Genomic DNA, 288,358 nt, shown 5'->3' on the forward strand with positions numbered 1-288,358 from the left:
ATCACATGTCAATTCACCAAACCTTCCCTCCGCAAATCCAAGCTGGCTATTTCAGTTAACCTTCGCCACTCTAAGTACAGATTCATTCCTTTACTTAAGCAGTACTTTGCCTCCAACAATATCAGGTTGACGGTATTTACTCGTTAGAACAGAAGAGAGAAGCAGAATTTGGCCATTCGGCCCCTCTTGCCTGCGCTGCCTCACATTAATCTCACTGTTGATCTATTACATCAGCACCACTTTACTGCTTTAGAGCTTTATTACCTCCTCCCCTTAATATCCAGAAATCTCTTAATCTCTTGCTGAATATTCTCAGCGACCGAGCACCTACAACTTCTCTGGTAGAGAAATCCAAAAACCTTCTGGTTGAAAGAATTGCTTCCATCTCTGTTCTGAGTACCTTTCCCCGCAGGAATCTTGTGCTTTTCAATCAGATCGCCACACAATTTTCTAAATTCACGAGAGTACAGGACCAGTCTGATTAACCCGACTCCCGAGAATGATTTCCCCATCGAGGGATTCAATCCGGCGAACCGTTATTGCATTCCCTATATCGGAAGTATATCCTTCCTTAAGTGCAGCCTTCGGGGACAAGTATAACTACAGTGTTTACACCTGTACTCAATCCTTTTTGCAATAAAGGCAAACATATAATAAACCAATACCATATCATCTGCCTTTCCAAATGCTTGTTGAACGTGCAGATTCTCTCACCGTCATTCATAAAAAGGACACCCGACTCTCTCTGAACACCAACTCCTTTCAGTCGCTTAGCTACTTTGTCACACAAGCTAACTTCATTCACTGTTCTTGTCTGCTAATTTCAGTTTTTTTTCTCTGTACTCTCCCATGTACAGAGCTCATTAAATCCAGGGGCTACCCAGTATGGACGTAAGGAGTAATTTCGTTTAAATATCTATTTATTTTTAATTTACATTGCAGTTCCTTGAAATATTAGTTTTCACTTGCAGTGGTAAATAATAAAGTTGTATAAAGTTGTGAAGAATAGCCCACCAGGTAATCAGAAGTGGTTAATAAAGCAAAATAACCGCTGGAAGAACTTTGCGGCCCACGCACTATCTGTGGAAGTAAAGGGCTGGTCGACGTTGCAAGTCAACACCTGGATCCAGACTGGTCACTGAAGTCAGCTAACTCATGATGTGTGGGATATGATGATATAATTATGTGTGTTCTACTAAGGCGCTGCATGTGTTGGCGCGGACCGTGCTACTCTCAGCGTGTACTGTCTACATGGTGTGGACTTGAATGAATAACTGTGGATGTGGGGGATCATTGCAAAGTTGCAGTGCACATTCAAAAGAATAAATAAATTGATTGTATGCATTAATTAGATTAAGACATGCCGACAGTGCGTGTGGTGTGCTGCGGCTGCAGTACATGGGAATTGCTGGAAACCACTAAGATTCACGGTGAGCACGTCTTCGTATTCAAGCCTAAAAATTATATTACGCCCGTCTTGGACCACGAAATGACTCAAACCCCCAGGAGAGTTTGTTGCTAAATTAGCACAGCCTCCCTTTCAGAACTTTAAATGGGCGACATATTGGTGTAGCCAGTAGAGCCGCTGCCTCTCATTTTCAGTGGCCCAGGTTCAATCCCGACCCCCGGTGCTGCCTGTGTGGAGTTTGCACATTCTCCCTGTGACCCCGTGGATTTCCCCCGCGTGCTCCATTTTCCTCCCACATCCCGGAGACGTGAGGGCTTGTAGGTGAATTGGCCGCTCTAAATTGCTCCTGGTGTGTGTGTGAGTAGTAGACTGCGGGGGGGGGGGGGGGGGGGGTGCTGCGGGTTGACGAGAATGTGGGGAGAATAAAATAGGAGGAGGTGGATTTTCACCCTTACACGTGGTGGAAGCCAACTTGCACTTTAACATCCAACAGACGGTGGCACGTCGTTTACACGCGGTCTCCTGGGGAACAGTCCCTGTTGCTGCCACGCAGAGAGCCGTGGACGTTAGGGGAGGGGTGTACTCAGGGTTGCAAACACAGAGGGAGAGGAATTCGATAGGTGGAAAACGAGCGGGCATGACGGAACTGCAGAGAGCAAATATCACCCGCTCCCACCGCCCTTCGCCCTCCCCACACACATACACGCCATCACTGGGCTCTGTGACACGATGGGATCGTTCCCACATCTGTCACTGGGGCCACTGACCACGGATCTCTCACACACCTTTGTCTGCCTGCACTTGTGGAAGAGGCAGGAAGATATAACCAATGTCCCCGCGGGGACCTTATAAATCTCGTTTGATTCCCGCTCGCTCGGAACTTTGAGTTCACAGTAAAAGTCACAGTAACTGACAGGTTTCTGTCAGTTCTGAAGGGCCGATGTCTCTAATACCATCGGCTTTACAGGGACAATGCAGGAATGGTAACTGCGGCAGTGAGGATTGTGACAAGAAATGCCCAGATCAAATACCCAGAGGGGTAGGCACTTCGACAGAAAACCTGGTGAAGGCGGGATACTTGTCAAAATATACAGGATACACGTGTTGTTGTGTATCTGCACGGTATAAATGTTTCATTTCCTGAAGCAAGTTCGAGGCTTCAGTCCAATCCTTTTCTCCTTTCTCAAACTAGGAGACCACAACACACAAATTCCAAACCTCCGGCACCGCACGCAAACCGAGGTGGATTAGAAAAGAATTGTCCGGTCCTGAAATATTTTCTCCCATTGTAAAGACAGGTGTCCATGTTCGCTGGTCCTGGAAATGTTAAGGAAGCCCAACCAGTCAACATGTCCTCCCTCCCTCTGTTCACCATTCCCAAAGATTTGATTCCTCTTTCATCCTCATTGTCCATGGAGGACACATGTAGAACGATACACGCCTCCCGCCTTCACCAGGTCAATGTTGGGACTCCGACAAAGACCGCCAATTCCCTTGTGTTCCTCGCGTATTTGCAAGTATTCCAGCCTTCCTTGATTTTACTGACCTGTTTCTTCCACTCCGCCTCTCCTCGTCCTAATTTCCTTCATAAATCCACCTCTACATTTTCCATACTCCCCGGCATTCTATAACTTTTATCTCTTAACAGTTGTCCTGAACTTTGGGTGGGGGGTGTGTTTAGAGGGGGATAGGCGGGGGTCACAGTGGAGCAGCCTGTAGAGCTGCTGTCTCAAAGCTCCAGCAATCCGGGGTAAATCCTGAACTAGGAGGCAGTATGCGTGGAGTTTTCACGGTCTCCCTGTGTGAGAGCGTGGGTTTCCGCCAGAGATTTATTTTGCTGCCACATCCCAAAGACATGGAGGTTGTAATGCTCATTGGCCGCTGTAAATTACCAAAATGTACAGGAGAGTAGTAGAATATGTGGGGGTGGTCAGTAGGAATGTCATGGAAATCAAACAGGATGAGTGCAAATAAGTGCGTGTCCGTTGTATCACCGAAGATTTACGAATGACAGATCTTGCTGGGTCTGAACTGTTTGGATGGCACCGTTCTCGCCATCCGTCAGCAACTTTGTACTCTGCCTTGGAATTTGTCCTTCGAAAGTATACAACCTCACAATTCTCCAGATTGAACTCCACCTGCCACTTCTCAGCCCAGCTCTGCATCCTCTCAATGTCCCTCTGCAATCTTCGACAATCCTCGACACTACCCACAACACCACCAACATTTGTGTCGTCTTCAAACTTGGTCGTTATGACAGACTCACTTTCAGCTCCTCCACTAATGGACTTCATTTTATGAGAAATGCGGATATTCACTGTTGATCGCATCATGTTCAAACCTCAGCAGCTGCTCGGAAAGTGAGTAGTCTGAGGCTGCATTCAGCCAGAACACGACAGTATTCAAGCATGAGTTAAGGAGTGACAAGTAACGTTTCTACCACACAAGTGCCAGACAATGACCACCCCCAAGAAGAGCAAGTCTAACTACCGGCCTGTAATATTCGTAGTATTCCTATGACCGAATCTTGTACGATTAATACCTGGGGTGATTATATAAACCGACAAAAAGACAAAGTACGTCAATACTACAGGTATAAGTAGTACAGAGCAAGGGTTGGGGAGAAGGTAGATGTTATGACGGAAGGACAGGCAGGGCCAGGTTGATGAACCCGGTGGGACTGGTGTGTTTCTTTTAATGCAAGGGGTATTATGGGCAAGGCAGATGAACTTAGATCCTGGATCAGTACATGGGATTATGACGTTCCAGTCATTACGGAGACCTGTTTGTGAGAGGAACAGGGCTGGCAGTTCAATGTCCCTTGGTTTCGATGTTTTAGACGTGATAGAGAGGTGGAGCAGTTGCATTACTAATCAGGACAAATGTCACAGCTGCACCCTGAGAGGACATGCTGGAGGACTCAGCCACTGAGACAATGTGGGTGGAAATCAAAAATAATAAAGGGGCAATCACACTGATGGGGTTATACCATAGGCCTCTCAATAGCCACCGGGAGATAGAGGAACAATATGTCGACAAATTATGGAAGATGTAAAAGCAACAGGTTTATCATAGTGGGTGACTTTAACTTCCCCAACATTGACTGGGTTCCCTCAGTGTAAGAGGCTTATATGGGGTGGAATTTCTTCAGTCGATTAAAGGGGGTTTCTTGAAACAGTCCGTAGATATTCCAACGAGGGGAAGGAACACACTGGACCTTGTTTTCGGAAATGAGCCTGGTCTGGTGACCATCCTTTCAGTGGGAGAGAATTTTGGGAATAGTGATCACAACTCCTCACGCTTTAAGATGGTTATGAATAAGGATAAGTCTGAATCTTGTGGTAAAGTGCTAAATTTGGCAAAGGCGAATTACGATATTATTAGACAGGAGCTGGGGGAGTGAATTGCAAGCGGCTGTTATGGGGCAAGTCCACATCTGACATGTGGGAGTAGTTTACAGACCAGCTGATCAGAGTTCAGGATTGACATGTTCCAGTCAGGAGGAAGGACAAGGATGGCAGGGTAACGGAACCTTGGATGACGAGAGAGGTTATGAACTGAGACAAAAAGGGAAAGGACGCGTATGTAAGGTTTAGGGAATTAAATCAGACAGGGGTCTTGAGGAATATAGAGATAGCAGGAACAGGCTCAAGCAGGGAATCTGGAAGGCCAAAAGCGGCCATTTAATGTCCTTGGCATTCAGGGTAAAGAGAATCCCAAGGCATTTTATACTTACATTAAAAACAAGAGGATAACATGGAGGAGGATAGGACCACTGCATGATAAAGAAGTAGTTTGGAGTCAGAGGATGTGAGTGAGGTTCAAAATTTTCAAACTGCGATGACTTGGAGTACATCAAGGAGATAGAGAGCTTAGTGGAATGGTGTCATGACAACAACCTTTCCCTCAATGTCAACAAAACAAAGGGGATGGTCATTGACTTCAGGATAGGGGGCGGTGTACATGCACCTGTCTACATCAACGGTCCTGAGGTCGACAGGGTTGAGAGCTTCAAGTTCCTAGGATTGAACATCACCAACAGCCTGTCCTGGTCAAATCACGTAGATGCCACGGCCATGAAAGCTCACCAGTACCTCTACTTCCTCAGGAGGCTAAAAAAAAAATCGGTTTGTCTCCTTTGACTCTCACCAACTTCTATCGATGCACCATAGAAAGCATCTTCTCTGGATGTATCACGGCTTGGTACAGCAACTGCTCCGCCCAGGACCGCAAGAAGTTGCAGAGAGTTGTAGACACAGCCCAGCGCATCACGGACACCAGCCTCCTCTCCTTGGACTCTGTCTTTATCTATCGGCATTCTTGGTGAAGCAGCTAGCATAATCAAAGGCCCCACCCACCCGGGCATTCTCTCTTTTCTCCTATAACATCGGTTAGAAGATACAGGAGCCTGAGGGCACGTACCACCAGACTTAAGGACAGCTTCTACCCTACTGTGATAAGACTATTGAACTGTTCCCTTATACGATAAGATGGACTCTGACCTGACGATCTACCTTATTGCGACCTCTCACCTCATTGCACTGCACTTTCTCTGTAGCTGTGACACTTTGCTCTGTACTGTTATTGTTTTTACCTGTACTACATCAATTTATTCTGTACTACATCACTGCACTCTGTACTAACCCATTGTAACTGCACTGTGTAATGAATTGATCTGTACGGTTGGTATGCAAGGACAAGTTTTTCACTGTACCTCGGTAAAAGTGACAATAATAAACCAATACCAATACTAATAAATGAGTTCTTTGAGTCAGCATTCACCAAGAAGAAGGACATGGAGGACAATGAGAACAACGTGGGGCATGCTAATGTGCATTTGAGATCAGGAAGGAGGTGGTGCTGAGTCCTTCCAAGAGCATCAAGGTGGATCCTTCGCCAGAGCCAGATGGGATACATCCCAGGCTATTGAATGAATTAATGGGGACTTGTCGAAGGTGTATCCTCACCTAGCACAGGCGAGGTCCCTGAGGACTAGAAAGTAACCACTGTTGTTCCATTGTTCAAGAAGATAACTGGGGATAATTCAGGTAATAATGGGCTGATGAGGCTCGCGTCAGTGGTGGTGAAGCTACAGGAGAGTATTCTCAGCGACAGGATTTACGCACATTTGGAAAAACATGGCCTGATTAGGGACAGTCAGCGTGGATTTCTGTAAGGCAGCTTATGAGTTACTAAGGGCATCAAGAAGGTGATTGATGACGGTAGGACAGGAGATGATGTCTCCATGGATTTTTGTAAGGCATTTCACAAGGTCCCTCATCTGACAGATCTAGCAAGTTCAGATGCATGGGATCCACAGAGAGTTGATAGTTTGACTTCAGAATTGGCTTGCCCACAGTAGACAGAGGGTAGTGGTTGAAGGGTATTATTGTGGCTGAAGGTCCATGACCAATGGTGTTCAGCGCGGATTGGTACAAGGACCTCTGTTGTTTGTGATGTACATAAATTACGTGGATGAAAATGTAGGTGGATTGGTTTATACGTTTGCAGATAACAGGAAGTCTGGTGGAGTTGTGGACAGTGTAGAGGGCTGCTAAAGGATACAGCAGAATTTAGCCATCTACAGATATGAACGGAGAAATGGCAGATTGAGTCTAATCCGAGCAAGTGTTTGGTGTTACACTTTGGGGGGTCCAATGAAAGGGGAAAGTATACAGTTAATGGCAGGAGCCTTAACAGCATTGATGGACAGAGGGATCTTGGGGTCCAAGTCCGTAGCTCACTGAAAGTGGCCAGGCAAATAGTAGTCTTCATTGGTCAGGGCCCATTTAAGAGTTAACCCGTCATGCTGCAGTTGCATAAAACTATTTTAGGCTGCACTTGGATTATTGTGTTCACTTCTGGTCGTCCCATTACAAGAAGGATGTGGAGGCTTTGGAGAGGGTGCAGAAGAGGTTTACCGGGATGCTGCCTGGATTAGAGGGTATGGGCTATAAAGAGAAGTTGGACAAACTTAGTTTATTTTCTATGGAGCGTCGGAGGCTCCATAGAGGCTCGTCAAAATATCTGCAAGTTACACATCACCTGAACTTAGAAATATTTCACCTCTGGTGCCGGGGCCAAACCAATTTAAAAGCCTAGAAATGCCCCATCTTTGGGCACCAGAAAGATTACAGCTATTCCAGTACTTGGGAAGGGTCACCAGACTCTCTCAATGGCAAGTATGGACGGTCAATAAGCACTGGCCTTGCCACGAGGTTCATATCTCATAAAATGTTACAAAGACACATGCGGAGATGTTGCAAGTTTCCCTTCTTTCATCACCTCTGTGTCAACGTGGAATCTTACACCAGCTCTGTTAAAGTACGTTCTTCACAGGGACCATAGAAGCTCAAAAATGCGGCTGGTCGCAACATTCTCAGGGGAGCGAAGGCATGTGTTAACTATAGACCCCTCTGACCATCTCTCCTGTAGGTAGTTCTGATATTGTCATACACAATCCGAACACTATGAGAGTGTACAATTCTGCTTTCAACAAATTACGCCCTCTGGAGGTAAGGGCGCATAATCGAGATTGCAGAAGAGGCAACACTGTTACCCATGAAAGGGTGGGGTTGGGGGGGCGGGGTGTCACAGTGAGACAGTGTACTGTTCGGTAGTAGAAACCTGTTTCAGGTTGGCTTTTGATCCATCGCTCCTAAATAAGTAGTTTCATACGAAAGTTAAAAAATTGTTGAGAAGATCCATTTTACAAGATCATAATGAATCCCTCTCTATGATCTTGAAAGGACATTCCATCCGCAGCAGAGACAGGCAGAAGGTGACTGGTTCACCATTTGCCATATTGTAGAATTACAGATCTTATGATTTTTTTCATGGGGTTGCATGACACAGGAAGAGGCCGTTCGGCCTACCATGTCCATGCCAGCCACTGCCATATTGATTTCCTCCCATCGATGTAAACCTTCGCTTCAGATGGGCGCTCCTCACATTAATGGTACATCAAAATGTCGATGTAATAATGTTCAAGGTCAGTTTACTGTCTCTGACGCTCCCTCACCTCCCCCAACCCCCCAACCCCAAGACCCACAGAACGCAGACGGAACCCCATTTCATCCCGCCCCCTATGTTTCTCATTAAACTCACAGGCCCGATTTCGCCATTTTCTCCAGAAAGAATAACACAGGAAGGTCTGCACCTGGCTGTCAATCTTCACCGTGACGGAAGTCATTCTCCGATCCCTCGGCTTTTCAGAAACCACCAGCCACCTCACCGTCTTCAGTTCCGAGTGCTCAGTTATTGCAGGATATCCGTCGGCCTTTTGTTTCGGTGTCTCTTCATTCCCTGGATCATTGTCGTAGGTACCAGCTCTTCCAAGAACGCTCTTCCAAGAACACTCTTCCGCACCAACTTCCTTCACCGTCACTTCACGCCAGATATATCATTGCCCTCTGAGCGCTGTCTGACTCAGTACCCTCCCGTTCTCCCTCCTGCAGTGAATTATTACTTTTCTGTTCTGATTTTCTTTCCTTTAGGCTCTGGTGAAACTTCGGTGAAAGTAACTCAGCTCCCTGAAATCGTGAACGTCCTCGAGGGTGAAAACGTTTCCTTGCACTGCTCCCTTCCCTTCTTTCAGGACGGGACACGCGCGGACGTATTTTGGTGGAAAACGGGTGAAAACAAATATCTCGTTTCACAACCTCACGATAGAATAGAAATTGGCTTCAGAACTAATTTTCTCAGTTTCCTTCTTATTGGCAACGTGAGTCTACAGGATGCGGGAGCGTATTTTTGTACCATCGCCATTCGAGGCACAATTGTTGGCAATGGAACCGGGTCGACTTTAGTTGTGTGGGGTAGGTACATTAAACAATGCAACCAATGTGATCTCCTGACTGCGATATTTCCCCTTAGAATCGTTTCGTTCAGTATTGAATCACTCATAGTCGGCCAAATACCTCAAAATATTAAATGACACAAAATACAAGAGAGGGATCCACGTGAAATGCTAACAGCGTTTCAGTGACATGAATCAAACTTTGAATTAAGTATTCTTAGTTTTATTCCAAACTACATGGGAACTCATTTCAAGGTAAAAGTATGGTGTCCGTTCAGGTTGTGAATACGGGGACATTATGTGCAGCAATCGCAGTAGGTGATCCCGTCTAATAGTTCATTTCCCTACGTTAGTTACCGAGGACTATTGGCTTCGATGGCATTTCACATACGTGCAGTTGTAATTTTAACTTAGTGCTCTATAAGTCAATTACTTTGAACACTTATATTGCTAACGGCGACAATCTCTTTTCTGGCACTTCGAACATGAAATTTCCATCAACACTTTAATCTGCGGCAATCGCGGATATTCCAGCCAGAGCTCCTGTATCGCGAAGAAACATTTCAGTGTTATTGATAAACCATGTAATAATTGGGAGATATAGTTGGTAACAGAATATCTACATCCTGCTTATTTTCTCCTGAAAGGGAAAACGAAAAAAAAGGCACATTTGCAATTATTTGGCCACGGATGCTGCCTGGCCCACCGAGTTCCTCCCGCAGCTCCTTTTCTTTCACAGGGCAACATGTTAAAGTTGGCGCCGATATAAAGTCGGATGTAAAGATTCCTCTTCAACCACCGTTACAGCACAATGAACGTGCAACTTCACGGTAGTATGGCGATTAGCTTAACGCTATTACGGCGCCGGGTTCGATTCCCGTCGCTGTCTGTAAGGAGTTTGTGCGTTCTCCCCGTGTCTGCGTGGGTTTCCTCCGGGTGCTCCGGTTGCCTCCCACATTCCAAATACGTACGGGTTAGGAAGTTGTGGGCATGTTATGTTGGCGCCGGAAACGTGGCGACACTTGCGGGCTGCCCAATGAACACTCTACGCAAAAGATGCATTTCACTGTGTGCTTCGATGTATATGTGAGTAATAAAGATATCTGATCTTTCCATCTCCAGTCACCCTCTGCACACCATCTCGAACTATAGACAATGTACTGCTAACCTTCAATGGTCACTCAACATCCTCTTCCTTCATTCCCCAGTTCCCCCAACTCCATTGAAAATTTACACCGGAGAGCCTGAGAAGACGGAATCCTTGGCTGTTCTGTGCGCGACGCCTCCGTATTACCCAAAGAATATCAGTTTCACCTGGTATAAAGATGGCGCCAAAATTACAACGGCTTCGGTTAATATTAACAAGCCCAATGCCAATGGATTGTATAAAGCTTGCAGCCGATTATCAGTAACACAGATTGTTCCGACCGGGACAGTTTACACTTGCCTGGTGTCTCACATCACCCTCCGGGTTCCTGCAACAGCCACGTATATCGTCATCAACCCCGACGCAGGTAAGATGGTGGATCTCAATCGTCCTGTCAGAGAAATACCAGCAAGGTTGTGGGTTATACAGAATGTCGCGGAATAGGAGAGAGCGTTCAGCCTAGCGTGAATCTATAAACGTTGTTGAAACAGTATAGCAGAGGAACAGGCCCTTCGGCCCAAAATGTCTGTACCGATCATGATGCAAATTTAAACTGCAAATCTGCCTTCGCTCCATCCCCGGCGTGTCCATGTGCCTGTCTAAATGCCTCTTAAATGTTGCTATCTTAACGGTTTCGCCCACCTCTTTCAGGCACCTACCAATCTCTGTGTAAAAAAATACTTGCCTCGAAAATCTCTCTTAAACTTTCCCCCTCTCACCTTAAATCCATTTGACATTTCTATCCTGGGAAAATATTCTGACTATCTATCCTATCTAGGCCTCTCATAATTTTATAAACCTTTATCAGGTCGCTCGTCAACCTCCGACGCTCCAGCGAAAATAATCTAAATTTGTCCAACCTCTCCTTATAGCTGTACTCTCCAATCAAGACGACATCCTACCGAACCTCTTCTGCACCTTCTCTAAAGTCTTCACATTCCTCCTGTAACGCGGCGACCAGAAATGCACACAGTATTCCAAATGTGGCCTAACCACTTTTTATGTAGCTGCAACATGACTGCCCGACTTTTATACTCAATGAAGTCAACCATACGTTGTTTAAACCCCTATCCACTTGTGTTGCCACTTCCAGGGAGCTATGAATCATGTTCGTGCCCTCTGGATTGCTCCTGTAGTTCTACAAATGAACCCTCATCAAGTCCACATAACACTGGCTTTTGACAATTACTGTGGAAGCCGCTTCCTCCAAAATATCAAGCGCTCTAGGTCTGACAAAAACTATTCTCTTCAAGTTCCTGTTTCGGTTTTAACTAGAATTTAAACTCTAATATCATTGAGTTTCTATTCCTTTGAAAAGGAAATAGATTCTGCTTACTTGCCCTTTAAATCTCTTTACAAGCATCCTCAACCTCTTCTAATGAGAATCACCCCAACTTCTCCAAAACTCTCTGCTAAACCTATTTCCCGTTAACCAGGATGGCAAATGAAGGTTCGCCGAACGGATTCATGCAATGAGGCTGGGAAGGAAGGGAATCTGCTCTGGACTGTGACTGTACTCCTGGGTTTAGAAGAATGAGAGGTGATATCTCTGAAACACATGGCATGCCTGCGGAGATGACCGTGTAGATGTTGGTTGATACTTCCCCTGGCTGCAGCGCCTAGAACCAGGGGTCCAGGTCTTCCGAGTGGGGTCAGCCATTCAGCACTGAATGTGGAGAAATTCATTCAGCCAGCCTGCCGTCCTTCTTTCAACATTCATTCCCTCTGCAAAGCCTCATTTTCCACACTTTCCACAACTGCTTCCTCACTTACGCTTCCAGTTTAACAGTTATGTTCTCCAGGTTCCCCGTGTTTTTGCTACTGTCTCTCCTAAACATCGTCAGTTTACATTCATAAGGAGTAATTGTAGCTGTCATGAATCTGCTCACTTGCCCAGTCCATCTAATGTCTCCTACTGTTCTGTACACCACCGGGTCAAATTTGGAATGCTCTGCCAAACTCGAAATTGTGCCGCTCAGTAATTTTATTAAGTATCGCTCCTAATAGGAATTGCTGGGAGCCCGAAGCCGAACGCCGTTCTCTTAATCTGTAGAGGACTTATTCTATTCACTCCAACTCTGCGTACTGGTGCTAACCGATATCCCGCCAAACACAATCATTTGTGTTTCTATTATCAATATAAATCTGCCGTGTGGTACTTTATAAGAAGCATTTTCAATGTCCATATATGCTCTGAGCTACCTTCATCACCATTTTCATAACCTTATGGAAGACTTGAATCGGGTTAATGAATCGACCTTTACTAACAATCACAATCACTGGTTAACCTTTCCGTGTATTTTTTTTTCACGTCGATATCGGACATTTACACTGCAGATTGAATTCTTGTTATTGCCGTCCCGGTGGGACGTATTGTACTTTTTCACTAACTCTTCTGCTCTGTTCCTTGGCCAGGTTTTAAACGGTGAAGTGTACATTTTCCTGCTCCTGGCCGCTTTAATTCTGTTCAAGGAGCCTTCCTTCGCTGTCAGGGGTCGCCGTGCTTTTTCAGCGGATCCTCCTGACATGAATCAAGTATACAACTAACGCTTGGTCATCATCATGAATCCAGATTAGGATTAGAAGTGTAACAAATTCACACAACTGTTTCCATGGACAGAAATACAACATAGCGAGAATTTATCCAAATTCCTCGTTTCTTTCAGACCGTATAGGTTAATAACCACTTTACTTGCAGTTATAATTGGGAATAATTTGAACGTTCTCTTCATAATCATGTACCTTATTTTAAAATTAGACAGCGCGACCTCCTTTCCCCTGCTGATAACCAGATATGTGTGGTTCTGTCTGGGAGTTCTAACTGTGGCTGTCAGTTTTGGAATACGTCGTTTAATACAAGTAAAGGTAATAGATTTATTTTACTGCTATTCAGATCAATTTGAAGATAATTAAATAAAATTTGTCTGCGATCAGTACATAGAACATCGAACACTACAGCTCAGGAGTGTGCTCTTCGGCCCAAGATGTTGTGCCGAACTAATTAAAATAATAATCAAATGCCCAACGGAACTAATCCCTTCTGCCTATTCAATGTCCATATCCCTCCATATCCTGCACATCCATGTAGCTATCTGAGACCCTCGAGTCGATGGAAATTCCAGCGCGAAAGGATATCATGGCCTTAACAACTGCTGATGGTTTGTCTACCCCAAACTAATTCCATTTCCCCAGACATAAAATTCTGTCTGTTTATTCTGTCCCATCCTTCATAATTTAAAAGACAGTCTCACAGCTGGGGGCTGTGGGTGGGGGTGGCGGGGCGGTAGTATATTTGGAAATATGGACAATTGAAGGCGGAGCATTACATCAGAAATAGAGCAGCGACAGACATATTGCTGTCAGTTCCAAGGTATAGATGCTCCCTTCCCACCCCGCCCCTCCCCGCCAGACTACCAGCCTATCTAATGAAGCACATTTCAAAACTCGTGTAGATAAATCGTCAAATCATAAAATGGGTACAGCACGGAAAGATTCGCCACATTCGACCTATTGAGTCCGTCCCGATTGTCTCTTGCTAAAGCGATCTAGCCGGTCCCATTCCCGCGCCTCTTCCTCACAACCCTCCAAATTCATGCCTTAACCAGCTCGCGGTCGAACATTTCACTGGAACCTGCCTCGTTGTTGGTTCTTTCGCCAGTCACCTTCACTCTATGTCTCCTGGCCCTCGCCTCATCGAAACAGTATCTCTCTGTCCACGCTCACTCTATATGCCCTTCGTGATGTTAAATCCCCTGATCAAATCCCATCGCAACCTCCCCTGTTCCAATGCACAGCACCCGCACCTTCTCTGCCTATCCACAGAAGTGAATCCCTCATTCCTGAATCACTTCCGTAAAACCCTTCCACACCTCACACCTTCCAGAACGTGTAGCGCCCAGGAATGGACACGATACGGCGGATGTGACAGTGCTTTATAAATGTTTATTCGGGGAAAAGCTGTGCGGAATATTCGCACCTACGGCACGCAACGACTTGTGCTGCACACCCCATACGTTTTATTTGTTTCATTTGTACCTGCACCTCCATTGCCGCTGTCTTCCTTTGGTTTTAGATGTTCAAGTGAAACGTTTCTTTTAATGTGCTGCTGTGCAGGTGAAACAGGTGGAGAACATGGGTCTGAAGTAACCGAAGCCGGCTCAAAGTGATTTAAAACTTTATATTAAATCTCCCTGCTGTACCCTGCTAATTAAGTGTCCAACCGCAGATTATATGATCGATTCTGGATTACCCATCTCCGCGGTTTAGCTGCTGCTGGAAACGGTTCGCTCTTCAAAGGCCGAAGCGTTTCCTGCATTGATCAGTCACCCGGTTTTCACAATGTCGCTTCCAGCCGTTTTTTGCAAAGTTCCGGTGGTTTTGTCGTTCTGCTGAATTCTCCGAAATGTATCAGGGTCTCTAGAACGTCCTTCCTTTCTGTGTCCGATTGGACTCTGGTGACTGGGGTTCCGCTTCCATCTCCGAGAATGTCTTTGAAATGGCTCCCTCTAAACACGTCTAAACCGTGGCTCTGTTCTTCAGTACAAAACTCTAACCGTAGACTTACTTGGTATCTTGTCCCCTGCAGAGGAAAAAGAATGAAGACAGGCCTCGGGATGCACTGGAACTGAGGAAGTGTGAAGTCTCCGCTTGAATAAACAACAAAGGTGAGGACAGTATCCGGGAAAACAATCCTACAGCCGGGCTTCCCTGCGACTGAACACAATTCCCCACCGTGTGCAGTCATAACGAGCTTGGCTCATCCACAATTCTGTAATGGACTTCCGGCTGGGAGTTTCGAAGTTACGAGGAAGAGTTTGTTGGAAATCCACTGTAAATGTGTACACATGTGGTAAATCTCCGCGCATTTCTCGTTATTGCTTTACAATTCAACTTACAGAATCCGTATTTCATGTCAAGAATTTATAGAGGAAGAATAGCGAATAAAATCGGCATTTTTGTGTTATTTGAAACATTATTTTCGGTTAACGCGCTGTTTGCAGGAATATTAAGTACCGTCTGTGGTTCCATTATAGATGGCACCTGGGATTGTTAAATCTAAAGTGCACTGTGATTTAACGTTTAATAAACATGCATTGTTACACCAGACACTCGAAAAGAGTATCTCAATATTGGGATAAGACGTATACTGTCCCTCGTTTGCTGACGGTCCTCCTGGCAAAAAAAATGTCTTGAAGATATATGAGGTGCTGCTTATTTAAGTGGAAGGATGTCCGTGTGTGTTTACCATGTCGAATGTATAATGCTACTTTTCTTCCCTTGCCCTTAAATTAGTGGTCGGCTTTCTGTGAAGCAGACTGCTCGTCCCGGGCACAATCTTCCGATGGAAAGGCAGCACAATGGATACCACCACGCATGCGCCGGCCCCTCTGCCCGTTGATCAGCCCGAGGAAGGAAAGGTCCAAGTGAATCTTTGCCTCACCTGGAAGGGCTGTTTGGGTCCCTGGATGATGGTGTAGGGACATGTCTTGTCCCTCCTGTAGTTGCAGGGAAAGTGCCTGAGGAAGGGTAGGTGGGGAGGGATGAGCGATCCAGGGAGTGGTCCCCCCAGAAGGTGGAACAAAACTGGGGAGATGTGGCTGGTGGTGGGATCTCGTTGCAGCTGGCGGAAATTTCAAGGATGATGTGCGATTGCCAAGACTGATATGGACAAAGAAGAACCCAAGGGAATGTCTATTACTGTTCTATCTAGAAGGATTTAAGGTGAGAGCAGAAGTCTGAGAAACGAAGGAAATGCAAGTGAGGGATCCATCAAGAAGAGAAACCACGTTTCCTGAAAAAGGAGGACATTTTGATGCCCTGGAGAGCAGATGCGGTGGAGACGGAGAAACTGGGAGAAAGGGGCGGCATCCTTGCAAGAGTCTGGGTGGGAAGAGGTGAAATGTAGGTAGCTGTGGGAGTTGGTGGATTTGTAGTAAATATCCATGGATAGTTTGTGCCCTGTAATGGAGACAGAGGGAGTGAGACTTGTGTCAAAATTCTCCAAGTGAATTTGAGAGCGGGGTGGAAGTTAGTAGCAAAGTTGATAAAATTGATGAGCTCCGCACTGGTGAAAGACCTGAGCAAATAATATCCCGATCCTCTTTAAAGGGGAGAGTAAATGTGCCCAAGCTTCCAAGCTACAGTGTGGGCGACAAAGGTGAGTTCCAGTCCATCCACCAACCTATCATTTCTCGTTTTTCTCACTCCTAAAGACCTTTATCATCCCTTGCTCTCAAGACAGAGAGTAAAGTGAATCAACTAAATGGAATCTCTCTCAAATCGTTAGGGAAATGTTCACATTTACTCATGTAGGAGAACATTAGACACAGCACAGCCTTATCATAAATTTGTTCCATTCTATATATAAGTGGTAGAAACACAATGTTGTGCAAAATATTCATTTATCTGTAATTATTATTGTTCTCCAGTGATAAAAGTCAACTTTAAAAAAATCAAATGGGATGCAAGTGATTTTTATAAACATAAGGCAGCAGTCGGTTCATTTCTACAACTGGCGTGTATCCGTTGAGGAGATGTTTGATTGCGTACTGTGAGTCCCAGCAGCGGAAAGAGGGAGGAAGACAGAGCCGGAGTAGATATATTGAGAAGGGTTGCATTGTGCTATTGTTGCGGTCGAAGTACGGGCTTTGATGAACGCCGGGCTTCGATGAGAAAGGCAAGCGGCAATAAGGTAAAACAATGCAATATTTTTCATTTAACTTTTCTTGATTCCACTAGTTGTTAAAGGAAGCAGTCCCGTCAGTCAGTGGAGTGGTATGCACTTCCAGTCGGATGTAGGAGATCAGGGGGCTGTGAAGTGTCCCTGATGACTACGTTTGCAGGAAATGTGTCCTCCTGCAGCTCCTCTCAGACTGCGTGGATCTGTTGGAGCGGCAGCTGGATTCACTGGGGGCAGACAGGAGATTGAGCATGCTAACGATAGGAGTTTCAGGGAAGTGTTGAGTCCTGACGTTGAGTCAGATGGATGCGCGATCACCAGGCGGGTCTGGCAGGAGTCCACTGTGGCTGCTCTATCAAACAAGTATACCACTTAAGGTACTATTGGTGGTGAGGGAATAGCCTCTCAGGTGACAATGACGAGAGCAGGTGTACAACTGCCTCTGTTGTACAGCAGGATAGGTAAAGGTAGGCAACCAATAGTGATCGGGGACACTTTAATCAGGGGCACAGAGAGGCCTTTCTGTGGCCGCGACCAAGACCCCAGGATGGTGTGTTGTCTCCCTGGTGCCAGAGTCAAGGATGTCTCCGAGCAGGCATATGACAATTCTGAAAGGGGAGGGTAAGCAGCCGGAGGTCGTGGTCCTTATTGGTACTAACGACGGAGGCAGGAAGAGAGATGAGGTCCTGCAAGGAGAATTTAGGGAGTGAGGCAGAAAGTTAAAAAACAGGACCTCCAGCGTTGTAATCGTGGGATTACACACCGTCTTGCGTGCTAACGAGACAAGAAATAGGAAGATAGTACCGTTGAATGCATGGCTAAAGCGCTGGTGCAGGAGGGAGGGTTTCAAGTATGTGGATCATCGGGCTCATTTCCAGGGCAGGTGGGACCTGTACAAGAAAGATGGATGACACCTGAACTGGAGGGGAACATATATCCTCACAGAGAGGTTTTATTTTAGAGGTCTGAGAAGGGTTTAAACTAGCATGATGGGGGCTGGGTACCAGGGCAACAAGTCAGCAAGTGGATTGATTGTGGAGAAGGTAAAGGTTAGGTCAAGTAAGTCTGAAAGGAAGAACAGTCTTGAACTTAATGAGGTGTATTTATATTCAATTGGCTGTCTGCTACCTAACACTGGGGAAATGGATGAAAAATGCTGCGAAACAATGGAAATATTTAATGAAATATTTCAATATAAATACATTCCATTAAGAAATAAAATCACAGGAAAGGTGGTCAACCTCCAGCTGAACAGAGATTAGCACAGCGGATGGATATACAGGCCGAGTATTGTTGGAGAGAAAGCGCTAGGCTTGAGGTGCGGAAGATCTTTCGAAACTTGCACCAGATAACCGAAAGAATTGAATCTAGCAAGTTCATTACTTCACAGGAAGGAAACGGTTCAGCGAACATCTCTTTCTGGAAAACGTTGAATTTGTTATTAAGGGCACTTAATAAACAGTATTACCAGGCGGTGGAGACAGGGTGTTGTAAAGAGAAATCATTTTAACAAAGAAAGTATATTTCGGGGGCTATCCGGCAGGTCAGAAAAGTTTATGCTGAGATGGGCGGGGGTGCTACAAGTGAAGGGGTAAACAGCTGTTGTGGTGAAACTCCCTCTTGAAGAACTGGCTACGGTGTCTGCCTACAAACCTACCAAAGGAGCAATATCCCAGGACAGTGTCAGGCACTTAGGATTGGGATAAGGAGAAACGATATTGCTTTAGGAATTTTCCTGCCCTGTAAGGCAGCAATGTTTTCTGGGCTGCGGTGGGTAATTTGCTTGACACGCAGGGAATCAGGATATATGGAGAGTGGATGGAAAAGTGGGCCCAGAGGATCAGCCTTGACTTGATTAAATGAGTGAGCAGGTCCGGGGCTCACACTGCAATCGTCCTGCTTCCATCTCTGCTCTTCTTCCCAAGGGGCTAACAGGGACGATGGAGAATGCAGATGCTGGAATCTGCAACAAAGGATCAGCACGCTGTTAGAACTCGGTGGGCCGAGCGGCGTCTGCTGGAGAAAAGGGTGTAAGTCAACGTTTGGGTCTAGACTCTGCATCAAGACTGGTGTGATCTGATGTGTTTGATCAAATTATTGTTTCTGAATTTTTACGAAGCTATGTTTACTGAATATCAAAATCTCCAACCCGTTGGGAATTCGACAGTTTGCCCCGTGATTCCGCCGATCAGCGGCTCAGGGTGTCCCTCAGGTTTGATGGATACTTGAGAGTCTTTCAATATCCAGTTTTATGTGTGTCATATTGGACGCTGTTTTGCTGGGTGGATATTCGCTTGTAGGAAACTGTTTATTGCGACTCAAACGTTATGCTTGTCTCAACGCTCTCATTTACTCTGTTTCTCTCCGAGAGCTCAGAAACACCAGCGGTTTCCTTCACTAACCGGCTGAAAGACGCGTGATCTTGGTCGTTACGGAGGCGAAGCTGATTAAAACAGTAGGAAAGATCTTTGGGCGGGCGAATTGCCCGGTTCCGCTAGTTCTAGTTGCCACTTCAACAGTTCCGCCAAGTCGGAGACTGGCAGACACGGCAGCGAAGGCCAAGGGTGGTGGGTGCGGTACGGTGTAAGGACCATGAAAAGCTCTAACCCCCAGGGCCGGTGAATAACCCGGAGAACACATGGTCGGCTGAAGCAGCATTAACCATTGACGGCATTGAGCACGGATGTGGTTCCCTGGGAAAACGCACTCGTTTCATTGTTGAAGGAATAGTTTGGAGGTGTCACAAGGATGGGAGAAGCATGAGGAATGTGAGCAGGAGCGGAACAGGATGCTGCCTGGGATGCGGAGAATGCCTTATGAAATCAGGTTGAGGGAACTCGGTCTTTTCTCCTTGGAGAGACGGAGGATGAGGTGGCACCTGATAGAGGTGTATAAGATGATGAGAGGTATTGATAGGGTAGATAGTCAGAGGCTTTCCCCAGGGCTGAATTGGTGGCAGCAAGAGGACATAGGTTTAAGGCGCTGGGGAGTAGATATAGAGGAGATGTCAGGGGTAAGTGTTTTACTCAGAGAGTGGTGAGTGCGTGGAATGGGCTGCCTGAAACGGTGGTGGAGGCGGATACGATAGGGTCTTTCAAGGGACTGTTAGATAGGTACATGGAGCTGAGTAAAATAGAGGGCTATGGGTAAGCCTAGTAATTTCTAGGGTAGGGACATGTTCGGCACAGCTTTGTGGGCCAAAGGCCCTGAATTGTGCTGTAGTTTTTCTATGTTCTATGTTCTATTCGGCCTCTCGTGTTTGCTCTGAGATTCGGTGATGTCACGGCTGATGTTTTCCCTCAGAGCCGCTTTCGCCACTGATCCCTCGACCCCCGCAGTGGAAAGCACCTGAATTATCTTACAGCGAGGTCCGGCAAGGGTTTAGACCCAACTGAGCGTGGTTTACGTTTCTTCAATAAAACAGAACAGAATGCAAATGTGAAAAATAGAATTATTACCGAGCGAGCCTGATATCCAGTCGGGGTTTCCTGCAATGATCATCTGTACATGAAAGCATCAGCGCGGGTTTTATTTCTGATTATTTGGGAAGTAAATTATGAATTAAGAGCCATAATAATTTCAGCATCACACAGACAAAAAAAGTCGCGCGTGTGATTTATTTTGTACCTATGATGCATGCTCAGGGCGTTATACTCGAGCAGACTGAACTCTAAACAGGAGTAAAGTCTGATGGCAGACGAGGTAAAGGACAATCCTCAGAGATCCGACGTACATTAAGAGCTAAAGGGGAACTAGGGAAGGAATAGGTCTCCTTAAGGATCAATGTCGTTTTCAATGTGTGGAACCACACGAGATGGGAGAGGTTTTAAAGAAATATTTGTCACCTGCACTCACTGTGAAGAAATTTATGGAAGCTAAGGAATAGTGATGCATTGGGGCATATACGCAGGAGCTGCTGGCGGTCTTAAGGCATACTAATTTGGATCAATCAAGTGTATCTTTGGACATTATGCGAAGCTGGGGAAAAATGTTGGGGACATGTCAGGGACATTTGCATCATCTATAGCCAATGGAGAGGTACCAGAGGGTGGCTAATGATATGTCATTATTTAAGAAGGGCTGCAAGGACAAACCAAAGAACGACAGACCAGTGAGCTTAACATCAGTGGTGGGAAAGTTACTGGAGGGGATTTTGAGGGACAGGATCTACCTGCCTTTGGAAAAACGATGAAAGATTAACTTGTGGTGCTTATATACTTCTCCAGGGATTCGCTTGATCCCTGCTGCCTGTACCTGACCCATGCCTCCTTTTTTCTGGCCAAGGTCTCCATATCTCTTGCCATTTAGGGTTCCCTATTCCTGCCAGCCTGGCCCTTCCCTCTAACAGGAACATGTCGACCTTGAGCTCTCATTATCTCACCTTTAAAAGCCTCCCAATCGCCGGAGATTACTTTGCCTGTAAAGAACCTACTCCAGTCAACCTTTCCAAATTCCTGTCTGATGCCGTCAAAACTTGCCTTGCCCCAATTCGGAACTCGAACGTGTGAACCAGATCCGTCCCTTTCCATAACTAATTTAAAACTAATAGAACTATGGTCACTGGTCCCAAAGTGCTCCCCATTGACACCTCAGTCACGTCCCTTGCCCAATCACGTGCTCAAACTCTATCCCGCCAGGGCATTTCTGGATGCAATGCAAAAGATTCAAGGACGTCCTCAAAGCCTCCTCTGAAAAAAAGTGCAACATCCGCGCCAACACACGGATTTCCGTGCCTGGGACTGGTCAAAATGGAGAAACACCTGGTACGGCAGTGGGGAGGTCGAGTCGCTACATGCGAAGTATGTGGAAACTCAGCAACACCCCCCACACCGCCCACCCTACCCAGTGCTCATCTGTTCGAGAATCAGTGGGGCGCAGACATCCTGTCCCATCTGTGCTGGAATGTGTGGGTCCCATACCTGGCCCCTCATCTGCAGCAGATTCCGCGGGCACCACACTGGTCTAATCAGCCACTTCAGCGCCCAATAGAATCAGAGAGAACGCAGACTAGAGCCAAAAACAAAACTGCCGGAAGAGCTCTGCGGGTCAAGCAGCATCTGTGGAAGCAGAGGGATAGTCAACATTTCAAGTCGAGATCGGCTGCCCTAGGGACTGCGGGAGAATGTGCAACAATATCTTTGCACAAATTAGTGAAGCCAAAATAAGCAAAGAAAACGGGGCTCAATGTTCGAGGGATCATATCGAAAAGCAGAAAAAAATCCACGGAGTTCATTGATGGAAACTAATTTTATTGAAAAATCTGGAAGTAACAAAGGAAGTGCACAAATTCGCATCCTCTTGGAACCGATGTAGCGGAGGAACACCCGCCGTATCTCGGGGAGTGGAGGTGCTGGAGGAACCAGCCACCAGGTACTGCTCAGCTGAGAGTCGATGTAGGTGAGTGAGCGCAGGGGACAGGTGAGAGCGGCAGCTGCAAATGCCAGGGACCAGCGGCAGAATTTTGCTTCAACTGAAGTTCAGAAAAGGAGGAAAATACACGTCCGACCGAGAGTGTACTGGAAGCGTCAGGGTAACACGCAGCAAAGCGTGGAAGCTGATTGGGCAGCAGACGGTCTGAGGCACAGCATCGTGCGTGTGAGAGCCTCCGACTGACGGCGCAGAGCGGTTGATGTTCGCCCTGGTGCCATTGAACAGTCACTGAATTGATAGTTTATTGAATCATTGAAAACAACAGGGGAATGGAGATGAGATAACATACCTGGATTTTGAAAATGCTCTTGCTGAGGCCCGGCCTCGTTAAATCCAAGCATGTGGAGTTGGATACGGAATAGTACGGACAGTAAGCTAACGGTGGAATAGAGAGTAGGAGTTGCGTGCAGTTAGTTTGGCTGGCGCAAGAGAGTCAGTGGTGTTCCACAAGGATCAGTGCTGGTTTATTATGGCTGTGTGTGCAGAGATACAGTGACACACTTCATGCTGGGGTCACATTGTTGGTCGCCATTTACATCGACAGCTTGAACTCCAAAATCAGAAGCCCAGTTTCAAACGTTGCGGTGACACCTCATTGGGTGCGATAATTAATATTTATGAGAAATGTTAATTGACAAAGCACAAGGCAGTAACCAGCTTGCAGAATGGGCACATAACTGGAAGGTAAATTACAAATTTGACAAACGAAGTGGTCCATCTGGTGGGAAGGAGAAGGAACCCATAAAGTTCTTGAAAATAAGTCTAAATAGGGCAGAGACTCAAACAGATCTCAGGGCGAGCCCTTGTGAAACAGCAAACAGGACGAGTAAGGCTTTAAACAAGCAAATACATCACTGGAGTTGACCTCTATAGGGGTGGAGTTGAAGAGAAGGGAGGCTGTTTTAAACTTGCCTTGGTTTTGAGACCATGGTAACCGTTGTGCAGGAAAGGACATGGTGCACTGGAGACATTGTGAAGCGACCGTGCTCCAGGTTGTAACTCTTGGGACTGATGCACAGCTGAGGCACGTTTCCTTTGGAAAAGGCGAGCTGGGGTTCATTCTCAACAGACTTTAAGATTCTGAACGGGTGGTCATAGTGGTATGAGAAAGAACAAACATAGGGTTTAATTTACCAAAAGCTAACTCAGCAGAGTGATTCGGATGTGATGCCGACAACTCAGAATCAGGCCTATTATCACTGACATATGTCATGAAATTTGTTGTTTTGCGGCAGCAGTACAGCGCAAGACAAAAATTACTAGAAGTCACAAAACAAAACAGAGCAAAAAAGGAATAACGAGGTAGTGTTCAGAAATCTGATGGTGGAGGGGAAGAAGCTGTTCCTGAAACGTTGAGTGTGGGTCTTCAGGCTCCTGTACCTCCTCCCGGATGGTAGTAACGTAAAGAGGGCACGTTCGGGATGGTGAGTGTCCCTACTGATGGATGCCGCCTTCTTGAAGAGCCACCTCTTGAAGATGTCCTCGATGGTGGGGAGGGTTGTGTCCATGATGGAGCTGGCTGAGTCTACAACCTTCTGCAGCCCCTTTCGATCCTACAAGTTGCAGGGAAAGTGCCAGGGACGAGGGGTGAGTGGAGAGGGATGAGCAGACCAAGACCCCTAGAGAGAGTAGTCCCTGTGGAAAGCAGAAAGGGCGGGGCGGGTGGTGGAGGATCTGGCACCTTTCGTCTTCCCTCTCAGTCCTGATGCAGGGTCTCGGCTCAAAACATTACCTTACACCTTTTGCCTCCACAGATGCTGCTTGACCCGCTGAGTTCGTCCACATAGTTTCTGTTCTAGATCCCAGCAACTGCAGCCTATTTAGTCAACAGCCTCAAATATCTCATCAGGACTTCTCCAGTATATTCCAATCCTTCCTGTAATATGCTGGTCTGCACCACCCTTCAGCAGCCACCTATGATCAGAGATAGGAGCAGGATTGCAAACATTTGGCTCCCTCATTCAGAAAGGTCACGATTGGACCTGATACTCTGTTTTCCTGTGGTAACCTTTCACGCCCTTGCTTGTCAATAATCTGCATACCTTAAAATGTTCAAAGACTGTGCTTCCATTCAGGGAAATAGTTTCAGAGAGACATGCCCTCAGTGGGAAGAAAAATCACCTCCCCTGTCCTAATCTGGCAACCCCTTATTTTTAAAGGCAAGTCCTGGTTCTCCCACAAGAGGACACATCCTCTCCAGTCCACCCTGCCCAAACCCTTCGTCTGCTTCAATCAAGACACCTCTCTCTTCTAAATCCAGCAGACATACACACCTGGCCTTTCTAGCTTTTCCTCATGACAACCGCAATCCCACCCATTCCAGTTATTACTCCAGTAAACCTTCTGTTAACTGCTCTCAATGCATTTACTTCTTTCATTAAGATAAGTACTGGACACAGTACTCTGGATGTGGTCCCACACAATTGAAACATAACCTTTCATCAGAATTGACAAAAAAAGGTCTTCAACCGGACACAATGACCGTTTCTCTTTCCACAGTATTTAACCGACCCACTGAACATTTCCAGCAGTTTTATTTTAGATTTCCAGCATCTGCAGTTTTCTTTTATATTTTCACTGAATCATAATCTCCCACCTTCTGTACTTAAATCACCTCTCAATGAAAAATAACACTAGATTTTCTACTCATCACATCTTGCCAACCAGACAAAGATCCATTAATGCCAAGTTCCTGTTTCTGGTTGGACAGCTGATCTGTGTCTGTACTATTGTTAACCCTTACACCAGGAGCATATTTCTGCACTAACCTTTGATGCTGTACCTAAACAAGTACCTGCCATTTATCTACTTTCAATACCAGTAAGCCCCTTGACATGTCTTCATTTTCCCTGATTATCCCATCCAATATTCCACATGCTCCTTCATTTGGCATCACCCAACCACCTCTTCCCTCTCACCCTCTACGTGAAGACAATCACAAAGTATTAAGAACCTTTGCCATATCCTCCACTTCAACACACAGGTTATAGAGTCATACAGTGCAGGAACAGGATCTTCAGCCAATCCTGTTCATACCAAACATCAAGAAGCGATCTACACTAATCACACTTTGCAGAACTTGGCCGATGCACTTTATGCCTTGGCAATTCACGTGCCCATCCAGATACAGAGAGCCTGCCTCTGTCACCCATTTCAGATCCCTTCTTATGCCTTGCCCCAAACCTGTGCTCTCTGATTTTAGATACTTCTGCTATAAGGAAGAGCCTCCTATCATCTACTCTATCTATCTCCCCTCATATTTTTGCATCTATCAGGTCCCCCCTCAGCTCCAGGAAAAACAAACCCAACATCTCATGTCTGAAACACTCCACCCCAGCAGCAACCTGGTCAATCCCTTCTGCATCACATCCTTCCTAGTGTAGTTATAGTACACCAGCTATAGCTTAACCAATGCTTTATAAAGTTGTACCATAGCCTTCCTGCTTTATTTTCTATGCCCCAGTTAATGAAGACAAGTATCCTGCCTGCCTTCTTCACCACCCTATCTCCCTGTGCTGCAACCTTCAAGGACTCTTACACTGAGGTCCCTCTTCAATACTCCCTAGGGGTTTATCTTTCACTGTGTTCATCCCTTCCCCGACCCCACCCCCCCCCCGCCCAAAAGTGCCTCACCTCGCCCTTATCAGGATTAAATTCCATCTACCATTGCTCTGCCCATTTTACCAACTGATCAATATTATGCTGGAGCCCAAAGACTATCCTCCTCATTAACAGCACCACCACCAACTTTTGTGTTATCTGCAGATTTACTCATCATGCCTCCTACATCCATAGCCAGGCTGTAGATGTGCAGAACACACAGGAAGGGTCCCAGCCCCAATCCCTGTGATACACCATGGTCACAGGGTACCAATCACAGAAACAACCCTCTACCACTGCTTTCTGGAAGCAACCCTCTAACACCTGACTTCAGGAAGGGGGAAGGGGGTGCACGTGCTCCCATTCACATCAACGGTGCTGAGGTCAAGAGGGTTGAGACCTTCAAGTTTCTAGGAGTGAACATCACCAATAGCCTGGCCTGGTCCAACCATGTAGATGTCTTGGCCAAGAAAGACTCACCAGCACCTCTACTTCTGCAGGAGGCTAAAGAAATTTGGCATGTTCCCACTCACCCTCACCAATTTTTATTGATGCACCATTGGAAGCATCCTACCCGGATGCATCACGGCTTGGTATGGCAACTGTCCTGCCTGAAACCACAGGAAACTGCAGAGAGTTGTGGACACAGCTCAGCTCATCACAGAAACCAGCCTCCCCTCCATGGATTTTCTACACTTCTCGCTGCCTCAGTAAAGCAGCCAATATAATCAAAGATCCCACCAACCCCGCATATTCTCTCCCCTCTCCCATGAGGCAGAAGATACAAAAGCCTGAAAGCACATACCACCAGACTCAAGGACAGATTCTATTCAACTGTATATGACTATTGAACTGTCCCCTAGTATGATAAGATGGACTCTTGACCTCAGTCTACCTAGTTATGGGCTTGCACCTTATTTGTCTACCTGCACTTTCTCTGTAACTGTAACACCTTATTCTGCTTTGTTATTGTTATCCCTTGTACTACCTCAACGTACTGTTGAAATGAAGTGATCTGTATGGATGGTATGCAAGATGAGTTTTTCACTGTACCTTGGTACGTGACAATAATAATTCAGACAGGTGCATAGATCAGAAAGGTCTAGAGGGATAGGGTCAAACGCGGGCAAATGGGACTAGCTTAGATGGGCATCTTGGTCGACATGGATGAGCTGGGCCGAAGGGCCTGTTTCCATGCTGTATCACACTAATTAGAGCTTCACAATTGGAATCTCAGAATCCCTGCCACCTCCATTAACTCATCCCCATAAAGCACACTAACACATTACACTGTTATCGACTCTACAGGCTTCTCCACAACTGAGGTTACTTTCCTGAATTGTAACTCTCCCTTCCTTGAAAGTCATGTAACACTTCCTGCCCTTCAGTCCATCCTTGTTCCAAATCCAGAGGAAGAATTACCACTGACTGCCTGGAAATTGTTCTCAACAGTGGATGCATTTCAAATTCATTGTGCTGTGTCCCATCTCTCACTCACACACAGAGCCCATTCCTCTGGCTGCCCTCTTGCATTTTTCGCAGCCCCTGCCCTGTCGAACAACTCAAAGCTCAAGCTACTGATGGGAAGGGCACAGATGTGAGATTGGGCAGGACCAGAGTTGGACAGAAGTATCGTCTGAAACTCAAATCAGCAATAACAACTATTGCATCAGTGCATTTCTTCCCCCCCCCCCCCCCATGTCTTGCATGTGAGCTGCAACAGCTGTTGAAATAACAAGAGGGGTACCTTCAGCAAAGCCCCACCAGGATAGAGCAAGCCCTCCGTTGCAGCGACACAGTGGTTACACAAGCTGTGAGTATTTACAGGATCTTTAACATGACTCCACTCAGAGCATGTCCCATATATCTGTATATCTCATGGGCACTCTCCCTCATCACCATACACTTGTAGTTCTTCATGGCTGAGGAATCAAAGGGCAAACCCCCAGCAATCACCCTGTATGCAGGAGGAAGAGGAGGGAGACCTCACCTCAATGTGACACCATCTCAGTCTGCTGCAAGGCCACAGGTCAGGGAGAGGGAACCTGGTTTCCCAGTCCATGGAGAGACAGATTGCACCATTCTGGGAGACCTAGTAGTGGACAATTTTATTTCACATTTCCAGCAGTCTTTTAATTTTCAAGACATTATCCTTGTACTGGACAAAGGTCAGTCAGCTAACCTTGTGGAATAGATCCACCTTGTTCAGTAACCCACAGATGTCTGACGGCAAGATAGAACTGTACCCCCAATGGATTCCCTGAGTAAATTGTCGCTCATTCATACAAACAGATGTTGGCATTCAGAGGTCATCAGCAGGATGATAAAAAAGTGTGCTAAGGTATGCACAAAGGAGTTGTGAAAATCACCATGGGGTGGCCCTGTTAATTCTTTTGTAACACAGTTCCTATTTAGCAGCCATACATGTGAGCTGCTAACACTGACCACCACTAGCAAAACTCCATGTTGTATTGGAGCCTGGATATTCTCAGCCACTCCTCAGGGTTGACATCATCAGCCAGCCAAAGCAACCCTCACCGCTGGTTCTATCGTTCAACAATCATCTACACAGCCACCCCTTTCACAGCAGGATCTTCATGGATGAAGTCCAGCACTCTGGAAATTTCACTAGATGTATATACTCTTGCTTCCCTGCACCCTCACACCTCGGGCTGGCTGCTCACATCTTCCAGCTGGACCAAACCTACTATTCTGCCCTACTCTTCACAGACGACTCTACCCGACTTCCCGTATCCTCCAACTCCTGTAGTTTGTCAAGACACTGACAATCACCTGTGTTTTTCTTACTGCTGCCCAGAATGTCTGCCTGTAGCACGAACAGGCAGTGGTTGTGGGGAGAGTGTCAGACGGAAAACAGCAGAACGAGGAAAAGATGAGTTGTTGGGAAGAATATTCACTCTTCCCTTTCCCACAGGCGCAAACTGTGCATCAGATTGAGCTTGTATAATACAAAAACAGAGACCTGAATGGAACGCTTGATACCACAGAGGTTACTTTTTATTTTATACGTATACTAAGTGGTAGTGATAATTATAAAACATCAAGTGAAGCTTATTTCTTTAAAAAAAAACATAAAAGATGAGATTCCAATTCAACTTGTCAGCTCCAGGTCCCCTGCCTGAACGTAGCTCCATCTCCTCCTTCACCCTCCTTGGCTGAAGGCAGTTTATCACAGTGAAGCAGCTGAAATATTGGCAGAAAATGCACAGGGCCACGGTACAACACAGGGTAGTGTGAGCCATGAAGGGAGAGCTTGCTGCTCACGGAGCCAACGTCGAGAGAACCGCAGTGCAGACAATGGAAGGCAAATGGTAGGAGAGGGAGAATAAGGTGAGGGCACTGGGTGAGAGAGACTCGGTGCAGAGAGGTCAGCACAGAAAGAGAGGAGAGGAGTCCCCTCTCCCAACACAGACAGGCACTGGGAGACCCTAATGCAGAGCATGTGTGAAAGGGCACAAGGGTTAAAGGTCCCTATCCCAGCACTGACAAGCAGGGAGGGAGGGAGGGGGGAAAAAGAAAGAGAGAGAGAGAGGGAGAGGGGGAGAGAGAGAGGGAGGGAGGGAGGGAGGGGGGGGTACGGGGCAAGTTGACAGCAGAAAAAAGTAAACAGAGAAAAGGAATGAAAAAGGGGAGAGGGCAGAGAGAGTGGGAGCATGGCCCAGTACAGAGAGAGACACCGGCACAATGAGGGTGGAGGAGTGGTCACAAAGCAGAGATGAGGAGAGGTCTGTTCACAAGGCTGAAAAGGAACATCTTCCGACTCTTCACATGCAAATAAAATGGATCAGCAAGAGAAAAAAAACATTGCAAACCTTTTGGCTGTTGTGTCATTCACGGTTTTGGATCTACTCTGCAGCTAGAGTCATGGGTTAACACCAACTTCACAAGCACATTGGGAGTGATCTACAAGGACCCAAATATAATTGGTGCCTGCACTTAGTTCCTCTCATACAAAACTAGATGTGGAAATGGCCTGAGGAGGCAGAAGCCCTGGTGGGAGAAGTGGAATAGTGCGGCCTCAAGGGACACAGTAAACATGCCAACAAGGGGAGTGGGGGCTGTCCAGGGTTCACAGGTTGCAGGGAAGCACAGCAAGCTTACACAACACATGCTCTTCCAGAAAGTGGACTGAAGAACTACAGCCACCAGTCTGGATAGAACAGGGTTAGCTTCTTCTGGCTCTACTCTTGGGCTGGGTGTGAAATTCTCTGATATATCGCTATGGACTCAGCATCTGGCCAAACACAAGTGAAGAGCAGCCTGGCACTGCCTCTGACTGGAGGACAAGTTGCCAACCCAACACAGAAGATGCTGCCCCCATCCAGGAAACTCCACAATACAGGGGACCATTGCATCAGACAGACAACCTCACACCAATGGGACTAAACAGGTTCCCCTTATAGCCAATCAGTCCCTAACCCATAGGACATTTGAACAGGTGAACTACTGATACAAATAGAATATTATTAGAGTTATTTCCTTCTGGCTGTTCTACTTGAAGTGATTCTTATTGCATGAGCTTCTGTGTCACATTTGACACTACCCCACCTCAAGTATGAAACAGAAATCGTTCAGTTTTGTTGTGTGGAATGATCAACATTGGCACTGTGATCTGACAGTGGCCTGTCTCCATAGTCCACCAAGGTCCAATGAGAGTTGGAAACTGCAGACCCCATGCAGGCCACAACTGCCAGCACTGGAACTGCTCAGCTCCAACACTCTCAGCAAAATACTACTGGTGGGGGGGGGGGGGAGGTGCGAGGAAGGTTTCAAATGGCCAAATTGGATGGAGCCTCACTGTAAACCTTGGGCTGGGTGAGTGAGCGGCAGCGTTTGGACACCAAGCAGACAGTGTGGAGTCCTGAGCCTTACTCACTTACCAAACCAGGCAATGGAGGCCAGTGGAAGGAACATGCAGCATCGACAGCAAGTAGCAAACGTCCCCACCACTACACAGCTTGTGATTCGCAAGATTTTAAGACACGACAACAAGAGGCCCATTGCAAAGGAGCTCAGTGCCAGGATCCTATGAAGATTTACTGCTTTTTCACCAGCCCTGGGCTTGCAGGCAGCTGAATAATTGTCTGATGAGCAGGTTTAAGCAATGTTCCTACATTGCAATGTGGCCAAACGCATGAGCCTTAAAACATTTGCACTAAAAATAACCTCTTCAGAAGATCTTCCCTTTCTTCTTGTTTTTCTCCATTGTTCTGCAAAGGATAGAAAGAGGAAGTTTAATCTTTCAAACTTAGCTGCACCCAGCATGCAGGGCAGGAGGAACAATCCTGGAAGGGCAGTGCGGATGGGCTGCCAGTGTGCCTGCCCAATCCCTACTGCCCATGCTCACTCCCTCACTCCCCCCAGTCCCCATCCATGTGCTCACATCCTCACTCTGTCCCACGCCAGTTTGCTACCCACCAGTGCTTACCCGTCTCTCTCCCCTGCCCACACACAACACCCCTTCCCTTTGACATGTAAGCATCCCATCCTCTCTCCCACAAACCTGTGGCAGAGGGCACTCACTCTCTCCCCACACTCATGGGTGTGCCTGCTTCTTTATTCCCACTTCATCCTCACAGCCACCTTTGTGCACTGTTCCCTCTCTCCCTTGCGTTCTTAGCCCATTCCCACGTCATCGCCACACACTGCCCACTGCACTAACCCACACCCCTTCCATCCCCTCACACATGCCCTCTGCCTTTCACTCTCTAACACACACACCAGTCCACCTTTCCCTCACAAGTCCAGCTAACACGCGCACAGACTCTCTGATACAAACATCACTAACTTTGATGCATCCAATTTCTGCTGTTCCAGCATGCGTTGCTCTGCCTCCCAGGATGCTTTCTCTTCCTCAAACTGCTTCCTCTTCTCCTCCAGCTCCTTGTACTGAGCCTCCAGGTTCTTCTTCATCTGTTCATGTCGGCGCTGCAGCTGCAGGGGGAGGAGAGAGGACGCGGAGGTAGAGAAGGGAGGGGGACAACAGAGAAGGGAGAGAAGTTTGGAGTAGAAATGCGGCAGAGGGAAGGGGAGGAGGAGAGGAAGGTGGGGGTGGGGGTAAGAGAGTGGAGTGGGAGAGGCAGGAGGCGGCGAGGGACAAAGAGGGTGAAATAGACGGAGCCATATGGTGTGGGAAAGAGGGGTTCAAGGGAAGTCAGTTGGAAAGGTGGTTAGAGGGAGTCCGAAAGATCGAGGGGTGGAGGACAGAGAAAGGAAACTTACCATTAGCTTCTGTGAGCACCCTGACCTGGCTGATTACATGATAAGACATGCTCCCTGGGCACTGTTCGATTCAAACACACCACTCTCCTTCAGTATGGAGATGTCCCAGCAGGGAAAGGACCACGTACTCTGGGACCAGCAGAGTGCACCGAAATGAGCAGGGTGCAATGACAGACGGGCATGGGCCACAGGGAGATGTGGAGGGAGTGACAGGATGGCTTACCTCGTTCTCAGAGTCCTTCAGTTTCTGTTTCTTCTCCTTGACCTTCATTTCAAAGACTTGCTCCATCTCCGTCTCCATCTTCTTCATCTTGGCCACATGCTCTCGACGCTCTTCCTCCATCTCAGCCAGAGGGCTCCTGTATTAACAAAAGACAATTATTTCCTTGCCCAGTTGCCTGCACTGGGCCCGTATCCCTCTATACCCTCCAGTTCTAGACACCCCTGCCCTGAGAAAAAAAGATTCTATACTATTTATGCCCTTCATAATTTTACAAACTTCTATAAGATCACCCCTCAGCACCCTGTGCTCCAGTGAGAATAAACCCAGCCTATCCAATCTCTCTTTCCCAGCCCTCCATTCCAGGGAACACCCCGGTGAATCTCTTCTGTACTCTCTCTATTGTTACCACATCCTTCCTGTAGTGTGGTAACCAGAACCGTACACAATACTCTGAGTGCACCCTTACCGATGTCGTATACAGCTGCAACATGACATCCCAACTCATACTCAATGCCTGTGAAGGGCAGCATATCAAATGTCTTTGACACTACCCTATCCACCAGTGTCACCATTTTCAGGGAGCTATGGACTTGCATCCCAAGGTTTCTCTGCACATCAACATTCCTAAGGTCACTACCATTTACCCTATATGTTCTACCGAAATTTGACCTCCCAAAGTGCATCACCTCACACTTGTTTGGATTAAATTCCATATACCAGGCTCTGCTCAACTTCCCAGCTGATCGACGTTCCACAGTATCTTTAACCAACCTTCTGTGCTATCTACAACTCCACCAATTTTCGTGTCATCTACAAATTAACTAAACATACCCCCTACGTTCTCATCCAAGTCATTTATATATACTACAGACAACAACGGTCCCAGTACCAGTCCCTGCAGTACACCACTGTTCAGAGACTTCCAATCAGAGAAACACCCATCCACCACTACCCTCTGCAGCCCATCACAAACCAATTTTGGATTCAGTTTGCCAACATGCCTTGGACCCCTTGTACCTTAACCTTCTGGACCAGTCGACCACGTGGGACCTTGTCAAAAGCCTTAATGACATCCATGCAAACCAGGTCCACCACTCTGCATTCATCCATTTTCCCAGTCACTTGCTCAAAAATCTCAATCGGATTTGTGAGGCAGGATGTCCCCTGCACAAAAACATGCCGACTCTCTCTAACCAGTCCCTGCCTTTCCAAGTGAACATAAATGCTGTCCCTCAGAATCTTCAACAACTTCTCCACCACTGATGCAAGGCTTACCAGCCTGTAGATTCCAGACATCCTCCCTTCCCTTTTTGAACAAGGAGACAACATTGGTTCTCCTCCAGTCTTCTGGTATCTTACCCACAGATAATGAAGATGCAAAAATCTCCAGAGTCCCAGCAATCTCCTCCCTTACTTCCCATGGCATCCTGGCATAGATCTCATCAGGCCCTTGGGATTGATCCATCCTAACGTGCTCCAGTATTTCTAACACTTCCTCCTTAAAATATATGTGCTCCAGAATATCAGTGTACCCCTCCCTTAACTCTCCAGCCTCCACATCCTTCTCCCTGGTGAATACAGATGGAGGGGGATTTATTTAGGTCCCCACTCACATGCCCTGGCTCCACAAAGATAACGCCTCTGGTCCCCGAGGGGCCCTACCCCTTCTTTAGCTACCCTCTTGCTTCTAATATCCTTATAAAAGGTTTCAGAATTCTCTTTAATCCTACTTGCCAACGTCATTTATTGGCCCCTTTTACTTCCCTAGTTTCTAAGTTCTCTCCTATATCCCCCATAAACCTCGATTGATACCAATTTATTAAACCTGACATACATTTCCTTCTTTTCCTTGATCAAACCTTCAAAATCCTTCGTTATCCAGGGTTCCCTAGACTAACCATCTTAGCCTCTTATCCTTGCATGTTGACTCTGAACACTTACCATCTTACTTTCAAATGCCTTCCACTTACTGGATGCTGTTTCCTCCCTGGCAGCTGCTCCCAAGCTGCCTCTCCCACATTCAGTCTTGTAAAAATCAAAATCCACCTTCCGCCAGCTTATGGCCATAACTCAAGGACCAACCTTATCTTCTTCCATGACTACCTTGAAGCTTACTGAACTATGGTCACTGTTCCCACAGGATTCCACCATAGACACTTCAATCTCTTGCACGTCCTCACTCTCTAAGGTTAAGTACAGCCCCCTCCCTGGTAGAATTCTCTACATTTTGCTTCAGAAAACCCTTGAATATATGTTATGAATTCTTTCCTATCTAAGCCCCTCGCACAGGCAAAACTTGGAAAAAGTTAAGATCACCTATAACCCTACTGTTTATATACCCTTCTGAGATGTGCCTACATATCCAATAAACCAATATCTGTTATTCTAATGATAGAACATAGAGCAGTGCAGCACAGGAACAGGCCCTTCAGTCCTCCATGTCTGTGCTGAACAGAATGCCAAACCAAACCAATTCTCTTCTGCCTGCACATGATCCCTATCCCTCCATTCCCTGCATATTTGTGTGTCTAACAGCCACCATCATATCTGCCTCCATCACTATCCCTGGCAGCCCATTCCAGGCAAAACAACTCCCCCCCCTCACCTTAAATGCATGTCCTCTGGTACTTGATATTTCTACCCTGGGAAAGAGATTCTGACTGTCTACCCCATGTATGCCTCTCATGATTTGATAAACCCCTCAGCCTCTGACAGTCCAGAGATAACAACCCAAATTTGTCCAACCTCTCTCTTATAGGTTATACCCCTAATCTAAGCAGCATCCTGGTAAACCTCTCCTGCTCTCTTTCCACATTCTCCACAGCCTGCCTGTAATGGGGCGACCAAAATTGCACACAATACTCCAAATGCAGCCCAACCAAAGTTCTATATAGCTGCAATATGACTCCGTGACTCTTATCCTCATTGCCCAAACAATGAAGGCAAGCATGCCATATGCCTTCTTTACAGCCCTATCTACTTGCATGGCCACTTTCATTGAGCTATGAACTTGGACCCCAAGAACCCTCTGTACATCAACACTGTTAAGGGTCCTGCCATTAACCGTATATTTTCCCCTTACATTAGACCTCCCAAAGCATAACACCTCACACTTGCCCGGATTAAACTCCATCTGCCATTTTTCCACCCACATCTGTAACTCATCTATATTCTGCTGTACCCTTTGACAGCCCTCTGCACTCTCCGCAACACCACCAATCTTTGTGTCGTCTGCAAACTTGCATCTACATTTTCATCCAAGTAATTGATATATATCACAAACAATAGAAGCCCCAGCAGTGATCACGGTGGTACACCACTAGTCATGACTCCAGCCAGAATCACCAATACCCTCTGTCTTCTATGGACAAGCCAATTCTGAATCCAAACTACCAAGTCACTATGGATCAGGCTACCATGAGGGACCTTGTCAAATGCCTTGTAGACAACACCCACTACCCTACCCTCATCGATCACCTTTGTCACCTCCTCAAAAAAACTCAATCAAGTTTGTAAGACAAGACCAGCTCCACACAAAGCCATGTTGACTCTCCCTAATCAGGCCATGTTTTCCCAAATGTGCGTAAATCCCATCCCTAAGAATCCTCTCCAATAGCTTCCCTACCATGGATGTGAGGCTCACTGGACTATAATTTTCTGATTATCCCTATTTCCCTTCTTGAACAAAGGACTTTTCAACAAAAACTTCTACTGACTTTTGGGGAGGTATAGCATAACCCCAAAGTGACCACCCCTCTCTTATTCCCAAGTTCTACCCACGTAGCCTCATTGGCCAATCCCTCCAGGATATCCTTCAAGTACTGCAGCAATGCCCTCCCCGAGCAGCAGGGCAAGCCCCCTCCTCTTCTGCACCTCTCTCAGTCATGCCCAAAACCTCAATACCCCAGAACATTGATCTGCAAGTCCTGCCCTTCCCTCAACCATGTTTCTGAATGCAACAATATCATAATCCCACGTACTGATCTATGTTCTCAGCTCATCCATCATGCTCCTTGCATTAAAGTCAATGCAGTTAAGCCAACCAGCTCTTCATGCTTCCCCCTCCTGTCTCTGTCTCCCCTTCCCATGGGACTTACATGCTCGATTTTCCACATACGTCTACCCACTGAGTTGTCATTCTCAGTCCCAGCAAGACACAGCACAGACAGCTCCCTAAACAAGATGCTCCCCCCCAAAGCCTTCCTTCAAACGTTCCCAACGCTACGACAGCAAGGTCCAAGTGCAAAGCTCAGCACCTCCACTCTGTTCAATGTGCCACAGCTGGAACCTGACGCTTGGTAACTGCTGAGCTCACCAATCAGCTTGTGGATAAACTTTGGTTGGGTTTGTGTTGTGAGACGACTTGGCAACAGGCAGCGTCTATTCCTTGGAGTGGCTGTTACTGACTCACCTGGTGAGGCGGCCTTTCGTCTTACTGGCATCAACCCCGTTGCCCGTCACTGCCGCCAGCTTCCGACTTCGATAGTTCTCGTAGTGGACGTTGTTGGTGATCTCCTTCAGATCCTGCATGTGTGTCCTGCAATAGGAGTACAATTACCGCAAGTTGAAGCTTCCCAAAGCATCCAAACAAAGCACAACTCAGCACTAGGTACACTCCCAATTTGCAGCTGTGCCAACCCTGGAAACACAGCACCGACAACATCCTCACAAATCAGAGGGCTCCCGGGTCTGCAGCACCATTCAACAGCATCATGGCTGATCTACTTCAAGCAGCTCATTCTCCATTGGCCAAAACTACCCCAGCAACACATCAAAACATGCAGCACAGAAACAGGCCCTTCGGCCCACCTCGTCCATGCTGACTGTGATGTCTCTCCACACTACTCCCATCTTCCTGCATTAGGCTGAATCCCTCTGCCTTTCTGATCCTAGTACCTGACCAAGTGCCTCCTCTGGCAGTTTGTACCAAATATTCACCATTCTGTGTGGAAACCTTATCCCTCAGATCGCCTTCAAATTTCTCCCCTTTCAAACCTGTGCCCCTCTAAGTTCTAGACTCCCCTGGCCTTGGAAAGAGATTCTATCTATCCTATCTATGCTCCTCATAATTTTAGAATCTATGAGGTCACCCCTCAGCCTATGTCCCAGTGAGCATAAACCCAGCCTATCCCACCCCTCCTTATAACTGCACTCCTCTACCCCATGCAACATCCTGGCAAATCTCTTCTGCACTCACTATAACTCAGTTCTGACCAAGGGGCTGCCACCTGAAACATTACCACCATTTCCCTTTCACAATTGCTGCCTGACCTGCTGACTGCTTCTGGCATATCCTCATTTTGTTTCAGATTTCCAGGATACAGTTCATTCCCCAATAATCCATAGCATCACGGGAAATAAATACTTCCCTGATCTGAGCTTCACAGGAACACAGCTCATTCCCAGATCATCAGCTCTCCAGGAGCACAGCTCAGTAAATCAGAATAACAGAGTTGTTGTGATGGGAGATTTTAATTTCCCAAACATTGATTGGCATCTCCAGTCAGTGAGGGGTTTAGATGGGGAGGAGTTTGTTAGGTGTGTTCAGGAAGGGTTCTTGACACGGTATGTAGATAGACCTACAAGAGGAGAGGCTGTGCTTGATTTGATATTGGGTAATGAACCTGGTCAGGTGTCAGATCTCTCGGTGGGTGAACATTTTGGTGACAGTGATCATAATTCTATCTCCTTTACATTAGCACTGGAGAGATATAGGAACACACAGACTAGAAAGGCATTGACTTGGAGTAAAGGGAATTATGCGGCTCTCAGGCAGGAAATTGGAAGATTAAATTGGGAACAGATGTTCTCTGGGAAAAGTATGGAAGATATGTGGCAAATATTCAGGGGGGTATTTGTGTGGAGCTCTGCATAGGCATGTTCCGATGAGACAGGGAAGTCATGAGAGGATACAGGAACTGTGGTGTACGGCTATAATAAATCTAGTCAAAAGGAAAAGCATACAAAAGGTACAGAGAGCTAGGTAACGTTAGAGACCTGGAAGAGTACACGGCTAAAAGGAAGGAACTCAAGAGATTAGGAGAGCCAGAAGGGGACATGAGAAGGCCTTGGCAGGCAGGATTAAGGAAAGCCCTAAGGTGTTCTACAAGTATGTGAAGAGTAAGAGGACAAGATGCGAAAGGATAGGGCCTATCAAGTGCAGCAGTGGGAAAGTGTGTGTGGATCTGGAAGAAATAGCGGAGGTACTTAATGAATACTTTACATCAGTATTCACTACGGGAAAAGATCTGGGGGATTGTAGTGGGGACTTGCAGCGGGCTGAAAAGCTTGAGCATGTACATAATAGGAAAGAGGAGGTGCTGAAACCTTTGGAAAGCATCAAGTTAGATAAGTCGCCAGGACCGGATGAGATGTACCCCAGGTTGCTGTGGGAGGCGAGGGAGGAGATAGCAGAGCCTCTGACGATGATCTTTGCGTCGTTGATGGAGACTGGAGAGGTTCCGGAAGATTGGAGGGTTGCAGATGTTGTTCCCTTATTCAAGAAGGGGAGTAGGGATAGCCCAGGAAATTATAGACCAGTGAGTCTTACCTCAGTGGTTGGTAAGCTGATGGAGAAGATCCTGAGGGGCAGGATTTATGAACATTTGGAGAGGTATAATATGATTAGGAATAGTCAGCATTGCTTTGTCGAGGGCAGGTCCTGCCTTATGAGCCTGATTGAATTTTTTGAGGATGTGACTAAGCACAGCGATGAAGGGAGAGCAGTAGATGTAGTGTATATGGATTTCAGCAAGGCATTTGATAAGGTACCCCATGTGAGGCTTATGGGGAGGGTGCGGAGACATGGGATCCAAGGGGACATTGCAGTGTGGATCCAGAACTGGCTGGCCCACAGAAGGCAAAGAGTGGTTGTTGAAGGGTCGTATTCTGAGTGGAGGTCGGTGACGAGTGGTGTACCCCAGGGATCTGTACTGGGACCCTTATTCTTTGCGATTTTTTTAAACGACCTGGATGAGGAAGTGGAGGAGTGGGTTAGTAAGTTTGCGGATGACACGAAGGTTGGGGGGGGGTTGTGGATAGTTTGGAGGGCTGTCAGAGGTTACAGAGGGACGTAGATAGGATGCAGAGTTGGGCTGAAAAGTGGCAGATGCAGTTCAACTCAGATAAGTGTGAAGTGGTTCATTTTGGTAGGTCAAATACGTTGGCGGAATATAGTATTAATGGTAGGACTCTTGGCAGTGTGGAGGATCAGAAGGATCTTGGGGTCCGAGTCCATAGGACGCTCAAAGCGGCTGCGCAGGTTGACTCTGTGGTTAGTGTATATGGTGTATTGTCCTTCATCAATCAGGGAATTAAATTTAGGAGCCGAGAGGTATTGTTGCAACTATATAGGTCCCTGGTCAGACCCCACTTGGAGTATTGTGCTCAGTTCTGGTCGCCTCACTACCAGAAAGATGTGGAAGCCATAGAAAGGGTGCAGAGGAGATTTAAAAGGATGCTGCCTGGAATGCATAGCATGCCTTATTAAAGCAGGTTGAGGGAACTTGCCCTTTTCTCCTTGCAGCGACAGAGGACGAGGGGGGACCTGATAGATGTGTATAAGATGATGAGAGTTATTGATCGGGTGGATAGTCAGAGGTTTTACCCCAGGGCTGAAATGGTGGCCACAAGAGGGCATAGGTTTAAGGTGCTGGGGAGTAGATATAGAGGAGATGTCAGGGGTAAGTTTTTTTTACTCAGAGAGTGGTGAGTGCGGGGAATGGGCTGCCGGCAATGGTGGTGGAGACGGATACGATAGGGTCTTTCAAGAGACTGTTAGATAGGTACATGGAGCTGAGTAAAATAGAGGGCTATGGGTAAGCCTAGTAATTTCTAGGGTAGGGACATGTTCGGCACAGCTTTGTGGGCAGAAGGGCCTGAATTGTGCTGTAGTTTTTCTATGTTCTAACGATATCATCCCAGGAAGAGATTCCCTCACTCCCCAGGAACATGCCCCATTCTCTGATAGACAACATCCCAAGAATGCAGCTCATTCCCACATCAACTAAATCATTCAAGACAGCAATTCATTTCCTATTCATCTACAACCCAGAAGCACAGCTCAGCAAATGAGATTGGAATATTGGCTATACAAAGCTCAGGGACTGAGATTATTTTGTCTTACATAAAACGACTGGTTGCCTCTAAGGGTGCTGATGCAGAGTTTACCAGAGTAATGTGTCATTAAATACAGCTACACAGCAACAGACGATCTGCTTTGGTGAATCATTGTCTGATGAGCTTTACCTGATCAGCATGTTGCGCAAAATGGAGAAATCGCAGTGGTCGCCATTTTCAACTGTGAAAGATTGAGAGAAATAGATCAGTTTACACTCTCCGCACACAGAGCTACTCACCCAGCACTAGCAAACAAGGCTGCCTGCATTTCCTGTTTTCTTATGTAATAAATAATGGCCTGGAGCCTGTTTTTTTTGTGTCTATCTGTGGCGCTGATATACCGGAAGCTGGTTATTAAACAGTGTAACAGGATTTAATGCATAACAGGGATGTAATATTTATATACACGAGTCTAGTTAACTGTATGATCTCACACTGATATAAAGTCAATTTTTTAAGAAATGTGGGAAAGCTATCCTGTTGAATACTAAATCCATGAGGTGGCAACTTTATCAACTACAGGGTGAAAGTCTGTGGGGAGAAGTTCCAGGAACTTGACCCAGTAAATGGGAAAGAACAACATATTCCCAAGCTTTTGTTGCCTCATTTCTTAATAACACGGTTGACAAAAATTAAGCCACCTCAGATGTAAAATTATTGTTAATTATAAGTTTGTATCAGAGTGTTGTTGGGTCACTGATCAGCCATGACTTCACTGAATGCTGAAACTGGACTGAAGGGTCACGTTACCTACTCCGGTTGCTACTGTGCACTGGTTTCAGACAAAGCCTGGGAAAGTGGGTTAAGGCTGGTCAGATACAGATGGCTTCTAACACAAGACAGTGGGAAAATCTCGAGTGTGCAACCTGAAATCAACAGAACTTTTACCTTCCGCCACTCCCCACGGATACTGCCGACCTCTGACCTTTTTCCCACTGACCTCAAAGACAAGGTTGCTTCCAACAACTGCCAGGGGTACACGATCCTGGGGAGAGAAGATATCATCGTGAGCTATCATATCCAAGTCACTGCAGGTTCTATCACCAGTTCACGATAAACACTAGAGGCCCGAGTGGATGACAAACACAGGGTCCAATGTCTAGTCCAGTCCAGGAGTACTGTGACCATATGCGGTCACACTGAGCAGTGTTTCCAGTTTGTGTCCCATTGAACCTTGACAGCGGTGTTAATTCTATCCACATTTACCTCTCTCATGTTTCTCAAATTAGAAAATGATTGGCCTATTAGTGCAAAAGTTATTAGATGTAATTATATGTAAGGGCACACCAGCACTTGGGCCAATAGAGGAGAGTTCTTAAGAGCTAACTACTGTGGCAGTTAATGGATTGCTTATCGATGTGTATTTTACAAGTTCCATTTGCGTGAAAGTCAATGATTTAACAAATTTACTGTTTATAATCTATATTAAACTTCCCACACATGCCACACACTACCAACAGTGTGGCTTTCCTTTTTCAACAAGCTTGTTAAGTTTTTTCTTCCCCCCACCCACCAATGTTTATTACTGGAGTAATAACTTCAATGATAAATCCACAAAAGTAGCAAATCCCACTGTGGAAAAAGAATTTAAATACACACTGCAAGTGCCAAAGTAGAATCTTTGTGGGGTCAAGTTCAAGATGTTTAATTCCACAGAGAGAATCAACTCAACAAATCACACCCAATTTACCAACTCAAAGCAGTCACTTGGCAGCTCATCTATTTTCTCAGCACGACACTGTATGACTTTCTGTACTGAATCCTCGCGTTTCAGTGTGGTGTATTCTTCCAGTCCTTTCTCGGTAATGGGATTACTTAATTAAATTAACTAAATTAATGGGAACACCAGAAAGGGTGTGAAGGAGGCAAAGTCAGTCTGAAGGTGCAAGTTTACAATTGTAGAAGCAGGATATCCAGGCACGAGTTTAGTTCATAACTCACTCTCCACTCCTGAACTCAGTGTGCCCTGGGAAGTGCAGTGGATGTGTCAACTTTCTCCTCTGATAAATAATTCCCAGATTAATAGCTCAAAATAAAAGGCCCCCGAGAAAAATGGAAAATACTTTGATAATAAAACTGCAGGAAAGGTGCTGTGCAATTTATTTGTTACTTTATTTGGTACTCAGCATATTACCAGGCCCTTCAGCCTACCAAATCTGCAATAACCATTAGGTTAAACATGACCTGTCTTTTACAAATCTGTGCCGGCTTCCCTTAATGAACCTCTCCAAGAGCTGTTAATATTTTCAAAGTCAAAGTCAAGTTTATTGTCATATGCACAGGTGCAATGAAAAACTTACTTACTTCCCTGACCATTTCTAAAATAACCTTCGAGGTTAAATAACAGGCCAATAGTCACCAGGAAAGTCCTTACAACCTTTCCTGAACATTTGCCAGTTCCCAATTCTTTGGCACTTCTCCTGTACTGAGAAAGGAGTGGAAGAATACACCACACTGAAACGCGAGGATTCAGTACAGAAAGTCGTACAGTGTCGTGCTGAGGAAATAGATGAGCTGCTACATGACTGCTTTGAGTTGGTAAATTGGTCCATGTTCAAAGACTCAGCAGCCAACCTAGATGAGCACACCTCACCACTGTTACCGACTTTATCAGCAGGTGTGCTGAGCACTGTGTACTAAAGAGGTCAATCTGGGTGCCCCCAAGCTGGAAACCAGTGATGAACCAGGAGATCCAGTCCCTACCGAGGTCTAGGACTGCGGCATTCAAATCAGGTAAACCTTGACCTAGACAGAAATTGAAATACGACCTTCATAAAGCTATCAGGGATGTCGAGAGACAATACCAGTCCAAAATAGAGTCCCAGACCAGCCACTAGTTGTGGCAGGGCTTACATACTATAAACGGGCTACAAAACACAGTCGGGCAGCATTGCTGACAACAGCGCATCTATTCCCGATGAGTTTAACGCATTCTATGTACATTTTGAACAGAAGGGAAATGGAATGTCACCACCCACCCACAGTGAACCCACAGTCACTGTTGCAGACATCAGATCAGTCTTCTAGAAAGCATCTGGCCCGGATGGTGTCCTTGGCTGTCTGCTCAAATACTGCACAGATCAGCTGGCGGGTGTATTTGCAGACATTTTTAACCTCTCTCTACTTCAATCTGAGGTTCCCACCTGCTTTAAGACTATCATCCCAGCACCGATGAAAAACAAGGTGATGTGCCTTAATCACTACAGCCTGGTGGCTCTGACATCCACCATCATGAAGTGCTTCCAGAGGCTGGTCATGGCTCACATCAACTCCAGCCTCCCAGACAATCTTGATCCACTGCAATTCGCCTACCGCCAAAACAGGGCTACGGCAGACACCATCTCCCTGGCCTGACACTCATCACTGGAGCATCTGGACAGTAAAGACACCTACATCAGACTATTGTTTATTGACTACAGCCCTGCCTTCAATACTGTAATTCCAAGAAAACTCATCTCCAAACTCCTAGACCTGGGACTCAACAACTCCCTTTGCAACTTGATCAACAGACTGCAATCAATAAGGATAAGCAGCAAACCCCCATAATCCTCAGCACAGGTGCCCCACAAGGCTGCGTCCTCAGCCCTCTACTCTACTCTCTATACAGTCATGACTGCGTGGCCAGATTCTGGTCTAACTCCATCTACAAGTTTGCTGATGACACCACCACAGTGGGCTGAATCTCAAATAATGAGTCAGAGTACAGAAAGGAGATAGAGCCCAGTAGCATGGTCCATAATCAGGTTTATTATCACTGACATATGTCATGAAATGTGTTGTTTTGCAGCAGTAGTACAGTGCAAGACATAACTATAAGTTACAAAAATAAATAAATAGTGCAAAAGAGGAATAACGAAGTAGTGTTCATGGACCGGTCAAAAACCTGATGGCGGAAGGTGTCAAGACAACAACTTTTCCCTCAGTGTCAGCAAAACAAAAGAGCTGGTCATTGACTTCAGGAAGTGGGGGGGCCACACACTCCTGTTTACATCAATGGTGCTGAATGCTGAAGTCGAGAGGGTTTGAAAGCTTCATGTTCCTAGGAGTGATACATAGCCTATCCTGGTCCAACCACAGACACAAGCAAGAAAGTGCACCAGCATCTCTACTTCCTCAGGATGCTGAAGAAATTTGGCACATCCTTTTTGACCTTCACCAATTTTTATCGATACGTCATAGAAAGCATCCTATCCAGATGCATCATGGCTTGAAACGGCAACTGCTCTGCCCAAGACCACAAGAAACTGCAGAAAGTTGTGGATACAGCCCAGCACATCATGGAAACCAGCCTCCCTTCCATGGACTTCTGCTGCCTTGGTAAAGCAGCCAGCATAATCAAAGACCCCACCCACCCAAGCATTCCGCCTTCTCCCCCCTCCCATCGGGCAGAAGATGCAAAAGCCTGAAAGCACGTACCACCAGGCTCAAGAACAACTTCTATCCCACTGTTACAAGACTATTGAATGGTTCCCTAGTACGATAAAATGGACTCTTGACCTCACAATCTACCTCATTATGACCTTGCACTTTTTGTCTACCTGCACTTTCTCTGTAACTGTAACACTTTAATCTGCATTCTGTTCTTGTTTTCCCTTGTACTCCCTCGATGCACTGTGTAATGTAATGATCTGTATGGGTGGCATGCAAAGTCTTTCCACTGTACCTCCATACATATGACAATAATAAATCAATTTACGATCTCCATTCCAGTTCTCTTGCTAATCTCACTGAGTATAGAACTCCATGGTCAACCATGCTGCAGCCAGATTTGCTAAGAAAGTTCCTGCCCGTGGATCCACTTGAGTAAGTGCAGCCGGAGCGGGCAGGAGCAGTGAACGTGGGCTGCTCACTGCCAGGAAAACCTGGGTATAGTCTTTTCAAAAGTGATGAGTCACTTGCATCATCGATCAACAGAGATGCATAAAGGCAACGTTGGCATTTACTGCAAGAGGTTGGAGTACAAAAGGAAGGATGACCTGTGACGACACAACAGGGACAAGCCCACACCTGAAAGACTGTGTGCAGGCTTGGCTCAGCACTGAGAAACACTTATATTTCAGCCTGAGGAAGTGAAGGTGCAGGTGCATGTTCGTGTTGTGGCATCTACGTGGTTGGACCAGCACAGGATCACAGGAAGCACAGACCTACTGGGACAATGCAGGTTGACATGAACACAGATTGAAAGGGGTGTGCCTGAACTCACTGAAACTTGAAATAAATGACAAGTGCAAGACTGTAAAGGGATTGATCGCATCAATGCAACGAGACCGTCTTCCCTGGTAGGAGGTCCAAGAACTAAGGGCTTCAGTTTCTGGATGAGGGTCGGAGAAGAGGACAGACTATGCACAGGATGGGTAATCTTTGGAATTCTTTATCCCACAAAACCGTGGACTCCCAGTTACTGGGTATATTCAAGGCTGCAAGAGAGATTTTTCGGCTCTAGGTTAAGCAAAGGATATGGTAATCAAGAACATGCACAGGACAATGAACTCATCAAACGGGGGAGCAGGGTTGAAGAGTTGCTTGGCTTATGTTTCAACATAGAACATAACAGCACAGTACAGGCCCTTCAGCCCACGATGTTGTGGCGACATTTTATCCTGCTCTAAGATCTATCCAACCCTTCCCTCCCACATGGCCCTCCATTTTTCTATCATTCATGTGGCTATCTAAGAGTCTCTTAAATGTCCCTAATGCATCTGCCCCCACAACCTCTGCCCGCAGTGCGTTCCACACACCCAACACTGTGTAAAAACTTACCCCTGACATCCCTCTTATATCTTCCTCCAATCACCTTAAAATTATGTCCCCTCGTTCAAGCCATTTTCACCCTGGAAAAAAGTCTCTGACTGTCCACTCAATCTATGCCTCTTATCATCTCGTACACTTCTATCAAATCACTTTTCATCCTCCTTCGCTCCAAAGAGAAAAGTCCTAGCTCGCTCAACCTATCCTCATAAGACCTGGTCTCCAATCCAGACAGCATCCTGGTAAATCTCCTCTGCACCCTCTAAAGCTTTCACATCCTTCCTATAATGAAGCGACCAGAACGGAACACAATACTCCAAGTGTGGTCTGACCAGAGTTTTATAGAGCTACAACATTACCTTGTGGCTTTTGAACTCAATACCCCAACTAATGAAGGCCAACACACCATACACCTTCTTAACAATCCTATCAGCCTGTGCGGCAACCTCAAGGGATCTATGGACGTGGACCCCAAGATCCCTCTGTTCTTCCACACTAAGAGCCCTGCCATTAACCTTGTATTCTGCCTTAAAATTCAATCTCCCAAAGTGTATCACTTCACACTTTTCTGGGTTGAACTCCATCTGGCACTTCTTAGCCCAGCTCTGCATCCTAGCAATGTCCTGTTGTAACCTACAGCAACCTTCTACACTATCCACAACACCAACCTTCCTGTCATCTGAAAACTTACTAACTCACCCTTCCACATCCTCATCTAAGTCATTTATAAAAATCACAAAGAGCAGGAGTCCCAGAACAGATCCCTGTGGAACACCACTGGTCACTGACTTCCTGGCAGAATACACTCCATCTACCACCACCCTCTGTCTTCTATGGGCAAGCCAATTCTGAATCCACACAGCCAAGTCTCCCTGAATTCCATGCCTCCTGACTCTTTGAATAAGCCTTCCAATGAGGAACCTTATCAAACATTATCAGATATTAAAATCCATGTAAGCCACATCCACTGCTCTACCTTAGTCAATGTGCTTTGTCACATCCTCAAAGAATTCAATCAGGCTCGTGAGGCACGTCCTGCCCCTCACAAAGCCATGCTGACTCTCCCTAATCAGCCTATGCTTCTCCAAATGCCCATAAATCCTAAGAATCTTCTCCAGTAATTTGCCCACCACTGAAGTAAGGCTCACTGGCCTGTAATTCCCAGGGTAATCCCTACTCCCTTTCTTGAACAAAGGAACAACATTTGCCACCTTCCAATCATCTGGCACTACTCCTGTGGCCAGCGAGGACACAAAGATCGTCGCCAAAGGTGCAGCAATCTATTCCCTCGCTTCCCGTAATAACCTTGGATATAACCCATCCAGCCCTGGTGACTTATCTATCCTAATGTTTTTCAAAGGTTCCTGCACATCGATATAGCTCTTGGTGGCACTATATGGAGTAGGTCGCACCTTGGACCTGTTCCATTCCCTTTTTAATCTTTTTCTCCTACCCTTTTACTACCTATGTTAAAGTATTAATAATACTTTTATAAGCTTGGACTTTGATTTTTAACTGCTGGAAATGACTACCAGGGGGCAAAAAGGAACAGCTGAAAGCAAGGAGTCTGGAGAATCTCAACTCACTTTGGAAGCTATATCAAAACTCCTGGATGATAAATTCAATCAAAGGTTTTCCTCTTTGGAAGTGTTGTTAAAGGAGATTGAAGGGACATTAACAGCAGTTAAACAGGAAAATGTAAAGCAACAGAAACTATTTTCTGAACTGGATAAAGCTGGCAGACAGAGGGATCGTAGATTGGACTCGTTGGAAAAGAAATTAACTTCCACCACTCAAGCACTTGAACAGTACAGACAGCAGATTATTGACTTAGCAAGTCGAAGTCAGAGAAAAAAACCTGCAGATAATTAGACTTGGTGAAAACATCAAAAATGGTAATCCTACTTAATTCTTTTCCAAATTTTTGATGGATGTGTTTGGCTCTGAAGTTTTTTCTGCCCGCCCTATACTCAACCATGCTCAGAGCTTTAAGACCCAAACCTCCCAAACAGCAAAAACCGCTACCAGTAATATTGCGATTCCACTATGTAAATACTAAAGAGCATTTAATTCGAATTGCTCATCGTAAAGGAATTATGTATCACGAAGATCTTAAGTTTCTCCTGGTTGAAGATTAGTCCAGAAATTATGGAAGAGAAATTATGCTTTTTAAACCGATCACGTCGCAGCTGTATCAAAGGAAATTTCAACCTGCACTGCTATTTCCAGCTCGTTTAAAAGTTCTTCTCCCTGACAAATCACGTACATGGCTTAGATCCGTGGACGAAGCTAAAAAGCTTCTTGATGATCAACTTTCGACTTCAGATGGCCAATAAATGTACCATTGTTTCATTTTTATATCTATTTGGTTTACAAGTCAATAACTAGTTCATGGATCTGAACTAGTTAAGTCTGGAGATTTTTGCCCTTTGTTAATACTACCATGCCTTGTTCTGGAATATGGATATTTATCATGGTTCTATTATAATTCTTTAATAAAAAATATAATTTTATTATTTTTAATTGCTTATTTCTGAAAATAATTAAGAATCTGACTTGGTGATTTTTTTCTTTGAAATATTAGTAGGATTGTATTTTTCAAAATGTCGTCTTTCAGAATTTCTGTGTAGAATTTTTCAGTAAGTTGTTTTTATCTCTATATGTTTATATGTCTGGAATGTTCATGACACTTTTATCTCAATGTTTTGACTAATGGTTGTGTTTCACATTCCTTTTAATTTGGAGATTTGCCATCAAGAGAGATGGGGTTAAGGGAATTTGTTGTTAGCTTTCTGGCTGTCTATTGGCCAGTTTTCGGGCTTTTGTGGGTGGGGGGTGGGGCTATTCTTAGTTTAGTTTCTTCTCTCTGGGCTGATCAAAAACTACAAATATGTCTGAATTGTCGTAACGTCTGGTTCCCCTTTGAACTTTTTTCCCCTCTTCCTGATTAATGAGCCTCCTGTGCAGCAAGGTTAACCCTTTACATACCATATCCTTTATTCAAGTAAAATGGATAATATTAACTTTGTCTCATGGAATACAAATGGTTTAAGTCATCTGATTAAACGGAAGAAGATTTTTTAAAGTTTTTCATAGATTGAATGCCCAGATTATTTTTACTCTGAAGACTCATATGAGGAAGGACGACAATCAGCGCTTTTTTTTAAGGTTTTGGAAAGGCCAACGATTCCATTCTAATTCACAAGCCAAGGTGAAAGGAGTTTCTATTTTTATAGACTCCTCGATTTCATTTGTTCAATACGAAACAATTTCAGATCCGAACAGTAGATTTTTGCTAATTACTGGTTTACTTCGTAACAAAAAGTTGTTATGGTTAACGTTTATGCACCAAACGCAGATTACTCTGAGTTCTTTAAACATTTATTTTCATCTCTTCGTAACTTAAATGAATATACGTTGATTATGGGTGAAGACTTCAACTGTAGTTTGAACCCTTCGATGGATAGGTGTGCGTCTAATCAGGTACTTCCAAACAAATCTATTTTTATCAATTCCTTTTTAGTTGATTTCGGAATTTTAGAAGCTTGGGAAGTTTCTACACACCAACGATAAAGAGTTTTCATTCTTTTCTCATGTTTACCACAATTACTCCAGAATTATTTCTGTATTGACTCTCGATTAGCTCCATCTGTTGTTGACTGTAAGTCCGATGCAATCGCCGTTTCCGATCATGGGCCCTTGAAACCATCAATCAAATTAACTGACGTAATTTCTGGTGCCAGGCAATGGCAGTTCAATTGTTCTCTACTTCAGGATTTAAATGTTATTAATTTTATTAAAGAACAGATTGCCATTTTCTTTTCAACTAACTCTACAAAGGAAACTTCCAGTGGGATATTATGGGATACTTCTAAAGCTTATATTTGTGGTCAAATTATTTCATATTCTGCTGGATTGAAAAAACAAACTAATAATGAAATGTGTGTATTAGTTGATAAGATTAAAGAAATTGATAAAAAAAATACTCTGTTGCTCCTAATCTGGAGCTTTATAAAAAGAGAATTGAACTTCAATTGCAGCACAGTTTGTTATTAACGTCCCCAATTGAAAATCAATTACTCAAAACCAAGAGTCAGTTTTATATACATGGTGATAAATCTGGTAAATTATTGGGCAATCAACTGAAAGCTGCTTCGGCTAAACGTCAGATTATCAAAATTCGTAAACGAGATGGTAATTTGACGGTTGACCGTGACCAAATTAATAAATCTTTAAGAATTTTATACCTCTTTATACCAATCAGAATTTCCTGATGATTCCACCTTAATACACGGATTTTTAAGGAAATTGAATATTCTGAAATTACCACTTAATGAATGTTTAACATTAGATGCACCCATTTTGGAGGAAGAAATGAAGAAAGCAATCTCTTCAATGAATTCTGGTAAAGCACCTGGTACAGTATAACATTTTAAATCTTTTTCTAATCTTCTTTCCCCTTTGTTATGGACTCAGTGAAAGTCCCTTTAAGATAGAGAGTGTGTGTGTATGTGTGTGTGGGGCGTGCTTACGTCAATAGAAGATAAAGGACATAATGACGTTGTTGGGGGCAGAAGAAGAAGAAGAAAGAGAGAGAGAGAAGGGAGAGAGACACCAGCCTGCTTGTTTTCTCTATCGATGGATGAGAAACAATAACTGTGTTTGCCACTGAAATCCATGTATGGAAGTTGGAAGTAATCCGGTGGAGTTCACTTTGTTGCTGACCTGTAGAAGGAAACAGGTATTTGTGTGTGGACGACCACGGTTCGGATGCTTTTCGGGGTGAGGAAGTCACTACCGAGTAAACACTGAAGTGTCGTTTGGGTTCCATCGTGGAACATTTGGATTTCGTATGTACTCTCTCTATGTTTTTCTACATCTACATCTTATCTTCAGACAACGGTGGTTGTTGAAGAAGCCCTTGCTCATGTTTCACCTTATGGCTTGCGGAACTGAACTTTAAGAACCATTCAGGAACTGGGAGTTTTGGACTTTGTCACACACACACACACACACAAAGAGTTTAGTTTTGGGGTTAACGTTCGAGGTTTAACATTTTTGAATTCTAACATACTAACATTTTTACTTTTATTTTACGTATTATCATAAGTAGTGATTAATAAAATAGTTTTTAACACTGAATCATGCTCAGTGTGTTTCTTTTGTTGCTGGTTTGTGACAAAATTGGGGGGTCGTCCTGGATAGTTCCCAAGGTTAACGAGTGTCGTCTGGGATTGTTCCCCAGATTGACGAGATTCGTTCGAGATTCAATCCAAAGATTTTTGAGGGAGGTCTGATAAATTCTTTTTAATTGGCTTGTGTGTGTGGAAACCAGCAGCAATGGATATTAAGGCATTTTTGGAGTCACCAACCCAAAAGGGATTGGAGGTGGCGAAAAAGGATGATCTGATAAAGATTGCTACAAGGCTAAACCTTACAGAAGTAAAGCAGTCTATGAGAAAGGCAGATATTCAGAGACTGATAGCTGGCCATTATGTGGAAAAGAAGGTGTTTGAGAAGGAAGTGTTAAAACAGTTTCCTGGCAGTGAAATAGCAATTTCTGAGGCACAGGTGCAGCTGGCAAAGATAGAGGCTGAACGAGAGCAAACTCAGTTAAAGATAGAGGCCGAACGAGAGAAATTAGAGGCCGAACAAAAGAAAACTCAGATGAAGATAGAGGCTGATCTAGCAATGAAGAGGATGGAGCTGGATAACGAGGAGAAAAAGAGGCAGCATGAGTTACAAATGAAGCGTAGGAGTTCGGAATCTGATTCTGATGATGGTTTTTCAGCCAGCAGGGAGGTTCGATTGGTCCCTCCGTTTGAAGAGGATCAGGTTGATCAGTATTTCCAACATTTTGAAAAGGTTGCTGTGAGTTCAAACTGGCCAAGGAAAGGATGGGCTCTTATGGTACAGAGTGTGATTAAAGGTAAAGCTCAAAAAGCTTATTCTGCTTTGTCTGTTGAGGATGCAGCTGATTATACCAAGGTAAAACAAGCTATATTGAAGGCCTATGAATTGGTCCCTGAGGCTTATAGACAAAAAATTCAGAGACTTGAGGAAATCTGCAGATCAGACTTATATGGAATTTGCCAATGGAAAGAGAATATGTTTTGAACGATGGTGCCTGGCTAAAAATGTAGATGGGGATTATGATAAATTGACAGAATTGATACTGGTGGAAGACTTTAAAAGATGTGTTCCAGCTGAATTAACAACATATTTAAATGAAAAGGCAGTGGAAACTTTACAAGAAACTGCTAGGTTGGCAGATGATTATGCTTTAACCTATAAATCCAAATGGGGACAACCTAAACACCTTTCAAAAGAGTTACAAAGACAATCCAGGTAAACCAGAGATTAAATTGGGAGGTAATCAAAAAGGAAAAGATGAAAAGAAGCCAGGGCTGGAGAAACCTGTTGAGCGTACTTGTTATTACTGTAGGAAACCTGGCCACGTGATATCTAATTGTGCCCTTTTGAAGAAAAAGAAGGAAGCTGGGCCCAATGCTTGCTTTCAGGCAATTAAAAATCAAAAAGGTTTAGGAGATGCTGTTAAAGATCAGTCCTTGCAAGAGGGAAAAGCGGAAAAGTTGGAGGAGGTGAGAAAAGAATTCCGTTCGTATGTATCAGAGGGTTTTGTTGCACTGAATGATGAGTCACCCCAGGTGCCAGTGAAAATTCTTAGAGATACTGGGGCTAGTCAATCTCTCTTGCTGGACAGTGTTTTAAATTTTGGTGAAGAAAGTGACACTGGTGAAGTAAATCTAGTACGAGGCGTTACAGGTGAGACCATGTCTGTCCCTTTTCACAGGGTGATTTTAAAGTCAAAGTTCGTAGAAGGACCAGTCGAGATAGGGATAAGATCTAGTTTGCCAGTGGAAGGAGTTTCTTTGTTATTGGGAAATGACCTTGCAAATGGAGAAAGTGATCCTGTGGTACGGTTAACAACCAAACCAAGGATTGATGAGTCTGAGGATGATCCAGATGTTTACCCATCATGTGCGGTGACTCGAGCTAGAGCTAAAGAATTAGCCAAGACAGACAGTCCGGTGCAGTCTGATGTGGTTCCTTGTGACAGTCCTAAACAGGAAGAAAATTATGATGCCTTATCTGAGACTTTTCTGTCTTCACTGGAGGATCAACATCCTTATAGTGAGCCTGAATTTAAAGATTTGTCTTTGTCAAGGAAGGATTTTATGGTGGAACAGACAAAGGACCCTGAGTTGACAGAATTGAAAGAAAAAGCTCTCTCATGTGAGGAGATTGAAAAAGTGCCAACTGGATACTATGTCAAAAATGGAGTGTTAATGAGGAAATGGAGACCTCCTCATGTTCCTGTTACTGAGGAATGGGAAGTTATTCATCAGGTTGTTGTTCCAAAAGTTTATAGGGATGAGATTTTAAACCTGGCCCATAGTATGCCTTTGGGTGGTCATTTTGGTGTGAATAAAACTGTAGGGAAGATCTTGAAACAATTCTATTGGCCTGGTTTGAGAAAAGATGTGGTGATGTTTTGTCGAACCTGCCACACGTCAGATGGTAGGTAAACCAAATCAAAAACCCCCTGTGGCTCCTTTGAAACCAATTCCTGCTTTTGGTGAACCCTTTTCGAAGGTGATTGTGGACTGTGTTGGCCCATTACCAAAGTCTAAGACTGGAAATCAGTATTTGTTAACCATCATGTGTGCCACTTCTAGATTTCCAGAGGCAATACCCCTTAGAAATATTAAGGCCAAGACGGTGTCAAAGGCTCTTGTAAAATTTTTTACCTTGTTTGGTTTGCCAAAAGAAATACAATCTGATCAAGGTAGTAATTTTATGTCAAAAATTTTTCAACAAATAGTCTATGAGCTGGGAGCAAAGCAGATTGTATCATCTGCATATCACCCAGAATCTCAAGGAGCTCTGGAGAGATTTCATTCTACTCTCAAAAATATGCTGAAGACTTATTGCTTTGAAAACACCAAGGATTGGGACGAAGGTATCCATTTACTTTTGTTTGCCGTTAGAGAATCGATCCAGGAGTCAATCGGATTTAGTCCGTTTGAGCTTGTGTTTGGACATCGGGTGAGAGGACCTTTGGAGTTGTTGAGAGAGCAATGGGTTAATGAGGAAGTTCACTTGAGTCTGTTGGACTATGTCCAAAAATTTAAAACTCGGTTGGAGAGAGTCTGCCAGCTAGCGAGAGAGAATTTGAAAACAAGCCAGATAAGAATGAAGACATATTTTGATAGACGTGCTCGGCCTAGGACATTCGCAGTGGGGCAAAAGGTGTTGGTATTTTTCCCTAGCCAAAATAATCCCTTGCAAGCTCGTTTTTCTGGACCCTATGTTATTGAATCTCGAGTGACTGATCTAACATATATAATCAAAACACCAGATAGACGCAAGAAAACACAACTCTGTCATGTAAACATGCTAAAACCTTATTATGAGAGGGATTCAGTTGTGGCCTTGGTGGATGGTGTAAAGGTTGTTTCTAGAATGCCTGATGTTGATGTTGAGGAAGGCCAATTTAGACCAAATATTGTTCCATCGCAACTAAAAAACCAAAATATCCTGGAGAACTTTGAAACGAAGTTGGACCATTTACAAGTTTCACAAAAACAACAGATGAGAGAATTAATTTTAAAATTTAAAAATCTGTTCCCAGATGTTCCAAACAGAACATCGATAATTACCCATGATGTTGATGTTGGGGATGCAAAACCAATCAAACAACACCCATATCGAATGAATGTGGAAAAAAGTAAACTTGTTGATCAGGAAATAAAATACATGTTGGAAAATGATATTATTAGACATTCTACTTCAAATTGGAGTTCGCCCTGTGTTATTGTACCTAAACCTGATGGAACTGTTAGATTTTGCACAGATTACAGGAAAGTGAATGCTGTAACAAAGTCAGATGCTTACCCTATTCCTAGGGTGGATGATTGCATAGACAGAGTGGGAAAGGCAAAATTTCTTACAAAGATTGACCTATTAAAAGGGTACTGGTGTGTTCCATTAACAGAAAGAGGAAGGGAAATTTCAGCCTTTGTAACCCCTTCTGGATTGTATGAATACAATGTTTTGCCATTTGGAATGAAAATGCTCCGGCAACATTTCAAAGAATGATTAATTCAGTGATTCATGGGTTAAAACATACAGATGCCTACATTGACGACTTAGTGACTGGGAATGATACATGGGAGGATCACATCTCTGCGTTAGAAAGGTTGTTTGAAAGACTTTCCGAGGCTAACCTTACAGTTAACTTGGCTAAAAGTGAATTTGGCCATGCCACTGTGACGTATCTTGGTTATGTTGTAGGTCAAGGCAAGCAAGCTCCTGTTCAGGCAAAAGTTCAAGCAATATCTGAGTTCCCTATTCCCACAGGTACAAGGACTGTTAGAAGATTTTTGGGAATGGTTGGATATTATCGAAAATTTTGTAAAAATTTTGCTGATATTGCTCTTCCCCTAACTAATCTTCTGAAGAAGGGAGTAAAGTTTGTTTGGACAGATTCTTGTCAAGAAGCATTTAAGAAGCTGAAAGCCATTTTATGCTACCATCCTGTGCTCAGAACACCTGACTTTGAAAAGCCATTTCATTAGCAGTAGATGCCAGTGATGAAGCTGCAGGAGCTGTGTTGTTGCAGAAGGGTGACCTTGATGATATTGACCATCCTGTAGCTTACTTTTCAAAGAAATTTAATGAGCATCAAAAGAATTATTCCACCATAGAGGAAAGAATTACTGTCGCTTGTTTTAGCCTTGCAACATTTCAGTGTATATGTTTGCACCGCTCAGAAACCATTGACTGTGTATACAGATCATAACCCATTGGTGTTTCTGAGCCGAGTCAAAAACAAGAACAGAAGGCTGTTAAACTGGAGTTTAATTTTGCAAGAGTTTGATCTCATGATAACTCACATTAAAGGCAAAGATAATGTGATTGCTGATTGTCTTTCCCGATGTTAAATGGGAAACATGTATCTGTACTAATCTGATAGTCTGTAGTTGTGTAGCATGATAATTATTAACATTACTAACTCTATGCGCGGTTAAAATTTCTTGGGAAAATTTTTTTTTAGGTGGGAGGTGTTATGGACTCAGTGAAAGTCCCTTTAAGATAGAGAGTGTGTGTGTATGTGTGTGTGGGGCGTGCTTACGTCAATAGAAGATAAAGGACATAATGACGTTGTTGGAGGCAGAAGAAGAAGAAGAAAGAGAGAGAGAAGGGAGAGAGACACCAGCCTGCTTGTTTTCTCTGTCGATGGATGAGAAACAATAACTGTGTTTGCCACTGAAATCCATGTATGGAAGTTGGAAGTAATCCGGTGGAGTTCACTTTGTTGCTGACCTGTAGAAGGAAACAGGTATTTGTGTGTGGACGACCACGGTTCGGATGCTTTTCGGGGTGAGGAAGTCACTACCGAGTAAACACTGAAGTGTCGTTTGGGTTCCATCGTGGAACATTTGGATTTCGTATGTACTCTCTCTATGTTTTTCTACATCTAATCTTCAGACAACGGTGGTTGTTGAAGAAGCCCTTGCTCATGTTTCACCTTATGGCTTGCGGAACTGAACTTTAAGAACCATTCAGGAACTGGGAGTTTTGGACTTTGTCACACACACACACACACACAAAGAGTTTAGTTTTGGGGTTAACGTTCGAGGTTTAACATTTTTGAATTCTAACATACTAACATTTTTACTTTTATTTTACGTATTATCATAAGTAGTGATTAATAAAATAGTTTTTAACACTGAATCATGCTCAGTGTGTTTCTTTTGTTGCTGGTTTGTGACACCCTTGGTTATGTAAAATTTTTTAAAGATGCCTTATCTGTAGGTAAATTACCATGATCCTTTTATGAAGCATCTATTTCTTTAATTCCTAAAAAAGATAAAGATCCTACTGAAATGCGTGTATTGGTCGATATGTGTATGGTGCATCATACGGACCTATTTCCTTATTGAAATGTAGACTCCAAAATTTTTCCAAAATGTTGGCTACTAGACTGGAAAATGTACTTCCACAAATTATTTCTGAAGACCAGACAGGATTTATTAAAAATCATTATTTGCATTTTAATATTAGGAGGTGAATGAATATTGCATATTCTCCTTCATCTAAAACTCCAGAATGTGTTATCTTGCTTGATGCCGAGAAGGCGTTTGATAGAGTCGAATGGGAATATTTATTTAACATGCTTGAGAAATTTAATTTTAGCCAAAATTTTATATCAGCGATTAAATTGATATATCATACACTTTTGGCTTCTGTATTTACCAATATTCAGAGATCCCCCTTTTTCAGGCTTTTGAGGTACTAGACAGGGCTGCCCTTTAAGTCCTTTGCTATTTGATATCGCCTTGGAACCCTTGGCAATTGCTCTGTGTTTCTTCCAATATAATTGGCATTATTCATGGAGATGGGACGCATAAGGTATCAATATATGCAGATGACCTGTTACTTTATATCTCTAACCCTGAGAAATCTATCCCTGTAGTATTATCACTGCTTGCTCAGTTTAGTGGTTTTTCTGGCTATAAATTAAATCTTAATAAGAGTGAGCTTTTCCCATTAAATATGCAAGTTCCAATCTACAGGCAATCACCATTCAGATTGGTGACTGATTATTTTACTTATTTGGGTGTTAGAATTACCAAGTAGTATAAGGATTTATTTAAAGTTAACTTTTTTACCCTTAATTGATCATGTTAAACAATTGTTTACTAAATGGTCCCCATTGTCTCTATCACTGATTGGTCAAATCAATGCTGTTAAGATGACTATTTTACCTAAATTTCTGTATCTATTTCAGGCAGTTCCAACCTTCATCTCTAAATCCTTTTTTGATATTATTGATTCTAAAATTCTTTCATATATATGGCAGAATAAAAACCCAAAGTTAAGTAAGAAATATTTACAGAAATTAAAAAAGGATGGCAGTATGGCTTTGCCTAACTTTAGATTTTACCATTGGGCAATTAATATTCGATATTTAATTTTCTGGACACAAGATTTAGATGTAATTCAATGTCCCTGATGGGTGAATCTTGAGCGTGGGTCAGTGCAAGGGTTTTCATTGGCTTCTATTTTAGGGGCCTTGCTCTCCTTTGCACTTACTAAATTGAATAAACAAATGATTAATCCAATAACTAAACACACAATATGCATATGGTTTCAATTTCGTAAATTTGTTGGATTGAATAAATTTATCTTATCAAGTCCTATTCTATCCAATTTTTTCTTTCAACCATCTAGAATTGATCTAGCTTTTCTTTTATGGAAAATGAAGGGAATAACATGCTTCCGTGATCTATTCGTTGATAACTGTATCTTGTCTATTGAACAGTTGTCCAATAAATACAATTTGCCCATATCACATTTCTGTAGATATTTACAGATTAGAAATTTTTTAAATGTTACTCTACCTACTTTTTCGATACCACAGGAAATTGAAATTAAAGAAAAAAATTTTAGGTTTTAACCCTGCTCAGAAGGGCTTGATAGCAATAATTTGGGATCTGATTCTGAAAATACGTCTAGGGATACCTGATAAAATTAAGAATGAATGGGAAAAAGAACTTCAGATACCTCTACCTATAGAGACATGGAGGAAAATTCTCCAATTAGTTCATACCTCTTCAATGTGTGCTAGACACTCTTTGATACAGTTTAAGGTGGTTCATAGGACCCATATGTCTAAGGATAAGTTAGCTCGTTTTTATAACCATATAAATCCTATCTGTGACAGATGTAATTCTGAGGTGGCTTCCCTGACACATATGTTCTAGTCCTGCCCTCTTTTGGAAAAATATTGGAAAGACATATTTGATATTATCTCAGTGGTATTGAGCACTGATTTACAACCTCATCCTATTACTGCAATTTTTGGGTTACCAATGATGGAATCTGCTTCAGCTTGTCGTACGATTGCATTTGTTACATTAATAGCCAGGAGATCCATTCTATTTAAATGGAAAGATCCTAAACCTCCAACTACATTCCAATGGTTTTCCCAAACTATAATTAGAAAAAAATTAGGAGTGGTACTATCGACCCTTCAGTTAAATTTGAAGAAACTTGGAGCCCATTCATCCAGCATTTTCATACGATGTAAGCTGACCTTTTCCCGAATCCTTTTCAATAACTTTCTATTCGAATATAGAGCGGAGTTAATGACATAATAATGGTTTTAACCGATGAAATACGACAGCCCAACTTTTGTTTAGTTTTTGTTTATTATTATTTCTTGTTTTGTTATTGTTCTTTTTTTAGTTTGGGTTTTTTTTCATATAATCAAACTTTTTTTAAAATCTTTTTCATGTTCAACTATCAAGAGATTGGGAGGTTCAGATTACATATTTTACTCGGAATTTCTGTCTATATACGTTAACCGTTATTGCAATCCTGATCTCTTTGTATCATTACTATTGTTATATTTATTAATTTGAAACTTAAAAAGATTGAAAAAGAAAGAAGTTCCTGCACATCCTCTTCCCTCACGTCGACATGCCCTAGCTGTTGTACACCATCCTCACAAGCGTCAAGGTCTCTGTCTCTGGTGAATACTGAAGCAAAGTATTCATTAAGGGCCTCCCCTACCTCTTCCGATTCCAAGCAGTCATATGGTCTTATTTACACATGGAATTCTGAGAAGAATTTAACAAGGTTCCAGGTAAAGGATTACGAGAATGCGTGCATTGGAGGTTACCTTTCAAGTTTGGATCAAGAATTCATCGGAAAATAATAAACAAAAAGCATGAATACTGGGCATGCACTGAAGTTGGCAGGACGTGACTGGTGACTCTCCAAGAAGCTGCGTTCACAACTCAGTTTTGAAATAGGTAAAACACAATAAAGTTGGAACTCCAAGTTTGCAAACAAAGTCAGGGCTCACGAAACGTGCAGAATGTTCATCAAATTCTCCCCATCAGAATACAATGTGAAATGTTCCCAGTAAAGGGCACTGAATGGACAGAAAGACAAGCATTTACCTTAAATTTCTTCACCAATTTATTGTCATCTTCATCTTCTGCATTTGGAAATTCATAAATCTTAATCTTCTGCTCTTTGATCTCCTTCATAATCTGTGGAAATCCAAAAAACCCACAACAATAGCAGAAAAGCTCTGGAGACTCACTACTGAACAATAGCAATGCTAACTCCACAAAGAGTCAAGGCAAAACATACATCTCCCCACTCACCAGGAGGTAGGCTGCACATTGGTCTGATTCACTGTCTGATAAGACAGATACTGCGCCTGCTCTCCAACTGAGGGGACAGACACTGCTCTCATCACTGTTTCACAAGAAAAACACTGTACCAGCTCGTTGTCCAATACTTCCATTCCCAGGGACATACCCTAGTTACAGTGACCACCCCTAGGGACAGACACCGGTTACACTGAGACCAGCCCCAAGGGACACACCCCGGTTACAGAGCGACTACCCACAAGGGACACACCCCGGTTACAGAGCGACTACCCACAAGGGACACACCCCGGTTACAGAGCGACTACCCACAAGGGACACACCCTGGTTACAGAGCGACTACCCACAAGGGACACACCCCGGTTACAGAGCGACTACCCACAAGGGACACACCCCGGTTACAGAGCGACTACCCACAAGGGACACACCCTGGCTACACTGCGACCACCCAGAGGGACACACCCTGGTTACACTGTGACCACCCACAGGGACACACCCTGGCTACACTGTGACTGTTGTTACTACCACAACCCTGGGGATTGTTTACCTGTTTCTTGAAGTGTTGACACTCCTCAGGAGTGAGTGTGTCTGCTTTAGCAATGAGTGGAATAATATTCACCTTCTCGTGTAAACGCTTCATAAATTCAATATCCAGAGGCTTCAGCCTGTAAGACAGTGAGGGACTTGGGCTGAGAGCTGCAACGGGAACTGCTGGAGTTACAATACAACGCTGTCCTCCCTGGCTACTCACGCAACCGCTCCTGATCCTTCCTGCCCACCCCACCTGTGGCTCTCCAACTAACGGTTTATTAGACATTTATGCAGGTGCAGAGTATTTCAAAATGGGGTGAGAGGACCGGGGCAGTAGCTCAGGGCAGTGAGTGCAGCCGGCACATGGGAAAGTGTATGGGAGGAATCTGGACAGCAGCTAGCTGTGAGTGGGGCCCCACTGTGTGTGTGTGTGTGTGTGTGTGTGTGTGTGTGTGTAAGGAGGGGGGGAGAGAGGGGGTTTGGGGAGCAGGGTCCAGCTGTGTGACCGAGTGAGGGGAGCGAGGCCCAGCTGTGTGATGGGGTGGGTGGGGAGTGGGTCCCGGCTGTGTGACATGCGGTGGGGAGTGGGGGGTGGAGTGCTACGAGCTGGATTACTCTTGCACAAAGCCAGCACAGACTGAGTGGGCCGAATGGCTGCCTCTGTGCTGTAACAGTTTCGTGAGTTTGATTCTGCAAATCACTTTGCATTCAGACTCCAAGGAGTGTGCGGTCTATTTATTTTTCCCAGCAAAGTGCCCCGCCAACACTTGTCTGTGTTGGATACTTCTGTTATCTGCCTGTTTGTTCTGCCAGTTTGTCCTTGCACTTTGTCACAGTGTGAGTGTCAACTGCATCAGCCCCGGATCCCAACGGCATGTTACCTAGGATACCGAAACATCTGTGGTGAGCATTTGTGCATCCGGGACTGTGGAACAGGACCTGTCTGGGGGTGGGAGTATTTTGTTTTTGTATAACTTTGTATGATCAGCAAATGTGAATACATTACACACAATAGCTTTGTCAAGCTTACCGATACAAACTCTGGTCCCAACACATGTCGTTTGCAAATAATTATTTACAGCTTTCCAAGACATGTGACCCCTTTATTCCTACTGTTTTCTGTCCAATAACCAATCCTTGTCAGTATATTACCCCCAAACCAATTTTACTAACTTCCTGATGTGACACTTTATCGAAGGTTCTCCAGATCAAAGTACATGAAATCCAGTGGCTCCTCTATACCTATCCTGCTCAAGAAACAGCTTCATGACATACCTTCCAAAAATCAGTGATGAATCTGCCAATATTATTTCCTAACAGCCCTGCACTGCTTAATAATACACTTACCCTACTGCTAATGTGGGGATAATGTGTCTGTACCTCCCAGTTTCTCTCTCTTTCTCCCCCCTTCTTAACCAATGGGGATATACTTGCTACCTTCCAATCTGTGGAAACTGCTCTAAAATCTATTGTGTTTGTGAGGAGAAAATCAGAACTAATGTTTCAGGTCAGTGGCCTTTCATCAGAATCAGGAAAGGTTAGAAAATATGTAGAGGGAGAACAAAGGAAGTGTCTGTGATAGGGTGAAGACCAGTACGGCACGGTAGTGTAGCAGTTAGTGCGACGCTATTACAGAGCCAGTGACTCGGGTTCAATTCCCACTGCTGTGTGTAAGGAGTTTGTACGTTCTGTGTGGGTTTCCTCCGGGTGCTCCGGTTTCCTCCCACATTCCAAAGACGTAAGGGTTATGAAGTTGTGGGCACACTATGTTGGCGCCGGAAGCTTGGCGACACTTGCGGGCTGCCCCCAGAACACTCCACACGTATCTTATCTTAAGATCTTCCAGGTGACACAAATGCTGTTGGTGCAGTTCAAGAGAGGGTGATGAACATTTGCAAATGATAGCTGATCTATCTCGAGGAGTGGTAATAAAGGGAGATGCTTCAAGGTGGTAAAGAGCATAAGACGACTGCTGGAACTGTGAGATGAAAAGCACAGCAGCTGCTGGAAATCTGAAATAAAACTGAATGCTGGAACCTCTCAGCAGTTTATCCAACCAGACTTTTCTGCTTGAGTCAGAACTGGACATTTCCAATCACTCCGTTTTTCCACTGTCCACAGGTGCTGCCAAACATGCTGAGTATTTCTCAGCATTCCTTCAATACTGCCTATCCCTCCTTTCCACTCACTGGAACTCTCCAACCCACACTATTAGTTTAAAGCCTTATTTAGAGCCCTGGTTATTCAACACTGGACTGTCCCACAGGTGAAGCCTGTCCCAGTGCAACAAGCTCCTCTTTCCCTAGTGCTAATGCCCACTGAAGAGAAACCTATTCCCCCTACACCAATCTTAATTTTAACTCTCTGATCTCACTGACTCGAAGCCAATTTGTACATGGGTCAGGTGGTAATTCAGAGATTACCACCTCTATGGTTCTGATTTTTTAAACAATTGCTAACAGCTGGAAGTCATTCAGCAGAGCCTCCTTTATCGTGTCTAAAGCCCTGATTTCCACATGGACCACAACAGGTCTTTCCCCTCCCACTTCAAATCCCTCTCCAACCCCAAGCAGATATCCTTAACTCTGGCACTGAGCGAACCTTCTAAACTCACTTTTGCATCTAAACAGCAGGATTCATCCCCTTAAATACACCGTCCCATCACTCACACATTGCTTTCACCTTGCACCGTGAACAACAACCCTCTGCACAGGCTGCTCATCCTCCCTGCAGTCTCTGCTTTCGTCCACACAAGTTGCTAGGACTGTGTACCTGTTGGACACATGCAAGGGCCAAGGCTCCTCCATCACTACCTTCTGGATCCTCAGAAGAGCATAACAGAGCAGGCTATTCAGCCTGTGGTGCCTACCTTGCTATTCAATAACAGCAGAGATGGTCTTTTATCTCAGTGCCATTTTCCTGCACCAACCCCCATCTCTTGATCCCCTTAATATTGAAAAAGGACATCAATCTCCAACTTGAATGTACTCAGTGACTGAGTCGCCACCGTCTTCCCACCTGGGCAAAGAAAGTTCTCCCCATCTCTGTCCTGAATGGCTGTCTCCTTACCTTGCAACTGTGACCCCGGTTGTAGACACCCCAGCCAAGTGCAACGTCACCCTGCATCCACTCTATCAAGCCCCATAAGGATTTTGTACATTTCAACAACATCATCTCTCTCTTGTTTTAACCTATGAGAGCGCAGGTCCAATTCTCCTCATACAACAAACTCCATCTGCTAAACAACCAAACCTGCCTCACTTGTGGAGTCACTCACGTGGCCGATTAATTCTGCAGTACTTAATCTAAGGGGCATGACAACTAGGTAACCTTACAACACCCCAACTCCACCCCTGACTGATTTATCGTACCCAAATCTCACTCATCAAATCATCAACTCTTGAACCAAAGTTCCACAAGCTATAGGCACCAACTGCACAGTGGATCTCAGTTCCTGCATACCACTGCTACCATACATCATCTGTCCTGCTTTGCCTGACTTGATTTTTTTAATTAATCAATGTGTCATCAATATGTGTTGATTACAATTTTGCCTCACCTCTAATTTAGCTTCAAAATACAGCATCCCCTGCCCTAGAAGTCTGGTCCAACCACTTCCCAAAATAGATCAAACTAGCTGCCTCTCCCAAAACTGATCCTGTCGCTCCTAATCAACCTGCAATATCACCCTCAGATCGACCCATTTTCCACTCCTTCCTCGCCACCCATTCTGACACCAGCACCTCTCCAGCCACTGCCCAACACTTATCCACAGCCCCACTCCTCCTCAGCCTGGTGACCTGTTGAGGAAGTGACATCACTGACGTGCAAGGCAGCACCCAATCCTGCTCTGTGCAAGGCTCACCCGTGTCCTGAGGGAGCAATGAAGTACAGGCAGCAGTGCACCCGCGTGTCTGCCATCTGCCGCCGGTTCACTCGGGACTCAGAGTTCAGGAAATCCTCAAACTTGCTGTCGATATAATTCACGACTGGCTGCCAACTGCAAGCAAAGCAGAAAGAGCATAAACCAGTGATAGACACCACCACTCCTCTGGGTGCTCTTACATTCACAGAAGCCTTTCCTTAAAAATTTGACAACTTTCCAAGATTGCAGTTGAACTAACGTGGAAGAAGTGAAGGGAGTAAACTCTGAAACTACCAGTTACTGTTGTCCACTGCATCTCCAAACCCTGGGGTGTCGACAATGGTCAGTGTGAGTTGCACTCCTCCTTCTTTGATCTGAACCTTTGCTTGTTCAACCTGGAAACACACAGGAAAACAGCTCTCAGACTGCTGTTTCAGAAGTCTGCAGCTAACACAACATTTGCAGTGGAAGTGGTGATAGCAAGGGTGCGGGGCAAATCTACAGAACAACAGATAAAAGCAGAATAGGCAGGTGACTGTGGAATGCAAAGGTCAAAGGGAGTCAGCATGCAAATGTGATGGATCCAAACCAGCACAAGTGATGAGTTTCGGTGCAAGTAGAGACACTCAATACCAAAGTCTTAACCAGTCATACCAACCAAAGCACCATTAAGTCAGGGTCAGGTGAGGGTGACCACAGAAAAGCCATTGAAAAAGTAGGCTGTCCAGGAATCCCAAAAACCAACTGTGAATAGGAGAAAGGCTGACAACTTCCTGCAAAGGACTCACCCACCAGCACCTGCACAAATACAAGCAACTTACCACAAACACAGCATCAACAACTCTAAAAGCAGACACACACTTGAAGAACCAATCACTACACACTGATATACAAGCACTGTACTATAGAAAGGTGTGGTCCTGGGAGCTGTCTGGTCCTCATGACATTAGATCCATCACGGGCAAGGAAACCTTTTGCTGAACATCACCAACTGCCTGCCTTCAGCTGATGAATCAATACTTCACATAGATTTGCACTTGGGAAAAGTAGGGAAAGCACCAAGGATACCGAATGTTCCCTTGACAGGGGATTCAATGCTCATCATCAAGATTATCTCAGTACTACCACTGACCAAGTTGGTCAAATTCTCAAAAACAAAGCAATTGAACCAGGTATGCAATGTGGTGAGAGAGTCAACAAGGGATGACCAAAACCTCACTAATCCACCCACTTCCAGATGTATGTACCCATGACAGTATTAAGAGTGACCACTGCCCAGTCCTTGTGAAGGTCAACTCCCATCTTCAACCTAGGATAACCCCTTGTTACATGGGCTCCACCACTGTGCTGCAGGGGATAAATTCAAAACAGAGATTGCAGCTAAGAAGTGGGCATTAATGAGACTCCACAAAGCCATCAACCACAGAAAATTGTGTTCTACCATAATCTTGGGCTGGTATATTCCCCCCTACCATTACAGAGTTCAATGAGTGTAGAAATGTAGGTCACAGCACCACCAGAAGCATCTAAAAGGTATGCGCCAAACTTCTGAGGCTGCATTAGAAGACGTTAAACTGAAAAGCAATATTCTACAGGACGAGTTAAGTGAGGACAAATGGTTCACATCAAAATTCCACAGCCCTCCAGTGAATGAACATCCATCTGTGCCACCCTTAGCCATGGGGAAGATGAGCACGTGACAAAGACAAGGTTGTGATCAAGTTACTGACAAAGTAGTTTCCAGTTGCAGAAGGGTGAGCAGAGGATCCAGAGACAAGGTGAGCAGCAGCATTAATATTTTGATAACATTAATGATTTGGACATAATGTCAAGGTTTGCAGGTGATGTATTTTGCAGAATTGCAATAAACCTTAGATCATGGATATACTGATGAAATGGGCAAATTCAAAGTCGTTAAAATTTAACACACAAGTACAAAGTGATCTCTTTTGTTGGAAAAGGTGAAAAGGCAATATGAACCGAGTGATTAAAAAAAGTACAGGGACTGAGAAATTTGATCTGTTATGTACACATCTTGAAAGTGACAGGACAGGTTGTGAAGGCTTTTAAAATGAATATGGGATTCTTATCTTTATTAAAAGAGTACAAGAGCAAATAAGTTAAACTAAGCTTCTAAATTAGACTAGTTTGACCTCAGCTGGATGAGTTTGCTGAATTCTGGGACCACACTTTAGGATGTCAAGGCTATAAAGGTGGAAAGAGGAGAGTATTTAGAATAGTGCCCAAGATTAGAGACCAGTTCCATGGAGGAAGTGGAGACTCTGCCCACTCTCAGTGTTGACCATTGTGAATACACACCCCCTGCAGCACACTGAGAAAGCTCAGTGTCAGCCTACATTGTAAAAACAGTTAATGTTTCAGTTTGAGACCTTTCATCAGAACTGTTTCTCTTTCCACAGATGCTGCCTGACCTGCTGAGTTTTTCCAGTATTTTCTTTTTATTTCACATTTCCAACATCTGCAGCTTTTTGATTACCTGTACAGTTTTCTTGATCCGGAGTGAAGGACCAGGGTATTCCTTGGAATACAGGTCTGACAGGAAGAGTGAATTGATCAATGTTGATTTGCCAAGTCCCGACTCACCTGTTGGAGTAAAAAGTGCACATCAATCATAATCACGCAACAAAACTGGGTTAGACATGGACATGCAACACAGTTCACTTTGAATGTGGGTCATGCAATGGATGAGACAGCCACCCTTTTCCAAAGAGCCAGTTGACAGGGTGCTGCAGTTGGTCACAATCTCCTCACTTCAGCATGAACTCTGCCTATTCTGTGCATCCTATACAATTTACACTCAGCCAAGGCAATTGCATGCATATAGTTGACTATTCTGTACCACTTTGGATTGGAAACATCAGCCAGCTTGAGCCCATCTGCAGCAGCAATGCATAACCTTTTGGGGACAAAGTCACGTGAGAGATACTCAGATGTCATCAAGCAGGAAATTATTAATAGCCAAATTTCTGTTCAGATTGCAAACAATCTCTAGTTTCCTCAAAATGCAAGATGTATATTGCAGCTTTCTGTGTTTGATAACATAAAATCATGAGGGGCATAGATAGGTTCAATGGGTAGTCCTTTTCCAAGGGTTGGGGAAATCAAGAACTGGAGGGCATAGGTTTAAGTTGAGGGGGAGAGATTGAATAGGAACCCAAGGGGCAACTTTTTCACCCAGAGGGATGAACTGCCAGAGGAAGTGGTTGAGGCAGGTACATTAACAACATTTAAAAGATACTTGGACAGGTACATGGCTAGGAAAGGTTTAGAGGGACAAACGCAGGCAAATGGGATTAGCTTAGATGGGAATATTGGTCGGTATGGACCAGTTGGGCTGAAGGGCCTGTTTCCATGCTGTATGACTCTATGACTAATATAATTTGATCAAAATCATTTTTTCCACTTTTATCAACCTGAGAAAATCATTAGCAGTATGTTTCATGTTTAAAGAACATATCAATAATTTTTAAAATACGCTTCACCTTCCTAACTCCACGCCCCTACCTCAACGAATTCGGAGCTCTTTTTCCGCCACCTCTGCGCCGCTTTCTTCGGTAAGAAGCCCTCTCCCGCTTCTAATGACCCATTCTCCCACCTCCAGCCCTCTTCTTCCACCTGGAGTCCCCCACCGGGCCTGTACCTTCCTTGGACCGATTCATAGCCAACTGTCAGCACATCAGCTGCCTTGACTTTAGTGCCCACCAACTCCCCCCCCCCCCCCCACTCCAACCTTACCCCTTCTGAATGCTCTGCTCTCCATTCCCTCCGCACCAACCCTGACATTGTCATCAAACCAGCCGACAAGGGTTGTGCTGTGGTAGTCTGGCGTACTGACCTCTACCTTGCAGAGGCCAGACGTCAACTCTTAAAAACTTCCTCCTACCTACCCCTGAACCATGACCCCACCGAGGACCACCAGGACATTATCTCCCACACCATCACTGACCTCATCACCTCAGGAGATCTCCCCCCGACAGCTACCAGCATGATAGTCCCACACCCTAGGACTGCCTGCTTCTATCTCCTCCCCAAAATCCACAAGGAGGACTGTCCCGGCAGACCTATTGTCTCCACAGGCTCTTGCCCCACGGAGCTCATATCCTCATACCTGGACACTATCCTGTCCTCCCTGGTCCAATCCCTTCCCACCTATGTCCGTGACATTTCACACGCTCTCCAACTCTTCTGTAACTTTTAAGTTCTCCAGCATGCACAACCTCATCTTCACCTTGGACATCCAGTCCCTATATACCTCCATTCCCCATCATGACGGCCTCACCGCCCTCCGCTTCTTTCTTGACCAGAGACAGCACCAGTCACCTTCCACTAACACTCTCCTCTGCCTGGCTGAACTTGTCCTCACCCTTACAACTTCACTTTCAAATCCTCTCACTTTCTACAGACCAAGGGCATAGCTATAGGCACTCGCTTGGGCCCCAGCTATGCCTGCCTCTTCGTTGGCTACGTTGAACAGTCTCTGTTCCAAGCCTACTCCAGCCCTATTCCTCAATTATTTCACCACTATATCGACGACTGCATTGCTGCCACCTCTTGTACCCATGCGGAACTTGACAGTTTCATAAAATTCGCCACTAATTTTCACCCTGCTCTCCAATTCACTTGGACTATCTCTGACACCTCTCTCTCCTTCCTCGATCTTTCTGTCTCCATCCCAGGAGACTCCTTATCCATCGACATCTTCGACAAACCCACTGACGCCCACAGCTCCCTCATTTACATCTCCTCCTACCCTCTTGCAAGGACACTATCCCTTTTTCTCAATTTCTCTGCCTCCGCCGCATCTGCTCCTATGTAGAGGCTTTCCACTTCAGGACATCCGAGATGTCCAACTTCTTTTCTAACCAGGGCTTCCCCCCCGACTGTGGTCGAGAGAGCTTGCACTCATATCTCTGCCATTTCCCGCACCTCTGCTCTCACCCCCACTCCTCCCAGACCCAACAAGGATAGGGTCCCCCTTGTCCTCACATTTCATCCCACCAGCCAACATATCCTTCTCTGCCATCTCCAATGGGACCTCACTACCAAGCATACTTTCCCCTCCCCACCCCTTTCTGCCTTTTGTAGGGACCGCTCTCTCCGTGACTCCATAGTTTACTCCTCTTCCCCCACCACACACACCCCCCCCCCCACCACCCATCCTGGGAACTTTCCACTGCCCCGCTATTGGTGCGACACCTGCCCCTACACCACCTCCATCCAGGGACCCAAACTGTCCTTTCAGGTGAGACAGATTCACCTGCACCTCTCTTAATATCATTCAGAGCTCCAAGTGTGGTCTTTTCCACATTGGTGAAACCAAACGCAGACTAGGTGACCATTTCGCAGAACACCTGCGCTCTGTCCATAACCATGATCTGCATCTTCCCATTCCCAGTGACTTCCCCACCGCCCCCCCCACGCCACACACACACACAACCACTGATGTGCCAGTCCTTGGCTTCCTCCACTGCCAGGAGAATCCCATGCACAAACTGGAGGAACAGCACCTCATTTTCCGTCGTGGAAACTTGCAGCCTAACGGTACGAACACTGAGTTCTTTCATTTTGTAATCCCCACCCCCCTTCCCCACAACCCCCCCCCCCCATGCTTCTTTCTCTTCTTCCCTTTCCTAGCCACTTCTTTTTTCTACCTTTTTTCCCCTTTCTCTCCCTACCTTTGACCCATCCCCCGGTGGATCTGCTCTCCCCTCCTCCCCCGCACCTGCCTATCACTATCGTGTACCTGCATCTACCTATCACCACCTTGTATCCACCCCACCTCCCCTCTTTTGTCCACCTATCACTGCTCTGCTTTTCCCTCCTATATATTGGGCTTCCCCCTTTTCTTATCTTCAGTCCTGAAGAAGGGTCTTGACCTGAAACGTTGACTGTCTGCTTTTCTCCGCGGGTGCTGCCTGACCTGCAGAGTTCCTCCTGCATCATAGTGTTTTTCATCTAGATTCCAGCATCTGCAGTCCTTTGTTTCTCCATTTTAAAATATCCACTGCTTAATACTGAAATTAAATTTTCATATTAAAATGCATCACATTTTACCATCCTGTTACCAACCCCACATTCAACATCAATGTATTTGGTCACTCAGCATCTGACCACAAAAAAAAGCTATCATTTTTAAAGTGTTTCTAAATCAACTGCCAAGAGTCCTAAAACTAAGAACTTTTATTTGCCTGATATAGTTTACAGTTCTCTCTCTCCCGCCTCCACTCTCTGTGCCAGCCCCTTATCCAGTCATGCAAGCCTTATTCCTGGAAACTTCCATGTTATTTCTGAACTTAATCCAGCAAGTTTATGAGAAAGTTGATCAAAGACCATTGTTAGACTCACTCACTAAAATCAAACAGAGCCCAGTAAACTTTACAGGCTAGGATTCAAACATTTAAGTTAGAAACTCATAGAATGCCTGTTTGCAGAAACAGACCTCAAATTTTCCCCGCACTCCTCCCTCAGCACAAAGGGTGCTGCAGCAGACAATGCAGCTGCCTGGTGGAAATTTCCAACAGCATCACACCCAACCCAGTCCCACTGTAGTTGTCCAAGTTTGGAAATATTGAAGTAACAGTTGGAAAGAGCACATTGTCAATTTCATGTGTCCTTTTTCCCAATTCTCTTCAAACACCTGTCCACTACCGCAGTCCCAACCAACCTCACTGATCCATTAACGGGATTCATGTTCATCTTCACCACGTCACTGAAGGCACTAGAGATTCCCTCACCAACCTCCACCTGCACTACTCCAATAGCAGCTCCAACAATCTGTTTTTTAGCCCTATAATGCTCCAATCTTTGCTGGCACAGTTCTTCATGACAAATAAAGTCTATGCCCCCAGCGTGTCCCTCAGGGATCGGTACCGGGGGCGTGGGGTTCCGGTGTGGTCACTGTGGGATGGGTACCGGGCAATGCCCCCAGCGTGGTCCCGCAGGTATGTGTACCAGGAGATGTCCCCAGCGTGGTCCCGCGGGGATGCGTACCAGGAGATGTCCCTAGTGTGGTCGCGCGGGGATGCGTACCAGGAGATGTCCCCAGCGTGGTCCCGCGGGGATGCGTACCAGGAGATGTCCCTAGTGTGGTCGCGCGGGGATGCGTACCAGGAGATGTCCCCAGTGTGGTCCCATGGGGATGTGTACCAGGAGATGTCCCCAGCGTGGTCCCACGGGGATGCGTACCAGGCGATGTCCCCAGCGTGGTCCCACGGGGATCAGTACCGGGCAATATCCCAATATCCCCAGTGTTTCCTGTGGGATGGGTACTGGAGTGGGGGGGGGGGGGGGGGGGGGCGGTGGGGTGGGCGATGTCCTGTGTGGTCCCACAGGAACGGGTGATACCTACAATCTCCTCCGGCCATCCAAAATATTGGATTCTTCAATTCCTCAATTTTAATCTCAAAACCACAAGTGGGGGTGCCTTTGTCTGTGGAGGCACCAGGCTCTGCAATTCCTTTCCTACAGCTTTTGATGAAACTCTCCTGTAAGAAATTCATTAAACCATCTCTTCACCCTGCCTTTTAGTCATCCATTCTAGCGTCAGCTAATTTAACTTGAAATCAAATTTCATCTGCCAATGTCCCTAACACATGCATTCGGACATGTCACAATGTTAAAAGTGTTTTGTTAAAATAAACCTTTTGTATTTATTGTAGGTCAATGTCTGCTGTTGCTGCTTTCCTGGATTTGATACATCTTGGCCTCTCAACCACCGGGTGGTCAGATGCATCAATGATCACCACCACAGGATAAAGGAAATGGATACCAATACGAAAGCTACTGCTTCTGGATGAGAGAGCTCCCAGCTATAGACAGCATATGGACAAGTACTCATCAACACTGCTGGGAAATGCAAAGCAACAGCTCTACCTGAGAGCTGTTCTCCAGAGACTAAAAGATGCATAACTGATCATTTCTCTTACAAGAACTAAAGAACCAAAAAGGGACAAAGGATAATTGACACATCCCTGCGACATGTCAGAGTATCCTAACTCAAAAGCTGCTGTCAAGTTAGTTTTGCAAATTAAACATATATTAGCCTATCATCTGTGTAATGAGTGAGACAAGGAGGTGGGAGAAGAACCTGCCTTTGCATCACAAAACAGCTGACTCCCAGAAATACAGGTTCCATGGCGTGGAGAAACAAGGGAAAAGAATGCAGATTTGAGTCACAGATACAGGCAGAGGAAGTACTGTATGTATTCTCATCCCATCACAAGAGGGACAAGTCTTGCAAATAGGCACTGAAGCAATGGTCGCTACATTTGCTCCTGCTACAAAGGTAGGAAAGCAGGTTGTGAAAAGGAAACAAGGAGGGTGTAAAAGGGAATCAAGTTAAGTCAGTGGGTAAAAATATGGTGTAATGGAGGGAAATGTAACATTTTCATTTTATAATATAAAATATAAAAACACTTCAAGTGCCAGAGATTGCTCATCTCTGAGAATGAATTGATTCTGGGTCGCAGAGCATGATTCACTAATGACTAGTATGCAGGGATAATACAGCATACAGAATGTTTTGCTTCAGTTATGTAGGGTGTTTGGTGACAACACATCTGAGTACTGCACACAGTCTGCTCATTTAGGAAAGGATGGTAATGAGTTAGAACCAACTGAGAGTAGGTTTACTGGGCTAATACCTGGAATGGATGGGTTGTTTTATTGACAAGCTTGGCTTGCATCCACTGGAGTTTCGAAGAGTGAGAAGGAACAATTGAAACATTAAATCCTGAGGGATGTGGAAGATGTTTCCTCGTAGGAGAATCAAGATAGATGAGAAGAATTTTTTTCCTCCCCCTCAGAGTGTCGTGAGTCTTTGGAAATCCCTTCCTCTAAGCGCAGTGAATATTTTTAAGACAGAAGTAAACAGATTCTTAATGAACGAGGTCATTGAAGGAAATACGGGAATATGGAGTTGAGACTACAATCAGATTATTCACTATCCCATGAGGTGCCAGGCTTGGGGGTCGAGTCACTTCTCCTGCTCCTAATTTCCCTGCAACAGATTGGCTGTGGTCTAATTGAATGGCTAACAGAACTCAGACTGCCTTCATCTGTTTACAAAAAGAAAAGATGGCCACTAGTTTCCTGTGACTCCATAAGGCTGGTGCTTACCACATTTCCCTGTAGTAAGTTAATGACATTGAAGGAGTGTCAACCCAAAAACCTCTAAAATAACTTAAAATAAGAATTAACCCTCAATGGGTTAAAAACCCATCTCGGGTGCTTTTCTAACTGAGTTTATCACAACGAGGCTTTTGAGCAAAGTCTCGTCAGTAATCAAGGCCTGAAATGGTCAACAAATTCTTCTACCTACTGAGTCAAGTCTGAACTGCACTTTACAGGAAAGCCAACCTTCTGTTCAAAAAGGTGACTGAGGTCAGCTGCTCCCGGTGCGGCCTCTGCACATTGGTGAGACCCGACGCAGATTGAGTGACCACTTCATTGAGCACTTTCGTTCCTTTCGCCGCAACAGCCGGGACCTCATAGTGGCCGCCCACTTCAATCCCACATCCCACTCCCACACTGACACGTCTGTCCACTGCCTCCTCTACTGCCACGTTGAGGCCAGGCCCAGGTTGGAGGAACAACACCTCATATTCCACCTTGGGAGTCTCAAACTTGATGGCCTTAACATCGATTTCTCTAACTTCCGGTAAGTCCTCACCTTCTTTTTCTACTCCCCCCACCCCACTCCTTTGTCTTCCCTTATTCCCATGGCTCCCTTCCCCCGCCTTGATGATCTGCCCATCTCCTCTCCTCCCTTCCCCCATCCTTTATTCCATGGTCCACTGCCCTCTCCTACTGGATTCCTCCTCCTTCAGCCCTCGGTCTCTTCTACCCATCACCTCTGAGCTTATTACATCTTCTCCCCCTCCCCCACCACCTTCCCCTCTCACCTGAACTCACCTCTCCCCTGCCTGCGTGTACTCCTCCCCACAGCCCCCCCCACCTTCTTATTCTGGCATCTGCCCTCTTCCTTTCCAGTCCTGATGAAGGGTCTCAGCCCGAAACAGCGACTGTTTATTCCCCTCCACGGATGCTGCCTGACCTGCTGAGTTCCTCCAGCACTTCTTGTGTATTGCTCCAGATTCCAGCATCTGCAGAATTTTTTGTGTCTCAGGCTGTCTTTGAGCAGCACTCAGATTGACTGATTGATTGATTTGGCAGTGCTCTGGGTAATGTTGAACAAGTGCATTAGTTACAGCTTTGGCAGTTCAGGAACATCAGCTTCCGCTTTACCTTCGATTATTTAAAGAGGTCTCTCTGGGTGAGGTTTAATGTTTCATCTCCCTTAGTTGAGATGAAACATTAAACCCCACCTACTTTGCCAAATACATACAGAAGACCCTAATTCTAACCCAGGGAAATTCATTGCCTTTCATAGCTGTGGTGATGATTAGGAGGCACGGCTAGGAATCATGATCAAATGGAAAAATAAGGAATCACTCAGGTCCGAATCAAACAGAACACTAAAGTTACAGACTGACACATCCTGAGACTGCAGAGCATAGGAAGGTGAGGGGAAACAGGTACAGGCAAATGATACAGGGAAAGGAAATAAGCCGCTCACTCATCTCGAAATAACACTTCACACTAACTCAGGCTGATAAGCATTTAAAACAGATTATTTCTTAGCATGAAACAATGTTTTGAAAAATATGGCAATATAATGACAGCCATCAATTTAGTGGTATAGGTACTGCCCTATGACAAATTTGGAAAGGACAGGCCTTAGACTGCTACTGTACCTGTTCCCTGTAAAATTAATAGCATTATTATTTTTCGACTAATGACCAAGTTCAGACACTTTGACAGCATGTCAGAGACAGAGTTCCTCTTGTGCTTCATTTAGAAACAGAAGCAAATTCCAGAACCACACAGTGACCTCAGTAGGTAGAATTAGTTGACTATTCCCAGCCTCGGTCACTGACGAGGGCTTGTTTAAAAGGCTCATCATAATAAACTGAGTAAGAAATGCCATTTAGATCGGTTATTTTAACGCACTGTAGGTTAATTCTTATTTTTAAATACTGTGTGGATGTTTGAGCCACTTGAATACGCCATTCCACTCCTACATGACTGTGCGCTCCTGCACTTTAATAAGGCCAATTTGAGGAACAGCACCTCCTCTTCTGTCTAGGCATGTTGCAGCCTTCTGAATTCAGTATCAAATCCAAAAATTTCAAGTGACCTGCTTTCTCTGTCTGCATTAGGACAAGCCAAACCATCCATCTGTGATATTGGCTCAGTTTTTCCTCTCTCCATTAGCATAGCCTGACCTGCTGGCACACCCTACAGCCCTGCATTTCACAGCTTTTACTTTCCTTTATCTTTATTCTCACTCTCTAACTGTCCTCAGCTCACGTCTTTCATGAACAAAGGATCAAATTCTCTCTACTGCCCCCATTAACCCATCGACCAGATGACCTTGTTTATAGCTTATCCCCATGGCTACCCTGGATTTATCAGTGATAGGGTGAGGCCAATGTCCCATCAATCTCACCCTCCCTGCAAATTGATACCAACTCATTTTCTGTCCTTCCCAGTTCCATCAAAGGTTCTAGGACCTGAAACGTAACTTTATTTCTCTTCCGACAGACACTGCCTGACCTGCTGAGTGTTTCCAACATTTTGTTTTCATTTGAGACAAACATTCATATGCCTGTTATTTTCTGTACTTGGGACAGAACTTTCTTTCCAACTGATTTTTCTGTTGGAAAGCTGCTGACCAAATAGAAAGCCTGCAGACTTCCAGGCGACAGCAAAGATCTGTCAACAAACACAACTGCCAGCTACGAGACAAATCTCTCCACTACAGAAGACTGCTGCTCCATTTACTGTCCAGGTTACTGGAAGTGATGCACATCAAGCTCCTCACGGTGCACAGCTACTGCAATGCAGCCATTCACGGTTCTTAAATGTTGTGAGAGCAGCTGCCTCAACAGCCCCCTCAGGCAGGCCGTTCCAGATTACAACCACACTCCAAGTGAAAAATGCTTCCTCTTACTCCTCATTTAAAAACCCATGCCTTCTGCTCTTAATCACCTCTACCAAGGGGAAGTGTTTCTTATTATCTACACATAATATCATATACCTCTATCAGGTGCCCCTTCAGCCCCCTCTGTCCAAGGCCAAACAAACCCAATCTATCCTATCTCTCCTCATAACTAAAACATTCCATTCCAGGCAACGTCCTGATGAATCTCCTCTGCCCGCTCTCAGGAGCAACCATGTCCTTCCTATAGTTTTCATCCGACTCATTCAAGGTAAACATTTTCCACTCCTCTAAATCAGGAATATTCAGACATAATTTCACCCTGACAATGAATCAGCTCCATATTTACAGTTCATTTACAGGTAAATGTCTCCAACAAGAGTAAATTCTGGGACCGAGGCTGTGGCAGGGATAGTGATTTGAAGAGTCTTAAAGCCCATTGTGCTGGAACCAGATCTTACAAAGACCCAGTAACAGACCTTTGCTCAGCACTTGCCTCATGTTATACATGGTAGCACTATCACCAACACTACTGTATCCCAGGGTTATACAGCGACAGACCCGTCCCCACCAGTACTGTACCCAATGTTATAGAGTGACAGCCCCATCCCCACAGGTAGTGGTGAAACAATTTCAGAGAGCAGTTTTCAGAGAGAAAATGAGTTAATAGCAATTACAGAGAAGGTAGGGGAGAAATGGGCAGAACAAAGGGAATAGCTCTGATAGGGAGAGACCAAATGAATACACGTGGCAGCTGTAGGCATATCATCTGTGCTCTTTGTCTGTGTTACATGTCACGGAGCTGTGGGACATTCCCGCAGGCCACACTATACTAGTAGAGGGGGATGACAGGCAGACATGGCCAATTCTGTTGCAGTACTTGTCATGAAGGTGCTCCCACACTACTGTTGGAGAAAGGAGTTCCAGGATTTCCACCCAACAACAATTCAGGAACATGGTATATTTCCAAGTCAGGATGGTGTGTGACTTATAGATGAATCTGCAGGTACCAGTGCTCCAATGAGCCTGCTGCCTTTGTCCTTCTTGGTGGTGGAGATCACAGTGCTGAGAGGTGCTATAAGAGTAGCCCACGAGGATCTCAATGTATTTTATAGATGGTACACACCAAAGCCATTGTGCACCAGACGTTGAGAGACTGAACATTTAGGTCAGTTGACGGGCACCAATCAAGTGGGCTGCTTTGTCCTGGATGATGAGTTTCTTGAGGATTGTTGGTGCTACACTTATGTAGGCAAGTGGAGAGTATGTCATCATGCACCCAAATTGTACCTTGTAGACTATGGAAAGACCTAGTGATATCAGGAGTTAAATCTCTCACCACAGGATACCCATCACTTGTAGCTACAGTATTTATGTGGTTGACCAGTTGAGTTTCTGGTAATTGGTTACCCTCCAAGACAGACAGTAGGAGACTCGCCAAAGGTAATACAACTGAATATCAAGGTTAGGGTGGTTGGACTCTCTCTTACTGGAGATGGCCAGTGCCTGGCACTCATGTAGCACAAACGTTACTTGCTGCCCATGCCTGAATGAGATCTGTCATTACAGCATGGAGATGTGGAAACTTAATTTGCTGAAGATCTGCAAATGGAATTGAACATTGCAATTATCAGCAGACATCCCCGCTTCTGACCATATAACGGAAGGAAGGTCATTGATGAAACAGCTGAAGATAGTTGGACCTTGGACACTGCTCTGAAGAACTCCAGTCATGACATTGAGAGCCTGGGACAACTGATCTCTGAAAACCAAAGTCATTTTCTTTTATGCAAAGAATAACAAACACTGGAGTGTTTACCCTTTGATGCCACTGATCTCTGTTTTATCAGGGAGCCTTGATGACACACTTGGTCAAATGCTGCCTTGATGCCAAGGACAGTCACTCTCATCTCATCTCTGGAACTCAGCTCTTTGAACCAAAGCTGTGATTAGATCTGCAGCTGAGTGGCCCTGCCAAAATCCAAACTGGGCACCGACGATTTGTTTACTGGTAAGCAAGTACCAGTTGGAAACTGTTGTCAACACAACTGATGATTGAGAGTACATGGACGGGATAGTAATTAGCTGGATTAGATTCGTCCTGCTCTTTGTGAAGACATACCCATGCAACTTTCCACATTGTTGAGTAGGTGCTAGTGTTGGAACTGAATTGGAACAGCTTGGCTAGAGGTGCAATAAGCTGTAGGGTTCAGACCTTCAGTACTACAGTGGGGATGTTGCCTTTGCCCATAACCTTTGCTGTAACCCAATCCTCTGTCATTTCTTGATATCATGTAACAAATTCAATTTGCTAGAGCCTGGCTTCTTGGTGGGAATTTCAGGGGGAAATCCCGGTCACCTATTGGGCAATTCTGGCTGAACTGAATTGCTGTTGTATCAGCTCCTTCTTCAGCACTCAGTGCAAGGCCCTGCCATCATTGAAGTTGGGGGATGTTTTTGGAGCTTCCTCATCTTTCTGTTAGCTGTTTAAATATCCACCACTATTCACAACTGGGTACAGAGAACCTTGATCTAACCCACTGGTTGTTAGATTGCTTAGCTCTATCTATTGCATGCTGTTTTACAAGCATGTAATCCCATACAGTAGCTTCACTAGGCTAGCATCTGATTTTTTAGATATGTCTGGTGGTCTGAAGCATGGCCTTCTGCACCCAGGTTTGATTCCCTGGCATGTTGGTAATAGCAGAGAGAAAAATATGCCAGGCCACGGATTACCATGTGGTGGTGTACGTCTCTGCTGCGCCTGTTGGTCGACATGCCTCACAGTGCCAAGTTTTCAGCTGAGACTCTCTCATTCAGCAAGTGTCACAAGGAATGATGCTGCAGTTCCTACTCAATATTGTGCAGGACTTAGTGGGAACACTGGGCTTGTGGGATTCAAAACTGCCACAGTGCTGAAGCAGCTTGGAAAGTTGCTGCCGCCACAGTGCACTAACACCAAGAGGAGTGCATGTTTAAAGTGAGAGAACGAGTACCAATCAAGCTAGGCATACTGGACCTGGTGTTGGAAAATGAGCCCGGCCAGGTGACTGACCTTTCAGTGGGAGAACAGTTAGGGAACAGTGACCACAACTCCTTAAGTTATAAGATAGCTATAGATAAGGATAAGTATGGACCTCGTGGGAGAGCATTAAATTGGAGCAGGGTAAATCATGGGAGTATAAAGCAGGAACTGGGGAGAGTTAATTGGGAGGAGCTGTTTTTGGGCAAGTCCACATCTGGCACATGGATGGTGTTTAAAGACCAATTACACAAAGTTTGATAAGGTCCCTCATTGGAGGCTGATCCAGAAGATTAAGATGCATGAGATCCACAGTGAATTGGCCATTTGGATTCAGAACTGGCTTGCCCATAGAAGACAGAGGGTACTGGTTGATGGGACTTGTTCCGGCTAGAGGTCTGTGACTGGTGGTGTTCCTCGGTGATTCGCACTGGGACCTCTGCTGTTTGTGATGTATATAAATGACATATATGAAAATGAAGATGGGCAGGTCGGCAAGTTCGCAGTCGATACATATATTGGTGGTGGTGTGGATAGTGTAGAAGATTGCCAAAGGATACAGTGGGATACAGATCAGGTGCAGATATGGGTGGAGAAATGGCAGATGGAGTTTAATGTGAGGTGTTGCACTTTGGGAGATCAAATGTAAAGGGGCTGTACACTGTTAATGACAGGACCTTTAACAGTGTTGATGTACAGAGGAACCTTGGGGTCCAAAGCCCATTGCTCCCTAAAAGTGGCCTCAAGTCGATAGGGTGGTAAAGGTGGTATACGACATGCTTGCTTTTATTAGTCAAGGCAGTGAGTTCAAGAGACAGGAAGTTATGTTGCAGCTTTATAAATCTCCAGTTAGGCCACATCTGGAGTACTGCATTCAATTCTGGTTACCCCATTACAGGAAGGATGTGGAGGCTTTGGAGAAGGTGCAGAAGAGGTTTACCAGGATGCTGCCTGGATTAGAGTGCATGTGCATTAAGGAGAGCTTGGACAAACTTGGGTTTTTTTCTCTAGAGTGGCAGAGGCCAAGGAGAAACCTGACAGAGGTTTATAGGCATAGAGTAGACAACTGGTATCTAATACTAGAGGGCATGCATTTGAGAGGGGGCAAGTTCAAAGGAGATGTGTGGCGCAAACTTTTCTTTTTAAAACAAAACAGAGTGGTGGGTGTCTGGAATGTGTTGCCAGGGTGGTGGTGAAGGCAAATATGATAGAGGTGTTTAACAAGCTCTTAGATAAGCACATGAATGTGCAGCGAATGGAGGGATGTGGACATTGTGCAGGCAGAAGGGATTAGTTTAGTTAGGTATTTAATTATTTTGGCACAACAGCATAAGCCGAAGGGCCTGTTCCTGTGCTGTACTGTTCTATGTTCTAAGCTGCTTTATCCTGGATGATGTAGTGGCCCAAGGGCTGATGCATCTGAATTCATCTAAATGAGTAAAGACCTTGGGGAACCTGTAGGCACATCACCTGTCACAGAATAAGGTCTCTGACTCGTTCTTCCTGTCATAGCATTTCTGGGGTTTTCCAGTTGTGATTCTGTTCAATAACAACCCTAAGACATGGTCGGTGGTGGATTCAACAATGGTAAAGCTACCAAGTATGAAAACAAAGTGGTCAGACTTCCATGCCCCCTCATTAACAGTAGCAGTTCACATCATCAAGAGTATTCCCAGCATTTTCTGTTATTTCACAAAACTTGTACAATATCCAATCATTTCCCCAATAACTTACCCACAACCATTAATGTGAACTCAAAGCCTCGTTTCACTGACTTCCTGTACACCTGGTTTGGAAGGTTTGCGAATCCCACGTATCCCTCCAGGGAACGGGCATACTGCAAGGAAAGAGAGGGAGGAGTTATATCCATCTCATTCTCCCTGTTCCAGTCCTTCCTGGCTACCGCTCCCACTCTGTTTCTCTCTGACCCTGTCACACATGGTCTTTGCTTTCCATGTCTCCAATGGTAGGGTGATGAAAAGTGCTGGTATGTAAAACAGACAGCGAGAGCAACAAGAAACAGTGTGAGAGCATGAGAGAGAGGGCACAGGAGAGAAGCAGAGCAGACCCAACAAAAACTTATAAGCAAGAGCAGGAATTTTAAAACTGCACCCCACTCCGATCATCAGCGCCACTGCTCAGCCAACACAAATATACAGGTGTCAGTTAGGACATGGGCCGCGGTTTCTGATAACCCCATTTACAGAGGATAGAAGGATGGTCAGGCAGTGGAGCACTTGAATTCTGGTCTAGAGGTAACAGAGGCATGGATGAGGGTTTCAGCAGATCAGCTTGAGCTTAGGCTAAGTCAGGAACTGTTATAGTGATGGAAGTTGGTGAACATAGTGATGGAAGGATTTGTGACTAGAAGCTCATCCCAGGGTGAGATACTACACCAAGTTCACAAATGGTCTAGTTCAGACCTCAGGCAGTTGCTGGATGCTGGAGGGACAAGATGCTGATGACTTTAGCACAGAAAACATTGGAGGAGATACCCAGTGGGTCAGGCAATATCTATAGAGAAACAGTTTTAACATTTCAGATCAATAACAATTCGCTATAACTGGGAAAAGTCAGAAAATTAAACAAGTTTACAATGCTAGGAATGAGGCCAGGCTTGGTACAAGGATAGAGAAATCAAAAAGGAGAGGCGCGATCAGCTGGAGACCAGGAGAGGCTGTGACACAAGTAGTGGACGTCTTAGCCAGGTGGTGGTAACAACAAATATTGTGCCTAAAAGTGGTGGAATTAGGAGATAAAATCCAAAATACCCAGAGGAGAGGGAAAATACTGAATTCTGGAAAAAGGGAAATACCAGAGTGGAGCAGCTGACTATCTGCCTGAACTTGGCACCATTTCCAGCATTTCCTTTTATTTCAGGTTTCCAACTACTGCTGTGTTCAGCATCTCAGTTGCAGCAAAGTTTGTCTCACCATCGCCGTCATTCATCTCCTCCAGATAATTAGCAAGTATTCACCACCAACAGCATCCATACACTACAGCCAAGTGTCACTGGATTCCCTTGGTCACACACATTCCGTCTCTCCCACTCTGTAACATCAAACACATTGTTTCCTACATTTTCCAATTCAGCATGCTGCCCCACCTACTAACATATTGCAACATTTTCTTTTTTAATTTCAGACTTCCAGCATCTACAGTTTTTCTCTATTTTCACACGTAAGAAATGGATTCTGTGACAGGGACCACAGAATGAGAGTTCTGCTCATGCCATGTCCCAGGCACACAACATGTTAAATCAGACTGAAGGGCTGAGAGGTTGTGATCATGTGGAAATGTACAGACTCTACACAAAATAACCATAAAATGAGAAAAATTTACAACATACAGAAGGCCATTCAGCACAGAGCCACAGACCCAGTGCAGGATGTGGGATTAGGCTGGAGCTCTGTTTCATTAGTTTGGTTGAAAAAGAGCTTCAACCTAATCCCACATCCTGCACTGGGTCTGTGGCTCTACAGGTCATGGCTCTTCAAGCACACACTGTTTAAATGTGACAAGACTCTCTCCACTCCCACCCATGAATTTCAGACACATACCATGCTCTGGGTGATGTTAGTTTTCCTCATCTCCCCATTAATCCTTGATCTTTCACCTTTTCATGGTTAGAAGCAGGTCCTTCTCCTTTAGACCATCTAGGTCCCTTGTAAATTTTATATACCTCATCCTCCTCTACTCCACAACCAAAACCCCAACCTATCCACCCCTTCCTTTCCAAATGCGAGTGCTGGAGATAAGGCTGAAACAATTGTAACCACATTTAACCAGAAGTGCTGAGTCAGTGATCCATTTCAGCTTCCTTCCAAGATCCCCACCATCATAGAACCCTTCCCAGAACCAATCTGACTCATTTCATGTAATCTCTCGAAATGGCTGAGACCACTGAAATCAGCAAAGACTATAGGACCAAAGATCATCTCGCTGTTGTCCTGTGCCCCAGAACTAGCTAGGCCAGTACAGCTACAACACAGACATCTCCCCAACCATGTGGCAAATTGCCCAGGTAGGTCCTTTCACAAAAGGCAAGACAAATCTAATCTAACTACCACTCAGTCTGTCTACTCTAAATCCTCACCAATGTGTCATCAACAGTACTATCAAGTGGGACCAATAACCTGTTGTTCGATGCCCATTCTGTGTTTCATCAACAGCACTCAGCTCCAGATCTCATCACATCCTTGGTCCAAACATGGACTAAAGAGCTGGATTCCTGAGGTGAGGTGAGAGTGACCGTCCTTGAACACAAGGCAGCATATGACCAAGTGTGGCATGAAGGAGTCCTGGCAAAACTGGTCAATGGGCATCAAGGGGAAAACACCCAATAATTGGAGCTGTATCTTGCACAGACGAAGATGGTTGTGGTTGTTGAGATGTCAGTCATTTCAGCCCCAGAACATCCTCAGCTCCTTAATCAACAACCTTCCTTCTACCATAAGGTCAGAGATGGGGTTACCCACTGATGTTTGCACACTGTTGGATTTCTGTTTGCAGCTCCTCAGCAAATGAATTAGTTCACGTTTGCATGCATCAGGACCCAAACCCAGCACATTCAGGCACAGGCTAATAAGTAGCAAACAACATAGACTCAACAATAGTTCCAGGCAATGGTCTCCAACAAGAGACAGCCTAACCACCTACTTTGGATATTCAATGACAACCATTACCAAGGCCCCTATCATCAACATCCTGGGATTACCATTGACCAGACACTCAACTGAACCAGCCACATCAACAGCAGGTCAACTGCTGCGTATCCCACAGCAAGTCACAAACCCTCTGACATTCCAAGGCCTTTTCACTCCTCGACAATGTACAGAAGAGTGTGATGGAATATTATCCACTTTCCTGGATGTGCAGCTCCTTTATCTCTGAAGGAGCCGACACCACCCAGAGCAAACCAGCTCACTTGATTGGCACCCCATCAACCAAAATGTACAGCATCTACAAAATGCATTGTAACCTTGGCTTCTCCAACAGTACCTCCTAAATCCACAAACGCTACCAGTATGAAAAACAAGGGCAGTAGACGGATGGAACCACCACCACCAGTTGGCTCCTCTTCAAGTTATGCATCATTCTGGCTTGGCAGTCGTCCCTGGGTGTACATACTGCAACTCCTCAACAGCACTGTGGCACTACCTTCACTGGAAGGACTGCAGCAGCCAACCGCCACTTTCTCAAGAGCAATGAATGCCCAGATTTTAAAAAAAGGAAATTGCCAGTCCTGGTAACGTTATCAGAAATCTTTCCTGTAGTTTGGGTCAACTTTCCTATAATGTGATGACCAAAACTATAGTCAGTTGTGGTCTAACTAATGTTTGACTCAATTCCAGCATACCTCACTGCTCATAAAGGAAAACATCTCATTTGCTGTTTAAACTACCTTACCGATCTGGCACCTTTAAAGATCTGCGCACATCAACATCTCAGTATTTTTGTTCCACTTCCTCGCATTGGTTCCCCTTATCGTACTCCCGAAATGCATCACCTCAAAATTCTTTTCGTTAAATTCCTCTCACAAATTTTCTGCCTAAATGATCACACCATTTGCATCTTCCTACAGTCTCAAACTTTCAACTGAATAATTTTAGCAGCTGCAAACTTTTGTCTCATACCCCCTAAATGTAAGCCTGAAATACACTATATGTGTAAGGGACCAGATACTAAGCCCTGTGGAACCAGCTGTTCAGAGGTATACTGGATTAGTACCCAGCCATTGAATATCCAAAGTAGACGGGCTGCATTATATTTAAAGGTTCAACAGACTAATGAAAACCCTACTTCACCTTTACATGATCAATCTATTCTTCCCTTGCTTTTCTGGATCTCCGTCTCTATCCCAAGAGACAGGCCAGCTACTCACATTCAGTACAAGCCTACTGACTTCCATTTCGAGCAACACGTCCTTTCACCTCCTCCCTTCCCACCATCCAGGGAGCAAAGCAGTCTTTCTAGGTGAAGCAATGATTCACTTGCACGTCTTCCAATCGAGTGCACTGCATTCGGTGTTCATAATGTGGTGTCCTCTAGAGAAAGCAAACTCAGATTGGGTGATCGCTTTGTGGAGAACCTGTGTTCAATCCGCAGGGGTGATCCTGAGCCTCCTGTTCTCTCCCACTTTAATTCCCCATCGCACCCTGACCTGCGGCTTCCTGTACTGTCGCAGCGAAGCCCAATGCAAGCTTGAGGAACAGCACTTCATCTTCTGTCCGGGCACACTGAAGCCTTAGGGACTCACTATTGAATTCTACAACTTCAGATAACGTAATGTCTCTGCCTGTATCTGTTGTCCATCCAAGAAACTGGCTCAGCTTGTTTGTTTTTTTCTCTGGAAGTAGAGGACATGCCCAGCCTGACCTGCCAGGCATGTCCTCCTGCTCTGCATTTCACAACTCCTACATCCTTTTATCTACATTCTCGTTGTCCACCTGTTCCCATTCACTCACTGACCAGATAACCTTGTTTACAGCTTATCCCATGGTCACTCCAGTTTTACCCTATCCGAGACAACTCACTTGCCAGAAATGGTTCACAAGTCAGGTGGACAAAAAGGAAGATAATGCTTCAGGTGACCTCCATTGGGACTGGGGCAAGATTCCGGTCCAGGGAAAGGTGGGTGTGCCAGAGGGGGAAAAAGAACAAAAGGAAAGTGTGTGATAAGAGTGGAGACCAGAAGAGAACAAGGAACATGAACACTCCAGTCTGCCCTGGTCATTGCTCAGAGCAGGCTGGAGCTGCCTCCACCTTCCGCGAGATAGAGGTGCACTCGCCCAACAGCAGCAGTTTGGTGATGATGTCAGGGATAGTCACAACTGAACAGAGATCAGTCCCCTCCTCACCCCACCACCCTAACTCTCTCTCTCACAGTCCCACCTTCCACCATCACACCTCCCTCAGAACCACAATGCCCTCCCACACCTCTCCACCCTTGCACCCTCACCAGCAGCCAATCTCCTCCACCCCAAACCCCATACCACCCACCCCAGATACCGACCCTAATCCCACAACATTAACCTCACCCAACCCCTCCTCCCCCCCCCCCCCCGATAGTTGCTTCCCACCACCATCTGTACTGAATCCCCCAGACTCGCAGCTTACAGGTTTCCCATCCCCCCAATTCCACCCCCAGCACCTCAGGATCCTGCTCCCTCCAACTTCGCCTGTCCTGTAGCGCCGGACCCTCCCCTCAGCAACCCCTCATGTTTCCCACAACGCCAGCTACTCTCCCCCCACCCCTTCCACCTCTCCCCTCCTCACACGCCGACCCTTCCACTCCCCCGCTACCAGTGTCGCCGGTACAGGACTCGCACCCACTACACCCCTGCCCCCGACCACCGCACACTCCCTTCCCTACCTCCCCCCGACCCCTACACACTCCCCTACCTCTCCCCCGACCCCTGCACACCCCACATCCCTAGTTCCCCCGGACCGCGGCACACTCCCCCTCCCTCCCGACCACCCCACTCCCTCCACCGACCACGCCCCGTCACCCTCCCCCCAACCGCTCCCCCTCCCTCCCTCCCACGACCGCTCCCCCGACCCCTGCACACTCCCCTCCCTCCCACCCCCGACCCCTGCACACTCCCCTCCCCCCCCGACCCCTGCACACTCCCCCTCCCTCCCCCCCCCCGACCCCTGCACACTCCCCTCCCTCCCACCCCCGACCCCTGCACACTCCCCTCCCCCCCCGACCCCTGCACACTCCCCCTCCCTCCCCCCCCCGACCCCTGCACACTCCCCCTCCCCCCCCGACCCCTGCACACTCCCCCTCCCTCCCTCCCTCCCTCCCCCCGACCCCTGCACACTCCCCTCCCTCCCACCCCCGACCCCCGCACACTCCCCTCCCTCCCACCCCCGACCCCCGCACGCTCCCCTCCCTCCCTCCGATCCCCGCACGCTCCCCTCCCCCCCCGACCCCTGCACACTCCCCTCCCCCCCCGACCCCTGCACACTCCCCCCCCCTCCCCCCCGACCCCTGCACACTCCCCCTCCCCCCCCGACCCCTGCACACTCCCCCTCCCCCCCGACCCCTGCACACTCCCCCTCCCCCCCCGACCCCTGCACACTCCCCCTCCCCCCCCGACCCCTGCACACTCCCCCTCCCTCCCCCCCCCGACCCTGCACACTCCCCCTCCCCCCCCCCAGGATCACCGGCCCTTCTCCCTCCACTCACCGGGAGGCCGCAGGCGGCGGTCTCGGGCCGCTCGATCATGGCGGGGCCGGGGCTGGGGGCTGGGGCCTGTGTCCCGGGGCTGCGGCGGGAGGACGGGGCGTGCAGCCGGCGCGGCCTCTGTCTCCGGGTCCCGAGCTCCGCCGCCCACACCACGCCCAGCGCGCTCCCGCTCCCGCTGCCGCTGCCGCCCGCCGACGTGTTCCCGATCCCCCCGCCTACCCGCGCGCGCCCCCGACCACAGACACCCGCGTGCGCGCGCACTCCAGCTAACCGCGCGCTTCTGAGCCCCGCCCCGCGTCAGCTCATTGGCTCACAAACCAGAGGCACGCCTGCCCTGACGTCAGCCGGACACGGTGCTGCTGATTGGCTGAAGCCGGCCCGGGGAGCCGGGGCTCCTGCTGCCGGCAGGGTGGCCAGTGTGAGGGGGCGCACCGCTCCTTCTCTCTGCAGCTGCAGTCTGCCCTTCTCGACCTGTTCATTGCCGTCGGAGACACAGGAGACTGCAGATGCTGGAGTCTGGAGCAGCAAACAATCTGCTGGGGGAAACCAGCGTCTGGGGAGGGAGAGTTTCCGGTCGAGACCCTGCACCAGAACTGAGAGGGGAGTTAGCCAGTGCAGAGGGGAAGGGGTGAGACAGGGGTCAGTGGGTGATTGCCCTGTCATAGAGCCATACAGCATGGACATAGGTCCCTAGTCTCAACTTGTCAATGACGACCAAGATGCCACAAGACCATAGGATATAGGAGCAGGATTAAGCCATCCGGCCCATCGAGGCTACTCCACCATTCAATCATGGCTGTTTTTTTTTCATCCCCATTCTCCTGCCTTCTCCCAGTAATCCATAACCCGCTTACCAATCAGGAACCTATCAATCTCTGCCTTAAATATGTCGGATGTCTTGAATGCTCATCCAAGCTCGTCCCACTTGCTTGCGTTTGGCCTTATAGCCTTCTAAACCTTTGCAATCCATGACACACATGATGTCCCAACACTTGGAGTCATTGCCTTGTCCTCCCATTTGTGTCCCCTCATGATCTACCTTGTTGTGACCTTGCACCTTATTGCACTGCACTTTCTCTGCAGTTGTGACACTTTACTCTGTACTGTTATTGTTTTTACCTGTACTACATCAAGGCACTCTGTACTAACCCAATGTAACTGCACTGTCTAATGAATTGACCTGTACGATCGGTATGCAAGACAAGTTTTTCATTGTACCTCGGTACAAGTAACAATAATAAACCAATACCCTTTCCCATGCTTTCCCTCCAGCCCCGCCGCCCCCTTTCCTGGTTCTATCTATCTACTACCCACACATTTCACCCACCAGATCCCCTCCTCCATCTGGTCCTAGTTCCATCTGCCCTTCATTACTCCCCTAATGGTTCCCATTATCACCTTGCTCACTTATTATATTCCTGCAATGGTAGCCTTTGTGTTCCTGCTTCACCCTCCAAGCTGACAAACTAGCCACCCCACCATCTCACCTCATCTACCACCTCCTGTCCCATGTGCAGAAGAGTCTGCAGGTCTCACATAGGCCTCACTAGCCACCTCAGAACCCACAAATGCAGAGTGGAAACAAGTCATCCTTGATCCTGAGGAACTGCCTCAAGAAGATTATTATCCATTTGTCTGGGCAGACATTCTATCACATACCCATCAGTGAGAAAGAGGCATAGGTAGACAGCAGGTATCTTTCTCCGAGGGTTGAAATGTCTGATACTAGAAGGCATGCATTTAAGGTGAGGGTGGGAAAGTTCAAAGGAAACGTGCAGGTTGTTTCTTTTTTATACAGAGAGTGGTGGGTGCCTGGAATGCGCTACCATGCATGGTGGAGGCAAATACAATAGAGGTGTTTAAGAGGATCTTAGATAGGCATATTGAATATGCAGAGAATGGAAGGATATGGACCATGTTCAGACAGAAAGGATTAGGTGTCACCAGCTTAATTAATTTAGCACAACATCATGAGCCGAAGGGCCTTTTACTGTGCTTTACTGTGCCATGAGTGATCCAGCACCTAAATAGGCTCTTTGGCCCATCAAGAGCACACCGGCCATCAACCATCCATTTTACACTAATCTAACATTTAATCATTTTTTTGTTATTCTCCCCACATTCTCATCGACTGCCCTCAGATTCTACCACTCACCTACACATTAAGGACAATTTACAGCAGTTTTTGGGATTTGGGAGGAAATCGGAGCATTTGGGGAAGCACATGCAGTCACAGGGAGAATGTGAAAACTCCACACAGACAGCACCCAATGTCAGGATTGAGCCCTGGTCTCTGATGCTGTGAGGCAGTAACCTTACTAGCTACACCTCTGTGTGGCCCAGACACTTGGCCTGATCAGTCAAGGGCCAGTCACACAAGGGTTACCAGATCATGATCTTGAGAGAGTGGATAGAGTAATACTATCTGCACCATTGAGATAGTGGCTGAGGATTACCCACGGGTACAGTGATTGGGAGAAGTGAGCAGTAGAGTGACTAACAGGGTTATTAAACATGAAAAGCCTCAACACAAGTGCTTTTCAAATACTAACAACTGAGGCCAGTTCATGAAACACCTCACAGAGGGACAAAACCCCATAGCTGGAACCCATGTTCCCTTGTACCCATTGCCTTTTTAAATTTTTTTTAAATTTAAATTTTTTAAATTTTAAATTTAAATTTTATTTACAGCGTGGTAACAGGCCCTTCCCGCCCAATGAGTCCGCGCCGCCCATTTTAAACCCAAATTAACCTACCCATACATCTTTGGAATGTGAGAGGAAACCGGAGCACCCGGAGGAAACCCACGCAGACACAGGAGAACATACAAACTCCTTACAGACAGCGACGGGAATCGAACCCCGATCGCTGGCGCTGTAATAGTGTCGCACTAACTGCTACGCTACCGCGCCGCCCCTTTCTGGTGCCACAACTTGGCTCCCGCAAATCTGCCCTCACCCCCTCCCTCCCTCCCAACATAACAGGGACAGGGTTCCCCTTGTCCGGACCTACCACGCCACGAGCCTCCGCTTCCAACACATCAGTCTCCGCAACTTCCGCCACCTCCGAAGGAGTCCTACCACCAGGCACATCCTTTCCTCACCCCCTCTCTCTGCTTTCCATTAGGGACCACTCTCTCTGCGACTCCCTTGTCCACTTGTCCCTCCCCACTGATAACCTCCCTGGCACTTATGCCTGCAACCGCACTAAGTGCTACACCTGTCCCTATACCTCCTTCCTCACCACCATTCAGGGCCCCAGACAATCCTTCCAGGTGAGGCAGCACTTCACCCGTGAGTCCAAGGGCGTCATCTATTGCATCCGGTGGTCCCGGTGAGGCCTCCTCTACATCAGTGAGACCTGACGCAGATTGGGTGACCGCTTCGTCGAGCACCTTCGCTCCATCCACCGCAACAGCCAGGACCTCCTGGTGGCCACCCATTTCAATTCTACATCCCACTCCCATACCGACATATCTATCCATGGCCTCCTCTACTGACACGTTGAGGCCAGACGCAGGTTGGAGTAACACCAGCTCACATTCTGCCTTGGGAGTCTCCAACCTGATGACCTCAACATCGATTTCTCTACATTCCAGTAACCCCACCCTTCTTCTTCCTCCCCACTCCTTTGTCTTCCCTTATTCCTGTGGCTTCCTTCCCCCGCCTTGATGACCTGCCCATCTCTTCTCCTCCATCCTTTATTCTATGGTCCACTGCCCTCTCCTACTGGATTCCTTCTTCTTCAGCCCTTTTTGCCTCTTGTGGCCATCACCTTTCAGCTTTTTACATCTTCCCCACCCACCTACCTTCCCCCTTTTACCTGGACTCACCTGTCTGCGTGTACTCCTCCCCCTCCCCCCACCCTCTTATTCTGGCTTCTGCCCTCTTCCTTTCCAGTCCTGATGAAGGGTCTTGGCCCGAAACGTCAACTGTTTATTTCCCTCCATAGATGCTGCCTGACCTGCTGAGTTCCTCCAGCACTTTTTGTGTATCGTTCTAGTTCTTTTTGATGTAAAATTATAAATACAAGTTCACTTATTAAAATATAATGCAAAATAAATCTAATAGCATATTTTACTACAGAATATTGTTAACTAACAAAGAAAATTAACATTGTTTTGTCTAATAAGAATTATAAGCATTAGATAAATCTTCTGTGAACTGTAGTTTTTCCCATTGTTTTAACATGGATTTCTCAGTCTAGTCCAAACTCAATATCTTCAATGTTGATGCGACTCAGTTCCAGAACTTCTGATTCCTCTTGAATTTGTTTGTTCTTTGGGCCATGTTCTGAAAGATGAGGAAGATTTCCTTATTAGATATCAATATCGCAAGTTCAGATTCACGTCTGATCAGGAAAGAAAACAAATCCCTGAATGAATATTTTCTCTATAACCTCTCCCAGTGCTCATTTATACAGTTCTATCTAAATGTTATGTACTGATGCTCTGGTTTAAAATATAATCTATGCTGCTGAGAATGCCTGTAGCTTAATAAAGTTACATTTAAAGTTGATACCTTCTGTAACTATTGAATCTAACAAACTCTGGAGTAAGACAATCTATTCAAAAGTCAGTCGGACTCCAGCAGCCATACTCAGCAGGCAGTATGCCTTCCCAACTCCAGCAACGTGCTGAGCAAATCCTATACTGTTGTCTAGCACAATATGTTTAGCAACACTTTGCATTAAAATGGACTTTTTTTTTGTTGTAATTGTATTCTTTCTTGTAAAAATTGGGCATAATTTATGTTTTCCTTGTGAATTCTGCTTATATGACGCTCTGTGCCTGTGATGTTGCTGCAAGTAAGTTTTTCATTGCACCTGTGCACACATGGACTTGTGCAGATGACAATAAACTCGACTTTGACTTTGAATTTAAAATGAGGCCCTCTCTGTTCTTACATCAATGGCATGATTCAGGAAAAGAGCAGAGAAGGTATTTCCAGGATTCTAGCCAATATTTATTCCTCAATAAACGTCAGCCATACCTGTTTCTGGGATCTTACTGTTGGCAAGCTGGCTACTATGTTTCCAATATTACCAGAATAACATCACATTGAAGGTTGTTAATTGACCAAGGTTGTGACACCCCAAGGTTCTGAAAGGTGTATTGGTTTATTATTGACATATGTACTGAGATATCATGTTCTGTGTGCCATCTAGACAAATAATGCCATATGTAATTACATCGAGGTAGTAAAAAGAAAGTAGAATACAGAATCTAGTGTTGAATCTCATATGAATACATCATTTATTCTTCAACAGTTTAGTGCACTGAGGGTCAGCACCTAGAAATTCAATTACATAACAGTGCTCCAGTGTTATAAAATAGAAGTTCATTTCTCACTGGAGATATGCAATAATAACCATTTTGGGTCATTTCTTTCCAGTCCAAATATTTAACCTGTAACATCTAAACACAACTTCCACATCAGAGGCACATGGAATGTTGTCATTTCTATTCATTGCTCCTTTTGGGTGTGTTGCACAAGAAACTTCAACTGCATTGGGCCCCCCCAGGACAACATGATCTTCCCAACTATTCTAGTGCACTGTGAAGTTATTCAGGTGGATGGCAGTTTACTTTCACTTCTTCCTATCTCCTGTTCTGTATTTGATGTTCACAATGTGGACTCCTCTTCAGTGATGAAACTAAACACAGACTGGGGACCGCTTTGCAGAGCACTTGTGTTCAGTCCACAGGGGTGACCCTGAGCTTCCTATTGCCAGCCATTTTAATTCCCCATCCTATTCCCATTCTGACCAACTGGTCTATGAGGCCAATGCAAGCTCGAGGAACACCACCTCATCTTCCATCTGGGCATGTTGCAGCCTTCTGGACATGGTGCTGAATTCAACAACTTCAGGTAACTTGGTTTCTGTCTGTAGCAGTTGTTCATCTGTGATATTATCTCAACACCTTCCTCTGCAACTGGATCCTTGACTTCTTGATCAACACACCACAATCAGTAACAACAGGCAACAGCAACCCCTCTACAATTATCCTCAGCACTGGTGCCCCACAAGGCTGGGTCCGCAGCTCCCTACTCTACTCCCTATACACTTATGACTGTGTGGCCAGATTCTGCTCTAACTCGATTTACACATTTGCAGATGACACCATCATAGTGCACTGGATCTCAAACAATGATGAGTCAGAGTACAGGAAGGAGCCAAGGAGCCCAGTGGCATGGTGTCAGGTCAGCAACTTTTCCATCAGTGAGAGCAAAGCAGAAGAGCAGGTCATTGACTTCAGGAAGCAGGGCAGAGTACACACCCACATATAAGTGGTGCTGATGTGGAGAAGGTTGAGAGCTTCAAATTCCTAGGTGTAAATATTACCAACAATTTGTCCTGGTCCAGCCACATGGGCACTATGGCCAAGAAAGCACACCAATGCCTCTACTTCCCCAGAAGGCTAAGGAAATTTGGCATGTCCCCAATGACTCTCACCAATTTTTACAGATGCACCATCAAAAGCATCCTATCTGGATACATCACAGCTTGGTATGGCAACTGCTCTGCCCAAGAGCCCAAGAAATTGCAGGAAGTTGTGAACTCAGCCCAGTCCATCATGGAAGTCAACAGCACCTCCATTGACTGTCTGTACCTCACTTGCTCGGGAAAGCAGCCAGCATAATCCAGGACCCCTCCCAGCCTGGTCATTCTCCCCCCTCACATCAGGCAGAAAATACAAAAACATGAGAACATGTATCACCAGTCTCAGGGACAGCTCCTATCCCACTGTTATCAGACTCTTGAACAGATCCCTTATACAGTAAAGATGAAGTCTTGATCTCTTCAACCTACCTCATCACAGCCCTTGAACTTCGTCTACCTGCACTGCACTTTCTCTGTCACTTTAACATTATATTCTGCATTCTGTTTTTTTTTTTCCTTTTGTACTACTGATGTACTTGAGTATGGAATGATCTGTCTGGATGGCATGTAAACAAGCACTCTTCACTTGTAGCTCAGTAAACCAATTACAACAATTACAACCTGTTTTTTTGGTCTCCTTTTTTCCCTCTGGGAGTAGAGGCCACATGCAGACTGACCTGCCAGGTATGTATCCCTGCTCTGCATTTCACGATCCTGCATTCTTTTGTCTATGTTCTCACTCTAACTGCTCTCATTCACTCATTTACTTGACAACCTTGGTTACATCCTATCCCCATGGTCACCCTTGTTTTACTGCATCAGAGGTATCTCCCCACCCAATGTTTCCTGCGGTTTAACAAGTTTATTTTGTCTTCAGCCTAAAACATTGATTCTGTTTCTCTTCCCACAGATATGAGTGTTTCCAGCATTTTCTGTGTTTATTTTAGATTTTTAGCACCTGCAGTTTTTTTTCAGATTTTCATTTGCCTTCATCATTTGGGACCTCACCCATGCACTGGACAAACTCACCACCCCATCCCCATCTCACTCACTACTCACTACTGTGATTGCCAAGTCCCAGGCCCAACCTGTGGTATTTCCCGCGTCTGTGATCTGACCGATGCTTCTGCCAGTCCCTGATTTCCCACTGCCTGCCAACATTGCAAATACCATTCAAACCACCATTTTTTTCAAAATACTGGAGTCCCTTCTAGGTCTCAGCTGTAACACAGGCACTGACCCTCTTCAAGCCTGGCCTTGGAAGGCTGATACATTCTCAGGCACTAGAATTTCTAGCCCATGATTTTCTATGCTGCGATCCCTGGAGGCTGGTTTTGGCATTTCATTCTCAGTGATTATCCAAAATCTCTGGATCAGTTCTTTAAGGACAGTGGTTTTTTGCCTCTTGCATCTTTAGTCAGAGCACATGGAAATACATACCTTTGCTTCACTGTTGATATTCCCAATAGTCCATGCCTCAGAATTACTGTTTCAGTATTCTTGTTGGCTAGGACTCCCTGCTACACTGCAGCTTTGGAGTCAGGATGTTGTGGCTTTGATTCAAACTCCAGATATTTTCCTGACTGACATTCCCACCACTGTCCTGTCATTGGTGCCGCCTTTCATAAGAAACATGAAATCGAAACTCCAACAGCCCCTTGAGTTCAAGCAAGAAGAGTCTACGGCACTATTTTGAAGAGCAGTAAAAGTCTCTCACTGTCCTGGCTAACATACCTTCTCAACCAACATCACAAATGGATATTCTGCTCTTTATCATGTTGCTGTTTGTGAGATCTTGCTGGGCATACACTGCTACATGGTGCTGATATTACACAATAGTAACTAAACCTACAGACCTGTTATAGCCTGACATCAGTGGTTGGGAAGTTGTTGGAGTCGATTGTCAAGGATGAGGTTACCGAGTACCTGGAGGCACATGACAAGATAGGCCAAACTCAGCATGGTTTCCTTAAAGGAAAATCCTGCCTGACAAGCCTATTGCAATTTTTTGAGGAAATTACAAGCAGGCTAGACAAAGGAGATGCAGTGGATGTTGTGTATTTGGATTTTCAGAAGGCCTTTGACAGGGTGCTGCACATGAGGCTACTAAACAAGAGCCCGTGGAATTACAGGGAAGTTACGAGCATGGATAGAGCATTGGCTGATTGGCAGGAAGCAGAGAGTGGGAATAAAGGGATCCCATTCTGGTTGGCTGCCAGTTACCAGTGGTGTTCCGCAGGGGTCCGTGTTGGGGCCGCTTCTTTTTACGTTGTATATCAACGATTTGGATTATGGAATAAATGGCTTTGTGGCTAAGTTTGCTGATGATACAAAGATAGGTGGGGGGTGGGTAGTGTTGAGGAAACAGAGAGTCTGCAGAGAGACTTGGATAGACTAGGAGAATGGGCAAAGAAGTGGCAAATGAAATACAATGTTGGAAAGTGTATGGTCATGCACTTTGGTAGAAGAAATAAACAGGCAGACTATTATTTAAATGGGGAGAAAGTTCAAAATACAGAGATGTAAAGGGACTTGGGAGTCCTCATGCAGGATACCCTAAAAGTTAACCTCCAGGTTGAGTCGGTGGTGAAGAAGGCGAATGTAATGTTGGCATTCCTTTCTAGAGGAATAGAATATAAGAGCAGGGATGTGATGTTGAGGCTCAATAAGGCATTGGTAAGACCTCACTTGGAGTACCGTGTACAGTTTTGGGCTCCTTATCCTTAAGAAAGGATGTGCTGACGTTGGAGACGGTTCAGAGAAGATTCACTAGAATGATTCCAGGAATGAGAGGGTTAACATATGAGGAACGTTTGATGGCTCTTGGGCTGTACTCCTTGGAGTTCAGAAGAATGAGGGGGGACTTCATAGAAACATTTTGGCCTGGACAGAGTAGATGTGGCGAAGTTGTTTCCCATGGTAGGGGAGTCTAGTACCAGAGGGCACGACTTCAGGATTGAAGGGCACCCATTCAGAACAGAGATGCAGAGAAATTTCTTTAGCCAGAGAGTGGTGAATCTGTGGAATTTGTTGCCACGGGCGGCTGTGGAGGCAAAGTCATTGGGTGTATTTAAGGCAGAGATTGATAGGTATCTGAGTAGCCAGGGCATCAAAAGTTATGGTGAGAAGGTGGGGGAGTGGGGCTAAATAGGAGAATGGATCAGCTCATGATAGAATGGCGGAGCAGACTCGATGGGCCGAATGGATGACTTCTGCTCCTTTGTCTTATGGTCTTCATTGCCTGAGCAGTGCCTTAAATATACTGACATTTTTCTTTCATGTTTTCTGTGGGTTTGCAATCAAAATAATCCACTGATTTTATTTTAAAGCCACTTCCACTTTCCCTGTTGCCAGCTCCAGTCTCCTCCCAAGCAATGTCATTTCTCCATCTTGGCTGGCCTACTCAAGACCCAAACCCAGACCCTTCTCCATCAACGAACCAGCCCTTATAATGATCACGCATGCCTAGTTATGCCTAGGTTTATTCATGAGAGTTTCAAACATACGTTAGGAGTAGGAGAAGGCCACTCTGCCCCTCAAGCCTGCTTGTCATTTAATAAGATCATGGCTAATTTTATTATGACCTCAAAACCACATTCCTGTCTACCTAAGGTCATGGAAGAAGACAGAGGTGGATCAGGCTGAGATGTGATTACATGACAAACACACCCTGGAGGTAAAATGGTGTCAGAGCAGTGGTATACATCACAGCTTGGTATGGCAACTGCTCTGCCCAGAACAGTAAGAAATTGCAGAGGGTTGTGAACACAGCCCAGTCTTTCATGAAAACCACTTCATTGACTCTGTCTACACTTCCTGCTGCCTTGGGAAAGCAGCCAACATAATCAAGATCCCCTCCTACCCCATTCTTTCTCTCCTTTCCCTCTTCCATCAGGCAAAAGCTTGAGAACACATACTAGCAAGCTTCTATCCTGCTGTTATAAGACATTTGAATGAAACTTTTATATGATCTACCTCATCATGGTGCTTGCACTTTATTTGTCTGCCTGCACTGCACTCTCTCTCAAACTATAACACCATATTCTGAATTCTATGTTTTGTTTTTCCTTTTGGACTGCCTCGATGTACTTTTATTGGCATGTCATCCAGACAGATCATTCCATATACAAGCTTTTCACTGTAGCTCGGTACATGTAACAATAATAAACCAATTAGCAAAACTATTCTAAAAGACTGCCAATGACATGCTTCCTCAAATAAAGAGACCAATCGTGCACACAGTACTCCAGATGTGGTTTCCCCTAGTGCTCTGTCTTCATGAAGCATTATGTTCAATTCCCTGGGCAATAAATGATAACATCTGTTAGTTTTCCTAATTACTTACAGTACCTGCACACTAGCCCTTGGTGAATTATGCACGAAGACACCCAGATCCCTCTGTATCTCAGAGCCCTGCAATCTTTCACTGTTTAGATATTATGCTTTATATTTTCCTGCCAAAATTAAATTAACATTTTACCAGATCATACTCCATTTGCCAAACCTTTCCCCACTCATTCAACTTATCCTTACCCCTTTGCAACTTCTTTGTGTCCTCTTCACAACTTACTTTCCCAGTTGCCTTTGTATCATGAGAAAATTTAGCAACCAGGCCTCTGGTGCCTTCATACAAGTCACTTATATAAATTGTAACACATTGAGGTCCCAGCCCTAACTACCATGGCATACCACTCATTATATCTTGCCAACCAAATAAAGAGAAACAAAGGACTGCAGATGCTGGAATCTAGATGAAAAACACTATGATGCCCGAAGAATTCAGCAGGCCAGGCAGCATCCATGGAGAAAAGCAGGTCGTCGACAGAGACCCTTTTATGCCTACCCACTTACCGTCCAATATTCCGTCCACACCGATATTTACCTTCTACACCATGATCGTTTATTTCCTGCAATCACCATATCAAATGCCATCTGGAAAACTAAATAAATCCACAATGCTCCTTTATTCAAGCTTATTTAACTTCTTCAAAGAGCTGCAATAAATCGGCAAAGCGTGATTTCCCTTTCACAAAACCATAATGACTTTGCCTGATAACTTTGAACTTTGAACTTTTCTAACCAACCTGCAACAGCATCTGTAATAATAATTTCTAACAGTTTCCCTATAACAGTTGTTAAACCAACTAACCTGTAGTTTCCTGTTTTCTGTGTTATTCCTTGAGTCACCCCTCCATCATGTTCTAACTGTATTCATCCCTTGGTATCCAGTGAAGCTCAATTTTTCTTTTCATTTTTTGGGATCTGGGCATCACTGACAAGGCCAGTATTTATTCTCCAAGTTACAGTTCCAAGCCAGGTGGCGTGCAACATGGAGGAGTACATGGTGTTCCCATGTGCATGAAGCCACCATGCATCTTGGTGGTGGAGATCAGGCGATTAGGTGGTGCTATCATTGTAGCCTAGGCCAGTGACAATGAGTGTGAAAGCTGGTGATGATAGGGAACAAATGGTACTCTGGACAAGATGTGAATACAGAGCAAGGGCGGCATGGTGGTGCAGCAGGAAGTGCTCCTGCCTTACCAATCCACAGACCCAGATTTAATTGATCAGGTGCTCTAGTTTCCTCCCAAGCTGTATTGGTGGTTAATTGGTGACAAGGACTTACTCCCTAGTGTAGGCAAATGAACATAGAACAGTACAGCACAATACAGGCCCTTCGGTCCACAATGTTGTGCCGACCTTTAAACCTCGCCTAAGACTATCTCACCCCTTCCTCCCACATATCCCTCTATTTTAAATTCCTCCATATGCTTATCTAGTAATCTCTCAAATTTGACCAATGTACCAGCCTCCACCACCGCCCCAGGCAGCACATTCCATGCACCAACCACTCTCTGAGTAAAAAACCTTCCTCTAATATCTCCCTTGAACTTCCCACCCATTACTTTAAAGCCATGCCCTCTTGTATTGAGCATTCGTGCCGTGGGAAAGAGGCACTGGCTGTCCACTCTATGCATTCCTCTTAATATTTTGTACACCTCCATCATGTCTCCTCTCATCCTCCTTCTCTCCAAAGAGTAAAGCCCTGGCTCCCTTAGTCTCTCCTCACAATGCATACTCTCTAAACCAGGCAGCATCCTGGTAAATCTCTTCTGCACCCTTTCCAATGCTTCCACATCCTTCCTATAATGAGGCGACCAGAACTGGACACAGTACTCTAAGTGTGGTAAAAGGATTAGGGAAATAATCCTGGTTGCTACATTTTCTGATGATACAAAGATAACTGGGAAAGTAAGTTGTGAAGAAGACAGGCATGTGAGAGAGAATAAGGTGCAAAGCCACAGGGAAATAAGGAAATGGGGGAATGGGACTGCTGCTGTCAATTAGTCTGTTGGGAACCAACATGACCCTAATGGGCCAAATAATCCCCCTTTGTGTTTTAATAATTCTCTTGAATTACCAGAGGAATGTGAAAAGAATGCCAGTGATCTGAAATAAAAATGCCAGAAATGCTGAGTATTTGAAAATTTAGTTTTGAATCCAGAAAACTGCAATGTGCCTCACAGTTTCTCATGTTTAAATCCTCATATTATTTTTATATTTCTCATGATATCGCAGGGGGCGACACAGTGATGCAACAGGTGGAGCTGCTGCCTCACAGCTCCAGAAACCCATGTTCGATCCTGACCTCTGGTGCTGTCTGTGTGGAGTTTGCACATTCATCCTGTGACCGTGTGGGTTTCCTCCGAGTACTTCAGTTTCCTCGCACAGCCCAAACATTTGCGGGCTCGTAGGTTAATTGGCTGCTGTAAGTTGCCCCCAGTGCATATGTGAGTAGTAGAATCTGGCAATTAATGTGAATGTGGGGAGAATAAAATGGGATTAATGTAAATGGGTGGTTGATGGTTGGCACAGACTTGATGGACTGAAGGTCCTGTTTCCTTGGTGTATCTCTCTCACTCGAGGTCTACACCGGCTCTCAGAGTAACCACATCAATTCTATTTCCCCACTTATCTCCCAGGGACCTATTTTCTCTCACATGCCCAGCAACTCCCCCTTGATTCTCCTGGCACCCACCTACACCAGGGATAACTTACAACCAACACATCTTTGGGATGTGGCAGGAAACCAGAGCACCCAGCGGAAATCAACATGGCCATGGAGAGAATGTGCAAGCTCATCACCACAGGTCGGGATTGAACTCAGGTGGCTGGAGCTCTGAGGCAGCTGCATGAACTGCTGTGCCACTGCTGCTAAAACTGAGTATTGCTGGAATTGAAGTGACAGTTGATGGGAAACTCAGCGTCACGTTTGTGCAGTGAAAGGAGGTGGTCCACAAACCTAGTCCACAGTTGCCTTCCACGGTGTACAGGAAACCAGCTCAGGAGCAATGAACAGTGTTCCAAACTGAAAGAAGCAAAAGGCCCAAAGGGATAGCTCTTTCTTGTCCTCTAAACTGCCAAGCAAGCCACTCAGTTGGATCAAACTGCAACAATATAAGGCAGTAAAGAATACAAATGCAAAACCCATCTGGCACTGACCTTGGCACAACTTTCTGCCACAGTAAAAACATACAAGGCCCTGCCAACACTGAAAACTCACACACATAAATGCTTGGATGCGGCACCCTAAATTGAGAAAGCTGTCTAAAAGACCAGTGAAGCCACCGCTGGGTTATTTCCCAGTATTGAACTTCACTGTTTTCATCCATATGCTATCATGCAGTAAGAATCCTCAGTGCTTTTACTTGTGAGTTGTACACTGTTTTCAGGCCCTACTGCCTTTCCCTCCACCAGTTCTCAAAGATTTAACCCTCAGGGTTATTTCCCAATGTCAGTTCTCAGCCCTTATTCCCTGGGCTTACTTACTGGTCCCAATACTTGGTGCTCTTCTCCCCTGAATCATTTCCCACTGTCTGTTCTTGGTGTTCTCACCCCCACAATCATTTCCCACATCAGTTTTCAGTATTTTTTCCCTGGGATATTAGTGCGAATTCTTCGTATTTTACCCTATGTTTATTTCCTGCTGTCAGCTCTGATACTCCTACTCCAGGTTATTCCCTGGTGCCAATTCTCAGTGTTTTCTCCCCCACATTTAGTCACGGCCCTTCCTCCTTATTTCTCAACCTGCACTGCACCTTCTCTGTAACTGTAACATTATATTCTGCACTCTGTTTTTTTATATCCCTTTTGTATTACCTCGATGTACTTATGTATGGAATGATCTGTCTGGATGGTGTGCAAACAAAGCTCTTCACTGTATCTCAGTACGTATGAAAATAATAAATCAATTACCAATATCAGTGAGTATTTTCACCCTGGGCTACTTCCCCACCATCAGCTCTCAGTGATTTTACCTTGCATTGGTGGCTTAACTTCCTTGATGACCTCTGTAACAAGCTGACTGGAGATTTCCTCAATCAGCACCTTCTCAGGCTCGTCACCCTCACCCTCAACAGATGGGGTGTTTAAGTCCCTCAGGAAACTGTTATTCACTTCAGTTGTGACTTTCTCTGCACTCCCCTCACTAATTAACGAGCTTCCTGCTTTGCTTCTGGTCTGTTGTTTTGCATGCTTTACTTCCAAAGCTTCATTTTCTTTCTCCTGGTTAGACAAAGGTCTACAAATATACTTGTTCTGCTTTGCTGAACTTTCCTCAATTATCTCCTCCAGTAGGGTGTGTACTCCATTCTCTGAGTTGGAATTACTGTCATCACATCCAGTATCAAGGACTTCGATCTTTGGCCGATGATTCGTCTGTAAGAAGAAAAATATTTTATCTTTTAGGAATATTTTATTGCCTCCAAGATATAATCTGAAGTGATTCTTCAATCTTCTTCAAGGCACTTTAAAAATAGTGGTTCATGAAGATAATTTTAGGTCACAATCATCAGATATTCAATGCACCTCACTCATGTGAAAACAGGACCAATGATTCTGACAGCATCCTGCAGAGGAGCTATCTATGGCAACTTAATTACAACTTGAGGCCAGCATGTAATTAGAAGAGGTTTCAATATTTTAGAGCTTGGCAGCACTTCTGGAGAAGATAGGAACAACTCCACAAGGGTCAATGGCACTTGAACAGAAAGAAAGGTAATTAGCTGGTAACGTGATAAATATACAAGTCAGCTCAGTTAGGAAGGAAGTGGGGAGGCAGGGAGTGCAAGAACTTAAAATTGCTGTAAAGCTGCAAATTTTAAAAGAATTTGGTTGGAAGATTGCTATGCAAATTAAAGGCTTGAGAAAAGGAAAATACAATCAACAAGTTACAAATGTGGAAAGACTGGGATAAAAGAATCAGATGTCACCTCGGACAAACAAAAAAAAGTCAAAATAAAAGCAGTTGCTTTAAATATAAACAGAACAAAAATAGATGAACTGTGATGCTCAGAGTCTGGATAATAAGCTTAGGGAATTAAAAGCAAATTCTTCTTCTGATCCCTTTCTTTGCATACTAACCTTGTTTCCTTTGTTTTGTACACTGCAGCCATGGTGTAATGGTGGTGGAGGGACTGAATGTTTAAGGTGGTGGATCAGGTACCAGCAAAGGAGGCTACTTTGTCTTGGATGGTTTCCTGCTTCTTGGGTATCATTGCAGTTGCACTCGTCCAGGCAAATGTGGAAAATTCCATCAAACTTCTGACTTGTGCCTTGTGGATGGTGGAAAGCCAGTAGGGTGCCAGGAGGCAAGTCATTTGCTGTAGCATGCTCAACCTTTGACCTGTTCCTGTAGCCATAGGATACATATGGCGGAAACAGTTGGGTTTCTGGTCAATGCTGTTGATAGTTGGCAATGGTAATTCCTTTCAGTGCTGAGGGTGGGTGGTTGGACTCTCTCTTTCTAGAGATGGTTATTTCCTGGCACTTTAGTTGCACGTTGCAGCCATCTCCCTTTGCATGAGGTATGACTCCAACCACTGGAGTGTTTTCCTTTGGAGGTCCAGTAATTTCAGCTCTATCAGGGCTCCTTGATGCCACAATGAGATAAGTTTTTACGGCAAGGGTGGGCATTCTCACCTCACCCTCAGCTCTCTGGTCCACGCTTGGACTAAAGTTGTGAGGAGGTCTGGAGCCTAGTGGCCCTAGCATAACCCAAATTGGATATCGATGTTCAGGTTATTGTAGAGTAAGTGCTGCTTGATGGTACGGTCAGTCACACTTTGCATTATTTTGCCAATAAGAAAGAGGAGACAGAATGGGTGTAATTAGTTTAATTGGATGTCCTATTTTGTATGGACAAGATGTACCCGGGAAACTTTCCACATTCGTGGGTAAATGCGGTCATTGTAATTGTACTGGAATAGCTTGGCTAGAAACTCAGCTAGTCCTGGAGGACAGGAGCCTCTTTCTGTTAGCTACTTAATCACAACCATTCACTTTTAGATAAGGCAGGTCGTGCCAAGCCACAGGGTTACAGATTATGGAGATGCACATTTTCGCTGCTGCTAATAATCCACAAAGATGCCCATTTATGAAGTCAGGTCAGTTTTGAGTCCATCCCATTTAGCATGAACACAATACTGGGTGTCCTCAGTGTGAAGTTTGGGCTTTGTCCCCACAACAACGTTCTGGTGATCACTCCTACCAATGCCACTATGGAAAAGTGCACCCGCAATAGTATATCCGATGTGAAGGAGATTGTAGGTTTAGATCTTGGGTTTTGGAAGCTCACTACCTGCTGCAGACCCAGTCTGGCAGCTGTGTTCTTCAGGATTTGGCCAGCTTGGACACTCGTGGTGTTACTGTCTCATTCTTAGTCATAGCCATTTAAGTACCCCAACTATTTTGTGCCCTTCATACTTTCAGTGCTTCTTCCAAGTTTTGGTTTACATGGTGTGGTGCTGATTTGTTAGATTTATTAGAGAGGTTGCAGAGGGTGGTCAGGAGATGTCCTTGACCATGTTCAAACTGATGCCACGAGATTTTATGGAGCCTGGATTGACTGTTGAATACTCCAGGACCCCTCCCTCCAGCCTGTACACCACCATGTGACCTCCTCTAATTTCTGTTTAAATGGAACTACTGAGCTGTATCCTGAACCATTTCAGAGCATCATAATAACATATCCTTCTATCTCTTTCTTCTGAAGTACTTATTTAGTTTATTAATGTATCAATGATAGTCATCTCAGCCATTTCCATATTGCAAGATCCACATTGTCACTGTCGCCTGGGTAAATAGGTTTCTCACAAATTCCTTCTTTGGGTTTATCGATGACTTTCTTGTGTTGTCTTCCTCCAATTTCTTTCCACAGATGCTGCCCAGCCTGCTGAGCAATTATATTGATGAGCCCCTAGTGATGGTTTACAGTTTGTCTATAGCTCCCCTATTCAGCACCTTCTGAATCTCCAGGCCCCTCCCTCTCTACATCATAGAACATAGAATAGAACATAGAACAATTACAGCACAATTCAAGCCCTTCGGCCCACAAAGCTGTGTCGAACATGTCCCTTCCCTAGAAATTACTAGGAATTACTAGAAATTACATCCTTGAATCATTCTTGACATTAGAACCTCTCAGGATACAGGCAGAATTTTTGTCTGTACCCCAGTTATGGTACCACAGGACAAACACTTTGCCCACTGTTGATATCCTTTGGATTATATACACCACTCCCAATCATGAGTTCCTCAAAGTGCTGTTTATTGTACAAGACCTTGATGAAGTACAACACCCTCAATATAATCATTTTGGTAACATTTTGGAAAAGCACTAAACAGGAGCTGCAGTTACCTTGCACACAATACATGAGCGCTCAGCAGGTACTGGTCGAGACTGGAAGTGGACTATTTATCACTACAGTCATTTTTCTGCCTTACGATTTTTTGCAACTGCCAATCAAGAAACCCTCTGAACTTCAAGAACTATTTGTTTATGCCCTGGAAGTATCACGAAAAAATATAAATGATTTCCAGGTCAGCTCTGCAAGATGCAGGCGTATCCAGAGTGTGCCAGCATTATCCATACCTCACAGTGGAAAGACTGGAAATCAGCAATATTGCCCATTGATGTAACTCAAAGACCAGGTGGGCTGACCAACAACATAAAAGTCAAGGCCAAAGGCAGTTATAAAGAAACTGGAAGTAAAGTGGAGAAAACTCAGTGGCTTACCTTGCAGCTGAAGGTCTGTTCAGCCTCCGATAGGTCACTCATATCTACATCCTCCAAGTCAGGTAGATCCTGTAAAGAAGCAAGAAGTTGGAACTATTGTCTGGACGCTATCTATAGTATACGACTGCACTTAAATCTAGATACTTGATTAAAGATTTTACAAGAAATACAAATACAGCATTTTTAAATACTTGTAACAATAAGCAAACATACAAACCATACCTGTGTATCACCATAAATGTCCATTATAAGTAATTCTGCTTATTTGGTTTTATAACTTTGATTAAACACTTGAAAAACCTAGACCAATGATTAACTAATAATTAGATTAACCATTGTCCCAACAGAATTACATATCACATTTGTCTCTTCATGTGCGTTCTTCAGTATGCAAGCTTTAACACAGCAGCACAAGCTACTCCACAGATCCAGCACAGCTGGGATTATAACCCAGTTGGTTTGAATTAGATGTCGTTACAGTGCCTAAACCCATAGGAATCCAAGACTTTCATCCCTCCTTGTTCCATAACAAATATGCCATCCTTCTCTAATGCTTCTATCCCACCATCTAAATCGAAGAACAGGAACAGGGGGATATCACTCAGCTCCTCAAGCTTGTTTTTCCTTCACTAAGATCATAGCTAATTTGTATCTCAATGCAACTTACTTGAGGAGCTGGGTGATCTCCTCCTCTTCCTATTCTTCACTGGTAAACAGAGGGGAGGATTTTAGCACATTTCCAAAGGACAAAGGCACAATGGTGAAGTGGACAAAAGTGAAGTAGTGGAAGACAAAAATTTAATAGAGGGAATGGGTGTATTACTTTATTTATATTGCATCCAATGTTACAGTGAGATTAGAAACAGGGAGACAAGGGAGGTTACATACACAAATCTTTGTAAGGCTGTTAAGAAGCCAAGATTTTCAGCTTTATGTAATACAAAAACAAAGAGGTTTTGCTAAACATTTATATCACTGGTTAGGACTCAGATGCAGCCAATTCTGCCCACACAGGAAGGATGTTAGGAAGCCTCAGAGGACCTTTTGGGGACAGGGTTCAGTTATGTGGACAAACTGAAGAAGCTGGGATTGCCCTTCATGCAGCACAGAAGGTTAAGGTGAGACTTAATAGATGTGTTCAATCATACAGGATTTTGAAGAGGTATACACAAAGGGATTGTTTCCACTGGCAATAGGAATTTATAACCAGAAACTCTGATTTGAAGGTAAAAACCAAAAGAAACAGTATGGGGTCGGGGGTGGGGTTGCGAGGAAGTATTTTACGCAAAGTTACTCTGGAGTGTACCGTCTGAGAAAGATATTCAATAGCAAGTACCAAAAGGGAATTAGATAAACTGAAATGCTTGTAAGGCAGAGCTTCAGGTTAAAAGTAGGTAGAAACATAGAACATAGAAAAACCTACAGCACAATTCAGGCCCTTCGGCCCGCAAAGCTGTGCCGAACATGTCCCTACCCTAGAAATTATTAGGCTTACCCATAGCCCTCTATTTTATTCAGCTCCACGTACCTATCTAACAGTCCCTTGAAAGACCCTATCGTATCCGCCTCCACCACCATTTCCAGCAGCCCATTCCACACACTCACCACTCTCTGAGTAAAAAACTTATCCCTGATATCTCCTCTATACCTACTCCCCAGCACCTTAAACCTATGTCCTCTTGTGGCCACCATTTCAGCCCTGGGGAAAAGCCTCTGACTATCTACACGATCAATACCTCTCATCATCTTATACACCTCATTCAGGTCCCCCCTCATCCTTCGTTGCTCCAAGGAGAAAAGACCGAGTTCCCTCAACCTGCTTTCATAAGGCATGCTCCGCATTCCAGGCAGCATCCTTGTAAATCTCCTCTGCACCCTCTCTATGGCTTCCACATCCTTCCTGTAGTGAGGCGACCAGAACTGAGCACAGTACTCCAAGTGGGGTCTTACCAGGGTCCTATATAGCTGCAACAATACCTCCCGGCTCCTAAATTCAATTCCCCGATTGATGTAGGACAATACACCATATGCCTTCTTAACCACAGAGTCAACCTGCACAGCCCCTTTGAGTGTCCTATGGACTCGGACCCCAAGATCCCTCTGATTCTCCACACTGCCAAGAGTCCTACCATTAATACTATATTCTGCCATTATATTTGACCTACCAAAATGAACCACTTCACACTTATCTGGGTTGAACTGCATCTGCCACTTCTCAGCCCAACTTTGCATCCTATCTATGTCCCACTGTAATCTCTGACAGCCCTCAATACTATCCACAACACATCCAACCTTTGTGTCATCTGCAAACTTATCAACCCATACCTCCACTTCCTCATCCAGGTCATTTATAAAACTCACAAAGAGTAAGGGTCCCAGAACAGATCCCTGAGGTACACCACTGGTCACCGACCTCCATGCAGAATACGACCCTTCAACAACCATTTTCAAAGAGAAGGCAGAGCCATTAGGGGTCAAATGGACTTCTGAGATCTGTACCCACTGAAGGTGATAAATTATGACCACTTTTCTTCAACTCACATCAATGTAAAGATTTTGTTCTCTTTCCAAGTAGATGGTCTCCATGGTGTCCACCTTATCCAGTTCCGTTACTAGGACCTTCTGAGCAGGCATCGTCTTTGATGGCATACATGGCCAGTCTGAAAGACAAACTGAGTTAGAACATTTCAAATAGACCTACTACACAGACAAATAAACAGGGGTTACTATGTTTTAAAAGCACTTCAGGTTTTAAAAAAATTCCATTCTATCTGGCCAGCCAGTAATGAAAGTCAATTATACATTAGCTTCTGAGGCCCAGATATGATCTGGTTGAGGATCAGCTGTGGTTACTGAAGAGGAAATGATGATGACAATAATAGAACGTTGCCCCTCAGGTCTGAAATTGCAGGAAACCTCTTGTGAGCTGCTGCCAGTTATCTCTTCATGTTCTCCAGGAGTCAAGGGAGAAATCCTGAACTTTCTTCACATTAAAATATTGCAAGTTAAAGGAAATTTAAGGATGTTTGAGGCCAATTTTCGAAGGGATCAATTAGTTGCCCACCACTAATAACTTGAGCAATGAACAATTTGCTTGAGGGACTCAGTGGGTCGAGCAGCATCTATTGGAGGAAAGGAATAGTCAACATTTTAGGTTGAAACCCTGCATCAGGACAGAATCATCAATCCCTTTCCTGCTGCAGGGTTTTGACCTGAATAGTGGACAATCCCTTTCCTCCCACAGATGTTGGCCAACCTGCTGAGGTCTTCCGGCAGATTGTTTGTTGCTCCAGATTCCAGCATCTGCAGTCTCTTGTCTCCATTAATGAGTTGATATCGATGTATAGACATAAGGCGTGGGTTTCTGGGATTCCTTCAGGAAGGGATTGGGAACTGGGGAATGGGGTGTGGAGGGAGACCATCGAAAGCCCCCGGGCAATCATGGAATTGAAATGGAAACGGACAGATAGCAAACAATGTTTGCCCATGGTGACAGAAGGGCACAAGAAGATCTCTTTAGACAGTCTATAGATAAGAGGTTCTGAGGGGATGAGACAACAGGTAAGGGACACCAAGAAAGAAAGTCTTACATTTTACTCCCACAGTAAACCCTCAGGAATATGAAAAATTGAATTTGATCCCCCCCAGAGCCTAAAACCCCAAACCCAGCAGCTAGTCCCATAGTTTCTCCCACTTCCCTGCCTGATTTCCAGCTAAAACTCCTTCTGGGATCAGGGTTGTCTGGGGGAAGTGCAGTAGTCAGAAAGCCATAGAGTAATACAGCATGGAAACAGGCCCTTCGGCCCAACTTATCCATGCCGACCAAGATGCCCATCTAAGCAAGTCCCACCTGCCTGCATTTGGCCCTTATCCCTCTCTGCCATTCCTCTCTGTGTACCTGTTCAAATGTCTTTTAAATGTTATTGTACCTGGCTCAGCCACTTCCTGTGGCAGCTCCTTCCATACATGCACTGTCCTCTGCATGAAGAAATTGCCCCTCAGATCCCTTTTAAATCTTTCCCCTCTCACCTTAAACCTATGCCCTCTAGTTCTTGATTCCCTTTCCCTGGGAATAGGACTGTGTGCATTCACCCTATCTATGCCCCTCATGATTTTATACACGTCTATAGGGTCACCCCTCAAGTTTCCTATGCTCCAATGAGTAAAGTCCTAGCCTGCCAACCTCTCCCTATAACTCAGGCCCCTCAAGTCCTGGCAACATTCTTGTAAATCTTCTTTGCACTCTTTCCAGCTTAATGAAGTCTTTCCTATAACAACGTAACTAAGACTGTACATTATACTTCAGGCGCAGCCTCACCAATGTCTTGTACAACTGCAATGTGACGTCCCAACTCCTATACTCAATGCCCTGACTGAAGAAGACCAGCATGCCAAAAGCCTTCTTCACCACCCTGTCTACCTGTGACACCGTTTTCAGGCAACTACGGACTTGTACTCCTTGGTCCCTCTGCTCTACAACACTCCCCAGGGCCCGACCATTCACTGTGAAAGTCCTACCCTGGTTTGATTTCCCAAAATGCAACACCTCACACTTAACTGAATTGAACCTCATTTGCCATTCCTCAGCTCACTTACCTAGCTGATCAAGATTCCCCTGTAATTTTTGATAACTTCTTCACTGCCTGCGATGCCACCTGCTTTATTGTCATCTGCAAACTTACTAACCATGCCTTGTACATACTCATCCAAATCATTAGTGGACTGGATTATGGAGATCCAGTTTGTCGTGCTGCACTTCCCTTGGACAATCCTGATCCCTGGAATTCAACCCAATAATTCCAGAGAACACATGTGAGACACAAGAGAAGTCCCTCACTCTATAACCACATTGAAGCTGGCAGCAGAGCAAATCAGAGTCACACACTGGAGATGCAACAGTGCAGGGTATAGAACTTGGATTCAAAAGTAAGAAAAGCCTCTAAACAGAGTGCCTCATGAAGGACACTGACTACAAAATAAAGTAATTTGGACCAAGTATTTTCATACTAACACCTCAACTGATTTGGGACATAACAGAAATCAGCAAATCAAAACATGCCTATAATTAGTGAAAGCAGGAAACAGATGGCTGGTAATTTCAGGCACAGTGCGGTTCAGGAAGAAAACTTTACTTGTTCTATATGGTGAGCGACTCTTGCCTGTGTCCTCTGGAATTAATGGATTGCATTTTCCGATTAGTAAACCTCTGTTCTTCCCCAAGTCAATCCTAATCCCCAGCAAAGTATAATGCCTGCCTTGATTTTCACTGTTATCAATTCATCTGCAACTTTCAATAATGAAACATTTCAGAAGTACCATAAGATGGCAATATATGGGTATAACAATCTGCAGCATCATCGTGAAAGGCTGTATTCTGCAATTGGTCAGAGGTATTGACTGACAACGAGGCAATCCCTTCCTCTGATTGCACAAGCTCAGCCTCACTTGCTCTATCCCAATTGGACGGCTGTTTTATCTGGTCTGGCATCAGCAGACATGATCCTTCCTGTTGGTTCTTCGTGGTGGCCTCAGGTCTTTCCCTTTCTGCCTCTTGCTGCCTGTCCACCAGAACCTCCTCCTGGATTGTTAATGCGTCATTAACAAACTTATCAATCCTCTGCTGGGTCTCTGCATTTGAGGAACATGGTGTTATCTCAGGCACAGTCTCTGTAAGAAGATCTTCATCTGGGACAAAAAAACAAATAGGATTACAGCACAATAAAATATAAATGCAAAATTTCAAAAACCTGTAAAATCTGCAATGAAAACCTTGTTGATGCCCCATAAATTGCTGTGAGCAGGTAGCAAATTTATATGGCATCTTTAACGTAGCAAGACATGTCAATGCATATCACAGGAGGATCCTCAGACAAAACCTGACACCGGGTCATATCATAAAATCACAGAAAACATACAACACTAAAGGAGGCCATTGAGGTAAAAGGCAAAAAAGCACTGCAACTTAACCTCATTTCTCAACACTGGGTCCTTACTCCTGCAAGTCACAGCTCTTCAAGTAAATATCCAAGTACTATTTAAATATGATAAGGGCTTCTTTCTGCCATCCTTTCAGCCAGTGAGTTCCAGATTCCTATCATCCTCTGGCTGAAAACAAAATCCTCATTTCCCTTCTCTTTCTCCTCCCAATTACTTTATACCTTTGTCCCCTGGATGTTGTCAGGTCATCACGCTGTAACATTAATTCTGTTTCTCTGTCCATAGAGGCTGCCTGCCCTGTTGGGTATTTCCATCCTTTATTTCTGATTTCCAGCAAATGTAGCATTAGGTATATCACAGATTTCACAAGTTTTTTTCTCTCCTTTGTTCTCACTCGCTTCCTTCTATTCACACATCCTCCAGCTAGATCCGCTGCAGGTAACGAGCTTTCACCACCTGATCTCAGCCAACATCAACAACTGATGTGTCATTTATTTTATCACAGCCTTTCCTTTGTTTTCTTCTCCCTTCCCTTTCACTGCCACTTAATGTTCACTGCATGTTTTCTAACTTTTCCTAAATTCTAAATCTATCTGAAACATTCTCTGTTTCTCTCTCCATAGCTGTTATATAGTCCAATGAATTTGTCCAGCATGTTCTAGTTTGCACGCTTATCTCCAACAAATACACCAAATCCATGGACTTCTTTCTAAAACCAAGACAACCCACTTTACTCCTTTCCACATGCAAACTCCTGAGATGCCCTAGTCCTGAAGTTCCATCATTTTCTAGCTTTTGGCCCATTTCCCCTCATGCTTTCTTCAAGCTCCTTTTAGCTGTGAGCCCACTTCCTGCTTTCTTGACACTATTCCCATGCATCGAGGTGTACCCAACTTCTTTTCCTGGTAACTGACTTTATTAGCTAAGGTCCCACAGTAATCATAAATACCTTTAATCCACATTCAGATTGGTCAAACAAAATTAGCAATAACATTGTGGAAGATAACACAAAACTGGGTTGGACTGCAAGTTGTGGAGAGAACTGACTCATGGTAGGCTAGTCCAGAAGGAGATAGAGAGCCTAGTGACATAGTGTCATGACAGCAACCTTTCCCTCAATGTCAGCAAAACAAAAGAACTGGTCATTGACTTCAGGAAGGGGAGTAATGCATATGCTCCTGTTTACATCAACAATGCTAAGGTCGAAAGGGTTGAAAATTTCAAGTTCCTTGGATTGAACATCACCAATAGCCTGTCTTGGTCCAACCACTTAGACACCACAGCCAAGAAAGCTCACCAGCGCCTCTATTTCCTCAGGAAGCTAAAGAAATTTGGCATGTCCCCTTTGGCACTCACCAATTTTTATCGATGCACCGTAAGAAAGCATCCTATCTGGATGCATCACAGCTTGATATGGCAACTGCTCTGCCTGTGACTGCAAGAAACTGCAGAGAGTTGTAGACACAGTTCAGCACATCACGGAAACCAGCCTCCCCTCCATGGACTCTGTCTACACTTCTTGCTGCCTCGGCAAAGCAGCCAGCATAATAAAAGACCTCACCCACCCTGTACATTCTCTCTTCTTCTGCCTCCCGTCGAGTAGAAAATACAAAAGCCTGAAAGCAGGTACCACCAAGCTCAAGGACAGCTTCTATCCCACTGTTATAAGACTATTGAACGGTTCCCTAGTATGATAAGATTGACTTGAGTTTACAATCTACCTCGTTATGAGTTTGCACCTTATTGTCTACCTGCACTGCACTTTCTCTGTAACTGTAACACATTATTCTGCACTCTGTTATTGTTTTACCTTATACTACCTCAAAGCACTGTTGTAATGAATTGATCTGTATGAACAGTATGCAAGACAAGCCTTTCACTGTTCCTCAATACATGTGACAATAATAAACCAATTTACCAAGTCACAAGGGATCCATGGTGAGTTGGTAAATTGGATCCAAACTTAGCTTGGTAATAGAAGATAGAGGGTAGTGGTAGAAGGCCCTTTATCTGACCAGAGATCTGTGACAAGTGGTGTTCTGCTGGGACCTCTGTTGCTTGCAATATAAATGATTTGGACAAAACCATAGCCTGCAGACAACACAAAGATTGGTGCACTTGTGGATAGCGCGTAAGGTTGTCAAAAGATATGGCAGGATACAGATCAGTTGGAAATATGGGCAGAGAAATGGAAGGTGAAGTTCAATCCAAGTAAGTGTGAGGTGTTGCAATTTGAGAGGTCAAATGTAAGAGGAAAATATACAGTGAAGGGCAGGACCCTTTGGAGCATTGATGTGCCGAGGGATCTTGACAATAATAAACCAATACCAATACAATTAAATAGTGGTAAAGAAGGCGTACAGCATAAGTGCTTTTATTGGTAAATAGTATAAAAGTCTGGAAGTCATAAAGCAACTGTATAAAACTTTGGTGAGGCCACATATGGAGTATTGTGTGCAGTTCTGGTCGCTCCATTATAGGAAGGATGTGGAGACTTTGGAGAGGGTGCAGAAGAGGTTCATCAGGATGTCACCTGGATTGGAGGGTATTAGCTATAAGGAGAGGTTTAACAAACTTGGATTGTTTTCTCTGGAGTGTCAGAGGCTGAGGGGCAGCCTGATGGAAGTATATAAAATTATAAGTAGAGAGGGTGCATCGTCAGAGCCGTTTTCCCCCCAGGATAGAAATGTCAATACTAGAGGGCATACATTCAAGATGAGAGGGGGAAAGTTTAAAGGAGATCTGCGAGGCAATTTTTTTTTACACAGAGAGCAGTAGGGGCCTGGCACCTGCTGCAAGAGGAAATGGGGGAAGCAGATATGAGAGCAACATTTAACAGGCATTTGGATAGGCACATGGACAGGCTGGGGATGGAGGCTATTGGTATTAGTTTATTATTGTCACTCGTATCGAGGTACAGTGAAAAACTTGTCCTTGCGTACCGATCGTACAGATCAATTCATTACACAGTGCAGTTACATTGGGTTAGTACAGAGTGCATTGAGGTAGTACAGGTAAAAACAGTAACAGTACAGAGTAAAGTGTCACAGCTACAGAGAAAGTGCAGTGCAATAGGGTGCAAGGTCACAACAAGGTAGATCATGAGTTCAGAGTCCATCTTATCGTATAAGGGAACCGTTCAATAGTCTTATCACAGTCGGGTAGAAGCTGTCCTTAAGTCTGGTGGTACGTGCCCTTAGGCTCCCGTATCTTCTACCCGATGGAAGAGGAGAGAAGAGAGAACGACCCAGGTGGGTAGGGGTCTTTGATTATGCTGGGTCCTTCACCAAGACAGCGAGAGGTAAAGACAGAGTCCAAGGAGGAGAGGCTGGTGTCCGTGATGCGCTGGGCCGTGTCCACAACTCTCTGCAGTTTGGCAGGCAGATGGGATCAGTTTAAATTGGTGTCATGATTGGCACAAGCATCATGAGCTGAAGGGCCTATTGCTGTGCTGTACTGTTCTATGAATTTGCGTCTGAGGTCAGAACATTGCACTCATACCCCAATTCACAATGCTTCTCGGAATCACCATCAGTACAGGGTGGTTTAATGCTTTGGGTGTGTGAAGAATGCAGAGTGCAGAATGTGTAGCTCTTTCAAAGGTGTTCTCAGCATATACCTTTTCCTTCCATTTCTTGGAGCCTATGTTTCTCCTCAGCCGCCTTCTTAATTGCTGTCAAGGCATCAATACTCTCCTGAATCTTTCTCCGTTCACTTGTCTCCCACTGCTTCCTCTCTTCCTTCTCGGCATCCCAGCCTCCTCGAGCCCAGGCCTCTGCACATGCCCTGCAAGAGATTACATGTAGATTAGGATATATACATTGGTAGAACAGAAAGGTCATCATGAACAATTTGGGCCAAAAGGTTGTTTCCATGTTTTAACTTTTGTCTTGGAATTGGAAATTCTCAAAGTTGAAGCCAAAATTTGCACCAGTCTTCTGTTTATGGTACAGGACTTGTGAACCAGAAATTACAAGTTCAAATGCTACAATAGCAAATGGTGAAAATGTTCATTAAATGTTGTGGTTTGTTGGCTGGCACTAAGTAAAATGGTTGTAGTAAACAACCAGTCAGTTCACTAATGTTCTTCAGCGACAGGAACTGCTTCCCTACGCAGTCTGGCTATATGACATAAACACACCGTCTCCCCTGACAGTGAATAGGATAACATATTCTAAGTGGTGTAACATCCAATGAACAAAAGATGATGGTTATTCAGGTTTATTATCACTGACATATGTTGTGAAATTTGTCGTTTTGTGGCAGCAGTACAGTGCGAGACATAAAGACATATAAATTACTATGAGTTACAAAAATAACTCATAGTAATTTATATGTCTTTATGTCTTGCACTGTGTAAAAGAGGTAGTGTTCATGGACTATTCATAAATCTGATGGTGGAGGGGAAGGAGCTGTTCCTGAATCATTGAGTGTGGGTCTTCGGGCTCCTGTACCGCCTCCCTAGTGTGAAGAGGGCATGTCCCAGGTGGTGAGGGTCCTTAATGATAGATGCTGTCTTCTTGAGGCACCTCGTCTTGAAGATGTTCTTGATGGTGGGGAGGATTGTGCCAGTGATGGAGTGGGCTGAGTCTGCAACCCTCTGCAGCCTCCATACCAGGCGGTGATGTAACCAGTCGGAAAGCTCTCCATTGTACATCTGTAGAAATTTGCAAGAGTCTTTGCTGACATACCAAATCTCCTCAAACTCCTAACAAAGTACAGCCACTGGTGTGCCTTCTTTGTGATTGCATCAATGTGTTGGGCCCAGATAGATCCTCTGAGATGCTGACGCCCAGGAACTTGAAGCTGCTCACCCCTTCCACCGCTGACCCTTCAATGAAGACTAGTGTGTGTTCTCCCAACTTCCCCTTCTTGAAGTCCACAATCAATTGCTTGGTCTCACTAATGTGAGTGTGAGGCTGTTTTTGTGACACCACTCAACCAGCCAATCTATCTCACTCCTGTACACCTCCTCATCACCATCTGAGATTCTGCCAACAACAGTGGTGTCATTGGTGAATTTATAGATGGCATTTGAGCTGTGCCTAGCCACACAGTAATGAGCATAGAGAGAGTAGAGCAGTGGGCTAAGCACGCATCCTTGAGGTGCGCCTGTGTTGATTGTCAGTGAGGAGAAGGTGTTACTACCGATCCAAACTGACTATGGTCTCCCGATAAGGAAGTCGAGGATCCAGTTGCAGAGGGAGGTACAGAGGCCAAGGTTTTGAAGCTTGTTGATTAGTACTGAGAGGACGATGGTGTTGAACGCTGAGCTGTAATCGATAAACAGCAGCCTGGCATACGTTTTAGTTCTTGCAATGGATGCTTCAAGTTTACAGTATACCATTAAAGATTTGAATTTTATTTTAAATTACTTAATAATAAGATCGATAAAAGGGATTCTATCTGAACATAATCATTCCCACACTGAAGAATTTCACTTTTGCCATCTGGTTTAATATTATGGAACTGTAATGAACATTAGCATTTAGCACATGCAATCACTATGTCAACATGACAGACTCTCCACCAATGTTGCACAGTGGAGGAACACAGGAAAAAGTACAAAAATGTAAATATAATCTTGCAAATATTCAAGTGATAAATAAAATTAAGTGATTTAACCCAATTATCCTATATTTAATTCTCTTTAAATCAGAGACCATGTAATCAGCTAAATATTGGCCAGCAAAGGAGCAAATGCTGAATATTTGTGTTCAAGAAGGTTAATAGGAGTTCAAAATTAAGTGGAAATCTATAGCTGGAAATGGTTCTTAAGGTACGTGGCTGCAATCAAACTAAAATAACACGGGCCAATTTTGATTATGAGGGTGAACAGAGTTGTACATATGCCAAGTGTGCTTTAGGGCTCAAGCAGAAGGCATTTTGTTAATGGAAATAAGGAGGAGTATTGAGGAAGTAGTGCTTAAAAGATGAAGAAATTTATTTGTGACTAACATATCAAAATTAGGAGACTGATTTTCCAGACCACTGCTCAAAGAAATCCGCAGGAGAAAAGTCAAGAACAAGGCGGAAAAGACACTCTTTGCCAAGTTTCCATCCACTTCATACTGCAGAATGGCTTAGGGATTAAGCAGAAGAACATGATTAGCAGAAAAGTTAAAAGGTACAGGATATGAACAAAAGAAAGAAGCAAGACAGGGTAGGACATTAAAGCATCATGGAGGGTTGTTGAGTGAGGGATTTCACTGAGTGGAATTTTGAAAAATATGGGGAATAGGTAGGAGAGCAGAATGGAGAAACTAAGATACATTGGGCCAGCTGGTGCTTTAGTCTGGTCTGCACCCTGCATGAGTCCCTGCAGCTACACCAACTAATGCATTCTGCTAAGCACAGCACTTCAGGCTGTGCCCTTAGACCACCCTGTTGGCTTTTCAAGCTCTAGATGTCAGAGCCTTTTCCATTATTTCTAAACATTTCCGTTGATTGTGCACATTTGCAAACAGGTAAAATACATCAAAATTATTTTCAAAAGGTTGCATTTAAAAACACTTTCTCATATAAAGTAAGTAAAACATTGGCATTGACCCGACGCAAGGCCGAATCCTGAAGCCCGACCCAACGTGAGGCCCGACCAGCTGGGGCATGACACCGGGGCCCCTCCGGATCAGAAACCCGACCCTATGGAGCACCCGGGGCTGAGTCCCGATGCCGAGGCCCCCCTAGACAACCCCACTTACCTGCTGAGGCAGCTCACTCCTCTTCAAGACACTTAAACCTGTGTAGAAGCAACAACTTACCTCACAAGACAGCAGAACTCACTCTAGGTCTTCCAAGCTTACCTCCCGGTCCAGATGGACCCAATCCAGGTCTTCCAAGTCTGTTCACTGGCAGTCACTTACCTTCCAGTCCAGATGAATCTGCTCCAGGTCTTCAAAGTCTAGCAAGGAGAAGTTACTTACTATCCAGTCCAGGAGAATCCACTCCAGGTCTTACAGGCCTGACCCTAAACAATAGCTTACCTGGTGGCTCCACTTCAAGAACGAAGAGTTGCCGCTGCGTATCTCGGAAACGTGGCAAAGAGGGCTGGGCTGCAGGCGAGGCTGAAACAACGTGGATACAAGACACCCCTCCCCAGCATACTACTAGCTAACGTCCAGTCCATTGATAACAAAGTTGATGAACTAAGGGCAAGACTGACCTACCAAAGAGAACTGAGGGACTGTTGTGTACTATGTCTCACTGAAACATGGCTTACACCTGCCTCACCTGACTGTGCTATTCAACCTGAGGGCTTCTCAATTCATCGAATGGACTGTACAGCATCCTCAGGCAAAGTTAAAGGCAGAGGGGTCTGATTTTTACACAATAACTTGTGGTGCTCGGACGTGACAGTCCCGGCAAGCTCCTGCTCACCCAGCCTGGAATATCTCCTGCATCCCACCACAGACGGACATGAAGCCTGCACTCAATGAGCTATACTCCGTGGTCAACAACCTTGAGACAGGATACCCTGAGGCCCTCTTCATTATTGCAGGTGACTTCAATCAGGCCAACTTCAAGAATGTGTCAACAAAATACTATCAGCAGATCTCCTCCTCCACCAGGGGCGCCAGCACCCCTGACCAATGCTATACAACCATCAAAGATGTCTTCCGAGCCACCCCTCATCCTCACTTTGGGAAATCAGACCACCAGGCTGTGCTCCTTCTCCCTGCATACAAACAGAAACTGAAATGGGAGGATCCAGTACAGAGAGTCGTGCAGTGCTGGTCTGAGGAAGCAGATGAGCTCCTACGTGACTGCTTTGAGACAGTGGACTGGTCCATGTCCAAAGACTCTGCTGCCAGCCTTGATGAGTATGCTACCACCATCACAGACTTTATCAGCGAGTGTGTGGAGGACTGTGTACCAAAGAGGACAATACGGGTGTTCCCAAACAGGAAACCATGGATGAACCGGGAGATCCACTCCCTACTGAAGTCGAGGACTGCTGCACACAAATCTGGTGATCCTGATCTGTGCAAGAAATCCAGATATGACCTTCGATAAACTATCAGGGATGCCAAGAGGCAATATCAACTCAAAATAGAGTCCCAGACCAGCCGTCAGCTATGGCAGGGCTTACATGCCATAACAAGCTACAAAACAAAGTCTGGCTGCATAGTTAACAACAGCGCATCCCTTCCTGATGAACTTAACGCATTCTATGCGCGTTTTAAGCAGAAGGAGCAACATTTTCAATACAAAATAACTTATAGCAACTATCTCAAGGGATAAACAGGTGTGACTGTAACACACCTAAGTGCTGCCTGGTTACTCACCTGTCTTTTGGAAAAACTGGACGGTCATCCAGGTAGGTTAGCTGCTTCAGGCGCACAGTCAACACCTTCCTGTAGTTTGAGATTTTTTTGATAACTTCATTTCCCATCAGGTTCAACACACGCTGTGTGAAAAAATGGAAAACAGACTGTACAGAAGGACTCTAGCAGCACACCATGCTCTGCAGCACAGTGAAAACAATGAGTTGCAGACACTGGCAACAACCAGCAAGTCAGTGCACATTTTATAGCAAACATATTATTTCTGCCACAGCACAATACCAAGTCACAGCTAAGTTCAATCTGAATGTGGTTCCTTTTACTTGGCCATTGTCTTTTATGTTGGTACTGCTGCCTGGTGGCTCTCATTTCTTTTCCCATCTGAAACCTTCTCTTTTTGTCTTCATCCATATGTGTGAAATGTGGAAGACAGAAAACTCCCTTCTCCCTCTCCATCTTACTTCTTACTCCTACACTGAACTCTGCGCTTTTAAGAACACAAGTAAATAGGAGCAGGAGTGGGCCACTCAGCCCCTCAGGGCTGGCCTAATATTCATTATGATCATGGCCTATCGGCCCCAGGCCTCATCTCCTCTTCTGTGCCAGTTCTGGATATGTTGAGCTCAAGCCCCACAAACCCATTCTGAAGAGTCTTTTGTCCAAGCACGGTAGTGTAGCGGTTAGCGTAACACTTTACAGTGCCAGCGACCTGGGTTCAATTCCGGCCACTGTCTGTAAGGAGTTTGTACGTTCTCCCCGTGACTGCGTGGGCCTGTGTCATTCATTGTGTATGTTCTTTCCTTATTAACCCCTCCCAATGCATCACTTCACACTTATCAGAATTAAGTTCTGCCATTGCTCTACCCAATTTACCAGCTGATCAATATCATTCTGCAGCCTTAAGATTAGCCATCTCACTTTCAACAATACCACCAATTTTCATGGCATCTGCAAACTTACTAACCATAACTCCTACATTCACATCGAAGTTGATAATGTATATAACAAGCAGCAGGGGATCCATCTGGTACACAGCTGGTCACAGTCTTCCAATTGCAACAGCAACCCTCCAGCCTCTGTCTCCTTTTACCAAACCAAATTTGGATGCAACTTGCCTTAAATTCATGGTCTCTCATCTTTTCAACCACCTTCCATGAGGGATATTGTCAAAGACCTTTTTGAAGACCATGTAAACCACATCAACTGCATTGCCTTCATCAATATGTTAAGGTACCTCTTCAAAGAACTCAATTAAAATTGTCAGACAGGATCTCCCTTCAACAAATATCTGCTATCTATCCCTGATCAATTGCTACCTTTCCAAGTGCAGAAGGTTTTCCAATAATTTCCCTATTACTGGCAGAAGACTCACTGTCCTATAATGACCTGGCTTACCCCGCCACTCTTCTTGAATAAAGTCAACCCCAAGCATCGACAATTCCTTTCCCCACAGATGCTGCTCAACCTGCTGAGTTCCTTCAGCAGTTTGTTTTTATCCCCAAAGTACTCACCTGTTGACACTTCATCCACTAACCTGGCTTCACAAATAGATCTCCCTGATACACTTTAAAGATTACACCCTTTCTAAAATGCTGAATCTAATATAAACGATGCAATAACTGAATACTTCAAAAGCATTAATGAGATTGAACCAAGTCAGCTTGGGTTTATCAAAGGGAAATCATGCTGAACAAATCGACCAGACTTTCATGGTAGTGTTACTGCTGGCACGGTAGTGCAGCGGTAACACTATTACAGCGCCAGCAACCTGGGTTCAATTCCAGCCACTGCCTGTAAGGAGTTTCTATGTTCTCCCCGCGTCTGTGTGGGTTTCCTCTGGGTGCTCTGGTTTTCTCCCACATTCCAAAGGTTAGGAAGTTGTGGGCATGCTATGTTGGTGCCGGAAGTGTGGCGACACTAGCAGGCTGCCCCCAGAACACTACACAAAAAGATGCATTTCACTGTGTGTTTCGATGTACATGTGACTAATAGAGATATCTCATCTTATCTTATCTATCTGTCTGAGCAAGGTTAAAATCCAAAGTCTAGAAGTGAAGACTGAGAGAGATTAGTGATTTCATTCACGCCGTCCCATTGCTTTGATAAATAATTTGGAAATGTAAAATCCTGTCTTCAAAGGTTTAAAAAAAACTTCAGCCCGCATGGATTAGACTTGAGTTCTGGGCTACACCCTCATTTTACATAAACTAGTTTTCATTTGTACATACAAAATAGACAGGAAAGCCACTTACCAGGTTAGGCATCATCTCAAAGACAGTGATAATTTCAGGGTCATCGAGCTTGTTGTATGAAAGGTCAAGGACACTCAAGCTAGGACACTCTTTCAGGTGTTCAATGTCCTGCACCTTACACAGCTGGTTGTGAGCCAGCTGCAATGTGTTGAGCACTGGCAGGCAGGCTGAGAGAAAAACAAGGTTACTACAACCATGAAATGAGGACTTGTTACATTCTCAGTTTCTGTCTAATATCTGAAAAGATGCAACATGATGGATCTGGGTGATTCACACCTCCTTGTGTATCCACTCTCTACACTAAACCAATCTAAAAGGAACCACTTCACCACCAAGGCCAAAGAACAGACAATCTGCCTGCTCTTTACCTCCACACTGCACTTTTAATGCAATGAAATGGCCCAAGGAGTTATTAGGTGGTCAAAGTGTCTTCAGAAGGAGAAAGAGGTAAAGCCATCAGAGAAGTTTGGGGTTCAGTACTTTAAATCAAAGCTACCACAGTGGGGCAAAGGGAAACATCAGAGGTGAAGCAGAACAGGGTAGGCAAGAGTTGAGGGACTGAAGGAAGGTTCAGCTAGGCCATGGAAGAAGTCAATTGATGGGAATTGTAGAATTATGGAAGGAATTGGAGCTTGTAAACTAATGTAGATCAGACCTTAGGGGTGATGGCAATGGGAATTGATGAGTGACAGAATACTTGTAGCAAAACCTTGAATGAACTCCAGCTTACAGGGTATAGAGGGGGGTAGAGGAGAGAGCAGTGAACAGTAATAAATGCATAGCTGAGGAAGGCTCAAATGGGTGATGCTATTTGGTGGAATGAAGCAGTCTTTGTGATACTTTATGATATTGGATTGGGACCTTTGCTCAGGGTCAAATAGAACACCAAGTTTGCATCTGATTCAGTCTGGTATAAGAGCCAGTTAGGGTGATGGGATCTGTAACAATAATACTCAACTTTTGGCAAGGCCACAGCCCTTCCAATATTTCACTGGAGTAAAGTGCAGATCATCCAAGTCTCATTATCAGGCAAACAGTCTGACAGCAGAAGTGGGCATAGAATACAAGAGGTCTTGGTACAACTTTATAAAACACAGGTTAGGCAATCACAACACTATGGGAAGGACATGAATGCACTGAAGAGGGTGCAGAAGAGATTTACCAGGATGTCGCTTGGGATGAAACATTTTAGCTATGAGGAGAGATTGGATAGACTGGGTTTATTTTCCCTGGGGTGGTGGACGTTGCGGGAAGACATGATAGAAGTATAGAAAATTATAGGGGCGTGGTTAGGGTGGATAGTGAGAAACTTTTCCTGATGATGGAGACATCATAAACCTGTGCTCTTTTGTTTTAGGTGAGTTGTAAGAGGGATGGGGGGGGAAACTGAGGGTGGTTGCTCTCTGGAATGCACTGGCTGAGTGCGTGGTGGAAGTAGGTACTCTCACAACATTTAAAATGCATCTGGAAGAACACTTGAATCACCAAGACATAGAAGGTTATGGGCCAAGTGCTAGTAAATGAGATTAGTATAAATGGGTAGTCATGGTATCATAGAGGATATACAGCACAGAAACAGGCCGTTCGGCCCACTGAGTCCGTGCTGACCATCAATCACCCATTTCCACCAATCCTAAACTAACCCCATTTTTTATTCTCCCCACATTCTCATCAACTACTCCCAAATTCTACCACTTACCTACACACTGGGGCAATTTGTAGTGGACAATTAACCTACCAACCCACACGTTTATGGATGTGGGAGGAAACTGGAGCACCTGGAGGTAACTCATGCAGTTTGCACAGAGGGAGAACGTGCAAACTCCACACAGGCAGCACCCGAGGTCAGGATTGAACCCGGTTCTCTGGTGCTGTGAGGCAGCTGCTCTACTATCTATTCCACCTGGGGACTTGATAGTTGGCATGGACATGATGGGCCACAGGACCTGTTTGTCTGCTGTATGACTTTATGACTATCAGATACCAAGCCAGATGCCATCGGTGTAAAGTAGAATCTGACCTATTTAATGATCCTGCCCCCAGGGACAATAAGTATGTAAGACAGAGTGAATCAGTCGGGTCAGGAATAGATCAAAGTAACAGTGAGTGTCAACCCATTGCTGATCATTCTCTGGCTATATCGAGATAGATGATGGGATGTCCAAGCAAAAGTTTAAGAGAAGGGGATCTGTGGTTCTGTTAAGAGGTCAATGAGGAAAAATGCACCAGTCACATGGGATATCTGCTTCGTGATTTTGACTGGAGCTGCTTCAGAACCTCAGTGACTTCCACTGACAGTCACCATGCATCTTGCATATGCCGAGACACCCCCAGCACATGCTTCATTGCCCTCTCCCAGTTTACATCCTCACCCCTCAGCTTATTACCCTCACACTGCCAGTTTCCACCCCTCCCATTCCTGCTCCTCCACTCACCTTCCCAGTACACCCAAATGCCCTGTTCAACATGCACGTCACCTCATGACTCCCCACTGTCTGGATCTTGCCGCAACCACCTTCTACTCCAAATGACTCCTCACCTATCCCAAAGCCCACACCAACATCTTGTATCTTAATACCCCCACCCATCTCTCACCACATAACTTTCCTCATATTCACAGAAACACAGGCGAGTTTAGGGACTGTTTCATACTCACACCAATATGATTATAATCTTTGCCACAATTCATTGGTAGGGATGATGGGGGCATTGCTGATTTCTTCCATTTGCACATAAGAACACAAGAAAATAGGAGGAATAATAGGCTGCCCAGCCTCTCAAGTCTGCGTATCCTGCCTATCTGCCCCAGGCCTCTACTCCCCATCTGTGCCACTTCCCATGGCCCTCAATTCCCTGATCTTTCAAAAATGTATCTATCTTCACTTCAAATACTTCTAATGAACCAGCCTCTACAACTGTCTGGGATAGAAGATTCCAGAAATTCAGTATCTTCTGTGAGAAGAAATTCCTAAGTACCTCAGTTTTAAATGACCAGCCCCTTATCCGAGACTCTCCCATTAGTGAAAACATCTCAACATCTACCATGTCATGTTCTTTAGGATCTTCTGTGTTTTAAAAGATCACCCTTCATTTTCCTGAACTCCAAAAAACATAGACCCAACCTTTCTAGCATCTTTTGATAGGACAATCTCATCCTAGAAATGACCCTGGGGAATCTCTTTGGGACTGCCCCAGTGCTGCTGTATCCTTTCATAGGTTAGTGGAGTACTCTAGCTGTGGCCTCACCAACATCTACATAATTGTAACTATCTTCCTGGGCCATAGAGAGAGCTACTGAGTTAAATGCACAATAAAAAACCAACATGGCAGTACCGCAACTACGTCTTATGTTCAGGAATAAACACATGTGCCCTGAGCTTCACTCACAGAGGTTCACAATGGTTTTTATGTAGTTGTTGCTGAGGTTCAGGGAATCCAGTTTCTGAAGAGGCTCCAGGTTCTCTATTTTATGAATGAGGTTTTGATGAAGGAAGAGGCAGCGTAGCTCAGTCTGAGCATCCAGGTTCCCAATCTTCAACAGGCCATTGCACTCCAACCACAGACACCTCAGCCCAGTGTACTCCTCCAGGTTCTCAATGCAGGAGAAACCTACACAAGGTAAAGCAGCACATACTCATTGAATACACACAAGTGGTGTGAATGGCAGCAAAGCCTGTAATTAAAAACTAAATTATATGCAGTATACTCTGCCGTAAACTCACATCTCTACAACACCATTAATGTGTAGATGGCTTCCTTCAGCTTAAATTAGATAGATTATTGTGCTCAGATTGGAGAAAAACTACTCCACCACAAAATGAAATTAATACTTCCATATTTCAGCCATCTTAAAACAACTGTAACTTTCACACAAAATAAACAACATTTATACAGTTATATAGAAACACTTTAATAATTTACGCAATAGATAATCAAAACCAAAATACCCATGCTGGGATGCTGAAATCTGCCCAGTGAGTATCACCTTAAGGTGCCCTCCTTATGTAAGCTTGCTTTCTTCAACAAGTGCTTCCCTTCAGTTATTGGAAAATAAAATTATACATAATTCACAAATGATGTTTGAATTTGTGACCAAACTTTCCAACATGTGAGTTCTTTGCTATCATTTTCTGTCACAAAGTGTGGAGGAGATCCCAAATTGGCTCAGGAATTCAACATAACAGCCAATAAAAACTTTCAAAATGCATTGTCCGCTGAGACTTCAAAGTCAAAGTTGAGTTTATTGTCATGTGCACGAGTACGTGTGTGCATGGGTGCAATGAAAAACTTACCTGCAGCAACATCACAGGCACACAGCATCAGATAAGCAGCATTCACAATAAAAACATAAATTAAAAATAAATTATACACAATTTATGTTCAAGAATTTGTCAATCAAAATTACGCACGATAGTTGTACCTGAATCAACTGTTTCAACTTCTCTCTTGAACAACCGGTTCACCATGCATATATAACTAGTACATTATTTAAATAACTGAAGTTTGCAAACCAAGGCATTTTAATGACAACAAAGAATAGAATTATAAAAACATAGCATCTAACAGCATAGGAGACAGCCACTCAGCCCAACCAGCCCATGATAGCACATGTGCCAGCTAGCCAGTCAGCTAATATTAATTTCCAGCTCTTAATCTTATAGGTTCTAACACAAGGATGGTACACAGAGGATAATGCTGCTGCCTCACAGCTCCAGGGACCCAGGTTCAATCATGACCTCAATCATGATTGTGTCTAATGGGGTTTGCATGTTCAACCTGTGATTGTGGATGCTCCACCTCCTGATTGGTTATATCATGACTGTAAATTATCCCTGATGTAGGGAAGTGCCAAAGGGCAGTTAACGGGCAAGTGAAAGAGAATAATCTACAGGGCTACAGGAAAATAAGGAGAGGGGAAATGGGACCGACAGGATTGGTCTGCTGGAAAGTGGCCTGGCCCAACGGGCCAAATGGTTTCCTTCTGTGTCGTAATGAGCACATTACATCAAGAGCTTATCCAAGTATATTTTAGATGTAATGAAATATTTCTCTACCCTCCACCACCCTATAAGACAGTGAGTTCCAGCAACGCTGACCTCACCCAACTACCCATTGGGTGAAAAAAATTCCTATATTTCCCTTCTACCAATTATCAAAATCTATGTGCTTTAGTCATTGACCTCTTTGTTGAAGGAACTGGATTTTTCTTGTTCACTCTGTCTCAGCATCTCCATTTTACACATTTCAACTAAATCTGCCCTCAAGCTCTTCTGAAATGGAAACATCCACATACAGCACCTGCAATCTCTCTGCCACAGCTGTCTGGAGCTCCTGGTTGCTGGTTGAGAGCCATTTTAATTCCCCTTCCCAAGCCAACCTGTTTGTCCTCAGCCTCCTCCACTGCCAGAGTGAGGCTAAGTGCAAACTAGAAGCTCAGTATCTCATATTCCTCCTGGGTAGTCTACAACACGATGGCATGAACACTGAATTCTCTAATTTCAAGTAACCTGTTCCCTCTCTGTCCCTTTCTCTCTCCTTCTGATCTACCCAGGCCCTTTCATACAAACCCTACTTTCCAAACCATCGCCAGCCCCCCTTCTCCCAGTTTCTTACCCCTCCGCCACCTGCTCCATACCTGCTTATCACCCACACACTTCTCCCATTGCGTACTCTTCCCTCACTGTTCCCATCTGCTCGCCTTAACTCCATTATTTGCTTCCTCTTCATCTTCCTTTCTTATCAGATTCCATAATCTGCAGCCCCTTATTGCCTCCACCCATCACCTCCCTGCCTGTGGCACTACCTTCACCCTTCCCTCCCCCACCTAGATCCACCTATCCCTCGCCAGCCCTTGCTCCACCCCTTCCCCCTTTATACCGACTATCTCCCCTCTATCCTTCAGTCCAGATGAATGGTCTTGATCCGAAACGGCCACTGTCTGTTTTCCTCCACAGGTGCTGCCTGACCTGCTGAGTTCCTCCAGCAGCTCATTTTTTGCTCTCAATCTCCTGTGTACCTTATCTAATACTATTACATCCTTTAACAGCACAGTACAGAGCATTAGAAGGACATTTTAACTCATGTTTTGCACAGTTACATGGAACAAAATATAGTTTCTTTATTGTGATAATGCCATATTGAAAGTTTTTATTAAAAAAAGTTGAAAAGTAAGCGCATAGCCCTGCGGCTATGATCTTGATGCTGTGGTTGTGGATTTCAGCTGAGGCTGTGAATGCTTACAGCTGAGTGTGCACAGGGAAAATTGCTTCAAGTTATTTCCACTGTTTGCTAACTGACTAGAAAGTCTCTCACAGATAGTGGTCGAAGGCAACAACTGCCTCATCTGGGCTACAGTCACAGTTAACACCAGTAGCTGAATGGTGCTAAGGCACTGCCTCCATGTATGTTCCACAAAGGAAGTAAAAACAAAGTGGGCATGCGGGGAAAATCTGAAGGAAAAGGAGAAAATAAAAACATGTTGGCAAAAATAATAGCGCCGGTAAAAAGAGGAATCTTCTTCTCCAGCAGTACCTCAGGATTGAGGATGACTTGCTTCTAGTCTGGTTTTCTGGGTTCCAATGTGGGACTTGAAGACTCTTCTACAGATGGCGCAACTGTTAGCTGATGGGGCAGTAACTGGGTAACATTTGACATGCTGCGCCTCTTCCACAGCTGCATGTTCCCTAAATGTGGATGTATGCTCTCAATACCATCCTAAACGCTCCTTCTCCACTTTGAGCAGTCAAGGTCCAGCGATTCTCAGTTCAGTGGAGGTGCAGCATTTCTTCAAGGAAGCTTTGAACACATCCTTGATTTTTAGCCCCTGAATGCTGGTAATCCCTTCCCATGAGAGAGCTCAGAATAGCAAGTCTGTTTCTGGAATCAGGTATGGGCATGTGAACGACATGGCCTGCTGAGAGCATCTAGGGCTTTGGTGGAGATTTTGGCCTGAGACAGGATGCTGGTGTTTGTTCACCGACCCTACCACCGAATTTGCAGGATTTTGCAGATACAGCTATATTTTTCAGCATTTTAAGATGTCTGCTCTAGGCATTCCAGGTCTTAGAAACAAACAGAGAGAAGGATCACTGTTGCCTTGGACCATGTGCCAGGTTTTCAAAGACCCCTTTCTTCAGTCGACCCAAGGCATGATGGCACATTGAAGACAGTAGTGAATTTCATCATCAATGTCTGCCTTCAACTAGAGGTGACTCCCAAGATTTGAGAAGTGGTGTCTTGGCACTTGGCCACCGAACGTGCACAAATGTATGTGCCATTTGTAGATAGTAATTTGATTCTGAGGTATGGACTATCTTGATTCTGGAGTGTAGTGCCCAGTTGGACAGTTTCCCATTAGTTGTGAGGACTAGCTCCACTCTCATGGGAATTGAAGATAAGGAACAATGATGCCGAACAAACATTGGTGACCCAGCGCTTGGTTACATTTTAATTACCACTCATATTTAAATCCTTGCACTCCATTGTAAGTAGCACCAACTGCAGTTTAAACAATTTTGTTAAGATTACCTGCAATTTATGACATTCCTTCATAACTCTGGCATGTTGCACTGGTCATTGCATACAGTATAAGTGCACCCACCCTAGGCATTGGAGACTATACCACATATCTACTAGAGCAGAGAACAGTACAGCATAGGAACAAGGCCCTTCGGCCCACAATGTTATGCTAAACTAACAGTTTAATTAGTTTATTTTTAATTATTTAATAAACACCTAATTAAACTAATCCCTTCTGCCTAAACAAGGTCCATATCCCTCCTTTCTCTGCACATTCATTGCCCAACTAAGAGCTTTCTAAATGTCTCTATCATAATTTCCTCCACTACCAACTCCGGCAGAACATTCCAGGCACCCGTCACTCTCTGTCTAAAAAAACTTGCCCTGCACATCTGTTTTGAACTACCACCCCCCCCTCCTCACCCAAGATGCATGCCCTCTGGTATTAGATATTTTAATTAGAAAAAATAGACATTTTTTCGAGACGTATAAGAGCGCACTTAAGAGAGAAGTTAATAGAGCAAAAAGGGGATATGAGAACGATCTGGCAGGTACAGTGAGGCAAAACCGCAAGAGATTCTGTAGATATATTAAGAGTAAAACGGGTGACCAGCAAGAGAAGAGGTCCCCTTAAAGATCAGCATGGCCGTATGTGTGTGAAACCAATGGAAATAGGAGGGATTTTTAATGAATATTTCTCTTCTGTTTTTACTGTGGATAATACAATGGAAGCTAAGGAAATAGGGGAAATGAGTGGTGATGCCTTGGACCACATATGAATTAGCAGGGAGGAGTGAACTAAGGTGGATAAATCCCCAAGGCCTGACCAGGTGCATTCTCGAAACTTGTGGGAAGCTAGAGAAGAAATTGTGGCGGCCCTTGCAGAGATTTTTGCTTCATCTCTAGCCACAGGTGAGGTTCCGGAGGGCTAACGTGGTACCATTGTTTAAAAAGGGTAGCAAAAACAAGCCAGGAAACTACAGGATGATGAGTCTGACATCGGTGCTGGGAAAATTGCTGGATGGGATTCTGAAGGACAGGATCTACCAACACTTAGACAGGGTCCGATTTGGGACAGTCAGCACGGCTTTGTAAGCAGGAAATCACGTCTGACAAATCTCTTGGAGTTCCTCGAGGAGGTAACCAAGAAGGTAGATGAGGGTAGAGCAAAGGATGTTGTCTATATGAACTTCAGCAAGGGCTTTACAAGGTCCTTCATGGCAGGCTGGTCTGGAAGGTTTGATTGCATGGGATCCGGGGGGAGATAGCAGACTGGATTCATAATTAGCTCAGTGGTAGGAAGCAGAGGGTCAAGGATTGTTTCTCAGACTGGAGGCCTATGTCCAGTGATGTGCCACAGGGGTCGGTGCTGGGACCTTTGTTGTTTGTAATTTCCATAAACGAATTAGATGTGAAAGTTACAAGGAGAGGTTGCATGGACCAGGACTTTATTTCCTGAAATGTAGGAGATTGAGGGGTGACCTGATAGAGGTATATAAGGTCATGAGGGACATAGACAGCGTGAAGGCACAGTCCTTTTCCCAGGGATGGGGTGTTAAAAACAAGAGAGCATGGAGTTAAGATCAGAGGCGAGAGATTTAAAAGGGACGTCAAGGGCAGCTTCTTTATGCAAAAGGTGGTGTGTATTTGGAATGAGCTGTCAGAAATCGTGGTTGAGGCGGGCACGTTAGCAACATCTAAAAGCCATCTAGATAAGTACATGGATAGGAGAGGTTTAGAGGGCTGTGGGCCAGACCCGGGCAGATGGGACTAGCTCGCTGAGCAACAGTCGGCATGGACGAGTTGGGCCGAAGGGCCTGTTTCCATGCTGTATGACTCCATGACCATGACCCTGGGAAAAAGATACTGGCTGACTATCTATGCCTTTCATAATTTTATAAACTTCCATCAATGCTATATGGATTAAAGACTGAAGAATTTTAGACACAGCTTTTGTTTGTTTCAGTAACTACAATGCACCCAAGTCTCCTTAGTCTTTTCTTCAAACAATCTCCACCCACAATAAAATGGTCATGCTCACAACTCCCAAAAGTGAGGTGTCCTCCAGTTACACTTGATCAGGGGACTTAATAATACAACCAGGCCCTCAGAAGCAGGGAGAAACCAAATTACTATTTTGGTATTGCACGATTTTACATGATTTAGATCCTCTCTGAAACCTACTCTCAATTACATTCAGAGCAAAAAACTGCAGATCCTAGAAATCAGAAACAAAAATAGAAAATGCTGGAAGCATTCTGTAGGTTTGGCAGCATCTGTATTTTATATTCCTTTGAAATTATTTTATGGCAAAACAGAAATCGTATTCAGAACTGAAAACCTTTGCTGATGGCAGATTTGAACACATGTTGTCCTGATGTGCATAAATGGTAGTGAAAGCAGCTAAAGCTTTAGATTAAAAATCGGAAGGAATTGTATGAGCTCAGTATTCCTGTGGGCTCTGATGTTTGCACTGATTTACACCTATTTCTAAATTCAGGATTAGGAAATAATAAGATTATAGTAACAAAATAAGGGCAACATTGAGGACATTTTGTATCTGCCATTCTATAACCCCAAAGAGGCAATTCTCAGGTCAGGCTTTACTGGATAAGAATGTGTGGATTAATTCAAAGTAACACCAACCTTTAAAGTGCAAATAGAGTGTGTCATTCAGGTAAGGTGTCTGGTAGAGTTTCTGCTCCTTGCAAAGCTGCCTCAAGAACTCTTTTGTCATTCTGCAGAGTTAAGAATAAAGAATATTTCAGGTTCATAGCCAAGCCTTACTTCATAGGCTGAGCAGGAAAAAGAAGAGCAACTAATGTGTTTTAATTTTTAAAAAAATTCACTGTACTATATTGTTTTTTTTATATTTTTTCCTGGCAATGGTAGAGCAACATTCAAAATTTAACTGCAGTAAGATTGTCAACTTCATTTACCCACAGAACAACCAGGTGTCACTGACGTCTTATCCCATTATGCTCCACTATTCAAAGGAATAACACGCGAATTGCACCATTTGTACTGACAGTGAAACAAGGAGCAAATCACACAGGGCATCAGAGACCAGTTGGGACATTGAGCCTCCTGCATTGATTTCTATAACTGCCTTTGTGCACACAGGCAGCACTGATAATGATCACTGCATCTGTGTAGCTCAGTGCAACGTGCTGTGACCTGTGGCCTGGATACTTGCTGTGACAGAGAACTGATCATGACCTGGTGCTCACTCTAATGGCTTGGTCAGTCCCGTCACAGACCTGTTCACCATTTCACACCAATTCAGCGATTCTGTTTGGTGATCCCAATTTGGCATTGTAGCAGCACACAGAACCCATTTAGCAAACCTCTAGTTATCGGGGTCTATATAGAAGTTAAGCATACCAAAGTAATGTTAAACCACATGCAGGATCTATTCATCGCTCCCATCTATTGGGCTAATGCTACTGAAGTCACGTTAATTTTCCCTAAGTAGCTGAGCAACACATTATCTCGACAAAGTCTGTTGGGGCCAGAGTGACTGCTACAGGCAATGTGCCCCAAATTCCAATTTACAACATCCTTGCTGACTCTGGAAACCCAAGAAGTGTTGATGTTCAGACCCTGGGTACTTCAAAACAGCACGGTGACATGTTACCCACTGACTGTTTCCTGAAGCTTGATCTTGTACCATTTGAACAGATATCTTTGATCAATGGTATTGCTCATGCTGCTTAATCACATGATATTTGAGCACATAGCATTTGCCTATTGTTTGTAAATGTTATTGCATTTACTTCAATACAATATGTTCATTAACAATTGGTCACAAACATGCCAACCAACATAAAAAGCTGGTATTAAACAAAGCTAAGATCAGATCCATGGTCTGCAGTCCTGCCACATTCAGTCAGGAATGGTGGTGGACAATTAAACAACTTATTGGAGGAGCAGGCTCCACAAATGTCCCCATTCCCAATGATGGAGGAGCCCAGCACATCAGTGCAAAAGAGAAAACTGAAGCATTTGCAAAAACCTTCAGCCAGAAATGCCTAGTTAATGAACCATCTCGGCCTCCTCCAGTGGTCCCTAGCATGATAAATGCCAGTCTTCAACTGATTCAATTCACTCCATGTGATATCACGAAATGGCTAAAGACACTGAATAAAGAACACCCACATTCTTACAGCATTCCACCAATAGTGCTGAAGACTTGTGCTCCAGAACTTGCCATGTCCTTGGACAAGCTGTTCCGTACAGCAACAATACTGGCACCTACCCAACATGTGGAAAATAGCCCAGGTACATCCTGTCCACAAGGAGCAGGACAAATCCAAACCAGCCAGAAACCACCCCATTAGTCTACTCTCGATCATTAGCAAAGTGATGGAAGGGATAATCGATAGTGCTATCAAGCTGCACTTACTTCCCAACAACTTGCTCACAGAAGCTCCGTTTGGGTTCTGCCAAAGTCACTCAACTCTTGACTTCATATAGCCTTCATGGACAAAAGAGCTGAAAGTCCGGAGGTGAAGTGTGAGTAACTGCCCTTGACATCAAGGCAGCATTTGATAGAGTACGATATCAAGCAGACCTGGCTAAACTGGAGTCAATTAGAATCAGGGGAAAACACTCTGCGGTTGGAATCATACCCAGCACAAAGGAAGATAGTGTGGCGGTTGGAGGTCAATCATCTTAGCCACAGGACATCTCTGCTGGAGCTCCTCAGGGTAATGTCCTAGGCCCAACCATCTTCAGCTTCTTCATCAATGACCTTCCTTCAATCGTAAGGTCAGAAGTAGGGATGTTGGCTGATGATTGCACAATGTTCGGCACCATTTGCGATTCCTCAGATAATGAAACAGTCCACATCCAAATGCAGCAAGACCTGGACATTATCCAGCCCTGGGCTAAAAGGTGGCAAGTAACAAGAGAAAATCCAGCTATTGCCCCCTGACATTCAATGTCATTGCCAACACTGAATTCCCTCACTTTCAATATCCTGGGAAATATCGTTGACCAGAAATGGAACTGGAGTAACCACATACATGATGTGGCTGCAAGAGCAGGTCAGAGGCGAGGAACCCTGTGGCAAGTAACTCACCTCCTAACTCCCCAAAGCCTGTCCAACATCTACAAGGTTCAAGTAAAGGGTGTGATGAAATACAATCCACTTGCCTAGGTGAGGGCAGCTTCAACAACACTCAAGAAGCTTGACACCATGCAGGACATAGCAGCCTGCTTGATAGGTACCCCATTCATGACCATTCACTCACTCCAGCACCAGCACACAGCAGCAGCAGTTTGTACCATCTACAGGATGCACTGCAGCAACTCACCAAGACTCCTTAGACAGGACCATCCAAACCCACCTCCAAGACACACACAATCCTGACTTGGAAATATATCGCCGTTCCTTCACCGTCACTGGGTTAAAATCCTGGAACTCCTTCCCAAACAGCACTGTGGGTGTACCAACACCTCAAGGTTTGCAGTGGTTCAAGAAGGCAGTTCACTACCATCTTCTCAAGGGCAATTAGGCTTGGGCAACTATATGCTGGCTCAGCCTGAAAAACCCACATCCTTTGAATGAATTTTAAAAATAAATGTGGAGATAGATAAATATTTGAAAGGTGAAGGAATTGAGGGTTATGGATAAATAAATATTTGAAAGGTGAAGGAACTGAGTGTTATGGGAATTGGCACAGAAGAGGAGTTGAGGCCAGCATAGATCAGTCATGACCATATTGAAGGGTGGGGCATGTTTGAGAGGCCAAGTGGCCTACTCCTACTCTTGTGTTAAGTTTTGATAAGTAGAAATGGGCAGAAGCTTTCAAGATTGACAAAGTTACCATACTGGGATTTCTAATTCACAGGTGAACTGTGTACAGAGTGTGTTTTAAGGAAAAAATTAGAGAATTAAGTCTCTCACAGACCAGGTTGGCTACCTGAGCAAGTGAAGCTGAAGAGACTAGAGATGCTGGAATCTGAAGCAAAAAAAAACTGCTGGGGGAACTCTGCAGGTCAGGCAGCAACTGTGGAGGGAAAAGCACAGTTAACACTTCAGGTTGAGACCCTTCATCTGAACTGACAGTCGGTGACTAAGAAGGAAACACCCGAAGGAGCACATAGCGACATCAATACATTCGGGCGATTGGGATAGATTGGTTATTCAGGACAAGGAAACCTATAATTGGGTTGTCTCACATCCAAAGGGAGAAGCTTGACAGTCAAAGATGCTGGGCTCAAACAACTCCTACAGTGTAAGGGAGAAGTTGCATAACAGTATGGAGGTAGGTGAAAACATCTTTCACCACTCATACAAACATACCAACCTCTGTTAATTTTAGTCGATCCAAGCCCTCACATAGGAGAAATTCCCCCATCAATCCCATCCTTTCCACACTCTCCCTCCAAAGGAGGTGCCTGCCACAACCAGTGACTTCCAGATAAATGCAGCTCAAGAGTTTGAGTAATATGACTGACAACCACTTGAAGTAGAACGGTATACTGTGAACGATAATCAGATTGGAGGTGAGTTGGTGTCAGGTTGGTAAAGGCAAAGAAATGGGCACCAAGGGCAATGGCAGCTTTCTAAGCTTCTTCCAGGATTTGCAATGCCATATCCCAAACCACTGTATCAATGACACATAATGGGGGCAGCTACACAATGTGTTCACATCACAGGGAAAAGAGTTCAAGAGACACTGGTGTCTCAGATGACCATGCAGGCACAGCCAGGTTCTCAACCAGCCACTGCACGATCACCTTCTGAGAAAGCCATACATTACCAATAACAGTCCAGTGATCACCGATCAAGAGGAAACAGACGGTGAAAATGAGCAAACCTCTACTTCTCTGTCTGCTCCTGGAGAAAAGGCTCCCCAAATACATTTGCTAAGGAGTCACTGTCCATCCTTTCGCCGTCCGTCCACCACCACATTTCTGCAGCTACAAATCTGTTCCATCGTGCACTTAATTTCACATTTATCAACCTGCACCCTGATGAAACCATTTTCCTCCTCCTGAAACAATCTTCACCTTCATCTCCGTATATCAAAGGGATGCAAACAGTAATGCCTATGCCATACAACATCTCAACTATTTACATCACATCCAAATAAAACACACTTTCCTGTTCTCATCCAACAGAAATGGGTCACTAATCCAGAATCATCTTGGAATTTAATTATAACCGCTTCACTGTAAACCATCCTTAGATGACATCCTCCCCTGCTTCCCTGTTTCATTCCCCCTCACCTAGAACATGCAAGACTGAAATCATGTGATCTGCTGCTTCTTCCCATTCCTATGAACCATGGGCCAAAGTTCTTCCAATGTCTCCCTGTGCATTAGCCCTGATTTTAAATTCTCTCTATTTCCTCATGCCCTCTCTGATCTTTTCATCAAAATGGCTTCCCAATCCATTAACCCATTAAACTGTTGACCTCCCAACATGCCTTCCTGGCCCTCACATTAGCTCAAATTATTATACCTTCCCTCCTCTTTGGTATTGTCCCTTCACCTTCAAATACACCATCACCACCTTCAAATACACCATCACCAACTCCTTGTCACACAAAAAAAAACTCTTGTCCTTTCCATTCATGCAGACCCCATCTCTAATCTCCCTTCCCCCTCCCAAGTCCTTCAATATGTTGCCTCAGGTCAAACCCACAACCAATCATTTGTTACCTCTGGACTTGACATTTCCAATAACCTCTTAGTAGAATTTCTCATAAGACTCTCCAAATCTGACATCATCCAAAGCCACATTACACCAACTTGCACCAAGGCCTTGTTCACTCATGAATCCAGTGTTCACTGACCTACATCAGCTCCTGTTCAGCAACTCTTTGATTTTTCATTCTCACTCTTGTATTCATGTTCCTACACAGCCCGTCCCCACCCACCATGCCTTCCCTTTCTCTGTAAACCCCTCCAATTCTCCAAGGTATCTTGTCTCTTCCAATTAAGAATTCCAGATTTGAAACACCCTGGTTTAGTAGCTACTGTATGTCTGCAGCTATAAGAGACCTGAATCTCTGAATTTCCTTCCCTAAATCTATCCATTCTCCTTAAAACCTCCCACTTTAGCCATTCTTTCAATCACCTGCCTTAATACTTCCCTATTACGGTGTGCAGTAGGGTTTAATAATGCCTGTGTGAAGTGCCTTGAAGTTTTTTATTGATCTAAAGCCACAATACAAATACAAATTGCAGTTAGTAGAGCCACTGCCTCACAACTGCAGCGATCTAGATTCTACCCTGACATCAGCTGCTGTCTGTGTGGAGTTTGCACATTCTCCCTGTGACTGTGTGTGTTTTCCCTGGGTGCTCTGGTTTCCTCCAATATCCCAAATGTGTATAGGTAGAAAGAACAACTGGCCACTGTAAATTGCCCATAATACAGCTGGTGGAATCTTGGTGGAATTATGAGAATGTGGAAAGAATAGGTTACAGGGAAAATTAGGGGGAATGACTTGATGGACTTAATAACAATTTGATAATTAGGACAAGATCCTCACCTCGGCCCCAAGTCCTTCTTGGCTTTCTCCTGAGATTTTGTTGAACTGAGATTATTTATCTCCGTGCTGTTAGTCCTTTCCTGCTCAGACAGCTGGTTGCCTTTGCATTTTTCCTCACTCCTCACTGGATCTCCCCCTTCACCACAGGAGAGGTGCTCATTGGCTAAAAACACAACAACAAGGTTTACAGAAAACTCAACAATGCATTGCTATCTCATGTTCTGGTGGCCAAACAAATAGGAATAGGCAGTTTGTACAGAATAACCAATGTCAGAGTATTAATGAGGAGCATACGAGGTGTTTCAGGATATACTGAGAAGTGGATGAAATATCAAACAATGACTGAGAGTGTGCAAGAAATGTTTTAATCAATTACCAAGTAGCATGGAATATATCATAAAGCATCACAACAAAAATATGGAGTCTTTCACAGAGCCTTGCAATCTATCCCATGAGCCACATTGCAAAGTAATATTGTGAGGAGCATGGGATACATCAGAGATTGGGCAGTAAAGGGCAAGAGGTAATTGATTGAATGGTGCAGCGTAGAGAGTATGAAAATATTATTGAATTCTGAGAGTGGGTATGGGAATAACAAATGAATATTGTGAGGAGAATGGAATAATGTGGAGTATTTTTAATGACAAATACCTGTATATTATGAACTGTATTCCTCTAAAAGTGCAACTTTCTCTTGTGTCTCTAATTTTTATCTTTATTCATTTTAGGGAACAGGGTGTTGCTGGCAAAGTCCACATTTATCACCTATATCTAATTGCCCTTGAGAAGGTGTTGGTGAGCGATCTTCTTGAACAGTTGCAATCCTTCTGGAGTAAGCATTTTCAGTGTTGTTAGGTAGGGAGTTCCGGGAATTAGACCCAACAAAGGAGGAGGAACAGCAGGCAAAGTTTGTAGAAAGTGTGGGTTAATTTAATAATAATTCAATGGGTAATGTTCTGTCCACCTGAGAAATACCACATTGAAATAAAGGCCTAACAGAAGATGTGAAGAAAAGACACTTATATCGTCCACAAAACCTGCTGCTGTTTAAAGCCAGAGTGTGGTCATCAACTCACCCTGGTAGTCCATGGTTTCTGTTTGCACTTTTCCATCTTCCACTACTGATAAGGCAAACGGTGAAGTAACTGAGCTGCAGTTGAAGGAGCAAAAGAATGAAAGTTAGAACAAGTAATGATAGAGCATGGGATTCCTCCTAATGCTGATGGTGTAACATCAGAATCAACAAAATTTCAGCACTGCCAACTTCAGGTCACTCCCAAAAAGTCGAAGATGGCCAATTAACTAGATCATATTCCAGTAATTCTGTTCTCTAAAACCATTCTTGTCCATCCCCAAAAATCAATCCCATTCTACTTCCCATTACGGAAACTTTGACAGCCTTTCATCATTTGAGACATAACTTCTCGAATGTCGTCTTGTAGCCTCTCAAATTCAATCACCTGGAAACCTCAACCCATGCAAAACTTAGCATCCAAACTTCTTTGTAAGCTATACGATAAGCCATCAAGTGCCAAATATCTCCAACCCCACTGACTCCCATTTGAAATTCACACCATGGCCTCACCCAACCTTCCCTTGTGATGTTACTCTTTACTTCAATTCCGCTCTTCCTTCCTCAGTCCACCTTTACGTAAACTGTTTCACACTGCCATCACTCCCTCAACACACCCATGGGAAAATTCTGAAGGTATTAAGTGTGTATTCAAAGGGGAGTTCTGCTTCCTTTCCATTCAATTGCAAGATAAAGTGAAAAACACTGGAGGATATCATACAATGTGGTGTCAAAGATCTCATAAAAATTGCCAAATGAAAGTCACCATAGCTACAATGTTAAGTTATATTGCCACACCTCATTTAACATGATGAGACTTTGCAAAGGCCATCAGGAAGAATGATTGAAAGATATGTCAAACAGATCAGGTCAGCCATTCAAGAAAATGTAAGGAGTCTGCACCTACAAGTGTTTCCTTATTCTGAAAATATGTGACTTAAGAACGTAGTGAATGTGACTGAATAACGTGTCATCTCTTCCAGTGAAAGGCTCTATTGGAATGAAGGGAACAGTAACTCAGGCTCAACAGGACAAGCTCCTCACCTGGATCCCCTGTCCTTTGTAGCACCTTCCTGTTTTGTGGGATAAAGTTCATTTCTCTCCATGAACTTGGCTCCTTCTTGATCAAATAGCTGGTTGCATTCTCCCTCACTTCTCACAGGTTCTCTCCCTTCATCGCAGAATTGCACCTTGGCTGAAAATACATTAATTAGTAAGTGGTGTACACAAAGTTTGGCTTCATGAAACTGCCCTCTTCCCCCATTTAAAACAGGTGTTGGTGCCCAAGTAAAGAAGGTTGGGCACTGATGTGCAGATTAAGCAATGTCAATGTACTGCTGAGGGAATGCATTACTATCTGGAGCTTGAGGGGGTTGGTGACTGAGTTGTTGATACAGACCCAAAAATACGAACATTCAGGGGCTGGTCCATTCAGCAGGTCTACAAAATTGCAAATGCCAGTGTATTACAGTATAACCATGTCCCACCCAACCCAAAATCATATCCTCTCCTTGCAAAGTGGAAAAAAAACAGATAACTTATCCAAGCCAATCTGGGGTGGAAAAAAGTCTGGGAAATTCCTTTCAATCCATCGTTAATCAGGTCTCATCTAATCCAGGAGATCTTCATCTTTTTAAGCAGCGCCATTGGTTCTGTGGGTTCGGAGGTGGCTGATGGAACCACAGATTCTTCAGCCTCTGGGGCAGGAGGTGACTGATGTCGCAAGTGGGTGGGTAATTTGAGAAATGGTCTGCTCTTTCGACCAATTACTTAGGGCTTCCATGTGCTCCTTGTGTATGGCTTTAAGGCTATACCATCCTGAATGCTCCTTCTCCACTTTCAGCAATAAATGGGCGGCAGCTCCCAGGACAAACAGGGGATGTTGGACATCTTCAAGAATGCTTTGAGGACACCCTTGAATGTTTTTCTTCCTGCCTGTTAATCTCCTCCCATGTCAGCTTTCTGAATGGAGTATCTGATTCTGGAACCTGGTATTGAGCATGCAAGTAAAGTTTATTGTCATGTGCACACATGCGGTGAAGCATAGGTACAATGCAAAACTTGCTTGCAGCAGCATCACAGGCACGTAGGTTAAGAGGTTCAGGAAGTAATGTGACCTGGTCGACGGAGCCAACTGAGATTAACCAGAACCTCAATACTGGGGATGTTGGCCTGGGAGAGGATGCTGATGTTGGTTCACTTGTCCTTCCAGTGAGTTTGGAGGACTTTGCAGAGACAGCATTGGTGATACTTTTCCAGTGTCTGCTATAAGTAATCCAGAATTCAGAAGCATATAGGAAGGAAGTAGATCATGAATTTTGTGCCAGGTTTGAAGCCTTGATCTTTAAATACTCTCAAAAAACTGGTTGCATTGAAGGCAGCAGAGGATTTTATTATCAATGCCTGCCTTAGCTGAGAATTAGCATCCAAGATGTGGGAAGTGGTCTACAATTTCCAATGTGGCGCTGTGAATCTTTATTTTCGGTAGGCAGTGTGGAGCAATAGGGGCAGCTTGGTGGAGGACCTTGGTCCTGCGAACATTGAGCGCAAGGCCCATCCTTTCATATGCTTCAGTGTATGAGTTGAAGATGTCTTGGAGCTTGGCCATTGACTATACACAAACACAAGTGTCATCTGCATACTGCAGCTCCACTATTGAGGCTGGGGTGACCTTGGTTCTGGAGTGTGGTCAATGAAGGTTGAACAGTTTCCCATTAGTTCTGAAGACTGGCTCCACTCCCTTGAGAAGTTTGTTGGAGATGTAACATTGCACTGTAAAAGATTGTCTGGGCAATGATACAGCCTTGTTTGACATTGGTCCTCGCTGAGATTGGTTGTGCTCTAGGTCGATTAGTCGCATGCTGTCATGGAACAAATAAAACAGAAATAATTTTCTATGGGCAGTCAAATTTGAGAAGTGTTCCATAACTCCTCTCAACTGATAGAGTACAAATATTTGTTCAGGTCGAAAAAGGCCATGTGTAATTACTGGTGTTATTCTCTACAATTTTATTGGAGGGAAGATGATGTCCACTATGCCTGTGGATGGCCAGAATTCACACTGTGATTCAAGGAGCAGCTCTTCAGCCACTGGAAGGAGCCAGTTGAGGAGGACCCTGAGGATGACTTTGTCTGTGACAGACAGCAAGGAGAACTTCTGTAGTTACCATAACAAGATGCTTCCTTTGTTTTTTGAAAATGGTCGTTATTAAGACATCTGAGTCCCCTGTGTATCCTATTCCCATTGGGGGAAAATGAGGTCACTCAAGTGCTAAATTACGTATCTTTTGCAAGAGGTAGTGTTCACCTCAGCCAGAAACTGTCCCAGTTATTGAATGAGATGGCAATGGATTTCAAAAGTCCACTACTTCCTGGGGAAAGAACATCTTTACATCTAATCTAGAATTGTGATCTCTATATCTTCCCCTCATTGGAACAGACTATCAAATGATAAAATATATTTTCCTTCCTCCATTTTTCGACCCCAGTCAGATCATCTTCTGAAAGTACACCTCTCTGTTGTATAGAGTGACGATCCTTTCAGTCTATTTAAATAATTAAGACATTTCATGACAAGTTTTAGTCTGCTGAACCTCATTTGCACATTTTACATCGCAAGATTCACTCACCATCCGAGTGTTATCAAGAAGGGGTCTACGAAGAACCAGCAGGTGTTATCCAGCACACTGAGGGTGTGTCAGCAAGCTTTACTGTGATTGCCATGAAGTAAAACTGTAAACCTTACTGAGAGAGCGGCGATATGTTATAAGGCATAACACTGGAGTTTTAGCAATAGTGGAATATACAGAGCAATGTGCTTTCCAGTCTTTCAATCAAAACTGTGAACATTTCATTATATTACTGTCAGTGATATGAGCTGTATCAGAGGCCTCTTTGCAGTCTGAAATATATTCTGAAATATATTATGAAATGTTTTGAAGGGATGTGTTTTTTTTATTGTTAGGGGAATGGGATATGCGAGAGTAAGAAATGCTATGAGTAAGCTATGGATGAGTTATTACAGCAATTCCAGTTCTGATTCTCTCTCCACAGAAGCTGCCTGATCTGCTGAGTATCTCCTGCTCTTTTCGTATTTACTTCAGACTTCCAACATCTGCTGTTTTTGCTTATTTGGTACAGTAACTGCAGTTCCTGATAAGTGCAATTTGATTGCAACACTGCTTCCGGTTCCAGAGGAGATTGCAGTTTACTCTGGTAGCATCACAGCCAAATTCAAGTCGAGATTCACGTTGCCTGCCACACTCAACTTTTGTTCCCAAACCAAGTAGAAGACAGCAGCTCCACAGATGAGACACACCCAGGGTTGAAGACCACATTAGTGACGAATGTGCGTTGGCAATGTTCTGTCTTCCTCAGAGTCATTTCATTGAAATGAATGGCCTGAGAGATGGAGTGAAGGGATGCACCTTAATTCTCCATAGAAGCAGCTACATGGCAACTGTTTAAGCCTGAGTGAACAGCAATTCAAAAGGCTGATACCATCTTACTCACCTTGGTACTCCCCAGTTTCCACTTGTGGCTTCCCATCTCCCATTGCTGACATGTTGGCTGGTGGAACGACTGAGCTGTGATTTAAACAGCATCAAAGGGAATATTAAAACATATTGATTAAAATACATTAAAACAGAATAGGCTGGAAACCTCAGCAGGTCAGGCAGCTTCTGTGGGCAGAGGAACTGAATTAGGTCAAAGGCCTTTAATCCAAGCTAGAAAAGAGAGGAAAAACAGACTAGTTTTAAGTTGCATAGAAAATGGAGGGAAGGATGCACAGGACAAAGGGGAACGTCGTGATTGGGCGAGGCCAGAGTTGCCATGGGGATGAGATTCAGATGTCCTCTGGTCATGTGTAAATGGGGCAGTTAGAGTGTGATAAACAAAGTGTAATGTGTTGCAAAATACAGGACTGTGGGGCATGTCCAACAAGTCACGTTGTGCTAATGGAGACACAAAAACTGAGCCAGTTTAACAGAAGAATGACTTACAGCAGAAATGGCTGGTACTGACACAGAGAGAAAGTGAGTTATTGGTGCATCATTGCTACTTCCTGCACATATAGAACTTGGAAGTTTCATTACTTATCCTGCCAATTTCCGTCCTGCTCTCATCTGCACATGGTCCACTTCCGACTCCTCTCTTCACATTCTGGATCCTTCCATTTCCATCTCAGGAGATAGTCTGTCCATACACATCCTACTGACTCCCACAGCTATCTTGACCACATTCCCTTACACCCTGTTTCCTCTAAGGACTCCATTCCATTCTCCCAGTTCCTCCATTTCTGTCACATTTGTTCTGATGATCAGACTTTCCACACAGGTACCTCTGAAATGCCCTCCTTCTTCCTGAACCTTGGCTTCCCCTGGACAGAGTCCACTATGGTAGGGGGGAAGCCATGATTTAGGAGGAAGGAAGAAATTTCAGAGACACCTGTGTGGAAAATCTCATCTATCCCCCACACCTCTGTTCTCACCCCCTTACCTCAACAGAGCAAGGATAGGGTTCTCCTCGTCCTCACCTTCCACCCCACAGCCTCCACAGTCAACAGATCATTTTCCACTGGATCCAACTAGATTCCAGCACCAGAACTCATCCATCCCCAACAACTAGTCCCACATTATAGCACTTCCCCATGCAACCACAGGAGATGCAACATGTGCTTTCACCTCTTTCCTTCCCAGCATCTAGGGATCCAAACAGTCTTTCCACATGAAGCAGTACTTCTTCCAATCGAGCGTGCAGCATTCGGCATTGACAATGTGGTCTCCTCACTGAAGAAACCAGACACAGATTAGGTGACTACGTTGCAGCGCAACTGCATTCAGTCCACAAGGGCGATCATGAGCACACCACTTTAGTTTTTCATCCTACTTCCACTCTGATCCATCTGTCTGTGGCCTTCTAAACCGTTATAATGAGACCCAACACCATTTCACGAATAGCACCTCACCTTCTATCTGGACACCATATTGCAATATACAACTTCTGGTAACTCACTTTCTCTCTGTTTTACAACTGGTCATGTCTGCTGTGGTATGGCTCAGTTTTTCTGTCTCCATTTACACCATCTGATCTGCTGTACCTGTCCTACAGACCAGTAGTTCACCAAATATTGCACTTGCTTGTTTGTGTTATCACCCTCAAACTACCCCCATTGACTACATGACCCTCTACAACTTACCCCACGGCCAGCCCTGTCCTCACTCTATCACAGAGATCACCTTTGTCCTATCCATCCCTTCCCCCTCTTCTTGGCAACTTAAAATTAATTTGCTTTTCTCTCTTTCCCTTTTCTCATGATGGGTCTTCAATTTGAAACATTTCTCCTTCCGCAGGTGATGCCCGACTTGCTAAGGGTTTCCAACATTTTGGTTTTACTTCAGATTTCCAGCATTTGCAGTTTTTTTTAAATTTTCATTTGTAATTTCCAGACAAGAATTCCAATAATTTGCTCAGACTCCCCCCACACAACTCTTTCCAAATCATCAGATGTGACTTGTGCCAAGTCTTGTTCCTGATTACTCCTGTGTTCACTGACCTGCATCAACTGTCGCCCAGCGATGATTCAGTTTTCAAATTCTCATTCTTGGCCCATGTCCTTCCTCTACCCTTTCCCTGTAAGCTTCTCCAATCCTCCAAGTATTTCTGCTCCTTCAATTAGGAATCCCAGACTCTACTTCAGGAGCTTCCATCCCTAAATCTGACCGCTTCCTACCTCTCCATCCTTCTTCAAGACACTCTTTGACTAACTACTCAGTCATCTACCCAAACACAGCATGATGTTAAATTTGGTTTGATAAAACTCCTGTAAAGTGTCCTGAGGTGTTTTATTGCTCAAAGGTCATAGTACAAATACAGATTGTTTTTTTCATAATTTTTTTAATTTTTTTAATTACAGCGTGGTAACAGGCCCTTCCGGCTCAACGAGTCCGCACCGCCCATTTTAAACCCCCAAATTAACCTACCCGTATGTCTTTAGAATGTGGGAGGAAACCGGAGCACCCGGAGGAAACCCACGCAGACACGGGAGAACGCACAAACTCCTTACAGACAGCGACGGGAATCAAACCCCGATCGCTGGCACTGTAATAGCGTTATGCTAACCGCTACGCTACCGTGTTGTTGTTGATTGCAGAGTGCCATTCTTTACACACAGGATTAGTAAACAACCTAAACCAGATCAGCAGCAGTGTGTGACCCAGAGTGATGCAATGGAATGCTCCTCCATTCCTCATTCCACCTCAGTTGAAGATGCTGCATGCATATTTTTCTCAACTTCTTGTCAGGACCTGGGTAATAATGGCAAGGCCAACACTTATTGCCCTAACTACCCTTGGGAAGCTGATGGTGAGCCTTCTTGAACTGTTGCAGTCCTTAATGTATAGGTACTCCCACAATGTTGGTGGGCAAGGATTTCCAAACCTAGAACCAACAAAGATAAAGGAACAGCCATATGTTTCCGAGTCAGGATGGTATGTGACCTCAAAGGGAACCGCAAGTGATGGTGTTCCCACGCACTTGCTGCCCTCATCCTTCTTGGTGGTTAAGGTCAGGGGCAGAAGCCTAGGCCAATGACTGCTGTGTGTTTTGTAGCCACAGTGCACCAGTGGTAGAGGGAATAGACACTTGGGGTGAATGGTGTTCTCTCAGTGAAGCAGGCTACTTTGTTCCGGAAGGTATTGTGCTTCTTGAGAGTTTTTGACACAGCATTTATCTAGTCAAGTGGAGGATATTCCATCACTCGGTTCGCTTTCCTTGTAGATGGTGGAAAGGCCTCGGGTGTCAGCAGGAGAGTTACTCGCTGCAAGGTACCCAACCTCTGATCTGCTCTTAGAGTGGTTGTGCAGTTGACTTTCTTATCAATGGTGTCACGCAGGATATTCACTGTGGAGAATGCAGCAAGGAAGATGCCATTCAACATCAAGAAACAGAGGTCTGACTCTCTCACATTGGAGATGGCCATTACCTGGAACTTTTGTGGTGCGAATTTTACTTGCTACTTTTTAGCTACGCCTGAATGTTATCAAGATCTTGCAGCACATGGGCACAGCCAGTTACATTTGCTGAGGTGACATTGCTAACTTGCCTAACTTCCACAATACATCTCACCTCTCACTCCACCTTCATTCAACTGTAATCTTCAACTGTAACTGTAACCATATTTATTGAAAAGGGATTTCAATAAATATGTGAAGTGTGATAGTTTGCAAGGCCACAGAGAAAATACAGGAAAATGCAATCATTTGGATATCTCTTACAAACCTTGGGAAAAGTGCTTTTTAAGAAGTAGGTAGCAAGCCATCAAAAGGCTTTTGATGCTAGAGTGTAACACATTGGATACCATTGAACTACAGAAACAGTAACTGGGACTTAACAGTATACACTCCTCACCTTGGCCCCAAGTCCTTGGATTTCTCCTGATGTTCTGTTGAACTGAGGTCATTTATCTCCATGTTCTTAGTCCTTTCCTGCTCAGGCAGATGGTCTCCTTTGCATTTTTCATCATTCCTCACCAGATCTCTCCCTTCACCACAGGAAAACTGCTCATTGGCTTAAAACACAACAACAAGGTTTATAGAAAGCTGAGCTTCATGCATTTACTCTATCTCACTTAAATATGTTCTGGTTGTCAAACAAATGGGATGTGCAGCTTTTATGGAAAGTCCAATGTCAGAGTATTACTGAGGAGTCTATGAGGTGTGTCAGGATATACCGGGGGTCGATGAGACATATCAGACAATAACCGAGAATGGTGTCAGAAATATTCATATTACTATGGACTGTGAGCAGGCAGAAGGGATTAGTTTAATTTGACATCATGCTCGGCACACACAACGTGGGCCACAGGGCCTGTTCCTGTGTTGCACTGTTCCACGTTCTATGTACAGTGCGGCTTGGGACCTAAATCAGCACGTCCTGTAAATCAGGAATTGTTACTGGTTTATCAGAGGTGTAAGGATTATATCAGCAATCTTTTCTGAGGAGTTGGGGAGTATTCATAAAGATTTTCCAAGGGCATCGATAAGTATTTTTTTATTAAGGCATTTGATGAGGTCCCACATGACAGGCTGGTCCAGGTTAAGGCATATGGAATCCAGTATGAGCTGGCTCAGTGGATCCAAAATTATCTTGGTGATAGAAGTCAGAGGGTAGTGTTGGAAGGATGTTTTTCTGATTCAAAGTCTGAGACTTGTGGTGCACCTTAGCGATTGGCACTAGGACTATTGCTGTTTGTGATATAATTAATGACTTAGATGTGAAGGTGGGAGGTATGATTAGTACATTTGCAGATGACATGAAAATTATTGGTATGAATAGCAAGGAAGGTGGTCTAAAGCAGGATATGGATCAGATTGAAAGTTGGGCCAGCCATTGGAATTTAATCCCAGCAAGTGTTGGGTGATGCCTTTGGGAAGTCAAATAGGGGTAGGACACATACAGTAAGTGGTAGGGCACCAAGGAATATTAATGAACAGAGATACCTAGGGGGTCCAAATCCATTGTTCCCAGAAAGTGGCAACACAGGTTTATAGGGTGGCATCCTTACCTTCATAGGTTGGGGCATAGAATATAAGAGTTGGGATGTTCTGTTGCAACTTTACAAAAAACTGGCTAGGCCACACTTGGAGTATTGTGTGCATTTCTGGTCACCACACTGTAAGGAGGATGTGATTGTGCTGGAGAGAGTACAGAGGAAACTCACCAGGATGTTGTCTGGATTGGAAGACTGAAGTTTTGGGAAGAGATTGGATAGGATGGGCTTGTTTTCCCTATAGCAAAGGAGGCTGATGGGGGACCTGATAGAAGTATCTAAGACTATGAAAGACATAGATAGATGGAAGAGAAATTAATCAAATACTTTGGTGTCTGTATTCACCAGAGAAGACATAATAAACCTCCCAGGAGTGGACAGCAATGCATCTGGAGTGCACAAGGAGCTCAAAGTAAGTAGCTTTATTTTAAAAAAACATGGAGATATTAATAGGAATGAGAGCTGATAAATCCCCAGTGCTCAATGATCTACACAACCAGGTTTTGGCACAACAAGGCCTTGACACAACTGCCTATGGAGATCATGCATACATTGTTATCACCTTCCAAACTTCCATAGATTGAGGAAGGGTTCCCATGCATTGGGAGGTAGCAAATGTAACGCATGTATTTAAGAAAGGAGGGATATAGAGGATGGGGAAGTACAGCCAGTTACCCTGACATCAGTAGTGAGGGAAATGCATGAATCTATTACTAAGGAAGTACTAACAGGGCACATAGAAGATAATAGGATAGCACAGAGTCAACATGGCGTTATAAATGGAAAATCATGTTTGGCAGGTCTGTTAGAGTATCTTAAAGCTGCAAATTGTAGAAAACATAAGGGTTCAACAAGTGGATGTGGTGTATTTGTTCTTTCAGAGGATCTTTAATAAGGAGCCACACAAGGTTATTCAACACATTTAGAACACATGGGATTGAGATAATGTGCTGGCATTGATTCTGGAGCAGTTACTACAGAGAGAAGAGTTACATTTGCAACCCTCTCATTTGAAAAAGGAGAAAAGGAGGAAACCAGGAATTACAAACCAGTAAGCCAAACATCAGCAGTGGGAAAAATATAGCACAGAAACAGGCTCTTCGACCTATGATGTCCATGCCAACCATCAAGTATCTATCTATACTAATCCCATTTACCAGCACTTGCTCCATAGCCTACCATGCCCTGCCAATTCAAGTGCTCATCCATTGCTTCTTTAATGCTGTGAGAGTACCTGCCTCCACCACCTCCTCACACCATGCACTGTAGATTTTAACTATCCTCTGGGTGAAGAAACTGTCCCTCAAATACCCTCTAAATCCCTTATTCCTCACTTTAACCCTCTGGACTTAGACACCTCTATCATGGAGAAAGTTTCTTATTATCCTTCCTATCTATGGCTTTCATAATTTTGTGCATCTCTATCAGATCACGCCTCAACATCCTTTGCTCCAAGGAAAACAAACCCAGCCCTTCCAGTCTCTCCTCAGAAATAAAACATTCCTTGCCAGGGCACATCCTGCTGAATCTCCTCTGCACCCTCTCCATCCTTCCCATTGTGCGGCAACCAATGTCTTATAAAGTTATACCAAGGCCTCCCTCCCTCCCTCCTCTGGCTAACAAAGGCAAGTATCCCATATGCCTCCTTCACCAATTTATCTACCCGTGCTGCCACCATCATGGATCTTTGGACTTGAACACCAAAGGGCCTGTTGTGAGAAATCCACATGGCTGTCACATGACAGTAATGACAATGACCCCCACTGACCGGAGGACAGCATTGCTCCTCTGATCGGAAGTGATACTACTGTCAATCAAGGTGCAGCTCCACCCGCCCCTCAGGTGTGAGAGTACCTTTTGCCTCTGAACTTGCCTGAGCAGTACCCTTTATCTCTGAACCTGCCTGACCATTGGCTGTGGCAGGAACCTTTGTCTTTGACTCCCACACCATTGGCTTGTTTAAATCACGACAGTGAGGCTCCACCCAGCCTCCTAGCACATTAAAAAGGGCTGCATCCACTAGCCCTTCCTCTTTTGATGACCCCAGGAGTAGTGAGACAACACTGCAGAGATCATAGGTAAGAGAGCATCACCACATGGTCAGGGAGCGTTTCACTCAGACTCAGGGAACGTTAAGGGCCAATGCTAGTGTGGGACGGGCATTGAAGTGTTATATTCTGAAGTTGTACATTGTTACTGTGTGCTTGTGTGTATTAGTTTGTGTGTGTGTGTGTGTGTGTGTGTGTATCTTACCCCAGTTGCGCTTCCCCTCTCGTGTTGTTGGTATCCTGTGCGTGAGTGAGCATGTGTCTGTTCCCATCCATTCTGTCCCGGGTTTGCCTTTGTGATTGAACTAGTTTTGGTCTACAAAGCTCGTGTTCAGAGTCCTCAATCCTTAAGACAGTAAAGAACGATTTCATGCAACAGGGCCTGTGTCATTCATTGTGTATGTTCTTTCCTTATTAACCCCTCCCAATGCATCACCTCACACTTATCAGAATTAAGTTCTGCCATTGCTCTACCCAATTTACCAGCTGATCAATATCATTCTGCAGCCTTAAGATTAGCCATCTCACTTTCAACAATACCACCAATTTTCATGGCATCTGCAAACTTACTAACCATAACTCCTACATTCACATCGAAGTTGATAATGTATATAACAAGCAGCAGGGGATCCATCTGGTACACAGCTGGTCACAGTCTTCCAATTGCAACAGCAACCCTCCAGCCTCTGTCTCCTTTTACCAAACCAAATTTGGATGCAACTTGCCTTAAATTCATGGTCTCTCATCTTTTCAACCACCTTCCATGAGGGATATTGTCAAAGACCTTTTCGAAGACCATGTAAACCACATCAACTACATTGCCTTCATCAATATGTTAAGGTACCTCTTCAAAGAACTCAATTAAAATTGTCAGACAGGATCTCCCTTCAACAAATATCTGCTATCTATCCCTGATCAATTGCTACCTTTCCAAGTGCAGAAGGTTTTCCAATAATTTCCCTATTACTGGCAGAAGACTCACTGTCCTATAATGACCTGGCTTACCCCGCCACTCTTCTTGAATAAAGTCAACCCCAAGCATCGACAATTCCTTTCCCCACAGATGCTGCTCAACCTGCTGAGTTCCTTCAACAGTTTGTTTTTATCCCCAAAGTATTCACCTGTTGACACTTCATCCACTAACCTGGCTTCACAAATAGATCTCCCTGATACACTTTAAAGATTACACCCTTTCTAAAATGCTGAATCTAATATAAACGATGCAATAACTGAATACTTCAAAAGCATTAATGAGATTGGACCAAGTCAGCTTGGGTTTATCAAAGGGAAATCATGCTGAACAAATCGACTGGACTTTCATGGTAGTGTTACTGCTGGCACGGTAGTGCAGCGGTAACACTATTACAGCGCTAGCAACCTGGGTTCAATTCCAGCCACTGCCTGTAAGGAGTTTCTATGTTCTCCCCGTGTCTGTGTGGGTTTCCTCCGGGTGCTCTGGTTTCCTCCCACATTCCAAAGACATACAGGTTAAGAAGTTGTGGGCATGCTATGTTGGCACCGGAAGCATGGCAACACTTGCAGGCTGCCCCAGAACACTCTACACAAAAAGATGTATTTCACTGTGTGTTTCGACGTACATGTGACTAATAAAGATATCTTATCTTGTTGAGAATACTACCAGTAGAATAGATTAGAAACAAGGAGTGGATGGGTGCATTTGGATGTTCAGAAGCTTTTGATAAACCACATGAAAAATTAGTTTGCAAAATTAGGATTGATGTTAATAAACTGGCTTAGATCGAGCATTGTTTGACAGACTAAAAACAATGAGTTTGAACAAATGGGTCTCTTTCCAGTTGAGAGGCTGTTACTGGCTGGATGCTGCAGAGATTGGTGCTGGGGTTCCAATCTACATCCCAAAATCCATACATTGCTGTGTGGTAGTATCAGTTGTGAGAAGAATTCAGAGAAGCTTCAATGGAATAAAGAAAGGCCAAGTGAATGCACATGGGCAAGAATGAGGTAAATGGAATGTGTGGTCATCCGCTTTGGTAGAAAAATAAGAGAAGTTGAATATTTTTTACATGGTGAAAGATTGAAAGGTTTTGGTGCTCAGTGGGATCTGAGTATTCTTGTACACAGATCATAAAAAGCTAATGCTCGGGTATAGGAAGCAAAGAAGGCACAAGGTACATTGTGTCTTCAAGTAAAGACACATATGTTAGACCGTTGTTTACTGACTACAGCTCTGCCTTCAATACAATAATTCCAAGCAAGCTTGTCACCAAACTCCGAGACCTAGGACTCAACACCTCCCTCTGTAACTGGATAGTTGACTTTCTAACAAATAGACTGCAATCAGTGAGGATAGGCAGCAATTCCTCCGGCACGATTATTCTCAACACTGGTGTCCCACAGGGCTGTGTCCTCAGCCTTCTACTCTACTCCCTATACACTCATGACTGTGTGGCCAGATTCTGCTCTAACTCCATCTACAAGTTTTCAGATGATACCACCGTTGTAGGCCGTATCTCAAACAGCGATGAGTCGGAGTACAGGAAGGAGACAGAGAGCTTAGTGGAATGTTGTCATGACAACAATCTTTCCCTCAATGTCAAAAAAACAAAAAAGCTGATCATTGACTTCAGGAAAGGGGGCGGTCTACATGCACCTGTCTACATCAATGGTGCTGAGGTCGAGAGGGTTGAGAGTTTCAAGTTCCTGAGAGTGAACATCACCAACAGCCTGTCCTGGTCAAATCACGTAGATGCCACGGCCAAGAAAATTCACCAGTGCCTCTACTTCCTCAGGAGGCTAAAGACATTTGGTTTGTCCCCTTTGACTCTCACCAACTTTTACCAATGTACCATAGAAGGCATCCTATCTGGATGTATCACGGCTTGGTATGGCAACTGCTCTGTCCAGGAGTGCAAGAAACTGCAGAGAGTTGTGGACACAGCCCAGCACATGACGGACACCAGCCTCCCCTCCTTGGACTCTGTCTTTACCTCTCATTGTCTTGGTGTAGCAGCCAGCATAATCAAAGACCCCACCCACCTGGGACATTATCTCTTCTCTCCTCTTCCATCGGGTAGAAGATACAGGAGCCTGAGGGCACGTACCACCAGACTTAAGGACAGCTTCTACCCCACTGTGATAAGACTATTGAATGGTTCCCTTATACAATGAGATGGACTATGACCTCACAATCTACCTTGTTGTGACCTTGCACCTTATTGCACTGCACTTTCTCTGTAGCTGTGACACTTTACTCTGTACTGTTACTGTTTTTACCTGTACTACATCAATGCACTTTGTACTAACTCAATGTTACTGCACTGTGTAATGAATTTACCTGCACGATCGGTTTGTAAGACAAGCTTTTCACTGTACCTCGGTACAAGTGACAATAATAAACCAATACATTGCCCTTCATTGCAAAGGAGTTTGTACCAGACAAAAAAATACCCCATTGCAGTTGTACGTGGCCCTGGTGAGACCAGATCTGGAATATTGTGTAAATGGCTGGTCTCCCTATCTAGGAAAGAATATACCTGTGATAGAGAGCGTGGTGAAAGTTCACCAGATTGAATTCCTCATGGGGGGATTGTTTCACAAGGGCAAATTAAGCAGTCTGGGTCAAGACTCTCTCACGTTTGGAAGAGTGAGGGGTAATCTCATTGAAACACACAAAATTCTGATGGAGCTTGGCTGGATAGATGCAGGAATGATGATTCTTCTGGCTGTGTATGTCCAGAACCAGGAGTCAGAGTGTCAAAATAAGATCAGCCATTCAGGACTGAAATGAGAAGGCTATTTTTTTCTTAACAGAGGGTAGTAAATATTTGGAATTTTCTATCCAAGAGGGTTGTGGAGGGTTTATCACAGACATTAATATATTTTTAGACATTAAGGGAATTGAGGGATTTGGAGACAGTACAGGAAAGCATTGTCAAGTCAAAGGAGACCACAGTCTAATTAAGTGGTGGAGCAGACACGAGGGGTCAAATAAGCCTTCTCCTGCTTCTACTTCTTATGAGGCCCATGGTATCGAAATAACCCTGAAGAAAGACTGTGTTAATTTCATGATGCATTACCAACGAGTAATATTCTGTCCACATTGAAATAAATGGCCTGAGAGAAGAGGAGATACTTAGATCGTCCACAAAACCTACTGGGTAGCAGCTGTTTAAAGCCAGAGGTGTGGTCATCAATTCAAAGGCTACTCACCCTGGTAGTCCATGGTTTCTGTTTGCACTTTTCCATCTTCTACAATTGATACGGCAAACGGTGAAATAACTGAGCTAAGGTTTAGAAAGCAAGTGAAGGAATGTTAGAACCTGTAATGATTGAGCATGGGACTCCTCCCACTGCTCATAGTGCAATATCAGAATCAACAAACTTTCAGCACTGCCAACTTCAGGTCACTCCCAAAAAGTCTAATTTGGTCAATTAATCCCATCATATTCCAATAATTCTGTTCTTTAAAACCATGCTTGTCCATCTCCAGACATCAATCCTACTCCACTTTCCATTTCAGAAGCTTTGAGCAGCCTTTCTTCATTTGAGACTTAATTTCTCAAATGTCCTCTCATAGCATCCCAAATTCAATCATCTGGAGACCTCAACCCATCTAAAATTCTGCATCCAAACTTATTTCTAAGCTATACCTACCCATCAGATACAAAATATCTCCAACTCCACTGACTCCCATTTGAAATTCACACCACGGCCCCACCATGTGATGCTACACTCAGTCAATACACTTCGCATCACACCACTCTTCCTCTCTCAGTCCACTGTAATGTTGACCACTCCACACATGCATCACTCCCTTAACAGTCGTGTCAGGCTGGGGAAATTCTGAGTAGATATTTAGAGGACTTCTGTTTTCTTTTCATTCAAATGCAAGATAATGTTTAAAAAAAAATACTTAAGGGTGTCATGCAAGTTAGTGTCAAGGATCTCATAAAACTGCCTAAATGAACAATCAAGGCTCGAGATATCTGAGGCAACAGACTACGTTAATACACATTTCTGCAGCACTTTTAGCATGGGGACACTTCACAAAGACTAGTAAGAGTCAGGAACAATGACCAAAGTTGTTCATTCTGAAGAGGCTTGAGAAGCAGCAAGGCATCTGAAACGAAAACATAAAATTTTTGAGGTATTTAGAAGACCCAGCAGCACCTATGGAGAAAGAAACAGATTTAATGTTGTAGGTTGATGACCCTTCTTCAGAACTATTCTGATAAAAGGTCACATATCTGAAACATTAACATTAGGAGGAGGATACCATTCGGCCCCCCAAGCCTGCTCCGTCGTTCATCGATCATGGCTGATCTTCTACCTCAGCGCAATTTCCAGCATTATTCCCACATCTGATGATTCCCTTATTGTCCAGAAATCTAACAATGAACACAATGACTGAGTTGCCAGGGTCGAGAATTCCAAGGGTTCACCACCATCTGAGTGAAGAAACTTTTCCCATCTTAGTCCTAAACAGCCCACTCTTTATTCTGAAACCCTGGCACCTGATCATAGACTCCTCAACCAAGGGAAACACCCTCCCTGCTTCTAGCCTGTAAAGCCCTGTAAGAATGTTATAGATTTTAAAGAGATCTCATCTCATTCTTCTGAGAATAAAGTTGAGATCAATTCAACCCCTCCTCATATGCCAAGCCCACCATCCCTGAAACCCTTGTCCAGTGAATCTTCACTCTATTCCTGCTACGGCAAGTGCATTCTTTCTTAGATAAGAGACCAAAACTGTAGATAATACCACAGCTACCATCTCACCCTTACAAATGCAAAAGAACTCCTGTAATCAAACCCTCTTGTAATAAAGGCTCACATGTCATTTGCCGCCTCAATTGCTTGCTATGCTTGCGTGTTGGCCTTTAATGACTTGCACTCCTAGGTACCTGTGAACAGCAACACCTAATCTAGTATCATTTAATAAATACTCTGCTCTTCTGTTATGGAGTTGTACTGTCATACAGCATGGAAACAGGTCCTCTGGCTCACGGAGTCCACACCAACCATCAACCACCCATTTCACTAACCCTACACTAATCCTATTTTATCTCACCCCTCATTCCCAGCAACAACCACAGATTCAAGAAAACACCCACACACTTGGGGCAATTTACAATGGCCAACTAATCTACAAGCCTGCATGTCTTTGGGATTGGGAGGAAAGCGGAGGACCCACAGGGAACCCAGGCGGTAATAGAGAGAACATGCAAACTCCACACAGACAGCACTAGAAGTCAGGATCAAACCCAAATTATGGTTCTTTGTCATGGCAGCTCTATCAGCTGCATCACTCAGCCACCCCAAGAAAATGACCTCACAATTTTCCACATTATATTCCACGTGTCATGTGCTTACCCACTCACTCAGCTTGTCCATATCCCAATGTTTTTTGTATCCTCCTCCATACTCACAATCCCAGCTACTTCCATTTGAAAACAATGTTGATATAGATTGTGAATAGCTGGGGACCAAGCACCAATCCTTGTGGTTCCCCACTAGTCACAACAACCAAACTGTGAAGAAATCATTAATTCCTACTCTTTACTTTCTATCTAATACCAATTCTCAGTCCATGTCAGTATATGATCCATGGTTCTGTGGGCTCTAACCTTGTTGACCAATACCGTTGTGTGGAATCTTATTGGAAGCCTCCTAAAAATCCAAATACACCACACTTAACTGTTTTTTCCTAGTCACATCCTCAAATATCTCCAGCAAATTAGACAAACACGATCTTCCTTTCAGAAATCCATCCTGGCTCTGCTCAATCTATTTATTTTTTTCTGTTTTTGCCTCCTTCTTCATTGATTCCTCCATTTTTCCCACTACTGATGTTAGGCTACCAAGTCAGTTGCTCCCATTTTGTCTCCCCTTCTTTTCTTTGAAAGTGGAGTTATATTTTCTGTTGTCCAATCCACAGAAGCAATTCCAGAATTTATAGACCCCTGGGAGAAGATACTCAGAGTATCCACTTTCTCTAATGCTGCCTTCAAACCCTGGGATATAGATCATCAGATCCTTGAGATTTATCAGGTTTCAAGCTCAACAGTTTTCTTGTACTATTTTTTGACTAACAGTTAATTGCTTCAGTTCCTCATTCTTGCTCTATCCTCCATTCTCTACTGCATCTGGCAGGTGTAGTGTGTAGTGCTTTCTCTGCCATTTCCTTATTTCCCATTATAAGTTCTGTTATCTGTCGGTAGGGGCCCACATTTGTCCTCTCTATTCTTTTTATATCCCAACAAAAGCTCTTGCAGTCTAAATTTCTGTTTCCTCCTTTTCTTTATCCATTCCTTGGTGTTCCTTTATTGATTTCTTTGTTCCCCTTTGCTGTTAAAACTGTTTCTCTCACTGCCTGACCTGCTGAGTATTTCCAACATTTTCTGTTTTCATTTTAGATTTCTGCAGTTTTTGTTTTATTTCTGAGCAAAGAGTTTGCTCCTTTTAACGTTATCTGTGACTGTTAAGTTAGTAAAGCTTGCTGAATTGCCTGTAGTAAAGGACACCATTGGAACTAACTCAGGTTGAACAGGATAAGCTCCTCACCTGAACCCTACGTCCTTCATGGCATTTTCCTCATCCTTTATGGAATTTAGTTTACTTATCTCCGTACAGTTGGTTCCTTCTTGATCAAACAGATGGTCACCTTTCAGCAGGTTGCATTCTCCACCACTTCTCACAGCTTCACTTCCCACATCACAAAGGGGTTGCTCCATGGCTGAAAATACATCAGTAAAAAGTGTACAGAAGGTTGGGCTTCATGTCATTTCTCTCTTCCCTATTGGAAACAGATTCTCAAATTCAGAGGGGGGGGGGGGCAATGGTGTGCAATGTCAGCCTTTCACTGAATAGTATTTGGGATGTATCTCTGTTATCGGGAGGCAGGACAAGAAGCATTTCTGGGATGGGGTCGGGTATGGAAGCAAGTATCACTGAAAGTGACGTGCCAGCAGGTTTAACTAAGATGGCATTTGTGTGTGTCAACCAGCATGAGAGAGATGTGGAAAGAAAGGATCAGGGATAGGCCAGTTGTTCTACTTTGCCATTCAGTAAGGTTGTGGCTGAGCTAACTTCACTTACTTCATTTTTCCCCACATTCCTTAATCCATTTGGTTGTCAAAAGTCTTTCAACCTCAGATCTAAAGTCAGCTTTTGACCTTGCATCATTTGCAATTTGTGAAAGATATTTCCAAATGAACAGAATTCTGTGATAGAATTATTTCTGAACTAGACTCCCAAAATGCCTTAGTCTAATTTTTAGACTTCACTCCTTATTCCTAGTTTCCTCAAACGGCCTTGGGCCTCATCAACATTCAAGAATGAGTGTCAATGAAGACCTGTGGTCCAAAACCAGCCATGCCTCTTTCCAAATTATTCCAGTACACCCACAATATTGGCATCATCTCCCCCAATAATGTGGAACATTGCCAGGAGTATTCTCTCTATAAAAGAGAAACAAATCCAACCCAGATAATCAATGACTCCTCTTCAGTAATCAGTCATTGGCAAAGCAAAAGAAGGTATTAAGGTGCAGCATTAATTACACATAACCTGTCAGTTCATGAAGCCCAATCTTCAGAACCACCTTGGCTCCAGAGTGCTTTTTAGCTTTGGATCAATGATGGACAAATGTGCTGAATTTCAAGGGGGAGAGAGACAGAGACTGTCCATGACACCAAGGCAGCATTTCCCTGATAATGGCATCAAAAAGGCAATAACATTTATATTAATGGGAATCTATTGAAAAACTCTTCACAGGCTGATATCATTCTTCACACATAACATAATCCCAACCCTAGGATGTCAGTGGAGGACAACCTTAGCAAACTGTCCGAGACATATTTATCTTCAGCTGCTTCAAGACGTCTCCATCCAAAGGTCAGAAGCAGAGATGGTCATTGACAGGTGCTGTACTCAGTCGCAATCACAACTTCATGGATAAGAATGCAGGTTAGCAGATTAGTCGGCCACTGTAAATTGCCCCTGATGTGCATGTGAGTGGTAGAATCTGGAGAATTGATGGGACCATGGGCAGAATAAAACTGGATTAGTACAAGATTAGCATGAATGGTTACTTGGTGGTTGGCATGGACTTGGTGGGACAAAGGGTCTTTTTCCATGCTGCGAGACTATAATAATCTATGTAGATAAAGATTCCATATGCTAGAAGGATTGTTATTCAGGTCATTGAGAATATTGCTAATATACACTCCGTCCATTGCTTTCAGGTAATAATGCTGAACACCAACAGTTGGTGAGTTTATAGGCTTTTGCTATGGTGATAATGTCTCTAATTTAAGATGTCCGCTGACTTAGAGGAAGAACTTGCAGCAGGTGACATACCCATGTGCCTCCTAAACTCATTCTTTGAGGATGAGCTCATGGAACACAGAACGATACAGCGCAGGAACAGGACCTTGAGCCCACAATGTTTGCGCCAAGCATGATGCTGAATTTAACTAAATCTCTCCTGCCTGTACATGATCCATATCCCTCCATTCCCTGCATATTCATGTGTCTATTTAACAGCCTCCTAAACAGCACTATCGTATCGACTTCCACCACTACCCCTGGCAGCCTGTTCGAGGCACCCACCACTCTCTGTATAAACAAAAACTGCCCCGCACATCTCCTTTAAAGTTTCCCCCCCTCACCTCAAATGCACATCTTCTAGTATTTGACATTTCTATCCTAGGAAAACTGTCTACTCTGTCTATTCCTCTCATAATCTTTTAAAGTTCTATCAGGTCTCCCCTCAGCCTCCAACGCTCCAGAGAAAACAAACCAAGTTTGTCCAGCCTCTCCTTATAGCTCATAATCTCTCATCAAGGCAGCATCCTTGTAAACTTCTTCTGCACCCTTTCCAAAGTCTCCACATCCTTCCTGTAATGGGGTGACCAGAATCGCACATAATGCTCCAAATGTGGACTAACCAAAGCTTTATACAGCTGCAACATGACTTCCTGACTCTGAAACTCAATACCCTGACAGATGAAGATAAGCATACCATATTCCTTCTTTACCACCCTGTCTACTTGCATGGCCACTTGCAGGGAGCAATGGGCTTGGACCTCAAGATCCATCTGAATATCAATGCTGTTCAGGATCCTGCCATTAACTGTACACTTTCCCCTTAAATTAGACCTCCCAAAGTATACCATCTCATACTTGCTCAGATTAAATGCCATCTGCTGTTTCTCTACCTATATTTCCAACTGATCTATATTCTGTTGTATCCTTTGACAGCCCTCTACATTGTCCACAGCTCCACCATCTTTGTGTCGTCTGCGAACTTACTAACCCATCGAAGTCATTTATATACATCACAAACGACAGATGCCCCAGCACCAATCCGTGCAGAATACCACTGGTGACGGATCTCCAGCCAGAACAATGCACTTACACTATTACCCTCTGTCTTCTATGGGCAAGTCAATCCTGAATCCAAATTACCAAGTCACCATGCATCCCATGCATTGTAACCTTCTGGCTCAGCCTTCCATATGGGACCTTGTCAAATACCTGACTAAAATCTATGTAGACAACATCAACTGCCCTACCCTCATCAATCATCTTTGTCACTTCTTCAAAAAACTCTATCAAATTTATGAGACATGACCTGTCCTGCACAAATTTGCATAAATCCCATCCCAAAGAGTCCTCTCCAATAGCTTCCCTACCTCTGATGCAAGGCTCACTGGCCTATAATTTCCTGGAATATCCCCTTTTCACTTCTTGAACAAAGGAATAACATTGGTTACCCTTCATGACCTCACCTGTTGCTAGTGAAGATACAAAAATCTTCATCAAGGCCCCAGCAATCTCCACTCTTGCCTCTTTCAATAACCTGGGATAGATCCCTCTGGCCCTGGGGACTTATCCACCTTGATGCTCTTCAAAAGACCCAGCACCACCCCCTTCCTGATCTCAACACGCCCCACACTAATCTCACTATCCTCCGCGTCCTTCTCCTTGGTGAATACCAACGCAACAAACTCATTTAGGACCTTGCCCACATCCTCTGCCTCCAAGCACATCTTCATTCCTTCATCCTTGAGTGGTCCTACCCCCTCCCTAGTTATCCCCTTGGTCTTGATGTAGTGTAGAATGCCTTAGGATTCTCTTTAATCCCACTTGCCAAACACTTTTCATGGCCCCTCTTGGCTCTCCTAATTCCCCTTTTCTTTTCTGGCTTTCTTTACCTCAAGAGCCCTGTTCAATTTTAGCTTCCCAAACCTTACATACACTTCCTTTTTCTTTCTGACTAAGTTCATAACCTCTCTCATCATCCAAGGCTCCATTACCCTGCCATCCTTGTCCTTCCTCTTTACTGGAATATGCTGGTCCTGAGTTCTGATCAGTTGGTCTCTCAACAATTCCCACATGTCCCATTACAGCTACTCCCAATTATCTCCCCCTAGCTCCTGTCTAGTAATGTCATAATTTGCCCTCCCCCAATTTAGTAATTTCCCCCAATTTAGTAAGGTCCAGTCATTCTTATCCATAAATTAAGACTTGGACCTTTGCAAGGCTTTTGACATGGTCCCACATGGTAGGCTGGTCTGCAAGGTAAGGTCCCATGAAATCCTGAGTGAGCTAGTTCGGTGGATTCAAAATTGCCTCCAAAGTAGGAAGCAGAGGGTGCTGGTTGAAGGTTGATTCTTGGAATGGAGGCCGGTGACTAGTGGTGTGCCGCAGGGGTCAGTGTTGGGACCCTCGTTATTCATTATTTGTATAAATGATTTGGATGCGAATGCACAAGTCTTGATCAGTAAGTTTGAGGATGACACGGAATTAGGAGGTGTTATTGATAGCGAAGGAGGTTATCGTACATTACGGGGGGATCTTGATCAGTTCGGGAAGTGAGCCAAGGAGTGGCAAATAGATTTCAATGCGATAAGTGTGAGGTGATGCACTTTGGAAAGTCAAACCAGCATAGGACTTATACTATGATGGGTAGGGCACGAGGGAGTATGATGAATCAGAGGGACCTAGGAGTACAAGTGCATAGTTTGTTGAAAGCGGCATCACGCATAGACAGGGTGGTGAAAAAGATGTTTAACGTACTGGCCTTCATCAGTCAGGGCATTGAGTATAGGAAGTGGGACATTATGTTGCAGTTGTATAATTTGTTGGTGAAGCCACACTTGGAGTACAGTGTATAGTTTTGTATGCCCTATTATAGAAAAGATGTGGTTAAACTGTAAAGAGTGTAGAGAAGATTTACGAAGATGTTGCCAGGACTGGAAGGCCTGAATTATAGGGAGAGGTTGGCCAGGCTAGCTCTTTATTCCCTGGAGCGTAGGAGAATGAGGAGTGACCTTACAGAAGTGTTTAAAATTGAGAGGCAAAGATTAGGTAATAGTCTTTTCCCCAGCAACACACATAAAATGCTGGAGGAACTCAACAGGTCTGGCAGCATCTATGGAGAGAAATAAGCAGTCGACATTTTGGTTCAATACCCTTCATCAGGACTGAGTTCCTCCAGCATTTTGTGTGTTGCTCCAGATTCCAGCCTCTGCAGAATCTATTTTGTCTCAGTCTTTTCCTTGGGGTAGGGGAGTCCAGAACTAGGGAGCATAGGTTCAGGGTGAGAGGGGAAAGATTTAAAAGGGACCTGAGGGGCAAATTTTTCATGCAGAGAGTGGGGAATATATGGAATGAGCTGTCAGAGGAAGTGGTTGATGCAGTTTCATTTAAGAAGCACTTGGACAGGTACATGGAGGTGCCTGCTTTCAGGCTTTTGTTTCTTCTGCCCAATGGGAGGGGGAAGATACCTGAACGCACATACCACCAGGCTCAAGGACAGCTTCTATCCTGCTGTTATAAGACTACTGAATGGACCTCTTGTATAAGATGGACTCCTGACCTCACGATCAACCTCATCATGTCCTCGCACTTTATCGTCTGCCTGCACTGCACTTTCTCTGTAACTGTAACACCGTTGCTGCTTTCTGCATTCTGTTATTGCGTTTCCCTTGTAAGATGTCGATCTATCGATGTGATGAAATTATCTGTATGGATGGCATGCAGAACAAAGTTTTCACTGTACCTTGATACATGTGACAATAATAAACCATTTACCAAATTGGTTAGTCCAATTAGAGGAGAGAACATATTGCACCTTGTTTTAGGAAATGAGCCCGGCCAGGTGACTGGCCTTTCATTTTGGGAACAGCAGTCAAAACTCCTTAAGTTTTAAGATAGTTATAAGCATAAGTCTGGACCTCATGGGAAATTGCTAAACTGGGGGAGTGCAAATTATGACATTATTTGACATCGTAATGTTTCAAGAAACCCTCTTGAATGTACTGAAATTCTGCCCCATCTTAGCCTCTTGCACTAAGGAAATCCCAATCTTGAAGAATTTAAAGTTACCCACTTTGACAACCCCGTTGCCTTTATGTCTTTCTATAATCTGTCTACATATCTGTTCCTCTATCTCCCAGTGGCTATTGGGAGACTTATAGTATAATCCAAAGTTATTGGAATCGATCCTCAAGGACAAGGTTATGGAATACCTAGAGGTGCAAGACAAGATAGGTCCAAGCCAGCATGCTTTCATGAAGGGAAGATCCTGCCTGACCAACCAATTGGAGTTTTTTGAGGAAATCTCAAGTAGGGTAGATAAGGGAGAGGCTGTGGATATTGTGTATTTAGATTTTCAAAAGGCCTTCGACAAGGTGCCGCACAAGAGGCTGATTAGTGAGATGAGAGCTCATGGAATTATAGGAAGGATATTAGATTGGGTGGAGCATTGGTTGATAGGCAGAAAGCAAAGGGTGGGAATAAAGGGATCCTGTTCTGGTTGGCTGCCGGTTACCAGTGGTGTTCCGCAAGGGTTGGTGTTGGGGCCGCTTCTTTTTACATCGTACATCGATGCTTTAGATTATGGAGTAAATGGTTTTGTGGTTAAGTTTGCAGACGACACCAAGATAGGTGGAGGATCAGGGAGTATTGAAGGAACAGGAAGGTTGCAGAGAGACTTAGATAGTTTAGGAGCATGGGGAATGAAATGGCAGATGAGATTCAATGTTGAGAAATGTGCCATTGTACACTTTGGAAACAGAAATAAACAGGCAGATTATTATCTATATGGGGAGAAAATTCAAAGTACAGAAGTGCAAAGGGACTTGGGGGTCCTCGTACAGGATACCCTAAAGTTTAACCACCAGGTTGGATCAGCGCTAAAAGAAAGCGAATGCTATGTTGGCATTCATTTCGAGAGGTACTGTATAACATATAAAAGAAGGGAAGTGTTGATGAGGCTCTATGGAACACTGGTGAGGCCTCATTTGGAAAACTGTGTGCAGGTTTGGGCCCCTTATCTTAGGAAGGATGTACTGATGTTGGAGATGGTTCAGAGAAGATTTACGAGGATGATTCCCGGAATGAAAGGGCTTACAGACGATGAGCATTTGTCGGCTCTTGGACTGAACTCACGGGAGTACAGAAGAATGAGAGCGGACCTCAAAGAAACATTTCGAATGTAGAAAGGACTGGACAGAGTAGATGTGGCTAAGCTGTTGGGTGAGTCCAGGACTAGAGGGCACAGTCTTAGAATTAGAGGGTACCTGTTTAGAACAGAAATGAGGAGAAATTTCTTTAGCCAGAGGGTCGTGAATTTATGGAATTCTTTGCCACGTACAGCTGTGGAGGCCTGATCATTGGGGGCGTTTAAGGAGGAGATTGATAGGTATCTAATTAGTCAAGGTATCAAGGGATATGGGGATAAGGCCGGAAATTGGGGCTAGATAGGAATAGTTTTAGTTTAGACATGGAGCAGACTTGATGGGCCGAATGGCCTACCTCTGCTCCTTTGTCTTGTGATCTTGTGATCAGAGTAATTGCACCTTTCTTATTTTTGAGCTCTATCCATATTGTCTCAGTGGATGAGCCCTCCGGTATGTCCTCTCTGAGTGCATTTGTGACATTCTCCCTGATCAATAATGCAACTACTCCACCTCTGTTACCTCCCTCTCCAGAGGGAATGAGTTGGTGAAGAAGTTTGTGAAGTTGCTGCAGCATGTTTTGTGGGTGGCATGTTCTGTATCAGGAGCAGAGAGAGAAAAAGAGAGAGAGATGTGCGGATGGGGAACAAATTAAACAGTGTAACTGTTGTTGGAAATGCACTTATTTAATCATGCCTTTGAGTAATCTTGTGAATGGTGGAAATCCATTCACTGTTGGAAATCCAGCCTCTGATTGGCTTGTGGCCACAGTATTTACATTAGTCATCAATGCTGACTTTCAAGGCATTGATGGTAGGTATGGTCATTGCCTACTTGAAATGGTACTCGTAATCCAACAGTCCAATCTGAAATGTGTCTGTGAGACATGAGAGGAAACTGGAGGAAAACCTACACCATCACAGGGAAAAATGTGCAAACTCCACACAGACAGCACGAGATGTCAGGATTGAAACCAGTTCATGGGACCCATAAGGCACCAGGTCTACCAGCTGTGCTGCAGTGCCAACATACCATAGAACCATAGAACAATACAGGCCTTTCGGCCCACCATGTTGTGCCAACCTTCAAACCACACCTAAGACTATCTAACCCCTTCCTCCCACATATCTCTCTATTTTAAATTCCTCCATATGCTTATCTAACAATCTCTTGAACTTGACTAACGTATCAGCCTCCACCACCACCCCAGGCAGAGCATTCCATACCACATCAATTAATTACCACATCAATTAATTTCCACATCTTTTACAACAACAAAGACAATCATACAATCTGCTTCTATTTGTCTCAAGATAACAGTAGAACTATTTGCCCTTACCAACATCACAGGCAAACTCAATAGCAACACCTCCAGCATGATTATTCTCAACACTGGTGCACCATAAGGCTGCATCCTCAGCCCTCTACTCTACTCTCTATACACCCATGACTGCGTGGCCAGATTCTGCTCTAACTCCATCTACAAGTTTGTAGATAATACCACCGCAGTGGACCGTATCTCAAATAACGATGAGTCGGAGTACAGAAAGGAGATAGGAGATAGACGATAGACAACAACCCTTCCCTCAATGTTAGCAAAACAAAAGAGCTGATCATTGACTTCAGGAAGGGGCAGTGTCTATATCAACAGTGCTGAGGTCAAGAGGGTTGAGAGCTTCAAGTTCCTAGGAGTGAACATCACCAGTAGCCTGTCCTGGTCCAACCACTTGGACACCACGGCCAAGAAAGCTCCCCAGCACCTCTACTTCCTCAGGAGGCTAAAGAAATTTGGCATGTCTCCTTTGACACTCACAAATTTTTATTGATGCACCATGGAAAGCATCCTATCTGGATGCATCACAGCTGGGTATGGCAACTGCTCAGCCTGTGACCACAAGAAACTGCAGAGAGTTGTGGACACAGCTCAGCACATTGTGGAAACCAGCCTCCCCTCTGTGGACTCTGTCTACACTTCTCGCTGCCTCGGTAAAGTAGCCAGCATCATCAAAGATCCCTCCCACCTTGGATATTCTCTCTTCTCCCCTCTTCCATCGGGCAGAAGATACAAAAGCCTGAAAGCATACATGACCAAGCTCAAGGACAGCTTCTATCCCACTGTTATAGGACTATTGAACGGTTCCCTAGTACAATAAAATGGACTCTTGACCTCACAATCTATCTCGTTATGAACTTGCACCTTATTGTCTACCTGCACTGCACTTTCTCTGTCGTTGTGTCACTTTATTCTGCATTCTGTATTATTTTACCTTGTACTACCTCAATGCACTCTGTAGTGAATTGATCTTTATGAACAGTATGCAAGACAAGTTTTCCACTGTACCTGAGTAGAAGTGACAATAATAAACCAATACCAATTCTGCTCTCAGCTCACCTCCACTATGGTTTTAATTAAGGTATTTCACTTTAGAATGGAATTCGTAACTGAGTCCGTGGTTAATTATTTCAATTGTCCAAACATGCAAATTTGGTGCAATATTGCAGTATTTATGGATATTCAGAAATAATATAAGGCCACTGTAGAGATATAACAAGGCTGGATTCGTGGAGTATCTGTTGGCAAAACTCTGTTGACTCAGTCAGCTTATTCAAATGAACAACTTGTAAGCAGGTATGGAGATGCTTATATTTTACACACAAGCTGCCACTTAGCACGTGCTTGCATGTTTTCCATCTCTCTTAAATGGGGAAAAAAGACATCAGCACAACTTCAAAGAGCTACTCACAGCCTACTCACCCTGGTGGCTTCCAGTTTCTATTTGCATACTGTCATCTCCCATTCCAGAGAACATTGGCAGCAAAATAAATGATCTGCAATTGAAACAGCAACAAAATATAACCTTTCTCATTCACTTACAGGGCGTGGATGTTACCAACAATGCCAAATTTAGTAGCCTCCCCATAATTGAAGCAGTTAACAAGAAACCATATTGCTGGATCCAGAGTCACCTAAAGGTCAAACCACAGGTAAGAATTCCAAGCTTCCCTTTATGTTAATGAGCCAGAGGAGGTTTTTTAGAAGTTCGGTAATTTTCATAGAATAACAGAGAGATACAGCACAGAAACAGGCCCTTCAGCCCACCAAGTCTATGCTGACCATCGACCACACATCTACACTAATCCTACACTAACTGGTTTTATTCTCCCCACATTCCCATGAACCCCCCCAGATTCTATCACTCACCTAGACACAAGGGGCAATTTACAGTTGCCAATTAACCCACCCACCCACTTATCTTTGGGATATGGGAGGAAACTGAAGTACCTGGAAGAAACCAATGTGGTCATGGGAAAAATATGCTAACTCCTCACAGAGGCACCCAAGGTCAGGATTGAAACTAGATCTCTGGCACTGTGAGGCAGTGGATCTACCAGCTGTACTAGTCTGCTGATTTTGTGGTTACTGTAATCAAGACCAGCTTTTCATTATTTTCCAGATGTAATTAATTACTTAAATTTAAACTCCCCAGGTCCCATAATGCCATTTAAATATATGTCTTTGCATTAAAGTCCCAGAATTCTGGCTGCTTGTGGAGTAATTTAACAGCAAATAGAAACAGAAAAGGCTGAAGATACTCTGCAGGTTGGGCAGCACCAGTCGAGACAGAAATGCAGTTAATGCTTCAGGTCTTTGACTTTTCATCAGAACTTAACCAGTGCACTGCCATATTTGTAGGTGGAGGCCTTTCAAAGAACATTTTATCATAAAATATTGGATGTTATAACCAAAATCAGTAGTATATCTTCCTTCACTGAAAAAAATTCAAATGCTAAGTATTTTTCCACATACACAATAAAACCGCTCATTCCAATCCAAACACATGCCCTGTATCTGCTTTATGCCGTGTTTTATGTTTTTCCTTCTTGTGCAGTCCCTCAGGTTCAGAGTTCTCAGGTACCTGATGAGGTCAATGTAGGGCTCATAGACCCTACAACAGATGGGGTACGAGCTGCCTGAAAGGGCAGGCAGTTTGTGAGATGATGCACTCCTTCCACTGTTTACACCAGGGTTTCTGTGTACTTCCAACACATGGACTCAAAGTTCTCAATTCCATCCCATATATTCCTTCTCCATGCTGAGCAGTCATGGGCCAGTAATTTCGAGGAATCTCTGGGAATGTTGTATTTTTACCCCCAAGCAAGAACATCCCTGAATATTTTCCTCTGTGCATCTGGTAATCTCTTCCTGTAACAGAGCTCAGATGAATCCGTTTTGGGAATCTTGGGGTCAGGCATGTAAACACTATGTCCTGTTCAACAGAGCTAACAGTGGGCCTCAGTGCTGGGTACTTTGTCCAGGAAAGGACACGCACATTGGTTCACTTATACTGCCTGTGGATTTGGGGTTATCATAAAGTCATTCAGCATTCAACCCACCACACCCATGTCAACCAGTGGGCACCCATTCATATTAATCCCACCTTCCAGGATTTAGTTTGTGACCTTTTATGCCTCGACAGTTCAAGTGCTCATGTAAATATTTCTAAAATGCTGTAAGTGACTCTGCTTCAACCATTTTCTATGGCAGTGTATTCCAAATAGTCACCATTCTCTGGGTGAAGAAGAACCCCTCGGTCTCCTCTAAACCTCTTAACCCTTACCCTAAGTCTATGTCAACCTCTGATATCTTGCAGTTTACCCTATCTATACCCCTCATAATTATCAGTTATGTCCACTCTTAACCTCATTTGTTCCAGAGAGAAAAGACCCAGCCTCTCCTCTCATAACTGAAACGCTCCATCCCAGACAACGTCCAGGTGAATCCCCTCCGCACCCTCTCCAGGGATATCACATGTTTCCTACGGTGTGCGCCACCCGAGGTCTGACCAACGTTTTATGAACGTTATGTTCGTGCATTCACTGCCCCGACCAGTGAGGGCCGGGATCTGCCGTGCTGCCGCTTCCCAGCACCTCCGGACTTGTGCACCAAGGTCGCCCCGCTCCTCCCCAGGTGCCCGTCCTCACCGGCAGAGCCCGCACAGCACCACCAGCCTGGGGCACGGCCGCGGGGCAGGGGGGTGTCTCCCATCCCAGTCCCGCACCCCCGGTCCCCGGTTACCTCCGCCGTCCCGCTGCCCGCCGTTACCATGGCAACGCATCCCACAACAACCCACAATCCCCCGCGGCGCGAAATCCCGCGAGACTCGGGCGGAGCGTGCGCGATGCGGTCCGAGAACAGGGCAGCGTCCGGAACCGGAGCGGGTGGCGCGTCAGCGCCCCGCCCCCCAGCTCACCGCCCCGCCCCCTGACCCACCGCCCCGCACCCTGAGCCCCACCGCCCCCTGACCCACCGCACCCTGAGCCCCAGCTCACCGCCCCAACCCACCACCCCGCACCCTGACCCACCGCACCCTGAGCCCCAGCTCACCGCCCCAACCCACCGCCCCGCCCCCTGACCCACCGCACCCTGAGCCCCAGCTCACCGCCCCGCCCCCTGACCCACCGCTCCGCCCCCTGACCCACCGCACCCTGAGCCCCAGCTCACCGCCCCGCCCCCTGACCCACCGCTCCGCCCCCTGACCCACCGCACCCTGAGCCCCAGCTCACCGCCCCAACCCACCACCCCGCACCCTGACCCACCGCACCCTGAGCCCCAGCTCACCGCCCCAACCCACCGCCCCGCCCCCTGACCCACAGCTCACCGCCCCAACCCACCGCCCCGCCCCCTGACCCACCGCGCCCTGAGCCCCAGCTCACCGCCCCGCCCCCTGACCCACCGCGCCCTGAGCCCCAGCTCACCGCCCCGCCCCCTGACCCACCGTACCGCACCCTGAGCCCCAGCTCACCGCCCCAACCCACCGCCCCGCACCCTGACCCACCGCACCCTGAGCCCCAGCTCACCGCCCCAACCCACCACCCCGCACCCTGACCCACCGCCCCCCGACCCACCGCGCCCCGCACTCTGAGCCCCACTGCACCCTGACCCCCCACCCCGCACCCTGAGCCCCACCGCACCCTGAGCCCCAGCTCACCGCCCCAACCCACCGCCCCGCACCCTGACCCACCGCACCCTGAGCCCCAGCTCACCGCCCCAACCCACCACCCCGCACCCTGACCCACCGCACCCTGAGCCCCAGCTCACCGCCCCAACCCACCACCCCGCACCCTGACCCACCGCCCCCCGACCCACCGCGCCCCGCACTCTGAGCCCCACTGCACCCTGACCCCCCACCCCGCACCCTGAGCCCCACCGCACCCTGAGCCCCAGATCACCGTCCCGCACCCTGACCCACCGCACCCTGAGCCCCACCGCACCCTGAGCCCCACCGCACCCTGACCCACCGCCCCGCACCCTGAACCCCAGCTCACTGCCCCGCACCCTGACCCACTGCCCCGAACCCCGACCCACCGCCCCGCACCCTGAGCCCCACCGCACCCTGAGCCCCAGCTCAGCGCCCCGCACCCTGACCCACCGCCCAGCACCCTGACCCACCGCCCCGCACCCTGAGCCCCACCGCACCCTGACCCACCGCCCCGCACCCTGACCCACCGCCCCGCACCCTGAGCCCCAGCTCACCGCCCCAACCCACCACCCCGCACCCTGACCCACCGCACCCTGAGCCCCAGCTCACCGCCCCGCAGCCCGAGCCCCAGCTCACCGACCCACCACCCCGCACCCCGACCCACCGCACCGAGCCCCAGCTCACCACCCCGCACCCTGACCCACTGCACCCCGACCCACCGCCCCGCACCCTGAGCCCCACCGCACCCTGACCCACCGCCCCGCACCCTGAGCCCCAGCTCACCGCCCCGCACCCTGACCCACCGCACCCTGACCCACCGCCCTGCACCCTGACCCACCGCACCCCGACCCACTGCCCCGCACCCTGAGCCCCACCGCACCCCGACCCACTGCCCCGCACCCTGAGCCCCAGCTCACCGCCCCGCACCCTGACCCACCGCCCCGCACCCTGAGCCCCACCGCACCCTGACCCACCGCCCCGCACCCTGAGCCCCAGCTCACCGCCCCGCACCCTGACCCACCGCACCGAGCCCCACCGCCCAGCACCCTGAACCACCGCACCCTGACCCACTGCCCCGAACCCCGACCCACTGCCCCGCACCCTGAGCCCCACCGCAACCTGACTCACCGCCCCGCACCCTGAGCCCCACCGCACCCTGAGCCCCAGCTCACCGCCCCGCAGCCCGAGCCCCAGCTCACCGACCCACCACCCCGCACCCCGACCCAACGCACCCTGAGCCCCAGCTCACCGCCCCGCACCCTGACCCACTGCACCCCGACCCACCGCCCCGCACCCTGAGCCCCACCGCACCCTGACCCACCGCCCCACACCCTGAGCCCCAGCTCACCGCCCCGCACCCTGACCCACCGCACCCTGACCCACCGCCCTGCACCCTGACCCACCGCACCCCGACCCACTGCCCCGCACCCTGAGCCCCACCGCACCCCGACCCACTGCCCCGCACCCTGAGCCCCAGCTCACCGCCCCGCACCCTGACCCACCGCCCCGCACCCTGAGCCCCACCGCACCCTGACCCACCGCCCCGCACCGAGCCCCAGCTCACCGCCCCGCACCCTGACCCACCGCACCCTGAGCCCCACCGCCCCACACCCTGACCCACCGCACCCTGACCCACTGCCCCGAACCCCGACCCACTGCCCCGCACCCTGAGCCCCACCGCACCCTGAGCCCCAGCTCACCGCCCCACACCCTGAGCCCCACCGCAACCTGACTCACCGCCCCGCACCCTGAGCCCCACCGCACCCTGAGCCCCACCGCACCCTGACCCACCGCCCCGCACCCTGAGACCCACCGCACCCTGACTCACCGCCCCGCACCCTGAGCCCCACCGCACCCTGAGCCCCACCGCACCCTGACCCACCGCCCCGCACCCTGACCCACCGCACCCTGAGCCCCAGCTCACCGCCCCGCAGCCCGAGCCCCAGCTCACCGACCCACCACCCCGCACCCCGACCCAACGCACCCTGAGCCCCAGCTCACCGCCCCGCACCCTGACCCACTGCACCCCGACCCACCGCCCCGCACCCTGACCCACTGCACCCCGACCCACTGCCCTGCACCCCGAACCCCAACACCGCCCCGCACCCCGAGCCACCGCCCAGCGCCCTGACCCACCGCACCCCAACCCACCGCCCCGAACCCTGAACCCCCAACCATGACTCACTGCCCCGCACCCTGCGCCCCTAACTCACCGCCCCCAACCCAACTCACCGCCCCGCACCCCAACTCAGTGTCCCATGCCCTGCGCCCCAACCCCAACTCAGTGTCCCACGCCCTGCGCCCCCAACCCCGTGTGCCACACCCTTTGCCCCCCAACCCCAGTTCAATGCCCCACACCCTGCACCCCCAACCCCAAATGTGTCCCACACCCTGTGCCACCAACACAACACCCTGCGCCCCAAACCCCAACAATGCCCCACAACCTGCAAGCCGAACCCCACTCAATGCCCTGCGCCCCGAACCCCAACTCAATGCCCTATGCCCCAAGCCCCAACTCAATACCCTGCGCCCCAAACCCCAACTCAACGCCCCGCACCCCAACTCAACACCCTGTGCCCAGAACCCCAAATCAACACCCCGCACCCTGAACCCCAACACACTACAACTTGGAAAAGCACTGAGCGAGAGGCTTCACCTTTAATTTCTTATCATTCCGGCCTGCTCCATGACTCCGGGTAACCGTTCTTGCGACAGATCCACCACAAACCACTGGGAGAGGACAGAAATCATGGATGGCTGCGTCAGTGCCCACATGTTCTCTGTCCTCCTTGCACATCTGATCACCATCAGGGTCCAAGGCAAACTCCCACCTCCCAACTGGAATTCACCAGGAGATCCTGGGGAACACTGAGCATTCATATATCCAATTAGTTGGGAACAAATTCCTGAAGATGGATAGGTAACCCTTAGTCATCTGAACATTGTACCATTGGATCAGAACCCAAGCTCATCATGATCTGTACCTGCTCTGTGGCTGTGGAGAAGTATCATTAATGGTGCTTGTGAAAGTATATACTCTGAAGACTAAGGCAACGTCAACATCCTTCTCCAAGTGATCATCTGAGAGTAAGTTACATATCAGATGGAGTGACACTAACACCTCCAGTAGAACTGCCACCTTACAGCTCCAATGACTTGGGTTCAATCCTGACCTCTGGTGCTGTCTGCGCAGGGTCTGCACAGTTCTCGTGTTCTTCCTGTGACTGGGTTTCCTTGGGTGCTCCAGTTTCCTCCCGCATCCCAAAGATGTGCGGGTTGGTAATTTATTTCATTGGTAGATTAATTAGTTGCCGTAAATTATCTTGTGTAGATGGTAGAATTGAAGAGAAAGTGGAAAGAATAGTTGGAGAAATTAATGGGGAATGTGATTTCTCTGTAAACCGGCATAGACTTGATGGCTGAATGACTCTAATGTTGTAGGGAAATGTGGATGGCAGCCTCCTGAAATGGGGATTGTGTCTGAGGTCAGTCAGGACACCCAGTCAAGAAGAGGACACAGAGTGTTTCCAAGGGTGTCCTCAAGGTAAACATAAAGGAATGCAGTTATCAACACCAGCTGGTAGAGACTATAATCTGGGACCACAGAAACATAAATTGGCAGCAAACACAAGGGCAGGAAGTCAGCTCATCCCTCCCCCTCAGAGATGCACACAACCACAGCTTGCAGTTGTGAGTAGGCCTCCCGGTGCTGCATGGTTTGTCAGTGGAAAAGCAGCTGTATTTGGAGCACTCATTCAGGATGTCATTACACTGGAAAGAGAGCAGAAAAGATTCATGAGAACGTTACCAGTACTAGAAGGCTTGAGTTATAAGGAGAGTGGATAGGCAGTGACTGTTTTTCCTGGAGCACAGGAGGCTGAGAGGTGACCTTATAAGGTTTATAAAATCATGAGAAGCAGAGATAAGGTGGATGGTCAGTCTTTTTTTCCCAGGGCAGGGGACTCCAGAAGTCGAGGACACAGATTTAAGGTGAGAGGGGAAAGATTTAAATGAGATTTGAGGGAAAACTTTTCATGCAGAGGGTAGCGGGTGTACGGAAAAAACTGCCAGAGGAAACGATAGAGGCCGGTACAATTGTAGCGTTAAAAAGACACTTAAAGGGATAGGGGCCAAACGTGGGCAAATAGAATTTGCTTGGATTGACAACTTAGTTGGCATGAACAAGTCAGGGTGAAGGGCCTGTTTCCCTGCTGTATGACCATAACACTCATCGCAGGGATCAGGGTGCCTGCTGCCCATGGATAACAACATTAACATTTAGCTGCAAACCATTGCTGTTAATTTTGTCAGGACAATAGTGACTGCATGAATCCAACACAAAGATTTTTCTTCCAATGCAACTGCAGCATTTCAATGTCACTCTTCTTGTTGGCTTTTTGTATGGAGACCCCCTTTTAATGTCAGTTTTATGGGTTTATTTCAAAATAACATTATTAAAATCAATAAAGTAAATCCAGATCTAAAAAATACTGTTTTTTGCATCCAGTAAGAACTGCAGCCATTGCGGTGCCCACAGTTCACGGAAGGCATCCAATAAGCCAGTGGACACTGCATGCTCCCTTCTCCATAGACAGCCAGGCATAAATGTAAGCTCAGGAGTGGAGCGAGCAATGGAGATGGATGGACCGCTCAACAGCCTGGACCTGGAATGGCCACAAGTTCAGGTACAGATGGACAAGGTGGTCACTCTGCCGACCTCCAGCCTACTCACAAGGGGTCAACAATCAGGAGCATGGGGCTGAAGTGCAACCAGTGGCCACTTCAAGTTCTCAAAACAGGGTTGCAACCTCCCAGATTCTATACACACATGAATATCCAGGCTGGAGAAAGTACAGGCCACCTGGAAGTCTGTGAATTTGTTTATAAAAGTACTTTTTCATGGGATCCCAATGCAAAGAGGGAATGGTGCACATAGTGGGACCTCCACTGCAGACCCCTCACTGCCACACATCAGAAGGGAACACCACAGTGTGTGCATGTGGAAATAGGGTGCAAGAGGATGCTGTACAAGAAATGTCTCCAGCCAGTTATGAATGACAGTGAGGTCATTTGTGAGGCAGCTCAAGTTGTTTCGGACAAGCTGCCAAGTGGGGTTGGGTCTGATGTGTAGCTCTAGTAAATAGCTTATCATCCGGATTGGGATTAGAAGGATGAGGGGGGGATCTCATTGAAACCTACCAAATATTGAAAGGCCTGGATAGAGTGGATGTGGAGAGGATGTTTCCAGTAGTGGGAGAGTCCAGGAGCAGAGGGCACAGCCTCAGAATAAAAGGACGACCCTTTCGAACAGAGACAAGGAGGAATTTCTTTAGCCAGAGGGTAGTGAATCTGTGGAATTCATTGCCACAGATGGCTGCGGAGGCCAAGTCATTGGGGATATTTAAAGTGAAGGTTAAAAGGTTCTTGATTAATAAGTGTGTCAAAGGTTACGGGTAGAATGGGGTTGAGAGGGAAAGATAAATCAGCCATGATCGAATTGCGGAGCTGCCTCAATAGGCCGAATGTCCTAATTCTGCTCCTATGTCTTATGGTCTTAACATTGGGCTCCCTCAACAGTGACGGTGTTGCCTGTGGCATCAGCTACGAGCCTAAGGTAGGTGCAACTCGCTTCCCCAAAATTCAACCCAGCCCCCTCTGATGGTCAATGCCCCTCCTCTGACAGCAGGGAGTGCCCTGACTGGAGGCGACCATGTCCCAGATTCTGACTGGATCCTAATAAAAAAGATGGGCAACCCTTCTCAAGAGATGCAGATAACTCTTGTCCACAGGAGCGGAGTGCCAACTAGAAGGCAGCACCCCGGTGGAAATAGTAACAAACACACTGGGGAGATGCTCCACCGTACAGGTGTCTCTGCAGGGTCACAGCCCAGATACAGGTGAACACCAATGACACACTCCCAGTCTGCAGTGCTGTCCTGTTACCTGATGTTACAGCAGCAGCATGTGGGTCGGACTCCATCCTCAGAACACCCTGTTCTTACCTCCAGCTCTCCCCATGTTCCCCACCCTCTCCGTACACCCAGCTCTCCCCATGTTCCCCACCCTCACCGTACACCCAGCTCTCCCAATGCTTCCCTGTCCAGCACCCCTTGTTTAATCATACACCCTCCACTGACCCATCTTGTAGCTGGGACTCTGAGCTTTCCCACACACCAGGGTGAGAGTGGGCTCACTCAACCTGCCAGGTATCCCTGACTCCCTGCCTGTGATCCAATGGGAGAGAATCACAGAAACGTACAGCACAGAAATGAGCCCTTTTGGCCCACCTCATTCGTGCTGACCGTGATGTCTGTCTGCACTAATCGTACCCACCTCCACAGCCGCCTCTGGCAGCAGTTCCATACATCTCCGCCACTCGGTGTGGGAAAACCTACCCCTCAGATCTCCTTCAAATTTCCAAACTCTCATCATAAACCTGTGGCACCATCTCCTCGGCCAACACGCCAAAGTTCACCGAGGTTTCAGCCCCTCTAGCACAGCAGCAGCTGGGTACAAGTCCTGATGTGGGGTCAGAGAGAGGTGAAGGTATGGGGACCTGAGGGGTCTGGACGGGATGTTTCCTCGTGTAGGAGAATCTAGAACCAGGGGGTCAATGATTAACAATAAGGGGTCGCCCACTTTAGACAAATGAGGCAACATGAAATGTCAGAGGGCGGTGAGTCTTTGGATCTCTCTTACTCAACGTCTGTGAATAGTTTGAGGTAGGTGGATGGGAAGGAGGTTACCAATAGCTGTAATTTCCGAGATTGCAACACACGGCGAGGTCAGCTGACAGGCTGGGAATGACTTTGCGAAAAGGACGATGGCGGAGCGGACCGTGTTGTACTGGGGCTCGGGCTCCCCGCCCTGCTGGCGCCTGATGATCGCGCTAAGGGAGAAGCAGCTGCTGGACGTCCCGCACAAGTTGCTGTCCTTCGACAAGCAGGAGCACAAGTCGTCCGAAGTTCTGGCACTGAACCCCCGGGGAGAAGTAAGGACATGTGGAGTTTAAACTGTTCACCATTTCCCTCCCGCAGGGCAGGTGGGGTATGCTCGGGTGCTGGGGGACTGGAGGGGGGGATGGCTCGGCCCTGAGTAACTTTTCGTTTTGTTCCAGCTCCCCACCTTCATGCTCAACGGCAACGTGGTGAACGAGTCGATGGCGGCGTGCCTGTACCTGGAGGTGAGTATGAACACACTCCGCCACCGTCCCTCTCCGTTCCCGGCGTAGAGCAGGAGGTTCCCGGGCTCCGGAGGGAGGAGTTGGGCCACAGTGTGGGGCAGCCATCCGATTATAGGACGTTGTGGAACATCCAACCGGACGCCAAGTCTGTGTGAAGCTGAGAGACTCTTGGTTCAGTGGGGGATGCACCGGGAGCGCTGCCAGTCAATCAGGATGCACGGTCCCGGTAACCTCCCCGCCCCTTGCTCTAGGGAGGCGTTGGTGGGTGTCTCCGCCTCCCGCTGGAGGGAGGGGGGTGGGTGATGGGTGTCCCTACCCCTTGCCCAGAGGCTCACCCACTGTTATGGTGAAAGGGGAGAGATTTAAAAGGGACCTGAGGGGCAACTTCTTCACACACAGGGTGGTGAGTATATGGAACAAACTGCCAGAGGAAGTGGTTGAGGCAGGTACAATAGTAACATTTAAAGTCATTTGGACTGGTACATGGAGAGGAAAGGTTAAGAGGGATATCGGCCAAACAAGGGCAAGTGGGACTGGCTCAAGTAGAAAATCCAACAATAATTTTGAAGCTCAGAAAATGACCAGCTTTATTTCTATCTGTTAAGATGTAACTGGGTTAGTCCGTTTCTAAAGCTGAGGCCGTGAGTGATAAGCCCTGCTGGAAATCGCTGGGCACTGGTAACTGCCTCTGGCACTAACCCTGCCTCTGGCAGTGGCCCGGCTGCTGACTGTTGGAGGCTGTGTGTACGGGAGGGACTGGAGGTGTGGCCCACATTTTGTTCAGCGTGTCGCTAATGTTTCTGTGGGATGTATTTCCTCTCTGCCTTGCAGAGTCAGTACAAGTCCCAAGGCAGCCAGCTGATCCCAGACAACCCAGCAGAGCAGGCTCTTGTGTACCAGAGGATGTTTGAGGTGGTAACTCTGCATCAGAAGATGGGTGAGTTTCTGACCAAGCTATTACGAGTAGCATGTGTGGGCGGCGGGAGGGGGGGTGGGAGATTGGGAGGGGGGGTTTGGGTGAAGGCATTGTGGTGGCTGCTTCTGGACACAGCAGAGCTGAACGTCAGTGACAATAGTGAGGACTCATCCATCCCTGAGGATCCAGGACCCACCCCCAGGCAGCTACAGGTGGGTGGCTGCTGACTAACCAGAGGAGGCTCAGGGGATCCCTGCCTGACCCACAGGCCTGGGATTGGAGGGGGCTCAGGGGGAATCCCTGCCTGACCCACAGGCCTGGGATTGGAGGGGGCTCAGGGGGAATCCCTGCCTGACCCACAGGCCTGGGATTGGAGGGGGCTCGTGGAATCCCTGCCTGACCCACAGGCCTGGGATTGGAGGGGGCTCAGGGGGAATCCCTGCCTGACCCACAGGCCTGGGATTGGAGGGAGCTCGTGGAATCCCTGTCTGACCCACAGGCCTGGGATTGGAGGGGGCTCAGGGGGAATCCCTGCCTGACCCACAGGCCTGGGATTGGAGGGGGCTCAGGGGGACCCCTGTTTTGCCAGAGATACAAACACAAGATCTCATGGCAATGCCCCAGCTGCAGGCCCTGAGCCTGGTAGATGATGTCACCATCAGAGCGAGAGACCATGTGGTGTCTGCATCACCCGCACCATGATGGGTACCAACTACTACTGGACTGACTACATCTAATCCTCTCTCATCTCCATGAACCTGGCCCCAAAACACCATCAGTAGAAATGTGGCCAGAAACTCATTCTCTCCACTTTGAATATATCTAATGATCTGCCTCCAGCACTCTCTGGGGCAGAGAATTCACTACCTTCTGGGAGAAGAAATTTCTACATGCCTCAGTTTTAAATGACCGGCCTCTTATCTAGAAACTACATTCCCTTGTTCATGACTCTTCCACAAGTGGAAGCATTTCTATGGAATTTACATTGTACCTTCTGTACTTCCCTGCATTTCAGTGGCAATGAAATGCACCACTGCACTCAATGCACTGTCACATACAATTACACCAGCCATTGGGGAGATGTGTTCAAAGATCAAGACCTCAAACCTGACACAAAACTCATGGTTTACCTGCCCTCCAATGTTCTTCTGAGACCTCTTACAGCAGGCCCCTCAGGGCCCTGGAAAGAGAGCACCAACACCGTCCTCCCAAACTCCTCCAGACTGACTGACTCCAGACTGCTGTTGGTTCACTGACTGGCTGTCAGGGAACCAACAGCAGTGTCCTGTCTCAGGCCGACAGCCCCAGCCCTGAGGCCCAGATGACCCTTGTCCTGCACTGGTGGGGGGGACCACATCGATCATACACCCGACACTAGATTCCCCAAACATTAGCCATATTCCCAGCTCTGTCACTGGGAGAGGAACGGATTCAAGGAAGTGCTCCAAGTCCCACTGGGGAAAAATGTAAGAAACCTCTGACTCCTGGGAGCCCCTAGCAATGACCACGAAATGGAGCAGAAGTGTTCTGTCTGATACAGGGAGCCTTGTCTTCATACCTGGGGAGCTCAAGGAGGGCTTGCATGAGGAGCAGACGGAACAGAGCACCTCACAAACTACCCAGTCACTCATCCCATCTGTTGTTCCCCGGTCAGTCACCTCCAAACCCACCGAACCAGTGTGGAAGTAAGTCAGCCTCCATCCCGAGGGGCTGCCTCAATGGAAAAGTGTAGTTTTGCATTGGTAGGGTCTTGGTGAAGTGAGAGATGGAGTTGGGGGTAGGGGGGGCGCTCAGAGCTGCAGCAGGGGCTGAGAGCAGGATGTAGTTGGAGGAGGAGGAGCCCCGTCTGCAGGGATTGTTCTTACTTCACTGCCCTTGTCCTCACAGCTGACTTTCTCTTCTACAACTGGAGGGTTCCAGAGCCCGAAAGACATGAAACGGCACTGGCAAGGAACAAGTCTGTGCTGAGCACGGAGTTTAAATTCTGGGAAGGATATCTGCAGAAGGTACGTCCCTGTATCTTGAGACTACTGACTGAGAGGTGGAGGTGACGCACTGTTGCCGCAGTTAAATTGCAGCTGGAAACATAGAAAATAGTTGCAGGACCAGGCCATTCAGCCCTTTGAGCCTCTTCCTCCTTTCAATGTGTCATGGCCAATCCTCCATCCTGTACCATGTTTCCGCTCTCTCCCCATAGCTCTTAGAAACTTATCTGCCCCCCTCGTTGAGTATATCCAGCAACATGACCTGCACTGCCCTCTCTGGCAGAGAAATGAACATGTTCACCAACTTCCAAGTGAAGAAATTTCCACTTGCCTTAGCCCTAATTATCGGCCCCGCATCTCGAGTCTGTGACCCTTAGATCCAGATGCCCAAGCCTGGGGAAACGTCCTCTGTCAAAATTTCGTATCTTTCGGTGAAATCTTCTCTCATTCTTCTCAACTCCAGTGAAGGCAAACTCTGGTCTCCTCTCACATGGCAGTACCCCATCCTGGGAGTGGGTTGGGTGGGACTTCCTTACATTGCCTATGTTTCATTCATCCTTTGTTAGATCAGGAGACCAACACTGCACACATAACTCCAGGTCTGGTCACACCATGGGCCTTTATAACAGTAGTAAGACATCCTTGCTTTTGTCCATTAAACTTCCTACTATGAAGGCTTTTTGTCTTTACTGCATTGTACTTTCACTGACTCATGTACAAGAGCAAGTCTACTTGTACATCAACACCTCCCAATCTATCACTGCTTAAGTAGTAACCCACCTTTCTCTTGTTCCTTGTTATCTGACAAAATTGATAACCTCACATCCATCTGCAATATGCATCATCTGCCAACTCATCTGAATTGCATGCTCTTCACAATTTATGCCTCCCAGTTTGGTGTTCTTGAAAAATCTTGAAGCATTGCGTTGATACAAATGATGAATAGTGGAGGTCCAAGCACTGACCGCTGTGGCACCCCACTAGTGACTGCCAACTACCCCACAAAACACCTATTTATGGGAGAACCCTGCAATATGGCCATTCAAGTCAGGGAAGTTTGTCGTTACCGAATTCACAAATCACTACCAGAAATTTACAATACAGAATAAAATCCACTCTCACGGAATTTAAATTAAATTTTCTAAATGTTCTTTTAAGTTTTTAAATTTTATTTACAGCGTGGTAACAGGCCCTTCCGGCCCAACAAGTCCGCGCCGCCCATTTTAAACCCAAATTAACCTACTCATACGTCTTTGCAATGTGGGAGGAAACCAGAGCACCTGGAGGAAACCCACGCAGACACGGGAGAACGTACAAACTCCTTACAGACAGTGACGGGAATCGAATCCCGATCGCTGGCACTGTAATAGAGTCGCGCTAACCGCTACACAACTAAACATTTTTTCAACTTGCATTTCTTGATGTATGCAAAGATGACGTGCCTTTGCTTTATGTAAAATCATGACTTGAATTGTTTTTTAGGAACACCTTCCCCCCCCACCCCCCCCCCCCCAACTCAGGGGTTCCCTCTATTCCAACTTTCCTTCCGTCAACTAATTTTCAATCCATGCCAGTGCATTACCCACATTCCCACATACTTTGACGTTACACACAAACCTTTTCTGTGGGCTTTTTGAAGATCCAGGTACACCACACCCGCTGATATTCCCTTGCGTGCTCTGTGGTTTTGTCCTCCTTAAAAAAAACTCCAGTAGGTTTTGACAGTATTTTCCTTCCAGTAATCGATGTTCAGTTGGTCTAATCCTCCTGATGTTTCCCAAGTGTCCTGTTATCTCATTGTTCCCAATAATCTCCAGCATCTTCCCCACTCCTGATGTTAGGCTAACCATTCTGTGCTTCCCTGTTTTCTGCTTCCCTTCTTTTGGGATGGTGGGGTTACATTTGCCACCCTCCAATCCGTGGGATTCCGTGATCTATCGGGTTCTAGAAGATAATGACCATTATTTCCATGACAGTTCTGGGATACAGACTATCAGGCCCTGGAGTTCCATCAGCTTTCAGTGCTGTTAATTTTCCAATACTTACTGCTACTAATTTGTTTTAGTTCTTCACCTTCATTAGATTCTTGGCTTCTGAGCATTTTTGGAAAGTTAATTATCTCATTTTCAGTGAAGCTACAACCAAAGTAGTTGTTGAATTGTTCTTCCAGTTAACATTGTGAATTCTCTTATTTCTGGCTGCAGGGAACTGCAATGATTTTTTTTTTGTTCTACATATTTTTAGAAGCTTTGATACTCCACTTTTACATCCTCTGCTTTGCAGAAGCGTTGACACTCCACTTGTATGCCCTCTGCCTGTTTAGCCGCACTTTATTTTTGATCTCTTAATCAATTTTTGTCCTTTGTTGAAATTTAAATCCGAAGATTTGCTGCTTCGGATCTAAAAAAAACCATCCTTAATGTCTGTTGTTAGACATTTTCCTTCAGTATTTTTAAGTCAGAAAGGACTTAACTGTTGCCTTTCTTGCATTCGTTCCTTGATTGTCACCCATTGCCTATTGACTGTCACACCTTTGAAAGAAGCTCCCCGTTGCTCACCTCACACCTTCATAGTTTCCTTTGTTTAGATTTAGAACCCTAGTATGGGATTGAATTTACCTCATGTTCCATCTGAATTGATAACTCTGTCATGTTATGATCACTGTTCCCAAATGGACCAGACACAACAGGATTAATGTTAACCTTTCTCATTTCCTATCATAGGATTGTCTGCTCCCTAGCTGGCTGCTCAATGTTTTCATCCAAATATCCATCCCATCCTCACTGCAGAAATTCTTCTTCCGCAGTATTATTGCTGGCCTGGATTGGCCAGTCCATACATAGATTAAAGTCACACATCGAGGAATTGAATACAAGAGCAGGGAGGTCATTTTAAACGTGCATAAAACATGAGTTAGCTTGTGCACTGCTTAGAGTTCTGGCCACCACATTGTGGGGAAGAAGTGACAACAATGGAGGGGGTGCAGAGGAGAGTTATGAGGACATTGAGAGGACTGGAGAACTTTCACAATGAGGGGATGTTTGCTTTGGAACTGAGGGCAAAGGAGAGATTTAGATCATAGAACAGTACAACACAGGGACAGGCTCTAATTAAGCTAATGACACCTAATCCCACCTCCCTGCGCATGGTCCATATCCCTCCAGTCTCTGCATATTCATTTGCCTCTCTAAGAACCTCTTGGACACCTCTATCGTATCTGCCTCCACCACCACCCCTGGCAGCACATTCCATGCAGCCACCACACACCTTGTGTAAAATAAAAAGGAATTTGCCCCGCACATCTCCTTTGAACTTGCCCACTCTCACCTTAAATGCATGCCCTCTAGTATTAGACATTCGACGCTGGAAAAGGATACCAGTTGTCTACTCCATTTATACTTCAAAGTTTATAAACTTCTATCAGGTCTCCCTTCAGCCTCTGCCGCTCCAGAGAAAACAACCCAAGTTTGTCCAACCTTTCCTTATAACTCATACCCTCTAATCCAGGCAGCATCCTGGTGAATCAGAGTTTTATAAAGCTGCAACATAACTTCCTGACTCTTGAACTCAGTGCCTCAACCAATAAAGGCAAGCTTGCCATACGCCTTCCTCACCACCCTATCAACCAGTGCAGCGACTTCCAGGGAGCAATGGACTTGGACTCCAAAATCCTTCTGTACATCAATGCTGTTAAGGATCCTGCTTTTAACTGTGTACTGTCCCTTTATATTTGACATCCCAAAGTGCAACACCTCACACTTGGCTGGATTAAACTCCATCTGCCATTTCTCCGTCCATATCTGCAGCTGATCTGTATCCTACTGTATCCTCTGGCAATCTTCTACAATATTCACAATGCCACCGATCTTTTATGCTATCAGCAAACTTACAGCAAATCTGCATTTTCATTACAAGTAATTTAGATACATCACAAACAAAAGACCCCAGTACTAATCCCTGTGGAACTCCACTTGTCACAGACCTCCAACCAGAGTAAGTCCCATCCACCACTACACTCTTTCTTCTACGGGCAAGCCAATTCTGAATTCAGACGGCCAAGTCACCATGGATCCCATGCATCTTAATCTTCCTGATCAACCCACCATGAGGGACCTTGTCAAATGCCTTACTAAAAGCCATGTAGACAACTTCCACAGCTCTACCTTCAATGACCACTTTTGTCACCTCCTCAAGAACCTCAATCAAGTTAGTAAGACAAAACTTGCCCCACACAAAGCCATGCTGACTGTCCCTAATTAGTTTTTCCAAATGTTCATAAATCCTATTCGTAAGAATAGTCTTCAATAGCTTTCGTACCATTGATGTGAGACTCAGTGGCCTATAATTTCCAGGATTATCCCTATTTTACTTTGAAAAGAGGATCAACATTAGTTACTCACCAGTCCTCTGGGACCTCACCAGTGGCTGGAGAGGACACAAAGATCTTGGTCGAGGCCCCAGCAATCTCATATCTTGCCTCTCTCAACAAACTGGGGTATATCACATCCGGCCTTGAGAACTTATCCTCCTTGAAGAGACCCAATGCTACGTCTTCCTTGTCGTAAGTAAATTCTGAAAGGCCCATTCAGGAGAGACCTATTTCTTTTACCTGTGAGGTTGGTAAGTAAGGGGAACAAATTTAAAATAGAAGAATTAGAGGGTAGTAAAACAAAGAGGTTTTTGGAGTCTGGGTCTCGCTTCCTGCAATGGTGGTGGAAACAGCTGCACTTACTGCATGTGAAGCATATTTCATTTGGGACAGTGAAACCTGACCATGCCACAGATGGAGTGTTTGGAGGTGGGATCAGGCTGTTGTGGTTTACCAATGAATCTGCAACACCTACAGTGTTTGCATCCCCTCCCAGGGATTGGTGCGGGCAGGGTTCCCCACAGAATGGATCATCCAGGTGCTCTGAGGCTGAAGGAGGCTCCAAGGGAACTCTGTGACTGGTTCCTGGTTGATTGCAGTTTGAATGTTGACTGGCTGAACCTTCTGCTACTATCGATGCTTTGGTAGCAGTCCTAGGCAGGACTGTGGGGGACAGGGTTTTAGTGTTTGACTTGTGGCAGTTTACCCAGAGAATCAGTGCCTACAAAAACACCTCCTGTGGGAATGAGAGAGAGAAAAATGAGCTCCAAACCAGGAGAAGGAACTAGGATAACCTCCTCTCGTATCAGCACTGTCTCTCTGCAACTGCACTGACGATTGCATCAGTGTGTGCTTTAACCACACTCTCTCCTCTCTTTAGATGGGACCACACTCGTATATAGCAGGGAAGAACTTCACCATGGCTGATGTCATGCTGTTTCCTCACCTGGCCTTCTGCATCCGATTTGGGTGAGTACTGACCGTCTCACTGAGCCTGTCTACTGGTGGGAAGGCCGATCAGACCAACCTTTGGGTGATGGTGATCTCAGTGAGCTGAGATCTTCTGCCCAGTCGATGGGTCACTGCTATATCCCGTTCCATCCTTCATTTCTATACTTCTTTGCAACATTGAAGGAGGCCATTCAGCCCATCATGTATTTTAGCTCTTGGCATTCACATTCACCACTAATTTTCCCTGTGACCTATTCTCCCGAAGTTACCATCAACTCCTCGCAGATTCTGCTACTCCCCCCACACCAGGGGCAATTTACAGCTGCCGATTCTCCTACCAACCCTTTGGGGTGTGGAAGGAAGCTAGAGCGCCCGAGGTCACGGAGAACATGCAAACCCCACATAGACAGCATCCAAGGTCAGGATCGAACTTGGGTCTCTGGACCCGTGAGGCAGCAGCTCCTACCAGCTGCATCCTTGCACTAGTCAGGCCAGGCTGCTGAAGTAAGAGCATCCCTTCCCTGGGGGATGCCCTGCAGGTGTGTTGAATGTATAGGAGCACTGTGGAGAGGGCGAGACATCCCAGAGGGGGAGAAGGGTGTGTGGAAGAGTGTTCTAACTGAACAGTGGTGCCCACGGTTTAAGAAATGATGTGTTGGCAGTGCAGTCAGTGGCTGTATTCCAAGTGGTTCAAAGCCACAGGGCTGATTATTTTTAAAGGGTTAAATTTCAAGACCGGCTTCGGGCAGGTTTCCACGCTGCTGATAGTGAAGCGCACCTGACCGGCTCCTTGGGAAGGACAGCGTTCCCCGTGACCTGTGCTGTGGCCAACAGAGCCCAGTGGAGGTGATCTGCAGTGGGAGCTCTCCCCAGAACAACCCATCAGCTCCCCCAGCTGGTTGGCAAGGAGTGTTTGTGTTCTAGAGCAGAGCCCAAAGTTCTAACCAGCAAGTTTATTCCCTTCAGTGAGAAACTGGTTCTCCTTTGCCCATTGCCGGTGATGCAGAGCCTGCACTGAGTGCTATGCCTTGGCTGGGATCTGTTCAACATTCAAACAGCTGGAGGAACTCAGTGGGTCGGGCAGCACCTGTGGAGGCAAAGGGATGGTTAACATTTCTGGTCCAGACCCAGCATCAGTCCTCCACAGATGCTGCCCGATCCAGTGGTTCCTCCAGCAGTTTGTGTGTTGCTCCACATTCCCGCATCCGCAGTCTCTGGTGTCTTCACCTATGCGACGTTAACCAGTCTCCTAACCTCCAGCCAGGCCTCTGGCTCCCCCCACTCCATGGAGACCTTGTACCCCTCCTCCCAGTGTCCCGTCCTTCATGGTAACCATGAACACCGAATCCCACCATAGGACAGTGCCCTTCACTGTGGTCCATGCTGCCCACCCCCACTGCTGTGACCTCTTGATCCCTCTTGACCCTTGAAACTTGAGCCTAGTCCCTCCCACAAACTTACTTCCATTGCTGCCCAACCATCCCTCCTCTTGCAACTGTCAGAAACTTGAGGCAGGCTGTGTAGTGCTGTGTGTTGAGCTTCCAGCCACAATTGTACAGCACTGCTTTGACCCACTGTACATTGCACCCTCTCACTTCCATCAAACTTTGATTTTTTGTTGTAAAACTTCTTGAGAGACCTGGGCTTAGTGTTGACTCTCGCACTGAGCACCTTGGAGCATTTGACTGTGTTCTCCGGTGCTAGGTAAATGCCAGTTGTTGCGATTCCTGAGACAGCTGTTGTCAGTCACTTCCCTGTTGGAACTAAGCTTCTGTGTCCGTTTACAACAGAGCAAACTGGTGACTGAGGAAAGAGTGATTACATCATTGACGCTTGATACCTTAAATAGTCCTGACCAAATTCAACCAGTATATCTTTTACTTTGGTCATGTCTTACAAACCTGATTTGATTTTTGTTTTGAGGAGGTGACAAAAGTTGGGGGTAGTTGGGGGCATGTCGGGCACAGTAGATGTTGTCTACACAGATTTTGGTAGTGTATTTGACAAGGTCCCTCATGGTCGGCTGTTACATGGGATCCACAATGACCTGGTAATTTGGACTCAGAATTGGTTTGCCTACCGAAGACAGAGTAGAGATGGATGGGTGTTATTCTGGCTGGAGGTCCACAACCAGTGGTGTTCTGCAGGGATCGGTGCTGGGATCTTCGTTGTTTGTGATATATAACATGTATATAAAAATGACATGAATTAAAATGTAGATGGGTGGGTTAGTAAGTTTGCAGACAATGTGAAGATTGCTGGCGTTGTGGATGGTGAAGAAGGTTGTTAAAGGATACAGCAAAATATAGAGCAGTTATAGATAAGGGTGAACAAATGGCACTTGGAGTTTAATCTGGGCAAGTGTGACGAGTTGCACTTTGGGAGGTCAAATTTAAATGTTGGCAGAAAAGCATACAGTTAATGACAGGACCCATAATAGCTTTAATGTACAGAGGGATCTTGGTGTCCAAGTCCATAGCTCCCTGAAAGAGGCCACCCTTTAGATAGGGTGGTAAAGAAGGTGTATGGCGTGCTTCCCTTCATTGGTTGGAGCACTGAGTTTCAAAGTAAGTTATGTTGCACCTTTATAAAACTTTGGTTAGGCCGCACTCGGAGTATTGTGTGCAATTCTGGTTACCCCCATTACAGGAGGGATGTGGAAGCTTTGGAAAGGGCACAGAAAATCTTTACCAGGATGCTGCCTGGATTAGAGGGTATGAGCTATGAGAAGAAGTTGGACAAGCTTTGTGCTGTTTTGTCTCGAGCGTTGGAGGCTGAGGGTAGACCTAATAGAAGTTTATAAAATTACGAGCGGCATAGATACCATAGACAGAATCTTTTTCCCAGGGTTGGAATGTCAAATACTACAGGACGTGCACTTAAGACGAGAGGGGGAAAGTATAAAGGAGATCTGTGGGGCAAGTGGCTGCCAGGGGTAGTGGTGAAAGAAGACATGATAGTGGTGTTTTGGAGGCTTTAGATGGACAGGTGAATATGCAGGGAATGGAAGGATATGCTTGTACTTAAGCAGAAGAGATTTAGCATCATGTTCAGTGCAGACATCATGGGCCAAAGGGCTTATTCCTGTGCTGAACTGTTCTCTGTTCTTTGATTCCAGCCTCTCTCAGAAAAGGTACCCCAATCTGCTGCATTACTACAACCGAGTGAAGGAACGCCCGAGTATCCAGGCCACCTGGCCCCCTCACTGGAAGGAGAGCCCTCCAACCATGGACTCCCTGAAGGAGGTCTAAGGTCCCTGTTCTCACCAGGCTTGTTGTCTGCCTCTGCCATTGGGCACAGACACATTCCCTGCAGGCTGCCAATGAGCCTGCAGTCAGAGACTTCTAATGAAACATGCTGATATTTTCTAGGGGGAGTGGGTGATTTGAACCTTTGGATATATTCAACAAGATTTATTAAAGAAATGAGAGATGATTATTAACACACGGGTCAGGCATGAATGCTACTTGAAGAGTTTATTACTGAACCAAGACTTATCCAGATGCTGAACAGCTGTTTCCCTTTTCACTGAGCTTCTATGACAGGAATTGATGTTCAAGGATTTTTGCTCTCATTCTGTTCCCTCACCATTCAGAACATGCAGTGAGAGTGATTGGAACCGTCCGTCCTTTGTCAGCCTGGCAACGGTCCTACGTTGCAAATACACGTGTCCAGTTTGTAAAAGCAACACCCCACTATGGGGTGCCTGCTGTAGCCTTTCCCCAGCAGCTCATCTGATGCACGTTGAGTGTGTGTCCATGGTGCTTGGACAGTGAGCAGTGGGGCAGAGAGGGAGGTGACAAGAATGCTTTAAATCAGCAATGAGATTCTGATAACTAATACATCAGTCAATTAATAATTTAAACAGGTAGTTTATATCCATTGTTACATTAAAGTGTAAATTTCAAAATTAAAACTTAGTTAAATTGTAAGAGGAGAAGATGTGAAGTGACACAGTGTAGGCAGTGCCACACTGGCATCATGTGGGAGGCTGTAGAGAGCACTGTGACCTTGGACGTGAAGGACTGCAGGAAGCATGTCATGGGTCCTGGTTTGCTCATTCCACCAAAGTCATGGTCAGAGGCAGGAGGACATCGGACAGGAACTGTGAGCTGTTCTGCAGTGGTGGAGGAGCCTCGGTCTTTGCTGCTGCCAACAGGGAGAGGAACTTGGTGCCAGTGGGGATGTGAGCGGAGACTGGGGATGGGCAGGTGGGCTGAGGTCTAGTGGACAAAGAGGCCATTGAAACAGTGGTGAGAGTCAGGAGGGAGGTCATAGAGTCAACCAGCACAGAAACAGGCCCTTCAGCCCACCATGTCCATGCTGACCATCCTGTCCCATCCATACTAATCCCATTTACTGGTACTTGCTCCATGAATCCCTTGGTGATTCCGGTGCTTAAGAGTCATAGAGCAATACAGCATGGATACAGGCCCTTCGGCCCAATGAGTCCATGCCGACCATGCTGTCCACCCAGCCTGTCCCAATTTCCTGCATTCAGCACATGTCCCTCCATGTACCTATGCAAGTGATTCTTAAGGATACTATTGTACCTGCCTCACCCACTTCCTCTGGTAGCTCATTCCATATACTCACCGCCCTCTATGTCGAAAAATTTGTGCCTGAGGTCCCTTTTAAATCTTTCCCCCTCACCCTAAATTCATGCCCTCTAATGTGCTTGTCCAGATACTTAAATGTTGTGAGATTCTCTGCCTCCACCATCCCTTCACCCAGTGAGTTTCAGATTCCAACCCCACTCTGTGTGGAAAAACTCTTCCCACGTCCCCTCTAAACCTCTTCCCCCCCACCACCCTAAACCTATGTTTTAGACCCTCTGCCATGGGGAAAAGTTTTTTTCTATTCACCTTATCACCTTCCCTCTTGTGTTTGTATATGTTAATCAGGTGACCCCTTAGCCCTGACAAACTTTGGTCTGCTTCCTACCACAGACCTTGTCCCCTGTTTATCTCCAGTTCCCCCTCTCTGTAGCTTAGTACACCTGTTTTCTCATTTACCAGCTCCATTTGACCTGAAAGCTTGTCTCCACACTGGTGCTTCTGACCCGCTGAGTAATTTTGTAGTACTGATAACCTGTGCTGCAGAACGAGCAGTACCTCCAGCCAAGCTGTTCCAGTCCAGTCCAGTCCAGTTACAACACTGGTGTCTACCCAACAATATTGATACAGTATGTCCTGTTCACAAAAGGCAGGACAGATCCAATTTGATGAACAATCACCTCAATGAGTCCGCTCTCAATCACCAGCACAGTGATGGAAGCTGTCGTTGACAGTGCTGTCAAGCCATATTTATCAGCCTATTTGGGAATTCCCAGGACCACTTCCTTCTGATTTCATCACAGCCTTGGACCAAACGTGGACCAAAGAGCTGAATCCGAGGAGTGAGGTAAGAGTGACCGTCACTGATATCGGCAGCATTTGACAGTGTGGTATCAGAGCACCCTGATAGATCAGACGTCAGTGGGCATCAAAGGGAAGTAGCTCCAGTGGTTAGAGTCGTACCTCAAGGGAATACAGTTGTGGATGTTAGAGGTCAGATCAGTCCACAGCCCCACGACATCACTGCAGTCCTGAAGTATGGTCTCGACCCAAAACATCAACCCTCTGCGGATCCTACTTGACCCATTGAGTCCTTCCTGCAGTTTGTTCTTTACATCATTGCAGGAATGGTCCTGGGCCAAGCCACCTTCAGCAGCTCTATTGATGACTGTCCTTCCATCATAAGTTGAGATATTCACTAATGTCTGCACCATGTCTAATTCCATGTACATCTCCTCAGCAATGAAGCAGCCCGTGCCCACACGCAACAGGGGCTCTGATGCCCATTGACCTAAATGTTGCAGGGTTCCGAGATCCAAAGCTGCTTTAACGTTGAAGGCATTCACTCTCATCTCAACTGAGAATGGATGTGATATTCATTGGAGGGGGTTCATCAGCTCGTTGACATTGGTTGGCATCTGTGACGCACCCACGCTGGTACAGCAAAAATGACACCCGTTGGGTGACACTTACCCAGTGAGAAAGAGAGCGTAGCTTCGAGTGCCTGTCCTACAGCCTGCGCCGCTGTGAAAACTCTGCCACAGAACCAACAGGTTCGGGCTGAATGGAGCGGGAAACAGATGTCCGCAGCAACTGGATAGGCCTGCAGGGAAACATCAGGAGAGAACAAAGGGAAGCAACAAGAGCAACTGTGAACTGTAGCCAACAGAGCAGACAAAGTAGAACAGCTCCTCACGGCTGCAGAGACCTGGCTTTGATCCGGACCTCGTGTGGTGTCTGGGACCGGTTTCCATGCGGTGAAACAATCAATTCTGGACTATGAGGTGGAGACAGTGAGATGAACCAAAGGGGCAAAAGGGGCCCGACTGGATCGCTGGAGAGCTGAGAGAGAGAGAGATGGAATCTAGAGGGTCCAGTGGGGGGTGAACGGGAGGCAACAGGGGCCGTGAAGCACAGAAAATATCCAGGCCGAGCGGAGGAAAGCATGAGAGAAATAAGGGGAATCTGGACAGATCGGGGATCGCTGACACATCAGCGACAGATGCCAAAGCCAAGAGGATCCAGCTGAAGCCAACCAGAGACAGGACGAAGGAGAAGCAGTAGAGCCGGAGAGAAAGCCGAGAGTGCAAAGAAAGAAGTTAGGGAACTTAGAGGAGTTGACACTAGTGACAGAACGTGGGACCCCCCCGGCTGTGCGAGGAGAGGGGTTGAAAGAACACACCAGAAGGTGAAGACCCACCCCATCCCACTTTGCTCAGACATGGTTGCTTCACCTGCCCAACCATCAGACGGATGGTGGCCCATGCCTATCGGTCCAATGACAGCGGTGAGAGGTGATGGAGGACCCAATGCTGACCGACTGAGAGACCTGATGGGGCAGCAAGTGACCACACTGCTCAGCACCTGTACCTGCTTCGCGGGATCCCAGCGGAGTGACACACTTCAACCGGACGCGTCCTGTGTTCCGTCCAAACGCTTCTTTCTAGGAATCAGTGGATAAAACTCTCCTTCATAAACAGGGCGATACATTCTCCTCCAGCTGGAGATGACAGACATCTGGCAACCTCTGGTACAAGCATAACAAACATAGTAATAAAACAAACATCCGAAGCCGGGGTCCCACGCTGAAGACCAGCGGAGCAGAGGTGAGCAGCAGCAGTTGACCGGACAGACTGACCAGGCGCGCTGCCGCACTCAGAGAGGGACAGGTATCAAAACCACCAACGGCTTCGCCGCATGACCTGAAGGACATTCTGAGTGATCGTTGAGTGACCGAGGTCCCTCACACCGGGGGTGGGGGGTTGGGGATGGAATGACCGAGGTCCCTCACTCCGGGAGAAAGGAGTGACCGAGACCTCTAACGCCGGGGCCAGTGAGTGACCGATGTCCTCTTACTCTGGGGGAGGGGAGTCACGGTGGTGTGCGTCGGTGCTGAGTCCCCTGCGCAGGCTGACTGATGGTCCGAACTGTCCCGGTTAGTCAGCAGACCCGCCCATGAACAAAGAGTTGGTGACCCCACTGAACACTGTTCCCAGTGTCAGTGCTTCTGATAGGTGTAGCGACGGAGTCTGTACTTTGCTCTCCGTCTGACTGTAGATCCTCAGCCTTTCTTGTGTTGTTACATCTGTCGAAGCTGCAGACCCCGTCGGCTAACTCTTCGCAGACACACCCATCTCGGGGGTGGGGGGGGGGGGGGGGGAACCGGGGACAGACCATGATGTTTTTAACACAGGCAGTGGTCGGTGCCTGCAACGGGCTGCCTGGAGAAGTAATTGTGGCGTTTAACGAAATGTTTGATAGACACGTGAATAGGCAGGGAAAGGAGAGATATGGATCCTGTGCAGGCTGGAGAGGATTGGCCTCATTTGCCATCGTGCTCTGCACAGACGAGGTGGGCCGAACGGCCTGTTCCTCTGCTATACTGTTCCATGATCAATGTGCGGTGAGACCAGGTGCAAACCGGACAATTGCGTTGCCGACCACTTCCCTCTCTCCACCATGGCCATCTGGAGCTCCCGGTTGCGAGGCATTTTAATTCTCCTCTCCATTTCCACGCCGTCACCGGCCTGCTCTACGGCCAGGGTGAGGCTAAAAGCAAACTAGAGGAACAACACCTCATATTCCTCCTCCTGGCTAGTCCAAAAGCCGACGGTATGAAGACTGAATTCTCCAAATTCCGGTAAAACTGCGTCCACCAACCGTCCGTTTCCTCTCTCCTCCAGATGTACCCTGTTCTTCAAACACTCACCACAATCCCCATCACCCGGTTGCTTTCCACTCCGTCTGCCTATCATTCACACACTCCTCCCACTCGTTCCTCTCCCGCACTGTTCCCATCTGCCCTCCCGACGTCCCTCACTTGATTCCATATTCCACATTGCTCTCCTACCAGTTCCCAGCACCTTCAGCCCTTTGTCTCTCACACCTCTCACCTCCCAGCTTCTGGCGCCATTTCCACTCACCCCTCTTCCATCTGCCTGTCTCCTCTCCTCACTTGGATCCACCCATCGCTCGCCTGCTCTTGCACCACCTCTTCCCTTGACCTTTTTGTACTGGCTACAACACCGCTATCACCATACACCAACACTGACGGCAGTAGTTTATGTCAGCCCGTGTTAAAGATCTGTGACTACAGTGGGAGGCCGCCAAGGTTTCTGTACTCAATTATGCTCTCTCAGGCGTTTTATTGTCCAAGTCTCACCAAACCCTTCAGTGAAGCTCAGAGGAATGGGATCACTGCAGGGTGGAAGCTGAACAAAATTCCTTTCGAAGGTGACATCGATCAGATCACAGAGAATTTGATGAGCTTCGTGAATTTACAGAAAATCCGGACGAAACGGAAGAGTTAAGCAATGGAGTCGCGAGGGAGTAACCTGTGTCAAGTATCTGCGACCCACCGCTCCAGACGGTTCAGCATCTGCTGAGGAAGCCGGGCCTGGAACAGACTGTACACCGGAAAAATAAAAAGCTGATGAAAATCTGTGCCAGCAGCGATATTTCACTGAGGTTAAAGCGACGTATCTACGTGCTATAACTGTGGAGCTCCCTGGAACACACAGTGAACGTGGGATGAGCGAGCAGTGAGTTCAGACCGTGCTCTCCACAAGGATGGGTGTGTGATGAAGGTGCCACCTCATACACGTTACCTGATAGTGATGCACAGCGTTTTGATGTGGGTGACCGGGAATGTGGCCTTGGGGCTGACGGGAGAGCAGCCATTAAAGGGAGGAGGATGGAGAGTGATTGGCTGAAGTGGTCGGGTAGAATGTTGGTGAAGTGATGAGGTGTTGGGTAGTATTGATGTGATCAGTGAGCTTGTGTCACGGTGATCAGTGAACTGATATAATTGTCTTCCGTGAGCTGGTATGACGTTGATCGGTCAACACGTATCACAGTGATCGGTGAACTGGCATCATGGTGATGAACCCTTTCATCCCATGGACCAACCTCTCTACAGCTCCTCCAATGTAGGTACGTCCCGCCTTAAAGAAAGTGACAGAAAGCGCAATGGTTTGAAGAAGGATAGGGATGGACCAGGAATAAAGGTGTTAAATTAGGGGAAGGTCAATTGCATTGCTTTGACACACTGTCGACTTTGGCACTGAGCACCTTGGAGCATTTATTTGTGTTCTCCAATGCTTGGCAAATACCAGTTGTAGGGATCTCGAGACAGCTGTTGTCAGCCAGTTCCCTGTTGGACCGGAGCTGCTGTGTTTACAGCTGAGTTACTGCTCAGCTACAGCTGAGCCTCATGTGGAAAACTGGTCTCAGGTGCCAGGGAAAGGGGGCGAATACCTCAATGCTGACGCTTGATACATTAAATATTCCTAACACAGAATATGTACCGCAATCTGCTGGATTACTACCACCGAGTGAAGGAACGCCCGAGTATCCAGGCCACTTGGCCCCCTCACTGGATGGAGAACCCTCCAACTCTGGACTCCCTGTAGGAGGTCTGAGGTCCCTGTTCTCACCAGGCTTGCTCTCTGTATCTGCCAATTTGCACAGACACATTCCCTGCAGGCTGCCAGTGAGCCCACATTCAGAGACTTCTGACGAAACGTGCTGACTTTTTTTTCCAGGGGGAGTGGGTGATTCAAAGCTTTGAATAAATAATCCAAGATTGATGAAAGACTCGTCAGGTAATTATGAACGCATGTGTCAGCCATGATTGCTACTTGAAGGGATTAACACTGAATGAAGATTTATCCAGACGCTGAAAATCTACTTCCCTGTTCACACAGCTTCTTTGACAGGCTGTTCAAGGATTCTTGTTCATGGACTGGCCTTTCCCGTTCTCCTATGGGCGGTGAATGCCGGCCAAACTCATTGAAACTCTCTTTACAGCGACTTTGAAATTCCCACTGGAAGTGAAGCACTTCCCTCTGGATGTGAACCGGGGGATAAATAATTGGCATTTTACCCGATGAGTACTTCAATATTCCAGATCTCTGTTTCAATTGAGATATAGTCGGTCTCTCACTCTCACTCTTAACCCTTTGCCTGCTGCTCTCATTCTGTTCCCTTACAGTCTGGAGCAGGCAGTGAAAGAGCCTGGAATTGTCTATCGTCTATAAAATGTCGGACCGTTGTCAGCTTGGCAACGGTCCAACATTTGAAACGCGTTTGTCCATTTTGTCAGAGCAACAACCCACTGTGCCGTGTCTGCTTAGCCTTTCCCCAGAGGCTCATCTGATACACGCTGGGTGTGTGTCCATGGTGCTGGGAAAGTGAGCAGTGGGTGTGGGGAGGGTGTTGACAAGAATATTTTAAATCAGCAGTGACGTTCTGATAACTAATACATCAATCAATCAATTCATATTTTAAACAGGCAGTTTAAATACAATTTTTACAATAAACTGTAAATTTCAAAGTAATAACATACATAAAAGTACAAGGATAAGAGGAGAAGTGACACAGTTAGGCAGTGCCACATTGGCAACACGTGGGAATTTGTAAAGTCCACTGTGACCTTGGACATGAGGGACTGAAGGAGGCATCCCACGGACCCGAGTTTGCTCATTACACCAAAGTCATGGTCGAGACAGGAGGACATCAGGCAGGAACCGTGAACTGATCTGCAGTGATGATGGCTCCTGGTTCTTTGCTGCTGCCAATAGGGAGAGGAACTTGATGCCAATGCGGATGTGAGGTGGGCCGAGGTATAGTGGTCCACCAGGCCATTGAAACAGTGGTGGGCGAGCAAGTCATCAGGGGGAGAGAGTCAGAAGGGAGACATAGAGTCATCCAGCACAGAAACAGGCCCTTCAGCCCACCATCTTCATACTGACCATCACTTGCCATCCATACTAATCCCATTAATCAGCACTTTCTCCATAATCGCTGCCTTGATGATTCAGGTGCTTGTCGTGAGTGTCTCTGTCTCCACCTTCCCTTCATCTCATCTGTTTTAGATTCCAACCACCTGGGTGAGAATGTCTTCCCCAGGTCCCCTCTAAAGCTCTTACCCCACACCCTAAACTTATGCCCTCCAGTTTTAGACCCTCTGCCATGGGGAAAAGTTTCTTACTATTCATCCGGTCACAGCCTCTCTTCATTTTCTATATCTCATTCAGGTGACCCGTTCGCCTTGAGAACTCTGATCTGCTTCCCACCATTGTCTTCCCACTGTTATCACCAATTTCCCCGTTCTGCAGCTTAATACACCTCATTTTCTCACTTGCCACTGAAGGGTCCTTGACCTGAAAAGTTGTCTCCACACTGGTGCTGCCTGATCCGCTGAGTACTTTTGTCGAACTGATTACCTCCGCCGCAGAATTAGCTGTACCTGCAGCCATCTTGTTCCACTCCAATTGCAAAGTCTGAAATTGCTCAGGTATGTCCTGCTCATCAAAGGCAGGACAAACACAATACGATGAACGATCGACCAATGAATCCACTCTCAATCACCAGCACAATGATGGAAGCGATCGTTTACAGTGCTGTCAAGAGGCATTTATCGATCTATTTGGGTTTTCCCAGGACCACTTTCTCCCGAACTCATCAGAGCCTTGGATTAAACGTGGACTAAACAGTTGGATCCCACAGGAAGCAAGAAGCCAACTGTGATCAAGATGGAACCAACAGAGGTAGCTCAGATCAGACAAGTAGAACAGCTCCTCACAGCTGCAGAGACCCGGCTTTGATCCTAATCGCCGCCGTTGCCTTTGTGGAGTTTGCTCACTCTCCTTATGACCGCGTGGTCACCATTTCCCCCCGGCTGCTCCGCTTTCCACCCACATGCAAAAGACTTGCGGACGCTAGATATAATGACGGCTGTGAATTGCCCCTCATGTGTAAGTGAGCGGTAGAATCTGGGGCGGGGGATGGGAGGGGTGGTGCTGATGGGAATATGGGGAGAATAAATTGGGGTTCATGCAGGATAAATGGAAAGGGTTGGTTCATAGATGGCACGGAAGCGGTGGGTCGAATAGCCTGTTTACATGCTGTGAAGCAACAGATTCTGGACGACGAGGTGGAGACAGTGAGAGGGAGCAAAGGAACAAAGTCTGAACTGGTTGGATCTCTGGACAACTGAGAGGACAGAGAGTGAGCCAGAAGGCGGAATCCGGAGGGTCCAGTGGGGAATGAGAGGGAACCAACAGGGGTCATGAAGCAAAGTTCCACACTGAACGGAGGAGAACTTGCGAAACATAAAGGGAGTCTGTACGGGCCGGGGATCGCTGACACACCAGCGACAGATACACAAAGCCAAGAGGATCCAACTGAAGCCAACTAGAGGCAGGACGAGGGTGCAACAGTAGGGCCGGAGAGAAAACCGAGAGTCCAAAGAAATAAGAACAAGCCAGAAGGTCTAGACCCAACCCATTCCCAGTTGCAGAGGATGGAACGATTCACCTGCCCCACGATCAGACGGATCGTGTCACAATGACAACGGAGAGAAATGTTGAAGACCCAGTGTTCGGGCCGGTCACCGACTGCGAGACCTGATGGGCAGCTAGTGACAACACTGCTCAGCGCCTGTGTCTGAACCCCGGGATCCGAGCGGAGTGACGCACTCCAGCGGGACGTGCCTTGTGATCCGTCTAAACACTTCTACCTGGGAATCAGTAAATAATACTCTCGTTCATAAACAAGCCGATACACTCTGCTCCAGCTGAAGATGGCAGACATGTGGCAACGTTTGGTAGAAACGTAAAATTAAACATAAACATCCCAAGAGGCGATCCTACCCTGAAGACCAGCAGCGCAGAGAGAGAGCAGCAACAGCTCACCGGACAGACTGTCAAGACACGTTGCTGCACTCAGAGAGGGACATACATCAAACCAGCAACGTCTTCGCCGCATGACCTGAAGGACCGTGCGCGCAACGGTGGAGAGACCAACACCCTTCACTCCGGGGGAGGGGAGTTATCATGGACCCTCAGTCCGGGAGTGGGGATGTGTGCATAGACTGAGGTCTCTCACTCCGGGGTAGGCAGTCACTGTGGTGCGGGTCTGTGCGCAGCTGACTGATGGTCCTAATTGTCCCGGTGAGTGAGGAGAATGTCCAGTGAACAGGGAGTTGGTGATTCAGCTGGGTACCGTGTCCACGGCCAGTGTCTCCGACAGCTGACGGGACGGAGTCTATACTTTGCGCTCCGGCTGACTGAAGATCTTCAGCATTTTGTGATGTCACATCTGTCGAAAGTGCAAACCCTGCCGGCTCGCTCCTCGAGCCACGCCCGTGTCGAGAGACCAGGGGACAGGGGGCAAACTTCATGAATCTTTTCCACAGAGAGTGGTTGTTGCGTGGAACAGGCTGCCTGAAGAACTTGCCAAAACAGATACATTCAATAGGAACATGAATATGGAGGGTTATGGATTCGATACAGACAGAAGGGTTTCGTCAGACTTGGCATCGTGCTCGCCACAAACGTGATGGCCCGAAGAGCCTGCTCCTCTGCTGTACTGTTCCATGTTCTATGTGCGGTGTTTACCGGCTTTGCCACAGGGAGGAGACTGCTGCGGGTGACCAGCTCCCGATCTTACGTGACAAGCCGGGCGAGGAGACCGCAGGGAGAGAGGAGCACGACCCACAGCTGCTGCCGGACTTTGCTCTGCGTCACCACGTAAATGCAGGTGTTGCTGCAGGTGCCGAACAGCTGTAACATGGGCCCGATGTAGGCGATGACGAAGGGCAGGCGCCACTTGAACAGACGGTGGAGGATGTGGTTAATGGTCAGCCTCTCGTGGATGACGTACACCGCCTGGGTCATCCACAGTAGCACGAAGCTGGCCGAGATGCTGAAGAGCAGGACCGCCGACTTCCTGCGCTTCTCCAGCTCCGGGTCCTTCTGGGCCTCGGCGCCGCCTTCTCCCCGCAGCCGCCTGCGGGCTCTGCTGGCCAACAGTATGAACCTAACGGTCAGCGCGTTGAGGAACAGGATCAGGAGGAAGGGCAGCAGTGGCGTGATGATGCGATGGATCAGGTCGAACGCCTTCCACAGGGGCGAGCTGTAATAACTCAGATCCACAATGCAGAACAGCGGGATCCCAAACAGGAACACAGGTGTGTAGCGAAAGTACCAGGGCACGTTCTTCAAAAAGCTGAACGCACATACAGTCCCGAGAACTGCCGCCGCCGTCCGTACTCGGCAGTACTTCGCCTTCAGATCCCGGCAGCTGATGGCCACGAACCGGTCGAAAGTGAAGGCGACGGTGAACCACACGGACAGGTCTGTGGCGGCGTGGGTAAGGCTGTCGATGAGACCGCACACCTGGATGTTGTTGGTGAACGGGTCGACGGTGTACAGAGGGACGATCTGCTTCAGTATCACGTCCATCAGGATAACCGAAAGATCAGCCAGCGCCATGGCCACCAGGTAGTAGGTGATGCAGCGGGAGAGACCACACCGTCCCTGGGACAAGACCAGGATCACCAGCAGGTTCACTGGAAGAAAACCATTGCAAAGTAAATCCACAGCAAAGCAGCAAACGGCGAACAATTGTTCACTAATGCAGCAGCGCGCAGCACATTCCCTGACGAGAGAGGAACCAGACAGCCGGGCACGAACTGCGCCCATACCTGGGCAGAGCAAACACAGAGACTGTGCCCAGACACGGAGAGTGCATCACAGATCACACATCAGCCTCTTCCGCTCCAGGGGAAAAAACCTTGGCTCGCCAGTCTCTCCTTATAAATGAAGTGCTCCAATTCAGGCAACATCCTGGTCGATTACCTCTGCACCCTCTCCAGTGCTAGCACATCCTTCCTGTAGTGTGGTGACATGAAGTGCACGCAATTCTCCTGGTTTGATCTAGCCAGTGTTTTACGAAGCTGTAACATGACATTCCTGCTCTTATATTCTATGCGATGGTGAATGAAGGGAAGCTTGTCGTTCACCCTTTGCACCCACCTGTGCTGCCACCTTCAGGGATCTATGGGCTGCTTGCCCGCAGTTTCTCTGTTCATCAACATTCCTCCCATTCACTCTATTTGTCCAGCCCTTATTTGACGTCCCGAAATGCATCAACTCCCATCCGTCAACATTTAATTCCACTCGCTACTGCTGCAGCCCACTCTCCAGCTCATCTCCATCCGATGGCGCCTGAGACTGAGGTGAGACTGCGGGGTGTTTCCAGATGCAGGGGGTGTGTGGGCAGTTGGGTGGGTATGTGGGGTTTTACATCAAGTGATGTGCAGAAACCTCGAGGCTTCACTATTCCTCTACAGATGCAGATTTAATGCGTGAGCCCACAGTTGTCAGTAAATTAATTTACTTTGACTGGGTCCAAAAACAAGGTGAATTTACAATTCACGTTGTTCTCTGAGAGACCGGGCGTCCAGGAGATGCTGAGTTAAAGTGCAAGTCGGCATTTACAAACAGACGAGACTTTACCACTCAGCGACGCGCTCAGATATGAAGAAACATTTTCCCATTGCAAAGGGGTCTGAAACCAGAGGGTGGAAAATCATAGAAACACAGCCTGGCAAACCGGCGGTTCGGCCCACTCAGTCCGTGCCGACCACCAATCACACATTTATACTAATCTTACATATATCCCACTTTTTAAAATTTTCCTCAAGTTTCGATCTCCTGTCCCGCTCTCCCTCCTCACACACACACACACACACACACAGACACACACACACGCGCAGACGGACGCAGAGAATATGTTACCGCTCAGCTACATTCATGCAGTCAACAATTTACAATCATCAATTGACCCAGCATTCAGCATTTCTTTGGGATGTGCAGAAAGCCGAAACACCTGAGGAGGAGATGGAAATTACACCCTGAAGTAACCGAGGTCAGGATCGAACTGGGGTCCCTGGCGCTGTGAAGAAGCTGCTGTACCAGCCGACTGAAGGTCAGATGTGGGGACTGACGTCGAAGGTGTCTGAGAAAGGTTTCAAATTCACAAATGAGGTAGTTGGACCGTGATCGCGCGGCCTGAGAGGGAGATGGAGGCAGGTCCTCTCATCACACTGAAGAGAAATCAGGGCAAGAATCGGCAAGGCAGACTGGACTGGGGATCACGTGGTGGGATGAGTACAGATAGGTTTGAATCAACATAGTGGGCCCGAGGGTCAATTTTTGGATCCGTGACTCCACAGAGAAACGCACACAGTGACACGCCTGTAGAGAGACAAGGAGCGACATTCCGCTACCTCGAAACACAGAGAGACACGCAGCGCCGAACGAAGAGCCTCGCCCCAACGGCTCCAGAGACCCACTGGATAAGCCCAAATCCGGGCAATGATCGGCGGACACAGTCAGACCGAGAGTGAGGCATCAGGTGTGAGAAGCAAAGAGTGAGGGGGCAGGAGGGAGACAGAGTGAGCCGACACCGTCAGGGAGGGAGAGGGCGGAGAGCTTCATCTGAAATGCGCCGTGTATGTGTATGGAGCGGGTCACCACACTGGCAGCACAGTCCAAGGACTCCTGCGATTTCAGCAAACGGGGGCAGGGCAGGAAACTCTGGAGGATGTGGAACAGACGAGACCTCAGAGAGCTGAACAAAGTGAGCCCGGGGCTGCAGTCCGGACTGGAGCAGACCTGGGGCGGGAGCTGACAGTTTGCCGCACACGACGGGTCTGATCACCCCGACTGTGGGTCGGTCCGCGGACGGCTGGTGTGCAGGAGCCGAACGGATCGGTCTGAACTGAGCTCCCCGCTGTGAGCGCGTCTTTTGACAGGACAGCGGAGACACGCGCGACTTACTCGGGATCGCAAATGCGGCAAGAGCGGGGTAGAATATCTTCCGAGCCTGTCTCAACTCCATGTCGCTGATTCCCGGCAGTGGCGTCGCTACCACCCGGGCCCCACCGCCAGCCCTCTTGGGTGCCTGCACTGACGGGAGCTCGTATTTCTAGGGAACAGCAAGTCCCAGGGGGTGGATGAGGGATGGGAGAGTTGCATCACCGTCAGATGCACACAGCAGGTTAGCAACTGATGTCAAGGTGGGGACCTTGCGAAATCCACCTCTGAACTGTGTCATCAACACCTGCGATGGCTCGAATTCAGGAGGATAATCTCTCGGCTAATATCTGCCAAACATGTCCAATATTTTTTTAAAGATCAGGCTTCTAGCATCAACAGTTTATTTAATTCTCAATTCCAGGAATATTCCCGAATAAATTTCTGTGAAATGCTGGGTGGGGGAATGTTGAAGAGCAGATGAAGGTGATGTGTGGAAATGCTGTGGTCACCCAGTGAGCCCCGGCACATCTGTGCCCGGCCGTCTCCAGACCGGTCCCCCGACGTCACCGCTGGGTCTTACGGATTTTCGTCCAGCACTCATCAGCACATCAGGGATGGCGCGGTAGATCAGACGTCTGTGTCGGCGCTACTCCCAGCTCTCGGCTGATCTCTGACCCCATACCTAAAGCCTCACCCTCCCCTCGCTCCTCCGAACATTCTTCTTCACACAACCCCACCTCCATAGCTCCCCAGCGCACTGCCATCCTCTGATCCCATGCCTGACCCCAGATCTAACCCCTGCCATGTCTTCACTATCCTCTCTGACCTCAGCCTCTCTGGTGCAGAGCCGTCTGTCCCCTGCAGAGTTCTCTCCCTTGTGCCCGCATCCCAACGCGTTTTAGCCCGCCATGATTCTGAGCTCTTCTTTCGACGCTTCCCCGCCTATCTCTTCTGCAGGATTACCCACCTCCCACTGATGAACCCGTCGCCTGTCTGAAACCCTCCTCCCCCTCTTGCTGCTTTCGCTGTACCAATTCCAAACTGACCATCAACCCTACTGACAAGGGTGGTGCCGTTGTAGATTGGCCGACTGATCTCTACTTTGTAGAGACCGGAGAGCAGCTGTCGGACACTTCCCCTTACCCAGACCTGGAACATGCCCGACTATCACCAGGCCTCTGTCTCCATCCCACCATAGACCTCATCACTTCTTGTCAACTCCCCTCCACAGCATCCAACCTCATTGTTCCCCAATCCTGCACTGTCTGTTTATGTCTCCAATGGATCCCATGCATCCTAATTTTCTGGACGAGCCGACCATGCGGGATATTGTCGAATACCTTATTAACATCCATGTAGGTAACACCTACTGCTCTACCTTCATCAATAACCTTTGTCACCTCCTCCAGAAAACTCAATAAGATTGGAGAGACATGATCTGCACGAAAAAAGCCATGCTGAATCTTCCTAATTCGGTCATGCTTCTCCAAATGCTCCTAAATGCTGTCCCTAAGAATGCTCTGCAATAGTTCCATGCCACTGACGTGAAACTCTCCGATCGTGGTAAAGGTCCCAGCAATCTCATCTCTCGCCCCTCTCAGTACCTCAGTAACCTGGGATATATCCAATCAGGCCTGGGGACTTAAACACCATCGTGGTTTTTCAAGAGACCTAACAATACCGATATCCTAATCTCGAAAAGTCCCAACATCTTTGCATGATCCAGTCTGATCTCACTATCCTCTCCATCCTTCCCGGCAAAGTGCTCATTTGTGGTCTCACCCACATCCTGCACCTCCAAGCACAAGTTCAAAATCTGTTTATGCTATATTTAGAGTATTGTGTTCAATTCTGGTCGTCTAATTATAGAAAGTAATCGGAGGCTTTGGAGAGGGTGCAGAGGAGGCTTTCAAGGATGCTGCCTGGTTGGGAGGATGTGCTATGAGGAGAGTAGGGACAAGCTGGGCTGTTTTTTTCGAAAGCTACGAAGGCTGAGGGGATAATTCATAGAATTTCATAAAACTATGCCAGGCATAGATAGAGTAGATAGCTAGTATGTTTTCCCCAAGATTAAAATCTCCAGTACCAGAGAACATGTATTTAAGGTGAGAGCAGGGAAGTAAAAAGTAAAAATTTTCCGGGAAGTTTTTTTTCCCACAGAGTGTTGGGGTCTGGAATGCATTGCCAGGAGTAGTGGTAGAGGCATAGAGCATGGGAGCGTTTAAAAGACTCTTAGCGAGGCATATGAAAATGCATAGAAAGGAGGGATGTGGTGAATGTATGGGTGTGAGGGATTAGATTAATTAGGAGTCATTGGTTTCATGAGGTCAGCACGTCATGTGCTGTACTCTTCCATGTTCTATGCCCTATGTAAGAATGACCTTGCAGGCCTATTCCCTGCTCCTGCCCGAATGACCACATCTCCTCATTCCTTCACATCTTCTTGTTCCCCTTGGTCCCGACCTACATCCGTAACACATCACATGCTCTTCACCCCGTCAACAAATTGCAATTCATCCTTCACCACCCCCCACCCCCACCACCTTATTTTCGTCATGGACGAACAATTCCTGTACACATCTATTCCCATGAGAAGGGACTCAAAGCTCTCCATTTCTTTCTGGAACACGGACCCACCAGTTCCCCACAACGTCCACCCTCTCCCGTCTGTTCTGCTTAACCTCAACAATTCTTTTGGTTCCTCCCACCTTCTCCAATTCGAAGCTGTAGCCATACGCACTCGCAATGGCCCCGGTTGTGCCTGCCTTTTCATTGGCAACGTGGAGGCTTCCATGTCCCAAACCTACTCCGGCATCACTCCCCAACTTATTCTCCGCTACATTGTTTACCGCATTGATGCTGCTTCTTCAACTGTGCAGAACTCGTCAATTTCATTAACTCCCCACCATCTTCTTTCCCACCCTCAAATTCACTGTCCTTTTCCTACACTTCTCTCCGCTTTCTTGATCTCTGTCTCCATCACAGATGACAAACTATCCACCAAGACAAAAGAGCTCGTCATTGACTTCGGGAAAGGGGGCGGTGTTCATACACCTGACTACATCAATGCTGCTGAGGTCGAGAGGGTTGATAGTTTCATGTTCCTGGGAGTGAACATCATCAATAGCCTGTCCTGGTCAAATCACGTAGATGCCATGGCCATGAACATTCACCAGTGCCTCTACTTCCTCAGGAGACTAAAGAAATTCGGTATGCCCCCTTTGACACTCACCTATTTTTATCGATGCACCATAGAAAGCATCCTATCTGGATGCATCACGGCTTGGAACGGCAACTGCTCTGCCGAGGACCGCAAGAAACTGCAGAGAGGTCTGGACACAGCTCAGTACATCACGGACGCCAGCCTCCCCTCCTTGGACTCTGTTTTTACCTCTCGCTGCCTTGGCGAAGCAAAGAACATAATCAAAGATCTCACCCATCCGGGCCATTCTCTCTTCTCTCGTCTGCCATCATGTAGAAGATACAGGAGCATGAGGGGACCAGGCTTCAGAATAGGTTCTACTCCACCGTGATAAGACGATTGAACGGTTCCCTTATGCGATGAGATGTACTCTGACGTCACGATCCTTCTTTTCGTGACCTTGCACCTTATAGCGCTGCACTTTCTCTGTAGCTGTGACACTTTACTTTGTACTGTTATTGTTTTTACCTGTACAACTCAATGCACTCTGTACCAACTCAATGTAACTGCACGGTGTAGTGAATTGACCTGTACAATCGGTATGCAAGAAAAGTTTTTCATTGTATCTCGGTACAAGTGACAATAATAAACCAATACCAGTACCAACACTTACTAGAAACCCATTGACTCCCACAGCCACAATGACAACACCTCCTCCCCGCTCTGTCACATAAAAAGACTGCATTCCTTTTCCTCGGCTCTTCTGTCTCCTCCGCATCTGTTCTCGAGATGAGCCCTTCCACACCAGGACATTCTACATGACTTCCTTTTTCAGAGAACGGACTTTTTACCCAATTGTTTTGGATGGAGCCATCACACACATCTCCTCTATTTTCCAATCTTCTACTCTTACCCCATTCTGGCACCACACCGTCCCCTCCACCTCAGACAGAGCAGGTCTTCGCCTCCCACCCCACCAGCCTATGCATCCAGCATTCTTTCTAACTTCTGCAAGCTGCTACGGAATCCCTCAGAACCCCCTCCCATCTCAGGCACTCTCCCTGTAACCATAGAAGCTGTAAAATCTGGCCCTTAACCTCCTCCTCACCCCCATCCAGGGCCCTAAACAGCTCCTCTAGGTGAGGGAGCCATTGAAATGCAAATCCTTCAGCAATATTTATTGCGTCCAGTGCTCCCGATGTGGCCTCCTCTACATCGATGTAGGAAGGTGCAAACCGGGCGACCGCTTCATCGAACTCCTTCGGTCAGTCCACTCTGGCCGTCTGGAGCTCCCGGTTCCGAGGCATTTGAATTCTCTTCCTACTTCCTACACTGGCATGTCTCTCCTGGGCCTCCTCCACATCCAAGGTTAGGTTAAACGCAAACGAAGAGGACCAACACCTCATTATCCTCCTGGTAAGTCCATAGGCCGACTGCTTGAACAGTGAATTCTCCAGATTATGGTATACTGCGACAACCCCGCCCCCCAAATATTCGTTTTCTCTGTTCTCCCGATGTACCCAGTTCCTCACACACTCATCCCAACCCCCATCTCCCGGTTTCTTTCCACTCCACTGGCCCATCACGCACACAATTCTCCCACTCATCGCGTCCCGCACTGCTCCCATCTGCCCTCCCCACCTCCCTCACTTCATTCCATGCTCCGCCTTCCTCTCCTATCAGATTCCATCATCTTCAGCCTTTTGTCGCTCGCACCTATCACCTCCCAGTTTCTGGCGCTATTTGCACTCGGCCTCCTCCATCTGCCGATCACCCCGCTCACCGAGATCCACCTACAACTTGCCAGCTCTTGCCCCACCTCTTCCAGCTCTGACTATCTTCAAATATCAACACTGACGGCAGAACTTTAAATCCGCCGGTGTCTATGATCCGTCACACAGTTGGATTTCACCAAGTCTTCTGTATTCAGTGACGCGTTCTCAGACCTTCCATTGTCTACGTCACCAAACCCTTCAGGGAAGCTCTGAAAACGGCATAATTGCAGGGTGGAATTGGGGTGTTCCTTCCAATTGTGGAGCGAAGCAATGCAGTGTCAATCTGTCCACCAACCTCTGGTAGGGGTCTGCAGAATGACTTCGCGAGCCAGGAGTCTGCTGTTGGCTTTGCGAGATTTCCTTTTGTCAGCGCTTATTTCTATTCCTTAACTGTTCCGTTTTATCCGGATTTCCTATAAATATATCAGCTTCATCAGATGCTCTGTGATTTGATCGATGTCGCCTTTGAGGGGAATGTTGTTCAGGTTCCAGTTGAGATGTGCTCCCATGGAAAGTGGGTAATTCTACAGAGCCATATGCCCACACCAAAAATGTTGATGTAAACTGTAATTGTGACCGTTGGAAGTGTATTGACTCACTTGCAGTTACATTTGTGCTTGAAAAGTGTAAAGCCCCAGCCTTATTTGAGTTAGATTCTCCTGACATTGTTCGAGAGAGGGATTCTCCAGAATGTCCACTTGTCGTGCTGAATGAAGATATTTTATTTCTAATCTTCCAGTCTACGTTTGGCTTATTCACAGTCACACAGTGGCAGATGAAACATAAGGAGGGAGTGTCAAATTACTGGTATTGGTTTATTAATGTCGCTTGTACCGAGGTACAGTGAAAAACCTGTCTTGCAATCCGAACCTACAGGTCAGTTACATTGAGTTAGTGCAGAGTGCATTGATGAGGTACAGGTAAAAACAGTAACAATAGAGAGTAAAGTGTCAGAGCTACAGAGACTTCACTTTGTACAGAGAAAACACAGAAAAGCAGGATTTTTTTTTGAAATGAGAGATTAGCTGGTGATCAGAGGGAGTTGCGCATTCTCGCGCACAATTCATAAAAGTAACTTGAGGGTACAACAAGCAGGAAGATGGGGCGTTGGTCATTAATGCAGGGGGATTAAAGCAGGATGCAGAACATGGAACTACGATGTTGTAGTCATTACAGAGACTTGACTGTCACATGGGCAGGAATGGTTGCAGGGTGTTCCGGGGTTTAGATGTTGCAAAAGGGACAGGGAGGGAGGTAGAAGAGGTGGGGGAGTAGCATTGGTAATCACGGATAGTATCATAGCTGCAGAAAGGAAAGAAGTCCTGGAGGGATGGTCCACAGAGTAAGTGTGGATGGAGTTCAGAAACAGGAAGGGAGCAATATTCTATTGGGAATATTCTATAGACCCTACAATAGCAACAAATACACTGAGGAAAAGATAGGGAGGAAGATTTTGGAAAGATGCAAAATAACAAGTTGCTTTCAACTTCCCCAATATTGATAGACACCTCCTTAGTGCAAAAGGTTTGGATGGGACGGAATTTGTTAGGTGTGTCCAGGAAGGATCTCTGACACAATATGTCGAGAGGTCGACTAGCGGAGAGGCCATTCTGGATCTGGTACGCGGTAAAGAACCTGGTCAGGTGTCAGATTTCTCAGTGGGTGTTGATTTTGGAGACGGTTAACACAACGCCATGACACTTACCCTTGCTTTGGTGAGGGATAGAAGCAGATGGTATGGGGGAGTATTTAATTGGGGGATGGGGAATTAGGATGCCATTAGGCAAGAACTTGAGGGTGTAAATTGGGACTGGATCTACTGAGGGAAATGCACAATGGAATTCTGGAGTTTGTTTAGATATACCTTGAAGGGGGTTATGAATAGGCTTATCCTATTGAGGCACGAAAAGCATGGTAGGGTGAAGGAACCATGAGATGTGGATACGGTGAAGGAACCATGAGATGTGGAACATCTAGTGAAGAGGCAGAAAGAAGATCACTTAAGGTTTGGGAAGCAAGCATCAGACATGGCACTTAGAGGATTAAAAAGTAGCCAGGAAGGAGCTTCAGAATGGACTTAAGAGAGCTAAAGGCGCCGTGTGGGTTGAGAAGGCCGTGGCGAGTAGTATTAAGGAAAACCCCAAGGCGTTCTACTCGTATGTGAAGATCAGGAGGATGACAAGTGTAGGGGTAGGACCAATTACGGATAAAGGAGGAAACATGTACCTGGAGTCAGATGTGGTCGTGGCTGGATGCTAGGGGTGGGGTGGGGGGCGCTGGGTGGTGTGTGTGTCCTTAATGAATACTTTGCTTCAGTAGCCACCTGTGAGATAAACCTTGGCGTTTGTGAGGACAGTGTACAACAGGCTGATAAGCTAGAACATGTCCATGTTAAGAAACAGGATATACTGGAACCTTTGAAAAACATTAGGAAAGGTAAGTCCCCGGCCGGACGTGGTATATTTACCGGATGCTACGGAAAACAAGGGAAGAGTCTTCTGAGTCATTGGCGCTGATATTTGTAATCTCACTGGCCACCGGCGTAGTACCAGATGATTGGAGGGTGTAGTATGAAAGGCCAGGGGTCAGATGACAGTGACAACACTACTGAACCCCATGGTCGGATGATAGCATTGCCTATCAGGTCGGAAGCTATACCACTGTCAATCAGGGGTCCGGCTCCGCCCCATTAGGTAAACTCCTTTGTTCTACAGGACCACTCGGATTGGTCTGTGCGAGCACCTTTGTTCCTGGGCACATCTACTATTGGCCCGTTTAAAACACCTTTGTCCTTGCTGGGCTACCCAGCCCCCCAGCAGCATAAAGGTGCTGCATGTTTGGTTTTTCTTTCTCTTCCTGTGTCCAAGGATGTTGAGGTGAGCTGTGCACAACCTGAGGGCAGTTCGTTAAGGACTCCCGAGACCAAAGAAACAATGTTTGTCCAGAATCAGGGTGTCCAAACATTGTGTTGTTTATTCTTTGATCATTTGTACCCAGTTAATGTGTGTGTGTGTGTGCGCGCGCGCGCGCACCTCACCCTCTGTAGCGATTTTCCGCACATTCGTGATCTCCTGCTTGAGAATGTGTGTCTGCATCTGTTCCCATTCATTCTGTCCCCGGGTTTGTCTTTGTTAATAAACTATCTTTAAATTACAAAGACTGTGTCCAGTCCTTTATCTCTAAGAGACCACAAGAATCTTTCTCACAACAGAGGGTGGCAAATGTCATTCCTTTGTTCAATAAATGGAGCACGGATAACCCTGGGAATTATAGACCAGTGAGTTTTACTTTAGTGGTGGGCAAATTATTGGAAAAGATTCTTAGGGACAGGATTTATAAGCATTTGGAAAAGCATAGATGGATTAGGGACAGTCAGCATGGCTTTGTGAGGGGCAAGTCATACCTCATGAGACTGAGTGAATTCTTTGAGGATGTGATGAAACACATTGAGGGTAGAGCAGTGGATGTGGCGTTTATAAGGTTCCCCATGATCAGGTCGTTCTGAAGGTCGGGAGGCATGCGATTCAGGGAAACTTGACTGTGTGGATTTGGAATTGGCTTGCCAATAAAAAGACAGAGGATGGTTGAAGATGGGGGTTTTCTGCCTGGAGGTCGGTGACCTATGGTGTTCCGCAGGGATCTGCTCTGTGATTTTTGTGATACCCCTGCTCTTTGTGATTTTTATGAATGACTTGGATGAGGAAGTGGAGGGGTTGGTTAGCAAGCTTGCAGATAACATGAATGTTGGTTTTGTTGTGCATAATCTGGAAGATTGTCGAGGGTTACAACGGGATATTGATAAGATACAAAGCTGGACTGAGAAGTGGCAGATGGAGATCAACCCAGAAAAGTGTGAAGTGATCCACTGAGTAAGGTCAAAGTTCAAGGCATAATACAGGCTTAATGAGAGGATTCTTAGCAGTGTGGAGTCAATAGATCCCTCAAATGGGCCGCTCAAGTTGATGGGGTTGTTTGGGAGGTGCTTGGCGCTTTGTCCTTCATTAGTCATGGAATTTGAGTTCCAGAGCCGCGAGCTAATGTTGCAACTCTATAAAACCCTGCTTGGACCACACTTAGAATAATGTGTTCATTTCTGGTCCCCTCACTTTATTAAAGATGTGGAAGATTTAGAATTGGTCGGAGGCGATTTACCTGGATGTTAGCTGGAATGGAGTTCATGCCTTATGAGGATAGGTTGAGCGTGCTAGGGCTTTTATCTTTAGAGAGAAGGAGGCTGAGAGGTGACTTGATGGAGGTGTGCAATACGGCAATCAGCATAGATGGAGGAGACAGCCAGAGACTTCTTCCCAGGGCGAAAATAGATAACACGCGGGGGCATAATTTTAAATTGATTGGAGGAAAGTACAAGGGGTATATCAGAGGTAGGTATTTACACAGAGAGTGATGAGTTCGGGGGACGTGCTGGTAGAGGATTGGCACACAGATGATGCAAAATTGAACGTATGTGAGAGAGAAAGGATATAATGATCTTAGAGTAGGACAAAATGTAAGCACAGCATCGTGGAGCATAAGACCTGTACTGTACTATTATGTTCTATGATCTAAATTAACAATTCTGAAGGAGTTTGAGTTTGGAGAATCTATTCCTTGACTCAAGCGCTTGGAACGAGGGAACATAGGAGGAGACATTTCTTCACACGCTCTATGTTAATCTTCGCCCATAACTATCCTGGGGGCCACAGACACTTGACTGAAGACCAAGACTGATCGATGTTTGGATGCCAAGGGGGTAGAGGTGTATGGGCCTTGTGCAGGCGAGTGGGCATGGTAAGGAATTCACTGAATGAATATTAAGCAAAGTTGGGAGCATTTGGTCAATTCCTGCTTCTGGTGCAGATGAGAATGATTCTCGAGGTGGGTTCTTGAACTCTGCAGCGAAGAGACGTCTTTGGTAAAAGATTGTAGAAGTGGCTCAGTAACTCCTGTCCTTTCACCTCTTCCCTGCCCACCATCCAGACACCCAAAGTGTTTTTGTTGGGTAATTAGCGACTCTGTTACACTTCTTCCAATCACGTGTGTGCATGCTGTGATCACAACGTGGTCTCCTCTACACCAGAGAAATCAAACACAGATTGGTGTCTGTTTTGCCGACCCCCTGTGCTCAGTCCGAAACGGTGATTCTGAGATTCCCGTTTCCAGCCACTTTAATTCCCAACACGAATCCGAACTGTCTGCCTGTTGCCACCTGCATTGACCAGGCGCACTTACAACCTCCACCTTCTACCATTGTCCTATCTCTTATTGTCAAGCCAGGCTTCTATCCACTTTTCTAACTTGCCTTAGACCTGTAGAACAAGACTCCCATGTTCGACCTTTTCCAAGGCTTTGCTGAAGTTCATGTAAATCAGATATACTGAAATGCCCTCAGCGATACACTTTGTTACCTCAAAATATTTCAGTCCAATTCGTCAGGCAAGAATTGCTCTTGACAAAGTCACACTGGATCTCTCTGATACGACCCTGGCTTTCCAACTGATCATCAATCCCGTCCCTCAGACTTTGTTCCAATAACGATCGTACGAATAACGTTGGGTTCACAGGTCTGTAATTAGCAGGTTTTGCTCTGCTGTCGTTATTGAAAAGTGTGATCCGATGGTTGTGGTGGGGTTGGAGAAGGTTCGGAGGGTAAGGTGAGAAAATTAAAATGTTAGTGTCACTTTACCATGAGTCAGCAGAAGTCAGGAAACCTGCTGGTAACTGGATTACAAAACATGTCACAGGGTAGACTGAGCTTCAGTTTATAGAAGGTGGAATAAGAGGCTGTCCAGGAGTATATTGTTATAGTCCAGTCTGGAACATTATGAACATGAACGATGGTTTCGGCAATAGTTAAGCAGAAACAGGAGTTGACTTGAGTACGGGCGGTGTGGCAGTGGGGGTGAGGGTGCTGTGAGGGGCGCGGAATTGACAAAGTGCTCACCGGGACTTGCAAGTCGAGGCTCACCCGTGGCTCGAATATGGCCAAGGTTACAAACCGTCTTAATCCGATGCGGGGGTAGAAGTAGATGAAGTCAGGTCTATCAAAAGGGAGATTCTGCCAGGGACCAAAGACATTTGATTTAACGTTGCTCTTAATTAGTTACAGGAAACTCCTGCTGCTGGATGTCAGACAATCCAGGCACATTCGCTGCAACTGCAAACAATTTATAGGATTCTCAGAGGGATAATTTACAGTGGCATGAGGGTGAATAACACCATTGCTGCCGCGGAGACACTACCCCTACCCGACGGAGAAATTTACAACAAGAAACACAGCAGATAATTACTAACAATTGAAAATAAAGTTAAAAAATGATGCTGATGGTGAAGCGGTCGAGCGGAGGCAGTGAACAGAAATGCAGCAACATTTCAGGAACAAAGCTGTTCTGATTGACAGGTGATCAACAAAACAATGGCTATTTCTCTGTCGCCAGATCTTACTGATCTACTGGGAAGTTCCAACATTCTGTTTTGATTTCAGATTTTCAACAACTGTAGACTTTTTCCCTTTTATTCACAAATAAACTGGTCAACCTGGAGGTTTAAATTGTCGTTCCGTCATCCGTATGAAATAAAACAAATAAACTGTTTATTCAGCAATGAGCTGCCCCTTAGATCCCATTTAAAACTCCTTCCTCTCATTTTGACTCTACGACCCCTTATTTTGTTATCTCCACCAAAGGAAAATGATTCAGTCTACACTATCTATGCCCCTCGTAATTTTCTCTCAGCTCAACCCTCCGGCGAAAACAAGCCGAACCGATGCAATCTCTCCCTGTAACTGAAGCCCTCCAATCCAGGCAATATCCTGGTGAACCTATTCTGTACTTTTAGCCGGGGCTTCTCGGCCGCATTCATCCCTGTTGTGCGATCACTCCAACTCCAGGCAGGTGGACACCCAGAGTCCTCTGCACCAGAAAGCTCTGTTATTTCTCATTCAGACAATCTAATTGTTTTTCTTCCCTGTGTGAGAATTTCACATTTTTCATTGGTCAGATCTTTTCCCATTCACTGAACAAATTTGATCTGGTGAAAACCAACCTGGGCTTTGCTCTGCCTGTAGTAACAGGTGAAATACAACATATAGATGATATGTAGCAGAAATTTACGAGGTAATCTGTAAAATGCAACTTTGGGTGCAATCGTAATTTTCTGAACAGTTGCACCAATCATAAGCCTCCGGGAATGCGAAATGATTCAGCTCCTCATAACTTTATCTGGGAATCCACACACCTTTTAAACGTACCACTTGGTGCAATGACACGTGAAGGCCCAACGATGTAACTGAGAGATGTGAACAATGATGCGAGGAGGTGAATTCAGATAACCCGATCCTCCAGTGTGTATTAGAGCTGAAGCTGTAGTATTAATTCAGATTTCCGCTGACTACAGATGCTGTCTGCTGGAGCAGAGGTACACATCACAGTGGCGGTCTGCGATTCTGTAATTGTGCAGACAAGCTGTTCCATCAGTTTAACGGGTGATTTCGCTGAATTTGATTGAGGAGGATTTGAGTTCGAGTTTTCCTGCTGTCACATGGGGCGCCGGTGAAATTGCACCTGAAGTGAACTTAGGGTTTCTCTCCCTCCGAGGAGCGGGTGACTGTTTGTGAAACCGGTCCCATTCTTGCTTAGTTTGGGCATCTCCCGATGTCACAACTCAGCGCAGATAAATAAGCATGAATTTTGAAATATCAGGCACGTTACCAAGGGTTCAGTTAGTGTCCAACATCCCCCTCTAGCGCCGATGCCAGGATGTGGAAAGGCAAACTTCATATTTCACCAGACCAGTCATTCAATCAGCACTGAACGGGATTGCCTTTGCGGGGAATGCACAGCTGGGTTTGATGCTGTTTATGTTTACACTATAGCCACTGGACAGACTCAGTCCTGTAAGGTTGGAATTTGTAATACCCACAAGTGGCTTCTGAGAGTATTAATAGACGGATGTTCTTTGAAATTAATGCCAGCACTGTCGTGTTTGCTCATTCACGTGCTCGGTGTGTTAAAGTTTACCAGCTGGATATTTCAAGCATCACCTGGGAACACACGACGATCATCGAGATGTTGAAAGGAGCAGAAATTTTCGCAAGTGGTAGGTGTAGGTCATTAGAGTCTACTGGGCATGAATCAGCAGAGTGTGTTCCATACACTGACCTGGAGTTTGTCCCTCAGGAATGGGGAGGCATTCAGGTGTCCCAAACTACTAGGATTACACCTGCGAGCATTGATGTACGGGGTAATCTTGCGCTGCAAATACGTAGCTCCCTGAGGGTCGCAAAACAATTGAACAGTGTGCTAAAGAAGGCATAAGGCAAGCTCGCCTTCATTGATCGGGATGTTGCGTCTAAAGGTCGAGAGGTCGTGTTGCAGCTGCAAATATCTTCAGTTGTGTTGCATTTGGAGTATAGTCTGCAGTTCAGTATCGGAAGGATGTGAAGGCTTTTCGGTATAAGTAATATGGGCAATCCGCCAAATTAATACATCATCAGCGAAGTCACACCGACCAGAATCCCTTCGAATATTCTGTGTGCACAAAGCTGGCAAATCCAGCAACTGGATTCAACATCAACGATATCACACGTGGGGGGCCATATGAGGGCATAGTGTGTAAAAGATACTTTTATATCTCTGGTCAGCTGATACGGCATTACACGACTCAGAACGAGGAGAAAATCTGTTAACGTGCAGTGCCTCGACCCGAAATGTCTACTGTCCACTTCACTCGACAGATACTCCTTAACCTGCTGAATTCTGTATGTTGCTCCAGATTCCACCATTTGCAGTTCCTTGAGAGTCCAGCTTTGTACAATCGTATCTTGATCAGATATCAGTGAATTCACATTCGCCCATCATTTCAGTAATATTCAGTCTTTGTACAGCTTCCGGAATGGCCCTGATTCTGAGACCGTGAGCCCTGGTTCTGGACACAGCGGTCAGGCATGCACCATCTTTCAATCTCGCCCCAAAAGCAGCAGAAGAACCAGGTCTGCTTCAGTGAGATCAGCCCTCATTCTCTCCCCGTTCCGACACATCCACCACCACCACCACCACCACCCCGGTGAGAAGAAAGGTCCAGTCTGTGTACTCTCGTTCACAGGAAAATCATGTGAATACAGGAATAAACCTGGTGACCTTTGACGCACTCTCCCTAACACAAGGACATCCGTCCATTGGTGGGGAGACTAGAGGTGACCACAATATACCAAGCGTGCTCTCCACAAGGCCGTCTAGAGCTGCACTCTTTACTCTTGGACTCAGATTCTCTCGCAAAAATGACCAACTTGTCAATTGCCGTCCAGTTGTTAGCTGTCCCTGCATGTTAACTTGCGGTCATTTGTGTACAAGTACAACAGGTCCCTCTGATGACCAACATTCTTCAATCTGTGACCATTAAACATACACTGCCTTTCGTGTCTGCACCGAACTGGGTGAGTCACCTGTGTCCACTGTGCTTTGCACCTGCCATGTCCTTGCCCAACCCCTTTTTCTGTCTATGTCCCCTCCAAACACTCTGCCCCCGAAACTGGACCCGTCCTGACACCCAGCTTTACATCAGAAAACAACGTGGCAACCCATGGCCGACGTGGGTGGAAATGCCGGCACTACTGTCGGCTGTGTGGGTGAACATGGCAGGAGAGGGTGTCAGGAACCGTGTGCCAGATGTTGTTGGAGGTGTCCCAGCCGAGACACTCACAAGGTGAAAGTGACTGAGGATGGCAACTTCCAGAGACGCCTGTCGGCCCTGTTCCCGCTGGGGAGCACTCCCTGACAAAATCAGGATGAGGAGTGGGGCGGATGTCGAACTTCTGGAAGGCCATGAGCTCAGTGTAGTTGCGGCCAACTATTTAACTGAGGCAGCATCTGCATTCCACATGTTGCACTGTGGCCAAGAGTGGGGACTGAAGTGACTGGAAGACTTGCTGCTCAGGTGGATCAGATGCTGCTGGGCAGAGGATGCAGGTGGGTCTCGACAATTACCGGGAAGGTGACTGGCAGTGGTGTCCGCGTCCGTGGCACCACTGCCTTCTCACAGTGGTGGACAACATGGTGTTCCATTAACAATGGGCACAGACTGGATTGAGGCACTCAGCTATGGGGACGGTGTGTTTGAGAGGGTCAGGTGTTAGGACAGTGAAGAGATGCCAGAGGCGTGCCCATTCTGGAACACATCCGAGTCCATCGGATCTGGGAAGTGCCTGGAGACTGGAGCTCACGGACACCATGAAAGCGGGACTGCAGCTCTAAGGAACGCTGGTGTGAAGGTAACAGTGGAGCTCCCTGGTACAGAGAGTAAACGCGTGAGAAGAGAGCTCTCCACAAGCGTAGGTGTATGATGAAGATGCCACCTTATCCACGTTAGCTGATAGTGATGCAGAGGGTGCGGGTTTGGGTGACCGGGAATGTGACCTTGGGGCTGACTGGAGAGCAGCTATTAGAGGGAAAGGAATGGTGAATGATTTGCAGAATTAGTTGAGTTGATGACGGGAGAGACACACTTTTTCGCCTTCCTGCAGTACTCGGGAACATGCTGGAATATGTAAAGAACGAAGCAAGAAGAGAGAAAAAACTTCTGAAGAATAATGAGATTTGGCAGCACCAAGATGAATTTATGAAAGGAAATTCACGTTTGACTGATCTGCTGTAGATATTTCAGAATCGGATTCGTAGAATAGACAAGAGGGAAAATTGTTAATTGTGCTGTAGTTTGGATTCTTAGAAGGTTTCTAAGGTTTCAGGATGTTAGGGATAAATATGTCCCGGTGAGGCAGAGAAGGAATGGCAGGGTGAAGGAACAGTGGGTGACGAGAGAGATGGAACGACTTGTTAGGGAGAAGAAGGTAACATACGTGAGGTATAAGCAGCAAGGTTCAGACAGGGCCTGTGAGGAATATAGGGTAGCAAGGAAGGAACTTAAGAAAGGGCTGAGGAGAGCTAGAACGGGAAATGAAAAGGCTTTGGCTAGTAGGGTTGAGGAAAATCCCAAGGCCTTTGTCAAGTACGTGAAGGGTAGGAGGATGGCTAGGGTGAAGGTAGGTCCGATTAAGGACAAAGGTGGGAGAATTTGCCTGGAGGCGGCGGAAGTGGGAGAAGTTCTGAATGAGTACTTCTCTTCGGTATTCACCAGGGAGTGGGGTCTTGATGATGCGGAAGGGAGTGCTGGTAGGGGTAATGTTCTCGAGGTTGTTGATATCAAGAGAAAGGATGTGTTGAAGTTGTTAAATAATATTAAGACAGATAAATCTCCGGGCCCTGACGGGATTTTTCCCCAGGCTGCTTCGAGAGGCTAGGGAGGAGATTGCTGAACCGCTGGTAAGGATCTTTGAGTCCTCGTTGTCTACGGGGCTGTTGCCGGAGGATTGGAGGATTGCGAATGTGGTCCTCTTGTTCACAAAAGGTAATAGGGATAGGCCAGGGAATTATAGACCGGTGAGTCTCACGTCTGTGGTGGGTAAGCTGTTAGAAATGATTCTAAGGGATAGGATTTATGAACGCCTGGAGAATCATGGACTGATTAGGGACAGCCAGCATGGCTTGGTGAAGGGAAGATCTTGCCTCACAACTCTGATAGAGTTCTTTGAGGAGGTGACCAGGAAGATTGATGAGGGCAGTGTGGTGGATGTGGTTTATATGGATTTTAGTAAGGCATTTGATAAGGTTCCTCATGGTAGGCTTCTTCAGAAGGTCAGAGGCCAAGGGTTCCAAGGAAGCTTGGCTGTGTGGATTAGGAATTGGCTTGCATGTAGAAAGCAGAGGGTTGTGGTGGAAGGAGTGCCCTCGGATTGGAAGGCAGTGACTCGTGGTGTCCCGCACGGATCGGTTCTGGGACCTCTACTTTTTGTGATATTTATAGATGACTTAGATGAGGGGGTGGAGGGCTGGGTTTGTAAGTTTGCGGACGACACTAAGATAGGCGGTGTTGTGGATAGTGTGGAGGGCTGTCGGAGCTTACAGAGGGATATTGATAGGATGCAGAGCTGGGCTGACACGTGACAGATGGAGTTCAATCCGGAGAAGTGTGAGGTGGTACACTTTGGAAGGACAAACGCCAGGGCAGAGTACAGGGTAAACGGCAAGGTACTTGGCAGTGTGGAGGAGCAGAGGGATCTGGGGGTTCATATTCACAGTTCGTTGAAAGTTGCCTCACAGGTGGAAAGAGCAGTTAAGAAGGCCAATGGGATGTTAGCTTTCATAAATCGCGGGATTGAGTTTAATAGCCGCGAGGTTATGATGCAGCTTTACAAAACTCTAGTTAGGCCACATTTAGAGTACTGTGTTCAGTTCTGGTCGCCTCATTATAGGAAGGATGTGGATGCATTGGAGAGGGTGCAGAGGAGATTTACCAGGATGTTGCCTGGATTGGAGGGTATTGATAATGAGGAGAGGCTTAAGGTGCTTGGGCTTTATTCACTGGAAAGGAGGAGGATGAGAGGAGACATTATAGAGGTATATAAAATATTGAGAGGAATAGATAGACAGTGAGCGCCTCCTTCCCAGGGCACCAATGCTCAAGACGAGAGGTCATGGCTTTAAGGTTATGGGTGCGAGGTTCAGGGGAGATGTCAGAGGGAGGTTTTTCACCCAGAGAGTGGTTGGTGCATGGAATGCACTGCCTGGGGTGGTGGTGGAGGCAGATACATTGAACAGGTTCAAGAGCTTGTTGGACAGGCATATGGAGGAACGTGAGATAGATGGATATGCGGGAGGAAGGGGTTAGGTAGTGTGAGGGTGGTCTGATGGACAGCACGACATGGTGGGCCGAAGGGCCTGTTTTGTGCTGTATGGTTCTATGGTTCTATGGTTTCCAAAGATTTTCCACCAAGGAGATTTGTCAACAGGGTTCGAGACATGGGAACCGACAGCATAAGGAGTGTCGAGGGGTATGTAAAGAGGCTTCACGGGATAAGGAGCAGCTGAATGAGACGGTATGAACATGGCGTATAGAAACAATGTGGAATATGGGAGGTTAACAGTAAAGTAGAATATTGGTAAAGTGGGGAGATGTTGGGTAGTGTTTATCTGATCGGTGAACTGGGATCACGGTGATCAGTGAATTGGTATCACGATTTCATGGTTGATAAGTCCTTTCGTCCTTCAGGTGCTGCAAGATTCGCTGATTCCTCTAGCAGATTTTTGATTGCTACAGTTTCCAGCATCCGCAGTCTCTTCTCCCTTCATCCCATGAACCAAACTCTCTGCACCTCCTTCAATGCAGCTTCGTCAGTCCTCAAACAAGGAGACTGAAGGCAAAGAGGTTTTGTAAAAAATGTATAGATGGACCAGCAATAACGTCTTAAATTTGCTGAAATCCAATTTCATTGCGTCGTCCTGTACTGTAGACACTCTCTGTTCCATGAAAAATTTCTATTTGTTTGTAAAATTCCAATGGTGTCTTGGTGTCAGTGTCGAGAGTACCTTGGAGCATTTGATTTTGTTCTCGATTGCTAAATCAATGCCATTTTTTTTTTGCGGTCTCCGAGATAGTCACTTCCGTGCTGGAACTGGGCTTTTGTGTCGATCTACAGCACGATTTCCGTCCTGGCGAACTGGTGTCTGGTTCCAGTAGAAGGAGACAGATCTCTACATGCGGGCGCTTGATATTTTAAATATTACAACATCAAGAAAATCCTAACAGTGCATCTTTTTCTTTAATTCCAGTCTCTCTCAGAAAATGCACCCCAATCAGCTGGATTTCCACACCCGAGTGAAGCAGCGCCCGACTCTTCAGGTCAGCTGGCCCTTTCACTGGAAGGTGAGGCATCCAACTATGGACTCCCTGAAGGAGCTATGAGGTCCCTGTTCTCACCAGGCTTCTTCCCTGCCTCTGCCAACTTGCACAGACACATTGCCTGCAGGCTGCTAGTGAGCCCATAGTCAGAGAATTCTGTTGAAATGTGCTGACATATTCTTAGGAGAGTGGGCGTTTCAAAACTTTGAATGAATTCTCCAGGATTCGCGAAATGCACGTCAGGTGATTATTACCGCCTGAGTCAGGCGTGATTGCTAATTGAATGGTTTATCCATGATCCAAGAATTTCCAGATGCTGAACATATCTTTTTCTTTTCATCGGGATTCTTTGACAGGGACTGGTGCTGTTCAAGGATTCTGGTTCATGTACTGTTATTTCCCGTTCTCCAAACCAGTGGTGATTCCTGGGAAAATTCTGAACAGTCTCTTTTCAGGGACTTTGACTTAATTTTCCTCTGGAAGTGAACGGAAGAGACCACTATTTGCAATTTTACCCGGTGAGCAGTTCTTTCCTCCAGACCTCTGTTTGAATGGAGATATAAACTGGTTTCTCACCTTCACTGTTAACCCATTGTCTGTTGCACTCACTCTGTTCGCGCACAGTCCAGAACGTGCAGTGATAACGATTGGAATCCTCCGTCTGCTCTCAACCTGACAACGGTCTGACATTGCAAATACACTTGTCCGCTGTGTCAGAGCAACGACCAGTATAGGGTGCGTGCCTAAAGTCACGTACCAGCAACGAAAGAAACACACCGAGTCATGTATAAGTGTTAAAAAGTATTTTATTAATAACTACTTATGATAATAAGAAAAATAGAAGTAAACATGTTAGAACGTTAGAAGTAAAAATGTTAGATCTTAAACATTAAACCCAAAAACTAAACTCGAAGTGTGAGTGTGGCAAATTCCCAAACTCCAAGTCCGGGATTTAGTTCTGAAAGTTCAATTCAACAAGCCATAAGATGAAGCGTGCGAAAAGGCTTCTTCAACAACCACTGTAGACTGAAGAGCAAATGTAGAAAGAAAATAGAGAGTAATTACGAAATCCAAATGTTCCACGATGGAACTCATACGAATCCTCAATCGCTGATGATCTCCATTCCTTTGTTCTGAAGTATATGCCACCCCGAAAGGCATCCGAGACGTGGTCGTCCAGACAAATACCTGTTTCCTTCTACAGGTTAACGACAAAGTGGACTCCAGTGGATTATTCCAAAAATCCATACGTGGATCGTAGTGACAGACACAGTTATTGTTTTTCATCCACCAAAACAGAGAGTAGTATGCCGCTCTCTCTCTCCCCCTCTCTCTCTCTCTCTCTCTCTCTCTCTCTCTCTCTCTCTCTCTCTCTCTCTCAGTGACTGACTGAAGTCATCAAGTCCTTTGTCCTGTTGTCGTCATCCCGCCACACACACACATTACTGTGTTCGGTCTTAAAGCGACAATCACCAATCGCAACCGAATCCGTAACACTCCTCCCACCTAAAAACAATTGATGTGCAAGAGCAACATTTGTAATCGCGCATACAGTTATTAGTGTGTTAATAATTATCATTCTAAACAATGACAGAATATCAGATTAGTAAAGATACATGTTTCTCATTTAACATCGGGAAAGGCAATCAGCAATCACGTTATCCTTGCCTTTAATGTGAGTTATCATGAGGTCAAACTCTTGCAAAATTAAACTCCAGTTGAACAGCCTTCTGTTCTTGTTTTTCATTCGGCTCAGAAACACCAAGGAGTAATGGCCTGTATACACAATCAGTGGTTTCTGAACGTTGGAAACATGTACACTGAAATGTTGCACGGCTAAACCAAGTGACAGTAATTCTTTCTCTATGGTGGTATAATTCTTTTGATGCTCATTAAATTTCTTTTCAAAGTAAGCTACAGAATGGTCAATATCATCACGGTCAACCTTCTGCAACAACACAGCTCCTGCAGCTTCATCACTGGCATCTACTGCCAATGAAAATGGCTTTTCAAAGTCAGGTGATTTGAGCACAGGATGGTATTTCAGATTCTCAAATGTTTCTTGACAAGGATCTGTCCAAACAAACTTCACTGCCTTCTTCACAAGATTAGTTAGGGGAAGAGCAATATCAGGCAGAGCAATTTTTTTTACAAAATTTGCCACAATATCTAACAATTCCCAAAACTCTTCTAAAAGTCCTCGTACCCGTGGGAACGGGGAACTGAGATATGGCCTGATCTTTTGCCTGAACAGGAACTAACCTGCCTTGACCTACAACATATCAAGATACAGTGTCATGGCCAAATTCACTTTTAGCCAAGTTAAGTGTAGGGTTGGCATCGGAAAGTCTTTCAAACAACCATTCTAACGCAGAGATGTTATCCTCCTATGTCTCATTCCCTGTCACTAAGTCGTCAATCTAGGCATCTGTATGTTTTAACCCATGAATCACAGAATTAATCATTCTTTGAAATGATGCCGGAGCATATTTCATTCCATATGGCAAAACATTGTATTCAGACAAACCAGAAGGGGTTACAAAGGCAGAAATCTCCCTTCCTCTATCTGTTAATGAAACACGCCAATACCTTTTTAATAAGTCAATCTTTCTAAGAAATTTTGCCTTTCCCACTCTGTCTATGCAATTATCCACACAAGGGATAGGGTAAACATCTGACTTCGTTTCATCATTCACTTCTGTGTAATCTGTGCAACATCTAACAGTTCCATCAGGTTTAGGCAGAATAACACAGGGTGAACTCCAATTCGAAGTGGAACGTCTAATGATATCATTCTATAAAATATATTCAATCTCCTGGTCAACAAGTTTACACTTTTCCACATTCATTCGATATGGGTGTTGTTTGATTGGTTTTGCATCCCCAACGTCAACATCATGAGTAATTATCGACGTTCTGTTTGGAACATCTGGGAACAGATGTTTAAATTTTAAAATTAATTGTCTCATCTGTTGTTATTGCGAAACTTGTAAATGGTCCAACTTTGTTTCAATGTTCTCCAGGATGTTTTGTTTTATCAGATTCAATGAAACAACATTTGATCTAAATTGGCCTCCCCCAATATCAACTTCAGATATCGTAGGAACAACATCCACATTATCCACCATGGCCACAACTGAACTTCTCTTCTAATCAGGATTAAGCATTTTTACATGACAGAGTTGTTTTATCTTGCGTCTATCAGGTGTTTTGATTACATAATTCAAATTATTTAACTTTGATTCAACAACATAGGGTCCGGTAAAACGAGTTTGCAATGGTTTGTTTTGACTAGGGAAAAGTACCAACACCTTCTGCCCTATCGTAAATGACCTTGGCCGAGCATGTTTATAAAAACATGCCCTCATTCTCATCTGCCTGGTTTTCAAATTCTCTCTCGCCAGCTAGCAGACACTTTCCAACTAAGTTTTAAATTTTTGGACATAGTCCAACAAGCTTAAATGCACTTCCTCATTAACCCATTGTTCTCTTAACAATTCTAAAGGTCCTCTGACCCGGTGTCCAAATGCAAGTTCAAACGTACTAAATCTCAGGACTCCTGTACTGATTCTCTCAATGCGAACAAGTAAATTAACACCTTCATCCCAATCCTTTGTGTTTTGAAAGCAATAAGTCTTCAGAATATTTTTGAGAGTCGAACGAAATCCTCCAGATCTCCCTGAGATTCTGGGTGATATGCAGATGATACAATCTGCTTTGCTCCCAGCTCATAGACTAATTGCTAAAATAAACCAGACATAAAATTACTGCCCTGATTAGATTGGATTTCTTTCGGCAAACCAACCAAAGTAAAAAGTCTTAAAAGATCCTTTGACACAGTATTGGCCTTAATACTTCTAAGTGGTATTGCCTCTGGAAATCTAGAAGTTCCACACATGATGGTTAACAAATACTGATTTTTAGCAGCCTTTGCCAATGGGTCAACACAGTCCGTGACCACTTTCGAAAAGGTTCACCAAAACAGGAGTAGGCTTCAAAGGAGCCAAGGGAGGGGGTCTTTGATTTGGTTTACCTACCATCTGACATGTGTGACAAAATCGACAAAACATCAGCACAACTTTTCTCAAACCAGGCCAATAGAATTGTTTCAAAATCTTCCTTAGAGTTTTATGCACACCAAAATGACCACCTAAAGGCATACTATGGTAGAGGTTTAAATTCTCTTTCCTAGAAACTTCAGGAACCACAACCTGATGAATAACTTCCCATTTCTGATTAACAGGGGCATGAGGAGGTGTCGATTTCCTCATTAAACCTCCATTTTTGACATAATATCCAATTGACACTTACTCAATCGCATCACATGAGAGTGCTTTTCCTCTCAATTCAGTATGCTTAGGGTCTTTAGTCTGTTCCGCGATAAGTTATTCCCTGGAAATAGACAAATCTTTATATTCAGACCCACTACAAGTATTTTGATTCTCCAGTGAAGACAGAAAGGTCTCAGACAAGTCATTATAATTCTTTCCCTGTTCAGGGCTGTCACAGGGAACAACATCAGGCTGCACAGGACTATCGGCCTTGCCTAGTTCTTTAGTTCCAGATGGAGTCACCGCACAGGATGGGTAAACATATTGATCATTCTCAGACTCTTCAGTCCTTGGTTTGGTCGCTAACCGGATCACAGGGACAAATTCTCCAACTGAATGGTCATTCCTCAATAACAAAGAAACTCCTTACACTGTTACACTAGGTCTTATCCCTATCTCGACAGGTCCTTCTACGAACTTTGACTCTAAAATCACCTTGTGAAAAGGGACAGACATGGTGTCACCGGTAACGCATCGCACTAGATTTACCTCACCAGTGTCAGTTTCTTCACCAAAATTTAAAACACTGCCCAGCAAGAGAGATTGCGAAGCCCAGTATCTCCAAGGATTTTGACTGGCGCCGGGGGTGACCCATCATTCAGTGAAACAAAACCCTCTGATACATAAGAACGGAATTCCCTCCACACCTCATTCAAATTTTCAGCCTTTACCCCTGGCAAGCACTGATCTTTAACAACATCCCCTAAACCTTTTTGATTTTCTTGTTTAACTACTTGAAAACAAGCATTGGGCACGGCCTCTTCCTTTTCTTCAAAAGGGCACAATTAGCTATCACATGACCAGGTTTCTTACGGTAATAACAAGTACGCTCAACAGCTTTCTCCAGCACCGGCTTCTTTTCATCCTTCCCTTTTTGTTTACTTCCCAATTTAACCTCCGGTTTAACAGGATTGTCATAGCTCTTTTGAAAAGTTTTAGTTTGTCCCCATTTATATTTATGGTTAAAGCATAATCATCTGCCAACTGAGCAGGTTCTTGCAAAGTTACCACTTCCTTCCCATTTAAATATGTTGTTATTTCAGCTGGGACACACATTTTGAAGTCTTCCAGTAAAATCAGTTCTTTCAGTTTACCAAAATCCCCATTCACATTTTTAGCCATGCACCATCGTTCAAAACATATTCTCTTTCCATTGGCAAATTCCATGTAGGTCTGATCTGCAGACTTCTTCAGGTCTCTAAAGTTTTGCCTGTAAGCTTCAGCTACTGATTCTTAAACACTCAACACAGCTTGTTTTACCTTTGTATAATCAGCTGCATCCTCAACAGACAAAGCAGAATAAGCTTGTTGAGTTTTACCATTAATTACACTCTGTAACAAAGAGACTTTCTTTCCTTTGGCCAGTTTGAACATAGCAACCTTTTCAAAATATTGGAAATACTGATCAACTTGATCTTCCTCCATAGGAGGGACTAATTGAACCCCCATACCGGCCTTGAAACCATTATCAGAATCAGATTCAGAACTCCCTCGATTCATTGCTAACTCTTCCTTTCCTCAGCCTCCATCTTCTTCATTTCTAACTGAGCCTCTACCTTCAGCCGAGTTTGTTCCAACTCTAGATTCCTTTGTTCTGCCTCGGCCTCAAACTTCAGTCGAGTTTGCTCTAACTCTAGTTTCCTTTGTTCTCGTTCAGCAACTATCTTTGCCATCTGCGCCTGTGCCTCAGAAATCGCTGGTTCACTGCTAGGAAACTGTTTTAACACCTCCTGAAGCACCTTATCCTCCACATAATGCCCACCTATGACTCTCTGAATATCTGCCTTTCTCATAAATCGAGTTACTGTCACAAGATGTAGCTCTGCAGCAATTTTCACCAAATCAGGCTTCCTCATCCCCTGAATCCTCCGGGGGTGTGTTTTTGTCATAAACGTATCCATTGTTGCTGGTTTCCACACACACAAACCAATTTAAAATAATTTTATCAGACCAACCACAATCAGTCGACAATTAAGACTCCAATTTGTGCAAACCAAGGCCTCTAGTACCAGTCTTGAGTTCGATTTCAGACCACCCTCGTCAATCTTGGATCAATCCCGGAGGAATCTCGTCAATCTGGGGTTTTATCCCGGACGAGCCCCCAATTTTGTTACGAACCAGCATCAAAAGAAATACACCGAGTCATGTATAAGTGTCACAAACTATTTTATTAATAACTACTTATGATAATAAGGAAAATAACAGTAAAAATGTAGGAGTGTTAGAAGTAAAAATGTTGGATCTTAAACATTAACCCCAAAAACTAAACTCGTAGTGTGTGTGTGGCAAACTCCCAAACTCCAAGTCCAGGATTAGTTTTCAAAGTTCAGTTCAGCAAGCCATAAGGTGAAACGTGAGCAAAGGCTTCTTCAACAACCACCGTTGTCTGAAGACAAACGTAGAGAGAAAATAGAGAGTAATTACGAAATCCAAATGTTCCACTTTGGAACCCATGCGACACCTCAGTGTCTACTCAGCAGCGACTACTCCACTGCTTTCTTCCGAAGCATCTGCCACCCCAAAAGGAACTCGAATCGAGGCCGTCCACACAAATACCTGTTTCCTTCTACAGGTCAACACCAAAGGGAACTCCACTTCTTTGTTCCAAAAATCCAGCCGTGGATGGTAGTGACAGACACATTTACTGTTTTTCATCCATCGATAAACACTAGCAGGCTGATCTCTCTCTCTCTCTCTCTCTTTCTCTCTCTGACTGACTCCGACTGTCTGCTCCAAAAACGTCCTTATCTTCTGTTGACGTAAGAACGCCAGAGACAGACACACACACACACACACACACACACACACACACACACACACACACACACACACACACACACACACACACACACAGCGCTATGTCTAAAAGGGGCATTCCCCAGTGATAACCTTCTCCGTAACAATAAAACAGTTTTGAACACTTACACATGGCTCGTTGTGTTTCTATTGTTGCTGGTACGTAACACAGCAAACACGACACTGTACGTTTCAGGGGACTGAAGTGGGCTGGGATATCCAGCAGTGTGTGAGACGTTTAGCACCAATCCCATTCCTCACTGGAGGTTCAACAGTTACAAGAAATCTCACTGGTGCCCGACTGCTGCCGTCATGTGTCAATGTGTTGCTGCAAAGTGTGTTTCAACCAATGGTTGGCGACACTCCAATCATCACACCTCCTTGTACCGCTTCAGATTCAACAACAGGAGGGATATTGGGATCTGCACCAAAGCCAGTGAGGAATGGGTTAAAGTTGGTGAAGTCTCTCGACATGAAACACCAGGGTCATAGAGACTGAGTAAAAGCTCCATACTGGAACAGTCGGTCAGAAGCCGAGCGGGGAAGTGGGTTCCATTCCGCCCAGTACCGGGTGATGACTTTCTGCGTGTAATGTACAACCAGCAAGAATGGCAACAGACTCGAGAGGACAACCAACTGATTCATCATCACGGCAGAGAGAAGGAACCAATGCCAGACTGACAGCAAACAAACAGCATGAAGATAAAGATGGTCTAGTGAAAGGCGGCGGGACTGCGACAATCAGGTTTTCCAATCTGAGACCTCTGTAATGTTTAAAGTTTAAAGACAAGGGAGCTGCTGACAGTGAGTTCACCAGTACAGACAGGGACAGATCCCTCCAGCTGATCACTACTGTGCGCAGTGTTCAGAGACCAAGCTCAGGAGAAGATCCGAGAGGAGATGACAGTCACAGTTCAGAGTTAAAGCTGTGTGAGGATGATCACTGCAGGGGTCAAATTATTGCGGTGTGTTGTAGTATTGTACATCACACAAGGTTCACTGGTTCCCTGCAATAGGTTATGTGGTGTTGTTTGTAGTTGTTCTCTTGATATTACTTAATTTGTAGATATACTGAGTGTTAATAAAGTTTGAAAGTGCTGTGAGTTATGCTGTGTGTGAGCTTTGATCAGTGTCAGCCCACCTGGATGGGTTCAGGCTGAGCTCAGAGAGTCGGTGGGAAGAACAACGAACTTCTGTCAGGGGAGAGTTGGATGTGTCCGTTGGAAGGGGAATGCTTCGTGTTATTCCCCTTCCCGGGGAATCTTTCTCAGCCGGGAAGATTCTCCGGCTGAGAAACATCAGGAATAAATTAATGCTCTTTGGGAGTTTGTGCATCCATATTTTCCTCTGGACACATTGCAGCGGGTCCCTCCATCCAAGTCATTCATAGAGACTGGGAAGAGCTGGGGCCCCAGTACTGATCCCTGGGGCTCACCATTCAATACTGATTGTCAATCCCAAAATGACACATTGATCCCAGCTCTCTGTTGCTGTTAGTACTTCGCACCCCACCCCCGCTCCCTGTCCCAATACCAGGCCTGATCTTCAGTCGCCATTGCCCAAGGTCGTATTTTTAATCGTATCTGTTGACAACGAAGAAAGACATTCGCCCAATCCAGTCTTCCTCGTCTGACTGACATTCCCATCAGTACCGTCCCCTCCCGTACTCCCTGTAACCTGTACTCTCTCCGATGGGAACAACAATCGACCCTCCCCCGTTCCACCTATCACCCACCTACACCAACCTGCGACAGAAAAAATCGAGTAAACATCGGTCCCTTAGAGGATGTGTCTGGGAAGTTCACAATGGGAAATAAAGAAATGGCAGAGATTGTAAATGATCAGTTTGGATCGCGTTTCACGGGCGGAGAGACTGAATACGTCCCATAATAATAGGTGATCAAGGGGCAATGGGGATGAATGGATTTAAAACAACATCTGTCACCAGAAGAACATTTCTGTATAAACTCATGGGGCTGAAGGTCAGAACCCAGGCCTGTGACCTTCGGTCTGGAAGGAAGTGGCTGCAGGAATGTTGGGTTTTGCTTGTAAACTTCCAGAATCCCCTGGATGTACAGAGGTCCGACAGGGCAGTGGAAACTACAAAAATAGTGTCGCAATTCAGGGATGGGGGAGACGGAGAGTGGGAAGCCATAGGCCAGTGAGCCTAGCATCTGGAAATGTGCTGGATTCCATTATCAACGAGCGAACAGCAAGACAATGAGCAAATCACGAGACAATAGAACAGGTCAACGGGGATTCTGAAAGATCAGGGATCCCTGAAAGTGGCAGCACAGGTAGAAAGGGTGGGGAAGAAGAGTTGAAGAAGGTGAAGAAGAATACGAGTGCTGGCCTTCGTTCACAGAGCACAAGGAGACGGGCGGTTGTGATACAAGTTTATAAAACATTGATTTGACCACACCTGGATGTGTGATTAGCACCTCTGGTCACCACACTGTACAAGGATGTAAATACACTGGAGGGGGTGCAGAGGAGATTGCCTGAGACGGTGTCTTCAATATTACCATGAGACTGGATAGTCTAGGTTTGCTTTTCCTGTAGAGAAGAGGAAGGTGAGGGGATCTGATAGGGTGTATAACATTATGTGAGAGATGGATAGGAGAGATGGAAAGAAACACTTTCCCCATAACAAAAATGTTTGAGACCGAAAGGCACAGTCTAACGTAAGGATTATGACCTCACGATCTACCTTGTTCTGACCTTGCACCTTATTGCACTGTAGTTTCTCTGTAGCTGTGATACTTTACTCTGTATTGTTACTGCTTTTACCTGTACTACATAAATTCACTACATCAATGTAACTGCACTGTGTAATGAATTGACCTGTACGATCGGTTTGTAAGACAAGCTTTTCAATGTACCTCGGTACAAGTGACAATAATAAACCAATACAAATACCAATACTAAATGGATTATTACAATGCCAGACGATTTTCTGATCATGAACGAACGACCTGGGAGGTAAAGGAGGAGCATTAGAGGGAATTACAGTCTTTCAAGAAGGCATCGGATTAGCTGCCACGTAGTTTTGAGATATTTGCCTGTTGTCAATAGGTCCTGTTGTAAGTGAGCAACAGGTGTATCGGGGGTGGGGGGCTTTGATCCCATCCAAGGAATAAGAGGGAATGGGACTGTTGGGAATGTCTGAGAGACGGCATCAATAGGACGGGCCGAATGTCCTCCTTCCTTGTCAGCAGATACGATAAGAAATACGAACGAGTAGAAAGGTCACTGCAGAAGCGACAGAGGTTCGGACAGTAAGGGAAGTGGGTCAATTTGGGATTGACTATCAGTAAGGAATGAAGATCGCAGGGATCTGTTCTAAAGGCCCCAACATTTTCCAGTCTCTGTGAATGACTGTGGTAATCCTGGTAATTTCAGGATTACTACCTGTGCCACGACCCAATGGTAGAAAGAATAGAAAGCTCTGGCGGATGAATGCGTGGCTGAGTGACTGGTGCAGGGGGCAGGGCTTCAGATTTCTGAATCATTGGGACCTTATTTGGGGGAGGCATGACCTATTCCCTAAGGATGGGATACACCTAAACTTCAAAGGGTCCAATATCCTGGCGGGAATATTTAATTTAGCTGTTGGGGAGGGTTTAAACTATTCTTCAGGGGGATGGAAACCAGGACGTCAGGATACAGGATGTTAGGATAGAGGATGAGGTATATAGAAACAAGTCCAAGATAGTGTGTAGTGAGGATGGAAAGAAGGACTGGCAGGTGAAATGTCAGGATAATTTACTGAACAGTAGAAGTCCAAAAACTCAATAGCAGCTACTAGACTAAATGTACTATAATTAAATGCACGTAGCATTAGGAATAAAGTAGATGACCTAGTGGCATAACTACAGGTTAATAAATACGACATTGTGGCAATCACCGAGTCATGGCTTTATGACGGATGTGATTGGGAACTGAATATCCAAGGGGACAGAGTGTATAGGAAGGATAGGCCGGTAGGCTGAGGGGGAGGTCTGGCCATGATTGTTAGTAATGATATAAAATCAATAGAAAACAATAACGCTGGGTCAGAAGAAGCGGAATTCTTATGGGTGGACTTAAGAAATAGCAAGGGTAAAAGGACAACAGTAGCAGTTATATATAGGCCACCTAATAGCAGTCAGCAAGTGGACCTTAAGTTGCAGTTTGAAAGAAGTTGCAGTTTGAAATAGAAAAAGCGTGCCAGGGTGACAACGTGAAGATAATTATGGGGCATTTTAACATGAAGTTGGACTGGGATATCCAGCAAGGCAGCAGGACTCAGGAGAGTGAGTTTGTGGAATGTCTACTGGACGGTTGTTTGGAGCAACGGTTTTTGAGCCCACAAGGGGATCGGCTGTTGTGGATTGGGTGCTGTTTAACGAACCGGAGGTGATTAGGGAACTAAAGGTAAAGGAAACATTGGGAACTGGTGATCACAATATGATTGAGTTCAGTTTCAAATTTGAGAAGGAGAAGCTGATAACTGGTGTATCGATATTTCAGTGGAACAAAGGAAATTACAGTGGTATGAGAGAAGAGTTGGCCCAAATTGATTGGAAGAGTAGGCTAGCTGGAGGGACAGCGGAGCAGAAATAGAAGGAATTTCTACAAGTAATAAGGAAAATGCAGGATAGATATATTCCAAGGAAAAGGAAGGTTTTGAATGGAAAAAGGCACAAATGTGGATAACGAGAGAAGTGCAGGTTAAAATAAAAGCAAAAGGGAGGGAAAAAAGGAATCAAAAATTAGTGGAAAAACAGAAGACTGGGAAACTTTTAAAAATATGGAGAAAGAAACTAAGAAGGTCGTTAGGAAAGGAAAGATGAATTATGAAAGATGTTGGCAGATAATATTCGAAAGGATACCAAGAGTATTTTTAAATGTATAAGGAGTAAAAGAGAGTCACGGGTTGATATAGGACCAATCGATACGGTGTGGCAGAGGTTATATTGGATGATAAAGAGATGGCAGAAGAACTAAATGAGTATTTTGCATCGGTCTTCACTGTGGAGGACATCAGCAATATACCAGTTAGTCAGGGGTCTCACAGAATGGAACTGAGTTCAGTTACGATTTCTGGAGAGAAGGTGCTAGGAAAACTAAATGGGCTAAAGACTGATAAGTCTCCCGGACCGGATGAGATGCATCCCGAGTTCTGAAGGAGGTGGCTTTATAGATAGCGGAGCTATTGCTGATAGTTTTCCAGGAATCGATCGACTCCGGCATGGTTCCGGAGGACTGGAGGGTCGCAAATGTAGTTGCGTTGTATACGAAAGGTGGGAGGCAGCATAAAGGAAATTACAGACCTATTAGTCTGACGTCAGTGTTGGGAAAGTTATTGGAATCGATCCTCAAGGATGGGGTTACGGAATACCTAAAGGTGCAAGGCAAGATAGGACCTTGCCAACATGGTTTTGTGAAGGGAAGATTCTGTCTGACCAACCTATTAATTTTTTTTGAAGAAATCACAGGGAGAGGCGGTAGACGTTGTGTATTTAGACTTCCAAATGGCCTTCTGCAAGGTGCCACATAAGAGACTGATTAATAAGATGAGAGGTCATGGAGTTACAGGTGGGATAACTGAATGGGTGGAGCATTGGCTGGTCGGCAGGAAGCAAAGGGTGGGAATAAAAGGGTCTTGTTCTGGTTGGTTACTGGTTACCAGTGGTGTTCCGCAGGGGTCGGTGTTGGGGCCGCTTCTTTTTACCTTGTACATTTTGAGAGGTATAGTGTATAAAAGTAAGTAAGTGATGATGAGGTTTTACGGGGCACTAGTGAGTCCTCATTTGGAATATTGTGTCCAGTTTTTGGGCCCCATATCTTAGAAAAGATGTGCTGATGTTAGAGAGGGTTCAGAGGTGATTTACGGGGATGATTCCCGGAAAGAAAGGGCTTACGTATGATCAGCGTTTGTCGGCTCTTGGACTGCACTCACTGGAGTACAGACGAATGAGAGGGGACCTCATAGAGACATTTAAAATGTTGAAAGGACTGTATAGAGTAGATGTGGTCAAGCTGTTTCCCTTGGTGGGTGAGTCAAGGACTAGAGGGCACAATCTTAGAATTTGAGGGTACAGGTTTAAAAGAGAGATGAGGAGAAATTTCTTTAGCCAGAGGCTGGTGAATTTGTGGAATTCCTTGCCACGTACAGCAGTGGAAGTCAGATCATTGTAGGCGTTTAAGGAAGAGATAGATAGGTACATATCTCAACAGTCGCCGTGTCGAGGGATATGGAGATAAGGCCGGAAATTGGGTTCAGAAAGTTATTCCCCACCCCGCCAAATTTCTCCTTCCTTTTCCTTTTTTCCCTTTTCTGTGGAGTAGACTCGATGGGCTGAATGGCCTACTTCTGCTCCCTTGTCTTGTGATCTTGTGACCCAGTGCGCTGTGGCCGGGGAAAGAGGACGTGCAAACTCAGAAATATGTTTGATCCATTGTTGATGTTCCTCAGCAGAAGTTTCCTCCCATTAATTAATCCCTAAAAAATGAATGGTATGGAGGCTTCCTCTTCCAAAGGCCACTCCACACCCTCCCCTGACAGCAGGTCGTTGTCACGCCAGGCAATTCTCAGAGCTGAGTCTGAACTTATCCATATGGGGCGACACTGATCAAAGCTCAGACACAGAGCAGCCGATAGCATTTCCAATCCTTTTTAACAACAACAAAACTACAAATCAAATAAGATCAAGACAAGAACTACAAACAAGATAAGATATTGCAGGTAAATTGTGCTCGGCCTGTGAACACAGCTCATCCCAGTGATCAGCTGGAGGGATCTGTCTCTGTGTGTACAAGTGAACTCACTGTCAGCAGCGTCCCTGCCTATAAGCTGTAACCATTACAGAGGTCACAAGCATGAGAACTTTGTTTCGGTGCTCGGACACTTCCAATGCAGCATCTTTATCTCCATCCTGTCCGTTTGCTGTCAGTCTGGGACAGGGTCCTTCTCCCTGCCGTGATGGTATATCAATCTGATGGACCCTCAAGTCTGTTGTCCGTCTTGCTGTTTGTCTAGATACTTCAGAACATTTTTAACCCATTCATCGCTGGCTTTGGTGCAGGTCTTCATATTCCTCCTGTTGGTGAATCTGAAGCAAAAAAAGCAAGTGTGATTACTGGAGAGTTACCATCCATTGATTCAATCACACTTTGCAGCAACACAACGAAACTTACATGAAGGCAGGAGCCGGGCACCACGGAGGTTCCTTGCAGCTTTGAAGCCTCCAGTGAGGAACAGGAGTGGTCTTAAATGTCTCACAGCATTTCAGTGTTCTGGTTGCTGCTGGGCGAGAGGGAGGCACAGACAGTTGCACACTACTGGATATCCCAGCCATCCCCAACTCACGGGAACGCACTGCTTCACGTTTACAATGAATTCACAGCAAGACGCCATTCATATTATCGTCTCTGTGGGGCGCTACCTGCTCCACACATCCTCCCCTCCCCTACACAAACAATTCAACACACCCTTCCATTCCCTTTGTCCAGCTGCTAAACTCACGCCTCCTCATGTGCAGTTGTGACATTCCCGACCCTCCCACCGAACGGTGAGGGGAATCATTTCATCGGGAGCTGTTCAATATCACCACCGGTCGGTGAGAAGCGGGGGGAGCTGCACTACGCTTCTGCTCACAGTTCATGTCAGGATTGGCCGGAACACTGCGAATAAGTAAGTTTTTTTACCCGGGCGAAACAGCGTGCTGGAAACGGCAGATCCCCAGCGCTGCAAAAAGGGCAAACACGCCGAGCGCTGCCTTCCTCTTGTCCTGTCCCAGGGTGGAGGTGCTAAGACGGGCCGAGTGAGTCAGCAGCTTCCACTCATCCTGTCTAAACTAGTTTGGGAGTGGGATGGGAACCGGAGGAGTAGATCAGAGGAAGAAGGGGATGGGAAAAAGTCAGATCTAACAGGTAGAAAGGTTTTGAGGAAGGAGAAGCAAGAGTACAGGCTATAAATGTAGTAAGGTTGATGGGCTAAAGTGCATTTACCTAAATGCAAGAGGTATCAGGAACAAGGGAGATGAACTGAGAGCTTGGCTAAGTACATGGGAATACGATATACTGCCTATCACAGAGTCATGGCTGACATCAGGGCAGGAATAGATATTGAATATTCCTGGTTTTCAGTGTTTTAAAAGGATAGGGAGAAGGAGAGAAAAGGAGGAGAGGTGGCGATACTGGTCAGGGACACCATTACAGCTGCAGAAAGGATGGATAATGTAGAGGGAGACTCTCTAGATCAATATGGGTGGAAGTTAGGAACAAGAAAAGAGCAGTTACTCTTCTGGGCGTATTCTATAGGCCCCCTGGTAGCAGTAGGGATACTGTGGAGTAGATTGGGAGACAGATTTTGGAAAGATTCGAAAATAACTGGGCTATTGTAGTGGGAGACTTCAACTTCCCAAATATTGATTGGCACCTGCTTAGTGCCAAAGGTTTAGTTGGGGCGCCGTTTGTTAAGTGTGTCCAGGACGGATTCCTGTCACAGTATGTTGACAAGCCGACCAGAGGTAATGCCATATTAGATCTGGTTTTAAGTAATGAACCGGGTCAGGTGACAGATCTTTCGGTGGGTGAACATTTGAGGGACAGTGACCACTGCTCCATAACTTTAGATTTATCATGGACAGGGATATGAGAAAAGAGGACGTAAAGATTTTTAACTGGGGAAAGGTGAATTACGGGGCTATAAGGCGAGAACTAGAGTGTGTAAATTGGGGTGACATTTTTGAGGGAAAATGTACTATAGAGATGTGGTCGATGTTCAGGGATCTCTTGCAGGATGTTAGGGATAAATTTGTCCTGGTGAGGCAGAGAAGGAATGGCAGGGTGAAGGAACCATGGACGACAAGGGAGGTGGAACAACGAGTTAGGAAGTAGAAGGCAGCATACGTAAGGTGTAAGCAGCAAAGATCAAACAGGGCTCGTGAGGAATTTAGAGTAGCAAGGAGGGAGGTTAAGAAGGGGCTGAGGAGAGCGGGCAAGGGACATGAAAAGCCTTTGGCGAGTAGGGTTACTTGGAATCCCAAGGCTTTTTTCCCGTACGTGAAGAGCTGAAGGAGGTCCGATTAAAGACAAAGGTGGGAAGATGTGCCAGGAAGAAGAGCAAGTGTTTGAGGTTCTCAATGAATGCATCTCTTCAGTATTCACCAAGTAGGGAGATCTAGATGACGCTGAGGACAGTGTTGTTGAGGGTAATGTACTGCAGTGTGTAGATATCAAGAGAGACGATATGTTGGAGCTGTTAGAAAGTATTAGAACAGGTAAGTCCCCAGGCCCTGACGAAATATTCCCCAGGCTTCTTCGTTAGGCGAGGGAGGAGATTGATGAACCCTTGGCGAGAATCTTTGGGTCCTCGTTGCCAACGGGGATGGTACCGGAGGACTGGGGGTTGGCGAATGTTTTCCCTTTGTTCAAAAACGGTAGTAGGGATAGTCCAGACAATTTCAGGCCAATGAACCTTACGTCTGTGGTGGGCAAGCTGTTGGAAAGGATTCTTAGAGATAGGATCTATGAGCATTTAGAGAATCATGGACTGATTAGATACAGCCAGCATGGATTTGTGAAGGGAAGATCTTACCTCACTAGCCTGATAGGGTTCTTTGAGGAGGTGACCAGGAAGATTGATGAGGGTAGTGCAGTAGAGGTGGTCTACATGGATTTTAGTAAAGCGTTTGACAAGGTTCCGTATGGTAGGCTTCTACAGAAAGTCAGAAGCCAAGGTATCCAGGGAGGCTTGGTCGTGTGGATTCAGAATTGGCTTGTCTGTAGAAAGTGGAGTGTTGTGGCGGAAGGAGTGCATTCTGAATGTAGGGCTGTGACTAGTGGTGTCCCACACGGATCGGTTCTGGGACCTCGATTTATTGTGATATTTATCAATGACTTCGATGAGGGGGTGGAAGTGTGGGCGAGCAAGTTTGCAGATGAAACAAAGATCGGTGTTGCTGTGGATAGTATGGAGGGCTGTCGAAGCTTACAGAGGGATATTTGTAGGATGCAGAGATGGGCTGACAAGTGGCAGATGGAGTTCAATCTGGAGAAGTATGATGTGGTATATTTTGGAAGGACAATTTCCAAGGCGGAATACAAGGTAAATGAAGGGTTCTGTACAGTGTGGAGGAGCAGAGAGATCTGGGGGTTCGTATCCACAGATCACTGAAAGTTGCCACACAGGTGGATATGCTCGTTAAGAAAGCTTATGGGATGATGGCTTTCATAAATCGTGGGATCGAGTTTAATAGCCGCAAAATAATGATGCAGCTTTACAAAACTCTGGTTAGACCTGTTATGGACTCAGTGAAAGTCCCTTTAAGATAGAGAGTGTGTGTGTATGTGTGTGTGGGGCGTGCTTACGTCAATAGAAGATAAAGGACGTAATGACGTTGTTGAAGAAGTCAGAAGAAGAAGGAGAGAGAGAGAGAGAGAAGGGAGAGAGACACCAGCCTGCTTGTTTTCTCTATCGATGGATGAGAAACAATAACTGTGTTTGCCACTGAAATCCATGTATGGAAGTTGGAAGTAATCCGGTGGAGTTCACTTTGTTGCTGACCTGTAGAAGGAAACAGGTATTTGTGTGTGGACGACCACGGTTCGGATGCTTTTCGGGGTGAGGAAGTCACTACCGAGTAAACACTGAAGTGTCGTTTGGGTTCCATCGTGGAACATTTGGATTTCGTATGTACTCTCTCTATGTTTTTCTACATCTACATCTTATCTTCAGACAACGGTGGTTGTTGAAGAAGCCCTTGCTCATGTTTCACCTTATGGCTTGCGGAACTGAACTTTAAGAACCATTCAGGAACTGGGAGTTTTGGACTTTGTCACACACACACACGAAGAGTTTAGTTTTGGGGTTAACGTTCGAGGTTTAACATTTTTGAATTCTAACATACTAACATTTTTACTTTTATTTTACGTATTATCATAAGTAGTGATTAATAAAATAGTTTTTAACACTGAATCATGCTCAGTGTGTTTCTTTTGTTGCTGGTTTGTGACAGACCACACTTAGAGTACTGTGTCCAATTCTGGTCGCTTAATTACAGGAAGGAGGTGGAGGCGTTGGATAAGGTGCAGAGGAGATTTACCAGGATGCTGCCTGGATTAGAGAGTATAGTTTATGACGAGAGACTAAGGGAGCTAGGGCTTTACTCATTGCAGAGAAGGAGGATGAGGGGAGACATGATAGAGGTATACAAAATATTAAGAGGAATAGATAGAGTGGACAGCCAAGGCCTCTTTCCCAGGGCACCAATGCTCGGTAAAAGAAGGCATGGCTTTAAAGTAATGGGTGGGAATTTCAAGGGTGATATCAGAGGGAGGTTTTTCACCCAGAGAGTGGTTGGTGCATGGAATGCGCTGCCTGGGTTGGTTGTGGAGGCTGATACATTGGACAAGTTCAAGAGATTGTTAGATAAGAATATGCAGGAATTTAAATTCGAGGGATATGCGAGAGGAAGGGATTAGATAGTTTTAGGTGTAGTTTGAAGGGCGGCACAACACGGTGGGCCGAAGGGCCTGTATTGTGCTGCATTGTTCTATGGTTCTATGGATTATGAAGGGCGGCAGCGCGGACATACAGCAGGTCAAGGCTTCTGGAACATCCCCCGGACATCAGCTCCGACCATGCTCCTGGAGAATGTTCCCACCATTCCGGCGATCCATGAATTGAGAAGTACGGGAAATTCTGCCGATGACCGTTCCCGGTTTTAAGGGCAAGGAGCGGGCTCGAACTTCCTGGGCCCGAGTGCCTCAGTAATGGCACAGCTCACTTCCTTTCCACAATCCCACAACCTCCGTGGCTCGATAGGAAGAGAAAGCTGACCGAAGACAATCCAGCTTACTGAATAAAATGTCCCTGATATTTAGAACGTGATCTCTGGTTCTGGACACAGCAGATTAGCCCTCATTCGTCTCCACGGAGAGAAGAAAATCCAGGTCTGTGTCATCTCTCTGCTTTGCTAATTGTTGATAAGGTCGGTGTAATTCAGGCCATCTGTTTAACTGAGGGAGTAACTCCACGATTGGACAGTGGATCACTGTGCGGTCGGAAGATTCTGGAAGACTTGCGGTTCAGGTGGAGCACATGCTGCTGGGCAGAGAATACAGGCAGGCCCCGACAATTACCTGGAGGGGACTGTCAGTGGTGCCCGTGCCCGTTGCTCCAGTGGTTTCTCACAGTGGTGAGCCAGATGTGTGTGCCAGTGATAATCGGATCGGACTGGATTGAGGCACTCAACCCGCGGGCGGTGTGTTTGGGAGGGTAACTGGTTGAGAGACTGAGGAGATGCCAGAAGCGTGCACATTCTCGGACACACCTTGCAGGCCACGGGATCTGGCAGATGCCTACAGACTTGAGCTCACGGATATCAGGAGTGAGGGACTGCAGCTGCAGGGAATCGGTGGTGTGAAGGTGACTGTGGAGCTCCCTGGGACAGAGGGTCAAAGCGAGATGAGAGAGCAGTGAGTGCAGACCGTGCTCTCCACAAGGGCAGAGTGGATTGAAGGCGCCACCTTATCCACGTTACCTGATATTTATGCTCAAGGGTGTGGGTTTGGGTGACCGGGACTGTGACCTTGGGACTGACGGGAGAGCAGGCTTTGAAGGGAGCAGGATGGAGAGTGATTGGTTGCAGCAGTCGGGTTGATGGACGGGTTTGACTGGTCATCAGTAGTGGGACACATGGTGGAATCTGGAGACAAGGGTGAAAGAAGAGAAAAACTTGCAAAGAATAATGACACTTGGCTGAGCCTGGATGGATTTCGGAAAGGATAATCACGTTTGAATAATCTGCTGGAGATATTTCAGGATCTGATTAGTAGAATAGACAAGAGGGGAACCTGTTCATTGCGGTAAAGTTTGGATCTTTCGAAGGGTTCCAAAGAATTTCCACACAGGAGGTTTGTCAACAAGGTTAGAGCCCATGGAAGTGACAGGATAAGTGGTGTGGTGGGGGATGCAAAGAGGCTTCATGGGGATAAGGACCAGGCAAGACAGTGGGTGTGATCATGGCGAACAAACACAATGTACAACTTGGGATCTTAATAGAAAAGTACAATGTTGGTGAAATGGTGAGGTGTTGGGTAGTGTTGGTGTGATCAGTGAGCTTGTGCTACGGTGATCAGTGAAGTGGTATCACGGTGAGCAATGAACGGTTATCACGGTAATCAAACCCTTCATCCCATGGATCAACCTCGGCACCTCCGCCAATGTAGGTACGTCCTTCCTTTAAATAAGGAGGCTGAAAACAACGTGGATTGGAGAAAGGTAAGGATGGACCAGGAATAAAGGTCTTAAATTAGGGGAAGACCAATTTCATTTTTCGACCCACTGTACCTTACACCATCTCACTTCCATCAAGCATTGATTTTTGTTGTAAAAATCCTTGAGAGCCTTGGTGTCAGTGACGACTCTGTCAGTGAGCACCTTGAATCATTTTCTACGTTCTCCGTTGCGAAGTAAATGCCAATTGTTGCGAACCCTGAGATATTTTCTCGAGGTATCTGTGATTGAAACCTTTGAATAGTTTCTCCAAAATGTATTAAAGACACAAGAGATGATTATTAACATATGGGTCAGGCATGTTCGGTACTTGAAGGGTTTATTACTGAATCAAGAGTTATCCAGATTCTGAACAGCTTTGTCCCAGTTCACCGAGATCATTTGACAGGGACTGGTGCTTTTGAAGCATTTTTCCTCACAGTTTGTTCTCTCAGAGTCCACTCCATGCAGTAAGAGCGATGGAAATCGTTCATCCTCTGTCAATCTGTTAACGACCCTGCATTGCATATGTAATTATCCAGTTTGTCAAAACAACAACCCAGTGTGGGATATCTGCTGTAGCCTTTCCCTAACGGCTCATCTGATTCACGCTAGGTGTGTGTCGATGGTGCTGAAAGAGCGAGCAGTGGCGGTGGAGTGGGAGGGAGGTGCCAAGAATGTTTTAAATCAACAATGACATTCTGATAACTAATATACAGTATCAAGCAATTAATAATTTAAGCAGTAGTTTATACATATATCTTCATTTTAAACTGTGAATTTCAAAATAAATACAAAATTACATTGTACAAGGATAAGATGAAAAGTGACACAGTCAGGCGGTGCAACATTGGCAACACGTGGGAAGTTGTGGAGAACGCTGTGACCTTGGATATGAGGGACTGCAGGAAGCATCTAGGGAACACTTTTGCTCATTACACCGAAGTCACGGTCAGAGATAGGAGGACATCGTACACGAACCGTGAGCTGTTCTGCAGTGATGGAGGAGCCTTGGACTTTGATGCTGCCAACAGGAGGAGGAACTTGGTGCCGGTGGGAATGTGAGTAGAGACTGAGGATTGGCAGGTGGGCCGAGGTCTAGTCGGCCAAGGGGCTCTTCAATCAGTGGTGGGAGAGCAATTCGTCAGGGGGAGAGAGTCAGAAGGCAGGTCATAGAGTCATGCAGCACAGAAACAGGCCCTTCAGCCTACCATGTCCATGCTGACCATCAATTTCCAATCTACACTAATCATATTTACTGGTACTTGCTCCATAACCTCTCCCTTGGTGAGTCAGGTGCTTGTCGAGATACTTAACTGTTGTGCAGGTCTCTGTCTTCACCATCCCTTCACCAGTGAGTTTTGGATTCCAACCACATTATTCTTCCCCATGTCCCCTCTAAACCTCTAACCCCCTCACCCAAAACCTATGCCCTCCAGTTCTAAACACCGTGTCATGGGGAAAAGCTTCCTATTCAGCCTATCAGTGTCCCTCTTAATTTTGTATACTTAATTCAGGTTACGTGTTCGCTTTGACAAATTTGGACTGCCTCATATCACAATCCTTCTTCCTGTTATCTCTAATTCCCCCTCTCTGCAACGTAATACACCTCATTTTCCCTCTTTCCACTGAAAAGTCGTAGACCTGAAAAGTTGTCTTTACTCTGCTGCTGCGTGACCTGCTGACTATTTTTGTCGTACTGATAACCTGTGCTGCAGAACTATCTGCACCTCTCGTCCAGTTGTTGCAGTCCAGCTGCCACACTGGTGTCTACGGGACAATACCGAAAATTGGTCATGAATGCCCTGTTCACAAAAGACAAGGCAAATATTGTCCGATGAACAACCACCCAATGTCCACTCTCAATCACCAGCGCCGTGATGGAAGCCCTCGTCGACAGTGCTGTATAACGGTGCTTATCGAGCTGTTTGTGAATTTCCAGGCCCACTTCCTCCTGACCTCATCAGAACCAGCAGTTTGTTCTTTACATCATTGCAGGAGTACCGCTGCGCATGGTCCTGGGCCAAAGCATATTCAGCTGTTCTATTGATTACCTTCCTTCCGTCGTACCATAGGATGTTCACTGATTTCTGCACAATGTCGAATTCCATATGCAGCTCCTCAGCAACTGCAGTAGTCCGTGCCAACACGAAGCAAGGGCATGGATTTCCGTTGACCTACAGGGTACCTTGATCCAAAGCTGCTTTAATACTGAAGGCAGTCAATCTTATTTCAAATGAAAGTGGACCTGATATTCACCCTGTGACATGGACATTGCGCGGTAGCTCATTGACATATTTTGATACCTGGGTGATAAATACGCTGAGACACTGAAAGTGATACCCGTTGAGTGACAATTCACTGTGGGATTGGGAGCGTGGCTTAGAGTGCCTGCCATTCAGGCTGCACCACCGTGACGTCTCTTCAACAGAACCGACAGGCGCGGGTTGAATGCTGCGGGAACCAGAGATGTGCGCAGCAACTCGACGGGGCTGCAGGCAAAGATCAGGAAAGATGAAGAGGAAGCAACATGAGCAAATGTGATCAAGATGGAGACACCAGACTCAGCGCGGGGCAGACTAATAGAGCAGCTGCTCACAGCTCCAGACAATCGTGTTTGATCCCGGCCTCAGGTGTCGTTTGTGTAGATTTCGCACTTTCTCCTAGTGACCCCATGGGTTTCCCCGGGTGCTGCAGCATCTACCCACATCCCAAAGACGTGCGGGTCAATGCGTAAATTGATCTCTGTTGAGTCCCCATCTGTGTAGGTGAGTTATTGAGTCTGGGGGAAGCTGACGGGGATGTGGGGAGAATACAAAGTGGGATTGATATTGGATAGGTATAAATGGGTGTTTTCTGGTCAGTAAGGACTCGGTGGGCCGAAGGTCCTGTTCACGTCTTGGTACTCTGACGGAACCAACAGATACTGGACACAGCGCTGCAGACAGTGAGGGGGACCAAAGGAACAAAGAGTGGCTGGTCTCATCCGTCTGCAACCCCTGGACGAATGAGGACACGGTAGAGCCAGGAGACGGATCGAAAGGGTGCAGGAGGGGATGAGAGGGAAGTAACAGGAGCCGTGAACATAGGAAATATCCAGACAAAGCGGAGTACATCTTGCGAGAAAGAGGGGGCGTCAGAGCAGGCCGGAGGACGCACACAGGGATCTATTACAATAATATGCTAGGCCCTGCTGTGCGGAGAGGGATTGGAAGAACACGCCAGTAGGTTCAGATTCAAACCATCCCCATTTGCTGAGACAGGGATGGTTCTCCTGCCCTATGATCAGACGGATCGTGTTCCATCCGACACAGTGCTCGGACCAGTCACCGACTGAGAGAACTGATGGGGCAGCAGGTGACCACACTGCTCAACACCTGTGTGGACTTCCCGGGATCCGAGCGCAGTGACACACAACAAAACACTTCTATCTCGGAATGAATAAATACTACACTCCTTACTAAACTGGGTGATACATTCTCCTCCAGCTGGAGACATGTGGCAAACTTTAGAACAAAAGTAACACTGACATCCGACGCCTGGACACACCCGTTGATAAACAGGGCGATATACTGGAGTTGGTGATTCCAGTAGGCACTGTACTCGCTGTCAGTTTCCCGGACATGTGTTCGGATGGATACTGTACATTGTTCTTCTTCTGACTGTAGAGCTACAGCCTTTCATGTGTTCTTACACCTGTGGAAGGTGCAAACAATGCCCGATAACCGCTCGTAAATACGCCAATGTAAGGGAGGCCAGTGACAGATTTTATGATTTCTTTTACACAGAGTAGTCGGTGCCTGGAATGGTCTGTCTGGGGAAAGTGCTGGAAGCCGATACGTCCAATAGGCCCATGAATACGCAGCGAATGGAGGGATATGGATCCTGTACAGGAACCAGGTTTTCAATTCATTTGGCATCGTTCTGGGCAAAGATGTGGTGGGCAGAAGGGCCTGCTCCTCTGCTATACCGATCCATGTTCAATTTGCGGTGATCGGCGGGTCTGCTGCGGAGGGAGACAGATGATGCGGGTGACCAGCTCCCGAGCCTACCTGACAAGCCGGGCGAGGAGACAGCAAAGAGAGAAGGACGGCCCACAGTTGCTGCCGGACCTTACTCTGTGTCACCACGTAAATGCAGGTGTTGCTGCAGGTGCCGAACAGCTGTAACATGGGCCCGATGTAGGCGATGACGGTGGGCAGGCGCCACTTGAACAGACTGTGGAGAAAGTGGTTAATGATCAGCCTCTCGTGGATGACGTACACCGCCTGTGTCATCCACAGCAGCACGAAGCTGGCCGAGATGCTGAAGAGCAGGACCACCGAATTCCTGCGCTTCTCCAGCTCCGGGTCCTTCTGGGCCTCGGCACCGCCGTCTCCCCGCAGCCGTCTGCGGGCTCTGCTGGCCAACAGTATGAACCTGACGGTCAGCGCGTTGAGGAACAGGATCAGGATGAAGGGCAGCAGTGGCGTGATGATGCGATGGATCAGGTCGAACGCCTTCCACAGGGGCGAGCTGTAATAACTCAGATCCACAATGCAGAACTGCGGGATCCCAAACAGGAACACAGGTGTGTAGCGAAAGTACCAAGGCACGTTCTTCAAAAAGCTGAGCGCGCACACGGTCCCGATAACAGCCGCCGCCGTCCGCACTCGGCAGTACTTCGCCTTCAGATCCCGGCAGCTGATGGCCACGAACCGGTCGAAGGTGAAGGCGACGGTGAACCACACGGACAGGTCGGTGGCGGCGTGGGTCAGGCTGTCGATGAGGCCGCACAGCCGGATGTTGTTGTTAAACGGTTCGACGGAGTACAGCGGGACGATCTGCTTCAGTATCACGTCCATCAGGATAACGGACAGATCAGCCAGCGCCATGACCACCAGGTAGTAGGTGATGCAGCGGGAGAGACCACACCGTCCCTGGGACAAGACCAGGATCACCAGCAAGTTCACTGGAAGAAAGCGATTGTAAAGTAAATCCACAGCAAAGCAGTAAACGGCGGACAATTGTTCTCTAATGCAGCAGGGCGCAACATATTCCCTGAGGAGAGAGTAACCAGAAACCCGGGCACGAACTGTTCCCATACTTGGCCAGAGCAAACACGGAGACTGTGCACAGACACGGAGAGTGCATCACAGATCACACATCAGCCTCTTCCGCTCCAGAGGGAAATATCTTGGCTCGCCAGTCTCTCCTTATAACTGAAGTGCTCCAATCCAGGCAACATCCTGGTCGATCTCCTCTGCACCCTCTCCAGTGCTAGCACATCCTTCCTGTAGTGTGGTGACATCAAGTGCACGCAATTCTCCTGGTTTGATCTAGCCAGTGTTTTACGAAGCTGTAACATGACATTCCTGCTCTTATATTCTATGCGATGGTGAATGAAGGGAAGCTTGTCGTTCGCCCTTTTCACCCACCTGTGCTGCCACTTTCAGGGATCTATGGGCTCCTTGCCCGCAGTTTCTCTGTTCATCAACATTCCTCCCATTCACTCTATTTGTCCAGCCCTTACTTGACGTCCCAAAATGCATCAACTCCCATCCGTCAACATTAAATTCCACTCGCTACTGCTGCAGCCCACTCTCCAGCTCATCTCCATCCGATGGCGCCTGAGACTGAGGTGAGACTGCGGGGTGTTTCCAGATGTAGGGGTTGTGTGGGCAGTTGGGTGGGTATGTGGGGTTTTACATCACGTGTAGAAACCTCAAGGCATCACTCTTCCTCTACAGATGCAGATTTAATGCGTGAGCCCACAGATGTCAGTAAGTTCGTGCAGTTTGACTGGGTCCAGAAACAAGGTGAATTTACAATCCACGTTGTTCTCTGAGAGACCAGGAGTCCAGTAGATGCTGAGTTAAAATTAAATCGGCATTTACAAACAGACAAGACTTTACCACTCAGCGACGCACTCAGATATGAAGAAACATTTTCCCATTGCAAAGGGGTCTGAAACCAGAGGGTGGAAAATCATAGTGACACAGCCTGGCAAACCGGCCGTTCGGCCCACTCAGCCCGTGCCGACCACCAACCACCCACTTATACTAATCTTACATATATCCGACTCTTTAAAATTTTCCTCAACTTTCCATCAGCTGCCCCGCTCTCTCTCTCTCACACACACACACAAACACAGACATAGACACACGCGCAGACGCGCGCAGGGAATATTTTACCGCTCAGCCACGTTCATGCTGTCAACAATTTACAACCGTCAATTGACCCAGAAATCAGCAGTTCTTCAGGATGTGCAGGAAACCGAAACACCCAGGGAGGGAATCGAAATTGCACCCTGACAGTAACCGAGTTCAGGATCGAACTGTGGTCTCTGGCGCTGTGAAGAAGCTGCTATACCCGCCGACTGAAGGTGAGATGTGGGGATTGACCTAAAAAGGGTCTGCGAAAGGTTTGAAATTCATAGATGAGGTATTTGGACCCTGAACGCCCTGGCTCAGTGGAAGCTGGAGGCAGGTCCTCTCATAACACTGAAGAGAAATCAGGGCAAGAATCGGCAAGACAGACAGAACTGGGGATCACGTGGTGGGATGGGTACAGATGGGTTTGAATCAACATAGTGGACCGGAGGGTCAGGTTTTGGATCTGTGACTCCACAGAGAAACGCACACAATGACACTCCTGTCGAGAGACAAGGAGCGACATTCCTCTACCTAGAAACACAGAGAGACACGCAGCGCCGAAATAACAGCCTCGCCCCAACAGATCCAGAGACCCATGCCAGAAGCCCAATTAGAGGAAAGATCGGCAGACACTGTCAGACCGAGAGTGAGGCATCAGGTGTGAGAAGCAAAGAGGGTGAGTTGGAAGGAGGGAGACAGAGAGAGCAGACACCGTCATGAAGGGAGGGGGAGGAGATCTCCATCTGAATTGCGCCGTGTATGTGGATGGAGCGGGTCACCAGACTGGCAGCACTGTCCAAAGTCTCCTGCGATTTCAGCAAACGGGGGCAGGGAGGGAAATTCGGGAGGATGTGGAACAGACGAGACCTCAGAGAGCTGCACAGAGTGAGCCTGATGGTGCAGTCCGGACTGGGGCAGACTCGGGGCGGGAGCTGACATTGTGCCGAACACGACGCGTCTGATCACCCCCACTGCGGGTCGGTCCACGGACGGCTGGTTTGCAGGAGCCGAGCGAATCAGCCTGACTGAGCTCGCCGCTGTGAGCGCGTCTTCCAAACAGGAGACTGGCGACACGCGCGACTTACTTGCGATCGCAAAGGCGGCAAGAGCGGGGTAGAATATCTTCCGAGCCTGTCTCAACTCCATGTCGCTGATCCACGGTAATGGTATCGCTCCCACACGGGCTCCACCGCCAGCCCGCTCGGGTGCTTGCACTGAGGGGAGCTCGTATTTCTAGGGAGCAGCAAGTCCCGGGGGCGGGTGATGGATGGGTGAGTTGCATCACCGTCAGATGCACACAGCAGGTGAGCAACTGATGTCAAGGTGGGGACCTTGCGAAATCCACCTTTGAACTGTGTCATCAACACCCGCGAGGGCTAGAATTCAAGGGGATTATCTCTGGATTATTATCTGCCGCACGTGTCCATCATTTCTTGAATTTCAGATTTCCAGCATTTGCAGGTTTTTTAATTATCAATTCCAGGAATATTCCCGAATAAATTTCAGTTAATGCTGGGTGGGGGACAGTTGAAGAGCAGATGAAGGTGATGTGTGAAAATGCTGTGATCACCCAATGAGCCCCGGCGCATCGGTGCCCCGGCCGTCTCCAGACCTGTCTCCCGACGTAATTCTGGGTCTTGCGGCTTTTCGTCCATCACTCATAATCACAGCAGGGATAGCGCAATAGATCAGAGGTCTGTGTCGTCACTACTCCCAGCCCTGGGCTAATCTCTGACCCCATCCTTAACGCCTCACCCTCGCCACGCTCCTCCGAACTTTCTTCTTCACTCAGCCTCACCTCCAGAGCCCTCCAGCGCACTGCCATCCTCTGATACCACGCCTGAGCCCAGAACTAACCCCTGCCATGTCTTCACCATCCGGTCTGACCTCACACTCTCTGCTGCAGAGCGGTCTGTCCCCTGAAGTGCTCTCTCTCCTGTGCCCGCCATGATTCTGAGCTCTACTTTTGACGCTTCCCCGCCTATCTCTTCTGCAGGATTACCCACCTCCCACTGATGACCTCTTCGCATGTCTCAAACCCTCCTCCCCCTCTTGGACACCACGCCCCCCCGCCTTTTGCCCTCCTCGACCTTTTCCCTTCCAACTGCCGACGTGACATCAACTGTTTTGACCTCCACTCGCCTCACCCACTCCAACCCCAGTTCCACTGAACGTACTGCTCTCCGCCTTCGCTGTACCAATTCCAAACTGACCATCAACCCTACTGAAAAGGGTGGTGCCGTTGTATATTGGCCGACTAACCTCTACTTTGTAGTGACCGGACAGCAGCTAGCGGACACTTCCTCTTACCCAGACCTGGACCATTACCGACTGTCACCAGGCCTCTGTCTCCATCCCACCATAGACTTCATCACTTCTTGTCATCTCCCCTCCACAGCATCCAACCTCATTGTTCCCCAATCCTGCACCGTCTGTTTCTGTCTCCAACCCAAAGTTCACAAACGATCCACGTCACAGTGGATCCCATTCATCCTAATTTTCTGGACGAGCCGACCATGCGGGATCTTGTCGAATACCTTATTAAAATACATGTAGGTAACACCTAACGCTCTACCTTCATCAATAACCGTTGTCACCTCCTTCACAAAACTCTGTTAGTTTGGAGAGACATGACCTGCACCACACAAAGCAATGCTGTCTCTTCCTAATTCGGTCATGCTTCTCCAAATGCTCCTAAATCCTATCCCTAAGATTGTTCTGCAATAGAGTCCATACCACTGACGTGAAACTCTCCGATCGTGGTAAAGGTCCCATCAATCTCATCTATCGCCCCTCTCCATATCTCAATAACCTGGGGTATATCCAATCAGGCTGGGGACTTACCCACCTCATGGTTTTTCAGTAGTCCGAACAATACCTATTTCCAAATCTCGAAAATTCCCAGCACCTTTGCATGCTCCAGTCTGATCTCACTATCCTCTCCATCCTTCTCGGCAAAGTGCTCATTTGTGGTCTCACCCACATCCTACGCCTCCAAGCAGAAGTTCAAAATCTGTTTATGCCACATTTAGAGTATTGTCTTCAATTCTGGTCGTCTAATTATAGGAAGGATTCGGAGGCTTTCGAGAGGGTGCAGAGGAGGATCTCCAAGATGATGCCTGGTTTGGAGGATGTGCTATGAGGAGAGTAGGGTCAAGCTGGGCTGGTTTTGTCGAAACCTACTAAGGCTGATGGGAAAATGTTAGAATTTCATAAAACTATGCAAGGCAGAGATAGAATAGATAGCTAGTATATTTCCCCTGTTTTCAGATTTCCAGTACCAGAGGAAATGTATTTAAAGTGAAAGGAGGGAAAGAAAAAAGCTAAAATTAACAGCGAAGTTTTTTTTTCACAGAGTTTTGGGGTCTGGAATGCACTTCCAGGAGTAGTGGTAGAGGCAGATAGCATGGGAGCGTTTAAGAGACTCTTAGGCAGGCATATGAAAATCATAAAAAAGAGGGATGTGGTGAATGTGTGGGGATGAGGGATGAGATTAATTAGGAGTAATTGGTTTAATGGGTTCAGCACATCATGTGCTGAACTCTTCCATGTTTTATGCTCCATGTATGAATGACATAGCAGGCCTATTCCCTGTTCCTGCGCGAATGAACACATCTCCTCATTCCTTGACACTTTCTTGTTCCCCTTGACCCCAACCTACATCCGAAACACATCACATGCTCTTCACCACGTCATTGCAATGCAATTAACTCCCCAAACACCACCCCACCCCCCACCACCGCCTTATTTCCGCTATGGACGAACTATTCCAGTACACGTCTATCCCCATTGGAAGGGACTCAGAACTCTCCCTTTCCTTCTGGAACACGGACCCACCAGTTCGACACAACCAACACCCTCCCCCGTCTGTTCTGCTTATCCTCGACAAATCTTTTGGTTCCTCCCAACTTCTCCAATTCGAAGCTGTAGCCATGCGCACTCGCAATGGCCCCGGTTTTGCCTGCCTTTTCATTGGCGATGTGCAAGGTTCCATGTCCCAAAACTACTCCGGCACCACTCCCCAACTTATTCTCCGCTACATCGATACATCGATTACAACATTGATGCTGCTTCTTCAACTGTGCAGAACTCGTCAATTTCATTAACTCCCCACCAACTTCCATCCCACCCTCAAATTCACTGTCCATTTCCTACACTTCTCTCCGCTTTCTTGATCTCTGTCTCCATCTCAGGAGACAAACTATCCACCAAAACAAAAGAGATCGTCATTGACTTCAGGAAAGGGGGCAGTGTACATGCACCTGTCTACATCAATGGTGCTGAGGTCGAGAGGGTTGAGAGCTTCATGTTCCTGGGAGTGATCATCACCAATAGCCTGTCCTGGTCAAATCACGTGGATGCCACGGCCAAGAACGCTCACCAGCGCCTCTACTTCCTCAGGAGGCTAAAGAAATTCGGTATGTCCCCTTTGACACTCTCCTACTTTTATCGATGCACCATAGAAAGCATCCTATCTGGATGCATCACGGCTTGGTAAGGCAACTGCTCTGCCGAGGACCGCAAGAAACTGCAAGAGAGTTGTGGACACAGCTCAGCACATCACGGAATCCAGCCTCCCCTGCTTTAACTCTGTCTTCACCTCTCGCTGCATTGGCGAAACAACGAACATAATCAAAGATCCGACACATCCGGGTCATTCTCTCTTCTCTCGTCTGCCATCAGGTAGAAGATACAGGAGCATGAGGGGACCAGGCTGAAGGATAGGTTCTACCCCACCGTGATACGACTATTGAACGGTTCCCTTATGCGATGAGATGTACTCTGACCTCACGATCCTTCTTTTTGTGACCTTGCACCTTATTGCGCTGCACTTTCTCTGTAGCTGTGACACTTTACTCTGTACTGTTATTTTTCTGACCTGTACACGTCAATGCACTCTGTACCAACTCAATGTAACTGCACGGTGTAGTGAATTGACCTGTACAATCGGTATGCAGGACAGGTTTTTCATGGTATCTCGCTACAAGTGACAATAATAAACCAATAGCAATGCCAACACTTACTAGAAACACACTGACTCTCACAGCTTTTCGTCGACACTTCTGTCTCCTCCGCATCTGTTCTCTAGATGAGGCCTTCCACATAAAGACATTCGACATGATCTCCTTTGTCAGAGAACGGTGTTTCTACCCCATTGTTTTTTTGATGGAGCCATCACACGCATTTCCTCTATTTTCCAATCTTCTACGCTTACCCCATTCTGGCACCACACCGTCCCCTCCATTTCATACACAGCAGGTCTTCACCTACCACCCACCAGCCTATGAATCCAGCATTCGTTCTAACTTCTGCAATCTGTTACAGTATTACATCACCACCCCACCCGTTTCTGATTTCGGCAGAGATCACTGTCTCCGTGCCTCCCTGGTCAGATCATCCCTTCACACCCCTCACCAACCCCTCCCATCTCAGGCACTTTCCCCTGTAACCACAGAAGCTGTAAAATCTGGCCCTTAACCTCCTCCTCACCCCCATCCAGGGCCCTAAGCAGCTCCTGTAGGTGAGGGAGCCATTGAAATGCAAATCCTTCAGCAATATTTATTGCGTCCAGTGCTCCCGATGTGGCCTCCTCTACATCGATGTAGGAAGGTGCAAACCGGGCGACCGCTTCATCGAACTCCTTCGGTCAGTCCACTCTGGCCGTCTGGAGCTCCCGGTTCCGAGGCATTTGAATTCTCTTCCTACTTCCTACACTGGCATGTCCCTCTTGGGCCTCCTCCACCTCCAAGGTTAGGTTAAACACAAACGAAGAGGACCAACACCTCATTATCCTCCTGGGAAGTCCATAGGCCGACTGCTTGAACAGTGAATTCTCCAGATTATGGTATACTGCGACAACCCCGCCCCCCAAATATTCGTTTTCTCTGTTCTCCCGATGTACACAGTTCCTCACACACTCATCCCAACCCCCATCTCCCGGTTTCTTTTCACTCCACTGGCCCATCACGCACACAATTCTCCCACTCATCGCGTCCCGCACTGCTCCCATCTGCCCTCCCCACCTCCCTCACTTCATTCCATGCTCCGCCTTCCTCTCCTATCAGATTCCATCATCTTCAGCCCTTTGTCGCTCGCACCTATCACCTCCCAGTTTCTGGCGCTATTTCCACTCGGCCTTCCTCCATCTACCGATCACCCCGCTCACCGAGATCCACCTACAACTTGCCAGCTCTTGCCCCACCTCTTCCAGCTCTGACTATCTTCAAATATCAACACTGACGGCAGAACTTTAAATCCGCCGGTGTCTATGATCCGTCACACAGTTGGATTTCACCAAGTCTTCTGTATTCAGTGACGCGTTCTCAGACCTTCCATTGTCTACGTCACCAAACCCTTCAGGGAAGCTCGGAGAAACGGCATAATTGCAGGGTGGAATTGGGGTGTTCCTTCCAATTGTGGAGCGAAGCAATGCAGTGTCAATCTGTCAACCAACCTCTGGAAGGGGTCTGCAGAATGACTTCGTGAGCCAGGAGTCTGCTGTTGGCTTTGCGAGATTTCCTTTTGTCAGCGCTTATTTCTATTCCTTAACTGTTCCGTTTTATCCATATTTCCTATAAATATATCAGCTTCATCAGATGCTCTGTGATTTGATCGATGTCGCCTTTGAGGGGAATGTTGTTCAGGTTCCAGTTGAGATGTGCTCCCATGGAAAGTGGGTAATTCTACAGAGCCATATGCCCACACCAGAAATGTTGATGTAAACTGTAATTGTGACCGTTGGACGTGTATTGACTCACTTGCAGTTACATTTGTGCTTGTAAATTGTAAAGCCCCAGCTTTATTTGAGAGAGATTCTCCTGACATTGTTCGAGAGAGGGATTCTCCAGAATGTCCACTTGTCGTGCTGAGTGAAGATATTTTATTTCTACTCTTCCAGTCTGCGTTTGGCTTATTCACAGTCACACTAGTGGCAGATTGAACATAAGGAGGGAGTGTAGAAACTATTGGTATCGGTATTGGTTTATTATTGTCTCTTTTACCGAGGTACAGTGAAAGATTTGTCTTGCAAACCGATCGCACAGGTCAGTTGATTACACAGTGCAGTTACATTGAGTTAGTGCGGAGTGCATTGATGTGCTGCAGGTAAAAACAGTAACAGTAGAGAGTAAAGTGTCAGAGCTACAGAGACTTCACTTTGTACAGAGAAAACACAGAGAAGCAGGATTTTACTTTGAAATGAGAGATTAGTTTGTGATCAGAGGGAGTTGCGCATTCTCTCACACAATTCATACAAGTTACGTGAGGGTACAACAAGCAGGAAAATGGAGCGTTGGTCATTAATGCAGGGGGATTAAAGCAGGATGCAGAACATGGAACTACGATGTTGTAGTCATTACAGAGACTTGACTGTCACGAGGGCAGGAATGGTTGCAGGGTGATCCGGGGTGTAGATGTTGCAAAAGGGACAAGGAGGGAGGTAGATGAGGTGGGGGAGTGGCTTTGGTAATCACGGATAGTGTCATAGCTGCAGAAAGGAAAGACGTCTTGGAGGGATGGTCCGCTGAGTATGTGTGGTGGAGGTCAGAAACGGGAAGGCAGAAGTATTCTATTGGGAGTATTCTATAGACCCTACAATAGCAACAGATACAGTGAGGAACAGATCGGGAGGAAGATTTTGGAAAGATGCAAAATAACAAGTTGCTTTCAATTTCCCCAATATTGATAGACACCTCCTTAGTGCAAAAGGTTTGGATGGGGCTGAATTTGTTAGGTGTGTCCAGGAAGGATCTCTGACACAATATATATGGAGAGATCGACTAACGAAGAGGACATTCTGGATCTGGTACCCGGCAAAGAACCTGGTCAGTTGTCAGATTTCTCAGTGGGTGAGCGTTTTGGAGACGGTGACCACAACGCCCTGAACTTTACCCTTTCTTTGGAGATGGATAGGAGCAGATGGTATGGGAAAGTATTTAATTGGGGTACGGGGAATTATGATGCTATCAGGCAATAACTTGATGGTGTAAATTGGGAATGGATGTACTGAGGGAAATGCACGATGGAATTCTGGAGGTTGTTTAGACATACCTTGCAGGGGGTTCTGAATAACTTTATTCTATTGAGGCACGAAAAGCATGTTAGGGTGAAGGAAACATGAGATGTGAATACGGTAAAGGAACCATAAGAGATGTGGAACATCTAGTGAAGAGGAAGAAAGAAGCTCACTTAAGGTTTAGGAAACAAGGATCAGACAGGGCTCTAGAAGATTACAAGGTAGCCAGGAAGGAGCTTCAGAATGGAATTAGGAGAGCTAAAGGGTGTGGTGTGGTTGAGAAGGCCGTGGCGAGTAGTATTAAGGAAAACCCCAAGGCCTTCTATTCGTATGTGTAGATCAGGAGGATATCAAGTGTAGGGGTAGGACCAATTACGGATAAAGGAAGAAACATGCACCTGGAGTCAGATGTGGTGGTGGTTGAGTGGGGAGGTGGGTGTGTGTGTGTGTCCTTAATAAATACTTCGTTGCAGTATCCACCTGTGAATTAATCCTAGACGTTTGTGAGGACAGCGTACAACAGCTGATAAGCTAGAGGATGTCGATGTTAAGAAAAAGGATTTGCTGGAAATTCTGAAAAACGTTAGGAAAGGTAAGTCCCAGGGCCGGACGTGATCTATTTACCGTATACTACGGAAAGCAAGGGAAGAGTCTTCTGAGCCCTTGGCGATGATCTTTGCCTCCTCACTGGCCACCGGCGTCGGACCAGATGATTGGAGGGTGGCAAATGTCATTCCATTCTTCGACAAAGGGAACAGGGATAACCCTGGTAATTATAGACCAGTGAGTCTTACTCAGTGGTGGGCAAATTATTGGAAAAGATTCTTAGGGACAGAATTTAAGAGCATTTGGAGAAGCATTGTCTGATTAGGGACAGTCAGCATGGCTTTGTGAGGGGCAGGTCATACCTCATGAGACTGAGTGAATTCTTTGAGGATGTGATGAAACACATTGAGGGGAGAGCAGTGGATGTGGCGTTTATAAGGTTCCCCATGATCGGGTCGTTCAGAAAGTCGGGTGGCACGGGATTCAGGGAAACTTGGCTGTGTGGATTTGGAATTGGCTTGCCAATAAAAAGGCAGAGAATGGTTGGTGATGGGACGTATTCTGCCTGGGGTTCCGTGACCTATGATGTTCCGCAGGGATCTGTTTTGAGATTTTTGTGAGAACCCTGATCTTTGTGATTATTATAAATAACTTGGATAAGGTGGTGGAGGGGTTGGTTAGCAAGCTTGCAGATGAAATGAATATTGGTTTTGTTGTGCATAATGTGGAAGGTTGTCGAGGTTTACAACGGGACATTGATAAGATGCAAAGCTGGGCTGACAAGTGGCAGATGGAGATCAACACAGAAAAGTGTGAAGTGATTCACTGAGTAAGGTCAAATTTCAAGGCAGAATACAGGCTTAATGAGAGGATTCTTAGCAGTGTGGAGGAACAGAGAGATCTGGGGTCCAAGTCAATAGACCCCTCAGATTTGCCGCGCAAGTTGATGGGGTTGTTCAGAAGGTGCTTGGCTTTTTGGCCTTCATCAGTCATGGGATTGAATTCCATAGCCGCGAGGTAATGTTGCCCCTCACTTTATGAAGCATGTGTAAGTTTTCGAAAGGGTGCGGAGGAGATTTTTTTGGATGTTTTCTGGATTGGAGTTCATGCCTTATGAGGATAGATTGAGCGTGCCAGGGCTTTTCTCTTTAGAGAGAAGGAGGCTGAGAGGTGACCTGATGGAGGTGTGCAACATCACAATAAACATAGGTGGAGGGGACAGCCAGAGACTTTTTCCAGGGCGAAAATAGCTAACACGAGGGGGCATAATTTTAAGGTGATTGGAGGAAAGTACAAGCGGTATGTCAGAGGTATGTATTTACATAGAGAGTAATGAGTTCGTGCGACGTGCTGGTAGACGATTGGCACACGGATGATGCAAAATTGAGCGTATGTGAGAGAGAATGGTTATAATGATCTTAGAGTAGGACAAAATATAAGTACAACATCGTGGACCGTAAGTACTGTACTGTATTGTACTGTTACGTTCTGTGTTCTAAATCAACAATTCTGAAGGAGTTTGAGTTTGGAGAATCTATTCCTTCACTCCAGCACCTGGAACGAGGGGACATTGCAGGAGACATTTCTCCACACACTTGATGTGAATCTTCGCCAATATCTATCCTTGGGGCCACAGACAATTGACTGAAGACCAGGACTGATCGATGTTTGGAGGCAAAGGTGGTGGAGGTGTATGGGCCTTGTGTAGGAGAGTGGGCATGGTAAGGAATTCACTGACTGAATATTAAGCAAAGTTGGGAGCATTTGGCGAATTCCTGCTTCTGGTGCAGATGAGAATGATTCTCGAGGTGGGTTCTTGAACTCTGCAGCGAAGAGACGGTCTTTGGTACAATATTGTAAATGTCGCTCAGTAACGCTGTTCTTTCACCTCTTCCCTCCCCACCATCCAGACACCCAAAGTGTTTTTGTTGGGGAATGAGCGACTCTGTTACACTTCTTCCAATCAAGTGTGTGCATTCTGTGTTGACAACGTGGTCTCCTCTACACCAGAGAAACCAAACACAGATTGGTGTCTGCTTTGCCGACCCCCTGTGCTCAGTCCGAAACGGTGATTCTGAGATTCCCGTTGCCAGACACTTTAATCCGCTACACGAATCAAACCTGTCTGCCTGTTGCCACCTGCATTTACTGGCGCACTCACAACCTGCAACTTCTACCATTGCCCTATCTCTTATTGTCAAGCCAGGGTTCTAACCACTTTAGCACTTGCCCTAGATCCCTTGGACCCTGACCTTTAGGACAAGTCTCCCACGTGGGACCTTGTCAAAGGCTTTGCTGAAGTTCATGTAAATCAGTCATACTGAAATGCCCTGAGCGATACACTTTATTACCTCCTCAAAATATTTCAGTCCAATTTCTCCAGCAAGAATTGGTCTTGACAAAGTCACGCTGGATCTCTCTGATATGACCCTGGCTTTCCAACTGATCATCAATCCCGTCCCTCAGACTTTTTTTCCAATAACATTCGTACGACTGACGTTGGGTTCACGGGTCTGTAATTAGCAGGTTTTGTTCTGCTGTCGTTCTTGAAAAGGGAGATACGATGGTGGTGGTGGGGTTGCAGAAGGTTCGGAGGTTATGGTGAGAACAATAAAATGTTAGTGTCACTTTACCATGAGTCAGCAGAAGTCAGGAAACCTGCTGGTAATTGGATTAAAAAAACATGTCACAAGGTCGACAGAGCTTCAGTTTATAGAAGGTGGAGAAAGAGGCTGCCCAGGAGTGTATTGTTATATTCCAGTCTGGAACATTAGGAACATAAACGATGGTTTCGGAAAGAGTTAAGCAGAAGCAGGAGTTGACTTGAGTACGGGCGGTGTTGGGGGTGTGGGCGGAATTGACAAAGTGCTCATCGGGACTTGCAAGTCGAGGCTCACCCGTGGCTCGAATATGAGCAAGGTTATAAACTGTCTTACTTCAATGAGGGGATGGAGGTAGATGAATTCAGGGCTATCATATGGGAGATTCTTCCAGGGACCAAAGACATTTGCTTTGACGTTGCTATTAATTAGTTTCAGGAATCTGCTGCCGCTGAATGTCAGACAATCCAGGTACATTCTCTGCAACTGCAAACAATGTATCGGATTCTCAGAGGGATAATTTACAGCGGCATGAGGGTCAATAACACCATGGCTGGCGCGGAGACTCCACCCCTACCCGACGCAGAAACCTACAACAGGGAACACAGCAGATAATTACTAACAATTCAAAATAAAGTTAGAAAATGATGCTGACAGTGAAGCGGTCGAGCAGGGGCAGTGAAGAGCAAAGCATCAACATTTCAGGAACAAAGCTGTTCTGATTGACAGGTGATCAACAAAACAATGGCTATTTCTCTGTCGCCAGATCTTGCTGATCTACTGGGAAGTTCCAACATTCTGGTTTGATTTCAGATTTTCAACATCTGTAGATTTTTCCCCTTTCATTTACAAATAAACTGGTCAACCTGGAGGTTTAAATTGTCGTTCCGTCAGCCGTATGAAATAAAACCAATAAACTGTTTATTCAGCAATGAGCTGCACCTCAGATCCCATTTAAAACGCCTTCCTCTCATCTTGAACGTATGTCCTCTTATTTTGTTATCTCCAGCAAAGAAAAATGATTCAGTCTACCCTATCTATGCCCCTCGTAGTTTTCTCTCAGCTCACCCCTCCAGAAAACCAAGCGCAGCCGATCCAATCTCTCCCTGGAAATGAAGCCCTCCCCTTCAGGCAATATCCTGGTGAACCTACTCTGTACTTTTAGCCGGGGCTTGTCGGACGCACTCGTCCCTGTTGTGCGATCACTCCAAATCCAGGAAGGTGGACACCCAGAATCCTCTGTACCACGAAGCTCTGTTATTTCTCATTCATAAATTCTAGTTGTTTTTCTTCCCTTTGGGACAATTTCACATTTTTCATTTGTCATATCTTTTCCCATTCACTTAACAAACTTGATCTGGTGAAAACCAACCTGGGCTTTACTCTGCCTGTAGTAACAGGTGCAATACAGCAAATAGATGATGTGTACCAGAAATGTACAAGGTAATCTGTAAAATGCAACTTTGAGTTCAATCGTATTTTTCGGAACAGTGCATCAATCATAAGCCTCCGGGAATGCGAAATGATTCAGCTCTTCATGACTTTATCTGGGAATCCATACAACTTTTAAGCGTTCCACTGGATGCATTGACACGTGAGGGCCTAACGATGTAACTGAACAATTTGAAGAGTGATGCAAGGAGATGAATTCAGATAACCTGTCTCTCCGGTGTGTATCAGTGATGAAGCACTGACTACAGATGCTGTCTGCTGGAGCAGAGATACACATCACAGTGGCGGTCTACGATCCTGGAATTGTGCAGACAAGCTGTTCCATCAGTTTAACGGGTGATTTTGCTGTATTTTATTGCGGAGGATTTGAGTTCGAGTCTTCCAGCCGTCACATGGGGCGCCAGTGAAATTGCACCTGAAGTGGACTCAGGGTTTCTCTCCCTCCGAGGAGCTGGTGACTGTTTGCGAAACCGGTCCCATTATTGCTTAGTTTGGGCAGCTCCCGATGTCACAACTCAGCACAGCTAAAAAGGTAGGAATTGGGTAATGTCAGGCACGTTACCAAAGGTTCAGTTATTGTCCAACACCCCACTCCTCCCCCGATGCCAGGATGTGGAAAGGCAAACTTCATATTTATACCAGACCTGTCTTTCAATCAGCACTGAATGGGATTGCCTTTGCGGGGAATGCACAGGGGGGTTTGATGCTGTTTTTGTTTACACTATAGCCACTGGACAGACTCAGTCCTGTAAGGTTGGAATTTATAATGTCCAGAAGTGGCTTTTGACAGCATTGATGGAGGGATGATCTTTGAAATTAATGCCAGCGCTGTCGTCTTTGCTCATTCACGTGCTAGGTGTGTTCACGTTTACCAGCTGGACAATTCAAGCATCACCTGGGAACACACGACGAGCATCGAGATGTTGAAAGGAGCAGAAATGTTCGGAAGTGGAAGGTGTAGGTCATTAGAGTCCACTGGGCATGAAACAGCAGAGTGTGTTCCATGCACTGACCTGGAGTTTATCCCTCAGGCATAGGGAGGCATTCAGGTATCCGAAACTACGAGGATTACACCTACGAGAATTGATGTACAAGAGGATCTTGCGGTGCAAATGCATAGCTCCCTGATGGTGGCAACACAAATGAACAGTGTTCTAAAGAAGGCATAAGGCAAACTCACCTACATCGATCGGGCTGTTTCGTCTAAAGTTCGAGAAGTCATGTTGCAGCAGCAAATAACTTGAGTAATGTTGTATTTGGATTATTGTCTGCAGTTCTGTTTGCCGTACTATAGGAAGGATGTGAAGGCTTTTCGGTAAAATATTATGGGCAATCTTCCAAATTAATACATCATTAGCGAAGTCACACCGACGAGAAGTCCTTCGAATATTCTGTGTGCACAAAGCTGGCAAATGCAGCAACTGGATTCAACATCAACGATATCACACGTGTGGGGGGGGGGGGCATATGAGGGCTTAGTGTGCAAAAGATAATTTTATATCTCTGGTCAGCTGATACCATATTACCCGACTCAGAATGGGGAGAAAATCTTTTAACGTGCAGTGCCTCGACCCGAAATGTCGGCTATCCATTTCCTTCGACAGATACTGATTAACCTGCTGAATTCTCTATCTTGCTCCTGATTCCACAATTTGCAGTTCCTTGAGAGTCCAGCTTTGTACAATCGGATATTGACCTGATATCAGTGAATTATACTCGACAATCATTGCAGTAATATTCAGTGTTTGTACAGCTTCCGGAATGACAAATCCCTGATTCTGAGACCGTGAGCCCTGGTTCTGGACACCGCAGCAGGCACACATCATGTTTCCATCTCGCCCAAAAAGCAGCAGAAGAACCTAGTCTGCTTCAGTGAGATCAGCCCTCATTCTCTCCCAGCGATCCCCCCCACCACCACCACCACCACCACCTCCACCCCGGTGAGAATAAAGACCCAGTCTGTGTACTCGCGCTCACAGGAAAATCATGTGAACAAAGGAATAAACATGGTGACCTTTGACGGCACTCCCTCTTTCACAAGGCATCCGTCCATTGGTGGGGAGACTGGAGGTGACCACAATATTCCAGGCGTGCTCTCCTCAGGGCCGTCTAGAGCTGCACTCTTTACCCTTGGATTCAGATTGTCTCGCAAAAACGACCAACTCGTCAATTGCCGTCCAGTTGTTAGCTGTCCCTGCATGTTAACTTGCAGTCATTTGTGTACAAGTACAACAGGTCCCGCTGATCACCAACATTCTTCAATCTGTGACCATTAAACATACACTGTCTCTTCGTGTCTGCACAGAACTGGGTGAGTCACCTGTGTCCACTGTGTGTTGTGCGTACCACGTCCTTGCCCAGCCATTTGGTCTAAGACACCTCCAATCTCTCTGCCCCCTAAAATGGACCCGCCCTGACACCCAGATTTACATCACAAAACAACGTGGAAAACCATGGCTGACGTGGTTGGAAATGCTGGCACTACTGCCGGCTGTGTGGGTGAACACAGCAGGAGAGGGTGTCAGGAAACGTGTGCCCGATGGTGTTGGATGTGTCCCAGGCGAGACACCCACAATGTGAACGTCCATGAGGATGGGAACTCCAGAGACGCCTGTCAGGGAGCACTCACTGACAAAATCAGGATGAGGAGTGGGGTCGAATGTCGAACTTTAGGAAGGAGATGAGCTCAGTGTAGTTAAGGGCAAATGTTTAACTGAGGCAGCATCTACATTCCGCATGTTTCACTGTGGCCAAGAGTGGGGTCTGAAGTAACTGGAAGACTTGCTGCTTAGGTCGAGCAGATGCCGCTGGGCAGAGGATGCAGGTGGGCCTCGACAATTACCGGGAAGGTGACTGGTAGTGGTTCCCGTGCCGTGGATCCAGTGCCTTCTCACAGTGTTGGACAACAGTGTGTTCCAGTAACAATGGGCACGGACTGGACTGAGGCACAGGCCGGGGGGGGGGGCGGTGTATTTGAGAAGGTCATGATCTAGGGAGTGAAGAGATGCCAGAGGCGTTCCCATTCTGGGACACACCCGAGTCCATCAGATCTGAGAAGTTACCGGAGACTGGAGCTCACGGACACCATGAAAGAGGGACTGCAGCTACAACAATCGCTGGTGTGAAGGTGACTGTGGAGCTCCCTGGGGCAGAGAGTGCACGCGTGAGGAGAGAGTTCTCCACAAGGGCAGGTGTGTAATGAAGATGCAACCTTATCCACGTTGACTGATAGTGATGCACAGGGTGTGGGTTTGGGTGACCGGGAATGTGACCATGGGGCTGACGGCATAGCAGCCATTAGATGGAATATAGGGTGATTGGCTGAAGTAGTTGAGTTGATCGACGGGAGAGACTCACTTTTTTGCCTTTCTGCAGTAGTCCGGAAAATGCTGGAACATGTAAAGAACGAAGCAAGAAGAGAGAAAAAAAACTTGCGAAGAGTAATGAGATTTGGCAGAACCAAAATGGATTTATGAAAGGAAATTCACGTTTGACTAATCTGCTGGAGATATTTCAAACCGGATTCGTAGAATAGACAAGATGGGAAATTGTTAATTGCGCTGTAGTTTGGATTTTTAGAAGGTTTCCAATGATTTTCCACTCAGGAGATTTGTCAACAAGGTTCGAGACATGGGAACAGACAGAATAAGGATTGTGGAGGGGTATGTAAAGAGGCTTCACGGAATAAGGAGCAGCTGAATGAGAGGGTGTGAACATGGCGGATAAAAACAATGTGGAATATGGGAGGTTAACAGAAAAGTAGAATATTGGTAAAGTGGGGAGATGTTGGGTAATGTTTATTTGATCGTCGAACTGGGATCACGGCGATCAGTGAATTGGTATCACGATTTTTTGGTGTGAACTTTCATTTGATAAGTTCTTTCGTCCTCCAGGTGCTGCAAGATTCGCTGAGCTCCTGCAGCAGATTTTTGTTTGCTCCAGTTTCCAGCATCCGCAGTCTCTTCTGTCTTCATGGTGATCAACCCCAACATCCCATGAACCAACCTCGCTGCACCTCCTTCAATGCAGGTTCGTCAGTCCTTAAACAAGGAGACTGAAGGCAAAGTGGTTTGGGAAACAATATACGGATGGACCAGGAATGAAGACTTAAATAGCTGAAATCCAATTCCATTGCGTCGTCCTGTACTGTAGACACTCTCTGTTCCATGAAAAATTGCCATTTGTTTGTAAAATTCCAATGGTGTCCTGGTGACAGTGTCGAGAGTACCTTGGAGCATTTGATTCTGTTCTCGATTGCTAAATAAATGTCATTTTTTGCGGTCTCCGAGATAGTCAATTCCCTTTTGGAACCAGGTTTCTGTGTCGATTTACAGTACGACTTTCGCCCGGCCGAACTGGTGTCTGGTTCCAGCGGAAGGGGGCAAATCCCGCCATGCAGGCGCTTGCTATTTTAAATATTAGAAAATCACAAACATTCAAACAGTGCATCTTTTACTTTAATTCCACACTCTCTCAGAAAATGCACCCCAATCAGATGGATTACCATACCCGAGTGAAGAAGCGCCCGACCTCCAGGTCACCTGGCCCTTTCACTGGAAGGCGAGGCATCCAACTATGGACTCCATGAAGGAGCTTTGAGGTCCTTGTTCTCATCAGGCTTGTTCCCTGCCTCTGCCAACTTGCACAGCTACATTGCCTGCAGGCTTCCAGTGAGCTCGCAGTTAGAGAATTCTGTTGAAACGTGCTGACATTTGCCTGGGAGGGTGGGTCTTTCAAAACTTTGAACAAATTCTCCAGGATTCACGAAATACACGAAAGATGATTATTAACGCATGGTTCAAGCATGATTGCTAATTGAAGGGTTTATTCATGATCCAAGAATTTCCAGATGCTGAACATATCTTTTTTCTGTTCATCGAGATTCTTCGACAGAGACTGGTGCTGTTCAAGGATTCTGGTTCATGCACTGGCCTTTCCCGTTCTCCAAACCAGTGGTGATTCCTGGGTAAATTCTGATCAGTCTCTTTTCAGGGACTTTGACTTAATTTTCCTCTGGAAGTGAACGGGAGAGACAACTGTTTGGAATTTTACCCGGTGAGCAGTTCTTACCTCCAGACCTCTGTTTGAATGGAGATATAAACTGGTTTCTCACCTTCACTGTTAACCCATTTTCTCTTGCCCTCATTCTGTTCCCGCACAGCCTAGAACATGCAGTGACTACGATTGGAATCCTCCGTTTGCTCTCAACCTGACAACGGTCTGACATTGCAAATACAATTGTCCACTTTGTCAGAGCAACAGCCAGTATGGGGTGTGTGCCTAATGTCATGTATCGGCAACTAAAGAAACACACAGAGTCACGTATAAGTGTTAAAAATATTTCATTAATAGCTACTAATGATAGTAAGAAATATACAAGTATAATTGTTATAACGTTAGAAGTAAAAATGTTAGATCTTAACCACTAACCCCAAAAACTAAACTGGAAGTGTGTGTGTGGCAAAGTCCCAAACTCCAAGTCCAGGGATAGTTCTCAAAGTTGAGTTCAGCAACCCTAAGGTGAAACGTGAGCAAAGGCTTCTTCAAAACCACCGTTGACTGAAGAGCAAATGTAGACAGAAAATAGAGAGTAATTACGAAACCCAGATGTTCCACTTTCGAACCCATTCGACACCTCAATCGCTGATGATCTCCATTCCTTTGTTCCGAAGTATCTGCCAGCGCGAAAGGCATCCGAGACGTGGCCTTCCACACAAATACCTGTTTCCTTCTACAGGTTAACAACAAAGATGGACTCCAGTGGATTATTCCAAAAATCCACACGTGGATTGTAGTGACAGGCATAGTTATTGTTTTTCATCCATCGATACAGAGACCAGCAGGCATTCTCTCTCTCCCTCCCTCTCTCTCTCCAACACTGACTGACTGACTGACTGAAGTCATCACGTCCTTATCTGCTGTTATCGTCATCACGCCACACACACGCACAGACACAGTACTATGCTAGGTCTTAAAGGGACAATTACCAATAGTAACCTAATCCGCAACACTCCTCCGAATTTTAAAAAAAATGATGTGGAAGTGCAAAATTTTTAAGCGCGCATACAGTTAGTAGTGTGTTAATAAGTATCATTCTAAACAATGACAGAATATCAGATTAGTAAAGATATATGTTTCTCATTTTCCATCGGGAAAGGCAATTAACAATCACGTTATCTTTGCATCTAATGTGAGTTATTATGAGGTCAAACTCTCGCAAAATTAAACTCCAGTTTAACAGCCTTCTGTTCTTGTCTTTCACTCGGCTCAGAAACACCAATGGGTTATGATCTGTTTCCACAGTCAGTGGTTTCTGAGCGGTGCAAACATATACACTCAAATGTTGCAAAGCTAAAACAAGTGACAGTAATTCTTTCCCCATGCTGGAATAATTCTTTTGATGCTCATAGTTTCTTTGAAAAGTAAGCTAGAGGATGTTCAATATCATCACGGTCACCCTTCTGCAACAACACAGCTCCTGCAGCTTCATCACTGGCATCTACTGCTAATGAAAATGGCAGAAAATTGTGGCGAAAGTAAACGTAGGTCCCTTGACGATGAGAATGGGGAACTAACACTGGATAATGTGGAAATGGACGACGTTTTGAACGACTATTTTGTGTTGGGTGGAGGGCACGTCTAACATGGCAAAGAGAGATGTTATGGATGCGATGCAAGGTGAGGACCTCAATGCAACCGCTGTCACTGAAGAGGTAGCGATGTGCAAACTAGAAGGCCTAAAGATAGGCAAGTCCACTGGTCCTGATGGGATGCATCCCAGGGTCCTGAATGAAATGGCGGAAGTTATAGTGGAGCCGTTGGTGATAATTTACTAATATTCCCTGGACTCTGGGCATCTCCCACTGGATTGGAAGACAGCGAATTCCATGCCAAAGCTTAGAAAAGGATGTAGGCAGACTGCGGGTAACAATAGGCCAGTTATATCAACGTCGATCTTCGGGTGATGCTTGAAGCTATCATTAACGAAGAAATAGCAAGACACATGGATAGCAGTGCTTCCATAGGGCAGACTATGCGTGGATTCAGGAAGGGCAGATCCTGTTTGATAAACTTACTGGAGTTCTTTGAGGATATAGCGAGCGCAGTGAGATGGGTACGAGTGGATGTTGTATACTTGGATTTCCAGAAGGCGTTCGATAAGGTGCCGCATAAAAGACATTCAAAAGATAAGGATGGAGTCGGGAGTAATGTATTAGCATGGATAAAGGATTGGTGAACCAATAGAAGGCAGAGAGTTGGGATAAGTGGGTGTTTCTTTGGTTGGCAATCAGTGGTGAGCGGAGTGCCGCAGGAGTCGGTGTTGGGACCGCAACTGTTCACGATATACATTAACGATTTGGAAGAGGGGACCGAGTGCACCTTACCTACTTTCGAGGAGCTTCTCCAGCAGGGTGTCTCAGACCAGCTGCGAGCCCCTCAAACACACCTATTTTGACTGTTAAGGAAACAAGTCATCCAGACCTAAGATAGCAATCGTGTATTTGCCTTGAGCACGTGGCAGATGTAATTGGCAGTGGATTAACACAGGACACTACGGCGCATCGTACAGAACTTAGGTGCTGTAAGTGCCTGTGTGATCCCAACTCTTCAGGTGGTACCAAATCCAGCCATGATATTGAGTGGCTTTCCCTTCGAACGCCACGTATTTTACAGTGGTGGACCCTGTGGGATATTCTTCTCAGTGCCTATTTGCAAGGATTCACAACATCTCTTCGTCCTCAGCTACAAGGGTAGACAATACAGCTGGACACGACTGCCCCAGGGGTGCAATAAGAGTCCATCCATCTTTTCTCGTGTCCTGCAAGACGACCTGAGGGTTGTGACCTTTTCTGCTGGATCCACCCCCACACAAAATGTCCATGATCTACTTTTGGCTTCCCCGACTCAATACCTTCAGAAACTGACTCTATCCCGTTGCTCAACGTAATTTCCTAGAAGGGACACAAGGCTTTTCAGGAAAAGCTGCTGTGTTCCACTGTTAACTACCTCGGCCATGAGCTAAAGGAAAATACACGATTGCGATCTTACGACCGGATTACAGAGTTTTCAAACTTCCAAAGCTTCTCAGGAAGAAGGAAGTGGTACACTTTCTGAGCATGGCCGGATGTTGTAGACAGTGTATTCCCAATTATGCGGAGGTTAGCAAACCCCTGCAAGATCGTGCCATTCCAAAGGCACCGGACCCGGTACAATGGGATCCAGCGGTCCTGAGGACCTTCGAAGCCTTGAAGACGAGCCCAACTCATGATCCTGCATTGGGCTTTAGAGACTATGAAGACCTTCCAACTTTACGCTTCAGAAAGTCGAGGATTTGCTCCGTCTGTCCTTACAGAGAAGGATGGAGATAAGCTCCACCCAGTCGGCTATTACAGTGCACTACTGGACCCAGTGGCTTGGGGTCTTCCATTGTGTCTGAGAAGGATTGCCGCAGCCTACCATGCTATCAAGGCCACCCAAAACGTATCCTTAAGACACCCGGTTGCCTGGCATGCTGCGCATTCTGTCGCCTCTTTGTTCACCAGGGCTGCTACCCAACATCTTACTGCAGCCCACGTCACCCGGTATGAGATGACATTGCTTTCTGATCCAGCACTCGTTATTACTCGCTACACTACATTAAATCCATCTGCATTATTACCGAGGGCGGAAAACGGAGAGCCACACGACTGCGAAGTAATCGTGCAATCCACTACTACGCTTCGACCGGATTTGCAGGGCTACCCCCTTGCAATACCAGGAACTTACCCTACTCGTTGACGGTTCATCCAGTAGGGCGCCTGATGGTGAACTTCAGACTAGTTGTGCTGTTTGTGAACACCACAAAACCGAAGAATCTGCCAAATTACCAGCTACTTGTTCTACACAAGCTGCTGAACATTTTGCTCTTCTTGGAGCTTATATCCTGGCTCAGGGAATGTCAGCCATTATATTCACGGATTCATGATACGCCTCCAGCATTGGCCATGATTTTGGGAAACTCTGGAAATTAGGGTGTTTCATGGCCTTCTCAGTTACACAAGAAGGCCTATTTGTCCAGATTTTGTTGAAGGCCATCCAGCTTCCTATGTCCATAGATCTTATTGACTGTTCCGCCAATACTCATGGTAGGATGATACCTCTCTGGGAAATACCAGAGCTGATATGGCAGACAGGGATACAGCCGCCGAAAATGAAGGGAAAATGCTATTCCAAATCGTCGTAGCCTCGCGGTCTTCCGGTTCCTCTTCTATTGAAGTGGCAAGTTTGGAAAATGCTGCTGATGATGGGGAAAATCGAATTGGCAAATATTTGGTTCACCCACGATGGCCACGTGGTTGCCCCAAAGATCCTTTGGCTTGCCCATGCGTGTCATTCCTTTGCGCATGCCGCAAAGGCAGGAGGAGGGAGAGTGTGTGAATCTTTTTGCGTCAGCGAACTTGTTGTGCACCAGACATTGCTGCTAGAGCTGATAAAGTGAGTGCGAAATGTATGATTTGTCAAAAATATAACGCGGGAAAAGCACGTAGCGTTAAGCCTGCTCCGCAGTCCCAACCTTGGGGACCCTTTGTGCATGTGCAAATAGATTTTATACAGATGCCTAAATGCATGGGGATGCAGAATCCACTGGTGATAATGGATATGTTTTCTAGATAGGTGTAAGCGTAACCCAGAAGGAGAAATGATGTCATAACTGTGGCGAAGGTGTAGCTAAAAGAGATTGTTCTTTCAGTTGGAATCCGGGAGATGATGCCGAGCGATAACAGCCCACACTTCATCGGGCAAGTGGTAAAAGAACAGATGAAAGGTTTACAGTGTACGTAACATTTGTCATGCCTATAATGTCCGCACTCTACAGGGGCAGTAGAGAGGCAGAATGGAATTCTGAATACAAAACTTACTAATCTGTGTCGGAAAACAGGTTTAAAATGGCCCGTGGCCCTACCCAGTGTGCTTATGCTCATGAGGTCCGGTCCCAGTAGAGTGATTGGACTGTCTCCCCATGAGATAGTAATGGGCCGTCAAATGAAGGTGTCTGTCAGTGTTCCTTTGACTGTTAAGTAAATCGATATACAGTTCATGAGCAAGGACATGTTGACCTACTGCATAGTATTGACAAGATCCTTGAGCGGCTTTTATTCACAGGTATCGAAAGCACTGAAGGAGGCAAGTAGCGAGATCTGCCACGTCTGCGAACTGGGAGACAACGTTTTCGTTCGAATATACCAGAGAAAGAATTGCTTGGAGCCACAGTGGGATGGGCCGTAACAAGTACTACTGACGACACATACTGCAGTCAAGCACGAAGGGCGACCAACATGTAATCAAGCATTACATTGCAAGCGCAACCCAGTGCCGGAGTAATGTTCAAACTATGCTCCTTCAGCCTTCTTGTAACTCGATGTGTAATTGATAATGTGTGGAAGGATAATCCAGATGTCTAGGAAACGCAGGCTGTCGTCCACCAAACCAATAACATGGAGTGTTGGGCATGTACCCATGTTTGCACTACTGCTGCTTCAGGGATGGACTCACTCGCATTTACCTCGAATGAGATCTGGTATAAAGAGCAGCGGGCAGCTCTGGTAAGGAATGTTCCACTGTGGAGGCGCGAGTTCTCCAAAGTGGAAATGAAGGCGGAAACGCACTTTAGCGACAGAATGAACTTTAAACAAGTAAGCACTAGGGTGGGGATTTAGGAATGGACCAGTGTCGGTATTTTCTGACTGCAGTACCAGAGAGGCCCGCTTTAAGTTCCTTAACTTAGAACCCACAGGCCTTAACAGCACTTGGGAATGTCGAGGACGGAACGGCCTGTCAAGGGACCAATGTCGTCCACTGCGAAGATGAAGGTAGGGTGTGTAACTGTCAGCGGGTCTACAATCACAGTTATGAGGGAGGTTGGCGGCTATGGTCATCAGATGTATATTTTAGCCGGAACAATTCCACCTCCTTTACCTGGCCGGATCAAAACCGCGCTGACTCATGCTGGTAATTTATAGCACTCGGATCCCTGAGACTGACACGCAACTTACAATCAGGTGGTACTGCCTACAGGAGTCCTCTATCTATGCTCCCAACTGGATGAGGTTCTGCCAGAACTACGCTGACCGCTAACCCACGCTTATTCGCCCTGGATTACTCTGGATTTGTGCCAACAACGTCTAAAAAACCCTACCCTTGGATTGGGCAGGGTCATGTACTATAGGAATAATTGCTCCTGAGGCTTACGGGGTAGAGCAGGTACATGCACGTGCTCTTCAAAACTATTTCCCTGGGAAGGGTCGACATAAGCGGGAGGCCGGGAATCCCCTTGCTACAGGGAACACTAGGTTTCACCAGTTTATCCAAGCCCTGTTTGCGGGTGGCAGAGTTGGAGAAGGCTGTGATTAATATTTCACCACCACAGAAAAGATAGAAAACAACAACATGGACTCTATACAGGCCTTGCAAACTTAAATAACATCCTCATCTAAAATGGTGCTACAGAACCGAAGGTCCTGCGCTTCCTTCTGACAGCTAGCGGAGGGGTCTGCACTGGTATCAGTCAGTCCTGCTGTTACTTCGTTGATCAGAGTGGCCAGATGACAACAGATTTGGGTGGAGTACAAAAGCAGATAAAGATTTTGTATAAAGTGGCAGAAGAAAAAGCCCTTTGACTGGTGGGGATGGATACCAGATGTTGTTAGGGGGGGGGGGCGGGGGAGGTGGTTGCGAGGGATTGTTAAGCCTCTGACAAAATGTGTCGCCATCGCGTTGGCTCTAGTGGTGGTGAACAACGCTTCCAGATAGCACTTTGCCTCGGCCGCGCCTTACGTGTGACGCAAGCACAGCAAAGCTCTCTTGAACCGACCAGCCATCACCGTGTTCCACGTAACTAAACTTTCAGTAGAAACTGAGCAAGAAGCCCTCTTTTACTTCATGGACAAAATGATGATTAAGAGCTATCTTGGTTGTCATTATCGGAAAAAAGTTGGGAGTGTGGATCTTGTGTGGAAGACTATGGACAACGTGGATGCAAAAGGATTAGTGATTCGCTGCATATCCCTGCTACAACACCACCAGATCCATCAAGAACCTATAACCGCTTGAATGAATTGAGCCGTTGCGGATCGGGTTGAGTCTTTTTATCGTCATTGCCTTTGCGTGTCTCCATCTGAACTTCAGGTGACCTTGCATTGGTCATGGAAAGTTACTGAACAAGAGGACATAGGAAGGAATTTAAGGCGATCGAGAGCATGCTACATACCCTGAAATGCTCCGTTGCCAGCCAGATAATAAAAAAGGATCTCGCTGTTTACAGCTGGTGTGCTCCAGTTATTTACAACACTGCGCATGATCAGCTTTCGATCCTACCTGACAAGCCGGGCGAGGAGACCGCAGCGAGAGAAGAGGACGGCCCACAGCTGCTGCCGGACCTTGCTCTGTGTCACCACGTAATTGCAGGTGTTGTTGCAGGTGCCGAACAGCTGTAACATGGGCCCGATGTAGGCGATGACGAAGGGCAGGCGCCATTTGATCAAACGGTCGAGGATCTGGTTTAATGGTCAGCCTCTCATGGATGACGTACACCGCCTGGGTCATCTACAGCAGCACGAAGCTGACGAGATGCTGAAGAGCAGGACGACCGACTTCCTGCGCTTCTCCAGCTAGGGGTCCTTCTGGGCCTCGAAGATGCCGTCTCCCCGCAGCCGCCTGCGGGGTCTGCTGGCCAACAGTATAATCCTGACGGTCAGCGCGTTGAGGAAGAGGATCAGGAGGAAGGGTAGCAGTGGCGTGGTGATGCGATGGATCAGGTCGAACGCCTTCCACAGGGACGAGCTGTAATAACTCATATCCACCATGCAGGACAGCGGGATCCCATAGAAAAACAGCGGCGTGTAGCGAAAGTACCAAGGCACGTTCTTCAAACAGCTGAGCGCTCACACGGTCCCGACAACCGCCGCCGCCACCCGCACCCGGCAGTACTTCGCCTTCAGATCTCGGCAGCTGATGGCTACGAACCGGTCGAAAGTGAAGGCCACGGTGAACCACACGGACAGGTCGGTGGTGGCGTGTGTCAGGCTGTCGATGAGGCCGCACAGCCGGATGTTGTTGGTGAACGGGTCGAGGGTGTACAGCGGGACGATCTGCTTCAGTATCACGTCCATCAGGATAACGGACAGGTCAGCCAGCGCCATGGCCACCAGGTAGTAGGTGATACAACGGGAGAGACCACAGCGTCCCTGCGACAAGACCAGGATCACCAGCAGGTTCACTGGAAGAAAACGATTGGAAAATAAATCCACAGCAAAGGAACAAACGGCGAACAGTTATTCACAAAAGCAGCAGCGCGCAGAACATTCCGTGACGAGAGAGTAAACACAGACCCGGGCACGGACAGTGTCCAGACATGGGCAGAACACACATAGCCCAAAGCCGGAGAGTGGAACACAGGTCACCTCTCAGCCTCCCCGTTCCAGAGAAAATCAACATTGGCTCGCCAGACTCTCCCTATAACTGAAGTGCTCCAATCCAGGCAACATCCAGGCAAAACTGTACTCTCTCCAGTGCTGTCACATTCTTCCTGCAGTGTGGTGAGCAGAAATTCATACAGTTCTCCAGCTGTGACCTAGCAAGTGTTTCAGGAAGATGTAATATGATATTCCTGCTGCATCTAAATTGCGCCATGTGTGGAGGTGGAGCGAATCACAACAACAGCTGCAGTGTCCGAGGAATCCTGCGATTTCAGAAACCGGCGCAGGGCGGGGAAGTGGGCAGGATGTGGAACAGACAGGACTTCAGAGAGCAGCACAGTGAGACCCAGGGCTGGAGCTGACAGTGTGCCGCACACGACGGGCCAGATCGCACCCACTGCAGGCCGGTGTGCGGCCTGTGTGCAGGAGCCAAGCGGATCTGATAAATGAGCTCGCCGCTGTGAGCGCAGCCTCGGGCAGGACAGCGGCGACACACGCAACTTACTTGGGATCGCAAAGGCGGCAAGAGCAGGGTAGAAAATCTTACGAGCCTGTTTCAACTCCATGTCACTGATCCCCGGCCATGGTGTCGCGTCCACATCGGTCCAACAGCCAACTCTCTCGGTTGCCTGCAATGGTGAGAGCTCCTATTTATAGCGACCAACAATTCCAGTAGAGGGAGGGGGAAGGAGGGGAGAGATGCATCACCGTCAGAAGAATACAGCAGGTTAGCAACTGATGTCAAGGTGGGGACCTTGCGAAATCCTCCCCTCAACGGTGTCATAAACACCCGTAAGGACACGAATTCAGGGGGGAAATCTCTGGATGATTAACTGCAATACTTGTCAATCATTTTTTTTTGTATTTCAGATTTCCAGCATCTGCAGGTTATTTAATTCTCAATTCCAGGAATATTCCCGAATAGATTTCAGTGAAATGTGGGGTGGAGGGGAACTGTTGAATAGCAGCTGAAGGTGATGTGTGAAAATGTTGTGGTCACCCAGTGAACCGCGCCACATCTCTGCCGCAGACACCTCCAGGGCACCCCCTCTCCTCCCCCCTCGACGCCCACGCTGGTTCCTGCTGTTCTTCCTCCACCACTTATCAGAGCACAACTCCCCACCCTCCCCTGATCTCTCACGCCATCCCTAACAATCACCCTCCCCTCGATCCTCTGAACCGCCTTCTTCACACAACCTCACCTCCACTGAACACTCCAAACCTATTCCCTCCTGTGATCCTATGGTTGACCCCAGTTCTAACCCCTGCAATGTCTTCACTATTCCCTCTGACCTCCCTCTTTCTGATGCAGAGCGGTCTGTCCTCAGCCGAGGGCTCTCCCTTGCGGCCGCGCCTCAATGCGTTCCTGGCCCGTCAGGACACTGAGCTCTTCTTCCTTCGCTTCCCCACCTATTCGTTCGCAATGTGTTTCCCACCGGCCACTGATGACCCCTTGTCCCGTCTCAGACACTCCTCCTCCTCTCGGACACTGATGACCTCCACTGCAGAGACAAGCCTGCAGATCTCCGACACTTCCTCCTACCTAGACCTAGACCAGGACACACCGACAAACATCAGGCCTTTGCCTCCCATACCACCACAGATCTCATTACTGCAGGAGATCTCCGCCCCACACCATACAACTTAATAGTTCGCCAAACCCGCACTGCCTGTTTCTATTTCCGACCCACGATTCTCAAACAATCCAAGTCAACATGGATCCCAAGCAACCTAATTTTCTGGATGAACCTACCATGCAGGAACTTGCCGAATGCCTCACTATAATCCACCTATCCATCAAATACCTTCCTCAGTTCCTTGCAAACCTCAATCAGTATGGTCAGACATATCCTCCCCTGCGCAAATCCATGCTGACTATCCCTAATTAGACCACACTTCTCCAAAAGCTCAGAAATGGTATCCCTTCCAATCTTTCCATTAGTTTCCCTACCACTGACGAGACTCAACCGTCGATAATTTCCGGGATTATCCCTATTTCCTTTCTTGAACAAAGGAACAACTTCATCTAGCCCCAGTCCTCCAGCACTACACCTGTGGCGATAGAAGATACAGAAATCTTGGTCAAGGCACGGCAATTTCATCTATCACCTCTCTCAATAACCTGCGGTATATCCAATAAGGGCCTGGGGACTTAACCACCTTCATGTTATTCAAGAGACTTAACATGAAATCTTTCCTAATTTCGAAATGTGCTGGCATCTTAGCATGCTCCACTCTGATCTCACTATCCTCTATATCCTTCTCGTCGTTAAATATCGACGGAAAATACTCATTTACGATCTTGTCCACATCCTCCACATCGAATCACAAATTGAGTATCATAATCAGGTTTATTATCACTGACATACTTCGTGACATGTGCTGTTTTGTGGCAGCACTACAGTGCAAGACGAAAAGACATAAATAGTATTATAAGTTACAAAAATAAATAAATAGTGCAAAAGAGGAATAAGGACACAGTGTTCATTGGTTCATTGATCATTCAGATATCTTATGGTGGATGGGAAGAGGCTGTTATTGAAATGTTGAGTGTGGGTCTTCAAGCTCCTATAACTCTTCGTCAATGATGGTAACGTGAAGAGGTCATGTCCCTCGTGGTGAAGGTCTTCCATGACGGATGCCGTCTTCTTGACACACTGTCTCTATGAGGAGGTGTAGGATTAATAAACTATAACTGTATTCATATCTTAAGACGGATGAGAATTATGGCTGCTCGAAATACTGATTTAAAAACTGTCCTTCAGGCCAGAACAGCCACACCACTGCTTTCCTGGGCTGGGTGCTGTGTGGTAATTGCGGTGTCTGGAAATTAAGTGGATTCCATAATATTTGACTATGCAGATGATGGTCAATCTTAACGGGAAATGAGAAGGTTGTCTCAAACAATGAAGGTGATACCTGCCTTTGTCTCACCCGATTTCAAAACGATTAGCTGAACCTGGGGCGTGAGGCTGCTCTTTTTCCATCTGCAGTAGCCCTTTGTCCGTTTCCTGCTCAATAAAGAACTCCGGCGCCTGACTCACTAAAGTGTGCGTGACAATGTTTGTATAAATTACTGTCTGCCCCCTCTGTACCTGGGAGAACTCCGCTGCAGGCTCCACGATAGAGTAAGGAGACTTCTCCCTGGTGATATATTGCTAAATAAACGCGTTTGAAGTAAACTCTAGCACTGCGTGATTTACAGCAGACGGAAGTGGGACTTGAATATCGGGTTAACAATTTGGCGAGCCAGCCAGGAGTCCAAGACGAGGTTTCGCAAGAAGCGTGAGCGATCGACGGGAACAACGACTACCTGAGACGGAAGGGCCCACAAGGTAAACTTCACCTTGATCCCTCTCGGGCAGCCGGACTCCTGACCGATCCCTTTGCCTATCGAAAACCCTCTAATGGACTTCTTGCGAACCTGAGTGCCACAGGTAAGAGAACTGGGGTTAAAATCAAGGTGATTCCAGGTTCGTTTGTGGTTTGCCTTGGGCAAGTTTTATATGATCGGGCTTGGACGCCCCTGTTAACGTCGGGTCAATTTAAGGTTTAGGGTTCAAGTCCCCAGCCAGGGTCAGTTTAAGTTCACGAATTTTAAAGTTTAGACCTCTCAGTATTGAGATCGGATCTACGGTCCTAACACCCTGCCTTAGACCGGTTCTTAAGAGGGGAAATGCCCCACGGAAAGGTAAGGAACCTGAAGTGGGTGAAGGAAAGAGACCGATCTTATAGATAATCGCAGCGATTTGTACTGTACGATCGGGATAAAAAAAAGGGACAAACGCTCGATAAGTCTGGGTCCAATAGCCCACTATCTAAGTTATGTAAAGATGATCCGAAGAATGAGAGTAACTTCCGCAGATTATCAGCATGCTTCAGGAAGAAAGTGGGAAATGAAATATGGCAATTAGGAGGAACCTGGGATTTGGATAAGTGCCAAAAGGCAGAAAAGGCGATTTAGGAAGGCAATACCGGGGGAAAATGGAAAATATTAATGTTTACTTGGAGGAAAACGACCGAAGACCTAACAAATAGATCTAAACAGAATATTTGGGATCATTATGCACGTAGAAGAGGGATTAGTGTATGTGATGAGAAAGGCAATCCCAGGAGTTGGGAAGTACTGCGCTCTCAGTGCGGAGACCACGATGCGGAGAGAAGCAGAAGGGAAAGGGAAGGATAGATCAGAAGAATAAGGAAAAACGTAGGAATGAAAAAAAAAACAGCAAGGAGAAGGTGGAGGTACCTTCCGACATGTCTGGTGTGCCCCTGTTTTTCCAAAATAACGATACGGATGAGAGTGAGGAGGATTGGAGGGTTCGACCCACAGGCCCTATCGACCCCCCAATTTCACAGCCTCCCCCATATAATGTGGCTAGTCCGCAAACCATTACTGCCAGCCAAGTCCCGTCACGAGAACAGTCCCTTGACCTTGTCGTGTCCCTACCTAGAAATCAGCTTAGACAGAGATATAGAGAGGGCACCTCCGAACAGTTCTAAAGCCACAGACATACGGCGGAACCTTTTGGTAGGGGACAGACCTATAATGGACAAAGATGACGAATCCGATTCTACCATTAATAGTGACGACACTGGAGGTCCCGACCCATCGCCTATGCCGAATAAGGGAAAGGGAATTAAGGTTAGAAGACCGCTCCCCAATAGATGTGTCCCCAACCCCGATTCAGCTCGAGTGCCCTCTAATCCCACGATCCAAATTTACACCCCTTGGAAGCCTCAGGAGATGTGTTTAATAATGAGTCAGGCTACCAACCTTAAAATAAACCGGGTGGATTTTATAGATTATGTCATTGGGCCAATTCGGATGTACCAGGCATCAGCCCCATCTTGGCTGTCCCCAAAAATCTTGTCTGTCCCCAAACCCAGACGGGCAGAATGGCGTTGGGACAAAACGGGCTTAAGGTCAATAATATAATGGAGCCACTACATCCCGTGGTCCCGAACCCCGCTACCATCTTCAGTAACATCCCGGCCTCTCCTGTATTTTTACACTCATAGATCATTTTTTGTAATTCCCTATCCCCCGACTCGCAGTACCTGTTTGCTTTCACCTTCCAAGGTCAGCAATACACCTGGACGCGTCTCCCGCAAGGTTTTATACACACCCCGACTATTTTCTCCCAAGTTTTGCATAAACAACTCCAAGAGTTACAACCTTCTGACGAATCCACTGTTGTCCGTTATGTCGATGACCTTTTATTAGCAAGTCCTTCGGAGCCCGCCAACATCGCGGACACCAACAGGTTACTTAACGCACTCCACTCTTGGGGATACGTAATACCCACACAGAGTGTAAAACGAACCCAGTGCCAGTCTGGGCACCCTTTTAAACGCCACTGAGTGGCAGCTCACCCCTGAACGTATCGCTCCCATCATTGCTACCCCACACCCGCTACCCCGAAGTGTATGCGCGCCTTCTTAGGATTAGTAAATTTCTTCAGGCAGTGGCTACCTAACGTGGCCCTCCTTACTAAGCCAGTCCGTGGGACCTTTTAAACTTACGTAGGAACAAAAGGAGGCCTTTGAAAAGCTGAAACAGGCCCTTGCCAGCGCCCCGGCCCTGGGACGCCCTATACTTGATCGCCCATTTCAGCTCTTTGTGAATGTTCTGGAGGACTGCGCTACAGCCGTCCTTCCTCAAACCCATGGGGATAGAAAACGACCGGCGGCAGAATACTCTGCTCGGATGGACCAGGTTGCCGGGGGCTCCCGCCGTGCTCACAGAGGCTTCCAGCAATCTACTCCCTCGTAACAGCACCCTCCAAATAACTCTGTAACGGTCCGTGGTTGTTTATTCCTCCCATACCGTAACGGCACTCCTGACCTCTCATCAGACGCAACACCTTACCCAGGCCCGCTTAAGCAGATATGAGGTAGCGCTCCTGAATAGGCCACTCCTCACTTTTGCCTACTGCACCACCATTATCCCGGTCACCTTCCTAGAAGCCCCACATGACGAACTTGAAGACCCTCCACATTACTGTTTACTGCGTAACCACTTTTTGACTAAACCCCGCCCGGACCTTTCAGATAAAGTCTTCCAGCCAGCAGACTTAAACCTGTACGTCGACAGCAGATCCTCCGTTTCGGAACGGGGAATCCGCCTTTGCGGTTACGCTACAGTAGACGACTCCCACGTTGCGGAGTCTGCATCTTTGCAGCCCCCCGTCTCTGCCCAAAAGGCAGATCTTTTCGCCATTAGCAGAGCCTGTGTTTTAGCCAAGGACAGAGTAACTAATATCTTAACTGATTCCCGCTATGCTTTTGGAGTCGCCCATGATTTCGGTCAACTATGGTCTCACAGATGATTTCTGACGTCTACAGGCAGCCCCATACAGAATGCGGCTTACGTGAAGAACCTCCTCCAAGCCATCCTCCTCCCTAATAAACTGGCCATCATCAAATGCTCAGCCCACCTCTCAGACGCTTCTCTAATAACACAGGGCAATAACAGGGCAGATGCAGAGGCAAAATTGGCAATACACCGGGGAACTAATATCGTTTCGACTGCGGAAAACAGGCGGTTGTTTATAAACCGACAATAGCAACGCAGGGCACTCCAGACATGGTTACAGTGCAGCACTTCCAGGGGGACGTCCCTAACTCAGGCAAACAAGTATGGAAGGCGTACGGGTGTACACGCTCTGCGCCACATGACCTCTGAACTACTCCAGTCAGTCAAGTTGGTCAACCCTAACACTAACCCTAAACCATAACTTTAACTCTACCGATAACCCTAACGCTAACCCCCTCCCGATCCCACATACACTCACGTTAACTCCCCTCAAACACTTACAACCGGGTCCCAAATTCACCACCACCTCCCCAGCCCCTTCCCCTAAACCTAACTTTGCACAAGCCTAGCCAACTCCCCAACTAACCCAAGCCAACACCCCCACATAGTGTAAAACCTCCACAAGCACAATTTCCCATCCTCTTAAGATATGGAGTCTGGCATAAGGCGAAGATCGCAATAAAGGCGAGTGGAACCAGACCAAGATAATGAAGTCGTGAGCCAATCAAAGTGGCAGGGTACAGTGAGACTGAATCTCCAGTAACGAGATCAATGAATACAAGAGGAATAATTTCCCACTGCCCGCTAACTCACAACCTAAGATTTCTTGTTACCAATGCTTATTGACTGCCTGCATTCTGACACCCACCTTGGCAAGGGGGGAATGAGTAATATTTTACTACGTACCTGGCGGCGCCCCAGATTGGAGGAAGCAGCACAAGGCAAAATAGGATCATGTTTGATATGCCAGCAAATAAATGCTGGGAAAGGGGTGAGGTGAGCCGCAGGCAGAACCTCCTTGCCAGGGGGACCTTTTGAATGTATACAACTCGATTTTATTGAATTATCGCGTGTACATTGCTATAACCAATGTCTTATTATTGTTGATGTATTTAGTAGATGGATTGAAGCTTTTCCTACCACTAACAATAAGGCCTCAACGCTGGTGAAATTATTGCTTACAGATATCACTCCAAGGTTTGGGGTACCCTGACAGATTAGTTCAGATAATGGTCCTCACTTCATAGGCGAAATAAATAAGGAGTTGTGCGAGGCACTGCATATGGAACAGCAGTTCCACTGCACCTACCACCCTCAGGCAGCTGGTATAGTAGAACGAGCCAATGGCACCCTGAAGATAAATTGACTAAATTAGTCTCAGAGACAGGTCTAAATTGGCTGAAGGTTCTCCCATTAGCTTTATACCATACGAGAATTACTCTCCACTCGGCCACCTGGGTGTCGGCTGCCGAAATCGTCTATGGACACCTGAGAAGAACCCCATGGGATGCTGAAACCCAGTCCCCCCCCCCCACCCACCCAGGTTGACCTTAATATCATGAGGAATGAACTACAAAGATATTTCAGGCAACTTACGACCTCGTTAAAGTTCCTTCATTCACAGGTGAAGGGCGCATTTACACAGCAGGAGGGAAAGGACGCGGAGTTGCCTAACCTGGGAATTGGAGAGTCGGTGCTGATACGGGACGGGGAACGACCTAAGCTGGGACCTCGGTGGAAAGGCCCCTGCAGATACTTTTCCACACCCCGACAGCGGTGAAGGTCCAGGGCCGGGAACGCTGGATTCATCTAAGCGATGAAAGCGATGGCTACCAGAGGGAAAATGACTCTTCTTAAATTTGGACTCTTCATCACTATCGGTATTCGTGTGTGGGCATTAGAGGACAACTTATTTTACAAAGCCCATATACAACTGCATGGCAATCGCAACATTTGCTACCCCTTGGCATAATTAGTAAAAGGTCTTTTTGTAGCCACACCAAGCTGGAGCCTCAGGGCTCTCTTAAGACATGAATACCCGAAAACAAAGTGCATTGGGCAGACGGGATCTTACGGGAGGGTGCTGCCAGGTAAATATTTGCAAGGAACCTCAGCAGGCCTAAGCAGTACAACTAACCACCAGTCCTTCCCCCACTGCTTCAACGGTAATGGATGGGGTTGTGGGCTAGCGATAGTACAGCACCCACTATCATGTGCCACCACCACTTGTAGAGAGAGAAAGTGTGCATTAAGGGGAGGATGGTTTAGGTGTGAGTGTGTCAACACTAGGTGTGTTGAACTACTTGCAGGGAAGCGATGGGTTTGTGGGGAAGGGAACGGTACCCATGTGAAAGTGTCAAAGGTCTCATTGGAATGGCTAACCAGCGGAAGTTATCTGAGAATTCATGGGAGGTGAGTTGCTGTAATCACTTGATTCTTAGATGCCTTGTCCACAGCAAACGGGCAATATAACCTGTGACCGGACCAAGGAAGGGTATGTGCTCCTTTTCTATGGTACCGATACCACAGCCACCTCCACTCTGCCTGCCTGGTTCGCAATAGGAGCGATTGGGTCAGTAACGGTCCCTTGCCCAAAGAAAGCTCGTATCCGACGAAGACGTAGCACGGTCTGTAAGTAAGGAATTCTGCGAAGAATGGAGGGATCTTGTGGTAGTGGGATCATCGTTAGGCTATGCGTTCCTGAGTGCTCTCTCTCAAGGGGGTTCGGCAGGGACCATGGCCGCAAACAATCGGAATTACCTCGTCTGCGGACTGACCCTGCTGGGAAACAGCACCATCAAGGGCCTATAGGCAGTGAACCAGGAAATGGCGGAACTTCGACTTAATGCCCAACAGACCCGGTACGCTGTGGACTACCTCTTAGCTCAGAAAGGGGGACTATGTGCCAAAATAGGGGATAAATGTGTCACCAATGTTAAGGATGAGGCCTACAATGTTTGCCATGCCATTCTGTATATTCAGAAGCAAGTAGATAACTTTGGGCAGGGACTTGCAGGAGGGAATGGTTTACTGGGGTGGCTGATGGGAGGGTCAGTGGCATCATACCTGCTGCATGGATCAGTAGGGCTTATAGTTATCATTAGAATATGCTGTGTGGTGCTGACCTGCTTGAATCCTTGTTGCAGGGTCCTTATTAATAAAATCTCGACCCCGTTCTAAGCACCCCTCTAGGTTATCCTGATATGATAAAAGGGGGGAATGAGGAGGTGTAGGATTAATAAACTATAACTGTATTCATATCTTAATACGGATGAGAATTATGGCTGCTCGAAATACTGATTTATAAAGTGTCCTTCAGGCCAGAACAGCCACACCACTGCTCTCCTGGGCTGGGTGCTGTGTGGTAATTGCTGTGTCTGGAAAATAATATTTGACTATGGAGATGATGGTCAATCTTAACGGGAAATGAGAAGGTTGTCTCAAACAATGAAGGTGATACCTGCCTTTGTCTCACCCGATTGCAAAACGATTAGCTGAACCTGGGGCGTGAGGCTGCTCTTTGTCCATCTGCAGTAGCCCTTTGTCCGTTTCCTGCTCAATCAAAACTCCGGCGCCTGACTCATTAAAGTGTGCGTGACAATGTTTGTATAAATTACTGTCTGCCCCCTCTGTACCTGGGAGAACTCCGCTGCAGGCTCCACGATAGAGTAAGGAGATTTCTCCCCAGCGATATATTGCTAAATAAACGGGTTTGAAGTAAATTGTGGCACTGTGTGATTTACAGCAGACGGAAGTGGGACTTGAAAATCGGGTTAACATCTGGACAATGTACTCGATGGCAGAGGGGTTATGTCTGTGGTGAAGCCGGCTGAATCTACAATACTCTGCCGCCTCTTTTGATCCTGCACATTGGATCCTCCATACTAGTCTGTGATGCAACAAGTCAGAATGCTCTCCACTGTGCATCTGTAGGAATTTGCAAGAGTCCTTGCTGACGGCGTCTGTTGGTGGCGCTCGATGGACAAAGTCATAACTTGGCTTTGATCCAGGCACTTTTCAATCTATTATTAATCACTCTCTAATAAGTCTTCTATAACACTCGCAGAAATTTAATCTTGATCTTTAACTGTTAAAATGAGTACCAGATCTAAAGTGTCAGCTAATGGTGAAGGTATTGGTGACCAACCGACTTTGGAAGGTATTTCTAATTTGGATAGAAGGTTTGACCAGAGCTTTGCCGAATTGAAGTCCATTTGAAAGGAATTCTGAAGACAAACGAAATACCCTTATCCAGGAAAATGCCAAACAAATGCAACTCATTGTTGAACTCGACCAAGCTGGTAAAGAGAGAGATGCCAAACTCTATTCAGTTGAAAAAGCCTTAATTACGACCAAGCAAAACATGGAAAAGCAACAACCGAGGATCATCGACCTGGAAGGACGCAGCAGAGGGAAAAATTTAAGAATCATCAATTTACCAGAGAACACCGAGACTGGTAACCCTACTGAATTCTTTTCTAAAATTTTGGTCGATGTGTTTGGTTCCGAAATGTTCCCTGTTCAGCCCATCTGGATAGTGCTCACAGAGCATTAAGATCCAAACCTGCTTCGGATCAAAAACCTCGGATCAGTAATACTGAGATTCCATTATGTCAACGTCAAGGAGCTCCTGATTCGTACCGCACGTGAAAGTGGAATGATTCAATTTAAACAATGGAAGTTTCGAATAGTTGAAGATTACACCCCAGAAGTTATGAAACAAAGGCTGAACTACAAACCAATTATGGCTCGTCTCTATCAAAGCAATTATCATCCTGCATTATTATTCCCAGCAAGGTAGAGGATTACACTAACTGATAAATCTCGCAAATGGTTTAAATCCGTCCAAGCTTTTAATTTTAGAAGCTAAGAAATGCGGAAGAGACACAATGTTTTTCCTTTGATTTGCAACCTACTTACTTTATTATCCAATTGATTTTTAGATTTAAACCTTTTTTTCCTTCTGTTAATATTTATAATGTTTTCTTTTAATAATAATTAAGAACTTAACAAAATGACTGATCGTTTGCTTTCTTTTCGAAATAATTATTAAACTGTATTTTTGAAATGTCGACTGTTAACGCCCTTTGACTCTGTTTCAATCTCACAACTATGTTGTTATTCGATATCTTTGTTTGGATTGTGTTGTTCACCTTTATACAAAACATGGGTGGTTCATATATTTTAAAATTTGGACTATTGCCACCAATAGAACTGGGGTTACTTCAATTAGGCAGTAGCTTTCAAGCTGCCTATTGGCCCGTTTTCTGGTTGGTGGGGGAGGGGGTGGGCTGCTTTTAGGTTTTTTTTTTATCTTCTGGGCCAAATAACAATTTTTTCCTATATTGTCGTCATTTCCATTTTCTCTTTGTTTTTTTTTAAACTTCTTCCTGTTGGTACGACTCGCATATACCAAGATTAACCCTTTACATATCATATGTTTTTTAATCTGTTAAAATGGATAAGACTATTAATTTTATTTCATGCAATGTTAACGGCTTAAACAATCCGTTTAAGAGCAAGAAGAATTTTAAAGCTTTTCATAGATTAAATACTCAGATTGTTTTCGTTCAGGAAACTCACATCAGGAAGAAAGATAATCAACGTTTTTGTTTGGATTTTGGAGGGGTCAACAGTTCCAAATTCACAAACAAAGGTGAAAGAAGATTCTATTTTTATAGACTCCTCAAATTTGTTTGTTCATCACGAGACAATATCAGATGCAAATGGCAGATGTTTATTAATTACTGGTCTACTTCATAATAAAAAAAGTTGTTGAAAATGGGCTGTGACTAGTGGTGCCCCACAGTGATGGGTCCTGGGATCTCTAATTTTTGTGATATTTATGAATGTCCTGGATGAGGAGGTGAAAGGGTGGGTTAGCAAGTTTGCAGATGACACAAAGATCGGTGGTGCTCTGGATAGTGTGGATAC

At 46.2% G+C, this 288,358-nt stretch overlaps 3 protein-coding genes across 9 annotated transcripts; 1 reads left to right on the plus strand and 2 right to left on the minus strand.

Moving 5' to 3' along the window:
* Positions 1-29,057: 29,057 nt before the first annotated feature.
* On the minus strand, positions 29,058-88,491 carry LOC127577410 (septin-7-like). The gene is made up of 13 exons (XM_052028606.1): positions 88,242-88,491; positions 81,782-81,884; positions 67,501-67,607; positions 65,298-65,398; positions 65,004-65,138; positions 61,155-61,272; positions 60,392-60,484; positions 41,535-41,631; positions 40,776-40,827; positions 36,940-37,065; positions 32,529-32,664; positions 31,872-32,017; positions 29,058-31,293 (listed from the first exon to the last, which is right to left on the minus strand). Exons 1-13 carry the CDS (start codon positions 88,278-88,280, stop codon positions 31,254-31,256), a joined length of 1,293 nt encoding a protein of 430 aa, XP_051884566.1. The 5' UTR covers positions 88,281-88,491; the 3' UTR covers positions 29,058-31,253.
* A 3,830-nt stretch (positions 88,492-92,321) lies between these two features.
* Positions 92,322-171,432, minus strand: LOC127577409 (dynein axonemal assembly factor 1-like). Of its 7 annotated transcripts, none has more exons than XM_052028603.1 (19): positions 171,395-171,432; positions 169,073-169,146; positions 159,513-159,584; positions 156,059-156,132; positions 148,679-148,838; positions 144,782-144,855; positions 141,314-141,464; positions 140,274-140,353; positions 139,198-139,360; positions 133,337-133,428; positions 126,560-126,781; positions 123,173-123,339; positions 120,924-121,045; positions 116,258-116,424; positions 112,018-112,386; positions 109,243-109,361; positions 106,702-106,770; positions 102,944-103,343; positions 92,322-92,533 (listed from the first exon to the last, which is right to left on the minus strand). In XM_052028603.1, exons 3-19 carry the CDS (start codon positions 159,527-159,529, stop codon positions 92,439-92,441), a joined length of 2,541 nt encoding a protein of 846 aa, XP_051884563.1. In that variant the 5' UTR covers positions 159,530-159,584; positions 169,073-169,146; positions 171,395-171,432; the 3' UTR covers positions 92,322-92,438. The 7 variants fall into 7 exon arrangements, with proteins under 7 accessions (XP_051884563.1, XP_051884561.1, XP_051884562.1 ...); XM_052028601.1 differs by having other exon boundaries at positions 140,274-140,347; positions 159,413-159,584; XM_052028602.1 differs by having other exon boundaries at positions 112,147-112,386; positions 159,413-159,584.
* Positions 171,433-179,085: 7,653 nt separating this feature from the next.
* Positions 179,086-191,144, plus strand: LOC127577412 (glutathione S-transferase A-like). The gene is made up of 6 exons (XM_052028608.1): positions 179,086-179,289; positions 179,416-179,481; positions 180,313-180,418; positions 182,285-182,403; positions 187,632-187,720; positions 190,821-191,144. The coding sequence occupies exons 1-6, from the start codon at positions 179,122-179,124 to the stop codon at positions 190,951-190,953; spliced, it is 681 nt and encodes a 226-aa protein (XP_051884568.1). The 5' UTR covers positions 179,086-179,121; the 3' UTR covers positions 190,954-191,144.
* Positions 191,145-288,358: the final 97,214 nt, after the last annotated feature.

Source organism: Pristis pectinata, chromosome 13 (genome assembly GCF_009764475.1).
Source record: "Pristis pectinata isolate sPriPec2 chromosome 13, sPriPec2.1.pri, whole genome shotgun sequence".
In the NCBI taxonomy this organism is placed as follows: Eukaryota; Metazoa; Chordata; class Chondrichthyes; order Rhinopristiformes; family Pristidae; genus Pristis; species Pristis pectinata.

Coding starts and splice junctions, on each gene's coding strand:
- LOC127577410 (XM_052028606.1), bottom strand. CDS start 88,280: ATGATCGAGCGGCCCGAGACCGCCGCCTGCGGCCTCCCG. Junction 37,066..40,775: donor TTGCGCAACATGCTGATCAG/GTAAAGCTCATC, acceptor CTCCTATTGCAG/GACACACATGCAGGATCTGA. Junction 31,294..31,871: donor CAGAAATTGGATGCATCAAA/GTTAGTGATGTT, acceptor TATCCTTTGCAG/AACAATGGAGAAAAACAAGA.
- LOC127577412 (XM_052028608.1), top strand. CDS start 179,122: ATGGCGGAGCGGACCGTGTTGTACTGGGGCTCGGGCTCCCCGCCCTGC. Junction 180,419..182,284: donor AACTCTGCATCAGAAGATGG/GTGAGTTTCTGA, acceptor TTGTCCTCACAG/CTGACTTTCTCTTCTACAAC. Junction 182,404..187,631: donor GGGAAGGATATCTGCAGAAG/GTACGTCCCTGT, acceptor TCCTCTCTTTAG/ATGGGACCACACTCGTATAT.
- LOC127577409 (XM_052028599.1), bottom strand. CDS start 169,127: ATGTTCTCTGGAATGGGAGATGACAGTATGCAAATAGAAACTGGAAGC. Junction 159,585..169,072: donor AGAAACTGGAAGCCACCAGG/GTGAGTAGGCTG, acceptor ATGTATTTTCAG/CCATGGAGCAACCCCTTTGT. Junction 106,771..109,242: donor AACAAAATCTTTACATTGAT/GTGAGTTGAAGA, acceptor GCTTCTTTACAG/GATCTACCTGACTTGGAGGA.